We start from the raw sequence: 281,004 nt of genomic DNA on the forward strand, positions 1-281,004 counted from the left end.
TGGGAAGGTCTGTTGGGTATGAGGAGGCATTAAACAGCCTTCGTCCATGGGGAGATCCCTGGATGGCTCAGTGGTTTAGCCCCTGCCTTCGGCCCAGGGCGTGGTCCTGGAGACCCGGGATCTAGTCCCACATTGGGCTCCCTGCATGGAGCCTGCCTCTCTCTGCTGGTGTCTCTGCCTCTCTCTCTTTCTGTGTCTCTCATGAATAAATAGATAAAATCTTTAAAAGAAAAAAAAAAAAAAGAGTCTGCGTCCAGTGGAGCTGCTTTCTGCAGCAGGAAGGACCACAGTTAGGCCTGAGGAGGAATTTCCTCTGGGTAGAGGGTCAGTGATGGGGGCTGGGGGTCTTCTGGGGGAGAGCCAGGGTGGCAGGGACACTGGCCATGGATTACCCTGTGTCTGGGCTGACCTGGCTAGGTGATGCTCATGCCCCCATCACAGGTCAGGAGGCCCCTGTCTCTGTCACCCCCAGCAGCAGTGGTGACAAGCGAGTCCCTGGCTCCAGCTTACAGGACGCTATCTTGGTCGGGGCCAGCATGTGAAGATGAGCCCTGGTCAGGGCTATGGGGCAGCACTCCCCCAGCCCACAGCTGGTCTGTCCTGATGGTGGGGGTGGGGGGCCCTGGGAGCAGATGCACTGGACTCTGCCGCCCAGCTCTGCTTGGCCTCCTAGGGTCTGGCCTGGACCCTTCCAGTTTAAGTACTTAGCTTTTCTGCCTTTTCTCTGAGAACTCCCTAGCTGAGGGCTCAGCTCCAGGGGTGTCCCTCTGAGGAGTCACTCAAGTCAGGAGTGTATCCCTCTACTCGCAATGGGAAAAGTCTGCTTCCTTTGACATGTCCCCACTTGCATCTGTGCCTCAGTCTGCCGTCCCTCCCTGGCATCCCTGCTCCTCACCTAGCCTCCCTCCTTCCCTGGCTCCCCACTGCCCTGACCCCAGTGCCCTCAGCTTAGCTGTCCCTCGCCCATGCCCCCCCCAGAGGCCCTTACACCCCTTACACCCCCGAGACGCCCCCCAGTCTCTCCTAGGCCCAGTCTTTCCCCACTCATCCTAGGGGATGGGGCACATGCTGAGAGTGCAGTGGGGGTGAATTTCTCCCATTAGCTCCTTAAGGTCAGAGGCGTGTGTTCCTCTTGAGAACCTCTCCCAGCCCCCTCTGCTGGGCCCCAAGCTGGACTGGCTGTCCGGTGCCTTGGGAGCCTCCCATGGCTACCCTGATGCCCGGATGGCTGCCCATCTGGGCTTGTGCTGGACCACAGGCGCTCCTGGTCCCTTCACATGGCACATGCTCACTACGGGTCAAGGAGGGACCCTGCAGAGTGTGGGCTGGGCTCTGTGGCTCTAGGTTCAGACAATAACAGGCTGTTACTTCTCAGCCCCCTTGTTGCCAATGCCACCCCTCACAGAGTGGCCTTCCCTGAAGGTGTCTCTGTAAGCTTTGGCTTCCAGAAGACGCCCAGCCCAGGTCTCTCCTCACAAGGCTTGGCCTGAGCAAGCTCTAGGCCAGAAGACCCAGTCTCTGGTGCCCCGCACTGCCCACCTGTGGGCCCCAAATAAGGCACCCCTCCTCACTTCTGGGCCCAGCGTGGCCATCAGGAGTCCCCACAGGTTGTTGCGAGGATGAAATCAGTCTCTTCAAATAGTAGAGCATGGTCACAGAGAATAGTTGTCGTTACCTAACCTCTAAGCAGGGAGCTAGGCCCTGTGAGCTCTGGGTGTGTTTCCCAAACCTCACGGTAGGGGGCTGGCCGAGGAAGGACGCCATTGTGCATTTAACTCTGCTGGGTGCGTGCAGACCCCCGCTCCTTGCAGAGCCTGCTCCTTGCCCTGAGGCTAACTGGGTTAGTCTAACAAGGCACAATTTTACCTGTACTCTCTTAATGGTGCTCTCTTAATGGGAGGAGTCCGCCTGGCAGTTGAGAGGAACTTTGAAGGGTAATAGGATTTGTGACAGGGGAGGGGGCTTCAGACTTGGCGGAGGGGAGGCCCGAGGCAGGGAAAACAGCCTTGTGGCCAGATGGTTAAGGTGACATTCTCGATTCTCCCACGGGCCCACTTGCAAAGCTAGGGAGGAGCTATGCTGTGCCGAAGGGGTAGATTGCCACCGAAGGCATTTCAGCGGGGACACCTGTGTGAGGGGAAGTGCACACGGGTGCTCTGCACCTGGCAGCTAGGGTGGAAGAGACTGGATGTGAAGTTGGGGTAGTTAGGAGGTATCAGCCAATACCTCCCAGGAGAGAGGTCACATGGGCCTCACTTGGAGCATGTGTCAGAGTGGGCCAGCCTTGGATGGTACTAGACCCTGGGGCAGGGGGGTTGTCAAAGACTCAGCCTCTCAGCCCTGGGACAGGTGGGTGAGCACCCCCCCCCTCCCCCGGCCCACCTCCGTCCCAGTCCCAGCAGTGCTGGGCAAGGAGGGGCTGATGACGCGGGGGCAGGGTGAGAGGGGGAAGTGGCTGGGCTTGATTTTGCAGGATATGGGGGAGGAGGAGAGCCAGCCTCCCAGCAGGTCACCCACTGTGCCACCCCTCTCCCCATTCCCTCCCAGCCAGGGTCCCTTTGGAGAAGTTATTTTTTTTTTTTTAAGATTTTATTTCTTTATTCATGAGAAACAGAGACACAGAGAGAGGCAGAGACAAAGGCAGAGGGAGAAGCAGGCTCCATGCAGGGAGCCCAACGTGGGACTCGATCCCAGGTCTCCAGGATCATGCCCTGGGCCAAGGAAGGCGCTAAACCGCTGAGCCACCTAGGCTGCGCCCGCCCCCCCTTTTTTCCTCTTTGGAGAAGTTCTAACTGGCATCGGTCAGCTTACTGAGCCTTCACTTCAGCTTACTGAGTCTGCAGGCAACCACCGCCTGCAGAGGTCTTCAAGGAGACCCTGTCCCCAGTCGGAGGGCTGGCAGTCACCAGGCCGGGGCAGGGCAGGTAGGAACGGAGGCCATGTACTGTGGAGAGGAAAGTGTCAGCCCCTTTGGGAAGGTCAGTCTACCGTGGGCCAAACAGACCTTGCATGCCTGCTGCTCTGGAGCGCAGTCCCCGGCCCTCACAGAGGCAGCCTGTGGGGATGGGCAGGTGCAGAGACTTCTGCATGAGCCTGGCCCAGACACACGGGCTGCCCCTCTCATCCACTTGGGCCGAAAACTTTTCAGGGCTCCGCTATGGTGCTGAGAGGTAGGCCTTAGAGAAGGTAAGACCATCAGGAGGGCAGCCCCGGTGGCTCAGCGGTTTAGTGCCGCCTTCAGTCCAGACTTGCTTCTCCCTCTGCCTGTGTCTCTGCCTCTCTCTCTCTCTCTCTCTCTGTCTCTCATGAATAAATAAATAAAATCTTAAAAAAAAAAAAGACCATTAGGAACTGTTTACAGATGATGAGACTGTGAGAAAGGAGGTGTCTTGCCTGAGGGTCCCATCAGAGTTGGACTGTGACAGGGGAGGGAGACTGACCCTTAGGTGGGCCCCAGGACACCAGTTGGTGCTTGAAACGTTGGGTAGTGCTGCTTGCCTGCCCTGTCCCCACCCAGTTGGCTCTGGGCTTGAAAGCAGTGTCTGAGCTCTACCTGTGCATCTCCATCTGGGCTGGTGCACTCCCACTCAGCCACTGGGCACCTGCTGCCGCTAGCGCCCCTGCTTGTGGGCAGGAGGAGGCCAGCCTGGAAGAGCCCTTTGTGGGCAGGAAGCCCGTCTCTTTGGTCCAGAGGCGTGTGAGAATGGAGGCCCAAAGAAGAAAGTGACTTGTCCAAGGTCACAAAGCTTGCTCGGGCAGGGTGGGGACCAGAGCCCCTGGCTCCTGACCTCTATGAGTCTCCTGTCCCTTCTCCCTCCTTTTCTGTCTCCACTTTTTCAAGCTTGGGACTCAGGCTCTAAGGTGAGCTCTGGAGGAGCTGGTCCTTCCTCATGCTGCCTTGGAGCTTTGACTGCATTCTGGCTCCGGGCACAGACGTCTGGCCGTGGCCACTCAGAGGGGCAGCTGGATGGCTGGATGACAGGAAGCTGGGCCTGTGGAGGGCTGGGGTGAGAGGGAGGGATCCTTGGAGCCTCGGAACCACCCCTGGAACCTCAGCAGCTGGGTTTGGGGTTGTGAGGGCTCAGGCCCGAGCATGTCCACAAAGGGCCCTGTTGGCCTGGGGCAGGCGTGAGGTCCAGACTGTCTCCTCGAGGGCCCTACCTCACCTGCTCATTTATGCGTGGGCCCTCCCTCACCTGCTCATTTATGCGTCAGCCAGGTGTTCACTCAGCAGTTCCCAGGCCCTGCTGCCAAGCTGGCCAGAAGTCTCAGAACACGTGAGCGCAGGCTTGGGGGCAGCTCCGGGCACCTGCCAACGGGGCCTGGGGTCCTGGAGGCTCTACCCAGGCTGGGAAACAGCTACCTCTGAGCTATGGAGGCCCCGCTCCTCTGCTTACAGCTTCTGATTTGAAAGAAGTCGGTCCATCTCCTTTGGGGAATAAAAGCCAACCTCTGTCACTAAGAGAATTAAAAAACCGTGAAGTGAAATCAGCAGATTAGTCTGTGAGTGGCAGCAATGTGGGCTCAGTCCCCAGCCATGACGTGGATATTCAGTGCATGGTAATATAAGAGAACAAAGATATTTCTCTAAACCGTGTATTTTTTTTTTATATTTTATTTATTCATGAGACACAGAGAGAGAGAGAGAGAGAGGCAGAAACACAGGCAGAGAGAGAAGCAGGCTCCATGCAGGAACCGGATGTGGGACCTGATCTTGGGACTCCAGGACCACGCCCTGGGCCAAAGGCAGGCACCAAACCGCTGAGCCATCCAGGGATCCCCTAAACTGTGCATCTTTATTGGAGAAAATCTTACTGAAAGGTGCCCGGCTGGTCTCAATCTCGATCTCAGGTTGTGAGTTCCAGCCCCACGTTGGGGGTGGGGATTATGTTAAAAAGAAATCTCATTTGTGCTTAACACCATATTCCAGATGGAGGTGTAGCCACCATCTGTGGGTATACTGGTTAAATTTTTGGAGCTTGTTTTTTTTGAAAGTGGGAGGATCCTTGGTTGGCCTAACATTCTGGGCATCCTCAGACTCTAGTATGTACTCTACGGATGCAAAAGGTGCATCTCCACAAGCGGATGCTCCTTTACAGATTGCCCGGATTTGACCTCGGCAGCATGATGCTCATGAACTGTGCCCTGGCTGCCTCAGTCACAAAACTGAGGTCACATATCTACCGCACAGTGATAGAAATGATTTGTAGACCAAGGACTGAGCAGGAGAACCCAACTTTATGCCGCTCTGCTGGAGGGGCACGCTTAGGGGGAGAGGTTGGGGTGCCACCCTGGCACCACATCCCACAAGCAGTTTCTCCTCTCTAGGGTTGTCTTCTGCCTGTGGCATTTCTTTAACACTACAAAGTTGGAGTTGGCCAAACCTTATACATTTCCGGGTTCACCCTCAATGGGCACTTAGCGACTGGAAAAGGGAGGTCATGAGAAGACACAGACCCTAAGCCTGACTTTTAGTTGTCTGTTTGGAAGTGTTTGCCCTTCTCTCTGGAGAGGGATATCTGGGAGCTGGGTGCTATGTATAGTAGGTTACTGCCAGCGATTTCAGGCAAATTTCTCAATTATAATGAGCCTCAGTTGTCTCATCTGTAAGTAGGGATAGTAGTGTTAATGTCATAAGATTGAGAAAAGATCAGGATGCCTGGATGGCTCAGTGGTTGAGCACCTGCCCTGGGCTCAGGGTGTGATCTGTGGTCTCAGGATTGAGTCCCACATCAGGCTCCCTGCCTGGAGTCTGCTTCTCCCTCTGCCTATGTCTCTGTCTTTCTCTCTGTGTGTCTTTAATGAATAAATAAAATCTAAAAAAAAATTGAGAAAAGGTCTGGCACATAGTAAATGCTCAGTAAACATTACCTATTAAACTCTCTGGAGGACAGATGAATGAGAGCTGATGAGTGTAGTGGAGTGCAAGGTGCTATGATGTGGGTGAGCTCGGCATATGTCAGGAGTATAGAAAACAGGAATCTAAGTCAGAGGAGTGGGGGGTCAGGAAGGAGGCAACACAAACTAAGTGCGGAAGTACAAGTCAGAGTGGGTTTCACAGAAAAAGGATGCGAAGGGGGTGCCTGGGGGCTCAGTTAAGTGTCCGACTCTTGATTTCAGCTCAGGTTGTAGTCTCAGGGTTGTGGGCTTGAGCATCGTGTGGGGCTCCATGCTGGGAGGGAAGTCTGCTTAAGATTCTCTCTCTTGGGATCCCTGGGTGGCGCAGCGGTTTGGTGCCTGCCTTTGGCCCAGGGCGCGATCCTGGAGACCCGGGATCGAATCCCACGTCGGGATCCCGGTGCATGGAGCCTGCTTCTCCCTCTGCCTATGTCTCTGCCTCTCTCTCTCTCTCTCTGTGTGTGACTATCATAAAAAAAAAAAAAAAAGATTCTCTCTCTCAAAAAAAATTTCTATTTATCCAAGTCCAGATTTATTAAAAAAAAAAAAAAAAAAAGGATGGGAAGGGTATTCCAGGCAAGGGGAACAACATAATGGGGTGTGGTTAGAACCATTACAGCTTCTATTAGAGCATCATGGAATTGTTAATTTATGTCAGTTTTCCCTAATTTTGGGGTGAAACTTCACATGCTCCATTTTTAAGCTCCTTTATAATCCTGTCTCTCAGAATACATGCTTTTTGAGAGCAGGCTCTGGTTTGTTTACTGTTGCATTGCTGGTAGTACTTGGTGTGTTTTAGACCTTTAAATATATGTTGAATGAAGGAATGAACTTCATCAGCTCCCCGAGGACTCAGACTCCCTGTCTCTTTCCCTGTTGTACTACTTCTTTACACCTCACTCCATCCTGCACCTCATCTGCCAGGCTCCATGGCCTGCAAAGCAATAGTCATCAAGCACAGAAGCACTGATTCACAAGCCCTTGGGTCAGCTGGACAGTGGCCATGAGAAGAGAAGCTGGAACAGAGCAAGGAGCTGAAGTAAGGGTAACTGGCGGTGTCACTGAGCCAGGATGGCATCTGGTTCAAATATCTATGGGTCAGGCTTGCCTGGGAGGGGCAGACCTTGGTATCTCTGCTCAGGGCTCCCTCTGCCTGGGCAGGGCTGGAGGGGCACTGACAAGGCCCACCTCCTCCCTCTTCTAGGCTCTGCAGGGCTGTGTGGCCTGGTCCTCTGCAGGCTCAAACTGTCTCAGAGTATGAGGAGTCCCTGCGAGGGAAGCATGGCTCTGGGGAGTATGTAAGCAAGTGGCCTTGGAGAGCAGGTCGAATGGCTTCAGGTGACAAGGTTCAGGTATTCTCATAGGAGCTGGTATCTGTGGAGGAGGACGAAAAACCCTTTGGCCGTCTGAGACCAAAGGATGGAGCAATCACCATGAGGTCAATGAGGCCACTGAGAGTGGACAGGAGCCAGTGGCTAAGCTGTGGTGCATGAGAATGAGCCTTGGGATTGCTACCTGTAAGCACCGAAAAGGGGAAAGGCTACCCAGCCAGGTGGTGAGGAGCCTTGCAGGAGCCAGGGATTTCCAGGGGGAAGAATGGAAGGAGGGAGGCCACAGACACAAGGTGTGTGCTAAGGTGTGAGGGCTGGTGTCCCTCCATGTGAGGGGGCCGTAGGGGACAGTGGGATTCAGCTAAGGCAGGGAGCAGGAGGATATCTCTGATCATCAGTTGGGAATTCCAGGAGGTCAAGTGAAGGGGCGGGGTGGGGGTCCTTTCGAGTGACAGGAGGGGGGATCTGAGCTCTCCTTGGGAGTCCAAGGAAACGGTTACTGCAGCTGTGCTGAAATTCAAACCACAGAGTGCTCAGAATAGACAACTGCACGTTTGGACGATGCTGGAGGATTCACAGTGTTCCCACCGTACACCTTGTACTTCTCTTACTCTCTTCTCCCCGCAGCCCTGTGACCCGGTTGTTGTCAGCGATGCACCCGGAGGGGCGCGCTGAAGGTCCCGGGAAGCATTCGAGCGGGTTCAAGCCCCGCTGCGCACAGGTGACAGACTGTAGGGGCCTTCCGGAGTAGGTTCATTCCGCACCCGGGCCGTGCCGTGCCCTGCCCGAGCTCCCCAGGCCTCCGACGCTTGGGAGTTGCACTCCTCCGCAGCAGGTGTCCTTCTCTTGCACGCGGCCCGCAGAAACAGCTAACAAGCTCCTCACAGGTAAGCTCAGACATGCAGGCCAGCGAGTCCCCGCCAAGGACAACGTACTCCTCGCCCTGGGCCGGCGCGTCCCAGCTGCGGGGTGGCGGGGAGCGGACAGGCCACGCACCTGCTGGGAAACACCCAGCAATCCGGGACGTCGGCTCCCGAGCCCCTCCAGCGCCCTCCGAAGACGCCAGCGCGACGGCCCCTCCCCTCGTGACGTCATAGACACGCCCCCTCCGGGAGGACCCACGTTCACCGCGGGGCGCGGACGGCGTCGCTTGAGCACGTGCGCTTCAGTGCGCACACGGCGGGGCAGGCTTGAAGACCTATTCAGCGTGGTCCCCCTAATGTTTGCAGGGTTGGGTGGCACGCAGCGTGAGGCTCACCTCGGGGCATTTCAAGACGTCACCCCCCCAGAAGGAGAATGGTTCTGTCCTGGTGACGTCAGGCTCTGGGCGGGGCCGGGCCGTTCCCTGCCCGCTGCCTTGGGCAGCGACCCCCGGGCGGAGCCACGTCCCCCGTCGGCGTGCGGAGGCGGCGGGCGTGGCCGCGGAGGGCCCTTCTGCGGCTGCGCGGGTGTGGTCGCAGCGCCGACGCGGGCGGGAGTGGGGTCTGCCGCTGGGTGGCTGACGCATGGCCCCGCGGGGAGGCGCCCCGTGCCTGGTGCTGCTGGTCAGCGGGAAGAGGAAGTCCGGGAAGGACTTCGTGGCCGAGGCGCTGCGGAGCAGGTGTCCGCGGGGCGGGGCGCGCGCGGCTCGGGGTGGCGCCGGCGGGCGTCCGGAGCGCAGACTGCTGCGGGGCGGCCGACTTCGGGGGAGGAGGCGGGGAGGGACGTGCCGGCCGGGAGCCCACCGGGTCCCAGAGCTCCCTCGCCGGGCGCCGGGTAGGGGGCTGGGCAGGAGCGCCTTTTCAGTTGAGGAAACCAGATTCCGCTTTTGTCTGGCTCCCCGAAGTGAGTCCGCTGCGCCCTACTCCGCCCTGTCCCTGGCCTCAGCGAGGTGCTGTGGGGGGAGTAGCTCTTCCGGGCCGGGGCGAGGGGCTCGACGAGCTGGGCGGCCCAGGCTGAGGTCTCCCCGAACTCACCCAAGGGACCCGCCACCTTGTGCCCCGAAACACGGGAGCCAGATAGTGGCCAGAGGCACGGCCCGTGCAGTTGCACCTGGGGTCAGCCTGACTCCCCCACCTACTCGTTTTTGATCTTGCGCAAGATTCTTACCCAAGGGCATCTCAGTTTTGTCATCTGTGAAATTAGGGGAATGATAGGCTGCTTGTAGGGATTGCAGGAGTTATGCACCTTAAGAGCTTAGAACAGTTCTTGCCTAGTAAAGATACAGGAGCTAAACGGTGGCTGTTATTTGCATTTTACCCGAATTGGCGTCAATACCTGCAGTGTTGTTTTGTGAGCGTCAGTTCTCAACCTCCGGTTCTTGTCTGAATGGTGGAGTGCCTGTCTCATGGGTCAGGATTGAGGAGCATCTGGGAGCATCTCAAAGGCAGGGCAGGAGCCCTGTGTCTTAGGACTGTGTTACCCACGTTTACATGCAGCACTCCACCTGTGGCTGGGCTACACTGAACAGGGGAACAGATGGATGATTTATGTGTGATGATCATGTCCATTGAGACCCAGATGCTCTGGCTGTGAGAGGTTTAGTCCAGGGGCCCAGCAGTAACTACTCCGTCCAGAACATGGTCTGGGACGGACGTGCACTACTGTAATCGTAATTTTATTGGTTTTACTTGTTGATTTCAGGAGTCTTTCACATTCCAGTTTTGTAATAATCTTGTAGGAGAGAGGACAGAAAGTACTCTCCCCACTTTCTAGGTGAGGAATTAGAATCAGGAAGGATGAGTGTGATGAAGTTCCATGGATACCCCTAGCAGAGGCAGGACTTCATTGGGGTGCCTGGCTGGTTCAGTCATTAGCGCCTGGGATTCTGACTTCATCTCAGGATCATGAGTTCAAGGCTTGTGGGAGGCATGGAACCTAGGAAAGGAAAAAAAAAAAGAAAGAAAGGGGACTTCAGTTCCCTGTATGTCAACCAGGGTCGTGAAAACTGGGCTAAGTGGGTTTGGCTCTCCCTGTCGTGTAGACTTGGCGCCGATGTCTGTGCTGTCCTCCGGCTCTCTGGTCCACTCAAGGAACAGTATGCTAAGGTAGGTGGTGCTCTGGTGCATCTGGTGGGTGAGGAGCCAGCTTACAGGCTGCAGGGTCTTTACGACCACTGTTGGCAGGGGGTGGACAGCTCTCCATATTCTGTGGCTCCACCTTTGGGGGGCATTTTCACCCTAAGCTGGTTTCCCATTGTCATCACTCACTTCAGGCCACTCCCCTAGAGTGTGTACAAGAAATCATGTCCAGGAAAGGGTGTAGATGTGAGTTGTCAGCTCTGAGGCCAAGTTATTAGTAACAGTCTGGAATTCTTCCTTTAGAAATGTAATCGCTTGGGTTGTCAGTGTACGTTGTTAAGTGGAAAAAGCAAGATGTAGAAGGGTGCATATGGAATGCTACATTTGTATAAAAATGGAGAAAAACTGTAAATATATTTGCTTATCTATTCAGCCACATAGTAAGAATTTGTGGGGGTACTGGCATGGTGTTCACTATTCCTGGTCCTCGGGATGTGTGAAGCCAGGGCAGGATAGCAGGACTGTGTCCTTGGATGCCTCCAGGGAGCAGTGGTGGGAGAGAGCTTTTTCACTGTCAACAATATGTATCTTTTGAATTTTGAACCATGCAGATTTAAAAAAAGGATTATAGAAAAATAAACGGGACCTCTTAAAGCCCTGGCTTTCATATAGAGAGCCTGGAGGGTGAGACCAGCTTCCCATACTGTGTGGAGCATTCATTGCTTACATTTCTGTCCTTGCTTCTGGGTGCATCGGTTCGCGTACCTGTGCTCATGGCCCCTTGGTCAGTTGGCCTGGGTCTGGCCTTCTGGGGCCACACAGAATGAATTTGTCTTCCCCCTTCCATGCATCAGTCCCATATCCATGGGCAGTATGCCGCTATACCATTCAGTCTTCTCCCACCAGCTAAACCCATTTGTAGCATGGCAGCCGGGGCGGGTCCTGGGGATAACAGGTGCAGTCATTTAAAAAATTTTTTAGTAGGAACGTTTCCCCAGTGAAGTTGGATGGAGAAGTTCCTTGTATCCAGTAGACAGACTGGGAGGGACTCTGATGGAAGGAGGGGTGGAGGGGGGATGCTCAGCCTACCCATGGGGGCCTGGGTCCTTCCAAGAACCCCAGGGCTCCAAGGAGCAGTTAGAAAATCTCTGATCTACCTGCAGAATTCCTAGATCAGCCCCCACTCCAAACTGATGAGCCAGGCTGGTGTGGGAGTTGGGTAGGAGTTTGCATTTTTTGTTTCAAAGATTTTTAAAATTTATTTGAGATAGAGTAAGAGGGAGAGAATGCACACAAGTGGATGGTGGGGGGCAGAGGGAGAGGGAGAAGCGGACTCCTCACTGAGTAGGGAGCCCAACATGGGGCTCCATCCCTGGATCCCAGGATCATGACCTGAGCCACCCAGACGCCCCAGGAGTTTGCATTTTTAAAACCTCAATAGGTAACTCTGATAGGCCAGCCTACCACTACATCTCTCACTCCCATTTCAAAAACAAATCCTGGATGCCTGGCTGGCTTAGTGGATAGAGCCTGCAACTCTTGATGTCAGGGTTGTGAGTTCAAGCCCCACATTGGGTGTGGAGCCTATTTAAAAAAACAAAACAAAACATCTGGCAGCCTGGGTGGCTCAGTGGTTTAGTGCTGCCTTCAGTCCAAGGCCTGATCCTGGAGACCTGGAATCGAGTCCCGCGTCAGGCTCCCTGCATGGAGCCTGCTTCTCCCTCTGCCTGTGTCTCTGCTGTTCTCTCTCTCTCTCTCTCTCTGTGTGTCTCTCATTAATAAATAAATAAAATCTTAAAAAAAAAAAAAACCCCACCAAAAACAAAAAATCATGATGGGAAATATAATTGAAAAGCAGAACGTAATGCTCCTGGTGGCTGCTTTTCACCTGTGTTAAGAGTAGGTGGAAACTAGTCTATAAACGAAGTGGCTGCTGGCCTCACCCTAGGAGCAGGGCACAGGAAGGTGACTTGACCTGTGTGGTCTGGCCCTTCAGTTTGCAGATGAAGAAGCAGTCCAAGAAGGTCTACCTGCAGTGAATTAGTAGAGGAGCTGGAACCTGCCCCCTTCTTGCCCTGGGGTTCCCGTCGAGGGTCTGTCTTGCAGTCAGTGTCCCTGGTGGAGGGAAGGCCAGCCAGGGTGGTCTGAGCAGTCCCTTGTGTCCAGATGGATGGAGTGATTCTGTTTCCAGAGGTGCCAGGGACTTAGGGGTGGGGGGTGGGGGGAGCCTGGGACAGATGATGCCCGGGGGGTTGGGGAGGACACAGCCTGCCCTGCTTTTAGGTTTCCCACTTTGGTTAAAGGCTAAGCCTGTGCCCAGGGGATGCAAACTAATTTCAGGATTAGTTTAAGCCAGAAATAATTGGGAAGGTAAGGCTGTTGCAAAGGAGAAAAACCACATCACACATTTTCAAGACAAACCGAAGCAATTTCTGGATTACCCCAGTCTTTTCTTCCATCTCCTGCCATTTGGGATTTTTTTAGTTTCTAGCCCCGTTTCCCTACAGACATGGTCCTGGTGGCAGCCTCTTGGTCCTTGCATTGGGACCCCCTGCCCTGGGGATGGGATGGGTGGGGGCGGAGAAGGCCTTCTGTTTCAGGAGAGAACCGAGGTTGGCTGCTGGCGGTGCAGACTCTGTGTGCTTTGGGCAGGAGCACGACCTGGATTTCCAGAGACTCCTGGATGCCAGCGCCTACAAGGAGGCCTTTCGGAGGGATATGATCCGCTGGGGGGAGGAGAAGCGCCAGGCCGACCCCGGCTTCTTCTGCAGGAAGGTTGTAGAGGGTGTCTTCCAGCCTGTCTGGGTGAGTGGGCTCTGTGGCAGCTCTCTCCATCCACATCTCCACTGCCTTCCTGTCCTGCTGAATCTCACCGACGTCTCCTGCTCTGGCCAGGGTGTTGGCTCTCCGCCCCTGTGGTCCCTTCACTACAGGTAGCCAGAACGACCTTTGAAGAACAAGACAGGTTACTCCTCCATGGAGCACCTTTGTCCCTTGTTCTGTTGGACCACATTGAAATGCTTAGCGCAAACCTCTAGGCCTGAACAATCTGGTCCTGCTGCCCCGTTGGCCTCCCTAGTCCTCAGGCTGTAGCAACATCAGCCTCCTCTCTGTGCCCCAAGTTACGCTCCTTCTGGAGTCAGGGCCGGCCTGCGTGTTCCGCCTGCCGGAGATGTCCCTTCTCTCCCTCTACTGGGTGCACTCCAGCCTGCCTGGCTTACTTACGTGGTGCCTCCACAAGGAAGCCTTCCCTGATACCCGAGCTCTAAGTGATGGTTGCTGTCTTTTGCTCCCATGGCACCTACTCCTCTCCTACCTCCTCAAGGCAGCTGGTGTTCTCTCCTTGCACCTGGCCTGGCTCCCAGTGATTTGGGCGCACCCCAGTGCAAACATTGTAATCAGGGTGATTACATTATAACTGGCTGGAGGGAATTAGGCCCTAAACAAATAGCTTATGGGTGGGGATCACTACCAAGTTGCAAAACAGACAAGGGCTCTGGGGAGGGCGGGGGTGCTATCTGGTGTGGGTATCAGGACCAACTGTGTCTGGGCAAGAGGAGAGGCTGTTGCTAGCAGGCCAGCTCATTGGAGGGGACAGACATGGCTGCGGGGTGGGGGCGGGGGAAGGCACAGGAGAGAAAGCAGAGGCTAGGGCGCCGGTCTTCCCGGAGGCGAAGGGGATGCGGGGACATGGTGGGATCTGCACAGGCTGCAGGGGCTGCACAGAGACAGGAAGGGGTTGGGGTGGGAGGGAAGGCCTCCCTTAGGAGGAACACCAGAGGAGATAGCACCCAATCAGAGAGCCTAGCCTGTGCCTGTCCCTGAGAAGGCCAGCTGGCTGATGGGGAGTGAACGTGGGAATCTGGTAGGAAGTAGGTGCTAGATCATGCAGGACCTTGTAAACTGGGGGTGGGCTTTGGGTTGTCTTAGAATGATGGGAGGCCTTTGAGAAGTTTAGGGCAGTGACCTGACAAAATCAGACTTTTTTTTTTTTTAATTTTTATTTATTTATGATAGTCACAGAGAGAGAGAGAGAGAGGCAGAGACATAGGCAGAGGGAGAAGCAGGCTCCATGCACCGGGAGCCCGACGTGGGATTTGATCCCGGGTCTCCAGGATCACGCCCTGGGCCAAAGGCAGGCGCCAAACCGCTGCGCCACCCAGGGATCCCAAAATCAGACTTAAATTTTAAAAAGCGCTGGGGAGCAGGGACCAGTTAGAGCATCTTTGTTTCGGGCCTCGGTTTGTTCATCTGTAAAGTAATTATGTTGGACCTGCTGATCTGACCCCAGATCCTGCGACCTCTTCAGCTCAGCAGTGACCCCAGAACATGGCACGTCTATGGCGGAGAATGTGTGGGCCAAGTGGGCTGCCTGCAAGGGGCAGGGACAGTGGGTGAAAGTGGGGAAGGGGTGACACCTGTCTGGGTTCTGTAGCCCCTCCCAATCCTGTGCCTGTGTCCCTGCTTATTTGGAGTGGGGCCGGGTCTCCTGCCACCTGGGGTCACCCTGTCCCCCAGCACTGTGTCCTATTGGTCACCTGCCTGTGTCTCTCCCCTGCAGCTGGTGAGTGACACACGGAGGGTGTCGGACATCCAGTGGTTCCGGGAGGCCTATGGGGCTCTGACACAGACCGTCCGTGTGGTAGCCTCGGAGCAGAGCCGACAGCAGCGGGGCTGGGTGTTCACCACAGGTGAGCTAGGCGTGGCCTTTGTCCTTGAGGCTTGGCACTTGGGCCGGCCACCCGATGGTAGACCAAGGCCACCCACTCCCACGCTTCAAGTCTTCTATTCTTCTATTCTTTTCCTAGCTGGCTCTGGGGCAGTGAGCGAGGGGTTATAGAAGGGAATTTGCGGCCAGGGGCTCCGGACTGCCCCCACATCAGAGACGAGTGGGATGGGGGTGGGTGTCCTTGGGGCTCACAGCTCTATGACCTTGGCCTGGGGCCCTTCCCTGGGCTATCCTCTCTAGGCTGATGGGACCTACCCCTGGGTCCTTCACCTCTGCTTGCCAGCCTGGTGGGTCAGAGGGCAGGCCTGTTTGATGAACAGAATGACTGTGTGCAGCATCCGTGGTGCAAGCCTGGGACCTGCCCCATGGCTTCTCTCATGCCTGAGGTCCTGGGACCTGGGGAAGTACAGGTCCAGCAGGCACCCCTCTGTCCAGCTGCTGTCCCCTCGGGATTTGCTGCAGGGCGAATGATCTCACCCTACGGTCAGTGAACCTGCTCCGCAGACAGGCGGGTGGAATAGCTCATGCTGTATCCCCAGAGGATTGAGTCAGAGATGTGGGCATGGAGTCCACACCCCAGCTTCACATAAAATGGAGATAGGTGGCCCTGCTGGGTTCTCTGTGGTTTCCAAAGAGCCAACCACTCTCTGTAGCCAGTGGCCAAGGAAGAGCAAAGTCAGTAGACACTCTGGGGGGGGTCTCAGGTGGCTCTCTGGAGGCAAAGGGGGCAAGCTCATGTGGGGCCAGCAGGCCTCCATGCCCAGTGTCTGCCCAGATGGACGGGCCCTGACCTTCCCATACTTCCTGTACAGGGGTGGACGATGCTGAGTCCGAGTGTGGTCTGGACAACTTTGGGGCCTTTGACTGGGTCATTGAGAACCATGGGGATGAGCAGCGCCTGGAAGAGCAGTTGGAGAAGCTGGTAGTGTTTGTCCGCTCCAGACTGTAGCTCCAGGTCCTGTGAGCACTGGGGCCGCCCTGCCTCTGCTGGGCTTTGGTCTCTAAGGCGGGGGAAAGACAGAGGGCCTGGGTCTAGGTTTCTGGGGGCCCGGCAGACATCAGACAAGTCAAGACACCCCCAGGGACCTCATTTCTTTGTACAGAGAACAGTCCCGCCTCTTTAGGAGGAGACTGGAGGGCAAAAGGGGGGGTGAACTGGCTGTGCTTGACCTTTGTCCATGGTGCCAGGCCTGTGAGCCTGTGCAGCCTGGCTTCCCTGTCTGGATGTGCTCAGCCCAGGGCTCCTTTGTGTACTAATAAACCACCTTGGAGCACACGCTCAGAGCTGGTCTCTCATTTCCCGGATGCCAGCATAGCCAGCGTGCGTTCAGAAGGGCCGGGGCTGTCTCCACCTGGGCTTGGGCCATGCAGGCAAAGGGTCTGTGTGGGAGGCAGAATGGGGGTCTGAGAGTCTCGTCTTCTTGGAGGGCTCCACCACCAGAGGCTCTGTGTTCCACAGAGAGTGCCACCAGCAAGTACCCAGAGGGACCGAGTTATCATAGACGCCAGGGACCTAGAGATCAATGGACTCCTCATAGCCATTGTGTGGCCCTGGGCAGATCATATTAGTGCATCCAGCCTCAGTGTTCCCATAGGGGGCTTTGGATTTGATCCCTTTTATTTATTTTATTTTATTGTTTTAAAAAAAATTTATTTTAGAGAGCGAATGTGGTGAGGGGCAGAGGAAGAGAGAGAGAATCTCAAGCAGACTCCGTGCTGGGTGCCAAGTCCAACACAGGGCTCAATGTCATGACCCTGAGATCATGACCTGAGTGGAAACCAAGAGTCGGTCGCTTGACTAGCTGCGTCACCCTGGCTTCCTGAGGAGAGTCCTTTCATCTGCACTTAGCAGGTGCCAAGAGCTCAGAAAGGGAAGGCCACCTGCTCAGGATTAGAGGGTGTGTTGGTGCCACCTGACTCCTGACTGTCCCAGACCTCGCTGAGCACTCAGCTCTCTGCCCTCTTCCTCCTCACTCCTCTGTCCCTGCTAACTGACCTGTGATGTTCCCGCCCAGACCTCCTCCCTGGCTCTTGTGGGCGCCCGGCACCATGGGCTCCTCCCTGTCCACTTCTATTTCTCCCTGGAAGGTGAACTCCCTGATGGCTGGCTGTGTCTGTCTGGCAGTTGTGACCGTGGCTCCCAGAGGTGTGCTGGCTCAGTGGGTGCTGGGAGAGGGCATGCTCATACGCATGTTGATGTGTGCATAATCATGGTCTGCAGGATGCGATTCTCATGCCCCAGGAGGCTCTGTTGCCCATCTGGTGCTGAGCTGGCACCAGCTTGGATGCTCCTGGGGCTTGTTCCACATGGAGACTCAGCTCTTAGGGGCTCCTCTCAGTGGTGCTGGCAGAGGTCATGAGCCACCCCTGCCCTGACCCCGACTGCTTTCCACTCGATCCACGTTGTGACCTAAAGAGTTTACCGCTGTGATCACCAGACGTGGCCCCAGTGATTTTGGTCATTTCCGTGATGGCACTGTTCAGAGGCAGGTGCAGCGGGTCCAGCTCCAGGGGTGTGGTTTCCATGCAGCAGTGGCTGTGCCTGGGGGGTGCGTGGGCGGTACTCACCTGTATATGCCAGCCCTGGGGTGTTATGAAGTCCCAGCCTTCTCTCTCTCTCTCTCTTTTTTTTTTTTTTTAAGATTTTATTTATTTATTCATGAGAGACACAGAGAGAGAGGCAGAGACACAGGCAGAGGGAGAAGCAGGCTCCATCCAGGGAGCCCGATGTGGGACTCGATCCCAGGTCTCCAGGATCACGCCCCGGGCCGAAGGCGGTGCCAAACTGCTGAGCCACCCAGGCTGCCCCCAGCCTTCTCTTGAAGGTCCAAGGTGTCCCTTGGCATGGCCTTCAGGTTCCCTGGTACCTTGCGGTACATGTCTGTCTGTCCCATAGAGTAACAGCTCCTGAGGATTGAGCCTGTGTCCTCACCTGGTGTCCCCACTGCCTGGCCTGGTGACAGCAGGAATGAGTGACCATTACTAAGTGCCTGTCAGGCCCCAGATACCACATGATATGCTTTAAATACATATTCTATTTAAAAATTAAAGCTATTTATTTATTTATTTATTTATTTATTTATTTATTTATTTATTTATTTATGGGTTTTATTTGTTAGAGAGAAGGAGCTCCTAGGGAAGGAAAGGGAAAAGCAGACTCCCTGCTGAGCAGGGACCACCTCCACCCCCAACCTCAGACCTGGGGCTGTGATCCCAGGACCCCAGGATCACAACCTGAGCTGAAGGCAGTGCTTCACCCACTGAGCCACCCAGGCGCTCCCTAAAAGACTTTAAGAATTAATAAAACAAAGAATGGGTCAGAAAGTATTGATTGGACTTGGAGCCCTCACGTGCTGGTCCAGCAACCACAGCCCCGGTGGTAGTTCAAGCCCCATGTTTTCAGGGTTCATGTTTGCCACATGGCAGTGGGTGTTCTCATTCGCACTGACCCGGGGACAACCTGAGGGCCTATGGGTACTCCAGAGGTGGCAGAACCAGCATGGGGCCCGTAGGTGTGCCCGGGAGCCCTGTGTCTTGGCCCCTTCCCCAGCAAGTGTCTCCTTGGACCAGAGAGTGGCCATCCCTGCCCATGCCTGAGCTCAGAGCTCAGGATGAGTGAGCCTGTTGAGGGATCGCTCATGTTCTTCCTTCTTCCCAGCTTGATAAGATGGGATCCACACATAACACTGTGCAAGTGTACAGTGATTTGAGGCACATATGTCCTGTGAAATCAGCACAAAATAAGGTTGGTTATCCCTGTCACCACACATAGTTGTCATGTGTGCATGCCAGGGTGTGATGGGGGTATGTGTGTGAATGAACCACATTTTATTTATCTGTCTGTGTGTGGATGTTTTGCTGTTTCCATGTCTTGGCTGCAGTGAGTGTGGGGATGCGACTGTGTCCTTGTCGTCTTGCTTTCCTCTCCTAAAGATGCGTGCCTAGTGGTGGGATTGCTGGGTGACCACCAGTGCACAGTGAAGGAGGCAGGGATGGAGCAGAGAAGAGGAGGAGGGGCTGCTGGGCCTGACACATCCCTCTTCCCCATCCCCAGGAGCCCTGCTCACCTGGCTCCTGGCTCCGGGGATTTGGAAAGCCTCTGACAGTTTGGCAGTGATGCCTCCAAAAATGGGGGGTCCCAGTGGCTAACCAGAGTCACTTCTGCTGTAGTTGAAGTTCTTCTGTACTTAAAAAATCTGCTCTTTGTCTAAGTATCAAAATCAAGAATAACTCCAACTGTTGATTCTGTGATGATGAGGGCTTTAGCTGCTTTTTAGAAATTTTGTTAATTTTACAATTTTTAAAATTTAAATTCAATTTGCCAACATAGCATAATACCCAGTGGCTTTTGCTGCTTTTATTTCGAGGCATTCTCCACACCCTGCTAGACTTTGCTGATTGTGTGGTTATGGTATAACAGCATTGCTATGAAGTTGTTTCTTCTATCATGTGTGTATTATTTTAACAATGTTTTGTGGCATTAACATTCTCCTAAAATTTTTATGCCATTTCTAAACAGCTTTATTGAGATATAGTTGATATGTAGTAACTGCATATTTAAAACGTACAGGTTGATAAGTTTTGACATTTGCATACACTGACAAAACGATGCCCATGGTCACGGTGGATACCCACCCGTCACCTTCATCCCCAGGCCACCACTGATCTGCTTTCTGCCTCCATAGATCACTTTGCATTTTCAGTAATTTTACATAAATGCATTATCCAGTATATATCTTTTTTTGTCTCATTTCTTTCACTCAGCATAATTATTTTGAGGTCCATCCTCATTATGGCAGGTTTCAGTAGTTCATTCTGGTTTGTTACTGGTATTGGGATGAATATTCTGCAATAGATCCATTCACCTGTTGATGAACATCTGGGTTGTTTCCAGTGTTCGGAGGTAACAAATAAAGCAACTATGAATAGTCATGTACAGACTTTTGTGTGGATCTGTGCTTTCATTTCTCTGGGGTACATGCTTCCTTACCTGTGCATGGAGCAAGGGTGCGCCCTCCCCCCTCCATGGAGGAGGAGGAGGAGGAGGGGTGCAATGTCCCCATGCAGGTTCCAGTCTGTATGGTACCGGACAAAGAGGGACTAAGAGGCATTTGGGTTGGGAGGGAAGCAGCAAAACTGCCTGTTCTTAGGTGACCTGTCATCTATGTGGCAGGTTGGGTGGAATCTCCAGGAAAGCTGCTAGAGCTGGTAGGTAAATTTAACAAGATAGGGTACAAGGTCACTTTATATGAGTCCACGGTATTACTATTCATTTGTAATAAACAATCAGAAATTGGAATAATGCAATTACAAAAGAATAAAATGTGAAACCAGAATGAGTCTGATAAAAGACATGCGTATTGGAAACTAAAGTGCTGCTGGAAGACAAGACCTTCATGGACAGATGACACCAAGTCCATAGGATTCAATGTGAAGATACTCCTTTCCCCAACCCCCCTACTCCCTTCCCCCGACATCTCCCCTTCTACCAGGTCCCCCCTACCCCTGGTTCCCCCATCCCCCTCTTCCCCCCCAAGGCGTCCCCTCCTGCCAGGTGCCCCCTCCCCCCAGGTCTCCCCCAGATGCTCCCTCTCCTCCCCTGCAACCACCAGCTTGTTCCCTACATTTCTGGGTCTGTTTCTGCCTTTTTTTTTTTTTTAATACTTTTTAAAAAAAATATTTTTATTTATTTATTCATGAGAGACAGAGAGAGGCAGGCTCCATGCAGGGAGGCCAACACGGGACTCGATCCTGGGACTCCAGGATCACATCCTGAGCCAAAGGCAGGCTCAACCACTGAGCCACCCAGGCATCCCTTTTTAAAAATATTCTACCAGGTGAAACCACCTGATACCTGTCTGAAATGTGCTGACCTCAGGTGTACATTTCCACCACTTCCTAGTCAGTCCCACCCTCTTGGAAGCACAGATTAGTTTTGCCTGTTCTAGAATTTTGCATAAATGGTTAACATCTAATTTTAAAACATGTTTATTTTTTTAATTTTAATTTTTAAAGTTTTCTTTTTTCATTTCAGAGAGAGAGTGCATGTGCATGAGTGGCGGGAGGAACGGTGGGGGGAGGGGCAGAGGGAGAGGCAGGCTCCCCCTAAGCAGGGAGCCCCACATGGGGCTCCATCCCGGGACCCCGAGATCATGACCTGAGTCTAAGGCAGAGGCTTAACCGACTGAGCCACCTAGGCACTCCTTGAAACATGTTTATAATAATAATTTATTTAAAAGATTTAACTGGTTTACTGCACTTTGGTCCTTTCATGGAAGTTGAGAAACCTCCCCATTTTTGAATTTTGTATTTTAATTCCTCTCCAGACAGTTGATGTACCTTCAGATAGTTTTTTTATAAAAAGTGTCTGGTCAATCTCTTTTCTGAGCCCCAATGAATGACAGGATGACATCCGGTTACCAGTACACCTGGACACTGCCTTGGCTGGCATGGGATCATGACCTGGTTCCATTGTCTGCCACAGTCAATGTCGCCAAGTCTGAGGCCACCTTGAGTTTTGTTCCTTGGCAGGTAATCTCCTTTCTCCATCTGGATGCTTGTGGACATTTTTTTGTTTCACCTTCATTTTTGAAATTCACATTCTGGCATCCAAGGCAGAATGTGGATATATCTTAGGAGGAAAACATTGGTGCTCATTGTTTCCTATAAAGCGATTCTGAGTAATGAGATGGACATTGGCCTCATACATCTATGTGCCTGCCACCACCAGCAGTCACCTTGGGTGACCGAGCAGGTTTTTCAGGGGTGTGGCCTCTACCAGGTGTCTGGGGGCTCTCTGCATTGAGGAGCTGATCCTAGATGGTGAATTCTCACCCCCTACGACTGGATTTGGATTTTATTTATTTATTTATTTTTATTTTTTTAAAAATTTTATTTATTATTTATGATAGTCACACACACAGAGAGAGAGAGAGGGGCAGAGACACAGGCAGAGGGAGAAGCAGGCTCCATGCACCGGGAGCCCGACGTGGGATTCGATCCCAGGTCTCCAGGATCGCGCCCTGGGCCAAAGGCAGGCGCTAAACTGCTGCGCCACCCAGGGATCCCTGGATTTAGATTTTAGAAACAGCCAAGGAAATTTGGTGCTAAATTCTGGTGAAGGGGGCCAGGTGAGGCATGTACTTTTCAGCAAGAATAAATGGTGCCTGTAATGTAACAACGCAAAAGCTTCCTCCACGCCAGTTTTTAGAGAGGAGTTTTATTTATTTATTTATTTTAAAGATTTTATTTATTCATGAGAGAGAGAGAGGCAGAGATACAGGCAGAGGGAGAAGCAGGCTCCATGCAGAGAGCCCGATGTAGGACTCAATTCTGGAACTCCAGGATCACGCCGTGGGCTGAAGGCAGGCGCTAAACCCCTGAGCCACCCAGGGATCCCCAGAGAGGAGTTTTAAAAAGTTGTTTCAGCATCCATGCCTCTGTGCCTTTGTGTATGCTGTTCCTGCTGGGAGTGCCCTTCCTGGGGCTCAGGCTTGCACCTGTCACCTCCCCAGGGTCCCTAGAATGCGTTTCCTCCCTGCCTTGCTGCTCCATGAGCAACACGGGAAATAGTTTTCTGCTTTTTGAATCTGGTGCTAGTAAATTCAGTGAAAATGGAGAATTTGGGAAGTGTTGGGAAACAGTGGCATTCTGAGCTCACCACCTTGAAGTAGCCAACATTCCCTGTGGCTGAATTTTAGCGCTTAACTGTCTGTATGATGTAAATACTCCTGCTGCTGATTGCAGGCCACGGACAAATGGAGTCTTGCAGGAGGGCGCGAGCATACTACTGTGACAGTCATCCCCACACCCCCCCCCCCCCCACTTTCCCAGCATGCGGGTGCTGTGCTGTCTCTGCCGCACTGTCCATGTGCTGTGTGTGTGTCCCGTGCACCCATCGGGTCACACTCCTTGTCCCACAGCATGTCCAAGGAGGCCCAGACCAAGGGGCTTCTCCAAGGGGGCAGAGCTTTCTTGTCTATTCGTGGGTTGTTCTGTCTGGAGCTCGCTGCCACCCCTGTGAGGAGCCACACAGGGCTGTGCCTCCCGGTCTTCTGTTCACTGGTGTTGGGGCAAGGCTGCCTGGAGGGACCTGAAGACTCTGTGCTTGGCCCAGGACATCCCTGTGGGCAGCAGAGCCATGACTGGCGCTGGCTGCTGTCATGTTCGTGTGCGACCTGATGAACGGGTGACAGGGAGCTGAGCAGCCTTCGTTGTAGGGGGTCAAAGGCTGCTTCCTGCATGGCCCAGTCCAGGACCTGGAAGGGCCCTGCTGCCTGACAGCCACGTGCAGTGATGAGCCCCTCTGTACATCTCAGGGGTTTAGCCTTTTCCTTCTAGGTGGGTCCAGAGCACATCCAGACCAAGCTGAGTTCCTCAGGAGCCCAGGTGAGGGCAATGAGGGCCCCCCAGGAGGTGAGAAGTACGCCTGCTGCCAGCCTCTGTTTGCCTGGCATAAATGGCTTCCAGTTTCAGGGGTGGTGGAAGGGTCTGTGTTAGGTCTGTGTGGCAGCTTTCCGAGGGGCCACCAAGGTGTGCGATGTCACAGATGTAAGTATGACGGGCCTTGAGATCTTGCTCCAAATCCTTCACTTGCTGATGAGGAAGCTGAGGCCAAGGGAGGGGAACTGGTGTGCTCAGGGTCATAGAACAACTGGTGGCGATGCTGAGACAAAGTCCCAGGACTCCCACCCGGAGCTTTTCTCCTGTTCTTCATGTCCCCGAGAGAGCAGGAGACCCGTGCCCTCTACTGGAGGCTGGCAGAGGACGTGCAGTTTGAGCGCTTTGGAGCATGACCTACTTTCTGGGCTTTTCCAGACTTCCCTGAGGAGGCCAAGGCCACCTGGCATGTCCTGTTCAGGTAAATCAAGCCATACCAGGGTAGGGGGGGTGGCACAGGGTCACTTCCCAGGAGGGAACACGCCTGGTGTGCTGGGGGACGAGGAGCAAAGAGACCGGTGCATGTCCAGGGCTGTTGGTCAGGGCTGGGACCTGGGAGGTGGAGGCCCGGCCTTGCACGAGGCCTCTGTTCATCTGGGCGTTGAAGCCGTCTGCTAGCAGTGTTCCTTGTCATAACAGCTCTGGTGAATTTGCAGACACATCTAGCCCTGAGCCAGCGGCACATGGGTCCCTGGGGGCTCCTGCAGCAGGGGCTGGCCGGTCCTGAAGAGGACTGCAGGCCTGGGCCGGGTGCTGTTCCAGCATCCGTGCTTAGCGCCTGCCCTGTCACCACTAGCGCCACAGTGGGGAGCTCACACCTTGCTTTTGCCACGCGGGCATTGCACTTTACTGCGCGCGCTCATGGGGATGATTTCATTTCATTCTCATGATAGCGCTGTCCTTGTTCCCATTTTGAAACGAAGATACAGGGGCAGGGAAAGGTGAAGGGTCTCTGCAGAGTGGGCGGTCCGGCTCCTCACCTGCTCGTCCTGCAGGGGTCTAGGGACTGTGACTGTCTCCCCCAGGTCCCAGACCGTGCAGCCAGAAACGGGGGTGGGGCTGGAATTAAGCCTCTGTTCCAGTTTTCGTGTTCCCCCCTCCCCCGCCCCCAACCTGTGGGCATGTGTGGGGAAATGAATTCTACTAAGCAGTCAAGGAAAACACAGAAATAGAGAAATGGATATGAGCACAGGGCAGACGGCTGATGCCAGTCTGGGATGCTGAACCTTGAGTGGGCTTGCCTGGCTCCCCACACCTGCCTCTACTCCTTGGTACCCTCTTGGCATGTCCGGCTGACCTTGACTCTCACACCCCTCGCCCCCCGCAGGTCTTCTGCCTCCTGCTCTGGGAGGAGGTCCTGACTACGGCCCCTGATGTGCTGTCTGGGCCCATCTTGAGCTGGGAGTGTGCAGCCATCCGGAGTCAGCCCTGGAGCGGGCTCCGCTGCGCCCTTTGGTGGCCCTGGGCCCAGAGCAGCTTCTCCACACACTTTGGAACTCGAATGCCTGCCTACTGTGTCATACCTGTGGTTTTCTAAAATCCAGTGAGCTTGGGAGGTCCACACGGTATGTGCTGGACATGCAAGCTCCAGGCAGGTGCACATCGGGGTTTGCTCATCCTGGGTTTCCTTCCATCATCTGTCTCCACAGGCCTCACTTTGGTGACATGGGTGGGAACCCGATCTGCTCAGCAAACCATCTGTTACCTGAGCTCCCGGTAAGCCATTCTAGAGCCTCTCTTGCCCTCCTCTCTCCGTGTTTCTCAGGGTCACTGGTGGCGGTGGCAGCTATCTCCCTGCAAGGGTTAGGGTTCTGTTCAGTGGGTACCTTATGGTCACGCTCCCGTGCCATCTCCCTCCCTGCTCACGTTGTCTCCTGTGTCCTTCTCCAGGGCAAGATGTCCCACAGAACCCTTTGTCCAGTGCCGCAGCCCCACCACTCTGCTCAGCAGTGCTCCCTGCCACCATCTGCAGCCCGCAAAGCTGGGCCTGGGCTCCCTCACGGTATGCCCAGCATCTAGCACAGTGCCAGGTGGGCAAGATGCACTGTCATACACGTGGACCAGACTGTGAACCTGAGGTGGGCCTCTGTACATGCTGACAGGTGTCTTGTGGGGGAGGAGAAATTAATGATGCAAGAGAGGGCAGGCAGGGGCAGGAGCTGAGTCCCTGAGAGGGAGAAGGGGGGCCAGACCCTGGGACTGGTGCAAGGACACCACTCCCACAGGAGTGGGGCACAGAGGGCAGTCTGGGTGAGGGGAAGCTGGTGGTCTGCTCACAGAGGGATGCTTGGGCTCCTGCCAGGTCACACGAGGTCTCTTCCCAGGAGGCAAGAGTGAGGTCCCGGAGGAGGTGGTGCTGGCATGGGTCGTGGGCAGGTGGGGGGGGGGGCGGTGGGGGGTGAGGGATGACAGCCATCCTTCCAGGGAAGTGTGCTGGGCCCATGGGGCATGGGGGCACCCCCTCCCACACACTGACTTCCCATTGGCCCTGGCTATTTATTCCATGGCTAAAGCTTTGTTCCTTCCCTTCGTCAGTGGGGTGTCTGTGGTGGAAATCTGGGGGAGGGCCTGAACCAGAGGGATGGAAGGAGGAGGGAGGCCAGGGCTGGGTGCCCTCAGTGGGATAAAACCAGGCCACTTTGTGGGCCCAGGACAGCGGCAGGAGCCCTGGATGGGCACCCCTCCCCCGCTGCCCCCCGCAACAGGCAGGGCTGGAGGCAGAGCTGGCTTCCTGGTTCTACTGCTCTGGATGAGCCTGGCGTGGGAGAGGGCAAGTCTCAGGTGGTGACTCCCATGTGGGATTCCTGAGTGAGAAAGGAAGCGGGGCTGCTGGGGCCATGTGTCAGAAGGCGGAGCCGGGGGGGGACCCTGAACTCCTGCTCTCGCTCAGTCCCCCAATCCCTTCTGCCACCAGTGTCTCTTCCATTGTCCCTGCTGAGCATGGGGTCGGCTAGAACCCAGGGTCCTGTGCCCGTGCTGCCTGCGCCAGCTGGGGGGGCCAGTTCCCCAGCCGGCTCTCACCAACCCCGGAGCCTGACAGCCTGTCCGAGGAGCAGAGACCCCACCTGATTCTCCCACTGGCAGGGGGGCCACTGGGGGATCTGAGGCTCAGGCCCACCAGTGACTTGCCCCAGGCTTCACTTTGGTAGCTGAGCCCCGGCAGGGTACACGGGCTGGGGGGTGGGGGTCCCAGATTCCAGAAGGACAGAATGCTTTGCTGTTCTGCTGAGGCTTCCTGCTGTTTGCCTGGCAGACTGGGTAGGCAGGAAAGATTATTTTCAGAGAATTTGTGTAAGAAGAGAGAAGTAGGCTCCATGCAGGGAGTCCGATGTGGGACTCGATCCTGGGTCTCCAGGATCGCACCCCAGGCTGCAGGCGGTGCCAAACTGCTGCACCACCGGGGCTGTCCTGTTTATTTCAATTTTTTGAGGGTTTATTGCTAATGCATAGAAATGCAACTGAGTTTTCTTTTTAAGATTTTATTTATTTATTCATGAGAGACACAGAGAGAGGCAGAGACACCGGCAGAGGGAGAATACGGGACTCGATTCCAGGACCCTGGGATCACAACCTGAGCCGAAGGCAGACGCTCAACCACTGAGACACCCAGGTGCCCCCTAAGCTTTGTATATTGATCTTATATCCTGCAAGCTGGTTAAACTCACTTATCATTTCTAGTAGCTTTTTTGGAGACTTTCATCAAATTTTCTCCATAGGTTATTATCATGACATCTCTGAATAAGACCGTTTCACATCTTCCTTTCTATTTTAGTTGCTTTTAATTTCTCCTTCTTGTCTTGCTGCACTGGCTGGAGCCTCACGTTGACCTGGCTGGTTGTGAGAGTGGATGTGGATCATTCTCCACCTGTGAGCTGGAGGCTTTTTTTTTTTTTTTTTAAAGATTTTATTTATTTATTCATAGAGACAGAGAGAAAGAGGCAGAGACACAGGCAGAGGGAGAAGCAGGCATCATACAGAGAGCCTGATGTGGGACTCGATCCAGGGTCTCCAGGATCACGCTCTGGGCTGCAGGCGGCGCTAAACCACTGTGCCACCGGAGCTGCCCCGCTGGAGGCTTTTTGTAGACGTCCTTTACCAGGTTGAGATGGTTTGCTCCATTCCTAGTTTTCTGAAGGTTTTTGTTAACCAGGAATTTGTGTTGAATTTTTTCAAACAAATACGTCTTCCACAACTATAATATCTTATTATTTTTTTTCTGTTTTAGTTTGTTAATTAGGTGAGTTATATATTGATTATCAAATCTTGAAAAAACCTTGCTTTCCTTGGCTAAATACCACTTGATCATGTGTTGTTATCATTTTTATATATTGTTGGATTCAATTTGCTATATTTTGATTTAGGCTTATGGCTATGTTTATTTTTTTATTTTTTATTTTTATTTAATTAAAATTTTTTTTTCTTGGAGTTCAATTTGCCAACATATAGCATAACACCCAGTGCTCATCCCAGCAAGTACCCTCCTCAGTGCTCATCACCCAGTCACCCCAACCCCCCGCCCACCTCCCTTTCCACTACCCCTCGTTCATTTCCCAGAGTTAGGTGTCTCTCATGTTTTGTGACCCTCACTGATATTTTCACTCATTTCTCTCCTTTCCCTTTATTCCCTTTCATTAATTTTTATATTCCCCAAATGAATGAGACCATATAATATTTGTCCTCTGATTGACTCATTTCACTCAGCATAATACCTTCCAGTTCCATCCACTCTTGTGGCTATGTTTATGAGGAATTTTGACCTGCATTTTTTTTAAAGATTTTATTTATTTATTTATTCACAAGAGACACAGAGCGAGGCAGAGACACAGGCAGAGGGAGAAGCAGGCTCCAAGGAGCCCGATGTGGGACTCGATCCTGGGTCTCCAGGATCACACCCTGGGCCAAAGGCAGCGCTAAACCGCTGAGCCACCCAGGCTGCCCTGATCTGCATTTTCTTTTCTCATAATGTCTCTGTCGAGTTTTGGTGTCATGGTAATTCCAGCCTCACACAGTGAACAGGCAATATCCCTTCCTCCTCAATTTTTTGGAAGTGTCTGTAGGACACTTTTAAATGCTGGGAAGGATTGGCTGCTGAATTTGCCTGGGGCTGGGCTTTTCTTGTGGGAAGACTTTAGACTAGAAATCCAACTTCTTTGCTAGATGTAGGATTATTCATGCTATTTATTTCCTCCCATGTGAACTTTGGTAGTTTGTGCCTTTCAAACTAAGGTAGTTGTCAAGCTGGTCGGCAGAGTTGTTTGCAGCATTTCCTCAAGGTCCTCTTGGTATCTGAGCATCCATAGGGATGTTACCTTTTCAAACCTGAGGTCAACAAATTTTTGTCTTTTCTCTTTTTTTCTAGTTGGTCTAGCTAGAGAGTCATCAAAAAAAAATTTTTTTTTTTTTTAAATTTCTCAAAGATCCACCTTTTGGTTGCATGGAGTTTTTCCTAATGCTTTTATGCTTTCTGTTTCAGAGTTTTGTACTTGATACTCCTTGTTTTCATTTACTTAGGGTTATTTCCCCCTTCCCCCATCTAATTTCTTAGCATAAAAGCTGAAGTTGTTGCTTGGAGACCTTCATTCTCCTGTGATACTGGTGATGAAGTTTTGGAATATAGGTGAAGTTTGGTGGGGTGAGGTCCGGAGCTGACGACCAGGAAAGAATTCTTGAGACGTCTTTGGTGCAAAATGTGTTTTTTTTTTTTTTTTTTCCAAATGTGGCTTTATTAAAGCCCTGGGATGGGCCCCACGGGCAGGAAGAGCTGCTGCCCCAGGGATGTGAGGGGTGGCTGATTATATACCTGGGAGTTGGAGGGGTTTGGCGATAGCGTACTCTGAGGAATTTTGGGAGCAAGGTTTCCAGGACCTTGAGGGGGCTAGCTGTGGTTGGGGAAAGGTCACTTATTACCGTCTAATAAACACTGAGTCATGAGACCCTTCAGATGGATATGGGTGGGCCATGTGCTTGGCGGATGACTGCCAACATGTATCTTGGGGGGTAGAGATAAAGGAAATTTCTGAAGGATTATTTATTTATTTATTTATGAATTTTTATATGTTAAGGTAGACTTCCAGCCTCCTGGGGGTCGGGCTAAGATTGCCTTTGCCCTTAGCAAAGTATGAACATCGAGGCAGTGGAGTCTGTAGAGGAATGTCCCTTTGCCTGTTTCAAGGACTTGTCAATGTGCTGTCCCAGGCTCGTGCTTTGTCCTCAGCTAGCCCCGTGTTCCTCCATCACTAGTATTTGGTGTGATCAGTTCTAAGTGCAGTTTCTGTGCAAATTACAATTTATTGTGTTTTCTTTTCATTCAAAATACTTTCTGTTGTCTCATTTGATTTCTTTTCTGACCCTTGGGTCCTTTGGAAGTGAGTCATTAGTTTGCAAATGTTGCAGGCTTTTGTGATCTTTCTGCTACTGATTTCTGATTGAGTTTTGTCATCATCAGAGAATACTTAAAAAAAAAGATTTTATTTTTTATTTGAGAGAGAGCGCATGCGTGCGCATAAGCAGGGGGAGGGGCAGAGGGAGAAGCAGGCTCCCTGCTGAGCAGAGGGCCCTACATGGGACTTGATCCCAGGATCCTAGGATCATGACCTGAGTTGAAGGCAGACGCCTAATGGACTGAGCCACTTAGGTGCCCCCAGGGAATACTTTTATGTAACTTAAATTCTTTGAGATTCTTTGAGATTTATTCTGTGGCTCTGGGTGAAGCCTGTGTGAGTGAACGTGTCAGGTGTGAACAGTGTGTGTTGTGCTGCTGAGTGGACAGACCTGTCACGGTCACCTGGGCTGACGGTGTCGTGTAAGATACACCCTTACCTGCTTCGATATCCTTTCTGACTTTTTCTTTGCTTCATGCTTATTCCCTTCTCACTCCCTTGGCTTCACGTCCCTGTGAAGGGGAATAGCGTCACCGTGGTGGCATTCCACCAGTTGTGGCTCACCCCCTGCCCTGGAGGTGTGGCTGTCCTTCCCTGAGACATCTGGCCACACAGGAAGCTCCTGAGAAAAGGTTGGATTCTGTTATAAGAAAGTAGGAGTGGTGGCTGTTGGGGTCTGTTTCCCTGTCTGAGGGTCTTCCGGTGCTCAGATGTCTGACCGTGTCAGTGCTTTGGCCAACCCCACCAGTGGCTACCCAGTGACTCCTGACAGGATCCAAAGTCCCTAGAACAGATCCACAGCCTCCGGCGACCTGCCCTCCACCCAGCTGTCTGGCCTCATCCCTGCTTCTCCCGGGCTCACACCCTTCTGGCCCATGCAGGGCATCCGGGAACCTGTCTGGGGTCTGCCTGGCACCCACATGCCCCTCTCCTGGGTCTCTGTGCTCAGCGTGAGCCTCTTATGCTTGGGGCAGATGAGCATCTTCCGAAGGGAGCTATAGCCCTGCTGGCATAGCCCTGAGGGTGTCCCCCGACACCCCAGGCCCAACACACTGGACAAGTGCTGTGCAATCAGGCCTTTCCCATGTTTCTCATGTGTTCCTGGTCTGGGGACCTTCACTGAGCCACCCAAGGCAGGATTCAGGGGAGACCCTGGATCTCGTAACTGTGGCCACCTGGTCACCCAGCCCTGTCATTCCTACCTTCAGATGCCTCTCAGATTTCCCTCGTTCCCTCCTCACTGGCTGAGTGCAGCCCCTGCCCCCCCAACGGCTGCTGCAGCATCCACAGTGGCCTCCCTCTGTCCATGCTGCCCTCTGTCTACACTGCCCTCCATCCACACTGCCCTCTCTCCACACTGTCCTCTGCCTACTCTACCCTACATCCACATTTCCCTCTGTCCACACTGTCCTCTGCCCACTCTGCCCTCCATCCACACTGTCCTCCATCCACACTGTCCTCTGCCCACTCTGCCCTCCATCCACACTGTCCTCCGTCCACACTGTCCTCTGTCCACACTGTCCTCTGCCCACTCTGCCCTCCATCCACACTGCCCTCTGTTCACACTGCCCTTCCGGCCCATGCAGGGCATCCGGGAACCTGTCTGGGGTCTGCCCGGCACCCATGTGCCCCTCTCCTGGGCCTCTGTGCTCAGCATGAGCCTCTTATGCTCAGGCAGATGAGCATCTTCTGAAGGGAGCTATAGCCCTGCTGGCGTAGCCCTGAGGGTGTCCCCCGACACCCCAGGCCCAACACACTGGACACATGGCTGCCAGACTGTGTGGGCAGCACCAAGTGAAGCTCTTGTGATGTCCTGCGCTCCCGCTCTGACCACCCCTACCAGCCACGAGGCCCTTTCACCTGCCTTCTCCTCATCCCTGGGCCCCTGTCTTGAGGAGTGTCCTCACCCTCATGTGAGCCTGTCTCCAGCGTGACCGGGGCCAGAGGCTTGCTTTCAGTGGGACTCTCGTGTCTTCTGCCCCCGTTGGCTCCCGGGGTGCTGCCGCTCACGCTCTCTGCCCCTGGAAAGGCCCCCCCACCGTCTGCTTCCCAGGCTGGGCACAGCCCCCAGCTCTGTTCTGTTTGTCACTTAATGTCCTGTGGCTCCTCTGTGCTCCAGGCTCCAGGGTACTGGGGGCCCGTGCTCGGGAGCTCCTGTTCAGGGGCGGGCTGGAGGGCTCCTAGGCTCAGCACACACTCTGATTACTATGGACAGCGAGCTGGGGCGGGGGTAGGTGGGGTGTCGGTAGAGTGGACATCAGAGGCCCTGCCATAGCTGGCACGGCTTTCCTGAGGGTGATGGTTTCATGGGGACTTGGTGGCCAGGTCAAGAGGGCGGTAGGGTTGGTGAGGCCGTCAGGCTCTTTGAGCCACCAGAGGAGCCAGTGTGGCAGCTGGGGTGGGGAGGGTGCCCCTGGGGGGTACAGGTGCCCCAAGGAGGACTTTGGCTTTTATCCTGAGAGCTCTGGGAAGCCTTAAAGGTCCAGTTGGGTTGGGTTAGGTTGGATAGGAAGCGGAGGAGCAACATGACCAGATTTGCATTTTCTAAAGATTTCTCTGCTGCCAGAGGGGTGGCCATGGGGCCCATGGGGTGAGGGATGTGACTTGGACCCGAGGGGTAGGGAGACAGGGAGGGGGATGTTGCAGGCTGTCACGAGGCTGGGTCACCAAGACCAGGGGATGCAGGTGCTGGGAATCTGCCTGAAGGGGATGCTGGGCCCTGGAGGGGTGTGGGGAGCAGGTTGAGAACCTCTGGGGGACACAGAGGTGACCCCTCATGGAGGCACATGTGTGGGCGCAGCAGGGGGGAGTGAACAGCTGGATAGGTGCTTTTGGGCTTGTGGAGCTCTCCTCAGGTGACCATGGGAAGGCCCTCGATGCTCTTTCTCGCCTGGCAGGCCACCTGCCCAGCTGGTTGCCCAGATGAGAGTGGGTGTGAGGTGGGTGGGATGTGGGGGCCTTGCTGTTTCTCAGTCTTTGCTGCTGAGCTGGGGCTGTGGCCTGGCTGCTGGCAATGCTCCGGCTCACGGGCTTGGAGCACCATCCCACCACTGACACACAACCTGTGGAGGCCCAGGGTTGTGTTTTCATTCGAGCGGTACAACCCGCAGAAGGCTCAGCTCACCTACCTCTTGGCTGGGCCCCACTCATTCATTCATTCATTCCCCCACCAGGTGCTGGGCTCCATGGAGGGCTCCGGGTAGGTCATGGCCAGGAGACCGGCTGGTCCTGCCCCTTGAGCTCACTTCATGTGCATCAGGACACCAGCGTTGCTGCCTTCAGGTGGTGGGTCCAGAGCATAGGATCTTCCCTTCCACCTGAGCTGGTGGAGGTCGGGGGTCTGTGGGTGGTGCTGCTGGTGGGAGTTTCCTCTCCAGCCACACACACCTGATGGAGGCTCAGAGCTGTAACACACAGAATGGCCAGAAGCTGGCCAGGGCCCGAGGGTGGTGGGTGGCTGAGTGCAGCGTACACCTGTGAAGGGCAGTTTGGCGCTTCCCAATAAGAACGCCAAACAGGTGGAAGTATTGTTGATGTGTTATCAATTGCTATTGATTATGTTGATGTGTTAATGAGATGAGACAATGTATCTGTGAGGTTTCCATTAACGAAATGAGCAAAACACCTCACCTCAGGAGCACACTCATGTTTGTAAACTGTGGTCAACAGTTGTGTGGGGAAAGCACCACGCAAAGACTGAATTGTGCTGCGTGTTAGCAATACTTAATTTAGGTAGATGTACTATACATGATTTTTCTGCTCCTTTATTGTTTTCTGTTGTTTCCACATTTTTCCACACCAGCAAGCATTACTATGAACATTCAGAAAAGCAAATAAAACATGGAAACCCTCTTATATTTGCAAACTGGCATAGATTAGGAAAGTATTTTCTGGGATGTAAGCAGAGCTTGTCTGGCCTGTAGGATGACACACACACTGCTAAGCGGGATGTGGGCTGGGTGGGCATTGAGTGCTCTCTGGCTCCTATGCTCTGGGATTCAGTTAAACTCCATATGAGTTGAGAAGTTCACAATCTAGTCAGAAAATCAGACTTACTTATCAACTTGTCCATTAATTCACAAATGTGCATGGAGTTCCTATCTGTTCCTGGTGTCCTGCATGCCGGGGCACACACATGTGATTACAATGCCACGTGAGGCTTGGCAGTGGGGAAATACAGATCAAAAGCACGATGAGATACCCCCTCATGCTGGGCAGAACGGCTGACAGTAACAAGTCAGGAAATGACAGATCAGCGAAGATGTGGAGAAAGGGGAACCTTGTACACAGTTGTTGGGAATGTAAGCTGGTGCAGCCACTCTGGAAAGCAATACGAATGTTCCTCAGAAAGTTGAAAATAGGGGTACCCCTATGACTCAGCAATTGCACTACTAGGTACTTACCTCAAAGATACAAATGTAGTGATCCAAAAGGGCACCTGCACCCCAATGTTTATAGCAGCAATGTCCACAACAGCCCAACTATGGAAAGAGCCCAGATGTCCATCGATGGATGAGTGGATAAAGAAGATGTGGTATATATACACAATGGAATATCCCTCAGCCATCAGAAGAAATACCTACCATTTACATTGACATGGATGGAACTAGAGGGTATTATGCTGAGTGAAATAAGTTCATCAGAGAAAGACAGTTATGATAGGATTTCACTCATATGTGGAATTTAAGAAGCAAAACGGGATCATAGGGGAAGAGAGGGAAAAAAAAAGATGAAATCAGAGAGGGAGACAAACCCCAAGAGACTCTTAATCATAGGAAACAAACTGAGGGTTGCAGGAGGGGAAGGGGGATGGGGGACAGGGTCACTGGGGAACGGGCATGAAGGAGGGCACGTGATGGGATGAGCACTGGGTATTGTGTAGACGGATGAATCCTGACCTCTACCTCTGAAACCAATAATACACTAAATTAAAAGAACAAACAATACCAGAGAGAAATGCCTTGGTGGGTGTCGCTACAAAGAGTAGGAGGCACTTGGCAGAGGAAGCAGCTGACCCAGTTTGGGGCTGTGGGGATCAGGGAAGGCCTCACAGCGGAGGCTCATTTGAACAGGGCCTTGAGGGATGAGTAAGAATTCTCTTGGCAGCTTATAGAGGGAAACAGAGCTGATACCATGTTGGGAGTTACTTTTGGAGATGCTACGGGTGCTGTGGGGGAGGATGGGACTGTTGTCCCCATGCCAGCCTTGAAGCACAGGAAAAGAGTCAAAGGTCTGATTGCACAGGTCACTGCAACCTCAGGAGCCCCTGCTGCTTCTCCCTTCACCTCTGAGATCTCCTTGGCCCCTCAGGACTGCCTGGTCCAGTAACTGGAAACATCTGGATCCTGCTGGCCTGGAAAAAACAGTATGACCGCCTGGATTTCTGTCCTTGCTGCAAGTTCCCACAGTGAACAGTAGTGATAATGGGTCCCTGAGAAGGTGGTTGCCACGTGGTTAGCCAAGCTCTGCTGTTCTTTCTCCTTTTTCTCATGGCCTCTCCCCTCTGCCATCCCCTTCCCCTGCCCCCCCCCCTCGGGGTTCCCCTTCCCCTGGCCATCTTTTCCTGTCCCCATTGTGAGGCCCTTGGCCTCCTTGCCTCCTCCTGCTCTGTCCCCTTGGCTCCCCACAGTTCTTTTCCTTGTCTCCCCGTCTCTGGGTCACCCCTTCAGCTTTCTCCAGGAAGGGAGTCTGAACGTGACCTGTGGGGAGGGCAGCCTTGGTGGGGGAGGGGCCTGAACCTGTCTGCTTCCCTCGATAAGCATCTGTCTGAGGAGTCAGGATTCATGGTGTGAAAATATAAAGGCTCTTTCGTTGGGCCTCCTGTCCCCCTGCTTGAGCAGAAACATCTCCAGACAGATCACTGTCAGGGCTCCCACAGGAAATTAGAGACCTCACACCATGCAGCTGCTCCCGTCACCTGCGTGGCCCGCAGGGTTTCAGGATGGGCTTCGCTGTCCTGCTTGTATAGGATCATCTCTTCCGCAAATCTAATGACATTGGACGTGTGTGTCTTCTAGATAAGCAAGCTCACAATAAGGCCAGCCATTCTCATCTCAATGTGAGCCAGCGTGTCACCCTTCCTGAGTCCTGAGGACCCTGAGCTGGCACAGTTCTTGCGGTCTAGGGAGTTGTCCTGGGGGTACAATCCTTGTGGTGCAGCTGGGCTGCTGGCTGGTCTGGGGGACGCGGTGCTGGGCTCACTTCTTCCTTGAATGCTCTTTGTTAACACTTGTCCCGTCAACATCTGCTCCGGAGGAAGACGGGCCCCCATGTAGCCAACACGGCCATCCCACTCCCCCTTGGCCAGGGATCAGCCTAGCTCTGAGCATGTAACCCGTTTTTGACCATTGAGAAGGGGAGGATAGTTTTCTGGGAAAGTTTTCCTCACTATTGAAATCCAAGACAGGGGTATGTCTCTTTATTGGTTCTGGATGTTGAAGGGTGGTGATGGGATGCCTGGAAGCGCTGCCAGCCATTTTGTGATCACGGGGGGTGGCCAACATGCTGAGGACAGTGGGGCAGAAAGAAACAACCTATGTGCATGGTGACACTGCCCCCAGAACTGTCTTACCTGCCAAGTTCTTACTGTGGGAAAATAAATATCCTTGTTTTTAAACTCTTTCAAGTTGGGCTTTCTTTACCAGCGGCGACTGAGAGCATCTCAGCCCATGGAGACAGGGAGGTCCCAGGTGGCCCACCATGGTTCAGGGGAGTATGAGTTCCTGGATGCAGGGGTGAGGAGGGGAAGTGAGCCTTGGAATCGGGAGGCTCCACGATGGAGCACCAGCCTTGCTGTCCTGTGGTGTGACAAGTCAGCCCCTCTGAGCTGACGCTCCCTCGGCTCAAAATGAGTAGCAAGAGCCAGACAGATGCTCAACAATGGTCTGCTCCCCACCCCCACCATATGTTTCTCTTTCAGCTGTTTTTAAAGGGACCTAGAGGGGCCAGGTGCGGAGAGCGTGCAATGACATTTGAACACCGTGGAGACTGAGTCCCTTACCCACCATGGCTCCGAGCACCAATCATGCCTGTGTGCCAGCACCAGCGCTGAGGGGGAGGCAGATACACCCGACTCCCAGTTCTCCATGGTGACGAGGGCCTTGACGGTTGGCAACAGCAGATGATCTCCAACACGCTTCACACGCTTTGAGTCACTGGCTTCCGCCGCCCCCCACCATCACTTTGCTGGTGTGGCTGACAAACTGCCACAGGGATTCACATCTCTCTTCTCTCTTCACCCAGCGGAGCTGCTCTGAAATGGCCAAGGCTGGGCCGGTGGAGGAGGAGCAGAGGGCGAACGTAGCCCCCTCCCCGCGGAGCTGGGTCCTATACCCCTGGGGTAGTCTGACTTGGCTTTCTGCAAGCCCCTTTAGGGGGTGGAGGAGGGGAAGGTGTGGCCTCCCCTGGCAGGACCCCCAGACCCCAGGGGCACAAGTTGCCTCCCGGTGCCCACAGGGCCTCCCCTCATGACACAGACTCCATGCAAACCAGCAGCGGGCCTGCCCCACCCCCTCTCCTCAGCCACGCCTTAACCAAACTTGATGGTGCTCATTGAGGTCAGAGCTTCTGCACTGAACTGGGCAACAGAGGCCCCCTCACTTCCCCATGCTCCCCTCCCCTCCCCCTGCTAAACTCCTTCCCAGAAGAGGGATGGAAAGCAGGAGAGAGAGAAGCGAATGTATGTTGAGGACCTACTACCTGCTGTCCACTGCCTTGAGGAGACCACAGCTTTCCAGGTAGAGCTGAGCCAGGCTTCCATAGCAGGACTGGCTGCTTGCTTGTCTCTGGAGGTCTCTTCTGGGAAATGGCTGCCTTGGCGCCAACAATGCACACCTCAGTCTCCCGCAGTCCAAACCCTGGGGGGTCAGGTCTCTGCAGATCTCTCGTGAATGTGTCCTCTACAATGGAAGTTCCATCAGCCAAGATTGGGGTTCTGAGTGCCCTTGGCCCCCTAAACATTCTTTGCTGGGCATGGAGGAGCTGGCAGTGTTGGGAGCCTTGGTCAGGAAATGCAGAAGGGCCCCACTGACAGGGTCAGAGTGCAGGTTTGGAAGCCTCCGGTCTCGGGGTTGCCGGGCAGGGGCTCATCCCATCTCCCTTCCTTCCCGTCTTGCCTCCTGACCGGTTCAGAAGTGTCTCTACTGGAAGTGGATGCCAGAAGGAGGTCCAAAGCCACTGGAGGATGAGCCCTCAAGGGCTCCCCAGGAGTATCCCTGACGGCCACAGGGGAAGTTGTGTGACTTCATGTAAATCTGCTCCGGATGCAACTTCAGAAGCAAGCAGAGGAGGCAAGCTTTCCTTGTGGGACATCCCCCCAGGTACAATAATGGCATAGTGTTGGCACATAGTCTTTCTGGGATGGATGGCCTTGTTGCACTCCCATCCTGGAACTCAACTTTCACACTTGGCCAACATGAGGGGTCCAGGCCTTCGGAGTCTGAGGCTCAGCTGTTGAATCTCGGGCAAGGCCACGGGCCTCCATGCGCCCCAGTTTCTCTTCATAAAATGGGGGCTCTGGAACATGCCACCCAGAGCCCTCAGGATCCCCGTGAAGTGGTGGCATGATGCTGGGTGAATGGCTGCAGGTCTGATTCTGAGCTGTATGGTCTGGGTCTGGTACCAGGGCAGCGGAGGAAGTGTTCCTTTCTCCGTATCCAGTGACAGGCAGCCTGGAAATTCAGAGTAAAAATGTCCTCTCTTCCCTTGACCCTCCAGGGTCTCCTGGGCTGGTGAGTGGGAAGAGAGGGTGCCCTGGGTGGAGGGCAGGACCAGGCCTGGAAGGCCCCTAGGCCTCACCTTCACTGAGGTCCCAGCCTCCCCCCCCCGCCCTGGGGCTGCACTGGTGGGCGCTTTCCCGGCCAGAGCACCCCTTGCTGAATTTGGCCATGTGCCAGGGGCCTGGCTGTGGCTCTGCGCAAACAGCAGGCTGGGGTGGCTGGGGTCCTCCTGTCCAGCATGGCAGGCCCCGCGCTCTGGGGCCCAACACTGGCCATAGGCATTGTCCTGGAGTGGCCTCACGGTCCAGGATGAGCAGTAATTTGCGGGTTTTCTGAGCGTGGGCTAGAGCTGTGCTTGTTATAAAGTGCTGGAGTGAGTTAGTCTAGTGCGTGAGCCTCACAGCTGCCCTGTGCACGCTCGTCGTGGTCTTTGCGGCCCCTCTTTCCAAGGTGAGCCCTGGAATAGCCCTTACACAGTCCGGAGAAGAAACAAACAAGCAAAACTTCTGTTTTGCTTCCCTGTATCTAATGGCAGAAATAAAAACACAGGAGAAATAAATGTGGGGATTTGGCAAAATCTATCCCACTTATCTCTGTCTTTATACACCTGTGCATGTGTGTGTGGATGTGTCCACAGACGTGTGCTGGAGTGTGTGTGTGCATCCTTATCTTTGTGTGTGTGTCAAGGGCTCTCAGGACAGAGATGGGCTCCCTGGTCCATTTATGTCCTTCCTCTGGGGTTGACATGTGCGGGAACGGGGTTCTTATGGTGGCAGTCGGGGCAAAGCAAAGCTAACTGTCCTTATGGCTGCAGCTGAGTGAGACAAGGGCATCTGCAAGTTCACTCCGGCCACCGGGCTTGTGTTTGATGACATTGGGCCCTCTCTTTAGAGGCTCGTTGTTGTTGCCAGGGCTCTGGAGGGTGAGGCCAGCCATGCCCTGCCCAGTGGAAGGCTGCTCCACCTGGAGTGCCGTGGTTGTGGCGCGTAGGCAGCAGCTGTGGGACATGTGTGGAGGTGACGGTGTGGTGACTTCATGGTGGACGGCTTGGCGGTGGGAAGGAGCTCAGGCCCTGTGGACAGACAAGATGAGAACAGCAGTGACAGTGTCCAGATCTCTCTATGGGACATTCCTGAAGGTATTACACTCTGGCCCACAGGGCAGAGATGGCATTAGAGGTGTTAGATTTCTGGCCAGTGGTCGGAGCTGAATGGGGGGTGCCTGCTGTGTCCTCACACTGGGGGTGCTGGTGGGTCCCCTGGGGGGATGCAGCGGGGGCTGGGAGCTTCCACAGGGCAGCGGAGAGGCCAGGATGAACACCTGGACCCACATTGGCTTTCTTGTGGGGCAAAGGGCTGTCCAGGGCTTCCCTGCAGACTCTACTCCATACCCCTGCCTGAACAGCCCTGGCCAAGTGATTGATGTCTGATTTGATGGGGAGCCTGTTAGGACACAATAGCTTTGCTAATTCTGGCTAAATCAACATTGGTTTTGTCCATATCTCTGCACAGGTTGGGGTTGTTGCTTCCAATTTCCAGCGATTTCCATCTTGTCACTCCTCCTTCCCCTCAGCTCATCTGATTCTGCTTCTCCTGCTGCTGGGGCCTAAGCTGCCCATGAGGCCTCCTGCTGCCTGCAGGCCTGGCAGCCAGGCGCCCTGACTCCAGCAGAGAGGGTTAAGGACAGTGTCCATAGCAACCCTCTGCTTCTACTCCACTGGAGACAGGGGGGCAGGGGAGGGAGGGGAGCCAGATGCCTGCCCTTTTGCATTATTCATGTCCAAGCGGCTGGCTGTTGCTGCTGGGCCTGGGCTTGGGAGGCTCATGGGGAGCTGGTGTGGAGCAGTGGGTAGGGTGCGTGCCTGATGTCCTCTGGCAACTGAGAGGAGAGGCCCTTGGAGGGGCCGCTTCTCATCCTGGGAAGGACTTCTGCTGGGAGGGGCAGCCTGGAGGCATCTCTGTGACCCCTCCACTTCCTCACGCGGAGGCTTCATTCTGCCTCCCCTGGGATGGTCCAAGGGGAGATTTCTTCTTCCCCAAATGCTGGAAAAACTCAAGGAACCTGCCAAATAGGAACCACCTTGAAAATGTTCACCAGGGTCAATCCTGGCACCAGCGAGTCCCAGGGCCTTGGCAGAGGAGGCAGCAGGTAGGGTGGGCAGGTGATGCTTGGGGTGCCCCGGCCTCCTCCCAGTGCTGGCTGCAGGGCGGTGAGCACCTGCTGCCAGCAGAGGGCACCACACTCCTCACAAACCAGCAAAGGTTGCTGCACCAGGTGGGCGAGTGTCTGCCAGCTGGGGCCTCAGAGCCAGAGCTGGGCGGGGAGCCTCCAGGGCTGTACTGCTTTAGCTGCCCACCGGCGCCCCCCCCCCCCCCCCCGCGCCAACGGGAGTCTGGGGCCCCTAGCGCTGGCTGGCTCAGAGGGTTCAGGCCCAAGCTGCCAGCTAGGCCCCGGGCGCTGTCAATCATGCCCTACCTCACTCAGGAGGGTGTGTCAGCCAGTGCTGCCGGGGCTTGCTGCCTCCCTCCCTGCCAGAGGCCGAGGGGCGCCCGGGTTCTGGGCCCTCCCTTGGGCAGCTCAGGTGCCTGCTCTGGGCTTGTGAAACTGCTAGAGGTAATTTTTTTCTCTGAGCCTTTGGGACTAGGGCCAGGAACATGCTCTGCACCAGGCACTGTTCCAGGCATAGGGGATTCAGCAGCAAACACAATCGACAAAAATCCTGCCCTACGAAGCTGAGTCTGGTGGGTGGGAAGGTGCCAACGCCTGCACTGCAGAGGGGCCTGGGAGTGGACGTGCCCCGCTGTCTCTACAGTGTAATCTGGAGCATACCAGCCTTCACACCTGCTCAGACCCCAGCGAGGAGGCTCCGATGCTGTGCGCTGGCTGGGCAGAGACCTAGGTGGGCCAGCTCTCAGCCTTCAGAGCCTAGTACAGTCCTTGCCCAGGCCCACAGTTCACATGGGCTGCACTTCCTAGTTTGCAAAGCATGCACACCTCTACCAGCTCATGGTGAGCCTGGCTGAACATGGTGGTGACAGAGCATTGACACCCTGTACCTACGCCCCGTGCTTCCTTTCCACACTTGGTATCAGTGCCTGTCACTTGACCCTTGACCCCTCAAGTACATGAACGAGGCTGGATGGACTCATCTGGCCAGAACAGCAAGCTTTCACTCCAAAGCTGCAGAGGAGGGGGCAGGAGAAGCATTTAAAAGTGTATCTCGGTTTTCACAAACCATTGTGGAGGGAGGCGTGGACGCCGGGTCCATGGGCACAGAGTGCCATGCTTGCTCGTGTTCCTGGGAAGGAACCAGAGGGGGTCAAGCTCCCGGCCCGAGGTCATGCCTGGCGGCTCCTCAGCCCACAGCCAGGTGGAAGCCAGGCTTGTTAGCCTCTCCAGAGAGGTATCCATGGGGCTATGAAACCTTCCCCACGCTTTTGTCCAAGGGAGTTTCACAGAGAACATGGACCAGAAGCAGAGCAGGAGACAGACTTTCTCTGGAAGGAGAAGTGGCTCAGTGGCGGTGGCTGCATGGATGGGGTGATCTGTGAGTGGGCTGGGGGGCATCGGCCTCCTCTGAGAATGGAACAAGCCAGCTACCTTCTCAGAAGCCTCGCTCAGTTTGCTCACCTGTAAGTAGAAGGGGGATGCTAACCTGATCCCACTGGCTTGTTGAAACACACACACACACACACACACACACACACACACACACACGGTAGGCCCCCATAGATGCACCAGGATGCAGGTCATCAGGCCATGTATCCCCACTATGGTCAGGCCCAGGCAAGGGTTCAGGTTTTCTCCAGCAGAGCATGACGTTGTAGAAGACAGTGAGAGTGGGAAGGTGGGGGTGAGGTGAGAGTGGGGAGGGAGGGGAGCCCTGCCTCACCTGTTCTGTCCTGGCTCAGGGAGAGGTGATAGGAGATTTTTCCTTGCTCGTCGGTGCCTCTTGCGGGGAGTATCAGGTAAGGGGCAAGCCACATGTCCTGGCCGAAGCACCCTGAGTGCTTGCACCTGCAGACCCCTGCTTCAGCCTGCAAGGGTGTGAGGGGCGGCGTTGTGTGTGTGCGCGAGCTTTATAAATCTTACCACAAGCTTTCTGTCACTGCAGGGCCTAGGGTGTGAATTAAAACACAGACAACTCTCATACAAGACGAGGTGAAGTGCGTCCCCAAAAAGATCCAAGGAAAGTGCTAAGGGGATTCAGAAGATAGCAATGATGTCACACTGGGGGAAGGGGCAGGGGGATGGGGGTGGTGGGAAGGCTTTGAGCGGCTCCTTAAATTCCAGTAGAAATGGCGTTCCTGGCAGCATGGGTGGGAAACAGCAGGAGTCTAGGGTCCGTGGGATCTGGGTTCAAATCCACAACTAACTGGTGACCAAAATGAGTCACTTAAATCTTTCTAAACTTTAATTTACAGGGGTGAGGGTGTAAAGGATGGAGCCGTAGAACTTTCCTGGTCTGCCTCTCAGGGCTGCTGGGAGGTGGAGATGGAGTAAAAATGTGAAAGTGCTGTGCAAACACTGCCCATAACACACGGGTTTTATTATTAAAGCATGAATGGGAGGCTCAGTTGGTTGGGCATCTGACTCTTTTCCCTTAAGTACCACAGGCTTTTCTAAAAACCCGCGATTACCTATCACTGTATCTAAATTCTATCCATCTAGCCATCCATGCATTTATCCATCCATTCATCCACCCACTTATCCACTCATTTACCTGTCCATCATCTACCCATCTGTTTATTTATCCACCTACCCATTTATCCACCCACCTACCCATCTATCATCCATCCATCCATCCATCCATCCATCCACCTATCTACTCATCCATCTACTTATCCATCCATCCATCCATCCACAAACCCACCTATCTACCCATTTACCCATCTATCATTCATTCATCCACCCACCTATCCACCCATCCACCTGTCCATCATTTACCCATCTATCTATCCATCTACCCACTTATCCACCCATCCACCCATCTATCACCCATCCATCATCCATCCATCCATCCATTTATCCACTCATCCAATAAACCTTTAATGAGTATATCCATGGTCAGGCACCTTGCTTAGTTCTGGTGATACAGAAAAAAATTAGACCCCTTTTCTGTGCTCATTGAGTTCACAGTCTAGCGGAAAGACAGCCATATAAACCTGTTGGGAGTAACAATTTTCACAGACTATGGGATTTTAAGGTTAGTGATTTTAAGTATTATCTTTTCTATTTCATTCATTCATTTTACTGATGGGGAAACTGTGGTCATTATTTGTTGTGGGCAACAACTTCCTTTTATTTGCCTCCAAATGACCTCTCCTGGGTTTCTATCTCAGTTTAGTTCAATGAATATCTATTAAGCATCTATTATGTGCAAGACCCAGGGGCAAGAGCTGCGGACCCAGTGCTGGAGAAGACATCATTCCTGTCCTTGAGAAAGTCATAACCAAGGGGGAAAGGACACACAAAGAGATAACAGCCAAAATTCTTGGTAAAGACAGGGATAGAGGTGAGCACAGGGCGTGAAAATATGGAGGAAGGGTCCCTGATCTGGATTTGGGGAGCTCAGGGAAGGCTTCCTAGAAGCAGGACCCATGAGTCATCTCTTGAAGGACAAAAAGAAATGTGTTAGATGAAGATGTAGGGAAGGGCATGCCAGGCAGAAGGAAGCATGGCTTGTTGGAGGAGCTAGAAGATGGTGTTATTAGGCTTTAAGGAGGGAGGTGGTGAGGGGTGAGTGGAGAGGACGTGGGGTGAGTGGCAGCGTGCCTGAGGTGCCACTTGTGGCCAAAGGCCATGTCTTCCTTTCTGGGTTTGATGGGCACATCCTCACATTCCTTGTACTTCTTGAGCTAGAAGCCCCGCCACACACGCTTGCTTTCATCTTTATACAGGTGCACCTGGATTTACTGCTCATTGCTTTATTGTGCCTTGCAGATACAGTTTTTTTTTATTTAAATAAATGGAAGATTTGTGGCAAGCCTGCATCGAGCAAGTCTATTGGTATCATTTTTTTCCATAGCATTTGGTTACTCTGTGTCTCTGTGTCATATTTTGGTAATTTTTGCAATATTTCAAACTTTATAATATTTGTTATGGTGATCTGTGTTCAGTGAGTATGACTTGCTGAAAGCTCAAAGGATGCATTTTTTAGCAATAAAGTATTTTTTAAAAGATTTTAAGTAATTTCTACACCCAACGTGGGGCTTGAACTTACAACCCCGAGATCAAGAGTCACATGCTCCTCTGATTGAGCCAGCCAGGTGCCGGATCATAAAATATTTCTTAGTTAAGATATATATATATATATTGGGGTTTTTGGGACATAATGCAATTGCACATTTAATAGACTACAGTATAGTGTACTGGGAAACCAAAAAACTTATTTGACTTCCTTATTGTGATCCTTGCTTTATTGCAGTGGTCTGGGACTGAGCCCATGATGTCTCTGAGGTGAGCTGCTACACCAAGGAGGCCTCACTTGTTTGGAGGAAGAGCCCATCCTTCAAGGTGTGGCTTAAGACCCACCACCTCCATGAAACTTCTGTCAATCACCTTCTGCCTTCAATGAACTCTATTGTCCAGACCATGTTTTGGATCTCCGTTGCAGTTCTTTATCACCCCATGCAAGTATAGCTTGCCTTTATAGTGAAGCCATAAGCCATCTGACGGCTGATTATGTGAGTCATATGGTAAAGTTTAGCTTAATAAATACCAATAAGACTGAATCCCATTGATATAGATTTCAGGACTGATGGAAAGTGCTGGGGTTTTAGGGTTGTACAGATCTGGGTTTGATTCTAGCTATGCCACTAGTTACTGGTTAGTAACTGTAGGCAAGTTTCAAAACCTGCCTAATGCCTCGGTTTCCTCATTTGTAAAATGGTTGATGGCTCCAACTCCAGGGTTGTTTTGGAGACATGGTTATAGGTGGGGGCAAGGGGACATGCTGGGGTTTCCCTACAGGGAGGGTTTGGACATGCAGCAGTGGTAGGAAGAGAACTGCAGGCCAGGATGGAAGAGCTGCTGTGGTCAGGCCCTGAGGCCGAGCAGTTCCCCGTGTGGTCTGGGGGGATGGCCCACTCAACACTGACCTGCATCAACCCCTCCTCCAATCCCTGTAAGACAGGAACTCTCGTCTTATAGAGTGGGAGGCTGAAGATCAGAAGGTAGTTACCCTGCCCGAGGTCACGTGGCCACTGTGTGGCAGAAGGACTCCAGCCTGGGCTGTCTGCCACAAAGCTCAGGCTCTGCTCTCCCCACTCCAAACAGGGAGGCTGCATGGGGAGTGTGAGCTGCTTCAGTATCTTAGCTGTCCAGCTCCAGCCCATTTCCAGGTGAGTCTGTGGGTGATCTTCAGTTGCAGCACTGTTTGATTTCCCCCCTGCCCCCAGGCTATTTCTCATCCCCGCCTACTGTGACAGCAGGACCACTCTAACAGTTTCTGTGTGGATCCAGATGGCACAGCCAGGAGAGCCAGAGGCAGGAGGCTGGCCCAGAAAGGTCAGCTGAAGAAGAAGGCATGTCACGGTGGTGGAGTGGGCACAGAAATGCCCAGGACTGGAGTCTGTTCCTGAAACCTGATTTTTTTCACAGCCCAGATGCTGTATCTGGCACCGAGGACCAGTACTAATGGCACGTGCTGTCACCAACAACATAGTAATGATAACTTATTAGGAAATCATTAAGCCCAAGTATGTACTCTGGAGCCTTAAACAAAACAGGTGCTCCATTTGGGATGTGTGTGTGGGAAAACAGGAAGACAGAGGGGAAGGGGCAAGCAGGCAGGGCATGCTGCAGGGTGGGTGGGCTCTGAAGGGCCTGCAAGTTTGTGTCTGACCCTGGCACTATGATTTGTAGGGGCAGTGAGGGTGCAGGAGGATGACCAGGGAGCTGGCAATAATAACAACAATCAGGGTTATTCTGTGTAATTGTAATTATTCAGGTTTTTGGGGTTGTGGCTTAGATTACAAGTAATATTTAGCTCTTAGTCAGCAGGGCCAATAAGGGATTGGAGAGGTGAGACTGGCATACATAGGGTTCTCTGGGACCATTTTTGGGAGCTCTGCCCACTTAATGCTCACCATTCAAGAGAGCTGCTTTAGAAACCCACTGTGCGCGTGTGCATGGCTCTCCTGCTCTTTTCCCTTCCTACTTAGGGAAGCAGGTGGAGAGGAGACAGCATTCCTCCCTCTTAAAACCCCAGGTGTGCCTGGGGAATCCCATAATGTCCCCTTCCTCATTGACTCCTAAATCTGCTGTGGTTAGGGACGCCTGGGTGTCTCAGTGGTTGAGCGTCTGCCATGGATTGAGTCCCGCATCCGTCTCCCCGCAGGGAGCCTGTTTCTCTCTCTGCCTATGTCTCTGCCTCTCTGTGTGTCTCTCATGAATAAATAAATCTTTTTTTTAAAAAAAGTCTGCTGTGGTTAGAAGTAGAAATGCATGCAGTGCTGGTCGCTGGTCCTGTCTCTTTGGAACTCTCTTTGCACACGGTGGAAGCTTAATAAATACTTGATGGCTCTGAACCCGGGAAGCCAGCAGCTGCCCCCAGCTCTGACTCTCAGAGCCCCAGGGGGCAGATCCCGGGGGAGTGACCCCGAGGGTCTTCTGCCTTCCTGGCAGGCTGTCTTCTGAGTCCGTGATGCCTGGCTGGAGCCATGGTCCACGTCACACGAAGGCCAGTTCTGCTTCCACGGGTTGCTCTCCGGTTCTTTCCCACCATCTCTTGAGAATATTCCTGGAGCCCAGCGCCACGGTGGAAAGGCATCCCGGGAGAGGTACCGAGCCGTTGGTCAGCGGTCCTCAATGACCAGCTGGGTCACATCTGCCGAGTGACTTATCGCTGCTTGTGTGATTTTTTTCCCTTCAGTTTTCATCCGTAAAAGGAGAACCATGACATCATGTGCACAGGGTTGAAGTGCCGGCTGGAAATGACAAAGAGCGCCCTGCACCGGCACCGCGGCGCTCAGTAGGTGAGCTCACGCACCTGGGGTCGCACGCTGACCCTGACGCAGGCGCTCCACGTGTCAGGGCATCATCCGTGAGCTGGGAACACGAGGCCCACCTCCCCGCGTTTACAGGTCCATCTGGGGCCGACCCGGCTGGTCTTCCCGCGTGCCGCCCGCGCATCGGGGGGGGTCCCCCCCGGAGGCCGCGCTCCCCCTCCCAGCGCCCCGCGGGCGCGCACGTCCGGGTCGCCAAGACTCAAGGGCTCCTGCAGCACCTGTCGCCGGGGGGAGGGCGGCCCGGGTGGGCCGCGGAAACTACAGCTCCCAGCCCTCGCTGCGCGGCCCGGGTTGGGGGTGGGGGGCAGGAGGGGCGGGCGGCAGGCCCCGCCTCGGGGGCGGGGCCAGGAGGCGGTGGACACCTGGGCCGGGCCAATGAGGGCCGCGGCCTCGGAGTGGGCTGGGCTTGCAGCGGAGCGCTGGCCGCAGGAGGGGAGCAAAGCTGTTGAGCCCGCGAGGAGTGAGGCTGAGCCCGGCCCTGCGCGCTCCCAGAGGGCCACCTCCTGAGACGGAGTTCCTCCTCAGCTGCTTCTGGCTCCGGGCTCCTCCTGCCCAGTGCAATGCATCCTTGAGTGGCGGCGTCTGGACCCCGGGCAGCCCCAGGCAACCGAAACCAAGAAAGAAGACTGGGGCCAAGACACGCGGTGGGGGCTTGGAAGCCTGGTTCCCTCTGAGCACATCTCTGGAGCGAGGGTGGCTTTGGGGTGGGGAGTTGTGCTGCAGGGAATCCAGCCAGGCCCCAAGATGGACACTTCTGGGCACTTCCATGACTCGGGGGTGGGGGACCTGGATGAAGACCCCAAGTGTCCCTGTCCATCCTCCGGGGACGAGCAGCAGCAGCAGCAGCCAGCCGCGGCCCCCCAGCAGTCCCCGGGACCCCTGGTGTCGCCTCAGCCTGCGCAGCTCCAGCAGCAGCCGCCACCACCACCGCATCCCTTGTCTCTGCTTGCCCAACTCCAGAGCCAGCCCGTCCAGCCCGGCCTGCTGCACTCCTCTCCCACGACGCTCAGGGGCCCCCCTTCGGCCAACTCCACTGCCGTCCTCCACCCTTCCTCCAGGCAGGGCAGCCAGCTCAATCTCAATGACCACTTGCTTGGCCACTCTCCAAGCTCCACAGCCACAAGTGGGCCTGGTGGAGGCAGCCGGCACCGGCAGGCCAGCCCCCTGGTGCACCGTCGGGACAGCAACCCCTTCACGGAGATCGCCATGAGCTCCTGCAAGTACAGTGGTGGGGTCATGAAGCCTCTGAGCCGGCTCAGTGCCTCCCGGAGGAACCTCATTGAGGCCGAGCCCGAAGGCCAAGCCCTCCAGCTCGTCAGCCCTAGCAACCCCCCAGAGATCATCATCTCCTCCCGGGAGGACAACCATGCCCACCAGACCCTGCTCCACCACCCCAACGCCACCCACAACCACCAGCACGCCGGCACCACCGCCAGCAGCACCACCTTCCCCAAAGCCAACAAGCGGAAAAACCAAAACATTGGTTATAAGCTGGGGCACAGGAGGGCCCTGTTTGAAAAGAGGAAGCGGCTCAGTGACTATGCTCTGATTTTTGGGATGTTTGGAATTGTTGTTATGGTGATAGAGACCGAGCTCTCTTGGGGTTTGTACTCAAAGGTAGGGGCTGTGGTTTCTCTTTATACCTTGAACAAAAGGAATATGTAGGTAGCAACAGAGAGAGAGAGAGAGAGAGAGAGAGATTGATGGAGGGGAGAGGCGGTGGTGGGAGAGGCGTTTGCTCAATTATATGGAACACTCTAACTTCCCATGGTTTTCTTTCTGAATCCGGGGAGAATTCATTCCTTGCTTTCTTTGGGGGGGGGGGGCATCCCTGTCCACTGTGTCTGTTGCAGACTCTGTGTTAGGGAGGATGAAAGATTCCCTTCTGAGAAATCGTTTTTCTCCTGGCTCACTCGTACCAAAGCGGAGCCCAGCGGCTTAACGCACCAATTAATTACACTCTGCCTTGATGTGCCTGCCAGTTCCTGCGCCTTCCTCCTCTACTGCACTCCATTTTCCCGAGGATAGGAGAGAAATAAATGTCTGGGTGGGGGGTGGGGACTCTGCCTATCCCTTCTCTCTCTGGCTTCTCCTTCTCTTCTCAAGTTTCTGTTTTCCTCCTCATCCCTGACAGACTTTGGGCAAAATAGAAAAGCACCAGTGACCCAAGTCCCTTGGGGGCACAGGAGAAAACACGGGCAGAGGGAGCCCACCATCCTTTCCCCCAGGAAAGAGCACTCAGGATAGAGCCGCTGCCTGTAAACAGCCCCTGCTGAAACCGGCTACAGGTGTCCCTGGCAGAGCAGGTGGGCACCGCCTTGGCCTTAGCCCCGGGGAGCACCTCTCCTTTGGATGGGTGGGATGACAGGGCTCCCAGTGGCTGGTGGCTGGGAGCCCACGCCCCGTGCCCGCCTCTCAGGATATAAGGTGGAGTATGTGCACACCGGCCGAGGCTGGCAGCTTGGCTTAGCCTCAGCCTGGGCTTGGAAACCATAGCCTCCAGGGGCGTGGGCATGGAGGCAGGTGGGTTTCTGCCAGCACTCTGCCTGCTGGGGGCCCTTGCACTGCGGGCTGGAGGGCTAGGGGACCTGGGCATTCATCGGGCAGGTGGATTTCTTCCCACTCTACCCCTCACCCCCAGTGTGTTGTGGGGGTAGGGTGTATGGGAGTGTGTGTGTGTGCGTGCTGGCTTGTCCCTTGGATTTTTCTTATTTGTCATTTTGGGCAGGGGGTGGCTGGGAGGGGTTCAGCTGTTGGAGGTTTCAAATAGAGCTTGTTTCAGGCTGGGCACAGCTGCTGTGGGACTGCCACATTCCTTGTCGAAATCCAGCCGCAAAGACCTAGGAGGTGCTGATCGGATTTCCCTCATTACTAGCCTCTCTCTCCAGCAGGGCATGGGTAGACCTGTCAGGCCACCTGAGTGGTCAGCACCAAGACTTCCTTCCAAGCGGAGAGGGTCTCCCAAGGGCCTGGCTGCTCAGGGGAGGCTGCCCCAGGAGAGGGTAGCCCCTGGAAGCCTCCTGCATCTGAATAGTGCCAGGATTTGAGCCCCTCAGAGAGCAGAAGTGAGCGGGGTTTCCCCGGGAATAGCAGCTCACTTAGTCATCCCTGAAGCCAGCCTCTGAGCCTGCTGCTGCTCCCTTGGGCTGCCTCTCTTGCTGGTGCTTGGGTGGGGGGGGGGGCATGGAGGGGCTGGCACCCTCAGCATAGCCCTGTCACCCTCCGGCCACCTATGGGGACCAGGAGCTCACAGCCAGGGAGACTGAGAAAGGCGCAAGTGCTAGGGGGCAAGGGGAAGGGGGGAGGCCAGCACCCCAGTGGCCCCCATGGTCAGAGCTCTTGAGGGAATGGCTTCTTCTGGGGATGGGCCCCAGCATGGGGTGGGTCAGTGTACCTTGGTCATGATGCCAGGGGAGGGTTGTTGCTGGCAGGGAAGGGTCTGGAGCAGGTGCTATTCCTATGGAGTATTCCGGGAGGGGACCTGACCTGGAGCCAGGGAAAGCAGACTGCAGTGTAAAGGAAGAATGACGTGGTCCTCAGGGCTGGGTGTCCGAGTGTCTAGGTTGCTGAGCCCCATGGTAGCCTGAGGGGTCATGATCGGGAAGGTTCTGCTTGCCCCTGGGATGGCATGGTTTGTGATCAGCAGGGCTCACTGTGACCTCCCCCCAGCCTTTCTGTCAGCCCACCTGTGCGTTGAGTCCCTCAGGGACTGGCACTTTTGGGGTGTCTCCTATGTCAGGCCCTCAGGACCCAGAAGGGGTAAGGCAGCTCTCCCTCTCTGCTCCCACACAAACGGGATCATTTTAAAAAATCAGAGTGGAGTTTGAATCCCAGCTCTGCTGCTTCCAGAGCTGTGATCGTGGACAACCCGGGTAACTTCTGTGAGCCTGTCTCCCCAGCTGTCAGTGGGGCGAGCGAATCTGATAAGTGTAAGGCTCCAACATGGGCCCATTGTCATTGTTATTAATAGTGGTGATGAGAGGAGAGACGTCTTCCTCCAGCTCTGGCTCCTCCACCAGCTGGGCCCTCGCAGGTTGGGACTAACACTTGTTGCCTGCAGGAGAAATTGCATCCTCTTGGGGAGAAGTTCTGACAAGGGTGGGTCTTCTGCCTGGAAATGGCCTCTAATCTCGGTCCCATTTTCTGGGAGAGTACATCAGGCTCTACCGTGGTGAGAGGGTTTCAGTGAGGACGGAGGATCGTCTACCGGGCCCTGGGCTGGCAGCACGGTCTTCTGCTGAACTCTGTGTGTCGGGTTGGCTTTGCGACCTGCATGGAGGTGGCTTTGGCGGATTGGGTAGCTCTGCGTTGATGATGGTGTGTCCCACACAGAGGCCCTTGGGACGGGGGCACGCTTTCTCTGCAAGCAATGGAAGGCCACTGGCTCGTGCCAGAGCGGCTGCTTTCTGGAATTCTCTGCTTTCTTCCACGGGGCTGCAGACTCCTGTTGGCATCTTTGGCTGATATCTGTTGCCAGGGAGGAACTGGCTGTGTGGGCCTGGTTCCCCTGAGAAGGAACAGAACATGCCCTGAGCCTGTTCAGAGTTCATGCATGAGGCAGCCAGTGCGAGGAGGTAAGAAGTTGGCGAGAAGCCAGGAAGAGTGGCTCTTGGTTCCCTCCTCACAAGCCCCAGGGGATGGCAGGGGAGGCAGCTGGGCTGAACCTGGGCCTGGATGCCAGGAGAGCCCAGGCCATGAGGCTCCTTGCAGAGAAGGGCCACAGGTGGCCCTTGCGGGCACCCACTAGTACAGGGCTGCCCCTGACCCGAACAGGGAGAGCATCTTTGGGGAATCCTCCCTGGCCTTCCATGTCTCTCCAAAGCTGCTTGGAGGTATACCCACTTTGTTGCCTTGAGCTGCCTGCTGCACTCATTCACTGGGTCAAGGGGAAGCTGGGGCCGGCCTCCCTCCTCCCCGGCCTGCAGACTCCCCAGGCCCAGCCTGCCACCTCACTGTGGCTCAGTTTCTCTGACTCCCTGTGGGTCTATTTCTCAGGGACCTCTGGTGTCAGTCTGGAAATTACTGGAACAGGGGCAGCTCTCTTTTACCTGGTTTGTGCTCAGCCTCACAGTACCCCAGGCTCATTCTCTGACTGAGTCTCATGTCCTTCTGCCCCTACTGTCCACACCTGCCTGCCTCACCAGCTTCTCCTGCAAGGGGACCCTCCACCCCTCTGCTCGTCCCACTAGCCCTGCCTGGCCTTGTTGCTGGGCTCGCCCTGGCCATGGGTGGGAGTTGGAGGGACGGTCCTTCTTCCCTCACCCCAGATGCTCTTTCTTGAACAGAACAGCTCGCGGGAGGCTGTCTTGCAAATGGCAGGCCCTTCAGCATGCCCAGCAGATCCTGGTCATTTCCTGTTCAAAGAAAATGGGGTCTCTTAGGGTAACTTGTTGTGTGTCTTTGCTGACCTCACAGGGGTCAGGGAGTCCACCCTCAGCCTCCAGCCTGAGTGATGGAGTCTCAGCTGTCTATGCCCTTGCCCTCCCTGGTCATGAGGACCTTGTGTGCAGAGGAGCAGAGCAGCAGGTGGGCTTGGTTGGCAGACTGGGCCGCACCTCCTGCCAGACCTGGGAGCCCTCTGGGGTTGGTGGGTGGCTGTCGGGACAACCTGATGTTTGGGAGGAGATGTATCAGGGTACCCGTGTCAGTGGTTGTAAGAATGTCAGCAGCGCTGAATGGGATTGACCCCATGTGGACTGTCCCTGCATGAGGACCTGGAGGACAGGGTTGCAGGAGGTGGGAGAGTCTGAGTGTCCTGAGGTCACACTGTCACCTGGAGTGTCCTGGCCCAGGGAAGGCAAGAGAGGCCCTGAGAGTGTGGAGGCCAGGTTGTGCTCCCATACCAGGTGCTGGTGACCCTGTTTACAACATTTGCGATAGCCCACATGTGAGTCAAACATGTGTAACTAACCGCAGAGGGGCGACTCAGCAGTGCATGCTTGTCCTCGGTGCATCATCACCCTGTTTATAGTGGTCCAGGGTGCTTGCCGACACCCCTTCCTCCTGGCATGGCGTGGCCCTGGGTGTGTGGCCCTGGCGGGCTGATTGGGAGGCTGGGAGACTGCCTCGTGCGGCCCTTACTGGGCTTTCAGGGAGGGGCACTGGCTAGGCCATGGGCCAAAGATCTGCTTTGAAAAATAGAAGGTAAAGAAACATAAAATGAAAAGAAATTCGAGTCACCTCTGTAGAGACACTGCAGCCTGGCTAGAGCTGCAGAATCAGCAGAGAGCATTGGTTTTGTGGCCGTTATTTGTACCGCACGTTTGGGGGAGAATGTGTGATGGAGCCAGGGTGTGAGGGTGTCAGAGCTCAGTGCCAGTCAGCCCTTCCGCTCTGTCGGACCTGTTTTTCTCCTCTTTCTTTTAAAACCCCAAAGGGAGAGAGAGAAACAAGAAAATCAGCTATTCCTCTTTAAATAATGAGGGTGGGGTATTCTGAGACCACACTGCTCTCAGGAGCCACAGGGAGGAAGTTCTGTGCCTTTTCTTCTACTGAACAAAGTCCGGAGGAGGCTGATGGGTTCTGAGGGGCCCTGGGCACGCCCTGCCCCCCAGGAGCTCAGCTGGAGCTGCTGGAGGAGGGAAGTGGGGAGGAGGACTGGGGGGAAGGATGGCCGGCAGGTGGGGCAAGGGGAGGAGGGCAGGGCGGGGGGCAGCACTGCCTGTGAGCACCAAGACGGGAGAGGGGCTGCTCTGCAGTATGGGGGTGGGGGGTGTCAGGGTTGTGGGGGCGTCTTGCCCTGGGAGCGGATGGGGTCTTATACCCTTGTCCCCTGTCCCCAGGCCAAGCTGCACTGTGAGCGGCTGGGGTGAGAACCTAACTTCCAGTGGAGGCCTCTTCCCTTTCTTGCTGCTGCCTGAGAAGCTGCTTGTGGTTCCTAGAAGAGGCAGATGGAGGCTGATGGGCTGGAGCCCCAGGATGCTGGATACTGGGCCAGATACTGAGGATACTGGGCCAGGAGGGACTTTATCCAGGATGACAGGAAGGTGGGAGCCCATGCAGGTGCCCCAAGTGCTGTGTCTTGGGAGGTGCCAGTGCAGGGTGCTGGGGTAGCCTGGGTCCAGGGCGAGATGGTACCCAGACCCAGGGGCAGTGCTGGAGGGCTGCCAATGCTGACCTGGGGCCCTGCTGGCGGCACTTGGGGGGGGGGTGGTGTCCAACGCCTTCAGCCTGCCTGATGCCTGCCCTCTGCAGCTGGCAGAACTCCCTCCCTCCCTGGGGTGCCTCTTCTGCCCCTGTACTGGCTGCAGGGCTCCTCCTGGGGCAACCCGCTGGGCTCAGCACATAGGGCGCATGCGGAATTTCCATGCTTGCCAATCCTTGCGACCCCAGCATGGCCACAGGGTTCCTGCAAGCAGCTGTGGCTCCCAGGTGGAAAGCTGAGCTGCAGAGGGGTGTGTGGTTGCACCTGCTGCCCCCTCAGGAGCAATGGTTCTAAAGCCAGAGCCTGAGTCTCTAGCGCCTGCTTGTTCCAAACCCTGCCATGGATGATTTGAATGAGGGAAGCTCTAAATGTTTCTCCGTCCCTGGTTCTAGAGTTTTCTTCTTCATCCACAAGTCCTCGTTGCCTCCTTCCTGGTGTGAGGCTGTGTTTGGCTCTGTCAGGTATAATGTTAAAGACCTATCTGCTTCCCCTCTTGCTTCTGTCTTGCTGTGTGGCCATTGTCGAGGCCCTTTGCCTCTCTGGGCCTCTGTTTCTTTGGTTCAAAAATGAGGGCAGGGCTCTCACTCATTTCCCCCCCACCCTGCTCCAGCACCCTCTGGCCTACCACATGTGTTTGCTCTACTGCAGAGACCACAGGCCGCAGTCCTCACGCTCTGTCTTGGGGAACGGGGGCAGGCCTGAACCCAGGTGCCACCCACATGGGCTGACTGCAGCATCTGCTGGTGGTGTTGGGGGCACGGAAGAGAGAGGCAGCACGTTGTGGTGTTGGGGGCTCCTTGTGGACAGTGGTTGCCCCCCCCAACCCCCCAAGATTAACCAGAATGGAATGGGAGGATTAAAGGCAGGGACCTTTCTGAGAGTGAGGACGTCAGACAGGAGTGGGGCCAAGGGGCAGAGCAGTGGAAGGGGTCTGGAGCCAGGTCTCACCCTGGAGGTTCTCTGAAGGGTGTAGGGTGCTCGTGCCAAGGACGAGGGCACAAAGGCGATTTAAGGTTCAGTTGGTATCTGTAGTTTGCAGGAACTCAGCATCCCACATTAAAGACCCACTGCTTTTCTTTTCTGAGAGTTGATATGATCTGGCGCAGCCAGGCTGGCATGGTGGTCAGTTAAGGACGTGGGCTCTGGGTTTGAGTTCAGACTCGGTGGCATAGGGGGTGGGTCTCCAGGGAGTGTCTTGAATTTGAAGCCCATTTCTCAGATGTCAAGAGGGAATCAGAGCCTCTGGCTGCAGCCTAGCACCTGGCACAGAGTCAGGCACACGCTGAGCCTTGACGTCTACCAGTTGTTGCTTTTAGGAGCCCACTGCTCAGAAGATTCTCTTGTTAACCCACAACTACCCAGGGGACCGTGGAGGGGCATGAGTGCACATGTCGCCCTCCACCCTGGAAGAGGCGAGCATATGTGGTCGGTGCTCCCTCCTCATCTAACCGATGGCCTCCCCTTGGATGACAGGCCACCCCATCATGGTCTGGATGGGTCCCCATGGGTGTGTCTAGACAAGTGAGGGGAAGCAGGATGTTCCCGGAAAGCAAGGCTGTAGTGATGGCTTGGCCTGGGCTTCTGGAGCCTTCTTGCCTCAGGGGACCTGGCTGTCCTAACTCGTGGTCAGCAATCTGTGGCCTGGGCACAGCTAACTGGGTGTGTCCACGCAAACAGGACAGGTGGAGAGAGAACAAAAATAAGCCCATGGAGTCAAGCCAGGCCAGAGCCTGAGAGTCCAGGAGGAAGGTCAGGGGGATGCATGATGACCGGGCAGAATGAAGTGGAGAACATGGGGTGGCAGGGGCAGGGCCAGCCAGTAGGCTGTCCTGGGACAGAACCAGGGGGCCCAGGAAACTCGGGGGCTTTCTCATATGTCTTTGAGATGACAGGCTTTCCTTGGAGACATGTGATAGGGAATGCAGGGTTGTGGGGCTGCTGGACCAAGTCCTTTCTTGGGTTCCTGTGGCGGCCACTGGTACCTCCCCTAGCCTGGGTGGTGAGGGACATGCCAGGGGTCAGGGCCTGCCCTGTGTGGAGGACACTTCTACAGGGCCTGCCTGGCTGCAAGGTAACGAGAGTTGTGTTCTGAGCAGAGCCGTGGTGGCACTAAATGAACAACATGCAAATGATGTGTGAAATAATATGCAAATTGGCATCTGTTGTGTTTGAGTCAGCTCATTGGGCATTTTCCTTAAGGGACAGGCGTGATGTCAGTGTCAGATGAGCAGGAAAGCTGTCCTAGGGCCAGTCCCACAGGGGCTGAGCTGCTGACATCTACCCCTGAGAGCTCGCGGGCCCCGGACCTGCCAGTGGCATCTCTAGGAACCGTGCTTTGCTGAACTTATGGATAGAGAAACCCACAAAGGTGGGAGCCTGCCAGGGGCAGAAGGGAAGGAGTCCCTGTGTGCAGAGCCAGTCTGGTTGGGGGGGCCATAAGGCCAGTGGCGCTGGCACCCCAAGTCTCAATTTCCCGCTTGTGTGTGGAGGGAGGGCTGCTCGGCAGCCTGGCGAGAACTGAATGTGCTGTGGTGGGTAAGTGGCCAGCTGCTGGCAGGCACACCCCCGGCTGCCAACAAGGGGAGTCCTTCCCAGCGCCTTTGCCTGACTTGGCAACTGCCGGCGTCCACACAGGGATTTTGCAGAGCTTTTCTCCTTTTTAAGAAGATTCCTGATTTTCACAAATTGGGGCTTAGCCATTTTCTCACTTTTCTGGCTTCCACTGGGTCAGACGCTGGCTTGCTCTGCCAGGGTCTGCATAGCTCCTACACGTGGGAGCACTGGGAGTCACTGCCGTATGTGATGTCACCTTCCTCCAAGACGAGGGCTTGGACTGCGTGTGTCAGTCAGTTGGGCTCCTGCCTTTGGAGGGGCTCAGAGCTGATGGCCTGAAGGGGTGGCCTTCTCTAGGGGAGCTGGTGGCACACCTGGCCAGGCATGGAATCACACCTCTGCACTGAGCCGCCAGGTCCCATGGGCCCAGCAGGTGTGAGGAAGGCAGGGCAGTGGCTCGGAGAAGTTATGTGATTTGTTCAGGGCCACTCAGCATCGCGAGTGGCAAGTACAGCGGGAATCTGGGAAATCCAGGTGTTGTCCCACTGAACACGTCCACATGGTGGGCCGTATGCTGGTTCTAGGCCTGCAAAGGTCTGTGTCCTTAAGAACGCGAGTCAGCCACAGGGGTGTCTCCTTGATGGGATGTGTGGCTCCCTGCAGACTCTTCCTAAGACAGCTCAGGCTTTTGACATAGACCAGGATTAGATCCTGACTGTCCTATTTAGCTGTGGGGCCTTGAGCAGGGGCCTCTTTGTCTGGAAATGGGACCATCGTCCCTGTGGCTAAGGGTGAGGATGGAGGATTGTGTGTGGCACAGACCTGGCCCCAGGGTCCCATCTCCAAGGCTTTTCCTCCCAGAGCCCAGTGGCCATGGGATCCCAGGGGCTCCTTCAGCAGGTTCTGTGACTCCTGCCCGTCTGGCTCTGGGCAGGACCTAGTGTTTTCCCCGTTCCTAGGGGGATGATGGTGCTGAGCTGGACAGGACAGCGTCTGGCACAAGACAGACTGTCTGCCAGCGAGGGAGGATCCGTCATGCGTGAGATGACACAGGGGCAGGGTGGAGGTGGGGCTGTGAGGGTGTCCTCCGTGGGTGAACAGGTTGTATATAATGCTCCTGTCCTCAGCTGCTGGGAGAAGGCACTACTTGCATAAAATGGAAATGTCTTAGCCTTCCATAAAAGTGGCTTCAGAGCAACAGGGAATCTTATTCAGCAGTGAAGATGAGGATAGATCGGGGAGGAGAAGAAAGTGAACGTGACCAAGGGCCTCCCTCATCCGCATGGGTGTCCCTGCCCGAGGCTCAGAGAAGTCAGGGAGTGTGCCCAGGGCCTCACAGCATGGAGGAACAGAGTTGTGATTTGAACCCAGGCATGTCCCCAAAGCCTGTGCCTTGTGTGGCCATCTCCTGGCCTGGCCCTTTGAAGCCCCAGAGCTGTACTTGCTCCTTGAAGCTGCCCACCCAGCCCGTCAATCCCCTTACTCTGCCTGCCTTGTGGCCTCAGCAGGGGATTGGAGTTCTGTGCTGCAGAGGTTTGTGGGTCCTCCAGGAAGCTCGGTGTGCGACATGACGGGCTGGGCTCTGGGCGGAGGTCCCCTGAGGCTCCATGGGGTCAGCCAGGCTGACACAGCCTTGTATGAGGTGTTCTTGCCCTTGCCCTGCAGGATCCTGACTACGCAACCCTGGTGAGAAAATCAGCCTCCAGCCCTGTGAGCCCGGACATCACAGTTCTGCCCCCAGCTTCGCAGGGACGTGGGGATGCAGGCACACGGTCACATGGGGACAGGCTGTCCGTGCCTGCTGCTGCCCTTGTAGTTTGCCCCAGTATCACCTGAAGACTCCACTCACAGATGTACCCACCCAAACCCAAAGGACCAGCCTGAGCCCTGACCGTGTGCCCCGGCTGCTGCCGGGCCATGAAGCCTATCCTACAGTGACCCCTCCCCATGGTGGGTCCTTCCTGCATCACCCTGGGGACCCACCCACTCCACCTCCTCAGCACCTCTATGCTCAGAAGGTTGGCAGGTGCCAGGTACCCTGCTTTGCTCTGGGGTCCAACACCGAGTGAGACTTGGGCTCGTGTGGGAGAGGTGACCGCATTGAGGGGACAGAAGCGGGCACATGCAGCCCGGGTCTGACCTACAGCTGGAGGCTGGGGCTCCCACTCACCCAACTCCCTCTCTGTCCATATCCCTGCCTGTCCCCCCTCTGTCCATGTCCTTGCCTGTCCCTCTCTGTCCACATCCTTGCCTATACCCCCCTCTGTCCATGTCCTTGCTTGTCCCCCGTCTCTGTCCGCGCCTGGCGTCCGCCCCCAGCCAGCTCTGCTGCTCCCACGCCCCCAGGAGAGCCCAGCCTTGGCCTCTGCAAACACAGCTGACTTGGGTCCAGATCCGGCCTCCGTCACTTAGTGCCTGAGTGGTTTGGGGCGAGCTGCCTTAATGCTTCTGTTCTGTCTCCTTGGGGGTTAATGATAACCCCATTTCCAGGGCAGCTGTGGGGGTTGAACCAGCCACTGCTGCGGGCAAAGCACGTGATGTAGTTCTTGGCTCATGCTGAGATGCGGGTGCAGAGCGAGGCCTTGGACTAGGGTGTGGAGGCTTGGCTTCTGGCCTCAGTTTTGTCATCTGGAAAATGGGAGAAGTGAGGTTGTGGATGGAAGAGCTCCCCCAGGAGGGAGGCGAGGGCCAGAGGGGGCCAGGGCGTGAGGGTGGGGGGCGGCTGGGGGAGGGTTAGCCTCTTGTCCTGGGAGGAGAGACTGCCCAGGCATTGAGGCTAAGTGGGTTTCGTCACGCTCAGGCCCTTCTGGCCAGCCTCCCTCCCCGCAGGCCAGCCCTTGGCATGGGGCCTGTGCACTCCTGAGCCCTCCTAGCAGCAGGGATTTAATTACTATAATGTAAGTAGCCGTGGCTTGAGGCCTTTTGGCGGAAGGGAAACGGATTTGTCTTCTTCTCACTGGGAGAATAAAAATCGATGGGAAGGAAAGGAAATGTCCCTTCCCCTAAAGTATCCAAGGCTGCCACTGGGCAGCTTTCCTGGGGGCATGGGGAGGAGGTGCTGTGTCCGATGGAAAGACCCTTGGTACTTGCTTTTCCTTCCATGTTGTGACTCAGTGAGGCTGCCTCTGTTTCCCCAGTGATCATGGTGACAGGCCAACCTACCATACAAGTGCCCACTATGTGCCTGGCACTGCCCCTGAGGCATTTCTAGTTGTGTAGGGAGCCCAGGCGGGAAAGTCAGTAACTGCCAATGGTTTGTAGGACATCTATTACGACCCATGGTTTTCAAGGTACTGCCAGGATCGTAGGAAGAACCCCGGCAGACAGAAACCCCAGCCCCCAGGACAGGGTCGCAGGTACACCTGACACTAACTGTGATGCTGTTATACACTCTGCTGGAAGATACTAAATGCTATCAAGAGAAACAAAGCTAGGCGGGGAGGCAGGGGAGGGTCCTGATTTTGACCACATTGCTGGGCAAGAGCTCCCGGGAGGTGGCATGTGTTGAAGGGTCATGGGGAGGTGATGGAGAAGGAAGTAGGAGAGGGGGGGCCGGGTCAGAAGGTGCTGGAAGATGCCGGCATATCCGGTGGCTCTGCCCCAACACATGGAATGCACGCGCGGGGCCTTATGTTCCCAGGAAGTGAGAGTGTTAATATGGAAGTGAAGAGAGAGACGTGAAATTTCTGTTAATGATATTTTTTATTGAACCCAATATAGTAAAAATATTCCATTTCAACATGTCTTCAATGGAGGGAATTATGGAGAGCTTACGTTCTGTTTTTCATACTGAGTCCTTGAAAACCAGTGTGCACCTTACGGCACCCCACAGTCAGATACCAGATCTTCAGTGGAAATACCAGATCAGTGTTAGGGTTCAGAATTTGTGGTGAAAGAAGCAGACTCACGCACCTGAGCGGTTGCAGATATATCTGAAAGTTTTCCAATAAGTAGTACATGGATTATCAATTTTTAAAATAATTTTTTTTGATTTGGAGAGAGAGAGAGAGAGAGAGAGCATGTGAACAGGGGAAGGGGCAGAGGGAGAGACTCCCAAGCAGACCCCCTGCCGAGTGGGGAGCCCAATGTCATGACAGGTACCCCCAACTATCAATTTTTAAATGTAAATTATTGGAAATGAAATACATGTAAAAATCCTGTTGTACTGTCTACATTGCAGGGCCAGTGGTCACGTAGCCAGTGCCCACTGTATTGGGCAATGAGGTCTCAGACTGTAAGGGTCTGTAAGGCCAACTCACTGAGGGTGCATGGAAGGCACTGTGGGCTCTGTGGGGTGTTTGAGGAATCCGGCTTTTACTGGATGAAGCAGTTGGAGGCCTCTGAGGGGAGTCACAAGGTCTAACTTAAGTTTTATTTATTTTTTAAAGATTTTATTTATTCATAGAGACAGAGAAAGAGAGAGAGGCAGAGACACAGGCAGAGGCAGAAGCAGGCTCCGTGCAGGGAGCCTGACGCAGGACTCGATCCCCTGACTCCAGGATCACACCCTGGGCTGAAGGCAGGCACTCAACCGTTGAGCCACCCAGGGATCCCCCAGCAACTTAGGTTTTATTTTTTATTTTTTATTTTTTAATGAAGTATTTTCTTATTTTGTGCTGTCTTTATTTATTTTTTTTAAATTTATTTATTCATGATAGACACACACACACACACACACGCACACACACAGAGAGAGAGAGGCAGAAGCAGGCTCCATGCAGGGAGCCCGATGTGGGACTCGATCCTGGGACACCAGGATCATGCCCTAGGCCAAAGGCAGGCGTTAAACCACTGAGCCACCCAGGGATCCCCGCAACTTAGGTTTTAATAGGACCTCTCTGGCTGCAGAGTTGGGAAGGAGTGTTGGGGCCAAGGAGCCTCAGTAAGCTGACCGGCCAGGTGAGGGCCGGGTGGTTGGGCCTGGGGTGGCATGGTGGGACAGTGACAAGTGGTTAGATACTTGGGATACTAGGGAGGACGTCATCCCTGGCAGACAGGTGTGGGGTGGTAGTGCTGGGGAGGTGGGGAGGGAAGACAGGAGTTGGGAGGATGCCGAGTGAGTACAAGGATGGGGTTTCCATTACCCAGCATGGAGAAGACTGTGGGAGAGATAGTTCTGGGGGGAAGGTGGAATTCGGGGTTGGACTGTGGTGGAGGTGTGTTGGGGGGTAGCATGTGCCCCAGGGACAGTGGGAGGTCAGCGGACAGTGCCTGGGGCATGGGAGGCTCTGCCCAGGCCCCTGCCCTGATGGATTGCCCCCCCCGCCCCCACCGCCCCCATTCTAGAGGACAGTTTGTGGCATCTCTGCCTCCAACACCACCAGGCTCATTACTCCGAAGCCACTGGAGGTTGCCGAGGTCTTTCTGGGTCAGAGCCACATTTTAGGGTCAGGTTTTCCTGCTCCAGGCTGACTCCAGAGCAGGTGGATGAATGAGGGTTGAAAGCTCCCCAGCATGACTGGGAGGCCTGACTTTATGAGCAGTTACCGAAACAATACAAAACCCTAGAGACCTGTGTTCCTAATTTCCCAGCACGTCCATGCTGGGTGTGGGGCAGGAGCAAGGGGAGGCGGTGCCAGCTCCCCAGGTCCTGCCAGCCTCATGCTCGCCCGCTGCATAGCTGAGGGTCCAGGGCTCAGCAGTCACGCCTGGCCCCTCATGGCCAGGAGGGGAGGCAGGAAAGGGCCCATGATGAGGGGCTCCATCTGTCTCCTGATGTTGGTTCCTGGGCCTGGAGGGCACATGTCTCGGGACCTGTGGACCATGGCCCCTGGTTCTGACAGCCCAGGCCCGCAGGCCAGATCTGCACGTTGACCCCCACTGGCCATGGCACTTTGGTGATTTAATGTTTGAGCCCATTTGCCCGTCTGGTGAAGGGTGTGGTGGTGCCTGCTGTGCAGTTTTGCGAATTGGTGTTAATGCAGGGGCTTGGCCCAGTGACTGGACACTTAGTCAGCTGGCTCATGGCACCTGTGGATTCCCCTTCTTTGTCCGTGGGCCCAAGGAGGGCCTGTGCGCAGGGAGGGGATGGAGCAGAGGAGGCCATCTGATGTGGTGCAAGAAAGGGGGAGAGAGAACATGGGGATCCCCGCACCGTGACACCGGGGACCTGACTCTGTGCCTCTAGATCAGGGCTTCTCAGCTGGGGGGACTCTGGTCCACAGAGGGGCACTTAGCGATGCCCACCCACATTGCTGGTCCTCACAGGAGGCCGATGTTGTGGAGGGGGGTGCTGGTGCTGGTACACAGCCCGCAGGGCGTTCCCAGTGTGAAGAATCACCTGGCCCCCAATGTCCCTGAGGTTGGGAGACCCTGCGCTGGAGGACTCACTGTCACAGGCTCTCGGGTAAGTAAGAGCTGGTCAGTGCTTTCTCAGCCCAGCTCCCCCGCTTTGCTCAGGAGCAGCCCTTGTCACCAGGCTCTGGGCCAGGAGTGCAAGGCCTAGGTCAAGATTGGACTTGGACATTTCCTTGTTTCTCTGGTCTGTGTCTGCCTCCCTGCTGGGCTGGTTGGTCTGTCAGTCATTGGTGATCCATGATGTGTGGCACCATCTCTGCAGCCACTCAAGGCCTGGGGGCTGCCCAGGGGGCTGTGCCCTGCTGACAGTGACAGCCAGTGGGATCCTAGACTTTCTATTGCAGCCCTGATGAGACTTCTGGGGGAGGGAGAGCCCAGGATGCCCTCTGCCCCTGCAAGGTCACCCACCTGGTGCCCTCCCAGATCTGTCCCATCTGGCCTCTTAAGCTGTGTCTCCGGGAACAGGTAGAGCTGGTCTCCATTTGGGGGAGATGGAATTTTTAGGACAATGCAGGGCTGTTCATTCTGCTGTGTGAGTGGGGACAGAGCTGGGTGAGCAGCAGTGGGTGTGGACCCCCCCTGTTTCCTGGCAGGGGGAACAGCTGAGTGTGCCAGCCTGGGCATTGCTAAGATCCATCTGGGGTGAGTGGGCCAGAGTTCCTCAGTGGCCACCTCAGGAACTCAGTGTTTGTTCTGAGCTCAAGACTGGCCCTGGGGATGACAGGACCCACTGTTGGCGAAGGGTCTACACCAGGGTGCTGAGGCTCTGAGGATACTCTGTTGGGCAGGTGTTCGCTGATGCCCCTTCTCTGCTAGGCGCTGGCCTGGAATTAGGGGGCATGGAGGTGGACAATTCATGGTAGAGAGGGGTCAGGCTGCCACCTGTCCTGAGGTGAAGCAGCCTGGGGCAGGTGCAGCATGGTGTTGAGGGCACGCCTGTGACTCTTCATGTCTGGAGGCTTCTCGGAGGAGGTAACACTGGGAGGAGGTTGCACTGGGCCATGAAGGATGGTAGGGCTTTGTGAGGCAAAAGAGAGGAGTGTTCCAAGCTGAAAGGAGTGTCTGGCCAAGGCCCAAGGTTGAACAGTGCCAGGTGTTCTCAGGGAGAGATGGAGGAGAAAGGCTTTCCTGGAAGTGTTGAGAACACAAGATGGTCATGGGGTCCTTGCCAGGCAGGGCAAGAGTTGGCATTTGGGTATAAGGACACAGAGAGTGATGGGAGGCCTGTGAGCAGTGCAGTGGTCAGGCCACTGCAGGGGCCAAGTTGTGGGGAGGTTGAGGCAGGGAGGCTGGCTGGAAGGGTATTGTGGTAGTGCCAGAGAAGGGGTGGAGGGAGGGGTGGGGTGGGCGCCAGTCGTGTCTGCCCTGGGTAGCCAGGCTGTGTGTGAGGGTTGAGGCTGGGCCTGTGGTCTGACTCCCTCCTTGCTCTGCCCAAAGCCTGGCCCTTTCTTGGAGGAGCTGTGAGGCCCCCGCAGCCTGCCTGACCCAGAGAGTGGCCACGCCAGCTCAGGGCCCCTCAGGACGGGGTCACCCCTCTCCTGCTGGTGTGCAGAGACTGGGAGGAGTCCCAGCAGGCTGTGTGACAGAGCCGGCTCTGGTGCTGGTGGGCCAGCCGCCAGTCCCCCTGAAGCTCAGTCTCTGTGTGTGAACTGCGGTCGGATGCTTGGCTCACAGGGGGGCTGTGTGAGGGAGTTAATGAGAACATAGGTGAGCTGTTCTTCACTCCCCCAATGAGCAGTATATTTTCCTGATGAGAACGGCTGGGGGGTGGGGGGTGACTGGGGCAGGGCCCTGCTGCCTTTTGAAGAGACAGAGATTGGGAAGTGGTGGCGATACTGAGTTTGGGCATGGATGTGTTGGCTTTGAGGGGCTCGGGCTCCCAGGAGAATGCCCTGTGGGTGTCCGGCCACACTAGAGTCTTCTGCTAGTGTGTTCACATGACTGACTGACCCTTCCTAGGTCCCCAGGACACCCAGCGCACTCTCAGGAGTGAGGGCAGTGTGGCAGCCCAGCCTCGGTCCAGAGGTTGGCTCAGCTCAGGCTCCAGAGGGGCAGGAGGCCTGGATTTGGGATCCATGACCTATATTCCCGCTGGCTCTGCCCCTTTCTATCAGGAGGATCTGGGCAGGTGCCTGGGTTCCCTGAAGGGCAGTGTCTCTTATGAGGTGAGAGGTGTGGGTCCCCCCAGTGCCAGGCACTGAGGGGCTCTGGGCAAATGTCTGTGAAGGGATGAAAGAGGGGAGGCAGGTGGGCAAGGCAAGCCCAGGGCACAGGGTAGGCAATGAGGGTATCTGCCTCAGTAGCCATGTGTGTGGGCAGTTGTGGGGTTGGGGCTGGGGCTGGGGGCTGCTGTGGTGCCTGCCTCATGGCTCCGCGACGGGTCTAGATAGATAGGCAGCACTAGGGACAGCAGAGCACCTAACTTACACGCATCTCTCCTCTGTAAGCACAGTAAGCTGAGGGGAGAATTGCCCCGAAGGGCTCTCTGCAGAGAGCTGGGCTTCCTCTCAGGTCTGTGGCCTGGCAAGCCCTCCTCGGCCGCCTGTCCACCCGGTGCCTGGCTGTATGTGGAGAGGTAGCTGCTATCTGCAGGCAGGGGTGCCCGGGGTGGGGTGGGGCTGTGGTCTGCTTGGGGGCGACACAAGGGGCACGTTGTATGCAGAGAGTGTAGAAAAATAAATACAACTGAGTAAAAAAGTCAGTCTGCTTCTCATTATCAGCCTACAGCAGCTCTTCTCAGTAAGTCTGAGATAAGATTCTCCTGAGGAGGCGCTAACCCTGGGCCTGGGGTGTGGAGAGGTCTTTCCCATAGCAGAGGCAGCAGGGGATGTGGGGAAGGACATTTCAGGCTTGCGGCGCCTGGGGGTCTGGGGCCTGGAGACCCCTGCAGGGAAGGGGAAAGAGGGCAGGGTAGGGATGAGGCATGTGGGCAGTGGCTGTGGAGGCCTGGCCAGGCCCTTAGGATGTGGGCAGGAAGAGGGCATGTCCTGCGTTGGCAGACTGGCCCTCCCCTTCCAGAAGGAAAGCCCTTGGCCTGGGAGGCTGGTGTGGGGGGCTCCCCAGGATGCATGGTACGAGATGGACTGTGATTCACATTTCTCCATGTTGCATGGCAAGGATGTGCATGAGGATCAAAACGAGCATTTTCAGGGTTTTATTACTGAGATTGAAGCAGGTTGTGGGAGGGCCCACATGGAGGATTGTGGGAGCATCTCTCTCTGGGCTGGAAGGCTCAGCAGCGGCCAAGGCGGGCAGTGTACCCGGGGCTCGGTGAGGCTCTGTGCCCAGGATGGCATTTTGGGCCCCCTTCCCACCTGACCCCTTGGAGGGCTCTTTGCCTGAGGGCAGCAAGGTCCAGGTCTGCTCTGGAGCCAGACACCTGTGGTCGGCTGTCTGTGAAGGGATGAGTGCTTGTCAGCACAGGCCTCAGTGTACCTGGGTGGGGACCCCCACAGGCAGGGGAGCAGAGACCTTGGGAAGTCTGGGGGTGGCGTCCCTCTTGTGATCTGCTCCCCAAGGCAGGTGCGTCTGCTTCCAACCAGGGGCGGGCTGGCATGTGGCTGGGCTGAGCCCTGGGGAGCCCTGGGGCCCTTCCTGGAAGCTAGGGGCACACGGTGGCGTCAGTGGGATGTGGGGTGTTGGCAGGGCGCAATGCCAGAAGGAGCAGGCAGTTTTTGTCTGGGTGTGTGTCAACCCTGAACAGCTGGTTCTGACCACCAGGAGGATTCCCAGGTACAGTCTGGGCCTGATGGGGAGAGTGGGGACAGTGCCGGGGCTGACCCATGATGCCTGCCCTGGGCACGGAGAGCTGTTTGCCTGCCCGCCCTGACTGCGCCGTGGTGGAAGGCATGTGAGGGCCCATGCTTGATGCCCCGTGGGCAGCTGCTGCCCTCTGCCCTGGGGCCTCATCTCTATTTTTTTTTAAATTTTTATTTATTTACGATAGTCACAGAGAGAGAGAGAGAGAGAGGCAGAGACATAGGCAGAGGGAGAAGCAGGCTCCATGCACCAGGAGCCCGATGTGGGATTCGATCCCGGGTCTCCAGGATCGCGCCCTGAGCCAAAGGCAGGCGCCAAACCGCTGCGCCACCCAGGGATCCTGGGCCTCATCTCTAGAATGAGGCTAAGGATATTGCCTTCCGACGGGACTGGCTTATTGTGGGGCCAAGGTGGGGGAGGTGAGAACACTTCGAACAATATGAGAAGCTACAAGCGTGGACAGAGGACCTCGGACCCGCCAGCCAGGGACCCAGAGTGCCCTGAAGGTGTCCTGCCTGCAGCCTCTGCCTCCACTGACCCCTAGGGACTGGCCTGCCTGCTACCAGGCTCTCCCCACCTCAGCCAACTACCCCCACACAACACGTCCCAGGGTCCTGTCACCTGCACAGTCCCTGACCCAACATTCTGGGACTATCTTTGTGTTGAATGAGGAAAGGACAGGAGATGTCTCTCCTCTTGGGTCTTACTCTCCATTAAAGGGAGAAAAATTGCTTTATGAAGTCTTGTCAGAACACGTTAGTTTAATAACGCATGGATCACGCAAACCTGTGCAGTCCCCAGGGTTCATCCTGGGGTGCCTGGAGGAGTGTGTGGGGTGCCTCCTCTCTCCTGGCCAGCCTTGCTGGCCTACTGTCTGACCCCTGCCCTTGGCTGAGAGCTGCCTTCGGCTGGGAGCTGACCTCACAGGTGGAACTGGGAGTCCTCAATGGCCATGGCGCTTGAGAGCGTGTCTGTCTTATGGGGCGCCATCTGGAATGTCCTTAGGTGCCACAGGAAGTGTGGCCTCCCCGGCTGCCCTCTGCCCACTCCAGGCATTGCTTGCCAGGATCTCAGCCTCTGGCTGCCAAGCAGGCCCCACGCTCTGCAGGTCCCTCCCTGCCTCCCTGGTCTCTCACCTGCTGAGAGCTTCCGACCTCATGGGGGCTGAGGTGAGAGAAGGGAGTGTGAGGCCTGATGCCTGGAAAGCTGGGGACGCGTCTCTATACAAGGGGGGATGGGCTGCATGGTGGCTGCAGGGGCGAGCCCAGCTCTGGGGGAGGCATCCAACCCCATGGAGGCTGAGCGGACCACCAGGACTGCAGGTGGGTAGGCCTTCAGTGGAGTTCCTCCTGGAGATCGGGGGCTGCGCTGAGGGCCAGGACTCACGGGGGCTGTGGATGGTTCAGATGGAGCAGCATGCAGGGCTGTTGGTTACTGAGCCCCCCGCCCCCAAGGGCAGGCCCCGTGCTGAGCCACTTGACACACGCATCTCATTCCATGTTCATGGCACTTTGTGAGGCCAGTGCTCAAAAGTATACATCTGTGAGTGCAGGCTTGGTGTCCCTGCCCCTGAGTAGCCAGGTGGGGTTAAGCCAGACCTCCTGACCACCATGCTTTGTGCCTCTGCTGACACCAACCCAGGCCCTTAGCTCAAGGGTCTTGTGGTAACAGGGGTGAGAGCAGATGGTGTGTGAGGAGGGAGGTGTGGACCAGGAACAAAGTAATTACGGGAGGGCAGGAAGGCTCACAGAGGGGTGGCCCTGACCATCCCCCAGGCCAGATTCTGTGTGGCACCTGGGAAGACACCAGTATGGGCTGCAGGTCAGTGGGTTGGGGCAGGGGTGGGGGGCTTCCAGATGGCAGGGTGACTCCAGATATTGTCAGCTCCATCCTGTCCTCCTCGAGGGGTGGTCCTGGGTGGGGTACTGGTCCTGCTCCAGGGGTCGTGGTTGGGATGGGCAGGTGTGGCAGGTGTGGCTGTGATTTCAGAAGCTAGGAGACGAGCCCACTGACATCTCCAGCCTGGCCAGGCTCCCTGTGTGTTCCCACACCCACACTTTCTCAGACCCAAGGATAGGAGGTCTGGGGATCAGAGAGGGGAAGGCACTCACTGCCACATGTGGACTTCTGAATGTTTCCCTTGTGCCTCACCATGCTCTCAGGGTCCTCTCATGCCAGGGCTTTGTTCTGGAGAGAACTGAAACGGGGTCATCAGAGGAGGAAGGCGCCAAGCTCACAGGGTTCTTGTCTGGGGGTGCTTGGATAGGTGGGAGGGGTGGGGGCCAAGTGGGAGAGCAAGACCTGGTAGATCAAAAAGATTTTTCTGGGACTCACAGGTATGGACCGGGATGCTGACCCCATGGCTTCTGTGCAGTATGACTAGAGGCAAGGACTTGGCTGCTCTGAGGATCGGTTTCCTTGGTCACAATAGCACATACCTCGGTGATTCCCAAACTTTGCTACATTTTGGGATCACCTGGGGATCTCTAAGCTGCTTCCACCTGGCTCCTGGCTCCTGCCCCCTGCTGTCAAAGGCCCATGGGCCACCCGGGTGTCAGGGTCTTTAGAAACTCCCCAGGGGACACCGATGATCAGCACAGTTTGGAGCCGCCATCACGGGTCTGTGGGATGAAGGGGGGACCTGGGCTCGATTTGGTGGCCTGCTCTCGGGGACTTGGGCAGGGTGTCCATGGGGACACAGTGCCGGAAGGGTCTGGGCGGCTTGAGGCTCTGCAGACCTGAGCCGTCCGGTGGAGGTCGTGCGTCGGCTGGGCTGACCTGCAGGAGGAGAGGGTTCTGCCGCCAGGCTGGGGTCTTCTCCCTCAGGCAGTCGCTCCTTGCTCATTTTCCTTGAATGGCAGAGATTAGATTTAGCAGATGGGTGCAATGAGGGGAAACAAGAAGGGGGTCCCCGCTCCAGGCAGGGGGCTGCGTAGCTTTCTGTGAGTCATACACCACTTTTCCACTTTCTCCTCCATCCACAAATCCTTCCTGGGCAAACGTCTTTGACTTCTTTTTACTGCCCCCGAAACACGGTGGATCTTCTAATAGCACAGGCTCTTTGGATCTCTAACCAGCCGGTCACCAAATCCTACCCAAAGTGTACTCAGAACAGATGCCTTTAATAAAATATATTACCTTTAAGCCAGTGTAAACCTGTGGAATTTGTACATTTCTTTTAGAGCATCTCTACAAATTTTACAATATTGAAATCGCCACCCAGTGACCTTTTGGGAAATACTAGATAAATTACAAGAGACAAATAGATAAACCAAACAGGGAAGTACAGTTTCTAATGCTGGTCCTGCTCGGTTCTTAAGCTGCGTCTAGAAACCCCCGACTACCAAGGAGCCCTCCACAGCCTCTGCCGGTGCTGGCAGGAGCAGGTGGCCACCGACAGGTCTGTGAGGCAGCTCCAGACAGCTCCCCGCTCCGAGTCCTGTCTGCTTCTGTTCTCCATCAGCCCAAACACTTCCTCTGGTAGCCAGGGCCCTGCAAATGCTCTCGGGGTGGCCAGGACTGCTTTGTCTGCTGTGGGTCTGCCCCGGGCATGTGGCCAGGACCCCTTGGCCTTGCAGGTGACAGCTGAGCCTGGCTGAGCCCAGTGACCCTCCGTGGAACATTCTTGAGGTCTGGGCCAGCCCTCGGTCACCCATGTGTGGACTGCCCACTTTGTGTGCATCCTTCCCCCCCGCGGGTTAGGTCCTGGGACCCTCTTGCCCATGGGGCACCTTGCTCCCTACCAGCTGGCGACGGTCAGGTGTGATATCCTATTCATACTCTGGGTGGGGAAAAGAAATTTTGAAGGGAAATGGTCTATAAAACCACATCTCTGAGAGCGTGGGGGTCTTCTGGGGACTCACTGCTCCTTCCCGTCATGGGAGCTGCTCATCTTGCAAGTGCACACGCAGAGCCTTGGATGGGGTGGGGGCGGTGGGCAATGCATCACCCTGCTTCCCCAGGGCTGCTAATTGCACTTCCTTGCTGGCAGCGGCCATGTGTGGATGGGCTCATTTCACGGGTAGGTGAGCTCAGTGGCCAGCCCGGCTGTGTTGCTGTCGCCGTTCTGTGACCTGCACCTACATTGACCAGAGGCACTGCCCACGTCTGCGGGGCCTCTGCTGCCATGTTCCCCACACAGACCCCACCACACTGACCCTTGGCTGTGGCCCAAGACCCCGTCACCCTCATGTTGGGGGAGGAAGGGAGGGGAGAAAGAAAATTGGGGGTTGAAGGGTGTCCTGAGGCTACAGGCCCTTCTGTAGGTGGGCAGCTCTGTTAGGAACGGAAAGAAGCCCTTCCCATGCTGCCCAGGGGCTACTCAGGTCTCCATGACTATCAACTCTACGCGCATTAATGGAGGTTTTTCTCACATATGGGGCAGCTTGCTAGGTGCTAAGGGTTGAGGAGAAGCCCCAGGATGACCTGGTTCCTACACTCCAGGAGCTCAGAGCCTGGTAAACAGACTGCACTCTGATGCTCTCCTGGGGGGCTGCCACTCTGCTCCAGCTCCCAGTGGAGGAAGCAGAGGGCCACTGTGGGGGCTACTGGCAGCCACAGGCCCACAGATGGGTCTGGTATGCTGCCTGCGGAACGTCGGGCCGGGAGGGCTGTGCTGTGAGCGGGGTTGGGTGGTGAGCAGGTGCCTTGCTTGGGGGTCCGGCTCAATCCTGCAGACCCTGGAGCCCCAGGGGGATTTAGGCCATTGGGAGGCACACTTTGCACCTTCTGTGACCTGGGGTGGAATCCACATGGCTTTCAGGAGTGCAGGGTGAAGGTCCATGTTCGGACCCACAGCTGGCTGATTGCACTAATCTGGGCGCATCTGATGGGCAGACCATAGCACTGACGTCCTCCAGACCTGAGACCACCGCTCCGTGAGGCCCCCACACCCTCTATTCCCTACTTGTTTGTGCACCTCTGGCCACCTGACCCGTGTCTCCAGCTATCCCCCCACGTTCACAGCTGGTGGCAGCTGGAGGGAGCAGGGTGAGTTCCTCAGGAAGGATGTGTCCTCCTGACCCTGGGGCTCAGGCTGCCTGGCCTCCTCCAGCCCTGCAGGAACGCCCACCTGGCTCCCCACAGCCCAAGGCCAGCCGGGCCCCATCAGGGAGACAAGTCTCCTGGGGCCCCCTGTCTCCCTGACCCCAAGTGACACAAACAGCTAAAGTGGAGTGGCTGCCTGGAGGTGTGGACCTGCTGCTTCTCTGTGCTAATGGGGTTCAGGTTCGGGGTGCCACTGTCTGTGCTGGGTGCTCAAGAGCCTGGCACCCCCCACCCCACCCCAGCCTCTGGCACCTGCAGGGAATGGCTAGGGGTGGGAGGGACAGGCTCTCCTCCATGAGCACCACTTCTCCCACTGCCTTGTCGGCCTTGGTGCTGGGTCCCAGAGCTTCTCCAGGGTGGGGAGCCTGGTGGGGGCTGCTTGGGATTTCTGTTTTCCTAGTCTTTGCTCACAGCTGTTATATGTAAAGGCTTAAACAATGTGTTCTAAGCAAGGAAACAAGTCGGTGGGATGAGGAAGGTGATGGTGGCACTGCCCACCTGCCCACGCACCCTCTGTGCAGTTCACTGCCCAGAGGGCGAACCTACCCATTTGTTTGTTCACCATGTACTTGTCGAGTACCAGGTAATGGGGACAGAGACACAAGGAGAATCCAGACCCTGAACAGAGTAGCCTGGAGTCTGGGGTGACTACCCATGGAGTTCAGAGGCTGCGGGATCTCAGCTATTGCCAGCCCTGTTCTTGGGAAACAAGGAGGTACCTGTGGTGCAGGAAGGAAGCTATGTGGGTGAGGAGCACGAGGCGGGGCAGGAGAGGGGACACAGCAGAGGGGAGGCAGCCAGCACCCCAGCACCTGGCTCCCTGCTGCAGCTCCAGCCATGGCCAGTGAGGCCCCCATGGCGTGAAGGTGGGCTCTGCCCTGGCAAGCTGTGTCCCCCAGTGCCTTGTGTCCCATCTATGTGGTGAGGCTTGGGGCTACGGGAAGATTTTTTTTTTTTTTTTTTTGCTGCTAAGGGAGGATCTTGGTGATTGGCTCTGAGCTAAGGTTCTATGTCCAGCGCAGGGCACAGTAGAGCTGGGGCATGAGCTCCTTGGGTGGCAGGTGTCCCTGTCTCACCCAGATGGGGCCCTAGGGGTCCTGTGGTGGCCTTGCCAGCACAGGGCTTCTGGGTCTCCTCCTGCCATGGACTCAGGCAGCCTGAGCCCCAGGGTCAGGAGGACACATCCTTCCTGTGCTCTCCTGGGGGTTCCTGGGAAAGGGTCAGGTATAGGCTGACTCTTCGTGGACTGAGTCCATGGCAGGCCTCAGAGGCTGTCCCTTCTGTTCTGCCCCAAAACCTGAGGTCACTTTCAGGGGTCACATTCACAGGTCTGTGAAGAAGACAATGCTTTGGCAGGACGGTGTTAGAAGATTTGGGGTCCTGAGCTGTGTGACCCTGGGTCATTGTGGGAGTACCCCAAGTCTCAGTTTTCCTATCTGTGAGATGGGAATGCCTATCCCTATCTCCCAGAAATGCTTTGTAAACAGGAAGACCCTCAGCTAATATCCGGGACACAGTGATCCGGTAGCAAATATATTCTGATATTTGGGCCTCTCCATCACCATGGCCTCTTCTGTGCTGAGAAGGTTGGCAAGGGAAGGCAGGAGAGGCATGTGATTATCCACGACAGACATAACAGGAAAGCATGATGGAGAATCACTCTGAACACAGGCACTGCACTCATGAGCGCCGGGTCCACTCATGAGGCTTGTCTAGAAGATGATGTCTGTCCACGAGCCTGGGAGCAGGAACCGTGGCCAGGGGTCTGCTCATGGCCACCAGGAAGCCTGCCCTCCCATTGCTGGTGGTGGGTGTGGACACTGGGGTGTGTGGGGCAGACGGGCAGGGCTGGGCCCTCTGGCCTCTTAGACCCTCTGGCTGCAGATGCTCTGTACGTATGTAGTGAAATGGTACAATTCACAGTCTAGACCAGGAAACTCTGTGGAGTAGTTACTATTCATATTGATAGTTATGCCAGGCAGCAAGTGTACACTGGCCTCCAGGGCCACTGGGGGGCACGGCCACCCCTTTAGAATCCTGGACCCAGTGGTAGAGCATGTCCGTGTCCACTGTCTGGTCTTCCTCACAGGAGCTCTGGAAGCAAGAGAGGATGCTTCCTCTGTGCTGGTGAACGTTAGCAACAGGGATGGAGCAGGGCTGGCCTGCTCTGGGCTTTGGCCTGGCTTCCCTGTGGCCGGCTGGGGACAAGTGGGACTCAGGGGGAGGGCCTGCATGTTGGGGAGCACGGGGCATGGGCCTCCACTTACCTTGTGACCTCACCAAATTGTACAGTCATTCCATGCCTCAGTTTCCTTATTTGTCAAATGGGGACAGGAGTTCCTTGTGAGGCTTGAGATCCTACATGAAAATGGGTGAAAATGGGTGTGAGAGGCCACAGGTCTCAGGAAATCCTGGTGGGCTTTGCATCTGGAGGCTGTCTGTTCCCAGAGGAGCATCCTATCAGAGCCATGGGGTCCTGCCTTGGAGCAGCTCCGATGTGAACGCACTTGGGGGTGAGCACCTGCCGTAAGGTTGGGGCCACGTCATATACTTACAGGAAAGAAGCAGGTAGAATAAACTCCTGGTGGAATTGGGACTGATGTGGACGAGTTCTGTCCACGCTGCATGAGGCGGGGCTGCACCCCGGGGACCCTCAGGCCATGCCTGAGGCTTGATGCTCCTCATGGACAGGCAGCCCGGGACCTTGCTCAGACAGGGGCTGGGACGTGGCTCTGGGGTGCTGCTGCTGGAAGGCCGGCACCTGCAGCCATGGTTCGGTGCCAGAGTTGGGAGGGAGGAGGTCAGGAAAGGACGTATTCATGGTCGGCACCACTTCCCCTGATGTGGCCCCGCACTTGCACATGGTTGAGGGGCCGGTGCCAAAGGTGAGGAGGCCACGGAGCTGGGTCTCCACACGGCAGCCCTTCCAGGGCTGGGCTGCCCCCAAGTGCCTGCTCTTCTCTGCCCATGGGTTATTTTTCCAGAACATTTCCCTTTGTTTAGGTTTGAGCTCTGATACTTTTGAGCAAAAATAAGATGGAGAACCTACAGTACGTTCGGACTGTGTCCCCTGCGTTGCCCTGAGCCATGGAGGAAGGGCCCAGGCCCCAGACCTGGTGGAGTGGCACAGGGGCAGCCTGTCCTGATAGGCGGCCAGGACAGGGATGGGGGACTCAGGGCAGGGTTGGCCTCATGTACTGCTGCTGTATGGCCTGGAGCAGGATGCAAGGACACAGCCCCTCTCTGGGCCTCATCTCCTTGCCAGGAAGGCAGGTGCATGGGGCTAGCTGGCCCTTCCAGGGACGTCTGGGAGGCTCTGGTCAGCCTCGGGGACACCTGTGGAGCCAGCCTGGCTGTAGTTTTCCCACCATATGGGATTCTTGGGCATCCTAAGATTTTCATTTGGCCCAACATTGCCAGGCTCAGGGGACGATGTTGCCCTGTGCAGGGAGAGAAAGGGGCCTGGCTCTGGGCACCAGGCTGGGGTGGGCTGAGAACCCCACAGTGGAGTCTCTGTTGAGGCTGGAAGTACGGATGTCCTTGCATTGCTTCTGCCATCCTGTCCCTGTCGGGGTAGCAGAGATGGGGCTGTGGGCCCAAGAGGGAAGGGAAGGGGAGGGTGAGGGGTGAGGGGCGGGGATGGTCTGCAGGCCCTACCTGAAATCTCTGGAACCAGCATGGGCTTCTCTGCACCTCAGGAGATGCCAAGTTACATCTCTCCAAGGGTAAAACTACCAGATCTGGGCATATGGAGAACACACAAACAGGGAAGACAGGGTGGTGGGAATGCCCCAGCGCTCAGGTTTGAAGCTTTGTTTTGACTGAGGCTGGTCTGGGCAGGTGCTAAGCAGCCTCACTGGGCCTCTGTGTCCTCACACATAGCCTAGCATGTGTGGCTAGCTGATCTCAGGAGACCTCCAGGCCTGGCGTTCTGTGCTGCTGTGAGTGTTTGTCTCGGGGAGTGTCTCACTGATCAAGGACTCTGGCACCAGCGTCTCCGATGCCACATGTCACAGTGAGGCTTCACAGAAGCATGTGTTTGTTTAGCTTTACTGTGTGCTGCACACCCAAGAAAGCGAATCCAGGTCTTTGAGAAAGTCAGGGCCTTCCAAAGTAGAGATGGGCTGTCTTGATAGGAAGGGAGTTCCCTGTCCCTGGAGGTAATCAAGCAGACTGGGTGACTGCATGCGAGGACTCTCACAGAGTCATGGGGTATTTAACTCATTCCCTTTTCACGCTGAGATTCTGGGGCTCCACAAAGGTGCATGATTGCCTGTTTGACAGTGGCTCTCAGAGGCTGTGGTGGTGATCCCAGCTTTCCAGGATTTTCTTGTGAGCCTGGAGCAGCAGTCCCCATCCCCGTCTGCACATCAGAGTCTCTAAAGTATTTAAAACCTCGGTGCCCGCGCCTCCCCGCAGATGCCGACTGAACTGTTCTGGAGTGGGGCCGAGGTCCCTCCGTTCTGGAATGGCCTGGGCTGGAGGTGCCTGGCCGGCTTCCCTCGCACCGCCAGCCACCTGCTGGGCTTGGGGGACAGACGCCCCTGGATTCATGGCGTGGACCTCGAGCCAGAGGCCTTCTCACACCCGCTCCCCCAGCGCACGTTTGTAAAGTGCTTCCTTCACGTCCAGAAGAGTCCTTGGTGGGCCAGCTTCTGGTGCTGTGGGAGGGCAAACAGCAAACCGCCGTCTGAAAGACCTCATCGTGCCTATCCTACCTGCCACGTGGCAGGCATGTAATAAAAACTGATTGAATTGCAGGGAGTCTTTGCCAATGTTGAAGTGAGGCAGGAAAGTAAACTATAAATAAGCACGTAGTCGAGAATTCATGATGTGCCAGCTCCCCTCTGCTCAGACCTTGTAAAGGAAACCATCTCCTTAATTGGAATTACATGTGTGGCCTTGGGGGTGGCCTATCTGACTTGATATTTTGGTACCACAGTCTCCTCAATGACCTTTTTTACTTCCTTGGGGCATCAGGCAGCAGGAGATCCAGGGCTTGCGGTGGGTTGTGTCCTCCTAATTGGTGTCCTGGCCGTCACGCCAGCTTCACTGAGCATCACATGGTCCCCTCTGCTTAGACCCGAGTGTCCTTGTTATTAACTGTGTGGTGTCCCTCAGACATCAGGTTCTGTCTCCTTCTGGGAATGACAAAGGGGAGGCCACAGAGAAATGCCCCAGGCCAATTTAGCTTGATGGGTTTTTTTTTGGGGGGGGGGAGACCACTGGATTCCTTCATTCCACACACATCCCCGCCTGCCCTCCCCACAGTGGGCCTGGCCCTGGCTGCGCATGTGTGGGGATGATACAGACCCCAGCCCTGACCTGAGGCTCTTTCTGGTCTGTGGTGCCAGTGACAGAGCTTCAGCAGTGACATGATGGGAGCCTTGTCAGGGGGCAGGTGATACAGGGGATTGGTCCCACTGGGGAGGCTGGCCTGAGACCCACTGGGTGGAGGGAGCACAGACCTGTGGGTCCAGCTCCCTTTGAGGCCTGGAATCCAGTCCCTGGCTTCTCATCGCTCAGGATTGGTGGGCACGTGACTGAGCATCCCCAGGCCCCATGGGGTGGCTGGGAGGGTTGAAAGCAGTGGCCACAGTGCCTGGCCGCAGTGAGCACACAGTCCGTGTCGGCCGCTGCCTTCACTCTACGCCTCTAGTTTCCACATCTGGAAAGTCAAGATGGAAGTGTCCACCTGCGTCACACTTCTCAAAAACGCACCAACTGCATTCAAATAGGTAACATTTAACTAGTATTTATTGACCTACTATGTGCCTGATGACACCCTATGCACGGGGATGTGGAAGTGGAAGGATTGGAAACCCCTGTCCTTCTGGGGCTTCCACCATGGCACTTGAGCCAGTGCACATAGTGGGCAGATCTGGCACCCTTGGTGGTGGGAGCTGGCCATCCTGGCAGAGGTGCGGCTGCCCTGGCGAGGTGGGGAGGTCTGCTGCTCCATGTAAGGCCACCCTGCAGAGCACCCAGGTCAGAATCAGAGCTCCCAGCTCAGTACCCAGAGACTGGGGAAGGGGTGAGTGGCTGTCTTCCCATGGGCATAGGTCAGGGCCCTGCTCCTGGCCCCTGTCAGGTAGCTCTCATGGTGTCCCTGCCGGCATTTGGGCCAGAGAGGAGGGTGGCCACTTAGCCTCACTCTGTGCTGAGAATATGCCTCACACACCGCAGGCTCAGTGGGGCAGTGAGTGGAGCAGGAACTTGTCTAGGGAGAGGTGCTGTCTGCATCCCTATCTCACATTTGGGATGGATGGTCAGGAGCCCCTCCTCTGGTACACATCATGCCTGGTCACCTAAGGGCTGCCTATAGGCCTTCTCTCTCCACTGGGCTTCTTAGCCATCTCTGACCATCCCAGCCCAGCTTCTCCAGGCCCTACTCACCTGCCCCTTCATCTGCCTGGTGGGATTCAGGCTCAGCAGGCGGGGTGGGGGGTTGGGGAGGTGGAGGAGGTGAGGAATCCTTGGTATTGCATGAGTACTCGGCACAGGGCCTGGCCATGGCTATGTGTGCAGTAAACACGCATAGGGTGAATGGGTCAGTGAATGAATGGCCCACTGAGGGCAGCCACAGGTGCTTTTCTGAAATGTCTGGGGAGCATCTTTGTAAATTGCTGCAACCTTAAACCACTGGTATGGGAAGCACGGGAGAGTCGGGGGTGCGGTGGGGGCAGAAAGCAGCACCAAGGAAGGCCTCCTTCCTGTGTGGAGTCCATTAGCAAGCGTCTGGTTAGGATGGCCATTCTGGAGCTGGAGGATTAGGCTGAGGCTGAATATCAGCCAAGTTTGGAGCCTCTCCATGAAATAAGGAAAAGTTGACCTTATCCGATAGAAAACATTTCTAAATCTATGATGTCCCAGATTGCATGCACAACATGCAGATCTTAGTTCAGGAAATGAAGACTTTGGGTAACATCGTCTCTTCCCTCCCAGGAGTTCAGGCCCGTGGCGGAGACCACGAATGGAGCACAGGTGCATGCATGTGTGCAGGTACACACCTGGGGGGCATTGCTTGGTTGGGGGGCACCCACACACCCCTACCTTGGTTAAGCTTCTCTTCATCCCCACAGGCCTAATGTCCCAATGAGCCAAACACGTTTTGGACTTGGGCATCTCTGGGAAGATCTACCGTAATCATTACAAGTCAGGCCTATCTTTGGAAGCTACGAGTCTGATGCAGAAGCAGGGAACACACTTCTCCGTGCTCCACACAGCCTCGGGGAAGTACAGCCTCAGGGGAGGACATACCTGTGGCCCTGAGTCCTCACAGCAGGGCAGGGTGGGCAGGGGTGCTGGTGCATGACTGCGGCTCGGGATCTGGAGTAATCCTGGGTTCTCGAGTCCTGCCTTGCTGGATTGGGTAACGTCATGGATCTTCTGCTTCCTCCTCTGTAAAAGTGGCTCAACGATGCCCACCTTACACGGCAGGCCCCTATGTGGTGCTGTAGTACAGGTGGATGTTGACCCTGAGAGGTCAGCCCCAGGGGACGGCTGTGGCCACCTCTGCCAGGATGACTGTACAGTCTCAGTCAGCGGGGGAGGAATGGCATATAGGAAAATTCTGGTATATAGCTGAAATCAGGGTTAGCTGTGTGACTTGGAAAAGTCACTTTGTCTCTCTGATTCTTGGCTTCTTTATCAGTAAAATGGAGACATTGTGGACTTGTATGTAGGATGAGCATGTGAGAAGCCTCGTCTGGGACCTGGTACACAGTCGGTACTCAATAAACATTGGGTAAAAGCAATTTGTTATTAAGTAATTTCAAGAAGCACCTATGAAGCACCTGTTGTACACAGAGCTTGGATGTAGCACAGTGTCACGTAGTGTCTGTGGGGCTACAGCTTTCCCTGGCTGGTTATACAGCCACATGCTGCAGGTTGTGTGCTAGGACGCTTTAAATAGTGTGATACTATATTCTCAGTCTTTTTTATGTTAAAAAAGTACAACATTTAAAAATAATTGGAAATACTGTATATGCAGCTTTGGTGTCTGGGCATTTCAGTTGATATATCATGAGTCTTTTCTCTTCACGTATTCTCTACAGAAATGGTTTTAAGTGGCTGCCTAGTGCTCCATCACTGGCTATTCTCAAATTTACTTAAGCACTCTCATAGTGTTGGGCATTTAGGAATAAATGGCTTTTAAAAATGACTCATCTGCGGGGATGTAGTTCCTAAGCATTCCTGCATATTAAGGTCACTACTCTGTTGTTGATCCTTTGACTGGAACCCCCCCCCCCCCAGTCTTTCTGCCCCTCTGGCCCTTCGGATGGGAGCCTGGGGGCAGAGCAAGGTGGCAGGTACCCCCATGTGGTGTTTGGCATCTAATTAGTGGGCTTCTGTTCCCCAGATGAACCATCTCAATTTCAAGCTTCTTTGGAGCTGAGGCAGCAAAGAAAAGATGATAATTCAACATTTTAACAAATAGAAAACATTTCTAGCCCAGCCAGACTTGTGATGTGTTTTCCAGCTCTTAAAAATTGTTAATGGTTTATTTTTCATTGACACGTAGTAGAATGCAAGGAAGTCTGCAAGGAGGCAAGGGTCCTGCTGCTCCAGGGCAGAGCTTGTCTCCCTGTGGGCTGGAGCTGACCCAAACCAAGAAGCAGGTGGAAGTTGCCTCTTATGTAAAAGCTTTGAGTTTTAGAACAAAAGGAAGAGGCTCAAAGGAGGGGAGACAGCACCTGGCCCCTTTCCCTTTACCTCTTCCTCTAAAATGTTGGAAATAGACTTGGATTCTGATTTTAGTTCATTTCTGCCAAAAGAAACAAATTAGAGGTTGAAATGTGTAGCTGATCCCAAGCCCTTCCCAGGGGATGTGTGATGCTCCCCAGATGCCTTCAGCTCCTTTGGCGGGAGAAGTTAGGGTCATTTCTGCCTCAAGAACAGTGTGAGCTGTCCCCATTGGCTCCTGGAGGGAGGTTTGTCTTGTTCTGAGATAGTGTGAGTTCAGAGCTTGCTGTCTTCAGCCCTCTGTCGGTCAAACCTCTAGGTCAGGTGGTGTCTCAGGCACGCAGTTGTGCTTCGAAAGACAGAACCTGCATGAAGTCTGCATGTCTGCTCTGTGTGCTCCGTGCCCACAGCCAGAGCTCTGGACACCTCCACACGTGTGTGTGGGGCCAGCAACCACAGGCTGCGCTTCATCACCTGGTGGACTATGGAGGCTCAGCAAAAGCTGGCTCAGGTATAGACTGTTGTGTGCAGAATGGAGACCTCCCTCCCTGCCTTGGATGAATCCGCACACGGGCCACAGAGTTGGGGCTTGTGCGTGAGCCAGGTGGGAAGCTCCTGGCAAGCAGGGCACTCTCCAAACATCCTGTAGCTCTAGCACATCCATTGGTGCTCAAGCAGTGAGAAGGGCTTGAAACTTCATGAAAACAATTTCATCCATTGCCCCTTGGGCCCCAGCACAATTTTGTCTGGCACAAAGGGGACCTCGCCCAGGAATTGTATCATATAAATGAATGTTGGATTGACAGACCCCAGGGAGAGGCTCTTCCTTGTCTCCACCTGGGGGGGGGGGTAGGGGGTGGAGCATGGGGTCGGGTATCTGCAGGTCCAAGCCCTCCCCTCACTCCAGAGCTAGCCTTGCTGGATCCCACCACCTAACCCTTCTGACCTGAGCCGCCTATCACTCTGCCCTGAGTGCTTTCGGGGACTCCTTCCATCCAGCCCTCCCCCGCCCTGCTGTTGGCGTCACTTGGCAATTCATCGCATCCTGCCTTGGAAATACTTTCCATTACTGTCCTGAGCTGTCATTCAGATCTGCTTAAGTGGGTACGACCTTCGCAGAGCAAGCCTGAGGGCTTCTGGGCAAGGCTCGCGTCAGAGACCTTGGCTTTGAACTCTGGCACAGGCCACCTGCCCCAGAGCCTTGTCCCGTAAAGTCTGTGAGGTTGGAATAGAGGCCAAGGGCTGTTGTGAGGGTGGATGAGAGCAACTATGTGAAACCTCGTAAGCTATAAGGTGCTTTACAGAAATCAGGTGTGATTATGAGCAGCAGTGCGTGAGCACGGGGTGTTGCTTGTATGCGTGCCTCTCTGGGGAGTGAGTGCTCAGGAGTTCAGGCTGCATTCTCATCTTCCCTTGGGCCCTGAGTCGTCCCAACTTCCTGGCTTCCAAACGCCCAGCAGGGCACCGTGTCCTGGTCTGGACACCCTGAACCTGCAGAGGATGCCAAGTGAGTGACGGAAGCAGCCATGCCTCCCATGGCCAAGCCCTGGTCTAGGGACTTGGCCTTGATTTTTCCCGGCAACCCTCTGAGGCAGGCACTGGTGTTACCCCCTCCCCCGGACACATTAGACAGTTGAGGCAGAGAGAGAGAGATGTGGAGCAAGCAGCCTAAGGTTACATAGCCAGGAGCCCCGGAGGTTCTCTGTGCTGCACTGGGGCTGGAAGATGCAGGGAACCCTGGGGGCTCCCCCGCCTGCCCTCCCTCCACAGGGGGGACCCCCTTGCTCCCCAGCAGCTCTTCTGCTGCCCTGATCCCTCCCTGTTCTTGACCTAAAATGGGGGATGAGTGCACCTGCCAGGACGTTCGAATTCATGCCTAAGAAAACCCTGCACTGGCAGAGATGGAAGGATCTGCTGGGTCAGGTCTGTTCAGGGAAAGACAGGCCCATGCTCGTGCGATACTGATGCCCTAACCATATAATAGCAGCACAAAAAGGAATTATGTTCATATGACGTATGAGCACGGAGGCAAAGTCCTATACGCTCCATCAACAAATAGCCACGGAGAGCGAATGCGAGGTGTCCTGCCCAGCAGCCTCCATCCCAGGAACGCAAATAAGCTTTAACTCTAGAAAACAGAGGCTGAGGGGGCTGCTTGGGCCCAGGCCCAGCCCAAAAGAGGGCTGGTGACCCCAAGGGAGGGCTGGTAACTGCGCCCCTGTCTCCCTCCCCCTTGGCAGAGCCCCTTGCTGGCCCCATTCCTGGCTGTCCTAATTCCCTTTCCGTTTCTCCTGCAGGATTCCATGTTTTCCTTGGCCCTGAAATGCCTTATCAGTCTGTCTACCATCATCCTTCTGGGTTTGATCATCGCCTACCATACACGGGAAGTCCAGGTAGGTGCTGGCCCCTCCCCTCCTGGTGCAGTGCCCATGCCTGCCCCTGGGAGGTGGCTTGCATGAGTGTGCAGGAGGTCTGATCATGGCTCTTCCCTTCCAGTTTGGACCCTCATGAAGAGGGGATCTGGGGCTGCCCTGTGGCTTTAGAACGGCTGTGACAGCCTCTTTGTTTGGAGGTCGCAGAAGCAAACATGGCTTCGTGATTTGGCGGGCAGTCCTCGCCAGGATCCTTACCCAGCACCCCTGCACTATGAGAAGGCCTCAGGAGTTCCTTTGCTTTTTCTGCCTCTTGCTGGACCTTTTCAGAGCTTGAGCCACTGACCCCCATTGAGGCAGACCTGTCCCGTGTCCCCTTGCATGCACCTATACTCTCACAATGCACCAAATCCTACCAACAGTCTGTAGTTCTGAGTGGTGTAGACTTTACCCCCATTGAACCCTGAAGGCGGGGAAGGAGTCATTTTCTAGGTAGAATACAAGTCTGATGTGGGCGAGGGGGCTGCCATTTCCTCCGCTCAGAGGTGACTCAGCTCCCAGAGAGATTTTGGGTGCCCTTCCAGTCTGGTGGACGGGGGCAGGGGCCCTCTGGGCTGGGAAGGGCAGGCAGGAGTCCATAGATCTGCATCCTCTTCCTGGGACACCGGGGTCCCCCCATTGCCCTGCCCTGCCGACTGACCTGCTCCAGATGCTTTTCCTCACATGCATGTAAGTCTGGATATAATCCCGGTCCCTTGGCTGGAGGAGGGCTGCTAGATCCACATCTGGGCTGCAGGCGACACATTGACAAAGACCAGAGCTCGGTCAGAAAAACTGGGTTGAGTCTCAGCCAGGACCTCTTCCCACAGCATGTCTTTGGCCAGCCCTGCAACCTTTCTCTGTCTGGAGCACCTTTGCTGGGAGGACAAGATGGGGAGTACTCTGTGAGCCGGAAACACTAATCTCCTCTCTGTTGTTATGGGGCTTTCTGGGGCTTTCTGGGTGGGGTGGCTTCAGAGGCAGGGGTGGAGGTGTCAGGGGCCCTGGGGTGGGCCTGGATGGCTCCAGGCTGTTGATGACCAGAGCACTCTCTAGTCTCCGGGGGTTGCAGGCTTTCAGACAGAATGTGTGCTCAGAGGGCTGTGTCAGACTCTACCAGACAGCTTCCTTCACAGGGCTGGATCTACGTGGAACTGGTGGCTTTTGATCCAGACTGCTGTCCAGCCAGCCCCAGGCAGGACCCAGCACGGGCAGGAGGGACAGGCTTAGGAACCGACGGAGGCCAAGAGTCACCATCCAGGCCCCAGGCCAGGTCCCACCCTGCCCCAAACCAGCCATGGGGCCCGGGATGCCCTACGTCCTCATCTGGAGGGAGCCCATTTGCTATGTATGCCCCTGCTCTGGGGGAAGATGTTGCCCAAGCCCAAGAGGAAAGGCAGGACCTGGCCTGGCCCAGCCCAGCCTGGGGCAGTGCCACCATGTCCTTCAGCACCCTTGGGCCCGGCTCACACCCAGTATCTATGGCGCCCTAGTTACGGGTAGCAGAGGACACTGCTTCCTTTGGCCACTCATCATGGCCCGGAACTCACAGTTTGGAGAAACTATGTGAAAGCAGTAGCATCGAGTCCTGGCTCAGACCGTTCAGCCTGCATGACCCTGGGTTAGTGACAGCTTCTCCAGGCTCAGTTTCTCCATGTGAAGGATGGAAGTCACATCACCCACTTTGCTAGACTCTGAGAGTCCAGGTTAGGTGTTTGAGAAATGGAAACTGGTGGCCTTCCTGTGACCTTTGCTCCCCTCACTTCCAGCTGGGCTCATCCGTGCACCAGGCGGGTCCACCAGGTGGGCACCTAGTCCTGCAGGAGGCTGGACCCCCCTTGCCCTGCCCTGGCTTGGGGTTTGCCTGCACCCTCAGCCTGTTGGAGCTGTGCCTTGTGGCCTTGGGGCCCTGTCACGCGGGGAGTCAGCGGTCCCTGGCTCCCACTGTCCCCTTACCTTTCCAGTAGGGTTATTTCCACCCAGAGCTGGGCCTTCTCCTGCCTGAGGGATGTGGGAACAGCTTAGGTCCCCATAGTCAGTGTGGGAGGCTTGTTCCTACAGGCAGGTCCCTCGGATGTATCCGGCCCAGCTATATTGCCGTTCTTGTTTTTTTTTTTTTTTTAAAGATTTTATTTATTTATTCATGATAGTCACACAGAGAGAGACAGAGAGGCAGAGACACAGGCAGAGGGAGAAGCAGGCTCCATGCAGGGAGCCCGACGTGGGATTCGATCCTGGGACTCCAGAATCGCGCCCCGGGCCAAAGGCAGGCGCCAAACCACTGCACCACCCAGGGATCCCGCCGTTCTTGGTTCTGTGTCTTTCTCCTGAAACTTAGGGAAGGCAATGTCATTAACCTTTGCATTTCCTCAGACCCACAGTGTCTGACAGAGAGCAGGGGACTGTGGTGCCCATTTTGAATATAAGGGTGCTGATTCAAGATGTCCAGTGTCCAAGCACTTGGGACTGCTCCTTGGCCCTGTGATCTTGGCCTCGGTTCCTCGGGGATCCTAAGCTTCCCAAGTTCTAACCTCCTGGTTTAGTTCTGGGCCTGCAGCAACTGGGGGACCTGCTGGCGAGTGTCTAGAGGGCAGTGCTGGGGCACCTGCAGGGGTGGGGCCGGGCAGCCAGCTTCTTCTCATCTGGGGGGACTGGGGTGGGGTACATCTCCTCCATGGGCTTGGTGGCAGGGTCTTGTGTGGAGGATGCACTTACCACTGACTTGGCTCAGTTTTAGCAGAGACCCAATTAACTGTGTCTGTACCTCTTATCTGCCCCCCCCCCCACTCTCACACACCTGAGGCTGGGTATCTTCTGGAATAGTATTCTTACTGTCATTTTGGATGGCTAATGTTCTTGAGGCAGAATCCTGAAATTGGGTAGCTCTTCAGCAAACTCTAGCTTCCTGTAGTAGGACCTCAGGCTTGGAAGGCTCCCAGAGGTGCCTTCACCTTCTCAGGCTTGGAAGGTCCAGAGGTGACCTGTGCTGGATCACCTGTAGCTCTGAGGACACTGCCTGTGACAGGGAGCCACTGCCTCTTAAGGGGGCTCCTCCCCTGGTTGAGGGGGGCTCCTCCCTTGGTCGAGGTGGGGGTCCTTCCCGGGTCGAGGGGGGCTCTCCTTTGATGAACAGCATGGGTTTTTGGAAAGTCTGCCCTCCCCTGAAAGGAAGTGGGCCTCCCCAGAACGTCCACCCAGCCCTGGTGCCCACACTCCCCACAAGGCGGCCTCTGTCGTTTGAAGATGGCTGCCCCATTTCTCCTCAGGTTTTCCTGCTTGGGTCTTTGTAGCATGGAGATTTCAAAGGCTCGGGCATCTGTTATCCCCAGACCAGTGTGACCTGGAAAGAAATGAAAACACAAAAACAATACATTTCATTTATTTACCAAAACTTCGAAAATGGTGTTCTTCCTAGGAGAGTCCCAGTAACCGTGCAGTCTAGTGTCACCACCCACCCTGGTGGTCAGGCTGGCCTCCTGTCCCTAGGCTGCAGAGCCTCATGTTGGAAGCTGCTAACGAGGACACAAGGTTGAGCTCCTTGTCCCTCGCTCTTGCACTGGCCACACCTGTGGTGGGGTCCACGGTGTGCGGAACTGGCCTGGGAGCCCTGTGCTCTGCCCTGGAAACCCGAAATCACCTGTGCTTCCCCATGGTTGTCACTCTTGAGCAAAGGTGGCTCTGACTCATGTCTGTGGTTCCATCCCAGAAGGCAGGATAGCAGGGGGTGGAGAATGAGGACTTCAGGGTAGCTGGGTTTGGGTTCAGATTATGCTCTTTGTCCATTTCAGTGCCTCTGGTGGTCTTTAGTAAGTTACTTAATCCCCCTTAGTCAATTTCCTCCCTGCAAAATGGGGCTGGTCATGGTCCCTACCACAAAGGGTTGTCGTGTGTTAGAGAATTCACACAAAACACCTGAGCTTAACCAAGGACGTGTTCCATGGCAGGCAGGGTGATTAAGACACCTCAAAAGAAAGCAAGACCCTGAGCTGGGAGTTTGCAGAGTGTGTCCCAGCTGCACTCTGCACATGGTCCTGGGCAAGAGGACACGGATCCATGGAGTACGGGCAGCAGCAGTGGGAACTGTGGAAGAATTTCAAGCTTGGTGATGCTTTGAATGAGGGTAAGACAAGAGCCAGGACAGGAGGGGCTGTGCACGAGGGATGTTGAACAAGTGAAATGGACCAGACTTGGTCATCTATTAGGATGGAGGTCCTGTGTGTAGAAGCGGAGGGGTCTCCTTGCTGCTTGGGTAGCTTGGGGGTTGGGACTGCCATTCAGATTGAAGCCACAGAAGGAGGGTCAGTGGGAGTGATAACCAGGTCAGTGTGAGGCGGCTGAGTCTGAAGTCTGGCAGGGTGGGGCAGGGAGGAACCTAGCCATCTCCAGGCTGGGGCTGCAGAGGCCAGGAGAGGGGGTTGTGAGAGGAGAGACAGGGCCAACGCCTGCAGGAGAAGGGACAGTCAGGGAGGCCAGAGGAGACCCAGGAGGTGGAAGTGTTGGTTATGCCACAGGGAGGTCAAGGTGCTGGGGACACTGGTCATTTGCATTGGGTGTGGCAGGGTCCATGTGCCCCTCATCTGCGCAGCCCCTGGGAATGGCAGTCACAGGGCAGTGGTAGGAGGCTAGACAGTGAATGCAAGCCAGTCTTCTAAGAGGTTTGGCTGTGAGTGTAGGGAAGCCAGAGTGGCAGCTGGAGAGGACACAGTGCTAAGGGAGGGGTGTTTGATCCATTTTTATAGAGACTGCATGTGTCCATCAGCTGCCAGGAAGGGGCCAGTTGGCAGTGAGAGGAAATAATGGGCCAGGTTCTGGTCCAGGAGCCTGCAGGAGGGGGAGGGGCTCTCTCACTGGGGAGGAGCCTGCAGGAGGGGGTGTTCGTGCCCGCCCCAGGGAGGAGGTGCCTGTGGCTCAGAGCCTGGTGCCATCCCAGAGCAGCATACCTTCTGGAGGCAGGAGTGGAGCCTGGTGAAGCCTGGATGCAGGAGCTGCAGGGCACAGAACAGGGCAGAAAGTTCACCCTGCCCAGTGGTGCAGGGGAGCTTCAGAGATGGTTCATGGGTTTGCAATGACTGGTCATATTCAAAGTAAAAATGGGGAGGTAGCCACTCTTGTGTGTGGGGGTTGATCTTCTCGAGACCTGATGCTGGTTTCTGGAGGCTTCTCCCAATGCTACTGAGATCTGGGCCTCCCAGCACGTGGACTGAAACATGGATGCCGAGGACTTGGGACACTTGTGATGTATTCAGTGTGTATAAGTGGGTGTTTTTATTAAATGCCAGTGAGTTCTCAGCCGATAGAGAGATGGCTTCAAACTCTAGGACATAAATTATGTTCCTGAGGGCTCACCTCCCATAGCGGGATGGGCCACAGGCTGGAGCATGTGTGTGTGTAACACACGGCTACAAGGATGCGGGCATCTTGGGGGCAGGAGGCGTTCCTGTCCAGATGCCTCGAGGCCCCGCTGCTGAATGTGTTGCTGGTGTCTTCCCACTGGGGAGTAACAGGACAGCTCAGGCGGAGTCTGGCTCTGGGCCTCGCCCTCCCTACTCCTGGGGAACTAGGTCCCTCTGAACTGCACCCTCCAGGACTACCTGGTGTCAGGCACTGGGGACCCAGAAATAATTCAGGCCAATCCCTGCCTTGGGGGCCACTTGTCCTTGACCTTGATGCCCTGGGACCAGGCTGAGAAGTGGCCACAGGGGTCAGGGCAAGTGTCACAGGGGATGAGGCTCCAGCTGAGCCCTGTGTTCACTGGGAGCAGAGACCTTGTATGTTTGGATGAAACTGGCCCGGAGCATTTGGGGCTGTGGAGAAAGAAGAGAAAGAAGGGATATCTGTCTTCCAAGGGAGCTGGGGCCAGGTCTCTGTCCTTGAAGGCCTCTAGTAGACGTTTCCTCAGGTAGGTGTCCCTGGCTGGCTGGCTGATGGACTTCACCTGCCTTCACTGGCTCAGAGCTGGGGTGGTGACCAGGCATGCTCTGGACAGATAGATCAGGGACCCCTGTGATCCCAAGACCTCCAGGAGCGTCCCTGGCTTCCCCACTCCGCCGGTTGGGAGCTGGCCTGCCACTGGCTCAGACCCCTGCATCGAGTGTCTGATGTCGAACTGTAACCTGCATTTCTGGCCCACACTGGCTCCCTGCTGTGTGTCCGTGCGGTGGGGACGACGTGATGCTGTTGTGTCCCGGAGCGCCTAACAGAGCAGGTGTCCAGTGAGAATAGACAAAGGAATGAGGACAAGCGTGGGGGCGGGTGGGCAGACGTATACTCCCCTCACTCAGTAGGGGAGGCAAGAGCCTCTGTGTGGCTGGCTGACCTCATGGCCATGGCCCTGTTCTGGCCTCTGGGGTGGCAGCATGTGGTGCCTGGGGCCTCCTGGCCGCCCTTGCAAGCTGGCCCGCCTGGGAGCCTCCTTCCCTGCCACCCTCACGTGTGTCTGCCTTTTCCTGGTGCTGCCGGCCATTGATTGCCATGGTTACCACACTAGCCCTGGCAGTCTCTGTGTGACATTTTGGGTTTATTTGCTAAATATTTAAACACTTGGGTTTAACCCTTTCTGCCTCAAAGAGGGCTTTCCTGCCCTGCAGCCCTCCCAGAGCCCATGGGGCCTGCGCGGGGTTTCTCAGATGCCTGAACTGACTTTCTATTTTGTCACTTGGAAATGTCACCCTGTCTCGTGCTCCTTGATGAGGGGTGTGCAGCGTCTGTTAGCAGGTAGAAAAACCGCAGCACTGGGCATGTTAGGATTTGCTTGGCCAGGACAGACGGTGCTGACCTGCAGAGTCAGCCCGCCCGAGCTCTGCAGACTTCCTCTTGCCCAGGCGTCTGAGGTGGCAGGGGTGTCCTCCGCCCTTGAGCCCTGGAACGGAGCCAGGGGAAGCTGGTTTGGGGAGGAGGCAGTGTTTGTGAATGGGAAGCTGGCTCCCAGCTGACTTGGGACCTGGTGGCACTGCCCACCCCCCAGGCCCTGTGTTGCCTTGGGAACCACACAGTGTCTGTGCCCTGGGCCCATGAAGTGAGGGGGAGAGGCACGCTCCTGCTGAAATTCCAGGGTGTGAGACGTCGCCGTCTGTCCCAACACAGGCAGCTGAATGAATGGCAGGTCTGAGGACAGAGTCCACCTGTCTCCTCCCTGCCCAGGGCTTCCCTACCATAGACCTTTGTCTCTTGTCCATGGCACGAGGGGCCTGATCTGTGTGTGAGCTCAGATGAGAGCCTAAGGCAGCACCTTTGTCAACTGCAGCACTGTTCTCTGAGGAGTGAGCACACTGGATAGGTGACCTCTGGGGCCTCTGATGGCATCCAGGATTCCATGATCAAGGCTGCCCAGCAGCCAGGAGAGAAAGACCAGGGCAAGGGGCTGTGAGTGGGTCTGGTAACAGGTAGGCCCAGGTGCGGGGCTGTCTGGGCAGCCTTGCCCTTCACCTGATCGCCTGGCCTCTGCCCAGAAAGGGAGCTGGCTCTCCTCAGAATAGCCTCCAACCTGAAATAAGAATCTCAGACAGTTCTTTGGCACGAAGGTCTTAGAGTTTAAAGGTGACTCCTCTTATGTCTCTTACAAGCATGAACTGGTCAGACATCTGAAAGCTTTTAGGATAATTGAAGTCAGTGACCAACCTCCCTCCCCAGTGCCAAGTCCCAGTCTCCTTCCATGAGGACAGATGCCCTCCTTCCATGAGGACGGCGTCTCTGGGTGCCAGCACTGGGTGGCACAGAATATCTCACATCCCTGTGGGGGCGCTTGTTTGCCACCCATGCCTTTTCCAGAGTTAATCTATCCCATTTCGTGTCGTGGTTGCTTCTGACTTCAAATGATGGTCTCCCCACCCCACCCCCCAACATGGCCATTGTCCATCAGGCATGGGTGTGGAGCCCCTGTGCTCTGCCTGGGCCCCCAAAGCCAGTGAGCCCCACTGCCTGGGGCTGTGTGTTTTGAGAACCCCTGCCTTCTCCTAGCCACCCCTGTGGCTGTTCCTGCTGTGCCAGTCAGTGTGTGGGACATTGTAGAGATGCAATGATTCTAAAGGTAGCTGACTCTCTAAGGATTTGGGGAGTTGAGGGCACCGTGGAATTTCTAGTGTTCCTTACCATTGTCACTGCATTGGACCACCAAGAAAATAATGAGAATTCTAGTGCCCCAAGCAGCAGGACACTAGAAAAAGATGGTAAAATCACCACTGATCAAATTCTCCAAAACCCAATAACTAGAGAAGACATGAAGTGTGCTTGGTTTATCTTTGAATTAAAGATTCAGGACAATCGAGTCAAGCAGAGCTCTGCTTCCTCTGAACATGTGGCTGATATAGACGTGCTGGGCCTATGGTCAGTACACCCAGGGTCATGTTGTGACTGTCATTTCAGTGCGTTTTTAAAAACTTGATAAAGCGTACATAACATTTACCACTTTAACGGTTTCTAAGTGTGTATACAGTTCTGTGGCAGCGAGTCCCCAGCGTCTACTGCCCCTCAGGCTGACTTATGCCATTTGATGGCCCACTGACGTGGGTGCCCCTCCAAGGCAGGAGGTGCACTTTCTCTGGCACCTGCTTCCTGCCAGCTTGGCCTGTGTCCTGACGCCCTCAGGTCACAGGCCTGGGTTTTGATCCCACATTTAGGTTAGGAAGACGGTTTATAAACCCACAGATGAAAGTAGCAGCTCACCATTTGCTGATCTCTTGTGTGCTGGGATCTGTACGACCTCAGGGAGTCCCTGTGACAGCCCTGGAGGCAGGTTCTGTTAGCCTCTCTGTTGGTAGGTAAGGTGCTGAAGCCTAGTGGTGGGTGATACACCCAGCGTCCTATGGCAGGGAGAGGCCAGGCTTCAGGCCTTGGGGAGAGAGCCCCATCCTGGCTGTGTTTACTGTCCCTGCTCCCGCAGGGCCCCAAAGCAGCCTGGAAGGTGGGCTGAGCCATGTGGACTCCCCTCCAAAACAGAGCGAGTGTTACCATGACAAAGCCTAGGGCAGGACAGGGAGCAGACCAGCTGGGGTGGCAATATAGGTGGGCCTATGCCCCCGACACCCCTCCAGGAGGGACCCTAGCCACCATTCTGCCCCACAGAGGCTCCTCTGCTATTAGAAACCCTTTCCTTATCCCCTTGGGCCCAGACCTGCCTCAGGGTGAGGTCTAGCACCCTCGCAGTAGCAGTCCCAGCCGTCTGAGCTGGGATGCTGCCTCCCCTCCTGGAAGTCCTGGCTGCCTGGCTGGGATGTGCTGGGTCTTATCCTTTCCTGCCCCTGCCCTCTGAGGGCCTGCTTGCTGCCCCCCTGGAGCTACCATGTCCCCACCTATCCCTGGCCCTCAGAATCACACCGGGCACTGCCCCCGAGCCCGGGCCTGCTTGGGGTGCATATGGCCGTCCCTTCAGACCCCAAGCCTTGGCCTATTAGTGGCCTGGGAATCAGGTTCCAGTAGTTTTGTCTTTCCCACCCATACTTCTGTCCTCCTAGTTGTCCCATGCTAAGGGGTCAGCACCCTCAGGCCCCCTGCCCTCCCGGCCTCCTTGGTTACACTTCTTGGGTCTTCTCCTCCCAGAGGAAACATTCCCCACTTTCCCGGTGTGGTTAGGGGCTTGTATTTGCTGTGATCTTGCTGCTCTGCCCCTGCCAAGGTGTGTGACCTGGTCAGCACAGAGGGCCCCACCCCCGCTTTCTTACTCTGCTCCTGATGCCAAAGACAGTTGGCACCGGTGACTTGCATCCAGCCGGTCAGTGGATGTCAAATCTCACGTTTGTGAACGTACTGTCAGTCACAGAGCTGCTACACCACGGGCTCCGCACCCCTGGCTCTGGGCCCCTTCCCTTGTTTATATAATTGGCTTTTTGGGGCAAAAGCCTCATCTTTGGTTTGCTGGTTAGGCAACCGCTTCCTTTGCCCAGCTTGTCGCTCTAGTTGTCAGCGTCTTGTCCATGTGTTCGGGGCTCTTCCCATTTCTGTCCTCTTATATCCCGCGGGCCTGATCTGATCGTTTCATCCATGCCGTTGGGACAAAGGTGGAACCAGAAATGGAACCTGAGGAGATAATCTTCCTTGTGTTGCATTAAAAACAGAAGGAATGGAGAAAAAGGAATTTGAATGTTTGCAGGTCTTTCTTGTCCTCTCATCTGTAGGCTCCCCTCAGGCTGTGGTTTTATGCTCCTCCTTGGCCTACCCTCCCAAATAAGGCCTGCTCTGGGCACAGAGCTGAGCCACAGGCTGGATGCCGCCTCTGTGCTGCCCCCGTGCGTGGACCCAGCCACCAATAGAACTGGGTGGTCATGGTGTGGCCCAGACTGGCTGTGGCACAGCCTCCAGTCCCCAACGGTCCCGAAGCCATGTTCAGCCACAGCAGCTGGGCTGGGCTGGGCTGTGCCTGCTGACATGCTTCTGCTGGCCCTGGCCCCACACTGGAGGTCAGCACCAGCCGTGGCGGATCCACCTGCCAGGTGCAGGGCAGCCACAGCCGCTGGACTGGGCACCGTGAGGCCGCTCCCAGGCCCCGCCCTGCCCTCAGCCCCTCATTTGTGTGGCCGGGGTGGGGGCTACCTTCTCCCCGAGGTACCCCTGGCCTTTTCTGTGACTCTTGCTAGAACGTGCTAGAAGCCTTATTGGTTTGAGAGCAGAGAGAAGTGACCGCCACTTCGTGGGGACTGGGGGGAGGTGGTGGGCAGGGCACTATTTGTCTTCCTGCTGCCGTTAGAAATAGCAACTGTTCTCTGCCTCCCCTGAGGCCTGGACAAAAGGTGATTATTTTATTTAACACAGAGCTATTGAAGGTCTGTTGTGAGCCGGGCACCGTGGGACGGCAAGGGCCCTGCCTGAAACAGGCTTGTGATCTAACGGGGAGATAAGCACTCAACTCTCACCCCTGCCGTGCTGCCGGGCGCCAGGACTACTGCTGACAGAGGGTGTGGGGGGCACAGCAAGGACCCTGGCTGCCATGGGGCCATCTGCCAGGGACCTGTGGGGCCGGGCAGGGCTCCCGGGGCCCGTGAAGTGAGGGTGCTCCAGGGAAGGGGCTGCTCAGGCAGGTGTATGCAGGGAATGGGGGGTGTGGGTGCCGTGTGGCAGGAGTGAGAAGTGGGGGTGCGATGGGCAGGTGAGCAGGTGTGGTTGTCGTCAAGCACCCAGGTGCCGGACCACAGTAGCCCCTGTCTGTCAGGAGGGGCTCAGGGGCAGGAAGCTCAACCCCCAGCCGCATCAGCAAAGCATTTTGTGTGAGATTGGGAACCTCACTCCCAGTGCCGAGGCCCAGGAGTGGGAGGATTGGTGATTGGTGGAGCCCCCTCCCTGGGACCCCTGGCAGCAAGCCGGACCCTGCACCAACACACACAGGCCAGAGGACACAGTGATGAATCTTCCTCTTGAGGAATACAGGTGGCAGCTCCCTGGTGCTCGGGCTCCCAGGAGAAAGCAGTGGGGAAGTGCCTCCTGGCCTCAGAATCCTCCCTGGGAGCCAAGGCCTCTTGGGGCTTTTGCTCCATAGGACCCTCTTTTGTGTGGAGCAGGGACTGAGTGGGTGAGGCTTTGTGAGAACCTTAGGGTTTTGCAATGTTACTCTTCCCTTGTTCCTAACCTCAGCTGCTGCCTCAGCACACAGCGTTCCGTGTGGCTCGGACACTGAGCTCCCCTAAGGCCGGCGCTCGCATCCTTGCTTTCTCCGCAGCATCGCACCTGCGGGCTTGAGGATGTGCTGGGGCCATGGGCCACCCTCCCAGAGAGCTGGCTGATAGGGCTCTGTCCCTGAGGACTGGCCGTCGCCCACCGGGTCAGTGACATCACCCAACCTGATGTGGGGGCTTCTCAGTTTGTAGTGGAGTGAACGCAGGAGATAGCTTGTAAAGGAATTTTTTCCCGCTGGTGGCAGCTGCCCAGACACAGGCTTCCTCTCCTTCCTCCCCTCTAACCCTCTTGTGGGCATTGTCTACACCTACACTATTCCAGTCCTGCCCTCTCCTGCTGGCTCTCCCTTGAGCTGTACCCCTCTTTCCTGTCTGAATACGTGGTATCTGTCACTGTGGCCTGGCTTCATGTGTGTGCTTTTCAAGCCCAATTGAAAGGGCTAAGCTCTACAGCCGACACTGCCTGGCTCTGGAATCAGAACGAGGAGGACACCCAGGGCAGGATTGTGTAGCAGAGAACATTCTGATCTGGGTATCCCTTCAGGGTAAATTTAGTTCCCGGGGCTGGTGCAACATTCCCGTGCGGTGAGAGTCCATGTGCGTGGGGCGGGGAGGGAACGCATCTTCCCTTGCCTGCTGGTTGGCGCAGGGGCCACTGGAAGCCCGAGGCATCTGACTGGTGCACAGACCTGGGATTATTGCCACTGGAACCTGCGTTAAGTTTCCTCATCTGGCCCCAAATTTCCCTTGGGCTTGTCTCTAGTCTGGTTGTGTGTGGTTCTTAAGGCTTCCCTGTTTTCATGGCCAGTACATTTCGAGGTAGAAATAAAGATTAATAGTCTGTGCTAGCTGTGTCCTCATGCTGCCAGGATCAAATCAATAATGACTGAAATATTAATTGGATCTTTGTGAACAGAAATGAAATATGGGAGAGCAGGGCATTTTGGGTCTGGAATCGAGTTTGAACCTCAGCTCTGCTGCTAATGACACGATGGGCAAGGTGCTGAGCTGCCCCGTGTCCATGTCCCTCTATGGAATGGGATCATAGTGGCCACACAGGAGGGTGGAGAGCACCAGCTACAGAACTGGGCGAAATGGTGCCAGCGAGCCTGGCCCAGATGGGGTGATGAACGTGTAGCTTTGGGTCCTCCTTGCCACAAGATCATGACGGCAGACCCGGGCCCTCTGCATGCAGGATGGGGGTCCAGTTCCTGCCTGCCCTTGGCAGCTCCTGAGTCCTGGCCCATTGGATGGAGTCTCTGAGGCTATTGCTGATTGTTCCCGGGGCTTCCTCAGCTGGTGGTTGAGACTGCTCCCTGGGGGCTCTTTTTGCACCCCTTCCCCTTGGTTCCCAGGACTGGAATCAGGAAGCAGAAACAGTCCATGGCGTGTTAACAGGCCTCATGGGGCTCGAGAAAGCTGCTCACCCTCTCCCAGAAGGATGGCCCCGTCAGAAAAGCCAAGCTCAGTGCTGACACCAGGGCCTCTTGGCCTACACAGGAGCTGGGGTGCAGCATGGGGGAACCCCCTGATCGTTTGGAAGCACTGAGAGCGGAGCTATGTGTTTTTTAGACTTTATCTCACTTAATCTTCACACTGGGTCCAGTTTGTTGTCACTTGTCCTGGGTCAGCCTCCTGTGGCTTCTGTAAACAAATTAGTATCAGTTTGGTGGCTGAAAACATGCATTTATAGTCGTGTAGTTGTGGAGGTCTTGCTGGGCTAAGTCCAAGGTCGTGGTAGGGTGGCAGGCCTCCCGGGGGCTCAAAGGGACTCTGTCTGCTTGCCTCTTGCCACTCCCAGAGGCCGGGCCTTTCCATCAGATCCCTGAGCGATCCCTCTTGCCTCTCTTTTTGGGATCCCCACCTTTATATTGTGCCCACCCGGATAATCCAGGATAGTCTCCTGATTTTGTAGTCAACAGATGACCATGCCAATTCCATCCATGTCCATGATTCCTCTTTGCCTGTGGTATTAACAAGTTCACAGCTTCTGGGGATTAGGATGTGGACGTTTAGGGGCCTTTATCCTTCCCTTGTTGGATGACACGCCCAAAGCCTCCAGGCTGGAGTTGGGACTGGAGCGGCAGGGTCTTCAACCCGCCAGCTCTCTTTGAGGCTCCCAGAAAACTAGAGGAAACACATTCCCCTGGCATGGCCCCAAATGTCCGGGGCAGGAAGATGGAAGGAGCTTTCCCAGGTTGAGTGTCCACACTCCAGTTAATCCCCAGCGGGAGAGCTGCTTCTCTGCTGAGTCACGGTGCAGGCTCTGGACCAGTGGTCCTCAAATTTGGCTGTATCACCCAGCAGTCACCTTTTATTTAATTATTTTTAAAGTATTTATTTATAGGGGATCCCTGGGTGGCTCAGCGGTTTCGTGCCTGCCTTTGGCCCAGGGCGCGATCCTGGAGTCCCGGGATCGAGTCCCGTGTCGGGCTCCTGGATTGGAGCTTGCTTCTCCCTCTGCCTGTGTCTCTGCCTCTCTCTCTCTCTCTGTGTCTATCATAAATAAATAAAAAATAAATCTTTAAAAAATTTTTATTTATTTACTTAGAGAGGAAGAGATAGAGAAACCATGTCATGGGGGCAGGGGCAGAGGGAGAGAGAACCCCAGGTAGACTCCCCCTGAGCAGGGCTCACGTGGGGCTCAATCCTATGACCCTGATATCCTGGTCTGAGGTGAAATCAGGACTTGAATGCTTAATCACTGAGCAACCCGGGGGGCCCTGAGCAGTCACCCTTTAACACAATGCTGGAGCCCAAGTCCTGTCCCCAGAGACTGGATTTAACCTCTGGAGAGACACTGAGTGTAGGGATTTCCACACTCTCCAGGTGATTCCAAAGTGCAGCAGAATGTGGGTGATTGCCCCAAGCTAGTCCCTGGCCTGCCCGCCCTGCAGGTGCTGTCTTAGCTGACCATGTGGACACTTGTTCTCACCCGGACTGTGCTCTGGGGCTGTGTCTGCCCAGCTGCATCCTTGTAGCCTGGCTCTGCACAGAGGACCCTCCCTGCGAGAGCCTGTGTCCCTCTGGTCCCTCTCAGATTCCCTCTGCGGGGTTGTCTGCAGAATTGAGGTTTATTAATTTCTTCTTTGCTCATTATATTTCTATGAAGGGTCTCTCCTAGAAAATATAATAAACTGGTTTTTAGGGCATCCTCACTGATGTGGAAATGCTGGGGTTTGGAGCCGATGGCCAAGAAAGAATTCTTGAGACATCTTTGATGCAAAAGTGTGGTTTTATTAAAGCCTGGGGATGGGACCATGGGCAGGACAGCTGCACCGGGGTCACAAGGAGTCACCAGGGTCACAAGGAGTGGCCCATCGCATACTTTCAAGTTGGGAGGGGGTCAGGGAGCGCATCAGCCTCCCAGGTGTTTTGGAAACAGGGTTTCCAGGATCCTGAGGGGACTAGCTGTTGTTGGGAAATGTCATTTATTACTGTTTTGTAAAAACTCAGTCATGAGACCCTTTGGACGTTCATCCGTGGGTCATATGCTTGGGGGATGATCACCAACATGTATCTTGGGGGGTAGAGATAAAGCAGGTTTCTAAAGGAATTTTTATATGTTAGAAAAGACTTACAGGGTCCTGGGGGTCAGGCTAAGACTACCTGTCGCCCTCAGCAATGTATTAACATCCAGGCAGCTGAATTCCTATAGGAAGGTCGCTCTGCCTGTTTCAAGAACTTGTCAATGGGCTATAAATAGAAAGGAAATTTAATATTTTTTTTTCTGCCTTTGTTTGCCATGTTGCTTGCCCACTCAACTTGAGAGGTGACATGTGTGCTGTCTGCCTGGGGGTCAGACTCTGAGCAGGCGGCCGGGGCTCAGATCCCAGCCTTGCCTGTGAACTTAGGACAAGTTACTACACCTCTCCGGGTGCTTGCCGAGGGTTGTGGGACAATTAATGGTTTTGTCCGTGTAGAAGGGATGAGACTGTGTATGAATATCGCTACTATTTCTTCTCTTAACTAATCTCTGTTGGATTCAGTTGAACATGGCAAACCCTGGTTACTTCCTTGGTGCCAGGATGGGGACGAGCATACTGTGCCCCCAGCCCTCAAACAGCCTATGGTCCTGAGAGGGGCGTTGAGAAGGGGAAGGAGGGGAGCCAGCAGGTACCTAGTAGCAGCAGTGTGGACAGTTTGAACCCCACTGCTATGGGGTTGTGACCAGAGGGACACCCATGATGTGAGTGTGGATAAGAAGGCACATCATGAATCCTAAGCACCAATAAAATCTTCCTGGTTTCCTGTCCACGCTTCTGACTAGTTCTATGAACTGTAGGCTCAGGTGGACCAAGCTAGTGCTTGCTGGCTAGCGCATCGATATGCACGGTGTGAGTGGTGCCCACTTCATGCCGGAAATGCCCCAGCACAGAAGCAGAGCTGGCTCCCTGCAAGGACAGGTGCACAGCCACCTTGCAGCATGTCCCTGGCTGCAGCGCAGGTCCAAAGCCTTGGGAGGGAGGACAGGCTGTGCAGGTGAGGGGCCATCGCAGCAATTAGCAGGCAGGGTGGTAGGCCTTAATCACTGCCAGGGACAGGGCCAGCCATGGCCATGTGGGGAGTTTGGCCATGAGGTGGGTGGGGGGAGAGGGCCCACCCCTAGTGGGGGAGGTGCCACAGGGTGGAGTCCTTCTGTCCCTTCCACCATGGGGCTCCTGTGCCCAGCGCTGGCCTGTGTGGCCAGCAGTTGTAGCAGATCGGCCTGCTGTGGGTGCAGCTGTGCACTGCCGAGGGCCCTGTTCCCCCTGGCACACTTCCCAGCCTGCTCAGTCGAGCACATTTAACAACAGACTTAATACTGTAAAACATGAGCTCAGAGAACAAAACTCCTGTTGGCCCCCAGGAGGACAGTGGGGCAGACACTGGACAGGGTTGTAGGTTTTCTGGTGTTGAAGAAAATCACCTGTGTGAGGATGGACAGACGTTGATGAGTGGGTTATAAGGGCTGTTGTGGGAGCCAAGAATAGTACCAGGTCGTTACCGAAATGACAGGTGTGGATTCTGGCCTGTGGCTCAGAGGGTTTTACTGTTGGAAACATTCAGGTGCACGTCTGTTGGAGCAGCCCGGCTTTTCAGCTGCATCCCTGCTGTGACTTGTGACCACATGTGTGCAGTCTCCTGGGGCCTGTCTGGAGGCTCCACCTACCTCCTAATTGCACCTTGTAGGTGGACGCAAGTGTCTCCCTTCTTCTCTGAACTCTGCATGAGGACGGAGAGCTCTCAGGCTTATGGGCGGGAACGGTCTCAGCGGATGGGCTGAGCAACCTCACAGGCCCAGGGGAGACCAAAGCCCAGTGCCCACAGCTGGAGCAGAGGCAGGGTGACCCAGAGCTCCATCCCCAGCAAAGGGCACTGGGCGTGGCCCGGGTGAGCCTTGGCAGCCCCAACCTGTCATGTGCAGCAAGGAAGGGACTGTCACAGTGCAGGGGGCTGGGGGGCTCTCCCTCACAACCAGCAGAACTACGCCTGCTCCAGAGGGCAAAGGCACTGGAGAGGAAGGCCCGAGAGCAAGGAGGCGCCCCCCAGTGACAGTTGGGGGCCTGGGTGCTGGGTCCAGCAGGTAGGCCAAGTGGGTAGAGTCAGGTTTCCTTGGGTTGAATCTGGTGCCTGGCTCTGGCTGCAGGGTTTCAGTAAACGGATACCATTTTTTCTATCATATTCTAGGTATTATGTTTTGCCTTCTGTGCTTGGGTCATAAATATTCATCTGTGGCTGACAGTCTTCTGGAAATATGACTGTCCCCACACTGTCACCTCTGGTGATGTCTAGGTGAAGCCACTTCCCTGAGCCTGGACTGTGGGCCCTGTGGTCACTAAACACGGACTAGCGCTTAGCCACACCCTCCCTGCATCTCTGCAAAGTCTTGCCCCTTGCCCGGAGCCAGCCTGGACACGGACAGTGTGCAGGCTCCTCTGGGTGGGTGTGCCTGAGTGGAGGGCAGTATCTGCCTGTAAAGCAGGGTCACGTCAGGTCCTTCTTTTTTTTTTTTTTTTTTTTTTTTAAGATTTTATTTATTTATTCATGAGAGACAGAGAGAGAGGCAGAGACACAGGCAGAGGGAGAAGCAGGCACCATCCAAGGAGCCTGACGTGGGACTCAATCCTGGGTCTCCAGGATCAGGTGCTGGGTTGAAGGCTGCGCTAAACCACTGAGCCACCCAGGCTGCCCACGTCAGGTCCTTCTTTGCGGGTCACTGCCCCTGTGGGATGCCGTGGTGCACAAAGCATCTGGCCCAGCACCTGTCGGATCACTACCATGTGCACCCCTGCAGCACCCACATGTGGTGGGGCAGGCGCTGGTTCTGGAAGCCACCAGGGGCAGGGGAGCTGATGCTGAGCTCTGCCCCTGCCCCTGCCCTGCTCTGGCAGGTGTGGCCCCTTCCTCTCCAGACACCTGTGTGTCACTCACCCTCCCCATGCCCACAGGGCCCTAGAGGCTAACGGCTGAGGTTGCATACCCTTGTGTGTGGGGGGGCTGGCCATTAGACCTTCCAGGAGGCAGGCCCTCTCCCCCACCACCCTGGGTTCACATGGAGGCCACCAGCAGCTGTGCCTCAGGCATCCCATCCCTGTCCCCATGTTTGCTCCCGTGCACGCAGGCAGGTGTACTTGAAAATGTCACGAAAGTGGCACTCGTTTGAAGCAGAAGAGATGTCGCTCAGAAAGAGGTTTTGTGTTTCCTGTATAAAAGATAAGAAATAGCTATTGAGTTAAAGAACTTTTTTGGTCAGCTCCTCTTTCAGGGAGTGGGAGCGGGCGTCCTCTGTCCTTTCGGCGGGGCTTCAGGGAAGGATGACCGTGAGCTTCAGAGCCTCCATGGGCTGGGCTTTCTCATTGATCTATTTCCCTCGAGTGAATGGGCTCCACAGAAGCTGCAGAGAGATTTCCCCTAATGATCAAGGGTAGAACAGAATAAAACGTGACTCCGGGGGTATCTTGGGACCTTAGGTGCCACCGCATGCTGACACTTCATTTCAGAACACAAAGGGCCTTCCCTTTCTCCCAAGATGAACGGATGTCTTTAGTTGGGAATCATGAGGGAAGAAGCAAGGCTTCCACATGAAACTGAGGGGCTGCCCCTGGGTATGAGGAGAGTCTTCCCCTACCCTGTCCCTGGCTCCCCCAGAGTCTCAAGCTGAGGAGGCTGGAGTCCCCTTGCCAGCTCAGTGGATGGAGTTATCATCTGGTCCTTGGGGAAGCCTGGAGTCTCAGGGAGGAATTCCTACTTCCTGGGCCCCTGGGAAGACCCCCTTCTCAGACCGGCTGGCTCCAGAACTGGTGCCTGGGGATGAGGTGCTGGCAGTGGTCCTTGAAGGGCTGGGTGATGTTTGCTTTCCCTGTGGGTCCTGAATCCCGGCCAGCTGTTGACAGGCCCACTCCAGAATCTGTGCCCAATCCCACAGCAAGCTCTGGCCGTTGGCATTCATCTCCTGATTGAGGGTTTGGTTCAGAACATGCCCCGGCCCAGCTCTGGCTTTCTCCTGCGTCCTGTGGTAGAGCCATAGCTCCTGAGGACAGCGCTGCCATAGTGTGCCAGTGTTGGCACACAGGGCCTGCCCCAGTCGGGGCCCATGGTTCCCACCCACAGTGAGTGGAGGATGGATGCAAGGACCCACATCTTGTCCTGCAGGGCTGGGTGGTTCCTCATGGCTCCAGGCTGTGGCCTGGTTGCTGGGCTGGGTCAGGGCCATGGGGAGGGACAGGCCCTCCTTTTATTTCAGAGTGAGCTGTGTATGTGATCTGTTCTGTAAGAGACAGCCAATGAAACCATCCCAGATAGCCCAGCAACAAACTCCCTATGGCCACAGTTCTGCTGCTTCCCACTTAAGAGTCACATGACCAGACTGGGTATTGGCCTCTGAGGTAGCTGAAGGGCCAAGGGGTCAAGGGACATGCCCAGGACTGTCCAGACGGTAAAAGGCAGGGTGGCTGTGTCCTGATCTGGGGTGAAGAGCCCTAGACAGCCCAGCACTCAGAGCTGTTTCAAGTCTAGTTGTACAAGGGACCTTGGGGACCTTCCCGGGGTCCTGCACTCTGTCCAGCTTGCTGTCTCCAGGGCACTTATGTGTTCCAGAGAGGGCCTTGGGGGCTCTCCTGGACCTCCTGGTTGCTAAGCCTGTCACTCTTCAGGGCATTTCCAGCTGAATTCCTAGGCGACCCTGTGCAAGGAAGGGGACAGGCCCCCTGGCAGCATCACTGTGTGGGCCTGGAGTCTCTGGTGGCTCTGACCCCTGGTTCGCAGGAGCTGTCTGCAGTGGGGCCCTGAACTCTCCAGGAGAGGGCAGATTCCTGGCCCCGCTGGGCAATCACCTAATGAGTAGCAGTGACCTTGAGCCTTTGACCCTATCACAGAGAAAGACCCAGGCTGTCTGGTGAAAGTGCTAAGTGCAAAACATGTGCCTCTTTTCATCTCTTGAATGGTATGCAACGTCCTGTGATGGTAAAAACCAGTGTGCACTGTATGCTTTGTGCATGTGTATGTGAAGTTGTATATTAATGGCAAAGAAATACGGTGTGTGTGGGAGTCACATACTTCAGCGCTGGTCTGCTGAGCACCTGCAGGAGGATGCCAGGGTTTGAGCTCTGGCTCTGCCCCATCCATCTGTGTGGCCTCTGACAAGGATGGTGCCCTGGGCTCCTGGCCCCTGCTTGCTCTTTTTTTTGGCAGCAGTGGCAGCCGCAGCGGGTGTTCAGGCAGGGGCTCCATCCCTTCCTCATGGGGATGACACCACCTCCAGAGGTGGCTCCCGAACTAGCTGTGTTTCTGTGCTTTGATTTACACTTGGGGTGAATCCTGAGTACGGGGCCCATGGGTCAAATGCCTGCTGGGGTCTTGTGCGTGTGAGGCATCCGGCAGAAGGCTCCGCCTTGTATCCTGGTCTGTGACCTGCTGCTTCTCGGTATTACTAGCGCCCTCCTGTCTGTGAATGGGGATGATGACCCTGCCAGGCTGCGGTCAGGACCCACCCAGCCAGGCCATGCTTAGGACCTGGCCTAGCCCATGCCCACCTGTCTCCTTCCTCCCCTTACCTCCCTCTCTCCCTCACTTCCTCACCTTTTCCCTTCCTTCCTGGGTTTTTCCAGCCAGGTCCAAGGCTAAGAGCTGAGCTCCCCAAACCCGGTAGGTGTTGGTGAGTCCCCCAGGTCTGGTGCTGGGCAGCAAGGCTGAGGGAACAGGGGCGTGGGGCTCTGGGTGGCTGCTGGCTGCTCCCACACCCACCTCTTCCCAGCGCTTGTACCCGGGCCTCTGGTTTCTTTTGCATGGAGATTGTGGCACTGAGGGTTACACACGTAGGTCCTGTCCGGCAGTCCTGTCTGGTCCAGAGCCCAGGTGGAGCAGAGAATGCCGGAGAGGGCCTCAGGGATCATCTTCAGACCATCTTCCTCACTAAACAGAGGAGGGGACTGAGGCCTCACGCAGAGGACCCTCACCCAAGTCCACATGATTACAAAGTTACAAAGACACGACCCAGGCCACACGATCCAGGCTTCTGGCTCTGAGTATGAGGCCTCTAGGTGTCCAGGGGGACTGACCACCTTCCCGTGAGCATCTGCTGCGTGCTAGGTGGCCTGTCCCCATTTAGCTCATTTGCCAAACATGGACAGGGCACACACTCATTTGCAGGCACCGTGGATATGGTACTGAACATGCAGGTGCAAGCCCAGCCCTCAAGCTTCCAGCCTCAGGGGAGGGTCAGGGACAGGGACAGGGACAGGCCACCGCGAGAGTCAGGGGAGGACAGTGAGTGAAACTGGGTAGTGGTGGAGAGCAGAGGACAGGTCTGGGTTGGGCTTTATGGAGGGCCTCTCTGAGATGCTGATTTGGTTGTGAGACTTCTTTCTATCCACAAACCTCCTTGCCTGTGTACGGCAATGCCACCTCCTTGGGAGATTGAGGCTTAGGCAAGTTTGTTAACATTCCCAGGTCACCCGCCAGTTCGTGGAGGAGCCCTGCTCTGGGCACCTCAGAGCCTGAGCTCTTCTCGTTGCCTCTGAGGGACCCCAGGACTCGGCGCAGCCCTGCTGCCTGTGCCTGCTAACATGTGACCATTCATATGAGTGTTAGAGGCCCCAAGGTGAGGCTGTCTCTGCCTCTGGTTCTTGGGGGAAGGATGTGGTGGACCCTCGGGGGGCCTCTCCCTCTTCTCTGGAGCCTGGCCTCCTTGGGGTGAGAAAGCCCTGTGCACAGAGCAGGTTTTTTCACGTCACAGCTTGTCCCAGGCTGTTCACGGAGCCAGGCCCAGCAGCCCTGGCTTGGCCCACACACCAGCTTGACGCGTGCGTCCCCAGCTCCCAGATGCCTCTTTCATTTCCTGGTTTAGTCACTGTTTCGACTCCACCAGCTTCGTCTGAAAAATGCTTTCATTCATCGCAAAAGCAAACCAGTCAGAAAAGCTGCATCCTGTCCTCTGGGTGCCACTTCCTTTCCTGCCTATGACCAGTAAGCACCTCGAGTGGCCTGCATGCCTGGGCCGATCGGTATGGTGGCCATGGGCAGGGGTCTTGTCTGCTCCATGGGGCACCCTTGTTCGGACACGGCTGACACTGTTGGTTTATGGCAGCAGTTCTTGAAACAGAAGTGGTCGGCCAGATTGCACACTTGTCACTTGTTCACCAGGAGTCCTTGTGGACGAATAATTAGAGCCTGGGCATGAGTGCACCTGAATTTTCCCCTCAGTTAAAAATTATATCGAAACATCTCCCCGCCCCCCGCCAAAAAAAAAAAAAAAAAAAAAGAAACATCTCTGTGCACATGAACACATGTGGATGCGGTGGGGTGTCAACCATGGGATAGGGCTAGGCTGGTGGAGGGAGCACAGAGATGTGGGGAAGGCCTACTCGGCCCTCTGCCTGCCCACACACAGGACACATGGTGCTCCGGACTGTGGTTCCAGGGACACAGGCTGATGACAGAGCCATGGAGGCCCAGGTGGGCTGAGATTTAGATGGGAGGTGAGACCAACAGGGTCCCAGAACTCTCCAGAATGTACGGCTCCCTGGGCTGCTGAGCAAGTAGCTTCAGGACAGGACACCTGGTGTCCCTGCAGTGGGCCTCGGCTCAGGCTGCCTATCCTCACCTTGCCCTCCTCATCTTGCCCTCCTTACCTTGCCTGTCCTTGCCTTGCCCTCCTCACCTTGCCCCTCCTTGCCCTGCCCATCCTCACCTTACCCCTCCTCACCCTGCCCCTCCTCGCCTTGCCCATCTTCACCTTGCCCATCTTCACCTTGCCCTCCTTACCTTGCCCTCCTCACCTGCCCAGCTGGTGAACACCTGCTCTTGCTCAGCCTCAGTGCCCTCAGGTCCACAGCCCCGACTTGCTGTACCCTTCTGCAGCTGTAAAGCCGTTCATCCTGGGGAGCTCCTTGGGCCTTTGAGGCTCCTGCTTCCCTGGCACCTGCCTCGGTCACTGAAGTGAGGGCTACAGCTGCAGCCATCTAGCTGTGGGGACCAGCTGTGACCACTAACCAGGGGGCGGCCTCCCCTGTGGCCCCAGCACATGTCAGCAGAGACTGGGCAGGAAGCAGCCCTCTAGATCCTGGGCAGCTCTCCTGTGTCCTCAGGGCAGATCTGGCCCACCCTGGACAGGCCTGCCTCCAGGATAGGCTCCACACCCACAGCAGACATGACTAATGGATCCCAGCATTCTTTCTAGATGAGCTCAGACATTTTCCCAGAGTTCCTGTCACAGAGTCCTGGGGACAGTGGCCTTGCCTGGTCGGGGGCCAGCAGGAGAGAGGAGTTGGTGGTCAGCTCCCGAGCTGGTGCTCCCTCGTCCTGCTGCTTCTCCTTGCCCGGCGCCCAGCCTCCTGCCCACCGCCCCTGGCTGGCTCAGACCTGGCCCAAGTGCCCACCCCATATGGGCCTCCATGATGCAGAGTGGCCTGAGGTCTGGATAGATGGCCAGGTGGCCCCCCTCCACCATCAGAGCCTTTCCTGTCAGCAGGCCCAACCCGGTTCCTCACTCGACAAACGGGTTGTGCAGGGGAGGCCTGATGGCCAGAGTCCCTGATAAGGAGGGCCATGGAGGCCCCACGTGGGCGTGAGCTCTGGGAGGTGTGCTGCCCTGTTCCGGGCATCGGTTCCTTATGAAGCTCCTGGTATTGTGGGCAGGCTCTGGCGGCAGTGGGGGGCAGCCGACGTGGCCTCCGCCCTCCTACCGGGCCAACCTTGGTGGGGTAACTGTATACGTGACTATAGGACCACACGCATAGGAAGTGCCACAGGGGACCCAGGGGGATGCTGGGAGAGTGGATGGGCAGAGCACCCGGAGGAGCGTTCTAAGCTGAGGGACAACATGCACAGAAGCCAAGTGTCAATGTGCCAGGAAGGGGAGGTGGACAGCCTGAAGGCTGATCAGTGTGGCTGGGAATTTTATGTGGGAATTCTGTTTCTCCCCATCATTCCCCTGAACAGTTCAGGTAAGAGTTCCCAAGCTCTTGAGTAAGTCACAAGACTTAGCATTGATTTGGCGTTTACTGTCTTTATTTTAAGTATTATTGATGATTTATTAAAAATTTCTAGTTTGGGGCAGCCCCGGTGGCGCAGCGGTTTGGTGCCGCCTGCAGCCCAGGGCGTGATCCTGGAGTCCTGTGATCGAGTCCCATGTCAGGCTCTCTGCATGGAGCCTGCTTCTCCCTCTGCCTGTGTCTCTGCCTCTCTCTCTCTCTCTCTCTCTCTCTGCATCTCTATGAATAAATAAATAAAATCTTAAAAAAAAAATTCTAGTTTGCATTAGCAGGCATCGTTGATGGTAATCCTTTTACCACATGGAGTCTGCCTGTGGGTTGCCTGCCTCATCTCATGCCCCACAGCCTCCTCCCCCTCTGCTGTAGGTGCAGGGACAGAAATCCAGGGGTGACCTTAGTGATGCGCCCTCTCTCTGGGGAGAAGACATCAAGGCCCCCTGGCCCTGGACCTTGGCCACGGGCAGAAAGAACCAGGCCACTGCCAGCTACCGAAAACCTCACTCTGTTTGCAATTCTAACTTTTCATTCACTGGTTTGCATGTCTGACACCTCCACTGGCACGTGATTTACTGTAGCTTTTTAAATAGCCCCTTGTTTCTGGATTGGACTGTCCGGATCCGTTTGGGACAGGCAGGCTGCTTCTAGGTGCTTGTACTGACTCTGTTCCTGTGTGGGGTGTTTCTGGGGTGGGGGCTCCCTGCTCCTGCAGCAGAGCCCAGGACTGCACTCGGGAACTGTTCTTGATGTGGCTGGAAATGGAAGAGATTGGGGGCAGGGGACACAGAGGTCTCCTGAGACCCAGCTGGTGGGGGAGGGGCATCAGAGAAGCCTTTTAGCTTTGCCAACACATTCAGGGACAGAGAAGCATCAAATTTCTACCTGGATCACAGGCAAGGAAAAGGCTTTCTTTCCCAGCTGGATGGGGGGGGGGGGGGGGGGGGGGGGGGGGGGGAGGGTGTGCGGGGCGTGGGGTGGGGGCAGGGTCTGGATTCTATTTAGAAAATACTTCCCTGGAGGGACTGTCTCTAATGTTGCTCCCTCCCTCTCCTCTCCCTCTGTTCAGTTTGGCCATGTCTGTAACCAAAATCTTACTGTGGTTGAAGCCTCTCAGGGATCAGTTAAACTGGAATAAAGGATGGATATAACAAAACATGCAAATTTCCTTTCCTTTTAAAGAGAACTGTGTCTCATGGATATTACCTGAATAAACTCATCAGTTTGCTATTGCCGTTCTGGGATTGTAATTGGGAAGGATGCTTGCAGAAATCCCTGTGAAAATCTTCCATGCTCTGTGTGGGGAGGGCAGGTCCTACCGGTTTCCTGTGGAACATTCTGGTTCCTATTGTTACCTTGTATTTATAGACTGGGCTCCTCTAAGAACCTACCTCCTTCTGTCGCTGGATGAAAGGCTATTTAATACAATTCCCTGGTAAGGGAAGAGGATCTGGCTGTAGAAGCAGGACAGGGACAAGAGGGATGTGCCAACCGACCCTCCACCAAGGGACACCTGTTAGCGACATCAGGGGAGTCTCCTTTCCTGGTCCCCATGGTGGAGTCAGGACCTATGCTTGTCTGCCTGCACCTCATTCTCAGTTCTGAACCCCCCGTGGCCCACCTGCATTGATCGCACCCTCCACCTGCTGCTCTGGCCTGGATTTTCTTGCAGTCTCATGGTTCCCTTTGCTACCTGGCCCCAGCCTCACAGAGGATGCTTTTAGGGACAGGATGTTCTTAGATGGGTTGGTATGTTTCTGAGAGGCTGGCACAGTGCCCAGAGGAATGTGAGTTGAGTCTTGGAGTAGATTTGATTCCTCCTGCTGAATTCCTGCAAACAGCAGAAAAGTTTAAAAAATCCTCAGGTACATCAGTGCCTGCATGGCTCCATAGGTGAAGCATCTGCCTGCAGCTCAGGTCACGGTCTTGGGGACCTGGGGTCGAGCCCAACATTGGGGTCCCTGCTCAGGGGGGGAGTCTGCTGCTTCTTCTGCCCCTCTCTCACTCATTCTCTCTCTCTCCCCCCTCCTCTCAAATAAATAAATAAATCTTAAAAAAAAATCCTCAAGTATCTTATAATCCCCCTCACTTGGCAACAAGGAAACACAACTGTCAGAGGGCCGAGTGCTTTAAGCCAGGGGAGAGGCATGGTTCTCGGATATGACCCTGTCCTGCCTGGACTCAGATAAAGCAAGAGTTCCTTTTTAAAAATTTTTTGGGGCAGCCCTGGTGGCTCAGTGGTTTGGCGCCGCCTTCAGCCCAGGGCCTGATCCTGGAGACCCGGGATCGAGTCCCACGTCGGGCTCCCTGCATGGAGCCTGCTTCTCCCTCTGCTTGTGTCTCTGCCTCTCTCTCTCTCTCTCTCTCTCTCTCTCAGGAATAAATAAATAAAATATTAAAATTTTTTTGGTAAAATATACAACATAACATTTAGCATCTTAACCATTTTAAGTGCTCACTTCAGTGGTACTAAATGCATCCACACCATTGTACAACTACCACCGCCACCCGCCTCCAAACAAACTCTGTCCCATTAAAGCCAAGTTGGGGCATCTGGGTGGCTCAGTCAGTTGAGTGTCTGCTTTTGGCTTGGGTTGTGACCCCTACGTCCTGGGATTGGGCACATTAGGCTCCCTGCTCTGTGGGAAGCCTGTTCCTCCCTCTGCCTGCCACTCTCTCTGCTTGTGCTCATAAGCTCGCTCTCTCTCTGTCAAATCAATCAATCAATCAATCAATCAATCTTTATATATAAAAAAAACAACAACAAAACTCTGAGTCTCGGTTCCTCTTGTCCCTAACACCAGTAACCAGCCCTACTTCAGTCAGCGCCTCCAGGGACTTCATGAGTGGCACTGCTGGCCTGCTGTGTCTTTGTGATGACTTGGTTCCCTCCACATTGAATTTCCCAGACCCATCCATGCTGCAGCATGTAATAGAAGTTCCTTGCTTTTCAAGGCTGAGTCCTATTCTACGGGACATACATCCTCTGTTTCACTCACCCATCTGTCTGTAGTAATAGGCAATTGGGCTGCGTGGATAAAGCCGCCGTGAACACAGGGGCACAAGTACCTCTTCAAGATTTTGCCTTCAAGAGTGAGCATTCTGGATTTTCTGCAGCTGGTCGTATTTCACAGAGGGGTTGAGAGCAAGCATTCTTAACTTGCCATTGGAGAACTCCCCAGAAGGGTCTGCAAGGGCGGGTGTTTCGGTGAACCTTGCAGGGGAGGCACATCCAGGGCCCTCGTCAGGTTTTCTGGGGGCTGGGGTGCCAGAGGTCTCGTCTGCAGTATGACAAAGAAGCACCTGCTTCAAACCCCTGATGTCCCAGCCCCGACCCACTCCAGCCATGGATGCAGGGGCTCAGGAAGGAGCAAGTCCTCCACATCTGTCCTAGCCATGCCATCTGCCACCTGGGTGACCTCTCAGGGATTTGGCCTTCCAATCTGTAGGATGACAACACTTTCCCATATTCAGAAAATTAAGCTCATATAAACATGGGGGTTCAAAGCATGACGCGACGGCTGAATAATGGCCCCCAGAATATCCTGGCACAGTCCCTGAACTCAGTGAATATAACCTTATATGACAAAAGGGACTTTGCAGACATGGTCAAATTTAGGATCCCGAGACATGGAAATAATGCTGGATTTTCCAGGTGGATCCTAGACATAATCACATGTTCTTATGAAAAGGAGTTGGAGGCGATCTGGTGATGGGGAGGAAGTGAGAGGTGTGAGAAGTCACCGGGAAGCCAGTGTGTGGGCAGGGCAGGAAAGGGCCCGAAGCACAACCCCAGGAGGAGCCGGCCCTGCCCACGGCCTCCATGTCCGTCCAGCGAGGCTGATTTCAGACTTCTGACCTCCAGAACTGGAAGAGCAAAGCTTGGGTTGTTTTAAGTAATTAATTTTGTGCTCACTTGTTACAGCAGCAGTGGAGAGCTAACCGACGTGGACTCTGGAGCCAGACAGCCTGGGTTTGGCCCAGTGTCTATCATAGCCCAGCTGCATGACCTTGGGTGACCTTGTGCAAGTCACTAGCTCATCCTGCCTCAGTCTCCTCATCTTTAAATGGATAATACTTGGGTCCACCATGTCGGGTTGTTTTGGGGATTGAAGGAGTTGGTATTTGTGGAGCATTGAGAGCCATGCCTGTGACCTAGTAAGGACTGTGCACTATTGGTTATGGAAACTTCCTACCAAGCATGTGGATGTGCGTGGCTGACAGGAGGCTGGTGCTCAGAACTGCAGTGGCCTGGTCGGTGGGTCCCGTGCATGCACAGCGCCTGCTGAGTGAGGCCGAGTGCATGGCCGCTGCAGGAAGAACGCTACTATCCTCATCCATGGGGATACCGGGGCCTGATGGCACCCCCCCGGCATCTGTTTCAGGGGCACCCCGCACTTCCAAGTCTGCCTTGAATCATGACACCTGTGACCCCAAACAAGAGTCATGGTCACATAGGTAGGAAACTGCGTCTCAGTGGTGAGCAGGTTTCTTTGCTTTGGGAATTCTCAAGCGAGCCCCATGAATCTCCAGGAGACATTCCCAGACGTTGGCCCCTGGCCCTTCCTTTCATGGCTAGTGTCTGCAGAACCCCCTCAGAGCAAGTCTGGAAGCCTGGGGGCAGCCACAGAAGGTGGGCAGACATAAGACAGGCCATAAGAGAGGGAGGGGCAGAGTCCTGTTCCCTACCCTGGGAACAATCTAGAGAACACAGCTGCTGCTACTGTATATCTGCCCCCAAACAGTCAGGAAGGATTATGGACAGACCCACATCTCCAGGGCCCGGGGCCAGCCTCAGTGGAAGCCCCCAAGTCCCTAGCCCCGATGCCTTTGCCTGCCCGCCCCTGCCACCTCGGCTCCTGCATCACCCTGAGGACTCCCAGGGCTGCCTCAGCCCTCAGGCCCAAGTGCTACCAGCCCTGCCCACTGCCCCTTGGCCAGCTCTTGGGCTTAGAGCCGTGTGTATGTGCAGCTGTCTGCCTATGGAGAACAGCTGAGGAAGGGGCATAAAGGCTCTGGAAGCAGGCTCAGATAGGGAATTCAGGTCCTGGGTATTTGAAGGGTGGCCTACAAGGTGGGGAGGACCCAGCTCCATGGACCAGAGGAGGAACGGAGCCTGGCTGTCTTTTTGGGGTCCCAGAGTAGGAGCCCCAGGGGTCTAGATCCAGTGTGGTGCCAAGAATGGACACTCAGCTAATAGTGCCCTTTGCCCCTCAATGTCTGGCTGGTCACCTCCATGGCCTGTCTTTGTTTATCCCTGCTGACTTCTGAGCTCCTGGCTGGGTGGGAATATCCATCCTCACAGCCTCCAAGCGCCAGCACATGGTGGCCAAACCCCTACTGGCATCCCCCTTGGTGCCCGAGGCCTCTGTGCCTGTCCCTGCCCTGCCCTCCTGAGTGTGGCCGTGGTGGAGTGAGGGTTTATGTCACTGACAGTCCTTCCCAGGAGCCCAGGCGTCTGGCCTTGTGGGCTGGCAAGCAGGTGGGCTGCTGACTAATGTGGACTTTGTGCCTATGGCCTGAATGTGCGTGAGAACTGAGCCTCAAAAAGGTTTTGTGGAATTCCTTTCTATGGGGTGGCTTTTGGCCAGAAGAGCTATGGGACCAGTGCTGGCTATGGGGGGTGGCCTTTAGAGGGGAGCCCAGCAGGGCTTTGTTCACAGCCTCCTGGAGCCTCAGTGCTCTCTGTGGAGGATGACAGGGAGGGAAAGGCTCTGGGGACCAACGTCCCTCCAGGTACTGCCAGGAATCGTCCCCGTTGGGCTCAACTAGAGCTTCCCCGGGACAGTTCTTCGGAAAAAATACTTCATTGGGTTTTCAAGATTACAGAAGTCCTATAAGACTGTTTTACTCCAAATGTGTTCCAGGGAAATAAGCAGTAGCTTCCCTGGTTCTCACCCTACGTCCTTGGAGGCACCGCATTAACGGCTCAGACAGGCTGGACCTGGGGGCCCGCACCACCTCCCTGCATGTGTGGATATGGGCAGACAGGCTCAGGGAAGCATCACTTCTGCCAGGGTTTGCTTTTTTTTTTTTTTTTTTTTTTATTTAAAGAGAAACACTATACCCACTACACTGAGATTTTCACTTTCTACGTAATAATCCGTCATGACTATTTCTGAAGTTGGTACACATAGATCCGCTTCTAAACACATTTCTTTTTTTTTTTTTTTTCTAAACACATTTCTAAACACAGCTGCCTGTGGGTCCTTGCTGCGAGCACCGCACTCACTCTGCCCCCCACCACCCCGAGGTGTGTTCGGGTTGTTTCCATGTTGGCTTCCTCCTTCTTTTTAATTATTAGCAGTTGTTATTAGCAATTTTCTTTCAACTACTCTGGTTTCTTTATCTTATGCTGTGCCTACGTTGCAGAGGACAATCTTGCCTCAGGACAATTATAGAAATGATCCATTAAAACGTTTTCCTTTAGAGTCACCCTGATGTGGTCTGGAGACTCTAGCCCTCCCCATTTCAGAGACTCTGCCACCATGTCCATGTTCTCTGGGGTGGCCCATGTTCCCTGAGCCATGTGTGAGCCTGGGTGCCAGGCCTCGGGTACGGCAGCTCAGCCAATTCTCTTATAGGTGAGAGTATGGACTCTGGGTTTGAATCCTATCTCTCCTTGCTGAGCGGTCTTTGGGTAGTCAGCTCTTTAAGCGGGGGGCCTCTGTGAGGATGAAGGTGGACTTGGGCCTTGCCCAGCACCATCTCTGTGCCCAGCCAGACTACCCCACTGTACCGAGTGGGACTGCCCCCCTGCACCCAGCCAGATTGCTCCCCTGTGCACCCTGCCTGTGGGAGGAGAGACTTGATCTGCATCTTGGGGGGTGAGAGGAGTTCCCTGGGGAGGAAGTTGACATGAGGGACCTGCTCCCACAGAACTCAGAGGGACAGAGGTTCTAGGATCAGGAGTGATATGGTTTGGCTGGAACGAGATGCCAGGGTGACTGTGGGGCCGCATGGTGCCACGTGGGGTCATGGGGTAAGGGCCCCTTTGCCAAGTACAACTGGAGGTGGACTGGATCCTGACTGTTCTGGGGAGCCACTGAGAGGCTCTCTAAGAAGGGAAATGACTCAGTCTGGGCTTCATTTTAGGTTTAGCAGCAATGGAAGGTGGATGGGGCAAGGTCTATGTGTTAGGGTACCAGGCTGTGGCCACTTTAACCCAGGTGTTGGCCGGGTCCCCTTGCTCTTCAAGTAGAATTGGGCACAAACCTCCACCCCACACAAGGATGTCCCTAGTATCTCTCCAAAGGTCCCTGGTGTCAGACTCCTGCTCCTGCTGAATTCTGCAGCTCCGTTCTGGGTGCAGGGACCCCTGCGGGCACAGTTACCTCCTGGCCCTTCCCCACAGGACCAGTGGGCAGGGTCCTCTCTGTGGCTCCGGAGCAAAGGTGCAGGCTGATGTTGCTGGTGGTACAACAAACAACATGGCATTGAGCTCATGACTGTTTCTGCCTCCAGGCAGTGACAGCTGCTTCTGAGTGGGCTCTGTCTTCCCATGGCCTCAGGTGCTCCTCAGCACCCCCGGCCCTCTCTTCCTGACCCCTCAGCCTGCAACCCCCAAATTCCCGTTCTCCTGTCCATTTCTGGGGCAGGTAGACCTGGTGCAGGTCTGCTCTGAGCCACTCCAGCTGTGCCCAAGAGGAATCCCTTTCATCAGCAAACATACTTGGGGAGGGGGTTCCTCACAAAGATGGTCTCTTCCCATTGGTGGCTCCGCCATCAGATCTACTCACTGGAGGGGCGGAGGAGTCAAGAAAGGTGACATGAGCACATCCTGTGGAAATGAAAGCACCTATCTTAACTCTACAAACGGAGGGAGACCAGTCTGGACTGCTAATCAGCACATGGGTTTCCCAGCATCGTGCTGACCCCAGCCTATTTTAATTGGTTCTGTGGTCACTGATGATTCTCTTTAAAGAAGTGGCCTTGAACTTTTTTTTTTTAATATTTTATTTATTTATTCATGAGACACACACATACACACACATACACACACACGCAGAGACAGAGGGAGAAGCAGGCTCCATGCAGGAAGCCCGACGTGGGACTCGATCCTGGGTCTCCAGGATCACGCCCTGGCCTGAAGGTGGCACTGGGCCACTGGGGCTGCCCTGAACTTTCTTCACAAGAAACAAGGTAGAGCCCAAGCTGGCTGGTCTCTTACCTGGAGGGCTCTGCTTGGTGGTTGGCGGATGGGCAACGGAGGGCCCGGGGTGACTGGCTCAGGCTCCGTGGGCTCTAGTTTCTCCCTCTGCTCTGTGGGCATGACATTGATTATTTACAGATTATTGCAAGGTTGCGGTAAGGCAACACGTGCTTCTGGGTAATCTGAACATATGAGAACGTTGGTGTGGGCTGCATTGTGTCCCCCCCAGTCCGTATGTTGAAGTCCTAGCCCACAATATGACCGATGTGGGGCCTTCAGGACATAGCTGAGGTCAAATGAAGTCTTAAGAGTGGCCCAAGCTGATAGGACGGCCTGGTGAAAAGGGTGAGCAAGAGCACCTCCTCCTGGTCTCTGCCACCTGAGGACACAGTCTGTGGGGCAGGGGGTGCTCACTGAAGCCTGGCCGGGCTGCTGCTCCAGTCAGGGACACCCAGCGCCCAGGGCTGGGACAGGGCCCAGTCTGTTAGGGCTGCCCGGGCTAACACAGACACGTGTTCCAGCCACAAGCAGTCTGTATTCAAGGAGCAGCTTCAGAGTGCCCACCGCCCTGCTGGGCATGGGCTTGTGGCCTTCTGCCCCTCAATGCAGCTTCTTCTGTGGCTTCTGGGCCCTCATCTACTGATGCCTGTGCTTATTTTCCTCGTTGGCCTTCTTTCTTTTTCTCTCAACCTCTCCCGGCCCCACTGTGCCTTTGCACATGCTGTCCCCTCCCTGTGATGCAGGTCTTTGCAGGCTCACCTTTCATAGGTGTGCTCCTCCGAGAGCTTGTCAAAGACAGGGCCCACCTCCACCCCCTTCCCATACCACCCGGCTTCTCTCTTGCCTCTGCCCTGAGTCTCCTCCCACCAGGCATCATGCCCTGAAATTCAATGTGTACCTATTTATTATCTATTTGTTCTTCACTGGAATGTAAATGCCCTGAGGAAAGAGGCCTTTTCTCTTGTTCCTGCTCTATCCCTACAGCTTAGCAGAGAGGCTGTCAACCACACTGAATGAATGATCAAATGAATGAATAAGTGAATGAACTGATCTGTGTGAAGTTTCATGCCCAAGCATCCAGCATCTTGTGAACTAGACCCTGAGCACCTTGATTTCCAGCACCTCATGTTATCCCTCATTTTAGCTAGAGGCCAGCTGGCCCTGCCAATGGATTTCCCACAGAAAAGTTGTCACAGGTGAATGGGGTCGCCACTGGGGCTAGGCTGTGGAACGGTCGGCCTCACAGTGCTTTCCCCTACCCTTTCAACTGGAACATCTCTGAATTGATCTGTTCCCCATGTTGGGTTTCTATGATAAGCCCCATTAGAAGAAACGGCTCTACAGCTAAGAGAAGACAGAAAGCTATAAGCAGAACCACCTTCCCCATCCCACATGAGGGACAGGAACTTGCCCACACGTGGACGGTCAGTGGCAAGATGCTCACCTGGTGTGTCATGGCCAGGGATCCAGGAATTCTTGTTATATGTGTGGAACATACTTGCTTTCTCAGATGCCATAAGTGACTTTCATTCTCCAAGGCCTGGGGATAGGGAAGGATTAGTGGTCACCCCTGGTCTCTGGCAGTTCCAAACAAACCCCGGGTGCAGATGTCCCCTGACTCTCATGCTGCAGGAGCCCCGGGGAGGACCCGAGAGCCCCAGTGGGACACTATGCAGGGCACAGTGCTTTCCCATGGGGATGGTTTCTGAGAAGGACACAGAGCTGCCCCTCCCCCATGTCCCCAGCACCCTGACAGTCCAGGTGGCAGTGGAATCACTTTTCTGATGGCTCATTTGCTGCCGTCTCTCAGAGGGACATTTTGTGTACCTTTGCTTTTTCTCCCCTTTCCTCCCTTTCTTCAGAGGATTCTGTGGCACATTTCCTGACTGGAAATTTTGTTAGCCATTGCTGCAAATCCAGATGTACATTTCATCCCTGGCAATCAGCTCTTATCCTTGGGGAAACCTAATTAGGTATTACAGGACTTGTGATGTTGTTTCCATGGAAACCCCCATAGTAATGGTGTACATGCATAATATATGCTCCAGGATTTAAATTATAATATATATATTATATATATATGTATATATATATAATATATATATTATTACTGGATTTTAAGAAAATCTTTAATTTTTTTCTTTTGCTTTTTTTCTGCATATATTTTTTTAAATGATGAGAATCTTCCCTGGAGTTCTTCTCCCACAGAGAGAGAACAGTAGCGAACACAAAAGGCCCTTTTCACTTCCTCTCCTTTAATTTAAAAAAAATCATAGTTGCATGAGAATTAAAGTTTTCAGGTTACTCAGAAAATGTCTAGGCAGGATCTCCCATAACAGCTGAGAACATTTGATGAAAGATGTTGCTTATGTAAAGAACCTGAAAGACCTCAGGCCTTCAAAATTGAACAGGGAAGTTAGCGAATCCAATGAATCAACTCCAAACTTATTTTGCCTAAAAGGAACAAAAAAAAAAAAAGAAAGAAAGAAAGAAAACAAAAAAAAGAAAAAGGCTGGTTTCCTGGGTGCCTCCAAGAGACATGCAGGCGCTCTGCTATTGTGACCAGGGGGCTGGAGGACTGGCTCCTGTCTGCCTGTCTGGGCCCCACAGCTGATCCCTGTGGGCATGAGATGCTTTGCACTGATGGGGTGCAGGGGGAACCAGGTGGCCTTTGGGTGCCGGGGGTCTCGCAGGGCCGATTTGGGAGAAGCTCAGAGACCTGTGTGTAGGCTGCCTGGCTGAGGCAGGGCCGCAGAAGGGAGGACCCGCCGGCTCCTGGGAGAGAAGCCACTCTGTGCCACGTGCCACAGCTATGATGCAACGGTTTCTGGAGAATTCATAAGTAACTAAATTTTAAAAATGTATATATATATATACCTCTAATTGGCCATTTGACGAAAGAATGCTCACACTGACCTCTTTGCTAGCTGCCAGCTAATCAATTGACCCCCCCCCAAACTTACCAGCAAGTCACAGTCCCCAAACTCCGTGCAGTTCTCCCTCCACACGCGGCAAATTCTGTCTTGCCTTTGTTCTTTGATTCTGTCTAAGGGCTGACTTCTCACCAGTGAGAGGCGCTTAGCATGCGAAATAACCAAACTGCTTGCAAAATAGCTTTGTAAAGGCATCGAGTCATCCTCAGATAAATGAAATGGTGTGTTCCTGGAGGGGGCGGGGTGGAAAGGAGCCCGTGTGCCCTTGTCATGGGCCCTCCTTGATGGTTGCTGACCCACCATGCCTGGGGAGCCCTGCCAGAGCCTCATGGTGGGGGTGGCCGTGCCTCTGGGGGGCTCTGGTGGAGAAGCTACGGGGAAATGTTGGGCTCGGCAGGCAAATTACCCAACTCTCCTAACACGCGCACTAAGTGCATGAACTAGTTTTGTACTGTGTTACTTTTGTTGCATAAGAAAGCACCCCCAAAATTAATGTCTTGCAGCGATACTCACTCACTCATGACTGGGTCAGTCATCTGGCTGGGGCTTCCCCGGGGCGAGCGTCTGTCACATGCAGCTGGTGCTGGCTGAAGGCAGGGGCATAGGACAAGCGGGGCCACGTGTCCACAGCAGCCCCATTGCATGACCCTTCCTGGCCTCTGCGACATCACAATTTCTATGTCCCACTGGCCCAAGCAGGGCACACGGCCAAGGTCAGATTCCAGGGGCTGAGCAGTGGATGGCAGCTCTTGCTGGGAAGAGAGGCGAAGCGCTGTGTGAGGAAGCAAGCGAACAGGGTGGGAGCCGCTTGCATGAGCTGCCACACCACGTGTGTCTGATACAGGCCTTCCCAGGCTGCCAAGCCCCGCCGAGCCCCAGAAGCCTCCCAACGTGCCCTTTCCTGTGAAAGCGACTTGAGGTCGCAAGCTGATTCCTGGACATGTATTGGATTCATACTTATGTCCCCACTGTGTCCTCACCTAGCTGGTTCTTTTTTATGAGGAATAATTGACAACTGCGTACGTTCCAAGTCTACATGTGGGTGACAGGCATGGGGCAGTTCGTGAACACACCCCTCACCCCACATTACTTCCTTCTTTCTGGGGGAGAGTGCTTAAGATCTACTCTCTGAGCAACTTTCCAGAGCTGCCTGTGGTGTCCGACTGGCGATGGTCAGATTTACAATTTTTTTACTTTATGATGCCAGGAAAGTGATAAAAGCATACTTTGAATTTTGTTTTTTTAATTTTTTTTTCATACTTTGAATTGAATACAGGCCTCTTCCTGGGCTAGGAATTGGGAGATGGTCATCCGTCATGATACATGGTACTGGCCGTTGCTCCCACGTAGCCTTGTGGTCACTAGGGTCAGCCACCCACACGCTATCCTCCAGTCAGTCCCCACACAGATATTCTGTTTGTCACTTCCAGTCCAGCATTCAAAACATTGTAAAATAGGCTTTGTGGGAGATGATTTTGCCCAACTGTAGGCTAGCATGGGTACACTGAGTCTGGTCCAGGTTGGCCAGGCCGATGTTTGGGAGCTTAGGAACTCTGTTTTAAGTCGAGGAACATCTGTAGTCAGTTGTTACCAATTAATTGATCTGTTGAACTGAGTGGAGTCGCGTTGAGTTTGTCCTTTCTCTCTAATCACAAGTTCCGTGAAGGAGTGTGGGATTGCTCTGTTGCATTAACCCTCCTCCTGAAGCTCCCAGAATGACACCAATAGGCGGAGAACCCTACAGGCTCCCAGGACCAGCAGAAGGATCAGGTGCAGAGCCAGCTAGGTTCAGGGCACCGTCTGAGGAAGGTGAGGCCCTGGCTGGTAGGCCTGGCGCTGGGTGCTGCTCCTTTGGGCTGGACAGACCCACATGAGTGAGATCACCTCTGGAGACTCAGGAGGCTGCAACTCTCAGCAACAGGGACAGCGTGGCATTCCTTCCCCACTGGGGGAGGCCCGCGTTTGAGGGGTGATAGTAGGAAGAGACCCGCTGGTCCACCCAGGCCTGCAGGCTTTTGTGAGCAGAGGCTTGTGGGCTCCCTGTGCTCCCTGCCCCAGGCCAGGCCCATATCACATCAGCGTGCTCCTGCTGTTCTCATGGCAAATGGCTGTTCCAGAACCCAGGCTTCAAGGCTGGGGCCAACGCACTGGGGAGGACAGTCCTTTGTTGTGGTTGCTTCCTCTCTGCCCTCACCCCTCTGCCCAGCGCTGCTTGAGATCCTGGTTCCAGATTAGCTCCAGAACTTTCTGAGACTTGAAGTCACCTGGGACAATGTATTCCAGATCGGACCAGCCCCTGGGAATGGAGGGCACCCTGCCATGGCGGAAGGTGAATCCTTAGGTACTTCATTGGTCACAGGCTCAGAAACGAGTTTTCCATGGGAATTTCCATCCTGGGTGGTGGACAGGGGTGTGACATGGTCATCCAGCTACACCTGTTTATTCACTAAACTTCCTTGACTCCCCACTGTGTGCCTGCCGCCCTCCCAGGAGCTGGAGAGAGAGCACACATGCCAGGAGAACACCAGGAAGGGGGAGGCGCCCAGCCAGAGAGTCCAGGGGGATGGCAGTTTGGGGACCACCTGACCTGCTCCTGGCTCCTCCTCTGAGGAGGACACAGCCCCTGTCCCTCTGGAGTTCGGGCTAGGACCAGTGGCTCCCAGTCTGGGAGACCCTTTAGAGTCAGCTGGGAGCTCAAAGAAAAGTCCCAGTGCCAGGGTCTCACACTCAGAGTTGCAAACCTGCCTGGTCCGTGTTGGCCCGGGGACGGTGTTTTCAGCAAACTCTCCAAGTGACTATAGCGTGCCTGGGGGAGCAAGAACACGGTGGGTATGCACTGAGCTCTGCCACGGGTAAGGGACGCACAAGGCATGAACAAGAAAATGGCAGGCTGGGTCCTGCCTGAGTCTGAGAGGGCGGGGCTGCCCTGTGACTCCCAAGGGCACAGGGCGTCCTCATGCAGGACAGCAGCAGGATCCCTGGGCATGTTGGGCCCCCTTTAGACCCACAGTTCCCTGTGCTAGAGCCCCATCTGGCAGAGGCTCCCAGTGGGCAGCCTGAAATGGTCACCTGCCCATCCCTTGGCCTGCCCCAGACACCCCGCAGACACATTGTGTGATTGCCCCCAGGCCAGCCAGTTTAATAATCCCTCACATTTTTCTAGCAGTTGGTAAAGACAGGCAGGTTCAGGAAGAATAGTTCCATGACAGAGAGGTAGAAGCAGGCCCAGAGAGATGCATGACCCACCTACGGTCATACAGCTAGTGCCTGCGTGTGAGGATCCCTGTGGTGCTCACCAGCCTGGACTCTGCTGCCTCCTGCCCCCACCCCACACCAGGACACGAGGCAGGCAGTGTCACCGCCCAGGGACCAGCATCTTCTGTAATGCTGGGCAGAGCCATGAGGTGCCCCCTCTTTAACATGGACAGTGTACAGTGTCCATCCCCAGCGGGGAGTCAGCGAGGTCTGTGACTTGTTGCTTAGGTTCTTGCCCACAGTGAACCCAGTTATTATAGTAACCTGATGCAATTCTTTATTATAGGATGGATGGTTTTCATTTTGTGTTTGAAGAGTCTGGTCAGTAGTCACATTGCCATGGCTTGGCCCCGTCAGTGGCAGTTAGGAGCAGAGGGGATCCACCCAGCAGCCATTAGGGCTTTTTTGTCTGCAGAGGTAGAAAGCTGTATCTGAAAGTTGTCTCCCACCCCCTCAGCTCAGCAGCACTGCAGAAGGCAGGATGGGAGTCCTGGCTGGGTGCTGGGCTGAGTACTTTTCCTGGCTAGGTATCACACCTTCCTAATTAGAGCCATTGAGCCAGGACTATTTGCACAGTGCCTCCTAGCTCCCCTCGAGGAGGCTGTGCTCAGGGCTGGTTTGTTTAACCTTGAATCCTCAGGCGGATGTCTTTGAGAACAAGGCCTGGGCTTTCCCGATGTGTGAGTCCTAGCACCAGCCAGGGCTGGGCACCCAGCAGGTGCTCACCTTCATGGCAATGTAGCAGGGACGCCCACTGCAAGGAGGGCCTTCCATCATCCCTGAGCCCATTCCCTCGTAGCTCGGAGTAGTAGCAGCTGGGACTTCCCGGCTGATAGGCAGGATTCTGATCCCCTGTGCACCCGAGTCCAGGGCAGCCTCACAGTCCTGGCCACCAGCAGAAGTAGCCTGAGAGACAGGAAGGCTCACAGTATAGCCAGGATCACAGAGCTAGTTAGTGTTGGGGTCCTGACCCTGACTTACCCAGGATCATGGAGCTAGTTAGTGTTGTGGTCAGGGTCCTGACTTACCTGGAATCCCAGAGCTAGTTAGTCTTAGGGTCAGAGTCCTGACCTGCACACCCTGGCTCCTGGGACCCCACCGTTAACACTCTGTGGCTTGTGGGGGGTCAAAGTCCTGCCAGCACACGGATATCCCTTTTCTGCTTGGGGAGAGGAACCTGCACCAGCGCTGGGGACTTTGCTCATGCAGGAACATGACTCTTTCACCTCCACATCCCCATCCGGGGCCTGGCAGGGGGTGCAGGATGGTGTTTTAACCAGAACGAGCGGCTCTTCCTCCTCTTCATGGAATGGCTAGTTTAGGGGCGCCTTGAGGCAGGAAGGGGCCTGGGAAGCAGTCTGGAGTCTCGAACAGGGCCCTGAGCACACAAGGCAGACCTCCCTGGAGGGCCCCGAGGTGAGCTCTGGCCCCTCTAACAGGCTCTCTGCTCCCGCCAGCTCTTTGTGATCGACAACGGCGCAGACGACTGGCGTATTGCCATGACCTACGAGCGCATCCTTCACATCAGCCTGGAGATGCTGGTGTGTGCCATCCACCCTATCCCCGGTGAGTACAAGTTCTTCTGGACAGCCCGCCTGGCCTTCTCCTACACTCCGTCTCGGGCAGAGGCCGACGTGGACATCATCCTGTCTATCCCCATGTTCCTGCGCCTGTACCTGATTGCCCGCGTCATGCTGCTGCACAGCAAGCTATTCACTGACGCCTCGTCCCGAAGCATCGGGGCACTCAACAAGATCAACTTCAACACCCGCTTCGTCATGAAGACCCTCATGACCATCTGCCCTGGCACCGTGCTGCTTGTGTTCAGCATCTCGCTGTGGATCATCGCTGCCTGGACGGTCCGTGTCTGTGAAAGGTAGGGCTGCGTCTGCACTCCCAGCGGCTGGGCGGGAGGGGGGGGGGTGGGAGGCACAGGTGCAGGAGGAGGGGCAGGTGCCTGTACACCTAGGGGAGGGCTGGAAGGGGCATGCGGCCAGGTGTGCTGGGAGCCTGCACCACCATCCTTGGTGGGCGGGTCGTCTGTAAGCCAGTGTGTGCTCATGTTCTGTGCCATCCCTCGCCTTTCTCATGGGTGATACTTTGCAATTCTGTATTATCTTTTCGTCTTGGGCATTAACGATGCTCACCAACATTTTCAAGGCTTTGGGAAGTTGTGCAGGGAGGAAACTGGTTTAATTTTGTTTAATATAGATTTTCTCAAAAGTGTTCACCCAGAAATCCTTTTTGTTTTATGCTATTGATGCCTCACTGCCCACTGTGTGGTACACACAACCAGCAGCAGTGTAGCTAGGAACTCATTAGAATGTGGAACCTCAGGCCTCATCCCAGGGCTGCTGAGTACACATGCATTTCAACAAGTGTACCTGGTGACTGGCAGGCACCTAAAAACTTGAGAAGCATGGTGTGGAGGGAACATACTTTGGGAAACACTGTTTCAGGAGCTGGTGCTGAGCAAAGAGGAGGATGTGGCCTCACGGAGAGACCCACCTGCAATGCAAAGTGCCAGCCCCTCTAAACTTCCATCACTGAGGCTTGAGGGCCAGACAGTGCCACCTCCTCCCACTGTCACCTCAAGCTGCCTGCGAGGACTCCTGTCCCTTTCAGGCTAGCCCTTGATATTCCTTCCAATCTGAGTTCCCATGTGGAGTCTGAACACCTCTGTTAGAAACCTAGATTCTCTAAGTTGCTGTGAGACCTTGGGCAAGTCACTTGACCTCTCTGGGCCTCAGCATTCTTGCTTTATTTTTTATTTATTTTTAAAGATTTTATTTATTTATTCATGAGAGACACAGAGAGAGAGGCAGAGACACAGGCAGAGGGAGAAGCAGGATCCATGCAGGGAGCCTGATGTGGGACTCGATCCCGGGACTCCAAGACAACGCCCTGGACCAGAGGCAGGCGCTAAACCACTGAGCCACCCAGGGATCCCCAGCATTCTTGTTTTAAAATGAGGATCTCTTCATTTTTTAAAAAATGATTTTATTTATTTATTCGTGAGAGACACAGAGAGAAAGAGAGGCAGAGACGCAGGCAGAGGGAGAAGCAGGTTCCATGCAGGGAGCCCGACGTGGGACTCGATCCTGGATCTCCAGGATCATGCCCTGGGCCGAAGGCAGTGCGAAACCACTAAGCCACCGGAGCTGCCTGAGGATCTCTTCAGAAGGAAGGAAGAGAAGTTCACTTGAGAGACGTTATTTTTATTACATGGGGAGGCCCGGGCAGGCACCCTACATAGTCATGTGGACCCTGGCAGTCTCCTTTAACTTGCTCATTGCTGCATCACCAATCTTCCATGCACCTGTGTCCCAGCAGAGACAAGAGGGATGAAGGAGAGTTAGCTGAAAACCTCTCACGTGGGTACATTGAACCAGATTTCCCACCTATTTTAAGATGTTCTGTTTGCAGATATTTCTTCCAGATATTTGGCCAGTAGACTCACTGTCAAGGGCGTTCTTCTGCTGCAGGACAAGGGCCCCCAAGCATGACAGGGTCAGTCCCTGCTGGCAGTGCTGGGTTGGGAGACACTTCTTGTGTACAGAGCCCTGGGGACTAAGAACCCCACCTCAGGGCAGCTGGTGCTGCAGCACCTACTCTAGGAGAGGCTGCATCTCACGCCGCCTGGTGAGCCCTTCCTGGTGAGCACTCTTTGCAGTGGGGAAAGCCTATGCGTGGATCCCAGCCCCACATCCTCTACATGCTCCTGGCTGAGCCACATCCGGCTGGTCATGGCACCTCTCTGGGCCTCAGTTTTGTTACCTGCAAGCTGGGGTAGTGACACCTACTTTCCAGGATTTGTCATTGGAACAAAGCGAGTAGTGTGTGGCCCTGCCAGCTGTAGTACGGCAATGGTGGGAATCCACCGTAACAGTGGAGCGCTCTGGGGAACCCTTGAGAATTCTGTGGCTGCTTTGGATAATGAGAAGCAGCCAGTTCCCACCCCAGGTGGGCCCCTACTTTCCTGTTCTACTTTCCAAACGGTTGGAGCTGAGTCTATAACAACTGTGACTGAATTTGCAAAGCCCTTTCCGACATTTAAAATGCTCCGCAGCCTGACACCCGGCCCGCTGGGCATGTATGCTCACCTGTGCTCACCCGTGCTCACTTGTTCAGATGAACGAATGAACTGGGCTCAGACAAAGTGTCTGCAAGTGAGATTCATTGTTTATTGAACCTGCCACAAGTCGGTGACTATTTTTACTAGCATGCTCCCAAAGTACTCTGTTGCCTTGTACTTCGCGTGGAAGGGCCTGCAAGGCTCCCGAGTAGCCCGCCAGGCCTCTGCCCAAAGACACAGCTGGCCCAGCTGAAGGCCGCAAAAAGCAAGTCAGAGCCCTCCTGGAGCTGCCCCTTCCCCAGCCACCCCTTGACCAACGGTTTCTGTTCTTATAGACCTGGGGCACACCACCGCCTTGTCCCTTGTGTCCCAGCTGGCTGCCGGTCCTGTGTGACATGCCAGCTGGGTATCACCTCTGTGGCCTTCCAGTAGGCCTGTGGTGGAGGGGCCACCAACATCCCCATTTGAGAGCTGAGGAAACTGCTGGCACCACCGGCCTGAGGTTGCAGAGCCAGAGCTGGAACTCCTGGCTATCTGTCCCTGTCCCTAGGCTGGGGCTCGAGCTCATGGGGAGGCTGTGGCCTGGACTCCCCTGGGGACTCCCCAACATGAAGGGCTCACAGCCACATAGGCTGGTGCTTAGATGCCGGGACTCTGCCGTTTGTGCACTCGCCCTTTCATCACTGTCCTCGGGGTCAATTTCATGGTGAATTCCAGGGTCGCCGTCCTCTGCCCCTGCATGCCCGCCTCGCACCGGCCCCCTTCCCTCCAGCCCCCTTCCCTCTGTGGGGACTGGCCAGTGGTCGAGAGCTGCCCAGGCAGAGGGAGGCTGGTCAGCGTAGGAGTGGAAAGGCCCCTCACCTCGGCTGCCCTGCTTGCTGCACATGCCCAGGCACTAATGCTGAGAGCGGCCCTAGTAGAGCTCCTGCTTGAGACTCTTGCTCAGAAGTCTGGCCTCCGTGAACACATGTACCTATCAGCAGGTTTTCTCCTGCTCCAGGGAAGCACTTCTCTTACGGTGGCTGAGGAGTTCCCTTTAGAATGTGGTGTAGATGACCACTATCCTTTCGCAGCGTCCAGCACTAGGCAAGACAGGCAGAGCCCCTGAGACCGGAGCCTGTCGATCACAGACTGGCAAGTGGACACAGGGCTGTTTGGGGGCACATGCGCAAGATGGCCTTGGTCTCGCTTAGCTGACCCGACGATGGCTCTGTTGCCCCAGACGGCGGAGAGGGCACATGACTCGCCTGGGGTCACATAGCAGTGTGGCAGGAGAAACCACAGGTTCTGGAGAAACCACCGTCTGCCAACGCCTAGAACGGGGCGGCTCTTGCAGGCCAGGCTTATCTCCGCTTGTATACACACACTCCTCGAGTTGCCATGGAAATCCCTCTTCAGCAAGACGCAATTTAGAAGACATTTCTCATTTCTTAGGTTGACTTTTATGTGACAGGAAAGGTTTCTCGTGTTTCCTCCTTCCGAGGAAGGGGAAGTTAGCAGCCCGCCAGCGCAGTCCGCTCCGGTTGCTGGGAGGGCAGGGACAACAGCAGGCTTGTTTTCCTTGGACTCGGCATGGCCTTACATCACGGGCGGCAGGCCCGGCAGCCCGGCACTCCCGTTCCCCAGGATTCTCCTGGCCGCCTGCCCGCCTGCCCGCCTCCCACAGGCCTCCCGGAGCCCATTGGAGGAAGCTCCTCACTAAACACTGTTACACGCACACACAAGCAGCCGAGCAGGTGGAGGGCCCTGGTCCTCGGGCCACAGCTGGACACGCGTGGACAATGGGCTTTCCTGGCCCGCCCCCCCAGATGTCTGCCAGCTTACCCCCGGGTTCATGTCCCTGCGGGCGGCCCCAGGGCCTGCAGAGCGCAGACACGGTAGACTGTTTTGTGATCCCAAGCCAGGGTTTGTAAACCACCTCCAGCCTCCTGAATGGAATCCCTTTGGACGTTTCCTCCTGAAGCTCCAGGCTCTGCAGGCAGCCAGCCTGTCAACAGGTCTTTGTGGGTGATGCTGTGAATTTTTGTCTATTTCTACATATTCGTATTTTTATGAGGAATTTGATTCTGGAGGCCCTGGAACTGGAGAAAACAACTCCTGGCCCAATCTTTCTCTTGTTTGAAGCCACCCTTCCCATGGGAAGATCAGGAGAGGCTTCCTCCTCTACCCTCTGCCTTGTCGGCCACCTGCCCCAGTCTGGTCTGCACCAGAGAACAGCCCCCCCACCTGTGTCTCCTTCCCCCAGATTCCTACCTTGAGCTCCATGAAAGGAGTAGGGACATGGTCTACTGTGAGACCCACACTATGGGCTTGATACCAGCCCTTGTGGGCCGGGCGGAGCTGAGAGCAGGGCCGTGGGTTCTCGTGGGCCCCTCGAGTTTGGGGCCCAGCCACCAGCATGGAACACACACCCAGAGCCCCACTGGGACAGTCAGAACTACTAGTAATAGTTATTGCTATTATAAAACTGAAGTTTTTTTTTAAAGAAAAGATTTATTTATTTTTTTTATGAGAGAGAGAGTGTGAGCGAGGGGAAGGGCAGAGGGAGAGGGAGCAGGAGACAAGCAGAGTTAGGAGTCTCTCATGTTTTGTCACCCTCTCTAATTTTTCCCACTCATTTTCTCTCCTTTCCCCTATAATCCCTTTCATTATGTTTTATCTTCCCCATATGACTGCCTGGTTTTAAAAGCTTGCAAACTGCTGGTGTGGTGAGGACAGGAAAGAACCCACGCATCAGGTGAAGCCTGCCCTCTAGCTGAAGGAAGCAGTCATTGCCCCTGGGAGAAGCGGGGAGCCCAGGGGGCTCACGTGCCAGGGTGTGCCAGGTCGAAGCTGATCCCCCTGGGCCATGGGGAGTTCCTGGGCAGGGCGACGGGGGAGGGTGCAGATCCTCCTGGGGGCCCTGCAAACACACTCGCTAATTAAGAAAGAGGAAGGTCATGGTAGATCATCCTGAGAGCGGCTGGGAGGGAGGAGAGCCTTAGGAGGCTCTCAGGCTCCCCTAATGGTGCAGGAGGCTATGATTTCTGCACAGAGGGTGAGGGAGCAGACATGACAGGGAACTGTGTGTAGTTCATATAAGCACAGAGTTCCAGAAAGCTAAAATTGTTTTAGTATAAAGAACGTTCACATTGGAGGCTACTGGATTTTTTAAAATGTGGAATGTGGAGGACGAGCTTAAAAGTCCTTTTAGAATGTAGGACAGAACAGAGTGATGAGAAGGTGGATGGCAGGTCAGCATCGGAGGCTCTAGACTTAAGGCTAAGCCCAAGGACCAGAGGAAGAAACCAGAACAATCTGGACAACAGCATAATCAAAGACATACGCCAAGAAAACTTTCCTAGACCTGGTGGCCTGAGGGGGAGGGGTGGAGGGACTGGGGTGAGGCAGGTGGGAACAGGCTGTTCTCAGAACCGGGACACAGTCAGGTCCAGAGATATCCTAATCAACTCATTTTCTGGAAAGTTTACTGAAACCTAAGTTTCAGCAATCCTGGCCACGTGGGCAGCACTGAGCAGACTTTCCTCAGGAGCCCTGAATTGCAGACACGAGTGTTGTTCCTGTGGGAGGCAAGAACGGGTCATCCTTGGAGTTTTTTGGGTTCAGAAGGTAAACAAGCTGCGTGTTTTGGGGAAATGAATCACAATTAAGGTCTTAATGCAAGGATGTAAAGTCGGACAGGTAGACAGCACACAAGCCAGGGAACCATGAACTCAAGGTACATTTAACCATGACTGCAAAACCATGTTCTAAAGGAGGTTCTGGAAAGAGTAGATTTATGATAAAAGATTCCATGACATTTAAGACCCTCAGATTATAAAATCTAGAGAAGGCTAAAAATGATTAATAAAAGCATGCTAAGTTCATCATCTTAGGTGGAGAAGAGAACTCTAAAAGCCTTATCACTCGATTTAATAATTAGAGAAATATAGTTTAAATCATTTTTTAAACCTAAAGTTAACCACAGGTAGAATTTTGACAATAGCATACAACAGCATCAACCCAGTATTCAAGTCACCCTCACCCCAGCTCCGTGAGGTGTGGGGGCCACTGTGGTTGCCAATCTCTGTGGGAGGAAACTGAGGCACAGAGAGGTCAAAGCAGTGTGCTGGGTCCCAGAGCCAGGGAGTGGTGGACCCAAGACCTCAGGACCCTGCCCGAGAGCCCCACTTTTCCCTACCTTGAGGATGTGCACTCTCCACATCCCTGGGTGAGTCATATACACGTCAGAAACAGAAAGACCAAAGAAGTAGGAAGAATTTAAAAACAGAGAAAGCATGAAAAAACAAACTTACAATCTATAACATCTAACATAATTGAGTTTCCCTCCCCTGTTAGGAGGCAGTGTCTCTTAGGATAGGATTTAAAAGCAAAATTTGATTTCATGCTGTTTACAGAAGACGTTCCTAAAGCGTAAAGACCTAGAAAAATAAATGAATAACAGAGATTTATTAGGGAGTACAAACCAAAGGGTGATTGAGTAGAAGTCCTCATTTTAAACCAACTTAAATTCAAAGCAAAAAGCATTAAATGCTTTAGAAGGACTGTTTAATATGAATAAAAGTACCATACACAGTAAACTGTGAACTTTTATGCAAAAACAAACAAGGAGATCAAGACCTGAATTAACTGTTTTAACAACCTAAATATTGAATACAAAATACAATACAATACAATAATACATCTTCTTTTTAAACTTTCATGGAACATTTACAAAAAATCAATCAACTTCTTGGCCACATGTTTCAAAATATCAGAAAAAATCTTCAGACATATTCTCTAACCACAAGGCCATAAAAATTCAATTAAAAGAAAACTTTTTAGGGGAACTTTTGAAGTAATCTCCTCAGCTACAACTTGGCCAAAAGAGAATTATTCAAACTACCATTAAAGACTATTTAAAAAATTACAACGATGACTCTGAATAGCCAAACTCAAAGTGTGACCAAAGTTGTACACGCAGGAAAAATATCCTGGAAGTTTTTTATTAAAAAAATAAAGCATGAAAATAAATAGAATAAATTGAAATGCATTAGGAAACTAAAGCCTTGGGAGAACAGATTATAAGACAGGAATTAATAAAGTGAAAAACAGAATTTATATATCCAAAAGATACCAACTTCTAATAAATCTAATCAAGTAAAGCTGGAAAACACAAAAAGGAATTTTAAGGGGTAATAAGTACTGATTCTGAAGATGTTTTAATAAATAAATGAGAATAGCTTAACTTTATTTGAAAGAGAAGACCATTGAGGGGGACTTTGCTGGATATTAAAATATTTATAAAACAAGTAAGTCCCTATGGCATTACTGAAAAATGAGTAATGACAGATCAATGAAACCTACTGGAAAACCCTGAAATAAACCCTAGAATGTAAGAACTCAATGATGAGAAGGAAAACCAGTTAGGAAGCCATAGGTTTTCCAGTAAATGTTCATGGAGAGATTGGAGGTTAGATACCTGGATGAAAAACCAAATCAGAGCCCACTCCTTACCAGCCACCAGCAAAATTCCAGGTGGATTAAAGAGTCAGATGTGAAGAAGAAACCACAAGCAAGCTCCAAAAAACAAAGTGAACATTTAATCAGTCCTGCGATGGGAAAGAACTATCATGCCTAAAATCTCAGAAGAAACATGAAGGAGAAGACTGTTGTATCTGCTTACATCCTACGTATAATTTTAGATTTCTGTCCTCCAAAAAATACACACTTATTTTAAAAGCAAATGTTACACTAGGGAAAATATTTGCAGCAAACATGAGGAGAAGTAAATATCCCTCTTATGCAAAGAAGTCTCAGAAGCTAATCAGAAAAAAATCATCTCAGTTTAAAAAAAAAAAAGGCTATACATAACACCAGACAACCACCTTGGAAGAAACACATACATCCAGCTTCACTGGTCACAGAACCACAAATGAAGACTACATAGTGATGGTATCTCCTCTGGAATTGACACAAATTTAAATGAATATGATGCAGTGCTGGATAAAGCTGCTATTGCTGGGGGGGGGGGTCCCTCCCACAAGGAGTAGGGTGCAAGAGGAGAAGCTGCCTGGGGAATACAGACAGCAGGTCTGGTGGAGGGGAGGGTGCTTCTGTGGAGTTTGGAACTGCAATCAGTAATTCCCTTCCAGGAAGCTGTTCTAACAGAATAATCAATTGATATTAATGTTCTTTACTATGTCACCTTCTCTGATAGTGGAGAATAAGAAACCACATAAATGGCCAGGATTTGAGTAGTTAAAGGAATGATAGCACATCTGTGAGATGCACAGTTAGGCAACAATGTAAAAAATCAGCCTTTTGAAGCCCATAAGGCAGGAAAGTAGTTATTGTATAGTATTTGAAAAAGGAGGACAGAAATAGTATTACATAGGGTATCTCCAATTTAAAATCAATACCAGATCCATAGAAAATGCTTGGAAACACATAATACTACAGTTTTTCTGTGGGATATTACATGTGATTGATTTACCCATTACATGTATTTTCTACAATGAAAACGCATGACATTGTGCTCGTGTTTATGTTTTGTGGAAAGAGGTAGCAGTTGCTTTTTTCTCCCTCTGTAAAATCCCTCTTCATCTTCCACAGGAACTCAAATTTCATGTGAACAGGGCTTGGAAAGTAAACTAGAATGGCTCAGGTTTTACATATAATTTTTCTCAGAAGAGAGTGAAATTCTTCTGAAGGCTCCCTGCCCGCCTGGCAGCCAGCAGCCTTAGTGGGCAGGGTGGCCTCCATGAGCCACCTGAGTCCTCTCTCCCTGGCAGGTGTGTTGCTTACAGCCCCTTGGTGCCTGTGGAACGTTCCTGGAAGGACCTAGAGCTGGTGTCCAGGCGGGTGGAGTCTGCAGGTGAGGTGTGACCAACGCATGGCTCCAGGGGCTCTTCAGCATTGGCTAGGGGGCTAGGGGCTGGCCGGACTCAGGGCCGCCAACGTGGACAGGTGGTTCCCATGGGGAGGAGCTGCTGTCGGGACGCGCACAGGCAAGGGCCGGAGGGCTGGTGTCTATGCACTCAGGATTCAGGAAGTCAGCAGTGGCTTGGGGCTGGGCCTCTGCTCCAGGGCTGCTCCCCTATACCCGCCCCCGCAGCCTGCCTTCTGGTGCCAGGTGCTCCTCTGACATTCCCCCACCTTTACTCTCCTACAGCCCACTTTCTCTTTCCCAGTGACTGTGATTCAGCAAGTCTTTCCTCTTCTGTATTTGCAGTGATTTATGCTCTTTGACATTTAAACATGAAATGGTTCATCTGTGACCAGTGTATTCATACTTTCATATTAAATAATAATAGGTTACTTATATAATAGGGATGACAGTGCTTAGGAGAAGGAAGAACTGGGGAAATGATGAGTGTCCGTAAAGTCAATGTCCTGAAGCAGGAAGTTTGGGATGCGCAGGTGCCAAGTGAACTCCCTGTTGCCTTAGGTGTGACTTCTCCATCCTTCCCGTCAAGTCAATCCCCGAATTACCCCAGCCTGGGTCCTGCTAAACTCTGGGTTTCCCTAACCTCCCTGCTGGGATGGGGCCAGGGTCCGTTTGCCTTCTAGATGTTGCCTTTGGTGGAGCAGTCTAAGGACCAGCCTTCTTTGTCCAGCTGGGTCATTCCAGCCCTTCCCCACTGGGATATGAGAGACAACAGAGCCCACAGAAACGGCTGGAATGACCATGTTCTCGGTTCTGCCAGGGGCAGCACCCCGCTGTGGGTGCGTGTGTCCCAGGGAAGCCCAAGGGCCTGGGGCCAGCGGGGCAGGGTCACAGTCCCAGGGGACAACAGGACCACACATCCTGTTAGGGCTGGAGTGGTCTGAGTGAGCTAAGGTGAGGAAAGGGAGGAGTTCCTGGAGGCTGCATTAGTTCAGTTACGTGGGGGGCTGGCATGAGTCAAGACAGGAAAACAGCATTCTGTCAACTTTTCCACTTCCAGTTGTTTTTTTGGTCCCTGGTGACCCACTGCACCCTGTGTTGCTGGGCAGGTACCCAGTGGGAGGGACTGGGCCCTCAGCCACAGGCCTTCTCCATGTGTTGCATGGCCCAGATTGGGCCGGGGTGCTCCCTCACCACCCTGGGCTCTGTGTCCCCTCCACGCCACCACCCACCCCGTGGGGCCTACAACCCCGGTTCTCCTAGCACCATGGGGATGGTTTCATGAGATTTTCTCCCTCCATTTAATACAGACTCCACTGCCCCACAGACCCTGGGAGCTGAGCTGGGAAACAATGTGGGCAAGAACAGGTCATGCTCCAAATGGCCCCTGACGGCACCCTCCCCTCAACTCTCCAGTACCTGCCCCCACACTGCCTAAGAGTTTAGGACTAAGTAGTGTCTCTGGGAATCCACAAGCCCTAACACATGTGGTCATGTTCTCTCAGGAGGCTCATGGGAGCTGCCTGCCGACAAGGACCCTGCAGGCCGACCCCAGAATGGGGCACAAAGTGAGTTAGTAAAACTCCTTTTGGCAATTTAAACATGTTTTAACTGAGCCCCACACACAGCAGCGTCAGTGTTCAGAGGTTGAGTCTATAATGGATGTGGCCTGAACTCAGGGCAGGCGACAGTTCGGTTCCTGGTCGTCATGTACTTAACTGGCCAGAGTCGTACAGCTTCCACTGAACACACCCTGGGACGGGAAGCTCACCACTTCAAAAGACCATTCAGTCCGTCTACAGACAGCTCTGACATAGAAATATCTTTCTAATATTGGTTGAAATTAAACTCCGTGTTGTTTGTGACTTAGGTCCTAACTCTGTTTTCTGTTATCAACACCAAAGAAATTCAGGCAACGGGCTGGTAGTTAAGCCATTGCCCTCTGGGCAGGTATGGGCTTGGGCCCTACTTGGGCTCTTAGTGACAGGTGACCATGGACAAGCTAGCCTCAGGACATCTGAGAAATGGGATAATTCATGGGAAGCTCCCAGTGGAGGGCACAATGAGTGGCACACCATGAGCCTCCAGTGAAGCAGGCTGGGGTCCCCCTTCCACCCAAGACCCTCGGTGTTGGAGAACCAGTCTCATCTTCCTGAAATGAATGGTCTCTGCTCCTTGGACAGGTCCTCATGGGACTCTGTTCTGACCAGACTCCCGCTCCTGCTCCTCTCCTCCCTGCTCATCTGTGTCCCCACAGAGTGGGCCCCAGACTGAATCCAGTGCCCACGATGGTAGCAGCCTCTCATTTTCTGGATGTTACCCTCCATAACTATGTTTAATGCAGCTTGAGGGCAGCCTGCAGGGATGGCCCGGGCCTGTGGAATAGGTACAATGTCCTGGGGATGGTGAACAGGTCCCGGGGCCTCTGCTCACGCTTGCTTGGCCTGAGCCCTGTGGCCCGGCATGGCCCACCACCTGATGGGAGCTGCAGCGGAGGCTGAGGCCAGAGGCTGCTCAGAAATCATGTGGGGGTCAGGCAGGGCTCTAAGGTCTAGATGCTCCTGTCCCGCTGCCAGCTTTAGCAAGGGGTGGGGGCCTTTTCTCTGCCTTGGACCTCCCTCTGATAGGATGGAGCACTGAGTGTTGAGGTCCCCTCCCTGGCTCTCTGCACCATCCTTCCAGGCTGTCGTCTACCAACTCCGCTTCCCTGAACTGGGCATGCTGCTCCGTCTGTCATCCCTGTCATCACGCCCGCCCCCAGACAACCATCCACGGACACATGCGTGTGCCGTGCCTCCCAAGCCTCTCCCCTGAGGGGCAATGTTCTATGACAAATAGTTTGCTAAATCATGATGTTATAAATCCTATGGAGTCTAACTATCCAGCAGGCACTGTGTTAGGACATAAATACACCTTAGAAAATAAAACATGACCCTCATGGAGCTTATAGTCCACCAGGGAAAACTGATAATGAGAAACAAATAAGTGATTTCAGATCTATCCTGCAGCCTGTGAAGGAGTTAAAACACATGGTTGCAATGACTTTTTTTTTAAGTAATGGGGTTGGAGAGCAATCCTACTGAGTGGGAACCTGCTCGGAAGGTCGTTCCAGGGAGCATGTGTGTCAGCTGAGACCCGATAAGCCATTTACAGACCAAGGGGGTGAGCTTTCCAGGAAGAGGGAACAACATGACATGTACACCAAAGGTGGCGAAGAGCGAAGAGCGTGGTGAGGAGTAAGCAGGAGGTTGGGGGGCTGAGGGCATGTGGCTGTGGCAGAGCCTGGGCTGCATGGAGGGGGTGGTGCCAAGGGCAGCAGGAAGCCTCCAAAGGTGTACAACTAGAAGAGCCATATACAGTCTGGCTCGTTCTAAGCATGTGGCCAAGGACCCATGTGGAGAATCCACTGGGAGCAGGGAAGAAGCCACTGGGGCAAGGAGATGGGTGGCCACTGCAACCTCTGGGGAGGGGGCAGGAGGTGGGACTGGCCAGCACTCTGAGAGCCGCAGGCTGAATCACGTGCATTTTCTCACACGTTGAGTATCTTGGACATTGAGTTTCTGTTCAGAGTCAGGCCACCTCTAGTTTCTCTCCATCTCTGTTTTCGTTTTTCAGGAGCTTTCTTCCTTAGGGCTAGCTTTTGGCTGCAAGTGACAGGAAACCCCCAAATAATAGTGGCTTAAGCAAAAGAGAAGTTTCTTTATTATGCAAAAGAAGCCTGGAAAGGGTCAGTCATGAGCAGGTATGGAGCTCCAGAGCATCAGGGACCCAGCTCCTTCTCTCTTGTTGCCCTGCCAGCTTTGGGTCATGGTTTCTTCCTCTTACTTCAAGAAGGCTGCAGGAGCTCCAGCCATCCCATTTTTACCTTCTGTCATGCAGGAGGGACGAAGGGAGAAAGTCAGATATGCTTTCTCTCTAAAGACGTTTCCTGGAAATAACACGTCATTTTCATTTGCATTCGTTGGTCGATTACATGGTATGTATCATGGAGAGCCTTGCTCACTCCTAGGTTCTTTTGCTGGGGACAAAAGGGAGAAGAAGGGCTCTTGGGCCGTAAGTACCTCTCAGGCTCGAAACCACACACCATCTTGCACCTGTGCCCACCTCCCTCCAGCTCTATTCAGGCATCAAGCCCTGCGGTTCTCACTCTGTAATCTCTCTAACACGTCTCTTCCTGCCACCTCACACAGGCCTGGCGAAGTAGCTTCTCTGGCTTCAAATCCTACCCCTAGGTATGACCTGCTCCCCTAAAACCTCTCACTGCACCCCTAGGAGATCAGTCCGTATTCCCCATGTTAACGTCCGGGCCCTTGGCAGTCCGAGGCAGTCCTTGTCCACCCCTGATAAAACCAGTTTGGTTCCATTTCAGTAACATTTGCAACAATTATAACACCACCTCACCTTTCTAAACGTGAGGCTTATTGTGTGTGGAGTCGGAAGCAGTGGCACTGAAGTCAGAAAGCCCAGACTCACAGCCTCACGTATCATGGGCCAGGCTGTGTGGTCTTGGCCAAGTCACTTACCTTCCATCACCTGAGACTGGTGCCTGGGCCTGTGGCTGGATCCTGGCGGGCAGTGGGTCCTTTCTGTCCCTGGGTCTCATTCTTCTGATATCTGAGATTGGAGCTACAAGCTGTCTTACCCACGTCCTGGGGCGGGGTGGGAAGGTGGCGGCAGGTGTTGTGAAGCTCCAACAAGAGACGGCGTGAAAAGCCAGGAAGGCCATAAACCACAGGCCTCCTGCTCTTCTCCGGCCCTGGGACAGGCGCAGACAGGGAGAGGTTGAGGCCCATTCAGGAGGAGAGGGCCTGGCAGCTCAGCCATGCTCAGGGACTTGTCCTGTCCCCCGGCTGGCAGGGCGGTGGAGACCTGGCACCTGGGGGCCTGCCTGCCTGCTGCACAGCTCTCAGGGTGTTTGCCAAACTGGAAGGTTGTCTCATGTGACTGTGTTGGGGCCAAGGGAGAAAGAGCAAAATGTGCAAAGAAAATGTAAGGGTTTTTGTTGTTGTATTTTTTTTTTTTTTTTTTCCAGTTTGGGCTATGAAGTCACTTTACAGTTTGTGTGAGGGCATCTCTCTGGTACCTAGACGGAGACTGTGATTGGTACTGGTTTTTAGTGGAAGCCACTTCCTGTTAGCGGGTGCAGGTAATAAAGCCCATTGTGTTGAATGCCACACGTCGGAGTGGGGGTGGGGGAGTGACTGGCTAGATGGGTTTTGGAAAGTATATGTCAGAATTAATAAAGTAAACACTTATATTGTCAAACTTACAGAGTTAAGTAAACGTGAATATAGTTAACTGGATATGGCTTTATAATTATTTTGTCAAGTTTAACACATGAAAATGTTCCCACTTAGTTACCAGCGTCCTTAATTTGTTTTGTTCCTGTTTATAATTTAAACTGTGGGTTTTATTTAGGGATAAATGCGTCTTGAGGCTTTTCATGATTTTAGAAATTAGACTGTACCCTCCTGAGGTTGCCAGACTGTCTCTGTGGCCAAATCTGGTGAAGCACAAGGGCTGGCAGGGCTGTGGCAGGGCCCGGGGAGCTGGAGGAGGGGGGAGCCATCATATGTTAAGTGCTGCATTCTCTGTACAGCATTCTGCTAAACCCTTGCAGGAACCTTTTATAGTATTTTCTCCATGTCACTGATGGAAACACGGGCCCAGGGCAGTGCAGGCCTCGCTCACTGTGGCGTGAGGTCGCTCATTTGATTGTTTCTCCCCCAGCAGACGGTGAGTCCGTTAGGAAATGCCCACCGGAGTGCCCAGCGCCTGCAGGAGGTGAGTAAGGAAGGAAAACCATCTGTTGCTCACAGGTGGTGCAGGCTGCTGCCCAATTAGGGTGACCCTCCTGCAGGCCCTCCTCTGTGGCCCCTGGCTGCTGGGCACCACCAGCCTGGCCCTCCTGACCCACGCAGGGCTCTGAAGTTTCAGAGCCCTAGGCCACTGGACTAACAAGCAAATGAACCTGTGCTGGGGTGAGCAGGTGACCACGAAGGCCATGGAGATCCTTGTTTCAGGGTAGTTGTGTTTCCTGGAGGGTCTGTGGGGAATTGTGCCGTCGCTCAGGCTGCATTTATTAAAATCACTTACCAAGTAAAAATAGGAGCCAAGAGATGTGTGTTTGCCACGGAACTGTCACTATCAGTGGCCCCGACGCTAATCATGACTAATTTGACCCAAAAATAAATAAAGGAGGCTTCCCTCCATGTCTCCTTCTCTGTCTCCCTCATGCCAGTGAGCAGGTTTTCCTCCCTGTCTGTTTGCTTCCTGGCATGTAGACAACTGTCTGGCTGCGCCTTCGCTCTCCGAAGCTCCGCGCTCCCTCCTCTGCGGGTTTTGTCCAGAGAAGGGTCAGAGGTGGGTTGTAGTTTCCAGGCAGTGTCTGTTGCCTGGCAACGTGTAGAGAGCATCTTCGTGACGCTGCTTCCTGTAAAGCAGAGGGAGGCCGGCGTCCAGATGAAGGAGCCCAGGCCCTGCTGAGCTGCCAGGGGGCAGGAGGGCATAGAGGCAGCCACTGGTATGGTGGCCCGAGCTCAGTCGCCATATCCGCTCACCGTCCCCTGCCCTGTCGTAGGACTCATGCGTGTTCAAGGGCCAACGGTCTCCTCCAGGGGCCAGGAGAGGCTCCATGTAACATGGAAGTCACCTGCTGCAGCTCCTGGCAGCGGGGGGCAAGGGAGGCTGGGTCAAGGCCAGTCCCCCCTGAAGGTATCATGTTCCCCCCCAGGACACCAAAGGCCACCTATCTGTGGAGACCCCTGGTGTCTGTGTTTGTGGTCGGGACCCAGCCACAAGCTCTTCAGAGACAGGGCAGGGGATGCGAGGCAGAGCGTGATCAAAGGAACCTCCACCATGGGGCTGGAAGGGGCTCTGGAGCTCATGTAGCCAAATTCTCCTGTTTTACGGATAAGGAAACCCATGACCAGAGGAGAGAAGTGGTAGAGAATCTGAGCCCCTGGTGGAGGGTCTTGGTCCTGGGCCCAGCCGCTGGCACACATGGCTGGTGCCTCGGGCAGAAGGGGCGGCTGGGTGGCAAGGGGCACAGAGCGCTGGGCCCGCCACTCCCTCTGCAGCCTCACCTCTATCTGGAAGGAGTGAGGCTTGCTGTGCTGGAGGCAACCCAAGACTCAGTGACTCCTAGGGACAAAGATGACTCAACAGGCAAGGTGCCTCCTGCCATCTCAAGTGTGTGTCCATGTCTTTCCGTCCCTGAGAAAGTCCTGGGCCTCTGCGCCAACAGTCCCTGGGAGGAGCCCATTCTATGGGCAGAGACCCTTGGCGCAGCCACTCCTGTGTTCACAGGACATGGTCACCAGTGGACCGACTCAGGACAGGCCTCCTGGGAATCCGTGTCTTCGCAGATGCGGCCCCTGAAGGCAGCCAGGGTGGGAGCCACAGCGACAAGGGGTGACCTGACCTGTGCCTTCAGGCCCTGCAATGAGAAGGGGCCTCCAGCGGCCACATCCCCTCATTCTGCCCCTTGCCGTCCTCTAGCTCGAGAGGTGGAGGGCAGTCCTGCCCAGCTGCATCCTCTCACGGCTCCCAAGGCCGCAGAAACAGCAGGGAGGGGGGGCGTCTGAGCCCCTTGGCCCGCACCCCAGCACATGAGCCTCTCCTCCCAGCTGTTCTCTGAGATCTCAGGGCATGCCAGGAAACTCCAGGGATCTACGAGTTCCTCCTGGTAGACCCCTTCCCCTGGCGGGAGAGCCGGGTGTGCTGGCCAGCTCCAGTCCTCTCTCCGATGCTGAGCTTAAGGATCAGCATGATTCTGATGCATCCCAGGACTTCCCACATGAGGTTTGACAGTGGAGCTGGTGGGCCTGGGCCAGCCCTGGGCTGAGCTTCCCCCAGACTCATCCCCCTGTAGGCAAAGCCCAGCCCCAGAAGGCCAGGGCCTGTGGCACCTACGTGCCTAGGCCTGTGGAAAGAGGTCAGAGATGGCCACACCCTATATGTTGGCAGCAGGTACCCAGGAAGCATCCTGCAGCCCAGGCCATGCAGCCTGGTCCCCTTCTTCCAGGCACCTACTCTCCCCTCTAAAGGTGAGGCTATGCAAGTAGGGCTCGTGTTCCTGACCTGGAAGCCCCACTGCTCTGGGAAACAGCAGCAACAGAACTTCCCAGGGCATTTCTTCTACCCTCCTCTTTGTTCCTGCCCCCAGGGTGGTCCCTGCCTCCCTTCCACACTCACACTGCCCAGGCAAGCCTGCAGCTCTGTGCCCTCCTCAACACTGGCTTGCCTGAGGAGCTGCCTGCCTTTAATTCCCTTTGGAAAGTATAACTGAGTGGGGAAAGACCCCCTTTTTTTCCTTTGAGGCTCCAACCAGGACCACTGCCTACGCAGCATTGCCCTCCAGGAGGCAGTGTTCACATGGACATCTCCGTGAATGGCACTCCCTGGAGTTGCACCCTGCACAACCTACACTGCAGAACAGGGCAGCCCTGGCTCTGGCTTGCTCCCTTGTAAGGCCAGCTCATTGATATACAAATCCAGGATCAGGTGCCCAAGAAAGACAGGCACCCCAGCAGCTTCTGCTGTGGACCTCTCTGGGCCTCCACTTCCTCAAAGGCAGGATCAATGTGGTCGAAGATGGGGCTGTGGAATCAGCCAAAGCCAAACTCTCACTTAGGCTCTACCATGTGGTAGATGTTTTATTCTGTGCAAGTTCCCTAATATGGCTGAGCATGAGTTTCCAATTCAAGAAAACAGGAAATGACGATCCAAAACTCATTATCATGAAGGTTAACTGAGATAATGTTGCATGTGGCCACACTTGACAAACAGTAATGATTATTCCTATCTTGTAAGATAGAGCTATATATGCAGTCCTACCTACCTCACAGAAAGTGTCCCAGAAATAAAATGAGATGAGAAACAGACCACCTCTAAGTTCTTGGAGGAAATGCCTTACGAGAATCCCAACCGTTGGGATTCTTGTCTCTGTGAGTGAAGAAGTCAGAACTTTGCTTCCAAGTTAGCGCTGATGGATGGTAGATGTCGAGGCAAGCCTTGACCAGGAGTGGACGCTCACATGTGGCCACCCAGGTCGGCGGAGCTGAATGAGGGCCTGGGGCCCACAGCAGGAGGGCAGCGAGGCCGGGTTGGAGTGTCACTCCCCAAGACCCTGGCCTCCTGGGCTGGCTCAGGCCATGCAGAAGGGTGAACCCAAGAGCACATGCACCATGAGAGCCCATGGTGGGAGGTGATGGAGAAGAGAGAGAGAGGATGAGGGAGAAGCTGGAGTGCAGAGTCTCCAGAGGAACCTCAAACCTTGAACCTCAGAAGCAGTGGGGAGGGAAAGAGGGAAACAGGGCCCGGGCTGCAGGTGGCCCAGCAGACAGGCCAGAGGTGCCAACACCTCACGGGCTCCACTCCTCCACGTCCAGGCTGGTGACTATCTGCCCTGCCTCTCCTCTACCTGGAGGCCCCTCCCACCTCACCTCCCCACTACTTGCCCCGGGTGGCCTCAGGGTCCTGTCCTAGAGAGTCCCCGCCAGGTGCACCATGCCGTGCCATCCCCAGTGCTTGTCTCACTTGCTACTTGGCCTTTTTTGCTTTTGCGTCAGCCTTCTTCATGGGAAAGTATGTTTCATGAAGCAGGTGCCCAGCCTGGCACGTGGCAGGGGCTCATTTGTAGCCATCGGCTACAGGGACTCACTCAGCAAGCCCCAGACATGCACCGGGCACCGAGCAGGGCCTTGCACTCGACCATCAACGTGACCCCTTGAGAGACGTTTGTCTTACAGAAGGGAGCCAGAGAAGTGGCTGGGATGTGCACCCTGTGCCCTCTCCGTGCTCCACCTCCAGCCACCCTGCAAGACGTGCTTCCCATGCTAAAGTGCTCCTTCCAAGCATATTGTTTTTCTCCATTTTCATGCATTTTTATTAAACATTTCCAAATCAGGAAACATGGAAATATTTTTTAATAAGAAAGAAAACATTGCAAATAGAGAAACTGACTCAGAAGGATCTGCCAGATGAGCCATCTGGTTTTTAATTTAATAGCCATTCAGAGAGGCTGACAGTGCTCCCCTTTGTGAAGGAAGCAGCCTGTGGAAGGAATGCTGCCTCCATTTGCAGACTGGAGAAGCTGGACAAACAGAATGCGGGGAGGAAGAGACCCAAGGGATGAGAAATGCACATGGAAGAAAGCTGAGCTGGGCGTCCTTGCTCAGACGTCCCACCACGGCTTGTCAAGAGAAGTTGCATCCACATGTGACACCAGCCTGATGTCCTGAGTCTTCCATGTTTGGTGAAAGTCTGCACAGAAAACTACCAGAGGAGACATGCGTGCCCACACATCTGTGAGAAAATCCACATCAAACTGTGTCCACAGAGGGGAAACAAGCCGTGTCTGTGTGGTGGCACATTGTAGCTGGTTTGTTGCAGCTGTCGTGCTTTGGGCTGGTGGTGGGTTTCTCCCATTTTATTTTATTTTTATTTTTATTTTTAAAAAGATTTTATTTATTTATTTATCCACGAGAGACACACAGAAAGAGAGGCAGAGGCAGAGGGAGAAGCAGGGTCCATGCAGGAAGCCCGATGTGGGACTCGATCCTGGGTCTCCAGGATCATACCCTGGGCTGAAGGCAGCCGCTTAACCACTGAGCCACCCAGGCATCCCTCTCCCATTTTAAAAATAAGTGGAGGCCTTGCACCCAATGCTGGTAGCTCTTGGGGCTCGAAAGAAAAGATTAGATTTGCTTTGGAAAGATCCAGAGCTGCTGCCCTGAATTACCAGGTAGAAGGAAGCACCCTTCCTTTCCTAAATTCAAGCCAACTCTTAAAAACTAGGACAGTAGCCACATTGATAAAGCAGAGTGACTAGTGAGCACACCACCCTGGGCATGAGGGCTGGCAGGCTCGGGACAGCCTGTGTCCCCAAGGCCGTTTATTTCACATTTCAAGATGTTTATTAGGGAAATTGTTTCTAAGAAAAGAAAGAACTTTATTATTTTTTTTCTTTGCTTGGATGTGAATTCACCTGCAGCCACAACAGGTAGCGTGGCCCATCAGCCACTCACTGTTTACCTGACTTCACGTCAGTGGCTCTGTCCCACCCTGCAAGCATGTCTCAGAGCCTCCGAACCAAGGCTCGTGGAGTACCCTTGGAACACGGCGGGGATTCCCCCCGAAGCTGGATCACACCCCTAGCCTTCTAAGGGTGCTGGATAATGAGTTGATGGTGTGGACAGTCTGGACAGAGGCAGAGGCAGGGGTAGGAGTAAAGCCCAGAGTTCATGAGAGCTCCTCCTCAGAGTCAGAGCATGAGGGCTTGCTCACAGTGGCTGCTATGGGGCAAGTGCAGAGCCTCCTGGCCACTGTCCCACTGGCGGGGCCGAGCAGGTGCTGTGCTGCCAGAGCTGGAGGCCCAGCCCAGGCACCCAGATACTGCCACCTACCCCACCCTGCCCCTGCTCACTGCAGCTGCCATTCTTAGGGTCAGCTTTTCACTGTCTTCTCTGAGAAGCTGGTTTGGCCAGTTGCTCTCTTGGGTTCCTCACTGCTTTGCGATCACATCGGGGTAGGAGCCCCTGTCCTGCAACCTTGTCCTGCTGGCTTGTGATAAAGACAAAGTGGGATCGTTTATTCATTCATTCGAGTGCTAGAAACACAGCAGCAAAGTACAGAACGTCCTGTCCCTGAGGTTTCCATTCTTATGGGGCCAACGGTCAATAAATACAAGAATTAGCCCAGTATGTATGAGGTGGGGGCGGGGAAGAGTTTGTGCATGGGGACAGGGAGGGGCGGGGCAGTAGTGCAGTCATGCTGGGGGTGGATAGGGAAGCCCTGCTGAGAGGCTGACCTGAAACCATTGAGGCAGCACCTTCTGGGGAAGAGGGATGGGGAGGACCAAAGCTGGAGGCAGGAGTAAAGCTGCGTCCTTGAGCATTGGTGCAGACACCAGGTGGCAAGAGCCCAGTGATGAGGAGGTGGCTCCTGGACTCTGGGGTCAGACAGGTCGTCCTGGGCCCCAGAAGGACTTTGGCTTTTGTTCTGAGAGATTTGGGAATTTCTGAGCAGAGAGGTGATGGGGTCTGTCTTACTTTCTGAAGGGACCCCCTGGCTGCTTAGTGGGGTGGTGGGTGGGGGTCGCGTAGGCCGAAGCAGATCAGTTGGGGGATGGCTGTGATAGTCCTGGTGAGAGGATAAGCCTGGACCAGGTGAGGGGCAGCTGTAGGGACAGAGGGACTGGCTGATTCCGGGCATATTTTGCAGATGGAGCAGATGGGATTGATAGAGATAAGGAGTCCAAACTGCAAATCACCCCAGAGCGAAGGGGCAGTGATCGATCCAGAGCAGTGGGGCAGCGGCGAATAGAACCTGGGAGGGGCACCTTTGTCTGGCGGGGCAGTGCACCTGTTCTCCTGGATGCCCCAGTCCCCCGGGCTTGAGTCCCAGGTGGGAGGGGCCCCGGTGGGAGGGGCCAGAGTAGAAGGAACTCAGAGTGGGAGGAGCCCAGGTGGGAGGAGCTCAGGGTGGGACGGGTCCCCCGGTGGGAGGGGCAGAGTGGGAGGAGCTCAGGGTGGGTGGCTGGAAAGTGAGGTCTCTGTGGGAGAAGTTCTGGGGGAAGGGACCAGGGTGCAATGAGCCCAGAGCTGGATGGGTCCTGGTGGGATTAGCCTGGGTAGCAGGGGTCCCGGATGGGAAGGGCCCTGGGGGTGGGGGGAATCTGATGGGAAGAGATGGGGTGGGGGGTGCTCATCAACAGGCAATGTCACACCTGTATGGGATGGGACACGTATCCTACGTCTGAGTTTGACAAAGCCCTTCCGTACTGACTCCTCCCCACAACCCGTGAGATGGTCAGGGACACATGACACTCGGCTTCCCTGAAGATCAAACTGATTCTGAGATAGTAAAGTGCTTTGTTCCAGGTCAAGAACAAGTCTTACTTTCTGAGGGAGGAAAGTAGAAAAGGAAATCCATAGGACAGGAGTTGAAAGGCAGGCATCCTGCTCCAGATCTTGCGTTCTTCCCTGTGATAAGGCTAAACTTACACAAGATGTAAGTCCAGGAATCCTAGGATGTAAGTCCATCCTAAGGAAATCTATAGGACAGGAGTTGAAAGGCAGGCATCCAGCTCCAGATCTTGCGTTCTTCCCCTGTGATAAGGCTGGACTTACACAAGATGGTAATAGCTCAATAGCCAACACTTTTAGTGTGACTGGGTGCCAGGTGCTGTTCCATTTGGAAATATCCACTCATTCAGCCTCAACAATAACTCTGTATGCATTGTACAGTTATCCCCTTTTACAGATAGGAAAACTGAGGACAAGGTCATGCAGAAACTAAGGGGCAAAACCCAGATTCAAACCCCGGCAGCCTGGCTGCCCAGCCAGTGCATTCCTGCCATGACAACCTGGGGTGTCCTACACAGGCTGCCTGCAGGCAGCGTGCAGACAGTGCAAACACCAGGTGGTGTGGGATTAGAGGCAAAGGCTCACTCTGGCTGGGTGGGGCTGGTGAGATTTGAGCTGGGTCTTGAAGGGTCCCTGAGAAGGGTCAGTGAGGATAGTGGCGGGCCTGGTGGGAGCACAAGGTGAGCATGCAGCAGAGAACGCTGGAGAGGAGGCCAGATGGAGGAGCCAAGAAGGATGGGCAGAGGGAGAGCAGGAGGAAACCAGGACAGCCAGCCCTGCCAATGCCAAAGAGCAGGCTTCTGAGAAGGGAGGCACCAAAGGTCTCCAAGCCCATCAGTGGGTCAGTTCAAGGGGTTGATGGGTACATGTTGTTGGCGTTTTTGTTGGAGAGTTTAACAAGCCAGGGTCCACAGCTCAGTGGGCTGGGGTCTGACTGTGTGAAGCTGGCCAATGACTGGGAGGTGAGGACAAGGCAACATACTTAGCTTGATCCCTAAAAATCTCCAGCAAACAAACCAGACCCAGGATGAATGACTAGAGCCATCAGATCACTAAGATCCATGTGGAAAGAGTCAAGTCACAGCCATTGCCATGGAGCTGAGCTCACTATAATGGTGAGAACTGACTCTGAGCCCAAGGAATTCAGCAGATGACAAAACTTTACCTGCTGAAGAGAGCAGCTAGAGTCTCCCTAACATGCTTCACTGAACTCATAGAGCAAGCACCACTTCCCCACGGAGACAGAAAAGTAACAAGCCAGCTACAGTCATTCCACAGATACGTACTGAGCACCTGTTCTGCGTGAAGCTCCGAGAACATGTGCAGAACGGGCTGCAAAGAGGTGTATAAAGGAACCACAGGGGTGAAATGCAGGCTGATGGAACAGAATAGAGAGCTCAGAAGCTGCGTTACTTCTGTGTCGAATCCATAGGACAGAGGTGGGAGGGGGGCCAGGATGGGCCCAGGATGATTGGCTACCCACAGGAGAGGAAGGAAAGCATATCCCTACCTCACACCATATGCAAAATCAATTCCAGGTGAATTAAAGACTTAAAGTGTGGAAGGCAATATTCAGTATTCAGAAACATTTAAACATCTCATAACTGCACATAGGGAAGTATTTCTTTAAAAATTATATGTCACTGGCTATACGTGAACAGGATGATAAATTCAGCTGTGGTACAATTTAAAACTTCTAGTCATCAAAAGTACTACAAAGAAAATAAAAAGACAGACACAAACTGAAAAAAGAATTTTCAATACATAAAAACTGACACAGTTCTCATCTAGAATATAAAAGAAACAAAAAGAAAAACAGACAAAAACAAAGCAATAGAAAAATGGGCAGAAGTCAGGAATGATACTCCATAGAAGAGGAAACATGACCCATAAACAAATGAAAGGATACTCAAGGTTTCACCAGAAAAATGCTGAGTAAAAGCATGGTGAGGGACCAGTTTACCCACTAGTTTAGCAAAACTTAACTCAGATGATGGTGAGTATCAATGAGGACATGGAGCAGCAGGACTTGTAGTCTACAGCTGGCAGCAGCCTCATGGTGCTGCCATTTTGGAAAGTCATGTGGCCTTTCCTAATGAAGTTAAGGATGTACATGCCCTAAAAACCAGCAAACCCAGCGTTGGGTGCATGTCCCCATAGATTCTCTAAGATGATGCGCCAGGAACTATGGTTGAGGATGGCAATAGCAGTAGTGCTCGCCAGAGGACAAACCTGGAGAGCACCCATTGTTTGTCAGTAGGTGACTGAGCACACTGCATCGCGGATGGGACAGGAAGCACGGTGGCCACACAGATCACACATATGCTGCGTGCAAGAGCACAGCTCACAGAAGAGCCCCCAATGCCAGTCACCTGTTGCTGTGTGACGAGTTGTCCTGTAAGTGAGCAGCTGCCAATGGCAGATGTTTCCTATCTCATGGTTGCTAAAGGTCGGGAATTCAGGGGCAGCCTGAAAGGGCACCCTGGCTCTGGGTCTCTCTTGAGGTTGTAGTCAGCTGTGGGCTGGGCTGTGGCTTCCTCTTTAGCCTCAAGGGTGGAGGGGGAGGGCCTCTGCTTCCAGGCCCACGCTGTGGGCAGGTTGTGGCTTCTTGTCACCCAGGCCTCTTCGCCAGGTCACCTCCTGGCAGGGCAAGCGGCTTCTCCCGAGGTAGGGATCACCTGAGACAGAGGCTGTGGTCTTTTTATCATCTGTCACCTCCACCACCTTCCATTTGTTAGAAACAAGCTGCAGGCCCAGCCTGCGCTCAGAAGGAGGGGATGACACACGCACGTGAAGGAGGAGGAAGGGGACTGCCCTCTTGGAGTGTGACTTGGAGCAGGCAAGGCCAAACTGTGTGCTGTGTGGGTGGGTGCGCCCATGGGGACACGGGGTTCAGAATGCAGAGGAGGCACCCGGCTTTCCCACAGGCCGCCTGCACAGTGAGCTCAGTGACACCTGTTCCTTCCGATGTTTCATAGTTAATTTCACGTTATGTGCATATTTGTTTTTTTTTCTCTTAGGTTTGGTTTTATGTTTGATATCATGGAAATTATAGAAGGATGCGTTTTAGGGTCAGTTGTTCTGGGCTATTTGTTGCCCTCCTCCAGAGTGGGTACTCCGATGGCCTGGTGCTTGTTAATTTTCGCATACACCTCCCTGTCTCTCAGTGGCACAAGTCTCTTATCTGCTCGCTTTCCATGTGGGAGGTGAGGATGTGGCCCCTGCCCTCCCTGTGCCCCTCCTGGCCCCCTAGACCTCCTCTGGTCACCCTCACTAGCCTCTCCTGATCCTGGTCTGAGATCACCGGCCAACACTCTCTTAACTCTGCTCATATGTGTGCCTTCGGTAAAGCACGGTGACGCCTCTCCTGCAGAACCTCCTGTTTCTCCTGGTTGTGACCTGGTCTGTTCATCTGCTCAGTCTCTGCATATTTCTCACTAATTCATATCCACGTTCTGGCAGCTCTCCAACCTTTTCTCAGGACCTTCAGACACATTCGACTTTTTGTCAGTTTTGTCTTCTTGGAGAAATGTCTCCCAGGGCCTTTGACCTGCTCCAGGCTGGCACTCAGCTGGCATCCAAGGACCACCAGGCCCTGTCCCCCTGGGCCCCGTGCCCCTGCCCACTGTTCCCTGAGGCCTCCCTCCTGCTGGGTCTCCCTCCCTCCATCCATCTCAGAGCTCCCTCCTTCTTGGATCACTCCTTCATTCTGCTGACACAGCTTCCTGTGGCTTCGTGTGAAAAGTGCAGAGGATGCAAATCCCTGAGAGTCCTGCACATCTGAAAATGTGCTCACTTTGCCTGCACATTTAACTGATACCCCAGCTGGTTTGGGAAGGATTTCCCTCCAGAATTTTGAGACCTTTCTTCCATGGCCCTGCTGGCTTCCAGCATTGCTGTCAGCAGGTCCAGTTACCCGAGTTCTGATTCATTGTGTTTGACCTCCCCCTCCCTCCCTTTTTCTCCCCTCCCTCCCTCACTGGCTCTGGAAGCCTCATGGCTCCTTTCCTTTCCCCTCAATGCTCTGAAATTTCGCAATACTGTACCTCAGTGTGAGTCTTTCCATCCACTCTGCTGACAGGGGGCCCTCGATCTAGATACTTAGGTCTTTCAGTTCTGGAAAATTTTTTTTGTAAGATTTACTTATTCATGATAGAGGGGCGGGGGCAGAGACACAGGCAGAGGGAAAAGGAGGCTCCATGCCAGGAGCCTGATGTGGGACTCGATCCTGGGACCCCAGGATCACGCGCTGGGCAAAAGGCAGGCGCCAAACCGCTGAGCCACTCAGGGATCCCCTCTGGAAAAATTTGTAAATGACTTCTTTAATGACTACTTCTCTCCTCTTCCTTGTTTCTTCCAATTCTCTTTCTGAAACTATTATTATTTGAATTAGTAGATGGGTTCAGTGATTTTCTCATATTTCCATCTCTGCCTTTTGGGAGGCCCTCCGTTGACCACCCCCCCCAGCCCTTCCAGAAAGGCCCCCTTGTGCAGCATTGCCTCACGTTTCCCGGGGTCCCCACGAGCTGCTTCTTGCCAACAGTCTGCATGGGATCAAAAGGACTGTTTCTTGGTTTCACTGCCTTGGTCTGTGTCTTTCACAGTAGAGACCCTCAGGTTTCTGGGGACACTTGCTTGTCTGCCATGGGGAAGGGTCTGAGGAGCATATGTGTTTAATTTGCCATCATGTGTCACATGGTTGCCTGTATAATTTCTTTCATAATATTAAAAAGTGAAAAAAAATAGTCCACACCCTAATAATAAATTAATACTAAAAAAAGACACTTTTCCTCCTTGTCCCTTGAAAAGAACATGGTTCTCCAAAAAATTCTCTGTGGCAAAAAGTAGCATGACACGAATATATGGATTTGTAACCAGAGTAAACTGCTGTAAAACGGTGAAAAGGTTTGGAAACTGCTTCTGCCCACCCTCCTGGCCCTCAGTCCCCGGGTTCCCGGACCTGCAGAGGTTCCTGAATGCCTGCCTGCTGGGCTGCATGCGGGGCAGTGGGTGATTTCGTGCCCCCCAAAGAAGACTGCACTCACATGTGACAAGCCATGAGTGAATGGCATCCTTGAAGCCTGCTTCAACCCCAGCACACACTGTTAGCACCCATAGGGCTGTATGTGTGAATGAAAAAGAAACCCATGAGAATTTAAAGGGAATCTGGAGAAAAATAAAACAGTAAGTGGAACATCAAGGTGACGACAAGACAGCTGCCTTCTGCTGATACCCTCTCGGAGCTCTGTTTCTTCCTCTTGGAGGCCACTCCTGCATGAGCAGGAGACCCAGGTCCCGAGGGCTGCCGAGCAGCTAGCAACACTGGGTTAAGCCTTGGGTTTGCAAGGAGAGGGAGACCATGAAGACCCACGAGCATGGCAATGCCAGTAACATCGGCAGAAGACAGGCTGCAGATTAAATCCAGACCCCACAGTCGGTATCCTGGGCTCTTCATTGCACGTCCTCGGGCCTCTCAGACCTTCACTCTTATAGGCGGCTGCTGGAAGAGTCTGTCAGACATTCAGCGCCTTGTGTCCCTTCTGCATCCAAGGATTCAGCCCTTCGGTACCTTCCTTCAGCTCTGCATCAAAGAGCGCTGCAGCCCAGACTTGTGGATGGCTCATCACTCCTCGGTTGGCACTCCGCCCCTGAACTTGTAATCTCTCCCTCTGATCTTTCAGTAGCTGTTTCTCAGACTGACAACACCAGCCCCTCGACGATGACCACCGCCAGCACTGGGCTGGTGCTGCTGGTGGGCGACGCCCTCCCATCGGCAGATCAGGAAGCTGGGGTCCACAGTTTGGTCACTTGCCCGCAGCTTGGAGCCACTTGAGGTGGAGCTGGAGCCAGAGGCCACAGGCTCACATCCCCTCTGCCCTGCGCCCTAGCCTCGCTGTCCTCAGACCCGACTTGAGATTTCAGGACCATCTGGTGACCTTGACTCTGTACAAGTGCACAACATTTGTGTATACATTGCGGGCTTGCAGTGTGGCGCTGTTTTTAAGCATGCCCCACATGCAGTCTGTCACTGGTACCGGCTGCTCCACAGACTCCGAAGTCTACCACCTTCCTGGAAGACTTCCCCACTGCCAGCCCAGCGCAGGCCCTAGCTCAGGGCCTGCCACCATGGCAACTGTCGAGCAGCATGCAGGAGGGGGTATGCCTGGGCAGGAGCAGGGCATGCTCTGTCTTGGGCATCCAAGTGGGCACACCTGCCCGTCCCTGTCCTGCATGGCCTGACGATCAGACACAGAAGGAGAAGGCAGGAACCAGAGTGCCTGCAGGAGAGGGCAGGTGGGGCAGACAGGAGGGGGCAGGCGGGGCATCTTACAGCAGAGCTCTGGAGGGGACGCCTGTTCTTCCCTGGAGTTCTGGGCTCGCCTGGCCTTGTGCACACAGCTTTGCAAGGCTAATGCACCCACGTCTGGTTGCTGATACAGGCCTCAGGCTGGGGTTGGACAGCCCACCACCGACGTGCTCCCTGGACTCTGCTCGGGCTGGGCTCCGGTGGTAATGGAGGCTGCCCCTGCACCTCCCTCCTGGCACCTTCTGGCCTCTTCCCACCTGGCAATCTCACCTCCACATGCTAGCTGTTATAGAATCCTGCAGAGTCCCTGGTGTGTGGTTTAGGTGGATCCTGTGAGCGAACATGCTGAGGAAGGACACACCTTCACCAGTCCTGCCACCCCAAGTGTAACCAGGCCCACTGCCACACGCCCGCTGAGCCCCAGCCTTTCATAAGGATGTTTCCTCTGCCCGAACACCCTTCCTCCTGGCCTGCCTGGAGACCAGTCTCTGACTAACCTGCCCACATTTGGGTCAAGGTCACTGCCCTTTCTTTCCAGTTAGAGAAGCGCCTTATCCACCTACTTGTGCAAATGTGTGCATATTCACCAGCCCTCTCCCAAGCTGTGGGCAGGGGCCATGTCCTATCCGTCTTTGTATGTCAGCACTTGGCACAGAGCCTGGCACACAGTGGGCTTGGAGTGTGGGGGTGAGAGGAGGCAGGGAAAGGATGGGCACAATTGGCCCCAGGCAGAGGGGACAGGGCAGCAGCAGTCCAGCTGGCCCCTCGTACAGCAGGGAACCCATCCAGCTCAGAAGGGAGACCATCCCTCTGCAGAGAGGCCAGCACCCCCTGGAAAGAGCTCCAAGAGAGCAACACTGCTGCCACCTCCGTCTATGCCCTGGGGACCACTTGGCCGTCTTATAGGAATGGTCAGGAGCCTGTGATTTCAGATCAGTCACATCCACAGACGCTCGGGCCGTCACTGGGCGGGGAACATCTAAACTTTATTCCTGTATCATCTCATCCAAAGCTGTTTTTCTCACGCTCAAAGAGCATCAAGAGTATGCTGTGCCTCTGGGAGCAGCTGGCTGCGTCTGGCACCAGGGCCGCCTCAGGCTCAGGCCTGGCAGAGTCCTGACACCTTGGTCACCGGCACCTGCTGTCTACACTGCAGCAAAGACCCGTCTCCTTCTTTGTCCGGGTTCTCCTACCGCCTTCACCCCCACAGGCCTTAGTTCCTGCGACTAAGTCCTGTCTCCCCCTCGGCAGGTACCACGACCAGCAGGACGTCACCAGCAACTTCCTGGGTGCCATGTGGCTCATCTCCATCACATTCCTGTCCATTGGTTATGGGGACATGGTGCCCCACACGTACTGCGGGAAGGGCGTCTGTCTGCTCACGGGCATCATGGTGAGTACCTGCCTTCGCCTGGCCCCCCGCCCTCCCTCTGATGCTGCGAGGAGTGGAGCCTTTGTGGAGGTGCCCAGGGGTCTGCCAGGCCAGGCGCCCGCACAGGGGAGGGCGTATGCTGCTCACAGGCCTAGTTTCCTTCTCTAACACAGGAATATGTTCCGGTGCTGGATACGTAAGGGCCTCTTCAGGGCCCCCCAAGATGTGCCGGGCCATGACCCTGTACCCCCAACACGCACCCCCCGCCAGTGTTTGCTTGCCCCCAGGAAGCATCAGGGCTGGCAGTTAACTGTCCTCCTTTCTGCCCTGGGACCCCACAGATTTGGCACCATGTCTGAGAAGGTTTTGCTGGAGGTCACAGAGGCGGACCCCCGGACCCTGTGCTCTCCCTTGGCTGTGGTGGGGCCAGAGGGCAGGGCTGGCAGCAGGGAGGGGCCACAGGCCCCAGTGCCCCAACTCCGCGCACTGGCCAGATGCCCGTGGGGCTGGGCCTTGCTGCTCGCCAGACAGTCCCCTGGAACCACTTTTTGGGAAAGGAACCTGAGGCTCAGAGGGGAGAGCGCGCTGTGAAGCCAGGGTGGCTGCTGTGGGGTGTGGGCATGCGCAGCCCTGCAGCTCTGCTCCAGGTCCCGAGGGCACCACAGCCCTCCCCAGGGGAGGCTCTTGCACCCATGCACGTGGGTGACCATTCTTTCCTTCTGGTGCCCCTCAGACTTTTCCCTCTGAAAGAGAATGATTCATTCCTGCAGCAAAAAGGGCATTAAATCCTTTCCAGGAGTGGGGGGTGCCCCCCCCCCCATAGCCCAGTGGCCCTTCTGGCACTGATCTTGGTGACAAAGAGGCTGAGTGCGAGTGTGGACCCCTCAGAACAGAGCAGGAGAACCAGCACAGTCATTTCCTACCTGGACATAGCCCTAGGCTCTTCTACCTGGAGCCCTCCCCCCTAAAGCTCCTCCCCCTGGAGCCCTCCCCCTGAAGCCCTCTACCCCCGTAGCCCCTCCCCCCTGCAGCCCTTCCCCCTGGAGTCCCTCCCCCTGCAGCCCCTCCCCCTGCAGCCTCTACCCCCTGCAGCCCTCCCCTTGCACCCCCTTCCCCCCAGAGCCTGGTACAGGTGCATGGTAGCAAGCAGGCCCGGAGCAGCAGTTAAGCAGAAGGCTGAGCAGGGCCTGGGAAACCCTGGGCAAGTGGAAGCCTTAGAACACACACCTCCCTTCCGCAGTGGGAGTCTGTCTGGCTCCAGTCCAGCTGCCAACACACACTAGGCAATGATCCTAACTTCGAGAGAGGAGTGAGATGCTGCAGAAGGCCAGCACCTCCCCATCCTAGAGGCTCCCGGGCCTGGGCTGTGCCTCAGGACCAGCTCTTAGCCAGGTGAGCAAAGACCCCTGGGCGACCTGTTACCATAGATACCCCCCACCCTCGGGCCCCTGCACATGGAGCAGTGCCCCATCCAGGAAGGCCCCAGATGGGCAGTGCCCGGGATCCTTCCCTCCCTAGCCTGCCCCTTATGGGGGGAGGGGTCTGCGGCGCCTGCTGGGAGAGCTGTTCTCTAGAGGGAGGAGTGATGGGGGCAAGAGGGCAGGTGAGGAGGGGCCAACCCTCCCATATCAAAACCACTGCCCAGGCCCTTCCACGGTGCATGCATGCGTAAATCTGTGTGCATCTTTGTAGGCGCTTCACCCCAGGATCACATCAGTGGCAGCCCTCAGGTCAGTCAGCTCAGGAAGAACCCCGCTGGCAATTTTCTAACAGATGTGACTTTTCTAGCTGAGTCATTCTTGTGAGGGTTTCTCTGCCAGCCACCCTCCTGCCCCTCCCCTGCCGCCCTCTCTCCTCTCCCCTGCTTCCTTCCCTTCCCCTCCCCTCCCCTCCCCTCCCCTCCTCTCCCTTGCCTCCTGACCTACCCCTCAAGGTCAGTGCCCCCCACTACAGGTAGGGCTCCCCATGCCCCAACCCTGTGGTTGCCATGGACACCTGACACCCAGAGGGGCCCATGGGGGAGGGGCTGTAAATAGTCTTAATCATTGTTTTCTCCTGGTAGTCCCAGAAACCGTGTAATTATCAACCATTAAGCAGGGTATGTAATTGTCTGAACAACGTGCAGGTTATTGGGCCAGACCCAGTGCGTTCAGGGGTTGGGCCACAGCAGCAGCTCTGTCTGTCCGCTCCTTTCCCTAAAGACCAGGAGAGGGTCACAATCAGAGTCCCCAGAGCTAGAATGGGCAGCGCCCGCAGGGCTTGAGAGCTTGGGGCCCCCAGGGCCAGGGTAGGAGCCCCATCTCAGGATGCTGGGCAGCACTGGCCCTGTGCTCCAAACCCTTCCTGAGTTTGGAGATGAAAACAGGTAAAAGCTGGGGACGCTGAGCTGGGCCTGGGGAGATGCTCTGCGACTGCAAAGGGAAGGTGAGGGAGAGGTGACCATGGCTCTGCCAGGAGGCTCAGCAGGACATCAGCTTGGGAAGAGGAGCTGCTCCCTGAAACACCGTTTGCTTTCACACCAGCGGTTACATGGAGTCTGCTGCAGGAGCAGAATCCAGCCTCCAGGCCTCCCTCCTCCATTTGTCACCATCATTTATGCCTTATTTTATTTTATGCCTCTTTAGTTAAGAACGCCTCATCCCTCCCGCCTTGGGATACTTGTTTTTCCAGATTCCAAGGTTTTCCCCACTGGAAAATGTTTCTGGAAATCAAGAAGAGGGAGGACCAAAGCTGTAGATGATTTGGCAGTTCCTTGGCCCCAGGCTGCTCCCTTCTCCTGCTCCCCATGGGCCCCTTCCTTGCAAGAAGGAGCTGGCCGGGGCAGACCAGGAGCACAGCAGGTGTCATCGGTGACTCAGGATGGGGCACATTTTTTTTTTAATTTTTTTTTTTTAATTTATTTATGATAGTCACAGACAGAGAGAGAGAGGCAGAGACACAGGCAGAGGGAGAAGCAGGCTCCATGCACCGGGAGCCTGATGTGGGACTCGATCCCGGGTCTCCAGGATCGCGCCCTGGGCCAAAGGCAGGCGCCAAACTGCTGCGCCACCCAGGGATCCCATGGATGGGGCACATTTTAAGGCAAAAGTCTGAATCATGGCTTTGCTCTGTAGTGTGACCCCACAGGGGTCATGCCGGCAGCTGCTTGCCCCTGTCTGCTCCATGAGGTCTCCCTCACGTGCCCCTCTGCCCTGTCTCAGCTGTGACACAGCCCTGCCCACTGGTACCTCACCTGGAGAGAGGGCCACTGTCCCAGAGGAACACAGGTGATCATCAGACCACCTATGGAAGCACACGGCAGGGGAACTGGCTTCCTTAGTGCATCCTTCATCTCCACCAAAGAGTCAAAATTGACCATTACCTTCTTTAAAAAAAAAAAAAAAAAAGATTTATTTATTGGGGCCCCTGGGGGGCTCAGTCAGTAAATTGTCTGCCTTCAGCTCAGGTCATGATCTCAGGGTCCTGGGATTGAGCCCCATGTTGGGCTCCCTGCTCAGGGGGGAGCCTGCTTCTCCCTCTCCCTCTGCCTCTCCCCCTGCTTGTGCATGCTCTCACTATCTCTGTCTCTCTCTGTCTGTCTCTCTCTCAATTTATTTATTTATTTGAGACAGAGAGAGAGAAAATCTCAAGCAGACACCCCGCTGAGCACAGATCCCACGACCTGAGCCAAAATTAAGAGGTGGGCCATTCAATGAACTGAGCTGCCCAGATGCCCCTTGACCATGACCTTCTGCCTCAAGTCTTGCCTGCTCCTCCCTGAACCCTGTCACCAAGTCTTTCCCTCCTCCCTGGCTCCACCCTGGCTGTTCAGGCTACAGCTGGAGTGTGTGCCCTGTCTGCTCTCTGTGCCCTCTTGTGTTCTCGATATGCGCCCCTTCTACTCCCAACCCACCCCCACCCCCCGTCTCTCCTGCTTTCTCACATGCACACTGTACCAGCAGTCTGGACTGCAGCACGCTGCCCACTACTTTCTGACCCCATCTTCACAAGGTTGCTTCTTAATGGAAATGACCAAGTGAGGCTTTATTGTTGGCGACTTCCCTAATTACATCCAGATGATGGATTTTTCTAAAAGAAAATAAAGTTGAGAGTATTCAGTGCTATCTATTCAAGTTAGACTTAGTGGTTAAGAGCCCAGCATCCTCCAGAGAAATATCCACAAGGGAGTCTTGGCATCTTTAAGTCAAAAGAAATTGAAAATGTAATCTAGTCCACCCTCCTGCTTCCATGCAGAAGTTTATCTTTATCTTATAAAATAGATGGTTCCTTAGCAAAAACACTGGCTTCTGATTAGAAGTTCCCTGCATTCAAACAGTGGGGCTGTGAGCCACGGCGAGAGCCAGTGACACTCCATCTGGACCCTGGCCATCCAAGATGGTGCATGAGTGACCTTTGGTGGGATCCCCAGTGTGATGAGTGGGGGACCCCCTCCTCTACTCCCCTCACACCCTCCCTTTCAGAGGTGACAGGAATGGAGCTCTCCGGGCCCTGGAGAGGTGATGGAGAACAGAGCCTGGGGATGGCCCCTGCTTCTCATGACCCATTTTTAACACTGTGATATGTCCCTCTGTTTGGGCTTTGAGCCAAAGTACATTCAGAACTCCCTGTGAGGGAGAGGGATCATACTAGGTCTGGTTGAGGGGAAATGGAACACACCTCTTCCCTCTAGGATAGCTTCTTTTAATCTATTTTTTGCTTGAGGAGGCTTGATTGAATCAATGACAGCTATAGACCAAGGATCCAACATTCCATACATATCCCTTGAAAATTGGGCACAGTCTTCTGCCAGTCACAGATGCCAAGAAAACACAGCCCCCCTCTGAACAAGAGGGGAAGGTGAGGTCAGAGAAGTTCACAGACTCAGTCCTTCCAGCTCGTGCTAGAGATGGAGTATACTGCAGTATAGATTGTGTGCCTTTGAAAACACCAATTTCTGTTTCTAACCCATTCTGTTAGACTGATGAGCCAAAGACATCACTGATGGAGCCCTTTAGTCCTGGGACCTAAAGTGCAAACCCAGGCTTTTGGCAACTGCAGTTACAGTTTGGCATCTAGAGTCTCAGACTATTCCTCTCTTCTGTGAGGGAAGGCAGGGCCATCCAGTCCAGTGTGCAGGGCAGAGCAAGGGCAGGGTGAAGGCAAGGCGAGGGTGAGGCAGGGGGAGGGCAAGAGCAGGGTGGGGTGGGGCAGGGCAGAGGGAGACAGGAAGGAGGCAGGACAGGGTGAGGGCAGGGGCAGAGCAGGGCAAGGCAGGGGTGGGGCAGGGCGAGGCAGGGGCAGGGCAGGGTGAGGGCAGGGGCAGAGCAGGGTGAGTCAGGGGCGAGGCAGGGCATGGTGAGGGCAGGGGCAGGGTGACAGCAGGGGCAGGGCAAGGTGAGGCAGGGGCAAGGCAGGGCAAGGTGAGGGCAGAGCAGGGTGAGGCAGGGGCGAGGCAGGGCAGGGTGACGGCAGGGGCAGGGTGATGGCAGGGGCAGGGCAAGGTGAGGCAGGGGCAAGGCAGGGCAAGGTGAGGGCAGAGCAGGGTGAGGCAGGGGTGAGGCAGGGCAGGGTGAGGGCAGGACTAACTTCTACCCCAGCAGAGGGGTGAGCAGAGCACAGACCTCTGGGTCCCTGAGCTCACCAGCAGAAGGGAAGCAGGATGTGCAGGGCTGTGCAGGGTTCTGTTTGGGGGGAGGTGGGAACGTGTGGTGCTGTGCTCATTTCCCCGATGGTCAGGCTTGCAGCCAGCCCAATGAGAAGCTTCTGTGGGACCCGTGTGGGACCCCCGTACGCCCCGCAGAATCAGGACGGGCCTCGGGGAAATGCTGGGGCTCTGCAGGCTCCCATAAGCTGTGGTCTAAGGTGGGAGCCTTGTGTCCCCAAGGTGTCTGCAGGGGGAGTCCCTGCAGGAGCTGAGGAGGAGCTGGCTTCTGGTGCTGAGTCACAGCCCAGACTTCTGGGTACAAAGACCCGGGTGTGGAACAAGTGCTGTCCCAGAGCTCATGCCCCCCGTGTTCCCCTGGGGTGCAAGTCAGGGTGGACTGTGCCTCGGTTAGATAATTCCAGGAAAACTCTGCATGGCAGGAGCTGTGTCTGCCCTGCTCTGGTGCCACCGAGCTCTGCCCTCTTCCTGGCCCAGGGTCTGGAGCCCCCAGTGGGCTCGGCTTCTCAAGGGGGCAAGAGGGCCCGCTGCCCAGACCCGCCTGTGTGGCCCTGTGGTGCCCGGGGGGTTGTCTACTAGTTTCAAGTCCCCAGAGCCACAGCCCCACCTGCCCCATGAGCCACCGGCTGATCCTGGGGAGACTCGGTCCCTGAGGGAGATCAGTCCCAGAACTAAGACACCGCAGCTCCTCCCAGGGCAGTGGGGAGTGGGGGCGGGGGGCGGCAATCAGGGTGAGCATCCACTCCTGGAGCCCCCCAGTCTTCTGCTCACCTTGCCCTGTACTCACATGTGCTGTCTCCCCTCAGGGTGCAGGCTGCACTGCCCTCGTGGTGGCAGTGGTGGCCCGGAAGCTGGAACTCACCAAAGCAGAGAAGCACGTTCACAACTTCATGATGGACACTCAGCTCACCAAACGGGTAAAACACCACTGTTTTAACGTGGGAGCCGATGACAAGGAAACAGCCCCCTGGTTCTCACTGGGGGCGGGAGAGGGGCCAAGGGAGCCCAGGCGCTTGTGAATGGCCTGCATCTAGGGGGCGCAATGTCTCCGCATCCTGGGCTCCCATCCTCTACCAAATCACCATGTGGTTCAGGCAACCAAATAATTTTCCTGATAATTGAATCAATAGCTTTGGGTGGTGTAACCCCACCCTCTCCCCAAAGGGCACTGAACCAATCACCCATCGAGAGGCAGCGTTTTTGTTTAGGCTCAGACAACATTAGGAAGGGCAGTAGAGTCTTGTCTTTTTTTTTTTTTTTTTAAGTTTGATTTAAGTCATCTCTGCACCCAATGTGGAACTTGAACTCACAACCCTGAGATTGAGAGTCGCTTGCTCTTCTAACAGAGCCAGCCAGGTGCCTCAGGAAGGCCAGTAGAGTCTTAAAAATGGTATTATGTCTAAATCCAATTCTTTTTAAAAAACCATTAAAGATGATCATCACAGCAGAGCCCACATTTTTAAATGATGTTCATCAAAGTGTCATCATCCAATCCCCCTTTGAGGCTTCCGGATAATGGTTCTCACTTGTGGTAAAGGAGGAGGAACAGTGGAGACGTGCTAGAATGGGGAGAGGGGTCAGCTGCTGGATGTCTGCCACCTGCTGAACTGTCCGGGATGAAAAGGCTGCCGGAGAAGAGACAGAAACAGGTCCTTCCAGGGGTAGAGCCAGAAGAGCAGAGCAGGAGCTGCTCCTTAATGACTGGCTTATGGAGAATGCTCTAGAGCTGCAAGCCAAACAAAGGTCAGCAAGAGGATTTCTTGCAAGACTCCTCTTTCTGAGAGGAGCATCAACCCTATGCTGGGGTCTGGGCTGCTGAGGCCAGTCTTCCTCATTTGGGACTTAAGTGTTCGGGGACTCACAAGCAACCAGATGCTGGTTTTTGAACACTGGAGAAAATATTCTGTGGTAACTGTTGCAGGAAAACGGTGTTGGCAACAGAGTCAGGGGCAGGAGGAGAGCCAGTGGCAGGCGGGCAGCCCGGGTGGCCAGCAGTTGCTGAGGCTCTGCGCTTCTCAGCAGAATTATTTATGGGGTTTGATTGTCTGGTCTTTGATTACACATATTGGATTCTTTGAAGAGGCTCCACAGGCGTGAAAAGGAATGGGCCCAGGCAAATATCCTAGCCTCGTTGATGTTCAGGAGGCTGGACATGGCACATTGTGGCCCAGCTGTCTGCTGTCCAACAGACAGCGTCATTTAGCACCAAGGTGGCAGAACTGAGGCTGTTCCTGCAGCTTTCCGTGTGGGATTTACCCAGAACACTGTGACCCAACAGTTCCCATCAGCCATCCGATATGCATGCAAGTCCAGCTCAGCACTGAGCAAATTATTAAAGTGGTGGGGACACCTGTGGGCACCAAGGCAGAGGTGAGGGCGCATGGCTCTGCCTTTAGCACCTTCCCGGAAGCTGTTTCCTTACAGCAGACACATGCACACTTGTTCGGCCCTGCTTTGTGAAACCAAGATATACTTTATATTTCATGCCATTCCCACGCTTCCTCCATTTTCCACCCATGAGTCAGATTGTAGAGGGAAACAAAGCCAAGGAAAGCCGGTTCTCTTACAGGACAGGAAAATAAACAGTGTCTGTAGTCTGATTGTGGAAGGAGTGCACCCCGTGGTCACCAGTTTCCATCGTTCAAAAATAATCCTATAAATCCTGCTCAAGGCCACTTACTTTTTGAAAAGTAGGTCTGAAAACCAAATCAACAAATATCTTTGGCTCATCTGTGAGCGCCAGGTATCTTTTCAACTCATATATCTCACTTTTCTGAGAACACATAAATCTGCCAAAATGTCCCTTTAATGTCTTTTCCCCGAGACCAATTATGCAACGCGGCTTTTACAGATCAAGGATTCTCAAAGCTTCCAGAGGTTCTTCTCCAGAACCTTGGTTGGAAGGAAGGTGCCGGTGAATTCGTGAGCGCTGGGCTCAGCCCTCCTGAGGGAGTTGCTCCCTGGGGCCCACAGCTCGGTCCCCATCCCCTCCGTGCCTGGGGCCCAGCAGTGGTGAGCACAGCCTCTTGTGACAGCTTAGTGAAGCACCAGAGAAAGACCCAGTCACGCAGGAACTCACTGTGGCATCGTCGCCAACTTCTCAGGAGCTGACATTAGTGTATCTCAAGAGAAAAGCATTCTGTTAGGACAAATTTTGCAAACTTAATTCTTTAAACACCTAAGCAAAGACAGAGAGAGAAGCATTGTAATTATTCATCATAAAAACTCTCAGACTTTGGTGTTCGTCTGTCCTGCTGGTCGGATGCTGCCGTAAAGGCTGCAGCCCTGCTTTGGCCGTTAGAGTCACATGGGTTTGTGTGTTTCCTGTGTGAGCAGAGAGGGGCTGGTGTTGCAGCGCAGGGACTCAGTTTCTGGTTTTCCTGGGTCCACAGCTTTCCTTCTGTCCCTCGGTTGGCTTGTCAAGTCCAGGGCAATGTCTTCCTGCATTCGCAGCAGTCAGACAATCACCCAGGAGCTTTTACTCCAGAACGGTCCCCTTTGGCTGCCTGCTGGGCTGCAGAAGCCACACACAGGAGACATAAAAGAGATACTGGACCTTGTTTTTGCCCCCACACGATGCCCCATGTCCCCATCCCTCTGTTTTATGTGACTAAACATACCCATCCCCAGATCACTGCTGGATGCCATGTTCTGCTCCAGGGACACCACGGTGGGTGCTGGTGGTTCCTGCCCTCGGAGAGCACCTCTTCTTTCCAGAAGGCAGGGCGGGATGCCCACAGACACGTGGCCCACAGAGCAGCACGGACACGAGGGTTCTATTTCCTGGGTTGGCTCTCCATGTGGGACCTCAGGTGGCACCACATGCACCGCTAGCTGGGGGTCGTGTCTTCTTATCATTGCCATAAGGGGTTCTTGCCCCAAATACTTTATCTGAGCACATTTCCCCACGAGGTCAATGAGTGAAACCAAAAGAAAACCCTGTCTTTCCTACCCCTGTTCCTTCCCTCTGACTTCCCTGGTCTCCAGGCTGGGAACTTATGGCCTTGGGGACTCTTGTGTGCTCTGGACCCACAGGCCCTGAGCAGCTCCCGAGCCTGCTCTCCGACCCTGCCCTGCCTGTCCCCGCACACCAGCTTCTCCGGGTCTCCGCTCACCACACTGAATGCCATCACATGTCCTGTCATGGCCTCCTGACCCCAGTCTTCCTGTGCTTTGCTTCCTTCCCTGTGGGGCCCCTTAGGCTCCAAGACTTAGCTGTGAACATATCACCCACCACCCACTCACACCCTTACCCTTCCTTGGACCTACTGATCAGGGCTAAAGAAACCTTTTCTTTCATTTATGAGCATATGTGAAAGTTTTATCAAATCCTGCTGGAAAAAAACCCTTTTCTTCCAGCAGCAAATTCAAGGATTTACTCATCACAGATCTTAATCTCTTCAAAACTTACCCAGTAATCGATTGACCAGTTACCAAATACTAATCCTCCCCAGAGAGTGCCCATAAATGGTCTCGGTCACAGAGCTCTGGACAGATTGGGGACAGGTTCTCTTTAGTAAGAGTCCTACAAACACTGAGCTTCTGAGCTGGAGGGAAATCTCAGGGACGAGTCTCAGATCCAGAGACGGGCAAGTGTGGGTGTGCAACAGCAAACTGTGTCCAAGCTAGGGTGGCTGCATATTCTCAGGCCTGCATATGGCCCAGCCACAACCCTGAGGGTTTCCTAGAGTGATCAGCTCCTGAGAACTGGGCATGGTGGTGAGGGTCCCAGGCCTGCGTGTGGGAAAGCCAGTCTGCCTCCACACCAGCTGGATATCATGTGGATGGCCCCGGACAACTGAGTACCACCCTTCACCAGGTTGCACGGGGCAAGGAACTGTAAATGCCAGAGACCACCCTCAGAAACCCACCCCCAAACCCCACTGGCCATGGGGCAGAAGCCAGTTCCAAGCATTGAGGTGGCTTCCAGGTGCAGGCACAGAAAGCTGAGTGGGGCGTGGACAGGACTGCACTGGACGGAGAGAGGAAAGGAAGCCAGCAGGAAGTCTGTGGGTTGGGGTGAGGGGGCAGTGGAGCTGGCAGGGAAGAGAGAGGCCCCACCCAGTTCTATCCCTAACAGACTCCAGACAGGACGGACCCACAGGGTTTTGGACCGTGATGCTCACCAGCCCTCGGCTCCCCTAGATCCAAGCTGGGAGGCTCCTGGGACTTATTCCTGTCACAGCCACTCCCCAGGCCTGCTCTGTGTCCTCTCCCGTCCCCCTCCCAGGGAGCTTTCTGGCAGCTACTGGGGATACTGGTGACTTCTTCCCTGGAGGGTCGCCAGAGGGCTCCCTGAGGCTTCACAAGGGGGCACGAGGGGGAACAGGGCAGGCTCCTGTTGTAGGCTGTCCCATGTCCTCCTGCAGCTGACCGCCCTTGGCAATACTGGGCAGGAGCTCACACTGGCAGAGGGATGGCCAGAGCAGGCTGCAGCATGGTGACTGAGTCAGGAGCTCCAGTGACAGACAAGTATGTTCTGTGCTGTTTTCTTTGGAGGGAGCAGGGAACACTCACATGCAGCCAGGGACACCCATGGAGCGGCCGTGAGGTACAGGGCCCGTGGGCAGGCTCTGTGCCAAAGAGGAGATAACAATTCCACCCCTTTTGTGCGGCTTCTCCGAGGGCTAATGAGACTGTAAACACGGAGCCCAGCACATTGTAGTCCCTCAGCAGGTGTCAGCTGCCACAGCTGCTACCTGCCAGACAGAGATGGATGGAGGTTGGGCTGCTTCCTTGCCCAGGACCTGGGAACCTCAGAGCAGCTCCTAAAGTGTGAGGGTCACCGAGCCCATTCTCTGGCCCCTGCCAGGCTGGAAGCACACAGGTTTAGGGTAGAGAACATGGGGACCCTGGCAAGCCATCAGCTGTGTGCATGTCTGCTTGGGGAACAGAAGAGCAGACAGGACCGTGTGAAGAGTCCTCAGGCTCCTGAGCCCTGCTGCCCACCCCACCGCCTCAGGAGCTCAGCGAACCCCAGGAGGGGTACACGACCTCACCGGCTCCCACCTGGACTGTGGTCAAAGCCCTCAGCCCCATGACCAGAGGGAGCCCTGGTTGCAGCATGTACTGTCAGCATCAGAGGGCATAGTGCGGCTATAGGGCTGTTTCCTTTCCTCCTGCAGACACTGATTCACGTAGCTTTGTGCCAGGCGGTTAGCTGTCAGTCCCGAAGCGGCACCAAGCCTCGTGCCTTCCCGAAGACACAGGCCTCCTGCCCAAACCCACAAAGTCGCTGCGGCTACCCGGCTGTGCCGTGACTTCCCAGGCTCCCACTCGGGCTGAGGGCGCCGTGGGGCCTGGACTCCTTGCCTCCGTTATGTGGCCAAGTGTGGGCCCTGATGAGTGAAAACGAATTGCGAATGTTTTTCCAATTCCTTGACCCTTGATCCTGGGAAACAGAAAACGGTATTTGTGTGGAGATGAAGCCTAGTCAGGAGGAGCTGCAGACCGCACGGAAACCGTATGTTCTTCTTGGCCCCGGCTCCCGTTCGGACTTTGCCCTCAGCCAGCTGCGGGACTCTGGCGCTCACGACCTGTCCTGGACACCGTGTCCTCCTATTTTACACAGGAGTCTGGACTGTGTGCAGAATTCGTGTGTGTGTGTGTGTGTGTGTGTGTGTGCATGGTTTATGGAGCACAGAAATCCACTTTGGCTCAGTTTACCGTTCGTAATGTCACGGTGTCACTCTGTGTCTCGGTTTGTTCGTCTGTAAAATGGGGATCATCCTAGCTGCTGCCTGGTGAGTTTATGGGGAGGAGGACCTGAGAGGCGCGAGAGGAACCCAGATCGTGGCCGGCACACCATCCGCATCAGGGATCTCCTCCTTCATGCCTCCGGACAACAACTGTAGGGGATGGATTTCTCTCTCTCTCTTGATAACTATGCATTTATCCCTAACCTGCTCAGTAACTGCAATAATGAGCATGACCTGCAGGCTTTCCAGTTTCACCCATTTGCTACCCACCAGCACCACCTTGCGCAGCTCTGCCAGCCTCCCGGAGCAGACATGTGGGCAGCGGGGGCTCTGTGGGCAGCGGGGACTCTGCCAATCATCCTAAAAGCTGAGAGGGGTTTTCTTCCATTTTTCTGTGAGGCCGTCCTTGCAGGCTAAGCACCCGGGAAAACCAAAGAGTTCCCACCTCAGGGGACGTGGGCAGAGAGAGTGGGGCAGTGGGGGGCCGTCCTGAGCGTCCCTTGTCTGGGAGGCTCCTGTCCAGTCTGGCTGTGGTCAGACCCCACCTGCCCCGCCTCCGCTGCTCACCTGGACCCACCACGGCTTCCTGCCGGGTGAAGAAGCACCAGAAGTGAGCCATTAAGGGATCGAAAACCATTTTCACAGCGGATTTTTACTGAACAAAAAAAGCAGTGTTTATGTCACTTAGACATTTCTGAGAAGACTTAGCTGGCTGTTCTTTTAAAAACATCACTTCAGCGCCAGTGAAAAATATAATCCAGCCTTGGTAATAAATTTTTAAAACACACACACACAAAAGTTATCAGCCTGTGAAACAATGCTTCCTAGCTTCCCACACGCCTCCGCATTTTAACAATGTCCCATCTGTGATGTCAGCCTGACGAAGTGGGCCTGTACTCCCCAGTTTCACTAAAATCTTTTCTGGCTAGGAACCCGGTCTCTCCTGGGCTGTTCCACGGACACCAGGCCCTGGGCCTGCGGGCCTGTGCCAGTTTGCATGGCATGCAGAAACGGGAACAGTTCATCAAAAATCTGTTCGGCTTGTGCTTAATAAGAAACGTTTCCTCTGGCTCTTGTTACTAACTGCCAAAGACGTCTGTGTTTGGATTAAAACTCTGTCCTGTGCCATCTGGATGCCATCGATACGGCCCCGCTCAGCCGGGAGCCCGTGAGATCAGCGGTTTCCATGTCGACGGCAGTTAGCGTCACATGGCATAGAGCGTGGTGGCTGCGCACACAGAGGCGCCAGCCTTGGCGAGGACACAGCGTTGGCTTCACACCTAAGTTCACTGATTTTCAGACACTGCTTTGAAATAATTTCAGTTTTAAGCCAATTACATTTATGGGTAAAATTACAGTGTAAATGTTTTTGGCCATTTGGGAAAGGACACGATGGGCTGGCTGAGGCCTCTGAGCTCCGTTTGTGGGAAAGACGTGTCCTCAAAGAGGCCTTTGAAAATCTCCAGCTGATGGGAAATCTGTTTGGGCTCCAAATCCAAGCAAGGATCCAGGTGTAGTATGTGGCCGTGTCGGGTGAGTGCAGAAGAGTGCAGGTGCACGGGTGGCCTGGCCTCTGAGTCTAGGGCCACAGCTCATCTAGATCTAGCCCAGAAACAGCAGTCAAGGGGAGCAAAACCCTCAAGAAAGAAACGAGAGCAGCTCTCTGGTCTGGCCTGCTGCCGTGTGCAGAACAGGACTCAGAGGAGACGGGTCATAATCATCTTTCTAAGGGTTCATGCGTCAGCGGAGGACGCAGAACCATGTCCTTATAAGGCAGACAGTAGCAGCAAACTCGGAGACACGGTGTGTGAAACACAGAAAATGAGCCTGTTAGCAACTCACCGTATTTGTTCTTCCTCAGATCAAGAATGCAGCGGCCAATGTCCTGCGGGAAACATGGCTCATCTACAAACACACAAAGCTGCTAAAGAAGATTGACCATGCCAAGGTTAGGAAGCACCAGAGAAAGTTCCTCCAGGCCATTCACCAGTGAGTACGCTGCGCATTCCCCTGCCAGGGCCCTGCACCTGCTCCAACGAACCACAGGGGGAAACCCGCTGCTGACCCCCCAGCACTGGGGCGGGAACTGGGCCCATGTCACTCTGTTCCTCCCACTATTGCACCCACACTGGCCGGCACTATGCATGGGCTGTGGCAGGTGGAGGAGTAAGAGCCTCCAGTATCTCCCATCACTCTGACACCCCCCTGTGTCACCATCACACTGACACCCCCCCATGTTCCCATCACACTGACACACCCCCCGTCCCCATCATACTGACACACCCATGTCCCTATCATGCTGACACACACACACACCCTGCATGAGTGAACTGCGGTCTGTTGTCTCCAGAAGACAGGGATGTAAAGTGCAGTAGCAGGGATGGTGTTTGGGAGGTGCTGGGGGTGGGAGGAGGGCCTTCCAGAGGCAGGGAGATGATCTGAGAGGAGGAGGGGAGAGGCCAGAAGGCATGCTGCCTGGGGACAGGAGTTTGCTCTCCTGGGACCTGAGCTACACACCATCCTGGTCCATTGTCACAGGTGTGGAGGTCCCCAGTCTGGGGTTCCAAAATCAGGTGAACCGGTACAGCTGCAAATCCACATGCCGGGCTCCACTGTCCGCGCACGTGGAGCGTGGCTGTCACAACTCTTTCCCACAGACTGAGGAGCGTCAAGATGGAGCAGAGGAAGCTGAGTGATCAAGCCAACACCCTGGTGGACCTTTCCAAGGTGAGTGGCGGAGGCTGAGGGGTTCTCAGATGTGGCTGTGGGGACCCAGCCATCCCAGCTCCATGGTGCAGGCCCAGGAAAGCGAGGCCCAGGCCCCCTTGAGTGGATCCCTGATGGGAAACCTGGTGTGTGGCCTTAGTGCGGGTGATTCCTGAGCCTACAGATCTCTGCAGCGTGCTGCTCATGCTGCTTGGTGGAGTGAGGCCCAAGAATGAGCTGAAGCTGTGCAAGGAGCACCCACAGGGCTCCTGGGGATGGCAGTGGCCAGGCTGCCTGGTCACATGATTGTGACTGGAAGCTCGGTTTCTTGCCTCCTCCAATCCTTACACATCAGCTTTTCTGACCCCAAATCAGTGGTGAGGGCAGGGAGTGCATTTCCAGGCACCAGGCAGTTCATGGTGATGAGAGTGAAGGTGCCAAAAAAGAGAACCCTCCCCTGAGAGCCCCAGGACGTGACTGCCACAGGGCCATTCCGCATTTCTGACACTGACCTGCCATAAGTACTGGAAAGAAACTTGGGGCTCCTTCTGTGAACCCTAGAACTGAAGGACTGAAGGCCACGCCACTGGCAGAGCTGTGGCTGCTCCTCCCATCCTCAGCCCCTCAGGCCTCTCGGTAAAGATTGCACATCAAATGTTCAGCCCAGGGCCAGGCTGGCAGGACATTCCAACAGATGTCGATTATCATAATGGAACTCGTTCCCTGGGTGAGCAAGAGAAAGTCCCTCAGGCAGATTAGCACCCTTTGAAAAGAGGTGCAATCAGAGAAATTGCGGGTTTTTGGCCTCGTGCAGGTGCCTGGTTCAGCAAAGGATCAGGCCAGAGAGGGGCCTCCCAAGCTCAGGGACTTGTGCTGGCAGCAGCAGGGGTTGAGGGGGGGGAGCGGGGGCATGGGGCTGAGGCGGAGCCAGGGCCCCAGAGCACGGGAGGGAACCCCCAGGTCTCGGGTGTGGTGTTAACATCCTCAGGTAGAGGAAAAGTACTAAAAGGTTTACAAATGGAGGCGTTGATCAGCAGGACAGAAGGAAGCCTCGCTCCAGGCAGAACACGGCCAGACTCCAGGGAGAGGCCACAAGAACGGGGCGCCAGTGGCCCCCATGCCAGAGGGGTCCCCTCACCTCTCTGTGCTGTGCAGGGGCCTGCTTCAGGCCCCCTTTCCCGCCCTCCTCCCACCCCCACTCCACGGTGGCTTCTAAGCTCCTGTCTCCCTGGCGGCCCCATACAGAGACTGCGCATTGTTGCTCTGGCCACAGGCAAGCATGAATTGGCCTCTGGTGGTCTGAATTCTCAATTCTCTGAGATGAGGTGACCAGTCAGTCTGGTCCCTATGAGGCTGCGCTCTGATGGCTCAGCTGTGGCCGGGAATGGGGTGGTGCCAGGCCCGCCTGCCCATGTAGGAATGGGCTGGCACCGCACCCCAAGAGTTTCTCTTACGGTAGCAAGCTTTCCCACCTCCCCTCTCACCTGGCAGGACACCCTGTGGCTGATGTCCTCTGGGAACATCAGGCACACGGACTTTCAGGCCTGCGCTGGTTCAGTACCACCCACAGCGTCTCACAGACTTGGGGCCCAGGGAGAAGCAGGCTGGCTGAGGGTCCACATCACTGAGTCACGTGGGAAACTAAACCCCACCAGTAATGGCAGCAGGCTGCCTGGCAGGAAAGGTGTGCAGGGAAGGGCTAAGGGGGTCTCTGCAGGGCTGCTGTGGGGACAGGTGCGAGCCCAGAAGAGGGGGGCTTTGGAGTCCACCTGCTCTTCCCTCCCAGAGACTCGCCTAAGTCCTGCCCCCTGCCCCGCCATGCCTTGTCAGCAAGCACAGGGCAGGGGACCCAATACTGACTCCATACAGCCCTCCAAACCCGCCACCTGCCCACCCCTGCTCTCTGGTCCTTGCTAGATTAAGAAAATGGCATGTGGCCTCCAATATTATTTGCTAGATTAAATGGCTATCCCACAGGGTGGCCTCGCTGGGAGGACCTGGGTCTTATTTGCTAGCTTCAATTCCTTTAATTGAAATGTAAAAATAATTCCTAATATCTGAGACTCTAAGCGATAAGATGGTGTCTGTGAAAATGCTTTGTAAACTATATGGAGACTTTGCAAATGGTGGTTCTCATTATGAATGTAGATGAGGAAGCCAAGATCTAGAGGAATGAAGTGGCCACCCTAAGGTTGGGCAGCTGACCAGTGGCCACACAGGGACCCAGGTCAAGGGGTCTAGGCTCAGTCCATAGCTCATAGGGCCCTACAAGGCTCATCAATGTGTAGTCTGGGCATTCCAGGGACAGTGGCCACCTTGATGAGGTTCTGGATTGTTAATTAGCGAAGGCAGCATGATCACTTCCAAAGTCTAGTCTTGGGAACGTTGGGGTGTCGGGGGTATCCTGCACTCCCAGGCAGAGCTGCCTTCATCCTGCCTCTGCAGTGGCTCCTTGGGGGCCCATCGTCGGCCCCCTTCCCACCTCCGCTCTGGCCCTCACACTTTGCCACCTTCCTTTACTCTGCTTTTCCATCTCTCCTTGGTCCCTGCTCCCATGGGTGCCAGGGGTTTCTGCATCTTGCTGGCATAACTCAGACTTTCAGGCAAACAGGGTCAGGATGCTATGGGCAGATGACCAGAAGCCCCAAGGGCCTCAATACCTGGGAGGGGGCAGAGGGGGCATGCAGGGCTCACATGGCTCTCGTTCCCAAGGCTGCTGTCACCTGTTAACGTATAGAGGAGGGTAGCTGTCGCATAGATGAGCGCTCTCCAGGCCAACTCGGGAAGCCAGATTATATCCAGAAAGTGTCCTGATAAGAGAGAAGTCAGAGCCATGGACAAGACTGGGAGTGTACCTGTGGAAGGGGCTCAGTGGGGCTTTGTGCTGAGGTCATGGGGGGCTCTCAGCCTGTGGTCCGGTGGCCAGAGGGAATGGCGCCCTGGCCTGAGCCCCTCTGTTAGCTTTGCTCTGATCCAATTTGATGACTTAACTCTCAGAAGGCAAGTTTACTCTGTATGTTAGTAAATTGAACACCAATAAAAAATAAATTAAAAAAAAAAAAAAAGAAGGCAAGTTTACTGGATACTTTTAAGTTTCATTTGATTGTCAGGTCTCCTGATTGCACCCCGGCCCAATCACCCCCGGGCTCTACTTTCCTTCAGACACAGGGCCTTGTTGGTAAACAGGAAGAAACCTTCTAGGCACCTGGAATAACTTGTGGTGTGAAAGGTCTCTCCCCATCAGTGGATTCCTCCCTGGGGCAGAGGATGGAGGGGACCTGTGCCAGCCTCACTCACCCATCGTCCAGCCAATAGCTTTCAGGGACAGTCATGTGACAAACCCTTTGTGAAGCGGATTTGTGTCCATTCATTAGTTGAGCATCTCCTATGTGCCAGGTGCTGTTTTAAGCCCTAGAGACACACCCATGAGCACAGGCAATGGCCCCAGCCTGGACAGCATCCCTCCCTGTGGGTGGTGGTGGATGGTGATACCCAGGTGGAGCAGTTAACTAGCACAGCAGAAGGTGGTATAACGGAGGAGAGGTAAGCAGGGAAGCAGGATGGGGAGCAGGGTTGGGGATGGGGTACAGTGTTAATCAGGGCACGGGAGACAGGGCAGGTTGCCAGGATTCAGGGAGACAGCATGAGGTGGGAGGTTTATGGAGTGGGGGGCAGCATCTGAGAGTGAAGGTGGCAGGACATGGTGGGAGGGGGCTTAGAACTACCACAGTAGGACAGAGTCCTTAGCCAGCCCACGGGAGCTCTGCAGGTGGACTGGGCCTGCGGGGATGGCCCGATGGGGCAGTGTCTCTCCTTACCAACCAGGCAGGAGAGGGGCTGTGACCCCACAAGGTCACTCCGAGGGGCTGCAGACCAAGGTGAGCAGGGGTGTCTGGCGTCTCTTCCGGCCACTGTGCTAAGAGCAGCCCAGGGGCAATAATGTCATGACCGTGGGTGGTTATTATTATTTTTTTTTAAATTTTTTTTTATTTATTTATGATAGGCACACAGTGAGAGAGAGAGAGGCAGAGACACAGGCAGAGGGAGAAGCAGGCTCCATGCACCGGGAGCCCGATGTGGGATTCGATCCCGGGTCTCCAGGATCGCGCCCTGGGCCAAAGGCAGGCGCCAAACCGCTGCGCCGTGGGTGGTTATTATTAACCCATTTTGTAAGAAAACTGCGTTTTACACTCGAACTTGAACCTCGGCTGGCCCCCCAAGTCCCTAGCCCCATCCACTCCCCAGCATGGTGCCTTTTTGTCAATGAGCGGGCTTGTACAGCCTCTGAGCCGAGAGGTTGGGCTGTCAAGGACCCCAGGAGGGCCGAGACTCACCCATCTAAGAAGTAATACTGCTTATGCATGTTTTCTGATGGGTCACTACCACCCCTATGTACCCCGCACCTCCGGGTCTTCTCCTGGGTCGGCCAGGCTGGACACTCTGGTGTGGATGCTGTCCCTTTGTGATTTGGGAGCACTTTGTTTCTCCAGCCACCGGTCCCCATGTGATGACCCATAGTATACTGTCCCCATCTCTCCCTACAGATGCAGAATGTCATGTATGACCTGATCTCAGAGCTCAACGACCGGAGTGAAGACCTGGAGAAACAGATCGGCAGCCTGGAGTCCAAGCTGGAGCACCTGGCGGCCGGCTTCAGTTCCTTGCCACTCCTCATTGCCGACGCCCTGCGCCAGCAGCAGCAGCTCCTGTCTGCCATTGCCGAGGCCAGGGGCGGTGCGGCGGGCACCACCCACACACCCCCGGCCTCTGACAGCCCCCTCGGGGTCAGCTCCACCTCCTTCCCTACCCCATACACAAGTTCAAGCAGTTGCTAAATAAACCCCCCACTCCAGAAGCATTACCCATAGGTCTTAAGATGCAAATCAACTCTCTCCTGGTCACTTTGCCATCAAGGAACAATCAGACCAGGGAACCTAAAGAGGAGAGACCAAGCTAATTAACTAACTCGGGTTCATTCAGCGTGCTTGGTTCGATATGCCTTGAAACCAGAAATCTAATCTCTGTTTAGGTGCCTCTACTTGGGAGCAGGAAGAGGAGGTGACAGGAAGCGGTGCCTCTGGCAGGGCCATGGCTGCAGAACTGGTGCAGAACAGAAATCCACGTCAATCTCAGGTCTCGCGTCGGGGGTGGGGGGGAGCGGGGGCACTGAAGCCGCCGATGGAGAAGCAGCCCAGAAGCGGGTACCCCTGGGGGGGGGTGTCAGGCTTAGACATGGGCTCCTCACCACTGGGGTCCTGTGGACTCCCTCTCCCTGCCATTTGTCTTGGGAAGCCTCCGGAGGACAAAAGGCAGGGAGAGCTACACAGCCGCCAGAACTGACATTCTTTCCTCCCAGACCTTAACCAGTCATAAAACCCAATCCAGACTAAAAACAAAAAAGACAAATAAAAAGCCAGATTTTCTATCCAATATTGACATCCATATAAAGCTGTGTGTCTACAGGTATGTGCACATGCATACTCATCTCCCACGTTCATCCCAGGTCTTTCCTTGCTTGAACTTGACCAGAATAAAAGGGACCTGGTTCCTCACCTGCACACAGTGGGCACTCCATGCATGTGCATTGGTTCAAATGTGAAGGTGGGTGCTTTCAGCTCAGGTAGTTTGCTGGTGTTGGGCACGTTCTGAGCTTCGCCAAAGGCGCGGGTCCCTTCAGACAGGACACAGCACCCCTGCTTGCTTTGAGATGGACGCCAGGCCACTTGCTGGCATTCTGGAGGGGCACGCAGCCCTTGTGGCCTGCACAGAAATTCCTTCTTACCTGCAAACTGGCTGTGTTCTGGTGGAGCACGGGAGCTGTGTACATGTGCAAGGGTAGGCGATGTGCAGGCACAGCCCAGGGGTGCCCCAGGGAGGAGGGGTGCTGTCTGGGGATTCGCTTAGCTGTGTGCATCCAGAACAGCCTTCCAGCCTAGGTGTTAGGAGCACGAAGGGGTCCAGGGCCTCACCTGGAATGCAACAGGTGGTGGTAAGTGGCCCGTGTGGCCCCTTCTACCTGAGGTGAAACCACCTCAGAATGAAAGATTCTGAGGCTAAAGGATTCCCTAGGGAGCCTTGTAGGTGAGATGACAGATCTGTCAGTAGCCTGCTCCTCTTGTGCCATGTTAATCTTGGTGCCAAAACTGTTCAAATACGTCTCAAACTCCAAGAAACTTGAGACACATCCTGACCCAGTGTGGCAGCCGGTGTAGTGAGGTGAGGCATGTGGATGCCATCTTTCATTGCTCTGTGTCTGACCACATACCACACTCATGCATGAAGTGACCAGGCCATTGTGTCTCCACTGCTCTCATGAGGTCTTTGACTTCAGCTCGTGGGGAGCTAAACCATGCTGTACGGAGTGTCTCATCTGTCGAGGGTAAGGCGACAGGGCAATACTTGCGAAGGGCTGTTCTGCTAGGCTTCCCTTTGCACAGGACATTGTCACTTGTCTGAGGCCAGTGTCCAGGTGAGCTGGGTCTTCTAGGGACAAGGGGGTCACTAGACTGCAAAAGGTAGATGACCTTGGAGTGCAGTACTCTTTCCAGAAGATCGGGTCTCTTGCTAAACTTCCTCTTTTGTCTCTTCTTACTGCTGTTCCGCCCTAAACAGTCTTGTTTTCATCTTGGTAACATCCCCTTAAACATCTCCATTGGTGGTTTACACACCACAGACGCAACACTTGATGCTGGCTTTTTTTTTTTTTTTTTTTTTTTTTTACTTATTCTTTTGACTGTGATTCTCTGAAAGTTCACCTTCCTTTCTTATGTCCCAAGAATGGTGCTCCTGTTGCCGTGACAGTGTGGCCGCACTGATAAACAGATGTCTACACAGATGAAATTCCGTGAAATGTCTTTGTGGCATGAATTCCATCTCACAAGTGGAGACCACAGACAGGTCACCCTGCGTGTGCCGCCGATCCTGGTCGCTGACCCATAGCCCTCACCTGTCACCTGTTCACCCTTTCCATTCCATGCACACTCGTACAGGGACTTAGTCTTAATTTCAAATAAATGATACACAAGACTGCATTGCCACCCCCCTGTGCAGACGGTCAACCTGTCAAGGTCTGTGGATAATGCTGTGCACCTAAGTGACCCCTGAAGAACAAGCATATAACCTTGGGAGGGGGCTGGAGTTACCTCCAGCAGCAGCAGCCACTGGCACCCCAGAAACACGCGGGCACTGGTGGCATGACCCAACCTACTGGTAGTGCAATAGCTGTGTGTGGTTTCTTTCCTTGGTGAAAGAATACTTAATCCTCAAAAACAGGTGATCAAACCTGCTTACTGACTTGCAATGGTAAAGGGGAGGCTGCTTCTCTGTACCATGTTTCAACTTCATGTGGGAAGTTACCCATTCTCCTGTGAACACATTCAACCCTGATGATCCCAGGATGGATCACCAAAGTGCAGGTCCCTCCAGGTTTCCTCTCTGCGGCCCATCTTTTGGCTAATTCCTCTGTGCCTCAGCATCACAGTCAGACGGGAAAGGTGCAGGTTGACTGTCATGCCAGGCCTTCTTCTTCCCTATTCTCGTTTGGTGGTGGAGGAGGTTTAATTAGCTTCTCAAGAATTGGCTCTATGTAAACATGATTCATCACAATAACTTAGCTCTAGTGCTGAACTCATTGCATTCTGCTCACTCCTGGAAGGCGGACCCAGCATCAGAACCCTCCTGTCACTTGTCTGATGACTTAGTGACAGGTGAAATACCACAATAGTCCCCCAAAATATCTAGACACTTGAATCAAAACTACAGAGCCACCCCTCATCACATAAGCCATATTCTAGCCTCATGTACTGTAAAGTCAGGGAGGTACTGTGATACTTTAAGACCACTGGTGTCAGTGGAATTTCAGGACATAGCACCAGGTGGTAAATCATGCCAGTCTAGGGGCTCGCTCCTCCTCAGGCTGAAGTCCAAATATCAATCTGTACCTTTGGATCAAAGGACACATGTGCCTGCCCATCATCAATAAACTGCCATAAAGTGTCTGAACTGCTCTTGCCCTGCTTGTAATATGCAGCTTCCTGACATCATATCTCTAAAAATGTTAATGCAATGCAAGAGAACAAGAGAGGTGAGGCCCTGGGGTACCTTGGGCTTCTGGCCTCGGTGAGTGCCAGTGGCACAGCGGCAAACTCTGAGAATGAGGCGCCAGCAAAGTCCCAGTGGGCATGCATAGGTCTCCTTGCTTATTAAAGGCTGAGAAGGAGCAGCATCAAAGAAATCATTATTTCAATACATTTGAGGACCTCCCCCTTATATTCCTAGTGATTTCTGTGTGAGTAAAGGAAGGAAAAAGGAAGAAAGCTAGAGATACAGAATCGGAGTAAATAAGCTCTAATGCTGGACCCACATCTTTGGCCAATTAGTATAACCACCTCACCCCTCGGTTTCCATGTGGTGAGAATGAAGATGATAGTTAACATCCTTCAACACAAAGTACTCAGTAGGTTTTACGTGGAGTCACGATCGTCTTCAACAGCAGCCAGACTGCGTTCCCGTCCAGCCCACACTCGGGTGTGGCATCTGAGTGTCCTCAAGGGTTAGTGGAAGTGACTATGACGTGTCAACTGTGTAGGGAGGAATGTGAGACCGGCACACGGGCCCTCTCTCCTCCCTTACAGTGTCCCCTCCACCATCCATGCATCTCAAATTAGGAATCAGCGTTTCATCCCAGAATGAATGTGTGGCTCTCACAGTACCACAGCATATACACTAGGAAGTCATCGCACTACCAGTAGGTTCCACGCTCTTTAAGTTACTGCTTTTAAATCCTAAAATGTGTCCCCAGTTCCACACAGCCATGCTACTTCCCTGAAAGTTGCTTCAAAGCAGAGTAAGCATCTGCTAGTCGTCGTGTTGCCTGTATGAACTTGGCAGCACTGGGTTTCAGTACGTAGACTGCTGTCCTGGGGTCTCCTGGTTGGTGTGGGTCAGCTCCCCCCATAGTGACCACGCCCTGGACACTGTCCCTACACTGTCCCTTCCTTCTCTGCTGCCACCAAAGTAAGCATGGAATGGGAATGGGGCCGTTGATGCCACCAAAAAGGGATGTTCCAGGGACTGCGGCATGAACTGCCTGCTCCTGGTAGTTGAATATAGATGGGTGCCTGTCATCCTGAAAGCTTGTGCCAGGCTGCATAAGTAGAGGTTAACATTAAACTCCTGTCAGATGAGTAATGCGTAGATTTTGTACTGAAATAGATGGAAACTTTTTAAGAAGCACTCGGTGCAGTGGTGTATGAACAGACAGAGAAAACCAGTAGCTGTGACCTGCTTTCCTTACACCATTACTGGAAACACCCAAACATCAACTGGAGTTCCTTCTGAACAAAACCATTATCAAAGCTTCAACATGTGACCTCCAAATCTAGGTGCCAAGTGCCGTGCGACAGTTGTTTACACGCCTGAGAAGCAGGCTCAGGAAGCTATATCTTGGGCCTGGACCATGTGTTAAAACAAAAGAAATGTGCCCAGCAAAGCTGTTGGAGGAAAAGCACAAAATTCAACACCAACCTGTAGTTAGGATCCCAAAGAAATGCTGAATTTATAGCCAAAAACAAAAATCAGTGACTAATCAAACATGAATCTGACTGGAACAGCCAACATCCAGGTTCCCAGAGGAAGGAGAGGGAATAAATGACATTCTCTAGCTGTGTCCCATGGTCTCAACCAGGACCAATCCACCTTCGTCAGACATTTTAATGGCGCAACAACTCACTTTGGTCCCGGACTCCGTGGCCCGCGCTGAGCAGAAGAGAAGAGGAGAGAGCACATTTTCATTGGTGAACTCGGAAACTGAAGTGTTTGTGTTCAGAATCATGTGAGCTTCAATAGGAATTTGCATCTTGCCTCTGTACTGCTTGCTATTTTTTAATGATAGGAGAAAGCATAACAGTTTATTTTAAATATGAAATATATTGCTATATTATAAAATATATTGTAACTTTGAACTAACATTTTGTATCACACTAGTGTTTGGCAGGCCCAGTGGCAGCCTGCTCTCCCAACGACTGTTTCTGAGTACACATCACCCAGACTGAGGGGCTTAGCCTCGGGAACTGCCGTCTTGTAATTCCCTAAGACTTGCCCATTAGAGACAAGAATAATGTTCCAGGTTTAGAAGAATAACTCTACCCAAAGCTCTATCAAGCCATTTCAGATGAGATTGTAAAAGCCATGACTCCCTTAGTAGCTGTGCAGAGCCAGTTTCACGATGGGCAGGTTCTCCCCATGTAAATGCAAAGTTTCAATATGAAAGTGATAGGAGTCTCAAGCTGAGCCACTGGCTCTTCCTTTGGGAATGTCAGAATTGGGCGTAAGGGAGAGTTCTCCTGTGACACGAAAGACTCAAAATTCTAGACGCTGTGAGTGTGTGTATCTAAGCCAGAGTCAAGCCACTGGGAGCTTCACTTACACAGGCCCAGGGAGACCCCCATACGATGTGCAGATGTGCGGAGGAGCTCCTCTGAGCCCTCAGGACCCTGCATTTATTCACAGCTCCAGGGGGAGTAAGGGAGGAAGCAGGACACGCACAGCAATACCTGGCAAAGTGCCGGGCTTCCCTTTCTGCTCCTTTAATTCAGCCCTTTAGTGGCAGGAAAGGAGCTTCAAAGGAGGTGTTGTCTTCATTAGCAGAATTGGGGAAATTCTCTACTCGAGCAACTCCTGAACTCCATTCCCTTCCTTGTCTGAGTCGTAATTGAGACTCATGTAGAATTCTCACTTCCATCCTCTGAGTGATGGAGGGACTATTTCTAGGTGAAAACAGGATGTGTTTAGTTATAGAACACAGGTTTTCTAGAATCAGTGGGGCCCTCTTGTTTGTTAGCATCACCCTGGGCTGACACTGCACCCATGGAAACCAAGCAGCATCAGGGCACCTGGGCTCCTGTCTTTTCCCTTCTCAACCTGAAAATTTACACAGACAGAGTGCAAGACAACAGGTTTTTTCCTGGGGAAAAGCTGGTACTGGTAACCTGAAAGAAAAAGATGCCAACGCTCGCTCCAAGCTGCTTGTGTGGCTGAGAGCTCACTTGCACACACAGCTTATTTTTATTGAACGAACTGCTCACAGTGTCTGCTACACCCCCAATTACATGTAAGGGTGGGTTCCACTAAGGCCATCAGAACTCCAGGGCACCTGCTTTTAGCAGGTTACTCACTTGCTGGCTAATGGAAATTAGTTTATTCTCGATTTTATATAACTGATGAATGTACTGGTGGTAATTGATTTGTCTTTTAATACTTTTCTGCTACTAAATAGAACTGTCTCTTTTGGCTTTTTCTTCTAGCACTCCTCAGACTCAGACTTTTACATTTATAGAGAGCAAATATATTCTGATTTTCCCCTCAAAGTTATTATTCAGTCTAGACCAAGAAAAACAATGCAAATTCCTGATTTGGGGAAAGCAGACCTCTTGACATTAATTCAGGTATATGGCTGTACACTAATCCTTGCTACTCAAAGTGTGGTCCACAGACCAGCAGTGTCAGCATCACCTAGGAACTTAGAAATGCAGACTCTAGGACCCCATGCCAGATCTGCTTAATCCAATTTGGCATTTTAACGAGATCCCTAAGTGATCTGTATACACATTAAATATTGAAAAGCTCTGGCCTCACCACACAGCAACAGTAACCAACACCATTAATAGCTAGAAAATTAAACCATTTGTTCTTTGACCCTCATTTACAGAATTACTTGATGAAGTAAAGTCCTGTATGATCATAAGGATAAAAACAGATGCATCTCACAATTTCATTTGAGGTCATGTAATGTGGCTGGTGTACAAACAGGAGCAGCCTTTAAAAAAAAAAAAAAAAAAGCTTGCTTTGTAACCTTGAGCCCCTTCAAAGTCCCTTTTTAGGTTTCTGGTTTTAGCCTGTGCTGGCAGGGCCATTGGAATATCAAGTGGCCCCCAGGGGAGGTCCCCCTGGAAGAGTACCCAGTCCCTGCTCAGCACAGTACAGAAATAGCGGCATCTGTGCTTCTTCCTTGAGAAATTCAGCAACCTACCAATGAGGACTCTCCTCCCCAGAGGAAACCTAGCAAGAGAAGTTAGTTTAAACTTCTAGAGACATTCCTAATCTCTTTTCAAGCCAGTTCTTTTAATCATTACCCCAACCAGAGACACTCTAAGATGATCAAGGAAAAATGTGGATTATATTGGCACCACAAATCGATATGTACCCAGAAACAGTTATGTTCTAAATTAATGGCTTTAACCTGTTCATTGTAAAAAGTGCCTTGGACTTCGATCTAAAGAGGTCAGTATAAATATGTGTGTGTGTGACATATGTAGGCAAATATTTACATATTTATACATACATAGGTGCACACACATGTACCCGCACATTCATATACAATATACACATACATATATAAACGCTTCATGATATGTCATATTGCTATTCTCAGTTCCATTTATTTTGTCTGGTCCTATGTTATTTGTTTAGTGACACCTTTACATAGAGAGGTTCTATTCAGGACATTGATGTATTTTTTTTGTTTGTTTTTTACTTTTTATTAAAAAGGTAAAGGATATTAAAAAAAAAAAAAAAAGTCAAGTGCCTGAAGGTTTTGAATGGAATTGTGGTAAATTTTCTCAGGTCACCAAAAAGGAAACTGATCTTTCCTTTGGAAAATACTTTTCTGTTGCAGTGACTTTTGTTTTCCCTTGGTGGGAGTTGATAAATACCAACGGTTACAGTAATTTGGTAATTTTGTTGTGATTAACTTTGTGGTCTCCATAAAGCAACAGCAACAATTGCTCAGGCCAGCGCCCACTCTCCTTCACGCATTAGTGTCAGAAGGGATTGGTTTTTCTGTGCTGTGGACAGCGTGGGCATCGGGCCAACTAAATCACAGGGATGGGGGTTCCAGCAGTTCTAAGTGCTGGGTGCTTTCAGTGGCACTCACAGAAGGACAGGTGGGAACTCCTTCCTGGACCAGGTGGGAACCTGTCCTAGAGGCTGGCAGAAGGGCCCCGGGAAACTTTTGAGGCTCCTGCACCCTTTCTACAATAAAACAACCACCTGGACCAGTCAGGTTCTCTACCTTAGCCAAAGGTCTCATCTTTCTACAGTGTGACAGCTTGTAATGGACCAACTTCCCTGGTTAGAAGCCCCCAGGGATCCAAGGAGAGTCACCAGGTTGTCATTGCTCTGCTCTTGTGCTAAAGGAGGGATTTTACTTCTTGAAGCCAAGAAATAGCTCTAACTCCCTGCCCAGGTGATAACAGCCTCATGATAGCCAGGGCCACTCCAGAGAGGTGATGTCCCCCTCATAGGGGCCAGAAAGACAAAATGTTTCTGCAGCTGCCCCTACAGATGCCCCCCCAGATACCCCACAGCTGTCCTCACAGATGCCCTCCAGATATCCCGATAGCTGTCCCCACAGATGCCCCCACAGCTGCCCCACAGATGTCCCCACAGATATTCCCACAGATGCCCCATAGTTGCCCCACGGATGTACCTACAGATGCCCCCACAGCTGTGCCACAGATGTCCCCACAGATGTCCCTACAGATGCGTCCACAGCTGCACCAACCACAGATGCCCCCACAGCTGTTCCACAGCTGTCCTCACAGATGTCCCCACAGATCCCCCACAGCTGCCTCACAGATGCCCCCTCAATAGTTGGCACCCTGGAGGGGATGATAAATAGCACTCCCTGTGCTGTGCTGGGAGTCTGAGCTACAGAAAACCAGCTGTGAGTAGCTGCTCTAAATCAGGGATCAACCATGACCACCCCCCGGAAGCTCTCAGTGCAGCAGGGAGAAGGGACACTTGGCGGCTAGGAGCCTCCCATGGCCACTGTGGGTCCCACGTGGAGACCAGGCTGCGGTGTTCTGACGCTGGGTTGCGGATTCCGAGGCTCGGGTGGGAGTGCACCGGGGAGGCCGGCCTGGGTCTGTGACTCTCCCTCCTTTCTGTCACACTGAGGTGGAGGAACAGGGCGCGGAAAGGTTCCAGAAGGCTGGGATGTGAGGGCACTAAACAAACACAAGGGAGCAGCCTCAAATCAACACCAAACGTGCTCACCACGGAGTTCCTCCAATTGTGTCTTCTTCCTGCCCTAGGACGGCAGTTGTGAAAACAGGGATTTTTAAAAGAGGAAATCTTAATTTAGGTGGGAAACAGAGCCCCCTGGCAACACTGCCTCTGCAGGGCCAGGATTGCCCCAGTGTTGACAGAGACGGCAGCGGACACCCCCAGCTCCACCGCCCTACGACAGTGCCTGCACAGGCCCTGGGGCAGCAAGCCTGCCTGCGCTGTGTCTACACAAGGGACCCTGCAGGTCAGTGCCCCACTTTTTCCACGGACATGACAAAGCTTTTCAAACTTTGCTTCCCTCTGGGACCCACCCCTCCCAGAAGCTTCTGGAAACGCCAAGGTCAGTCAGTGCCCCCAACCCCTGGTGCTTCAGAAGCCCAGGGGTTCTGAGAGGCACCCAGAGTTGAGTACCGCCCCCAGCCTGTGAATGAGAGCACCCAGCCTGGCCAGTGCCCCCTGGGATCTCTGCGCCCCGAGCTGGCGAGGAGGTCTGGGGGGCAATCGATACAAAAAGGGGGGTTGCCTGCACCTCCTTCCTTCTCAGGTCCCTACGTGTGTCCCACGCAGAACCCACTGACCTCTGCTGCTCCGCATTCGGACTCTGCAACACTGCCGGCTGCGTGTGGGCCTGGTTGCCCAGCCTCTGCTTCCTGTGGGCACACAGCCCACCCAGGCAGGCACAGAGTCTTTCCTGGGCCTCTGCCCTGGGCAAGGATGGGGGCATCCGGCATTCTCATTAGGCAAAAAAGGGTTCCGATTCAAAGGAAAGGTCCTAGCTAGCAGGTGTCTCACTAAATCCAACACAAAAATAGGGTCACCTGCCTGCGACCCTCGTCAATCTCTTCCTGACTGCATTTAACTATTAAAGCATTGTCTCCTGTCTTAAAGGAAATTTGACGCATCATTACATCATACATCTCTGTGGAAGCTGGAAACTCAAAGCTGGGCCCAGTTCCCCAAACTAGAGGATTCCCCTAAATCCCGGACCCTCTGAGTAAGACTGCCCCCTGCTGGTCAGACAGCAACACGCGTCCCCTGGCTTGTCTGGGGAAAGGCTTCTTCAGAGCCTACTGCCCTTACCTTACACACAGGAAGTGAAGACAAGTGATCCACCCCAAATCAGAGGATGAGGGCAGACACTGCACCGGAGGGTGGCCACGCCGTGGCAACAATGCTTCTGTGCCAGGTGGAGCACTCAGGCTGCCCAGCACCTCTCCAGTGTCATCTTGGCCTTACCTCAGCACCAGTATTGATTTTGCAAATGTCAGATAAAAATAAAAGGCCCCTGATTCCCCCCAGCACATGTTCACACCACACATAACCCCCCTACACACACATCATCCATCTCCTAAAAACAAGGATATGCACATTGCTCCTGGCTAAATTAGTTCATCATGTATTTTATGCTCCAGAAGCATCGATCGTTTTCAAATTTATCTGCCTTTCATTTAAAGAATTTAGAGCTAATACTTACAAATCTACAAGACCACCCTCTGGTTAGGAAACATTAAATGAGATTATTAAAATGATGCAATTCTATATCCTGCATTACAGTAGGTTATGCTAATGTGGTCCAGGTCATCAATCTTTATTTCAGCCAGTTCTACAAATAGAATATGAAGATTAGCTAGAATTAGCTTAATCTTTTTTTGTTTGTTTATAGCATGAATTTGAAATTTACACTTTATTTTTCCCAGGGACAAGTCATAACAAATGGCATTTCTTTTTTTTAAGTAGGCTCCATGCCCAGCGTGGAGCCTAGTATGGGGCTTAAACTCACAACCCTGAGATCAAGACCTGAGCCGAGATCCACAGTCCAACACTTAACCAACTGAGCCACCTGGGTGCCTCCTGCAACTCTTGATATGCAATTCTGTCCCCTGGGAAACCAAAGGTTGGAAACATGAACATATTATGTTACCACTGCTTATGGGCAATGTCATCTTAGATGAAGCTTCTTTCTGAAATTGTCTTGCCTCCTACTCTGCAACACTGGTGTATCTCTTAGAAGCCATCAAGTGTTTCTTGAGAAGGAATACATACAGCAGGGGGCACCCACACCTAAGCACTCATGGGGGGAAATCTCAGGTCCCCTGCAGCTCCTGTAAGCTCCAGTTCAATTGCTCTTTCTTCAAACACCCTACCCTCCTCACCTTCTATCTCTCAGAAGAAGGTAGATACATAATTTTGCCTGAACTTCAGAGTTTAGAAATCCTGTTGTATTTATACCTAGGATTTCTTAGAGAATTTTTTCTAAGAATGGCAATGCAATGTCACTTGACTCACAAGTTTGGGAAAATAGGCCCCTGTTTGGTTTTGGTTTAAATGAGAAAATAATCTTCTGGGATGGTGTGAGCATGAGCAGGAGCTGACATCCTCCGTTCTCTCATCAGGAACATGATGAGGAAAAGCCATGAAGGACTTACTGCCTTTGGGCTACCCTTTCCCGCCCCCACCCCCCCGCACCTCCACTATGCATTTGGGTGGGATTAATCCCAATTTCAGATCATGGTGGGTTTTGGCAGGCTCAGGTACACCCATGGTGTACCTCATGACCTTTGCTAAGGGATGGGCAGTTAGCCCAAATCAGGCCAATGGATAAATGGGTCCCAGAGCCAGGGCTCAGGGAGGAGCGACCAGAAAAGATAGTCTGGCCCAGGAACTGCTATGACCGTTTGTGTCATGAGGTGGGAGGTAGGGTTGACAGGGGGCCAATGTACAGAGTACAAGGATGCACCAAGGCTCCAGACGGCAGAGGTAGGGAGCAATGGGTACCTTGGAGCCACTGACTGAATCTTCAAATCACCTGGGCTTTACAGCAAAGCCATTTGGAGGTGGATTTTTTTTTTGCCACATCCAACATAACGAGTCCTGGTGGAGAAGAACCAACCTCCTGTGCTCATGTCTGATTTCCCAGAGCAACAATCGGGATGAGAGTTAAAGAGAGATGCCTATTCTGCAGTTCCTGCATTTAAAACGCATGGGCACCCAGCTGGCTCAGCCAGAGGCACTTGCGATGCTCTATCTTGGGGTCATGGGTTTGAGCCCCATGGTGGGCAAAGAGCTTACTTAAAACACAAACAGTTTAAAACATAAAAGTTAAATCAGATAACAAGAAAACTGGGGATGTCAAAACTGATTCTGGGGTGCCTCTTAACCAACAAGGTGGACGGATGATGGAGGAAGGGGAGCCACAGAAGAGCTGGTGAAACCAACCCGCTGGAGTCCACAAGAGACCAAAGCCGGCAACAACAGACCGTCACATCATGGCATGTCATATCACATCATGTCATGCCATGCCGTGGAGTGTTACATCACGCCAGATCAGTTTGTGTTGTTTCATGTCATCATCATGTCATGTCATCATATTGTTGTGTCACTGTGTGTCATAGCTGGAATGAAGAGTGCAATAAAAGTCATTTGATATGATTTGAAAGGAAAGTAAATACTGGTAACTTTAGGATTTGATAATAAAAATTAAAAAAAATAAAAATTATAAAGTGACAGAAAGAGTTTATATTGAAATAAAGTTATGGGGTGCCTTGCTGGCTCAGTGGGTGCAGTACATGACTCTTGATTTTGGAGTTGTGAGTTTGAGCCCCACACCAGGTGTTAAGATTATTTAGAAACAAAAATTTTTTTAAAAATGAAAGAACGTTTATGACTTTCAAATTACCAGAGGTTGAAAAAAATGAGGAAAAATCAATTCAAAAGGAGGAAGAAAAAAACACCAAAAAGGTGGAGAAAAGCAAAAGAACAAAATAAAATGGAATAAACATATCCAAATATTTCCATAATCACAATAAGATATTGATCCAGGTACTCCAAGTAAAAGGAAAGGATTGTCAGACCAAGCATTGTAAATTTTTGAAATAAATGCTATTTACCAGGGATATGTCTAAATAATAAGGAAAAATTAAAAGTACAGATTTTTAAAGATACACCAAGTATATTATAACCAAAAGAAAGTGGATGCAGCTATATAAATATCAGGGGAGAAACAAAATTTAACATACAAAGCACAGAGTTCACCATGAAAATATAACAATTCTAAATTTATATAATATGTTTAATCATTTGGCCTCAAAATACATGAAATAAACATTTCTGGACTACAGCAAAACACAGATAAACATAATAGGAAATTATAACATATCTCTGAATAAGTAGTAGATCTAGTAGACAGAAAAAAGTTGAATGGACATAATTAATAACCATAAAAGCTAGAGAACACACATTTTCCTAGTATATGGACCATTAATGAAAATTACCACTTATAGGACTGGTACCATGCAAATAACACTCTCTGACTACTAGGTAATATATACCAAAAAAACAGTAAAACAAAAAATAAAAAAAAATCATAACCAAAAAAACTTCCTTTGGAAATTAAGAAACATAAATAATTCACAAATCAAAGAATAAATCACAATGGAAATTTTAAAATATGAAAATACATTTCAAAATGAGTTGAAAGCAATTTTAAGGAAAGCAGAATAAACAAATAGAGACCAGAGCAGAAGTTAATTAAACAGGAAATAAACCTATACTAGAAAAGATTTTTTAAAAGCCAAAAATTGGTCCTCTGAAAACACTGTAATAAAATCTATATACCTCTAGCAAGACTGAACAGAAAGAAAGAAAAAAAAAGACTGAATAGAAAGAGACAAAGGAAGGGAGGAGGGAGAGAAAGAGAAAACATAAAATAATATTAGGAATGATACCACAAACACTATAAAGAAAATAGGAGATTGGGAAATAAACAAAAAAGATTCCTAGAAAAAGATCACTTACCAAAACTGACTCAAGAGGAAATAGAGAAATGGAAGCCATCAAATCAATCAACCAATGGCTCAGCATTTTCCCACAAAGAGAACTCCTGGTCTGGATGGTTTTACCAGCAAATTCCGCCAAACTTTCAAGGAGGAAAATAATTCCAATTTTACACATTTTCCCCCCAAAGCACAAGAAGAAAAAAAGTCTTTCCCCAACTCATTTTATGAGCCTAGCATAACATTGGTATCAGAATACAAGAGAGGAAAGGTACAGACCAGTTTTACTTATGACTCTAGGCACAAACATCCTGTTACCACACCACATCTAGAAATGGGTCGGGGAGAAAACAACAGGATTAAGCTAGGCTTATACCCAAAAATATGATTGTTTAATATTAGAAAAATAATAAAGTTCACCATGCTAACAGATCAAAAGTGAAAAAATAATAGTAACAGATTTTTTTTAATTTTTAAAAATATTTTATTTATTTATTCATGACAGACAGACACACACAGAGAGAGAGAGGCAGAGACACAGGCTCCATGCAGGGAGCCCAAAGTGGGACTCGATCCCGGGTCTCCAGGATCACGCCCTGGGCCGAAGGCGGTGCTAAACCGCTGCGCCACCGGGGCTGCCCAGTAACACATTTTTAAAGAAGAAGTAAAATCAATATAGGTTAATTTATAAAACACTGAACAAATTAGGCAGACACTGTGTAGAACCACCCAGTGACTCACACTTCTTAATAACCCCTCCTGTCGAGCGCAGGCAGGACCTGTGACTCTCTTCTAGCCAACGGAATATGGCAAAGGTGATGGGAAGTCATTCCTGTGTTTAGATTTTATTACAGAAGATGCCATCTGAGCCGACAAAAGAGATTCTCCTGCTGACAGAGACAAGCTGCAAGCTGCCCACAGAGGGGCGTGTGGCAGGAAGCGCCAACAGCCAGGAAGATGCCCGGGGATGGATTCTGTCAACAATCTCCAGGAGTGTGGAGAAAAGAGCCACCCTCCTGGAGCCTCCAGGGGGCAGCAGCCTGGCCATACAATGGTTTCATTCTTGTGGGGCTCTGAGCAAACCACCCAGCAGGGCCGATCCATGGAAACTGAGGTATGTACGAGATGAATGCTGATGCTGTGGATCACAGGGTGTATGGTAATCTGTTCAGCAGCGATAGGAAATTAATACAAAAGAGCTTCCTTGGGGAATCCCTGGGTGGCGCAGCGGTTTAGCGCCTGCCTTTGGCCCAGGGCGCGATCCTGGAGACCCGGAATCGAATCCCACGTTGGGCTCCCGGTGCATGGAGCCTGCTTCTCCCTCTGCCTATGTCTCTGCCTCTCTCTCTCTCTCTGTGTGACTATCATAAATAAATAAAAATTTAAAAAAAGAGCTTCCTTAACCCAAGGCATGACATCTACAAGAGGACGTCTTCCTAAAACACACATCACACTTAATGTGACATCAAGACACCAGCTCTTACCACCTCCCCAGTGGAGGTCCTGGCATTGCAATATGGGTAGAAAAATAGAAGGAAAAGGATCAGAAAGGAAGAAAACATCATTATTCACAGTATCACTTGTCTGTCTACCCAAAGCCATCTAAAGAGAAATTATTAGAATTATGACTCTCTGTAAACAAAGTTAGCATAGTTGCTGGATGCAAAGTCAATAGATAAAAATTACATTTCTATATCCTATTAATATGAGACTAGGAAGTGAAATCTTAAAAAAGAAACCAAAAATATTTAAAATGTAGCAATAAACTAACAGCAGGCATACTGGAGTTTTACAAGTAAATTATGGGACAGTATTAACAACAATGGAGAAAACATAAACAAACGGAAAATTCGATGTTCAGGTTTTTACATACATTTCTTTCCCCCAAAATTCGTCTATAAACTTAATGTAGTGACAGTCAAAATCCAAATAGGGGTTTTGTGTATGGACCATGACAAGCTGATTGTAAAACTGATACCAAAAAAAAGGGGGCTCAGCACGTATCAAGAACGCATGTCACGTAGCTCTAGTAATTAAGGTGATGTGGTCTTTGAACAACGCATGCAACAGAGAGCTGACAAACAGCCTCACCATTCACAGAAACTTGATTTATTAGAGGGCTGGCTCTGCAAATAAGTTGGGGGGAAAATGGACTTTTCAATCACCAGCATTGAGACAATGATTATCTACATTCATACACAAAAATTAATTCTGGTTGGGTTAAAAACGTAAATGCAAAGAAAACCTGTGACACTCAGAAGACGACAGAAATCACTTCTTAAACAGAACTCCAAAAACCCAGACCATAGAGGGAATGACTGACAAGTTTGAATACAGGGAGATTAAAACCATCTACTCCATTTTTTTTTTTTTAAGTGAGAAGATGAGCCACAAGTTGGGAGATGTTTACAACCTGTCTAACTTAGAAAATCCAGGAAGCTGGGACGCCTGGGTGGCTCAGTGGTTGAGCGTCTGCCTTTGGCTCAGGGCGTGATTCTGGAATTCTGGGATCGAGTCTCACATCGGGCTCCCCACGGGGAGCCTGCTTCTCCCTCTGCCTGTGTCTCTGCCTCTCTCTCTGTGTGTGTATCTCTCATGAATAAATAAATAAAATATAAAAAGAAAGAAAATCCAGGGAGCCAACTGGGGGGAAACAAGCATAAGATAGGAACAGGAATTTCACAGATAAGGGATCACAAACCGCCATAAACGTGAAAAGATGGTCCGCTTCACTGGTGATGAAGGACATGCAAATGGAAATCCAACTTACTATTTCACACCCACTAGAGTGACAGAAAAAAGTCTGAAAATCGGGGAATGCCAAGTGTTGGGAGTACGCGAGGCAGCTGGCGCTCTTGCCCACTGCCAGTGGGGCTGTGACAGGCACGGCTATTTGGGAAACCATTTGGCATTATTTAGAAAAGTTGAGTATGTGCATATACCCAGCACTATTCGTAAAACAAACAAAATAGCACTAGAACTGACCCAGAAGGAGAGAAGGAGGAGATAAACAGGCCCCATCACACGCGGGGGCCGGAAGGCAGAGGGAAGAAGCCAGCCCAGGGAGACCCCGCCCGGTGTGTGCCCGCGCTGTGCAGTCGGCCAGAACTCCACACTCCGGGCTCACGCGGACATGGGTGTGGCGTGGGGAACCAAGAGGTGGGCATGGGGACGGCCGCCCTCCAATGCTGAGCTCCTCCTGAACAGTTTCTAAATTTCAGTGTGGGCAGGTAAGACGTGGGTGTTCACCTCCTTCTTCTGCAACCCGTACAAAGACGAGTACACTCGTGCACCTCCCATGGGCAGGTGGCCCCCAGGGCTGGCCCAGCCAGCCGCCGGAAAGAGCAGCAGCAACATCTAAGGTGGGCAGGGAGAGTCACCAATGTGTGGACCGCCACAAAGCCACACACACATCACTGTGACGCTGTCTGGGGCTCCAGAATACATAGATGCCCACAGACAACTGTACACCTGCACTTAGGAGCCTGGTGAGCCCCCTGCCAGGTGTGCCCCCTGTCAGGTGTGAAATTCCTTTTTCTTCTACTCACAGAGAACTCGGGGCCCATGGCAGAATACCCAGGAAACTGAGACGCCCACTCCCCCAGAGCAGCAAGAGCCCTGCAGAGCTCGATCTAGAACAAACCTGGGAGCCCAACACCCAGATCTGGAGCCAGCTCCATGGCAGGTCTGCCGCCGACTTGGGTGTTTCCTAGCTGGTGCCCTCCGATGAGTGGGAACCCTGCACCTCCGCTTTCCCATCTGTAAAATGGGGACAGTGACAGTGTTGTGGTGGGGAGATGGCCGTGAAGATGGGTGCAGTGACGAGTGGGGCCTCTGCCCGCCTCCAGGTACAGGACTCCCAAGTGTCCTCCGCCGGGGTGGAGCCTCTCACCTCCAAGCTTTCTGCTTCACCCAGAGGGAGCAGGCTCATTCCACCATTGTTCCTGTTCATCCAAATGGTGGTGCTTTTTGGTCTCCACCTCCTCCATTCGGCTGACTCTATCAGCACAAAATAAAGAGGGCTGGGAATCCCAACACCGTGTCCCGGGAGCCCCAAATCAAGTGTGTGGCTCACACAGCTCACACGGCAGCCTGGAGTCTAGAAATCACATCCTGCACTGTGATTAAAAACAAGCTTTACTGCCTCAAAAGCACAATCCTGACAATCTTCCCATCACCAAGAATTTGTGGGAGCTGACAAGTACTTTCTCCAAATCTAATTTTACAGAGGTTTGCATTGCTGAGGCTGTAGCTTTTCTCGTCCCTGCAGAGGACATGCTGGGAGGTGTCCCACCTCATCCCCAGGCCAGCAGCCCCCCACCCCCCTCCCCAGTAGCTCCAGGCTCATCCCCAGCCTGCAACTGAGGCCCTCCTTGCTGCCCTCCATGGGGTAAGGCCTGGTGTGCCCCCTGTCAGGTGTGAACTTCCTTTTTCTTCCAAAATGAATCCAGAGAAATAACACTTCATAGTGCATCCAATTTTCAACAATCTACTCTCTTCTCTCACCAAAAGTGCTGTGATGCAGACTTCTGGCTGAATTAATTATAAATCGCTGTCTTCCTATTCTTGCTCTTTCTCTTCAGTATGCCAAAACTCTTGGAATCAAGAAGACAAGATGCTGCTTTTTTTTTTTTTTTTAAGATTTTATTCATTTATCCGTGAGAGACACATGGTGTGTGTGTGTGGGGGGGGGGCAGGGGTTGCAGAGACATGGGCAGAGGGAGAAGCAGGCTCCACGCAGGGAGCCCGATGTAGGACTCGATCCCGGGACTCCAGGATCACGCCCTGACCCAAAGGCAGGCACTAAACTGCTGAGCCACCCAGGCGTCCCAAGAAGACAAGCTTCTAAATAAAGACAATCTACAGATCAAACCATGCTATGCCGCACAAGACTGCTGGTCAGGTGCTGCCCTGTCAGTGGGACAAAGCCCACATGCTTCACTGTGATCCCTAATTCTGCCCTGGGAGGGGGCAATCCCCTCCACAACCTCCCCTCAGTGCAGTTCCCAGCTCACACTTACACACACACTCCTGGGGCCCACTAGCTTGAGTTTCGCTGACCTACGTTCCCCATGGGCTCATGGGCTCCTTCAGCCTAGAGAGCACTTACCCACGTTTTGCCGAGGAAACCCCGCCATATCCTTCAAGAGTAGCTTTTGGTCTCCATGTTCCTCACTCCAATGATAATGACCACCTTGAATTCAAACACCTGCCTGTCAGGATCACCCAAAGAGCTCTCTCAAACTACATATCCCTGGGCCTCACCCAGACCTACTGAGTCAGAATCTCTCAGGGTGAGCACGTTCCCAAGGCCCCACAGATGGCACTGATGTGTGGCCGTGGCTGAGAAGTCGAGGGGGGCCGCAAGGGAGACCACAGGACAGGATCCAAATACTCTGGATTTGGAGCCCAGCTCTGCTGCAAGCTAGCTGCCTGGTCCTGCCTGGTCAGTCTGCTCAGCATCTCTGGGCCTCTGGACGCAGGGGCCACGGTGGTAGTAGTACCTGCCTCACAGAGTTGTTGTGAGTTTTAACTGAGTGGGTATAGAAAACCTGCCCAGCATACAAAGTCAGCGTTCAGTAAGTGTTAACTGCTGTTGCGTCCTTCTGGCACACATTTCAAGTAAACTTCACCAGACAGTTACCACTAATCACAGTAATGAGACTTGGGTAGCCCAAGCAGAGCGGCACGTGTGCCCACGTGTGCCGGCCCTCAGAGTCCATGTCTGCTCCTGTAAACCAAGCTGGGCTTTATTTCTGTGGCGGGTGGGCCAGGCTGAGGCCACCCTTGGGGAGGGCTGCCTGACACTGGGAGCCAAGTGTCAGCAAGTAGGGCCCACGTTTTGGGCCTCTCTGTATCCCCTTGGGGAGGGCTGCCTGACACTGGGAGCCAAGTGTCAGCAAGTAGGGCCCACGTTTTGGGCCTCTCTGTATCCCCAACACCTAGCACAATGCACACTGTCTGGCAGGCCCCGGACAAATACTGGCAGAAATAGGAGTCAGTCAAGAAGAGATGGAAGACAGGATGGACCAGAAGCCACCAGGCAGCGGTTCGGAGTCTGTGAGCTGCTCCCAGGGCTGTGAGCTGTCCCCCCATGTCCACAAAGGGGGCAAGGACAGCAACGCCACCAATGTGACCTCCTCTACTCACCAGTCTGTTGCACAATCATGGAATCCACCTGATTTTAAAGATACCAATATGGCTATGGCTCCTAATTCACCTGATCTCCTACCTGCATTTTATATATTCTATGTGTATTTTTAATTAATTTATTTTTTATTTTTATTTTATTTTTATTTTTTTTTCTTTTTTCTTTTTTTTTTATTGGTGTTCAATTTACCAACATACAGAATAACTCCCAGTGCCCGTCACCCAATCACTCCCACCCGCCGCCCTCCTCCCCTTCTACCACCCCTAGTTCGTTTCCCAGAGTTAGCAGTCTTTACGTTATGTCTCCCTTTCTGATATTTCCCACACATTTCTTCTCCCTTCCCTTATATTCCCTTTCACTATTATTTATATTCCCCACATGAATGAGAACATATAGTGTTTGTCCTTCTCCGACTGACTTACTTCACTCAGCATAATACCCTCCAGTTCCATCCACGTTGAAGCAAATGGTGGGTATTTGTTGTTTCTAATGGCTGAGGAATATTCCATTGTATACATAGACCACATCTTCTTTATCCATTCATCTTTCGATGGACACCGAGGCTCCTTCCACAGTTTGGCCATTGCTGCTATAAACATCGGGGTGCAGGTGTCCTGGTGTTTCATTGCATCTGTATCTTTGGGGTAAATCCCCAACAGTGCAATTGCTGGGTCATAGGGTCATAGGGCAGGTCTATTTTTAACTCTTTGAGGAACCTCCACACAGTTTTCCAGAGTGGCTGCACCAGTTCACATTCCCACCAACAGTGTAAGAGGGTTCCCTTTTCTCCGCATCCTCTCCAACATTTGTTGTTTCCTGCCTTGTTAATTTTCCCCATTCTCACTGGTGTGAGGTGGTATCTCATTGTGGTTTTGATTTGTATTTCCCTGATGGCAAGTGATGCAGAGCATTTTCTCATGTGCGTGTTGGCCATGTCTATGTCTTCTTTGGTGAGATTTCTGTTCACGTCTTTTGCCCATTTCATGATTGGATTGTTTGTTTCTTTGGTGTTGAGTTTAAGAAGTTCTTTATAGATCTTGGAAACTAGCCCTTTATCTGATATGTCATTTGCAAATATCTTCTCCCATGCTGTAGGTTGTCTTGATGAAGTCCCAATAGTTCATTTTTGCTTTTGTTTCTCTTGCCTTCGTGCATGTATCTTGCAAGAAGTTACTGTGGCTGAGTTCAAAAAGGGTGTCGCCTGTGTTCTCCTCTAGGATTTTGATGGAATCTTGTCTCACATTTAGATCTTTCATCCATTTTGAGTTTATCTTTGTGTATGGTGAAAGAGAGTGGTCTAGTTTCATTCTTCTGCATGTGGATGTCCAATTTTCCCAGCACCATTTATTGAAGAGACTGTCTTTCTTCCAATGGATAGTCTTTCCTCCTTTATCGAATATTAGTTGACCATAAAGTTGAGGGTCCACTTCTGGGTTCTCTATTCTGTTCCACTGATCTATGTGTCTGTTTTTGTGCCAGTACCACACTGTCTTGATGACCACAGCTTTGTAGTACAACCTGAAATCTGGCATTGTGATGCCCCCAGATATGGTTTTCTTTTTTAAAATTCCCCTGGCTATTTGGGGTCTTTTCTGATTCCACACAAATCTTAAAATAATTTGTTCTAACTCTCTGAAGAAAGTCCATGGTATTTTGATAGGGATTGCATTAAACGTGTATATTGCCCTGGGTAACATTAACATTTTCACGATATTAATTCTGCCAATCCATGAGCATGGAATATTTTTCCATCTCTTTGTGTCTTCCTCAATTTCTTTCAGAAGTGTTCTATAGTTTTGAGGGTATAGATCCTTTACCTCTTTGGTTAGGTTTATTCCTAGGTATCTTATGCTTTTGGGTGCAATTGTAAATGGGATTGACTCCTTAATTTCTCTTTCTTCAGTCTCATTGTTAGTGTATAGAAATGCCACTGATTTCTGGGCATTGATTTTGTATCCTGCCACGCTACCGAATTGCTGTATGAGTTCTAGCAATCTTGGGGTGGAGACTTTTGGGTTTTATATGTAGAGTATCATGTCATCGGCGAAGAGGGAGAGTTTGACTTCTTCTTTGCCAATTTGAATGCCTTTAATGTCTTTTTGTTGTCTGATTGCTGAGGCTAGGACTTCCAGTACTATGTTGAATAGCAGTGGTGAGAGTGGACATCCCTGTCTTGTTCCTGATCTTAGGGAAAAGGCTCCCAGTGCTTCCCCATTGAGAATGATATTTGCTGTGGGCTTTTTGTAGATGGCTTTTAAGATGTTGAGGAATGTTCCCTCTATCCCTACACTCTGAAGAGTTTTGATCAGGAATGGATGCTGTATTTTGTCAAATGCTTTCTCTGCATCTAATGAGAGGATCATATGGTTCTTGGTTTTTCTCTTGCTGATATGATGAATCACATTGATTGTTTTACGGGTGTTGAACCAGCCTTGTGTCCCAGGGATAGATCCTACTTGGTCATGGTGAATAATTTTCTTAATGTACTGTTGGATCCTATTGGCCAGTATCTTGTTGAGAATTTTTGCATCCATGTTCATCAGGGATATTGGTCTGTAATTCTCCTTTTTGGTGGGGTCTTTGTCTGGTTTCGGAATTAAGGTGATGCTGGCCTCATAGAACGAATTTGGAAGTACTCCATCTCTTTCTATCTTTCCAAACAGCTTTAGGAGAATAGGTATGGTTTCTTCTTTAAACGTTTGATAGAATTCCCCTGGGAAGCCATCTGGCCCTGGACTCTTGTGTCTTGGGAGGTTTTTGATGACTGCTTCAATTTCCTCCCTGGTTATTGGCCTGTTAAGGTTTTCTATTTCTTCCTGTTCCAGTTTTGGTAGTTGGTGGCTTTCCAGGAATGCGTCCATTTCTTCTAGATTGCCTAATTTATTGGCGTATAGCTGTTTATAATAGGTTTTTAAAATCGTTTGTAAAAAAAAAAAATCGTTTGTATTTCCTTGGTGTTGGTAGTGATCTCTCCTTTCTCATTCATGATCTTATTAATTTGAGTCTTCTCTCTCTTCTTTTTAATAAGGCTGGCTAATGGTTTATCTATCTTATTAATTCTTTCAAAGAACCAACTCCTGGTTCTGTTGATCTGTTCCACAGTTCTTCTGGTCTCGATTTTGTTGAGTTCTGCTCGAATCTTTATTAACTCTCTTCTTCTCCTGGGTGTAGGATCTATTTGCTGTTTTTTCTCTAGCTCCTTTATGTGTAAGGTTAGCTTTTGTATTTGAGTTCTTTCCAGTTTTTGAGTGGATGCTTGTATTGCGATGTATTTCCCCTTTAGGACTGCTTTTGCTGCATCCCAAAGATTTTGAACGGTTGTATCTTCATTCTCATTAGTTTCCACGAATCTTTTCAATTCTTCCTTAATTTCCTGGTTGACCCTTTCATCTTTTAGCAGGATGGTCCTTAACCTCCACGTATTTGAGGTCCTTCCAAACTTCTTGTTGTGATTTAGTTCTAATTTCAAGGCATTATGGTCTGAGAATATGCAGGGGACGATCCCAATCTTTTGGTATTGGTTCAGACCCGATTTGTGACCCAGTATGTGGTCTATTCTGGAGAAAGTTCCATGTGCACTTGAGAAGAATGTGTATTCAGTTGAGTTTGGATGTAAAGTTCTGTAGATATCTGTGAAATCCACCTGGTCCAGTGTATCATTTAAAGCTCTCGTTTCTTTGGAGATGTTGTGCTTAGAAGACCTATCGAGTATAGAAAGAGCTAGATTGAAGTCACCAAGTATAAGTGTATTATTATCTAAGTATTTCTTCACTTTGGTTAATAATTGATTTATATATTTGGCAGCTCCCACATTCGGGGCATATATATTGAGGATTGTTAAGTCCTCTTGTTGGATAGATCCTTTAAGTATGAGATAGTGTCCCTCTTCATCTCTCACTACAGTCTTCGGGGTAAATTTTAGTTTATCTGATATAAGGATGGCTACCCCTGCTTTCTTTTGAGGGCCATTCGAATGGTAAATGGTTCTCCAACCTTTTATTTTCAGGCTGTAGGTGTCCTTCTGTCTAAAATGAGTCTCTTGTAGACAGCAAATAGATGGGTCCTGCTTTTTTATCCAGTCTGAAACCCTGTGCCTTTTGATGGGGTCATTAAGCCCGTTCACATTCAGAGTTACTATTGAGAGATATGAGTTTAGTGTCATCATGATATCTATTCAGTCCTTGTTTTTGTGGATTGTTCCGCTGAACTTCTTCTTAAAGGGGAATTTTAAGAGTCCCCCTTAAAATTTCTTGCAGAGCTGGTTTGGAGGTCACATATTCTTTCAGTTGCTGCCTGTCTTGGAAGCTCTTTATCTCTCCTTCCATTTTGAATGAGAGCCTTGCTGGATAAAGTATTCTTGGTTGCATGTTCTTCTCATTTAGGACCCTGAATATATCCTGCCAGCCCTTTCTGGCCTGCCAGGTCTCTGTGGAGAGGTCTGCTGTTACCCTAATACTCCTCCCCATAAAAGTCAGGGATTTCTTGTCTCTTGCTGCTTTAAGGATCTTCTCTTTATCCTTGGAATTTGCAAGCTTCACTATTAAATGTCAAGGTGTTGAACGGTTTTTATTGATTTTAGGGGGGGGGATCTCTCTATTTCCTGGATCTGAATGCCTGTTTCCCTTCCCAGATTAGGAAAGTTTTCAGCTAGAATTTGTTCAAATACATATTCTGGCCTTCTGTCCCTTTCGGCGCCCTCGGGAACACCAATTAAATGTAAGTTTTTCTTCCTCAGGCTGTTGTTTATTTCCCTTAATCTATCTTCATGGTCTTTTAATTGTTTGTCTCTTTTTTCCTCAGTTTCCCTCTTTGCTATCAACTTGTCTTCTATGTCACTCACTCCTTCTTCCACCTCGTTAACCCTCGTCGTTAGGACTTCTAGTTTGGATTGCATCTCATTCAATTGATTTTTAATTTCTGCCTGATTAGCTCTAAATTCTGCAGTTATGAAGTCTCTTGAGTCCTTTATGCTTTTTTCTAGAGCCACCAGTAGCTGTATAACAGTGCTTCTGAATTGGCTTTCTGACATTGAATTGTAATCCAGATTTTGTAACTCTGTGGGAGAGAGGACTGTTTCTGATTCTTTCTTTTGAGGTGAGGTTTTCCTTCTAGTCATTTTGCTCAGTGCTGAGTGGCCAAAAGCAAGTTGTATTGGGAAAAGGAGAAAAAGAGAGGAGAGAAAGAAGGAAAGAAAAGAGAAAGAGGAAAAAAAAGGAAGAAAAAAACGAAAAGAAAGAAGAAAAAGAGAAAAAGAAAGAAAGGAAAAAAAGGGGGTGGGGGAAGGAAACAAATCAAAAAGCAAAACAAAACAACAAAAAAAAAAAAAAAAAAAGAAGAAGAAGAAGAAGAAAGAAAGAAAGAAAAAAAGAACCACGGGGGAGTATCTTCTGATTCTGTGTACTTTAAGTCCCTTGGCTTCCCCTGGAAATTGTCCGTCTAGCTGGTCTTCTGGGGGAGGGGCCTGTTGTGCTGATTTTCAGGTGTTAGCAGTTGGGGGAGCTGCTGTGCCCCTGCCTGGTGCAGGGCTCAGTGGGGGTTGTTTACCCTGTGAGGCCCCAGGAGCAACAGCCCCAGTGGCGGGGCCAGCTCTGCAGCCCTGGATTCAGCTCCGGCAGGAACTCCGGAGGTCTCCGTCTGCAGGGCCTGGAGGCTCCAGGGCGGGGCCGCTGATCTGCTCAGCTCGGGGCAGGAGCGTCCTTGCTGTCCTGGGCCCTCCCGGCCTCTGCCTGTCCCGGGGGAGGCCGGATCCTGGGCTGTGTCCCGGCGCCCTGTGCTCCGGGGCCTGCGCTGTTGGATTCGCGCTCCCGGCCGCGAGCCCCCTCCGCCCGAGCCCCTCCGAGCTGCTCCTGGAACCGCGCAGCCCCCTCCGCACGGAGCCTCTTCCTTCGCCCGATTCCGCCGAGCTGCTCCGGTCCCGCCATGCGCGCTGCAGCCCTTAGGGAGCTCGGCGCACTGTCCCGGGGCGCAGGTGTCTGTTAGTGTCCCAGGGAGCCCGAGGGCATCCCCGCCCTCCTGGGTCCTGCTCCAACTCCCTGCGAGCCCCTTTCCGCCCGGGAAGGTCGGTGCAGCTCCTGCTCCTCCGGGACGGGGCTCTCCTGTCCTGGGGACACTCGCCCCGGCCTCAGCCCGGCTCCTCGCGGGGCCCCTCCCCCTTGGAGGCCTTTTGTTTCTTTATTTCTTTTTCCCCGTCTTCCTACCTTGATAGATGCGCGAACTCTTCTCACTGTAGCGTTCCAGCTGTTCTCTCTTTAAATCTCAGGCCGAATTCATAGATTTTCAGGGTAATTTGAAGGTTTTCTAGGTAATTTGGTGAAGACAGGTGACTTGGGGACCCTACTCTTCTGCCATCTTGCCCCTCCTCCTTTAATTAATTTTTATGAAGGTATAATTGACATACAACATATCAGTTTGAGGTGTTCAGCATAGTAATTCAGTATTTGTGTACAATGTGAAATAGACACAAGTCTACTCAACACCCATTACCCCATGTTGTTACAATTTTGTTTCTTGAGATGCGAACTTTCCAGATCGGCTCTCTCCGTGACTCTCACATCTGAAAGAGCTGCCACCAGCCATGGCCCCCATGCTGGCCCTCACGTGCCCAGGGCTGGCTTACTTCCTGAGGATGGGTTTCCTTTGACTGTCTTGACCCATCCCACTCACCCCCAAACCATACCTCTGCCACCACCAATCTGTTCTCTGTATCTCTGAGCTTGGTAGTTTGGGGTTTGGCTTGGTTTTTGTTTCAATTCCATATGTGAGACCATGGGGTATTTGCCTTTCCCTGACTTCCTTCACCGAGTGTGGTGGCCTCAGGATCTAACCACGTGGTCGCAAATGGTAGGGGTAGGACTTCCTTCTTTTCGATGTCTGAACAACATTCCATTGTGTCTAGAATTTTCTTTATCCAGTCTTCCACCAGTGGACACCTGGGTTATTTCAAAGTCTTGGCTGTGATAAGTAATGCTGCAGTGAACACAAGGGTGCAAATATCTTTTCCAGGTAATATTTTTGTTTCCTTTGGGTAAATATCCAGAAGTGAAGTTACTGGGTCGTATGGTAATTCTTTTTTATTCCTAAAGATTGATTTATTTATTTTAGAGAGAGAGAGCACAAGCTCAGGGGGAGGGGCAGAGTCTGGAGGCAGACTCTCCACTGAGCAGGGAGCCTGACACAGGACTGGATCCCAGGACCCGGAGATCATGACCTCAGCTGAAGGCCAGTGCTTCACCAACCAAGCCACTCAGGTGCCCCTGGCTTTTTTTTTTTTTTTTTTTTTTTAAGGCAGACGTGTCCAATAGAGGAGGCAGGTGGGGGACTCCTGGAGTCTTTGCTCACCCAGGGGAGTCTGGGGAGGCAAATGGTCAAGGCAACAGCAGCACAAACGGAATTTATTGAAGAAGAACCATCCCCCAGTACTTGGAAGTGATAGAACTGCAGCTCTCTCACCTTGCGGGGGAAACCTGGAAGGAGCTCGGAGTCCCTGGCCTCACCCAGCAGAGCCCCTGAGCTCCGAGCTCCTGAGGACTGGCAGACCAGAGGGGGAGCTCAGCTGATCGGAAAGGAAAACCAGGAGTCAGGATCACACCCCATTGTCGCAGCCCATGAAGCCATGGCTCCCAACCTCCAGACAGAAGAATACTTTCATACGTTATTTTTGCTTTGTCTGTTATGAGGAGCTCCTCAGTTGACAGTCTTCCTTTATGGCGTCTTTTCTCCAAAGCCTCCGTGTTTCCCTGTGAGCTCATAGTCCCTGGGAAGTGCAGTGCGTAAGGGCGAAGGCCTGAGGCCCAGCCCCAGACCTGTGGCCCCGGGTGAGCTGCAGTGGGAGATGCTTTTCGTCATCCCTGTGACACTGCTCCTTGGGGGACTGCTCTGTGCTGTGTGCTTCACTGTGACTCTTTGCAAGGAACATTCAGAAGCCCTCAGACTTGGGGCAGGCTCTGGAAGCGCAGAACACACAGGTTGTAATAACCAAGTTTCTCTGTAGAGACAGCTATCTGAGGGAGCAGGTGACCCTCACCTGGGGCTGGGCGGCACGATGGTATCCTCTCTAAATGTAAAAGTCCCCAGAGGCCCCACCTCTGCCCCTCCACAAACCATTAGGAAGGCCTCTTTGGCTGCATTTTAAAGCCCAGGGTGAGCAAGCCTGTTGGATTTGGACCAGACAGGTGAGACCCTACTGCAGAGAAGAAACAGGCCAAGCAGGAGCCTGGCCAAAGGGAGGAGGCCAGGCTGGAAACCTAGCCAAGAGCATCTCTCTCCTTCCTTTTCCTCTGTGTCCCAGCCCTCTTCACATTTAGAATAAAACCCATCCCTGCCTCTGAGAGGTCAGATTTAATTTTTTAAACCTAATTAAACCGGATGGTGGGGAGGAGAGGGCGGGTTAGAGACCATTGTGCCTAATAAATACAGAACAGGTTCTCGTAAACCATGGGCGGACACACCCAAGACTCAACTGCCAGAGCCTGGAGCTGAGTCGTGGATTTGCTGATTCACTCCTAGAGAAAGCTGACCAGCTTTTCTTTTCTTATTTATTTCCATGGACAAACTGTGTCTTCTCTCTCCATGGCAAGCTAATAGATTTTATAATTACTTACTTGTGCCTTTTTTTCATGTCCTATTCTAGTTTCAAAGTTGGAGTTTGGTGATTAAAATACCTATAACATCGATATTTTGTTTCCAAAGACATTTTAATTTTAAATGAGTTAGTGCAAAGCATCATGTCCCTTCATGCACAAGCGCATCTGCCTATTCTGCTTCAACAGCCTCCTTCATCCCTTGAGCATGAGGAATCACAAAGATTGACTGCTGTGGCTAAACTCTTAAAAATTAAATGCATCACTGGAATGGGGGCATTGTTACCATATTTTTGGAGCCATAGGATTCCAAAAATCCCCCAAGTACAGATTTATTCCCTTTTCCCTAGAGAATGGTGCAGTGGACATAGCCAGGGCTTGGGGTGGAGCTGAACAGAGTCTTCGCGTCAGGTCCCCCTTCCCGGGTTAGGGCCAGTAGCTAAGCTTCTGTGCCTGTTTGCTTGTCTGCAAAACAGACAGTAATGCCTATGTCAAAGGGCTGCTTAAAACAGCGTCAGGGGCACCTGGGAACTTGACAAAATGCAAATTCTCAGGCCCCATCCTACCACACCTTCAGCTCAGAAGCCGTGGGGATGGGCCAGTAGCATGAGATGAACCAGTCCTCCGGGTGACCGGGATGCCCAATCACTCACACACGACAGCCCCTGGTTCAAAGCACACAACATATAGCAAGTGCTCCATAGTTGGTATCTTCATACCTCTTTAAATAACAATTCTTTGCACCTAATGACTTGTGCATGAAATGAGCTAGTGATTTCAGCCTGCTAGCTCAGTTTTAGCTACTACAAACTCTAGCCCCAGAGAGTCACTCCAGAATGGATGCCAAGCCCAAAACCACCACCTAACTCACCCGAAAGAGGTCATCTTCCTGGAAGCAGGTGGAAGAGAGTATGGACAGGTAACAATGTGTGTTATTTTATGGAGGGTTTCCTTACAGGAAAAGTACTTCAGTACTCTCTTCATTTCAGGGAGAAACCAGGTAATTTCAGATTCCCAAATAGCCAGGCCACTGATGGGGCTGAAGCCTTGACTAGATGCTGCCATCCTGTGGGCAGAAGCGAGACAGAGCCATGACCACCTGGCCACACAACCAGCACTGCTGGGCCAGGCCGCAGACTGGGTCCAGGCAGCTACAGGGGTGTGCACATCAGAGCCCCTGCCCTGGGAACTGGCCAAAGGCTCATGGATGAGACAAGCCTGCAAGCAAATCGCTTATGTACTGGGTGCAGGAGCCAAGCAGGGGAGATGCTCACCATAAAGAGCCTGGAGAAACTGCTCACTTATGCAATGTGTTCCCTTAGGGCAGCAGAGAATTTGCAGAACTATCAATAAAATTTCACAGAACAACAAATACACAGATTTTTTTTGAAATAAACTAAAAAATAAGAGTGACAAAAAATGCTATTCAAACCTTCAATTTTTAATTACAGTCTCCTGATGGAGAAAAGCATGGAACCAATTCATTTCTCCTGATGTAAGACACTTGGCAAGCACTCCATTGATAAATTGGTGCCCTCGTCTGTATCTGTTCAATTACTCTGTGGATACTTCATTTTAACACAAAATTCCACCCTTTGAGTGAATGCAGTTAACTTAAGTTGCACATGGGACACCTGGGTGGCTCAGCAGTTGAGCATCTGCCTTCAGCTCAGGTCGTGTTCTTGGAGTCCTGGGATCGAGTCCCACATCGGGCTCCCAGCATAGAGCCTGCTTCTCCCTCTGCCTATGTCTCTGCCTCTCTCTGTGTCTCTCATGAATAAATAAAGTCTTAAAAAATAAATAAATAAACTTAAGTTGCACATATACCTAATTCAGTCTTTCAGATAAGTAAAAGATACTTCTCTCTCCACCAAAGCAACAAAATGTGTGCAAGAACAAGAGAGTGTCAGGAGAATTTGAAGGCATCTTGAATACGAGGCCAAAACTAGAAAAATCAGTACATCAAAATAAATAATGAAGTAGCAAATTACAACCCATTGAATAAAATAGGAAACATGAATCTAAGCTATGTAAGTAAATAAATGAATGGAATGTTTGAGGAAGGAATGTTTGCATACTGCTCCACAGAATGCAAACTGGTGTAGTAAACAATATGGAAGTTCCTCAAAAAATGAAGATGAGACCTACCCCATGACCTTGCTCCCATTCCTGAGTACGTGTCCAATGGAAGCATCCATATCTTGATGACACGTGTGCCCTCCCACGTCCACCATACCCAAGATGTGCAAACAGGCTAAGGATTGGCCGGGTAAAGAGACATGGTGTGGACAGGCCCTGGGCCTTTCTCCAGCCGGGAGTCATTTGTGACCATTCAGGATGTGTGGAGGACGAGCAGCTGAGTGCAACAACCCTGAAAGGATGGGCCAGGTGCCACAAGGGCTCAGTTCCGTGGGACAAGTACATTCTGGAAGGTGATGTGGAGCACAGTGACCATACTTAGTAACCCCGTATTATGTACTCAAAATCTGAGAGTAGCTCAGGGGTTTTTTTTGTTTTTTTGTTTTTTTTTCTTTTTCTTGAATTCCAGGATAATTAAGGCAGTGTTATATGGCTTCTGTGTGTTGAGAGCAGCCCTGACCTGACTGTGCCCCACTCCTGGAGCAGTAACAGTGGGAGGTGATGGATCGTGGCAACCACCTCACACAGTGTTCCTGCATCAACATATATCCTGTACCAAATTACATCACACAAGTGGCTTAAATACACACACTTTCTTTTTGCCAATTATACTTAAGGAAAGCTGGGGGTGCGGTAGGAAGAAAGTCAAAACAACAATAATCCAAAATCAAATGAAACACTGCCCCATGAAATATTACAAACAGGAAAAGAATGGCTTTACAGGGAAATGGCCCGGCAGACACCACCTGAGTCAGGTGAGGGAAGCACCCATTATCATAAAGAATGAATCTGAAACTTGTCCCCTGAGACAGGGAGCCCTGGGGGTGCAGCACCACCTTGCCACCCCGCATCTACACAAATGGCAGACAAACATGCCGGGAGGCTTGTTGCACAAAGTACCCAGGAATCTCCAAACAGGTCAAGGTCACCACAGGCAAGGGAAGCCTGAGGAAAGTCGTGAGATCTGATCTGACCCGGACTCCAGCTCTGCAGATCACGGTAGCAGTGACCAGGATAACCAGCAAAATGGGAAAGATCTGACACTCAGACAGTGGGTCTTTGTCAGCGTCAACCTCCCAACCTGCACAGCCATGTAGCAGTTGTGCAGAACGTCCTGGCAAATGCTGATGTTTTGGAGGGAATGGGGCATCAGAGTGACAACATACCCTGCAATGTTGGGGAGGAGGGCTTTGTACTTTTAACTTCTCTGTACATTTGTGATTTTAAAATAAAAAGGAAAACTACTTTTTTAAAAAAAAGAACACCAGTTCTGGAGTTAGATTCCTTGGGTTGTAACCCAGTCTCTTACAGTACTTATAGGATCTTGGATCGGTTCCTGAACTTTGGTCTTCATGCTTGTATCTGTACAAGCACAGCATAGTAATATCTCCTCTGTGAGGTTATTATAAAGATTAAATGAGAACAATAAATATTATATATAATATAATAAATATTATATGTATTATAAATATAACAATATTTATAATGGGAATCATTTAATTTATCACCCAAACTGGGATTGTTTTCAGAGTGAAAAGGGGTGTCGACTACTGATTCTTCAAAGAGATCATCAAAATGATGTTGCCTGATGTGGGAAGGGTGACTCGTGTTCCAACAAACTGCTTCCCCAGTAGTGTCTTAGGAGGGCAGCCATGGGTGCTAGTCAAGGTTCGGAGGCTGGTTTCCAGAATGATCAGGATTGACCAGAATCGTGACCTCACAGTCAGGGTTGGTAAGCAGAGGAATGCTGGTGTTGGAAGGGAACCTCAAGATGTTAACAGGCCTCCAACAAGCTGTTGAGTAATCTGAGCTGTGAGAGGTGCCCTGACCCTAAGAGGACCTGCTGGGCAGTCCACATTCAGATGCATAGATTCTCTAAGTGCCTGAAACACGCAACGAAGCTATTTGCTACTTCATCTTCCTGGGCACGACTTCCTGGAGTTCAAGTCACATTAATGCAGTTTTGGTGGTTAATCCTATTATTTTTTTAAAGATTATTTATTTATTCATGAGACAGAGAGAGAGAGAGAGACAGAGACACAGGCAGAGGGAGAAGCAGGGTCCCTGAGGGGAACCCGATGTAGGACTCGATCCCAGGACCTTGGGGTCGCGACCGACGTGGTTGAGCAGAAGGCAGATGCTCAAACATGGAGCCACCCAGGCATCCCTCTGGTTAATCCTATTAAACTACGCAGGGCTGCAACTGGTCTCCACATTTGTTGGCCACCAACCAGACATAGGCACAAACTAGGATATGTGATAACCCTACCTGCCTCCAGACAGATACCAAATCCATATACTAGAGGGATAATCATCCCCATGTGGCAGACAGAGGAGAACTTCCTGGATGGATCAGAGTAGTTCAGTTGTGAATAGTCAGCAGGAGCTCACGGGGTGATAGAGGGAAGGAGGAAGGAAGGGGTGAGGCGGGCAGGAAGAAGTGAACCCGGCATAAGGAGCTAGGGCCACAGAGCTGTCTGTCGGGGTAAGTGGAGCAGGAGGGGGAGGCACCTGGGGGTCTCACTGTGCAGTCTGGGCTCTATCCTGAGGATGATGCTAGACCACTGGACAGTCACGAGCAGGGTGCGTGTCCACACAAGGGCTCGGGAAGTCATATGGCCACGCTGTGGGAAGATGGGGTGCAGAGATGCAACAGTGAAGAGGAGTTTTGGTAATTTGGGAGGGAAGTGGGAGCCTGAAACACATTTAAATCAGTGAGAGTGGTGGATGAAAGAGAAGTTGGCAGAGCTGGGGGCTTGTGTTTGGAGTCACAGCAGGACCAGTGAGAGGAAGAAGGGGATTTTGTTGGAATTGCAACTGACGTGATGGGGTTGCCCTATCCATGAACACGTTTCATCCTTTTTTGAAAAATGATCGTTCGATCACATTGTTCAATTTTCTTCATAGAGAGCTTACATTTGTCTATTCCTGTATATGACATATTGCTTTGCAATTATTACATGGTATCTCAAAGCCTCAATCCCTATCCCAAGGGGATGGATTAAAGGTGACTATGAGCAAAGTGGCCACATGCCCAGCCACTTTGGGAAGCCAGTGTTTAACCAGAAAACTGTACTCCCCAGGGTGGCAGGCCAGTGGCCAAATAGGAAACGGAGTGGTTCCCTGGCTTGTCCTCGAAGACAGCAATATCACCTCCCACTGAAGCTGCAGTGTGGGCAGAAGGGGAGCCCTGACCAAACCTGCAGTGAGGAAAACTGCAGCACCACAAGGCAGCAGGACAACTCCCCCTCTAGTACGCCGCATGCTGCCTGTCGAAATGCAATGACCAGAAGCAGCAGGTGAGGAGGGAGGCCTGTGGCTCACCCCCACGTCCAAGTCCATAGGGAAACATCATCCCTAGATGTCTGACACTGCATATTTTCATGTCCCATGAACTGGATTTGTACGTTGGTGGCAGCAGTAGCAGTGGTGGTGTTCCCAGGGGCTGAGTAAGGAACTCACTATTGAACCCGCAGGAAGTGGTTAAGTCTTAGATTGGGGGATTTTGGTGATTAGGAGCAAAAGTTAGAATGAACGAAGGAACATTTCATAAACAGCTCAGATGCTCATGGGTGACAGGCAACAGTTCTGTCTGGCCCCTTTCACTCCCAAAGGCCTTTCCTATTATTTTATGCACTCCTCCCAACAACTCTATGAGGTGAGCACAAAGGATATTATTATAGTAGTTATAGCGGTGCGGATACCGAGACCCTGGCAATTTAAGGATGTGGCCTTGGAGGGTCCCCAGGGGCACCCATCAGACCCTCGACACCAGCACACTGCCCTTCACCTTTGCCTGTCTACAGAAATCTCTTCTCAGTTATCCAAGGGAACTGGCCAGTTGGGAAACAGAACATAAATATTTGCTGGGGTGGAGAACAAGAAATAAACAAGGACAGATATAACCACAATTTTTATACTCACCCAGTGACATGTTCTACTCCATTTATTATAGAGCCATAGGGAAGCTTATGGTGAAAAGGATGCTCAGCATAGCTGACTCGGCCCAAGGGACACAAGTGTGAATACTTCCTCACCTGGCATTGTGGGCTGATAACAACTGCTGAGCACGGGCCTCCCTGAAGCCACACATGACTGCCCATTTGGGGACAATCCTTCAAAGCTGATGGAACTAAATAAATAAATAAATAAATAAATAAATAAATAAATAAATAAATAAATAAAAAAAAACCGATGGAACCCTAAACAGGTCACACTTCCATTGGGAAGCATCCTGCATCCTTGGGCTGGGAGGAGAGCTCTGTAAAACATGTTTTACTTGTATTAACTATGCTATTAGACTTAAGATGGGCTCTTCATTGTGATAACTACATGTCTTCCAACAGAAGATACACAAAATGGTTCCTCCTGGAAGGAAGTGCACTGGGGAATATTTTGGTGCCAGCAGCTAAATTCGCTTACATGTTCCTCCAAAGATTCTGAAGACTCTAAGAAGAATTGTGTTTCATAACCATTGGGGCACATTGAAAAAATTGGATACAGAGAACGTAATCTGGCTTTGGGCAGCCCCGGTGGCGCAGCAGTTTAGCGCCACCTGCAGCCCGGGGTGTGATCCTGGAGACCTGGGATTGAGTCCCACATCAGGCTCCCTGCATGGGGCCTGCTTCTCCCTCTGCCTCTCTCTCTCTTTATATATATATAAAATCTTTAAAAAAAAGAACTGGCTTTAGGGGAACACCTGCGTGGCTCAAAGGTTGAGTGTCTGTCTTTGGCTCAGGGCGTGGTCCTGAAGTTCCCGGATTGAGTCCCACATCCCTGCATGGAGCCTGCTTCTTCCTCTGCTTGTGTCTCTGCCTGTCTCTCATGAATAAATAAATACAATCTTAAAAAAAAAAAAAAAAACTGGCTTTAATCTACAGTGGCTGAGGACAGGAGAGCCTCCTAACACCAAGAAGGTACTGTGTGCAGTGAGCAAGTGCAGTTTGAATCTTTCAGCCCAACGCTGCCATGACTTCTCCTGTTTGGGATTACTTTTTTTTTTTTACATAAAAAAATATTCTGCTTAGAGCTCCGTCTCCTCATGAATTTCTCCCCTAGTAACTTAGAGTGACCCTAAAGGCAGGCCTAGCGCTTACATTTTTACATTTCAAAAATGTTTGTTCTGCTTTAAAACAAAAATGTGAAGGAATACGTTTGGTTACTTGACTGCTTAGACCTCAAAGATGGCTTAGTTTTTGAGACAATTGGTTAAACTGTTCTGGAAACATGACCTTCTGTTCATTGACACACTTCACATTAAACCACAAAGCACACTTACCTCCACCTTGAAATGTTTTCATTGTATGTCTTCTTTAACTTTAAAGGATCTTTTAGAAATTATGTTTCAAAGAAGGCTTTATCTCAATCAAGGTCAGTATTTCTTCCACTTTCAATTTTGTTTTGTTTCTGTCAAATTCAAATGAAGGCCAATAGAATGCTGGTACAAGGTGAGGCTCGAGGACAGGTCAGGCTCACCTTCATCTCTTCCCGCTGGGCTCACTCGCCCCTCGCCTAGATAGCCTGTGTAAGGCCTCTCCTCAGCCTCACACAACCCCCAGGATTGGGATCGGGATGGGGATGATAGCACTCAGGAGGAAGTGCTTCCTCTCCCCTAACCCCTCTGCTCCGCTGCAGGCAGCAGCCCAGTCTCACCTCCTCAGACACATTCCTCCCAGAAAGGGGGGTCTGCTGTGAGAAGAGACCTCAGGGCACATGGGACACGCCAAAGCAGAAATTGGATTCCCTACTTCCAAAGCATCTCTCTGAGTGGTAGAAGTAGAAGTAAATTACGTTTCTGTTTTTCTGTATAGGATAAATTTTCAGGTAAGACCGTATGTTATTTTCACAAACAACAAAATGCAATGAATGTCCTTTATATTTCTAAAAGTGGTGTGGAGCTATAAGGAAACATGGGTTAAGTAAAGCAAAGGAACATGGTAGGACGACATGTGTAGTACCATTTGTGGTGAGCACTTTGAAAGGATGAAGGATTCAGGATGTAGGAAGGAATGGTGGGTCACATCCGCCCTGAAGGGTAGAGAGAGCAGCAGTGAGAGAGGTGAGGTCTCAGCATCCCTGGAACCTCCCAGAGTCTGAAAAATGTAATCTGTGGAGACTTAGTTTGTGGTCGTCAATGACAGGTGAGTGTGACCCTTGCAATGGGCGGGGGCAGGGAGGACAGACTGAGATGGACCAGCTAAACAGGAAACACCAGATTTTGACAGATGTGACCTCGTTGTAATTAAAAACGTCTAGGCGATGAATGACAGAATGGCAAAGTTGAAAGGTGAGACAGATGTGGAGAAAATACATGTGAGGAGGCAGATGTGCACCATCCCCCCAAACTCGGCAGCCAGGGCCCAGGGTGGGGGTGCCGCTGTGGGAGAGGGTAAGAGTGGGGCTAAATGAGATCCTGATGGAGCCGCAGTGTGCTCCCTTCCTACCGGGGCTTTGGTGTCTTGGGGTCACCAGGTCCACCAGAGGGTGAGCACTTCTGGTAGGAGGACAGAAGGACAAAGTGAGGGCTTCTTTTTTGAATAGTAAGATACCCCACCCCCACCCCCAGCCCTCTTCTGCTTAGTTTCCAGAAAGCTATCAACCAGGTTGACACCTCTGGGAAGGAAACTGGAAGATTCTTTGCCGACGGAATCTGGAGAGCTCAAGAGAGACAGGAATCCAAAGATGCCAACACAAGGGGTTCTGCAGATCACCCCATAACTGAGGTCCTCTGCCTTAGATGCACGTTAGATCTCTTGGGACCTTTTGAAAACTCACAGCTCTGTTCCATTTTCTGCGCTGGCTATTTGTGCCTCCGCTCTTCCGTGCTTGATGTCTGACCAGGGCTTTTTCTATTTTATCAGTTATTTCAAAGAACCAACTTGTACCTTTACTGAATCTGTTGTGAACTTGTGTTCTGCTTCATCGTACTTTGTATTATCTCCTTCCTTCTACCTTCTGTGTTTAGTTTGTTGCTCTGTTTCTAACTCCCTGAGATGGATACTTATATCACTAATTTTCAGCTTTTTTTTTCCTTTTTTTAAAAAAGATTTTATTTATTTATTCATGAGAGAGAGAAGCAGACACAGGCAGAGGGAGAAGCAGGCTCCACACAAAGAACCTAATGTGGGACTCGATCCCAGGACCTCAAGATCACACCCTGAAGGCAGATACTCAACTGTTGAGCCTGCCACCCAGGCGTCCCGCCTTTCTTTTTTCCTATTTTGTATATTGTGGTATATACCCAATATATGGTAGACAGTCTATATTTCATTGATAAATGATCGATTGTAAGGCTATAAATTTCCCTCTAAGCAAGCACAGCTTTTTCTGCATCATATAAGCTTAGGTATTTTCAATAGATTTCGTTCAAAATATGTGTTCAGGGATCCCTGGGTGGCGCAGTGGTTTGGCGCCTGCCTTTGGCCCAGGGCGCGATCCTGGAGACCCAGGATCGAATCCCATGTCGGGCTCCCGGTGCATGGAGCCTACTTCTCCCTCTGCCTGTATCTCTGCCTCTCTCTCTCTCTCTCTGTGTGACTATCATAAAAAAAAAAAAAAAAAATGTGTTCATCTCCATTGTGACTGGATCACTCCATCAGGTGTTCAGGTGTTGCTTGATTTCTAAACATTTGGGGTATTTCAGTTCTTGTGTGTTACTCATTTCTAAACTAATCCCACTGCAGCCAGGGGATGTTCTGTTTGATCCCAGTCATTCAACAATTGCTGAATTGCTTTATGGTCGAACATGTAGCCAACTCTGGTGAATGTTTCAGCACTTGAAAGTACGTGTGTCCTGCAGCTGTTGCAGGACATCCACCTACTAGGCCTTGCCTTCTGGTGAATGGCAGAGCTATGTTGGAGCTTCCAACTATAATGGACAACTTCTCTCTCACTGTAGTCAGTCCACTGTTTTTGCTTTATATATTCTGACACTTTGTTCTTAGATATTTGCTAATTATATATTGTTCTATCTTCTTTTATTTATTTATTTATTTTTTATTTTTCTATCTTAATGATCTGACCTCGTTATCATTATGAAGTAACCTTTTTCATTTCTTTCTATTTTGCTCTTGACATTAAAATCTCCTTTATGGACTATTAATGTTACTACATTTGCATTCTTTTATTTTGTATATGCAGACCAATGATTAAACCCATCTGTTATTATTAGTGTCCATCATGATATTGTTCAGTTCTAGAGCTTCCATTGGTTCTCATATTATAGTTTCTGGTTCTCCTGAAATTGTCCATCTTGTAATTTAATTTCTGAAACATATGAATTACAGTTATCTTACAGTCTGGGTGTGATAACTCTAGAATCTGCATCTCCTGAAGGACTCCCTCCTTATGCAATTGGTCTCCAAAGTTTTGGTAAAAGTTCCTGTTTTATAGATCTATTTTTCATGAAGTGCTAGACCTCATGTACAAAAAAAAGTATAGAGATCATTTGAAGTACTAGACTGTCTTCACCTAGAGAGAATTTATTCTTGTTTATAGGAGGGATGAGGACAGTGGCAAACCACCTGAATAAACCTGAGATTGGGTTTGATTCCAGCTAGATTCCAGTATTTGTGAAAGGAGGCTGTTTTGTTCATCATTACTTCTGGGTCCAACCTGGGGTGTTTCCTGGGACCCCTTCTCACTGATGAGCCCTGAGCTCCATGTATCATCTCCCTTGTGAAATTTCCAGAAGCTCTTCTCATCCTCTCAGCTTCGACACTAGAATGGGCAGAGAGCTCAAACGAGACCGAGTGTAGGTCTGCTCCATGGGACCCCCTCTCCTGCAGCATCTTGGCCCACACATGCTTTCCATGCTTTCAGACAGACATGCTAGAAATACTTCACCCAGCCTTTCTAACTGTGCTTGACCTGATACAACGTGGTTTGAGACATGTCTGCATGATTTTTATTTATTCTACCTACCCCAATGAGTCTGAAAAAGGAAGCCCTTAAGAGCACTCAGGTATTTCTCAAACTTCCTCTCAAATGAAAAATTCTTCTGCCAGTAATAACTTAAAGAACCCATCAGAAAATAAGAGAACACTCTGATCTGGCTCTCTTAGATGTCCTAACATATTTAGTAACGTTCCTGGAGGGCTGCTGAGACAGGCCACTTCAAAGACTTTGCTTTGCTTTCGTTTTGTCTCTCCCAAACCACCACAGCAGAAATATCTGTGCCCACACACACTCCCAGCAGCCTGCTTTCTCTACTTCTAGTTATTCCCAACACTAGGGGTTCAAACTCATGTATACCCAACCTCAGAATACAGAAAAGTCTCATAAAAGTTGGGGCACCTGGGTGGCTCAGTCAGTGAAGTGTCTACCTTCAGCTCAAGTCATGACCCTGGGGTCCTGGGATCAAGCCCCCCATCAGGCTCCCCACTCAGTGGAGAGTCTGCTTCTCCCTTCCCCAGATTGTACTCTCTCTCACTCTCTTTCAAATAAATAAAATCTTTTAAAAAAACGCTCATAAAAGTAAAAACACATTTACAAAAGTTCACACAAAGAGAATCCTCATTTGGAGAAATTGCTATTCCAGCATCTCTTATTTTTTTTTTTTTTTTTTTTTTTTTTCCAGCATCTCTTAAAGCACTAGTGCTTTTTCTCCCACATCTGTGCCTCTGAAATGCTGTTCTTTCCTTTGAGAACATTTTCCCTCTTTAGTTCTTCTCATGTGCTCTACTTCAGGGTCTCTTGACCTCACCTTTCACCAGAACCCTTAATTTTCAGCTCCAGCCACCACGCCGGGACCACTTATGCAGGACTCCAAGCACTTTCACGCAGGTGCATACTGATGGGCCTCTGTCCACACCAACACCATCGGACCTCTGCCCTGTGGCTACCCCTTGCTGCTGAATCATTAGATGCCAAAGGACACATGAACAAGCACAGAAGGGCAGGAGAATGAACCCTCACAACAGGAGTCTGTAGGAAAATCCCTCTTTTCTTTCCCCAAGAGAGTTTATTGAATGATTGAAGATATCTTTAAAATAATCCCCCAAGCAGACTTTCCTGAGACATTTTACCTGGCTTCTTGGAGGATGGCCCCATAAGACTGAGCTATCACCCTTGCACTAAAGTGGCAGCTAGTTTGTAAACACATCTGCATACTGGCTCTACTTCTTTCTCTGTGTATGAACTCAAACAAACATATGATAATGGCCAATTCGTGGAGTTAGAAAAGACAGAAACAAAAAATTAGATAACAGTCTGTATTAATCAGAAGGGATATGCAAAGAGCTAAAGTATCATTGGAGCTCATGTACTGTCCAGAAGAGTCAACTTTTTGCTTAAACTTTAGACCTTGTTAAATTAAAATACATGATAAATTTAAAGAATAATCACTAAAAAAAGAAGCATCATTCTGAATCTTTAGAAAGAAAAACACAGAATAGGAAAAAAGTTTCAAAAAGAACTCAATTAGGTATGCCTGGGTGGATCAGTCAGTTAAGCATCACTCTTGATTTCAGCTCAAGTCATGATCTCAGGGTCATGAGACAATCCCTGCACTCAGCACTCAGTGTGGAACCTGCTTGAGATTCTACTTCTCCCTCTGCCTCTGCTCTCCCCACTCCATGCTAGCTCGCTTGTTCTCTCCAAAATAAATAAATCAATCTTAAAAAAAAAAAAAAAAAGAATCCAAAAATAAGAATGCAAGAAAGAAAAAAATCCAGAAACAAAATACGTGGAACAAATAGAAATCAAAAAGTAAGATAGAATCAAAGACTAAATATATCAAGTATCAGGGCAGCCTGGGTGGCTCAGCGGTTTAGCACCACCTTCAGTCCAGGGTATGATACTGGAAGCCCGGGATCGAATCCCACATCGGGCTCCCTACATGCAGCCTGCTTCTCCCTCTGCCTGTCTCTGCCTCTCTCTCTATGTCTCTCATGAATTAAATAAAATCTTTAAAATAAAGCAAAACAACTTAGGCTGAAAACAACAGGATCAAAATGGTATTATGAGCAAATTTTCACTAAAAGAAAGTTGGTTTGGCCATGTTAAGATGAAACAATATAAGCCTTAAGATAAAGAGAATTAAAGGAACATTTGGGTGGCTCAGTGGTTGAGCATCTGCCTTCCCCTCAGGACGTTATCTCAGGGTCCTGGGATGGAGTCCTACATCAGCCTCCCCACAGGGAGCCTGCTTCTCCCTCTGCCTCAGTCTCTGCTTCTCTCTGTGTCTCTCACAAATAAATAAATAAAACCTTTAAAAAAATAAAGAGCATTAAAGAAATAGAGATAACAGTGTAATGACAAGATTTAATTAACCAAAAATCATAATAACACAATTCTAAACATATAGGCACCTAACGAAATATATTTAAAATATGCAAAGTATAAATTGATAAAAACTACAAGGAGAAATCAACAAATCTACCACTGTGGGAGATTTTGCAACATGCCTTTACCTATGACTGGTGATCCAAGCAGACAGAAACCCACAAATTTCAAAGAAGAGTATTACAGAAACTACATTCTGACCACAATGCAAAGACTTAGAATTTAAAATTTCCATAGATTTTGAAATTAAAGAACATGAACATGCTTTTTAAATAACTCATGAGTCAAAGAAGAAACCGTAATAAAAACTTAAATACAGGGCAGCCCCGGTGGCGCAGCGGTTTAGCGCCGCCTGCAGCCCAGGGTGGTGATCCTGGAGACCTGGGATGGAGTCCCACATCAGGCTCCTTGCATGGAGCCTGCTTCTCCCTCTCCCTCTGTCTCTGCCTCTGTGTGTGTGTGTGTGTGTGTGTGTGTGTGTTTGTGTGTGTCTCATGAATAAATAAAATCTTAAAAAAAACTTAAATACATCTTGATAATGAAACAATGATAATGAAAACTGTATCTATCAAAACTTGTGGGAGGGGCTCCTAGCTGGCTCAGGTAGTGGAGTACACGACTCTCTATCTCAAGGTCATGAATTCAAGCCCCATCCACACTGAACACAAAACCAAACCTGTGGGATATGAAAAGTAGTGCTTTGAAGGAAACTTATTTCCTTAAATGCTTTTTCTATAAGGAGGAAAGGCTAAAAATTAATGAACTAGAAACAAAACTTAAGCAGAAAACAAACAGAATAAACTCAAAGAAAGTGGAAGGAAAGAGATGATAACTGTAAGAGCAGAAACAGAAATAGAAAATGAAATAGAGGGACACCTGGGTGGCTCAGCAGTTGAGCGTCTGCCTTCGGCTTGGAGAGTGACGCTGGAGACTCAGGATCGAGTCCCACATCAGTCTCCCTATATGGAGAGACTCTCTGCCTATGTCTCTGCCTCTCTTTCTGTGTCTCTCATGAATAAATAAATAAAATCTAAAAAAAAAAAAAAAGGAAATGAAATAGAAATAGAAAAATGAAATAGAGAAAAATCAAGAAAGTTGAAAGCTGGTTCTGTGAAAAGTCCAACAAAATAATATAAATCTGCAATGATGTATCTAAGAAAAGAAATAATAGAAGCTATAGATAAATAATTCATCAATCAATTTTCACTATAATATGCTGTGGTAAATGACAAAATCCCAAATCTCGGGATCCCTGGGTGGCTCAGTGGTTGGGCATCTGACTTTGGCTCAGGTCATGATCCTGGGGTCCCAGGATTGAATCCCACATCGGGCTCCCTGCAGGGAGCCTGCTTCTCCCTCTGCCTCTCTCTCTGTGTCTCTCATAAATAAATAAATAAAATCTTAAAAAAAAAATCCCATATCTCACTTGTTCTTTGCCTGCTGCATAAGTCAACTACAGATCCACCATCAGGTTTTCCTCCACATGTCCTCTCCCTTCTGGGTCCCCAGGTACAGACGTGCTAGTTTCATGGAAGAGGGAAAGATCAAGAGAGCTAGGGCAAACACACATGCTATCTTTTAAAGTTTCTGCTTGCGTATGATGACACTTTGACCAGAGTCATTGTCAGCTGAGTGGGCATACACATCCCTCACACAAGAGGCACTTCAAATCACATGACAACAGGTGGGAATGTCTAGTCCTCTTACAAGAAGGGGAGCAAATATTGAACGAATAGTAACACAATCTACTACAAGCATATCATAAATGAAAAAGGAGAAATAACTGCAAACATAGCAGAGATTAAGAAGAGAACACTACCAACAACTACATGTCAATAAATTTTAAATCTTAGATGAGATGGAAAATTTCATAGAAATCTATTACTTACTAAACCACTTCAAGGAGAAATAAGATATCTAAACAATCCCATAAGTATTAAAGAAATGAAAGCAGTATTTTAAAATCTTCCCACAGGGGCACTCAGCTGGCTCAGTCAGTAGACTGTGCAATTCTTGGTCTTGAGGTCATGAGTCTGAGCCCCACACTGGGCACAGTTTACTTAAAAAAATAAATTAAAAAAAAAAATCTTCCCACACAGAAAATGCCCAGCCCAGACAGTTTGATAGGTAAATTCTACTGGAACTTGAAAGGAAAGAGCATTCCAATCTTATTCAAATTCTTCCAGAGGATATATACATAGAAGTAATACTCCTTGGGGAACCTGGGTGGTGCAGTCAGTTAAGCATCTGCCTTCAGCTCAGGTCATGATCTCAGGGTCCTAGGATCAAGTCCTGTGTAAGGTTCCCTGCTCAGTGGGGAGTCTGTTTCTCCCTCTGCCCCTCCCCCTGCTTGTGCTCCTTCTCTAAAAAAAAAAAAAAATATTTCTTTAAAAAGTTATACTCCTTGTATTATTCCTTGAGCCTTACAACACAGATGAAGGCAGAATGAAAAAGGAAAATCACAAGCCCATTTGTTCGTTAACACAAATGCAAAAATCCTACACAGCATATAAGCTGAGTACAATAGCATACAAAATTGGTCATACTCTATGGTCATGTAGTTTAATCTAAAAATGCAAGGATAATTTAATATTAGAAAGTCTATAAATGTCATTTATCATATTAATACATTAAAATATGAGAAAAATATGATCATCTCAATAGACAAACTGATTAAATTCAATATCCATTCAAAATAAAAAATTTTCAGTAAACTAGGAGTAAGGGGATTTACAAAAAGCCTACCAAAATATCATTCTAAATTTACTTACCAAAAAAGCCTGCAAAATAATTCTAAATTTCCTTTTGAAAAATCAGGATCAAGGAAAGAATGCCCAAATCAAGAATGTGAAAAAGGCATCACCATTTCTATTGACATTATAGGAGAGGTTCTAACCAGTGTTATACTTTAAGGAAAATAAAAATTGACATTATAGGAGAGGTTCTAACCAGTGTTATACTTTAAGGAAAATAAAAAGCAAAATGACTGGAACTGACATTATTTTCATATGATTATTTATATAGAAAACCCAAAAAGAATCAATAAACAAATGATTAGAAAGAATGGACAAAAAAAAAAAAAAAAAAAGAAAGAAAGAAAGGACAATTTATCGAAATCAATGACAAACTGTTGTATCCAACAAGGGGGCTAGATACAATATCAAATTACAAAACTCCTATTTATTTCTACCCTAGCAACAAACTATTACAAAGTGTAAATTTAAAGGATATCACAACAGCAACAAAACTTAAAAGGTATCTAGGAATAAACCCAACAAAAACTGTGCAAAATGTGGACACAGAAAATAGTAAACCTTTACTGAAAAGACATTAATGAAGACCTAATAAAAAGATAGCTATGAATTAAGACTCAGAGTCATAAAGGTGCAAATTCTACCCAAACTGATCTGTATATTCAAAGCAATGCCAATTAAAATCCCAACAAGTTTTGTGTATGTGTCTGTGCAACCAGAGAAGCTTGTTCTAAAACATGCATGGAAAAATATAGGACCAAGAATAGCCACGCAGAAGATGCAGAAGAAAAATAAGGAAGATTTTTCCTGCTAAATAATCAAGACTTTTTCTATGGCTATGGTAATTAAACAGTGTAGTGTAGACATTAATATCCACAAATCATACAGTAGAACAGACAGTTTAGAAGTACAGCCATGTTAATGTTAATACATTACCACGTTGGCACAACAGTTAGGAAAGGTGGGGCTAAGTTAAAAAACAAACCTGGGGGATCCCTGGGTGGCGCAGCGGTTTGGCGCCTGCCTTTGGTCCAGGGCGCGATCCTGGAGACCCGGGATCGAATCCCACATCGGGCTCCCGGTGCATGGAGCCTGCTTCTCCCTCTGCCTGTGTCTCTGCACCTCTCTCTCTCTCTGTGACTATCATAAATAAATAAATAAATAAATAAATAAATACATACATACAAACAAACCTGGGCGAGGGGAGTCATTTGTAAAAAGTAAAACCATAAACTAAATTCCAGAGAGCGTAAGAATTGAAGTGTCAAAAACAAAACTAAATATTTTTAGAAGAGTAAATTAATATATATTAAGGTTGGAAAAAAGACAGTAAACATTTATAAACTGAAAGTTAAGAACGTGTATTTATCAAAACAGAAAGTGAAAAGACAAGCCATATATGAGAGAAGAAACTTGCAACACACAGAAGTAACAAAGAAGTAGTGTTCGGTACAATTCACTAAAAAAAAAAAAAAAGAGCAAAAGACATGAACTGGCTATTATAAGTGAGCCAAAGATGGCCTCTGTATACAGCCCCACGGTTATTTCTATACCCGGAATGGGACCTCTAAGCTCAAAGCCTGCCAGTAAGTACCACACTTAGATGTTTACACAGGGATCCCTGGGTGGCTCAGTGGTTTAGCGCCACCTTCAGCCCAGGGTGTGATCCTGGAGTCCCGGGATCCAGTCCCACGTTGGGCTCCCAGCATGGAGCCTGCTTCTCCTTATGCCTATATTTCTGACTCTCTCTCTCTCTCTGTCTCTCATGAATAAATAAATAAAATATTTAAACCCTTCAGAGCTTTCTGACCCAGAGACTTCCCGCTGGGCTGCAGGGCAAGGTCACCTAGCAACCTGGGAATTTCCTTGCCCTCCGCTCCTTCTAGATGCCCCAGGGTCTCCGCATGGTCTAGTTGTGAGGGACTTCAGCACACATACGTCAGAGCCGGCAAGAAGAAACGTGTGTGTGTGTGTGTGTGTGTGTGTGTGTGTGTGTGACTGCCACCTCGTGGTCATACCTTTTTGATCGTCTGCCTTGAAATCCCTTAAGTCTTGGCCAATAAATACACGAGACGCTTCACCTCAGGGATGTGCCAAGAAAGCTGGGATGAGACTATTTAACTCCCATTTCATTGCCCCAAATGCAGAAGTCTAAAGCATTAGGGAAGAAAATACGGATGCGGGCAGAAGTGTAAACTGCATAGCCACTTTGAATAAAGATGGCAGTATCATAAGAAGGTAAGCACTAACACCCCCAAGACCCATCAATTCTACTCCTAGGTAATTGGACCCAAGAAGTTTTTAGCACCAAAAGGCAATTCCTCATAACAGCACTGTTGGAAATAGCAAAAAAAACCAAAAAAACAAAAAAACAGAGACGGCAGAGCTGTTCAACAGCTGGAGAATGAATAAATGACACGCTCACATAGTGGACCGCCACGTAGCCGCGACTCTGCGGGGGGCCGCGAGGATGAATCTCAGGTCTGACCGAGAACGCCCGCCCAGGGTCCCTCGGTGACACCCTAGCGCCCAAGCAGATAGTATGGGGCGCACTGGCGCTCAGGAGTGGGGGGGTGCCTAGGAGGGAGCCGGCTGGGAGGTGCCCAGGCCCCTGCCATCCCAGAAGCCTACCCAGGCCGGGATCTCGCTTCCGGCCTTCAGAGCGCCCAGAAAAGGGGCGCCTGGCGACTCCGCCCCTGCAGCACCCGACGCTTGGTTGCAGCTCAGGTCGTGATCTCGGATCCCGGGAACAGCGCCACCCCCCCCCCCCCCCCGCCCCGGGACTCCAGGCTCGGGGCTCAGCTTGAAGAGTCTCCCCCGCCCCTCCGCTCCCCTCCGCTCGGAAATAAATCGATCCAAAACAAAAGAACTGTGAGAAGTAAATTGCTGTTGTTTCCAAGTCTGCGGTAGTTTGTGGGGGCGGCCTGGATGAACTAGACATTTAGTAACGCGCCTGTGAACGTGCGTCCAGAACACCAGACGGTTCGCCAACACGGAAACCACCATATTGCTTAATAAGGACTCTAGATGTGAAAGTAACGCGCTGGAAGAGCGGTGCGGACAGTCAGGCAACAGCGTGAGGGGCACCGACCCCACAGGAAAGTCACCGGGCGGCCCGGCGGCCGGTCACAGGGGATCACCTCCGGGCCCGCGGTGCAGAGCCCGCAGAGACCAGCCCTCCCTGCCCCCGCCCCCCGGCGGCCCTCACTACGGGGCTTTCTAGATAAACTGACCGGCCGTCCTAGGACCACGTCTGAGCAAGGAATTCCGGGTCCTCGAGGCCGTCCAAACACCCCCGGAGCTACACACCGCGCCGGGCGTCGGCGAGCACCTCCCCCCACGTCGATCCCGCTGACCCGCACCCCCGCCCCCGCCCCCAGCGAGCCCCCCACAACACCCACAGCAAAACCCCGGCGGCCACCACGCAGACAAAAGAGGCGGTGGTCACGTGGTGCGGCCGCCCACGCCCGGCGCGCCGTGACATCAGCACTCGGCGACCCGGCCATTGATTCCCGGCGGCAGCGGCGGCGGCGGCTACGTGGTGGGGGCGGGCGGGGAGGGTCCGCGGCCGTGGCAGCCTCTGGGGTCGCGCCGCGGCCCGGAGGATCACTGCACCCGGTAAGGAGGCTGTTTCCTTCCCCGCACCGCCTTCCCGACCCGAGCTGCGGCAGGAGGGGGGGGTTGCGGCTGGGGGGCGGGAGGGCCGGGGACGCGCACCGGGGGTGTGCGTGCGCGTGCGTCCGGGCGCGTGCTCGTGCGCGCGCGCTCGCGTGTGTGCGGGGCGCGCGGATGCTCTGGCTCGCGTGCGGTCGCAGCCCCGCGGCTGGGTACCACCGGCGCTGCTGCCCTAGGCGCGGACCGCGGCTGGCGCGGGGCTCCTGGGGCTCGTCCGGGGCCGCGCCGCCCTGCGCCTCCCCGCCGGGACCGCTGGCGCCCGCACCGCAGCCCGGAGCGGCCTCCCGCGGGGCAGGCGTGGGCGTCCGCCGCCGACAGCCCGCAGCGGGTTGCGGCCAGCGCGGTGCCGGGTGCCTCGGCCTGGCCGTGCTGCAGGAGGCCTGGTTGCGTCACCGCCGGCCCTCCGCCGGCTCGGCGTGATTCTTGGGCCCGGCTAGAGGGTAAGCCTGCCGCAGGTGTGTGATATCAGAGTTTGGGAGACCTGCCTGTCCGGGGCAGGGCGGGGGGCCCCACAGGCGCTCGACCGGGGCGGCGGAGGCCGCGCTGCCGGAGTGGCGGACTTGGCACACAGGCCTGTGCGGTGGCTGCTGCCGGAGGGGGAGGCCGGGAGGTCACGGGCAGCGCAGCGCGCAGGAGCATCGGATGGCCGAGCTCCTCTCTTTACCTAAGGAGGCTCGTGCCCATCGTTTCAGAGCCCCCGAAAGGTCTTTTCCCTGACTTAATGAGCAGTGGCGTGCTTGCTATATGGGAAGCGGAGGACTAGGTGGAAATGGGCATGAAGGGTGCAGTCAGGTCTGCCGTTTGCCGTCTGTGTGACGTTCAGTGAGTTAACTTCTCCTCCTCACCTGGGAAGCGAGGGTCATTATATCTACTTTGCAGGGCTATTGTCAGAATTTGAAGTGTCAAGCTATTATTAGGAAGGGCACAGCACCGAGGCACTTGAATTTGCTCCCTTGCTGAAGGCTTCCCATTGGCACAGCTGATGAAGAAGAGGGGGAACTTTTTGCTGTTTTGGGTATTTGCTATTCTGCCAGATGTGATGAAGCAGACGGGGGTGGGGGGGTCGAAAGGAGGAATCTCAAAACCCATAATCTCTCTACTAGAGATCTTGTAAAATTTTAGAACTGGAAAGAGGCTAAGGCCTCACGTTCTGAATTATAGCTTCTTTTTGTTGAGCACTTGTTATGTGCATGACACCGTATCAAACACTTTATATCCGCTAATGTAATACTTCCAGCAACACGGTACAATAACTAAGCATATCCCCATTTTCCAGATGCAGAACATGAGTCTTGGTCCAAATCCTGACACTAGTTGATAGCAGAACTGGAACTTGAACCCAGGCTTCTCAGGCTGTGTGGAATTTGGGTCTTGTTATTTATCAGAGACTAGAATCCTAGCGGTGTGAATCTGCTGTAGTGGGGCAAGGGAAGCATAAGCAGAGTTTAGAGAGCCAATATTTGCTTCAAGAATAATATTTCAAATTGTTCAGTGATAAATTATCTTTTATTTTACATTTTACCCAGCATTGTCCAGATGTGAACCAAGATTTGGCCTTTTCACCCAGAGAAAAAGGAAAGGCTCATGGGCACACAGTGCTGGGATCGTGGGCACACAGTAGGTATTTGGCAAATACCTGTGGAAAGAAGAAAAAACTTGAGGTATTGTTATTTCTGCCAGAATGAGACCCATTGCTTCCTTAAGCTAGCCATTCTTATACCGTAACAGTATAATATTAGCATCTTTCTTAAACGTGGGTTTAAAGATTTGAAGCTGTATTTCAGACCAAGATTGGTCTTATTATCTATGACCAACTGATTAGAGTTTTCAAATATATGAACAAGAGGATCTGAGCTTTCGGCATCTGTAGTGATCTCTTGAGACACAGCAGTTTATTTTGCATTAACATCTGTTATAATTGGACCATAATAGGTCCAGCTGCCTGGTGAGTTTTCTGGAGAACACTGGATGATTTTTTTGGTACAGGCTGAATAGTTCAAAATATTAAGGTGGTGGCAACATGGCAACATTAAATATTTAGGAGACACCTGTGACCAAGGTGCATTAATGTGGGGATAGTAAACTGGTGTTAAACAGATGATATTCTTGGTGTCTTTGATCAGCTGTTCTGTGTTAGTTCTCTGTTTGAAGATGACTTAGGGCTATAGAGTGGGTTATACAAACTCAGGTTTATGTTACTAATCCATATAGACTGACTTACACACACATATCCCAGGACCTGTTATTGCTGCTCTGTACCCTCCCAGATGCCTGAAAGCCCCCTATTTCACTGTCTTTATCAAACTTAATGGGAAAAACTCTAACATAATCTAGGCTCCCATTCCCCTGTACACTATCACAACCACACACACAGTGAACCTCTTTCCCCCAAAAAAGGGTATGTTAATCTAGTTGCAAATGGTAGAAACCCAACATAAACTAAGTTAAACAAAAAAAGAGTTCCCCTTCCCTCACTTTGATAATGTAACCAGGAAGTCCAAAGATGAGCTTCAGGCATGGCTGGATCATGAGGCTGAAATAATGTCATGAAGACTCTCCTGGTCCTGCCTTTCTCTGCTCCTTTTTGTTTATTATTATCATCCTCATTTTATCCTGCTGCTTTCTTTACACACACTAAAAAAGCTGAGCACCGGGAGACCCAAGCCAGTGACTTTCCAGTTAGTTCTCTTCTGCCTTGTAACTAATCACAATGGCCAGGGAGACAGGGATGCCATGGTTGGACAGATCTGTGTCACAGGTCCACTCCTGGGATGAAGAAGCAATCTGCTCCTCCATAACCACATGGGATGACTACTGTATGCATGCCTGTGCACAGCCACACTCATAGCCACTTGGAAGCCCTTCCAGAGCCCTCCGACTAGAACTAAACCCCCCTGGTTTTGTCCGTTGAGTCGTTGCTGTGTTGTGGCACTGATCCTGAGCCTTCTAGCCGTCCCACACTTGTGCGGTGGCTGCATCTGCCCTGCCCCACTGCTTCGTCCGATGACTGCCTTCTGGACTCAGGGCATGCTTCTCCCGGAAGCCTTCCTTAACCTCCATCAATGAGTTAGGCTTCCTCCCTGTTCATGGGTAAACACCTGAACACAGCCCTGTTGTCGATTTGATTACTCCCATCCTTAGTTGGCATCATTTCTCTTTTTAACAGTTGTAACCAATTGGTGTGTATTTATTTGTTTATTGCCTATCTCTCCTCATTAAAACATCAACTTTATGAAAATAATGAGGATAAGAATTTTTGTTTCATTTACTGCTGTATCTTTAGGACCTAGGACAGTGCCTGACACGTACTATGTGCTTAATAAATGTTTATTAAATGAACGAATGAAAATCTGCCCACAGGGAGAAAATGCTGACATCGTGTTGATGAGGACTCCAGTCTGCATGATAGATACAGTTCTCAGTATAAATGTCTGTAAACTCCAGTCCTGCGGGTCCACCGTGGAAAGGCAGAACCTGTCCCCAAGTGCCTGCAGAGGCCAAGGGTCAGGCCCCAAGGAGAAGCCACCTTGAAGCTCAACCCCATGAAATGTTTCCCTCCCCACCCAAACCTCTTTAAGCTATGATGGGTTGTATACGGAGGATTTTCCCAATTTATTTTTAAAACATTAATTTGAGCACTTACAATGTGCCAGGCACTGTTCTAAGCCTTTTATAAATAACTCATTCTTCAACTGGAGTTTTGGGAACAAGGGTTGTGAACTTTAAAACTTTTTTAAAATACCAAAACACTCAAGAAAGGCTAAAAAATACCAATTAGAGGGATGCCTGTCTGGCTCAGTCGGAGGAGCAGGTGACTCCTGATCTTGAGGGTGAGTGCAAGTCCCAGGTTGGATGTAGAGTACTTAAAATCTTAAAAAAAAAAAAACCCCAGTTAGGAAATTCTGAAAGCAGTGAGACCCCTCCATGCAGCCCATCTCACCCTCTAGAGGTAGAGCTACCACCTCTGCTGTGTGTCTCCTTCCTGACCTTACAGTTTTAATTGCAGCATTAAAGAAATGAAATTATATGTACATATCCATATGTGTATACGTGTATGGGTACAGAGACCTCCATCTGTACTGTGTCTGGTGGATTTGGTTGTCACCCAATGCAGCCAGGCTCTGTGTGCCCCTCCGCCTTTCCCCTTCTGCCACCTGCACCACTGCTCCCTGAGACGCAAAGCTGCCCTGCCATGGGGGGCTGCAGCACAGTGGCTCAGGGGACCTTCAAGACAGGGGTTGTTCAGGGGTTGCCCCTCCGCCCACATCTGTACCCAGCACCCCGCAGAGCACATCCGTTTTTCCTGGTTACTGCACCTTCCCTGGCAGAAACCCTACCCAAGTCATGCCCACTCCCTCGAGTTTCTTCTTGTAACACAAACAAGTAGTTCTGGTAGCAGGGGAGACTTGAGGGGGGAGGGCTCATGTTTAAGCCCCCACTTAACCTCCACCTGCAGCACCCCACCCCTTCAGGTGTCGTCCTGACACCCTTCTAGAAAAGTGAGTGCAGGTGCCCCAGGCTGCCCACCCTCCAGGATTGGGTATTTTAACTAAAGAAGGAAAATCTTCACCACATTGAAAAATAGTGTCTAGCTTTAATTTGCATCTTTTGTTATGATGAGTTTGAATTCTTTTTGCATATGCTTACCATTTTTATTTCTATTTTTAAGTTCTCAGTTAATATTTGTCTATTAATTGCATTTTTTAAAATAAATTATACAGATTCCCTAAAAAACCTGAGTATGTGCTCATGAGAAAAACAAACAAAAAACTTCATTTACTGTGAATATTTTTCTAATTTGTTTGCCATCTACTTTTGGCTTTTTCATTAAACATGCAAAACCTATTTTTCATTATTCTGTAGACAAATTTTGTACTTTTTATTTCTTCTTTTGCTTGTAAGCTTTAAAATGTTTTTCTTCATTCTGTATTCTAGTATTTTATGTTTTGCTTTTTTTATTACCTTAAAAAGCTAATATTCAGTTTTATTTCCCATTTTAACAAAATATTTGATGCAAATATGTGTAATGTCTTAAATAAAATAAGTTTGAATTAGATGAAGGTCTATGTTTTATTTTACATTACATTAGTGTATATATCATTTTAAAATGATTTTCCAGAATATCAAAGCTTGTTTCTTGAAGCTGAGGTTGAAATGTATGTATGATTCTCATAATTGATGTTGTTAGCACACCCATGAATTGCCATGTGGGTGGTGTTTACCTGTGGCTGCTGCTCTAGTTTCACTGGCAGCTTTTCCCTGTGGAGCCACAATAATGAGTTTACCTCCTTCCAGTTCCCTCATCCCACTGTTTCCCTAAGACTCTTTTATTATGATATAATTTTATTCAATAGACAGCAGATGTTTCAATGAATATTGACAAATATATCTAGCCATTTAATCACAATCCAGATCAGGAAAATAAAGCACTTCCATCACCCCCAGAAGGTTCCCTTATGCCCCTCTGTAGTCATCAGTGTCCCCAAAGGTCTGTCATCAGCACAGATGAGTTGTGGTGCTCTGAAGCCTCTCGCGGTGGAATCCTGCAACACACTTCTGTGTGTGGCTTCCTTCAGCAGGGCTCAAACCTTGCCCTCTGTGTAAACGTGCACCAGCGTGTGTGCTCTTCACATGACGGACATTTGGTTTGTGTCCAGTTGAAGACTTTTAAGAATAAAGCTCTATGAATATTTTTTCTTTCTTTCTTTTCTTTTCTTTTCTTTTCTTTTCTTTTCTTTTCTTCTCTTTTCTTTTCTTTTCTTTTTTTTCTTTTCTTTTCTTTTCTTTTCTTTTTTCTTTTCTTTCTCTTTCTTTCTTTCTTTCTTTCTTTCTTTCTTTCTTTCTTTCTTTCTTTCTTTCTTTCTTTCTTTCATTGAGGTACAGAACATATAACCTGAAATTTATGTCTTACTGTTTCCAAGCTTACTGTTTGGAACTTTTCCATGGTGCAACAGTATATCTACATTTGCATCATGAAACATCGGAACTTTTTCTCTTGCAAATTCGAAACTCTGTACCCATTAGACCACACAGCTCCCGCTTTCCTCTTTTACCCCTGGCTCTGGGAACGTTCTTACAGAAGCCTCTCTGTGACTGTTTCTTTGTATTTTCCTTGCTAAGTATGCAGGAGTACAGTAGCTGAGTGTGAGGGCAGTTGCATGCCGTGCCTTAGGAGGAGCTGCCAAACCACTTCCAAAACGGCAGCCATTCGTGTCACAACCAACAGTGTCCGAGAGCCTCGCTGCCCTGTGTCCTCACCCAATTTAGCTTTTGTGAGTTTTCTTATTTTAGCTCTACTGAGAACTATGAAGTGCTGCCTTACAGTGTTAGCACCAAGTATTTTAATCCTTTATTTACATGGCTGCTTCCATTACAAGACTGTGCTTCTTAAGGACAAGTTTCATGCCATTTGTATTTATCTCTTTATTCTTACTGATTCCCCACCCCCATTTGGGGGGTGATAGATGCTTTAGAACAAAAAACTTGACAATTGTAGGAAACTATAAAATTGAGTAAGATCACTTGGTGATCTTCCCTCTCGACGTCCATACACATTGGTGTCTCTTGTACTGTGCTGTATTACTTGACCCACACATTTGTTGCATCTTGCGTGGGGCAACTCAGCCGCTCAGCTGTGTCCTGTGTCCTTGCGTCCGCTGTGCTGTCTCAGGGCACCACCTCTTCACGGCAAGGAATGCAGTCAGCTGGGTGTGCTTCATTAACCAGAACTGTCACATGCATTCTTGGCAAGAAAATGGAATCGCCAAGAGGAGTTTATTAGACTAATTACAGTCCTCCCTCTGGGTCTGGGGAGGGACCCTGGCCTCAGAGAAAGGTGCACCGAGTCAGGGCTGTCTCAGAAGGAAGGCAGGTGGTCAGCAGTACCTGCTACTTAGGCCTGTTGTTTCCCAAAGCTAAAATTGTTCTCTATTTACAAGTTTATGTTATGTTCCTTTACTATGATTTACACATTCTCCGTGGCATTAACTGTCTATACCACTTTTGTGTGTTGTGTAATTTATACTGTTCCAGCATCTACACGATCATGTCTGCAGTTGGAGACATTAAAGCCATTCTCAGTGGTTTCCTGTTGTAAACAATGCTATAGCAAACTTAAGTCTTCATACTAGATTTCAAATTCTCTTTTCAAGGTAGATTTTTATGATTTTATTATTTTTATTAAGAATAACTAGTGATAGGATTACTTTTTTTTAAAGTAGGCTCCACACCCAGCATGGAGCCCACCATGGGGCTTGAACTCATAACCCTGAAATCAAGACCTGAGCTGAGATCAAGAGTTGGACGTACAACTGACAGAGCCACCCAGGAGCCCCTATGATTACATTATTAATAATAATGGTTTAAAAAAAATAATGGTTTTGACTATGAACTGAGGTTATGGACATTGAAGACATTGGACATATAGTGTCCAATTACTTCATTAAACAGTGGAACCCATCATTGGTCTTACCGCCAATATAGTCAAGTGTCTATTGCTCCTCCTCTCCTCGCTGTTTCCTTTTCTCCCTCTATTCCACAAATATTTGTTGAGCACCATCTATTGCCAGAGGACTGAGCTGGGTCATGGAAGTATGAGACATTTGCTCAGGAGAGGCAGACATGATGAGTAATTAAGTGATCATGCAAATATGTGATTTGTGATAAAGACTGTGAAGAAAGCTTTCCTATGGTTATGGGTACTATAAATTTTATATGGCTTCTGCCCTCTGGCATAGGGACAGGACTAGAGGAGAAAACTGTGACTTGGCTTTTTCAAGGCTGCAAAAGTACTCTGTGGCTGTTGGACAAACAGAATGGAAGGTATCTTTTGTGAAGCCTGATTAGGGGAGGTTTGGCCAGGAAGTGGGGGCATTCTGCAGACCTGGTTATGACCTTGGGTCTTGATCCAAAAACCAGTGGGTAGCCATAAAAGGTTTAAAGAAGGGAGATGGCAGTGACTCAATCATAGCTGAGAATATTTTGGATAGAGCCAGAGTAGATTCCTAGAGTCCAACATTAGATTGTGAAGGTAAGTAAGCGTGGAGTCCCCAACTAGCACTGAGTAATCTCATTTTTTTATTACCAATTTTATGAATGATGATGTAAATCATACTACATTTTCATGTTGTTAGTTATTAGTATAATTGAATATTTTCCCAAGTGTTTGATAGGCATTTGTACTTTGGTATATTTGTGTGATTACCTTTTTTATTGACTGTAGTTTTAGTGGGGACAGCTTAGTGTAGTGGCCAAGACCACCTGCTTTGGAGCCAAAATGCCTGACTCTGAGTCCTGGCTCTGCCAGCTGCTGGCTGTATTACCTTGAACAACCTCTGTGGCCTTTGGTCTGTCTCTGTTTCCTCTTCTGTAACATGGGGTCAACAGTAGTGTACCTCTCTCATAGATGATTTTGGGGATTAAAGGATAAACTACAGTGTTGGAACCTCTGACATATTAAATAATATATTTAATATATATTTATATAATATATAATATAAAATTTATAAATATATAAATTATTTATAATATATATTATATATATATATATAAAGATTTTATTAATTTATTCATGAGAGACACAGAGGGAGAGGCAGAGACATAGGCAGAGGGAGAAGCAGGCTCCCTGGGGGAGCCCGATGAGGGACTCGATCCCAGGACCCCAGGATCACAACCTGAGCCAAAGGCAGACGCTCAACCACTGAGACACCAGGCACTCTTATTAATATATTTTTAAACTTATTTTCGAACAGTGTCATATCTTTTGAAGTACGAAACTTATCTGCAGTGAAGAGATGTCCTTCTCTTTTCTGATATCTTCCATTGCTATGAAATAAGTCCTACATACTTTGTTTTTTAGTGTTTTTATTTAAAATACAGATAATCCTTTAATCCATTTGTAATTTATTCTGGCTGATTAATGTAAGGCAAGGCTCTAAATAGATTGTTTCCCCCAAAAAAGCCTCTGAATTGGCTGAGCTCCATGTTTTGACATACCCTTCCTCCCCTACAGTGCTTTTGGCGTCCTGTCCTGCATTGGGCCCATACATACACTGAGGTCTATTTAGGGAATATGGTTCTGCTCTGTCAGTCTTTAGCTCCATTCTTATATGATACCAGTACTGCCATGAATTAATTAGTGTAACTGTCTTCATTTTGTCAAATAGTGACTCCTTACTGCTCTAACCTCCTTAGATTTTGCAGTAAACTGTTATTTAATTTGGCTCTACTTGGCATTCATAGGCTGTTCCACTGTCCTATTTGGGGTTGGCATATCCTACTTAAGATATATATTCTTCAGCAGAGTTTTATACCTTTCCACATGTAGACTGTTCACATTTCTTGAGATTATTCCTAGATGTTTCTCTCTTCTTTTTTTTTTTTTGATGTTTTATTTGCTATTAAGAATATAGTATTTTTATCCTACATATAAGGAACAGGTTGTGTTTTGTGTATTTTTCTTATATCCAGCCATATTCCTTGACTGCTGTTGATTCTAAGAGTTTTTATTCTGCTGATCAGTTAGTTTTGATATTATCTGCACATAATCTGGTTTTTCTTTATATTTTAATTTACCTCATATTTCTGTTTTCCATTATAAAATACACTAGAATCTCCAAAGCAATTTTAATACCATATTTTTTTCATTCTAAGACTGTTGAACATAGAACATGCTACTGATTCAATAATAGCTTTTGGGGGCTACCATATGAAATGTACCGCACATTGTAATTCACATTACAATATCAGAAATGTTAGGAGTGCATCTCAGAATTGAAGAAATAAGATAATAGTAGTAATGGTGGCCCTCCTTATCTTATTTCTCATTTTAGTCGGAATGCTTAACCCATTTTATTTTTTCTTTTAAGATTTTATTTATTTATTTGGCATAGAGAGAACACAAGCAGGGGGAACAGCAGAGAAACAGAGAGAAGCAGACTCTCCACTGAGCAGGGAGCCTGACATGGGCTCATAGGATCATGACCTGAGCTGAAGGCAGACACTTAACCAACTAAGCTACCCACTCGCCCCTTTACCAATTTTATTTTATTTTATTTTATTTTATTTTATTTTATTTTATTTTATTATTTTTAAATTATTTATTTATTTATTTATGATAGGCACACAGTTGAGAGAGAGAGGGGCAGAGACACAGACAGAGGGAGAAGCAGGCTCCATGCACCGGGAGCCTGACGTGGGATTCGATCCCGGATCTCCAGGATCGCGCCCTGGGCCAAAGGCAGGCGCTAAACCACTGCGCCACCCAGGGATCCCATCCAATTTTAAATATGATATTGGCTATTGGTTTATTGTATTTTTTCAAATGAAACAAAAGATGCTAATTGTGCTGCACAGTAATGAGAAAAGTATACTGTTTGGTTGAACTACAAATTGGAGATCATGGCTATGCAAGTCGTCTCTGACAGCTGGTCTGTTTCAGTTTTTTCCTTTGACAGCCCCAGGCATACAAGTCCCTGGCTGCAGAGCCAGGTCTGTGCTCATTTTGCACTTGGAGCTCCCTGGCTTGCCTCAACCATCAAGGATGGTGTAGTAATTTCCTGGAGCTGTAGTACAAGTTACCACAAATTTATGGCTCAAAACAACAGAAAACTGTTCTCACAGTTCTGGAGGCCAGAAATCAAATTAAATCACTGTGCTGAAATCACAGTGTCACAGGGCCGTGCCGCCTACAGAGGCTCTAGATGAGAATCCCCTTCTGGTGGCTGGTGGCTGCCTGCATTGCTTGCCTTGTGGCTGTAGCACTCCTGTCCTCAAGGTCAGCCTCTTCAAATCTCTCTCCACATCCCTTCTCTTGTGAGTTTGTCAATGCTGAAGGCCAGGCTGGCAAAGCCTTATTTATGTCTTCTGGGAATGACCCTGTAGACACCTGCAAAGGGCTCTAGTGCAGTGTCCAGAAAGTCAGTCCACTGAGCGTCTACAAGAACCTCTCAAGCTTGGCCCCTTTGGTTCCCAGTCTCCTCCTCAGTCTTCAGCTCTACAGCAACAGGAGGCGGGCAGAGTACATTTCTTCTAAGACTATTATGAAGATGGAATTAAAAACTGCTCAGCTAAGACTAGAGAGCTTAAAGAAAAAAGTGAAGTCAGCATATTGCTTATTTAGTAAATTGGTCATTCAGGGAATTGACCATTCGGCAAAGGACTGCTCAGCAATTGGCTGTTGGTAACTAGGCTTCTTCCCCATGAAACAATGCAGAACTGAGGGGCATCGTGGGTCTGCCTAAGCACAAGCCTGCACCTGTCTCCTCTGCCTCATACAGGCAGTGAGATGGGGATATCACCTTTGCTGGGAGCTGGGACTGAGCCCGTCCACTTATAGGCTGGCTGCTAAGGAAGAAGAGAAGTCAAAAGTGAATGGGAGCCCCCCCCCTTCTGTCATGGACCCTGACTTAGAAGAGCCCAGATGGGGGCCAGTAGCTGAAACTCTCTGTGTCAGCCAGAGCCAGACTGGAAGTCAGTCACATGGCATGTGCCAGGCCAGTCTGGCATGGGAGAGACAGATTGAGAGTGTTAGGAACTGATGCATAAAGTCACAAGAAGGTTATCTTGTGGAGTTTTAGAAGACTAAATATACATGAATGGTTTAAACTTCCATGTGAAATATTTAGCACAGGCCTGGTAGCCTTTATTCTTATACGGTTTTGACATTATTACTAATGTTGTATCTTTCCTGTATGAGAACACCTGCTATCACAATGCCTGGTGCCTGTAGATAGTTGATAAATACCACTTTTCTTTCATTTACCCAACTTTGATTGGGTACAGGCAGTTCCTGGTAGTGGAAGTGCTATTAGAGACGTCCGTGTCTTCTGGGGTACTTGAGACATCTCTTACCTTGTTGCAACTTCAAAAGCCAGTCTAGTCATTAACATCAGATGTCAGCATAAATACAGTTGCGGAGCACTGCTCAGCTGTTGGACAAGTCACCGATCTACAAGCAGAAAGTCTTACAGGTTATCAAAGCAAGTGGGTTATTTTGAATAAACACTAGCACATCCATGCATAAATGTGCATAAAGCCCAAGTGTGTAACTCAGTGAACTATGGGAAATCAGCTAATATTCGTAGCTCTGTGAATTACTTACTATGGATTTCCTAGGACTTAAGAACAGGAGTTTATTTATGTGCATGTCCTGTTGGGAAATAAATGATGCGGTAGTAGTTAAAAGTAACTTAGTAATTTATTACTTTTTTAAATAACATGTTTAAAACATGTATGTTTTAACATGTATGTATGCTAAGTAGCATACATTCACAGGCAGTACATTTGTGTTGCAGCATGGCTATATGAGCAAATATTGAAGGAGTTCTCAGATGTCTGCCATACAAAAGGGACATAGATGGTTCAGTTAGATGTAGCCTATATGTGCATAAAGTCTGGCTATAGGAAATGACGGAGTGAAAGGACTGTTGGAAATATGCCTCCCTGCACACAGTCAGGTTATACATAATAAGCCAAATTAATCATTTCAAAGCCAGACTAACATTTATAGTTCAAAAACAAAGACAGCAGAGATTGGAGACTAAAGCCAGCCCAGCAGACCAACCAATAACACCTCCTTCCCCATCGCTGAGGAAGTACAACCCACAGAGGCACACAGGGAGCCAGCAGCCAGATGGGGAAGCCAGACTTTCAGATGCTGAGGGAGGGGCCTTTTTACGCATACCTTATTTTCCATGGTAACTCATTTAGGTGGTTGCTAGAAAGTAGCCCTAGGTGGTATGTGCAGAGGAAGACTTGCATTTGGGGTACTTCCCAAGCAGACACTCATGGGCCCCAGAGGAAGCACCTGGGTGTTCATGGTGCTTTTTTCCCAGAGGAAGCATGGGAAAGGTAGGCGCCTATGAATTACCGTTACAGGATTGAGGGCAGGTTTTTGGCTTGTTTGTATTTTGGTTAATTTTTTTAAAGTGCTTCATCCAACTTGTCTAGTCCGAACAATAGGGTAGCACAAAGATTGACATCACTGCCTCACAACTGTGTGGGAGCCAAAGCAGTCACTGAGGGGTGATGGATACTCATGAGGTAAACTGTCTGCAGGTGCTGGAGCTGCTGGGGGTGAAGGACAGTGCATGCTCAGCCTCTCGGGGAGCACATCTTCCCTTCTTCCGCACCGCAGCCTGTGGCAGGTTAAAAAAGATGGAGATGGCAGTGGGGCAGCTTTCCCTGCACAGTAGTTGTGATGGAGGCTTTTCTAGACCATTATTGTGGAAGGATCAAAGGCTGTGGGATTGCTTAGCCCAAAGCAGGAAAACAGAGGTAAGACCTACCACATTTTACTTATGTGGAAAATAGAACATAGGGAGACAGGCTGGAAACACACTAGGGAGACTCTATTGTTGTTTTTAACCTTTTCCAGTTGTGAAATATAGCACATCCATGCATAAATGTGCATAAAGCCCAAGTGTGTAACTCAATGAACTATGGGAAAGCAGCCAGTATTCATAGCCACCACCCATGTCAAGAACTAGAATATCACCAGCACCCAGGATATTCCTTCCTCCCTGGAGGTAATCCCATCCTGGCTTTTGTGCGGTGCCTACTACAGGTTTGCCCCATTTGGGACTTCATGTGGGTAGAACCAGTGTGTACATGATTTCTTTTGCTCACTGTCACGTTTTCATAATTACCCACTTTACTGCTTGGGGTTACAGTTCTTTCACATTTGCTGCTATATAATACTCTGTCATCAGCATGTGCCACCATTCAGCCATTTAACTTTTCATGGACATTTGGGATGTTTCCAGGCTGGGAGCTGTTACAAGTAAGGTAACTCTGAACTCTGTGTACATGTATCCAGGTCTGGAAGTGGAACTGCTGAACTGTAGGGAGTGAATCTTCATACCTTCCTACACTGTGGGAAACTGGTTTCCCATAGTGATAAGGGGCTGCTCTGCACCCTGGCCCCTGCCTGGCCTGGTCCAATCCGACGGTGGAGGTGCCTCTCTAGGGGACAGGCAGTCACTCTCTGTGACCTTTCTTGTATTTCCCTGACACAGTGAGATTGTACCGCTTTGTCGTTTTGCCCGTCTTTTCAGTTTCTTCTTAGGAAATTCCTTTCTTTCTACCCAGTAGTCTGTTAGTTACCTAACCAGCCCTCTAAAGGTCACTGTGTGTGTGTGGGGGGGGGGGTGTGAGGATGTAGAACACCCATTCCCTGCTTGGAGGAGAAGTCGCTCAAGGCAGATACATAACCATAGCATTGTGATCCTTGCTGAGGGCCATTCTTCACCACCAGGCTGTTTAGCAGAGAAGGCATATCCTCAGTGCCAAACACTTCACAGGGCACACACTAGGTGCTTTGGCAAGTTCTGTTAAATGAGGCATTTTCAGAGGATGGCAGAAGTGCTCTAGTAGGGTAAGTGCTGAGTCATGGGGAAGCACAAAACAAGGAACTACAGACTGCACCCATTCCTCAACCCAGAGTAGGTGAGGCTTTCCTAGGAGGTAATAGCTTCATCAAGCAGATCTTGAAAGACTGTTTCATCAGAAGGAGTATAAGACATACATTCTAGGCCAAGGAATAAATGTGCAAAGGCACAGAATGGAGAAAGCACAGCACACAGGAAATGTGAAATTGGGATGATGAATACTTGGAAGGTGGATGCTCAGAGTGGACCAGCTGGACCTGATGCTGGGAAGGGCTGCCTTGTGAATCTCACAGACAGTGGGGACGAAGTGGAAGTCAAACACAGAGAATCAGTTCCTCACTGGGGAGGGATGGGGACTATCTATCACCAAAATTGATGGCTTGGACAAAATAGAGGAAATATATAAGCCTATCATGAAATCACTTTGGTAAGTCATGGCCAGGGTGATGCAGAATAAGGCCTGGATTTATCAGCAGCACGTCTTAAGCCTCAGTTTTTACATCTGTAATTCGGGAATCATGCCTCTCTGGCAGAGCTGTGACCAGGAAGGAGGTAGTGCCTGGAGAGTACTTAACCCTTGCCTGAGGAGAAAGGAACATGTGCTGGGCCTGTTTCATGATGTAGACCCTAAAATATGCCCATGCTGTTGTTGGTTTAAGTTCGTTTATAACATGCTGGGAATGTGAACAAATGGTCCAGAGTGGGAACTAGTCATCTGAGAGAGCTACCCCCACCCCGTCATCACCACACTAGTGCTGGACTCACAGGCAGAGGCCAGAGCCTCAGGCTGTTTCTGCAGAGCCGGGGCACAGCAAGGCTTTGTTTCCTTCTGCTCTGTGCCTTGTATTCCTGCGTGGGGCAATGCATGCATTTAGCTGCTTTCCTATAGAAAGGTTATCTTGTCCCAACGTCCTGCAAGAAAAGGATTAGATTGGAATAGGTGTGAAAGCAGATGGCTCCTGCTGGCTCGGTTCAAGCCCCTCCTCCCTGCTAAACTTTCCAAAGGGGAAGTCCTTCAGAAGAAACGAAAGTGAAATTGAACCTGGGCCATTTCGCCTCCCCACCAGGCCGCCTGCCCAGGCTGTTTACTACGCTGCTGACCCCCAGTGGGGCACTTGGCGTCTGCTCAGCAGGCGGGTGGCCAGCCCACCTGGGGAGGGCCGCCTGGGTGGGGTGGCGGGGAGGGAGGTCGCCAGCTCTGCCCCGGGACATGCATCCAGGAAGCCATGGACCCCAGAAAGGTAAGCCAGCCAGGCCGCCTCAATGCAGACCTTGCTGGCCTGCGCGTCTCGGACCTGAGTGTGCTGTGTGTGCCTGTGTGCGTGGGCTTGTGTGTGTATATGCTTGTGTGTGCGCGTGCTTGTGTGAGCATGCGCCATGTTCTAGGAATTTGCCTCCTGCCTGTTAATCCCTCGGAGCTGAGCAGTACGGGGAAGGACGCTTTAGGGGAGGTTGCGCAGGGGTCAGAGGAGCAGAGCCCCGGCCTAGGCAGCCCTCTCCCTTTCTGCAAGGGCCCAGTGTTAGCGCCTCTTGGGCAACACGCTTCATTCTTACCCACCCCCTCTCTGCACCCTTTCCACTTCCTTTAGGCTTCTGGGAAAAGAAAAATAGCCCTTCTTACCTATAGGAGAAAGTTTGTACAGAGCAGCTGTATTCATTATTCTAAAACCTGGAAAAGCCTACTTGCCCTTCAACAGATGATTGGATTAGCAGAGTGGGTAGCACGATGGTATACTGCTAGGCCAGAAAGGAAGAGGAAGCTGCTGGTCCCACAACTAGAACTTCACATTCCCTCTGCGCCGCAGAAGAGGCCAGGCTCAAAGACAATAAGCTTACAGGTCCTTTTACACGACACTGTAGGAAGAACAAAGCTAGAGGCATAGAAACAGGAGGCAGCTGGGGGAAGGACTGATGGCATAGTGCATGAGAACCTTCTGGGGAGATGGAAACTGATGAAGTTTTGGAATATAGGCGAGGCCCAAAGCGGACGATCAGGAAAGAATTCTTGAGACGTCTTTGGTGCAAAATGGTGGTTTTATTAAAGCCCTGGGACGGGACCCGTGGGCAGGAAGAGCTGCTGCCCCAGGGTTATGAGGGGTGGCTGATTATATACCTGGGAGTTGGAGGGGTTTGGCGATAGCGTACTCTCTGAGGAATTTTGGGAGCAAGGTTTCCAGGACCTTGAGGGGGCTAGCTGTGGTTGGGGAAAGGTTATTACCGTCTGATAAACTCTGAGTCATGAGACCCTTCAGATGGATATCGGTGGGCCATGTGCTTGGGGGATGACTGCCAACATGTATCTTGGGAGGTAGAGATAAAGGAAATTTCTAAAGGAATTTTTATATGTTAAAGTAGACTTACAGGCTTCTGGGGGTCGGGCTAAGATTGCCTTTTGCCCTCAGCAAAGTATGAACATCGAGGCAGTGGAGTCCGTAGAGGAATGTCCCTTTGCCTGTTTCAAAGACTTGTCAATATGCTGTCTCAGGCTCATGCCTTGTCCTCAGCTAGCCCTATGTTCCCCCATCAGAAACGTCCTGTACTTTGATGGTGGCGGCAGTTACAGGGCTGTATATGCTTGGACTCCATACAGTCAAAACTCAGAGTAATACACTAAAAAGATAAACTTTATTATGTAAATTATACTTCCATTTTTAGATGCTATATCCCTTCCTTGAGAGGATTAGGGACACCTGACCGGAAGGAAAAGCATTTCTTCACACATACCCATATATGACCCTGTGGAGCCTGTGTGGTAAAAGTGGAGGCTCAGCTCTTGATCCTAAATGTGTGAGATTAGATAAAAGTGAAATGGGTAGGGCCGTGAATGTGAAGTGACTGGGAGATGTTGAGGGATTCAGGAAGGATCCCCATGGGCTCACTCTCCCATTCAGTGGCTTTTCACATGGCTGTTCTCAAGCCATGCTTTGGCTTGGCTTTCAGGAGACCTAAGGGGTAGAAAGCACTCACCCTGTAAATTCCTTAAAATAACTGTTGTAAACAAATACACATACACTCTTCTTCCTTCTGTCTCGTGTTCACTGTGGTGTGCTCACACATGCACATAAGATGGGGCTTTTCCTTTTGGTTCCAAAATGAGCTTATAGCCTACCTGTTCTTTTTCAACTTGCTTCTTTGTTGTTATTTAATTTAACATTGTATCATTCCTAAATTTTCTCCAGGTGAATATGAAACACATTGTTTAGAAAAAAAAAATACTGTTCCATAACATAAATGTGTCATAAGACGATTCGGCTCCTCTTCTATAGTTGGACATTCAAATATTTTGCAGGTTTTAGCCAAATAGCAGCAGTTTAAATTGACATTTAGCAAGAAGCTGACTTTAACCACTTTGCAAAACAATTGTTTTACCAGAGTCACTCCAACAGCTAGTGGGAAAATCCCAAAAGTCCCTGTGATGATGCTGTTAGATGGAAGAGTTGCACCTCTGGGGCATCTTGTTTCCCCAGTCTAGTACCTCAGATGTTGGGTCAAGATCATGCTAGAGGTGCAGAGATAACAGAGACATGTCCTCACGCCCCTGGGAGCTCACTGTGAGGTAGACTGCCCCCACCCCCATCCCCAACTCATCCCTGATGGAGACTTTCAGGAGTGGAGGCTCGAGTATAATTTCTGCAGCACTTGATATTGGTAATCACCTTGCAGGTACACCACAATCTATATGTGCTGTTAAAAGAAAAAAGCAGGGATCCCTCGGTGGCGCAGCGGTTTAGCGCCTGCCTTTGGCCTAGGGCGCGATCCTGGAGACCCGGGATCGAATCCCACATCGGGCTCCCGGTGCATGGAGCCTGCTTCTCCCTCTGCCTGTGTCTCTGCCTCTCTCTCTCTGTGACTACCATAAATAAATAAAAATTTAAAAAAAAAAAAAAGCAGTAGTAAAGTACAGATAAAAGGTAAAGTAAGTGGTATAATAGGAGTTGAGAGGGAGGGGTTCAAGGAGAGGAAACTCCCATGGGCTGCAAGTCAGAAAAGTCTCCAGAAGGAGTAGCAGTGACGGAGATCTCTAAGGGAAGGGTCAGAGCTGCCCCGGGGCAGCAGATACATGGTTGGGCACGCTGGGTTGGAGCAGAGGGGTGCAGAGATGAAGGCTTTGTGCAGCCTTATGAGAAGTAATTAGGGGCTGGCGCTGGAAAAAGACACATTTATGAGAAACTACGGGGTGGGGGCAAACAAGATCATGCTTAGCAACTACATAGTGGACGTGGATGGCAAGGGAGGAAGGCCAGGGGCAGAGCTGGCTCCGGTTTCACGTAACAACCACGAGGGGAATCCTGCCATCAGCAGTTGTAATAGAAGGGCTAGGTTGAGGGGAAAGGTTAGTTTGGTTCAGATTATGTGTGTTTGAGGTCATGAGGGGTATCTGTGGACAGATTGGGCGTTTAGAAATTTGAGTTTTAGCTTTACAAGGTGGTGGCTGGAGGGAGGAGATTTGAACACTGGAAGGCTGATAACCCGGGGAAGGAGGAAGGAGCCTTAGACAAAATCTTGGGGACCAATGATACAGAAGGGAAGAAAGGAACTTGGACAGACAGATAAGGGATGGGAGACCCGGGGGCCGTGTAGCAAGGCCATGGGAGAGGCGTCTGTAAGCACACTCTTCATCCACTATGAGCCCTTGTACGCTTGCCAAACTGAGCTGACCTCCGAGTGAGGACCAGGGCTTCCACACTGTCCGCATCCTCCCGCAGTGTGTGGGGACCCCAGAGTAAGCAGAGGGGACAGGGCCCTAGGGTAGGAGGGAGCTGGCCACAAGGATATGGAAGCCTTGGGAACAGCTGAGCCCCAGTCACGGTAGCCACTAGCACAGCAGTCCCTCCAGAGCACAGATGGAAGCTGTAGAAACACAGGAAAGTCACTGTCAGAAAAGAGCAGGACTCCCCAGACTGCAGCCCCCACGCAGGGCTTTGTTTGACAAGTTGTGTGCCATGGCCTTGCCACTGCCCCTGGACATCTGTGTGGTCCTTTCCTGGAAAGAGCTCCAGGGTCTGAGGAGTGGAGGTGGCCCCAGCTAGAGGAGCAGGGAGATAGAATGAAGGGCAGACAGGCCACTAGTGTGGCCGAAGGAGGGAGGTAGGGGCCATGAAGGAACCCTGCAGTGAGGGCACCACCAACCTAACTGAGAGCCTAATTGACCGGGTGGGGGTGGTGGCTGAAGTTCTAGTAGGCAGGGCACAGCTGCCTGCTGGTCCCTAGAGCCTTCAGAAATTCCAACAGGGGAGGGGACAAGCCTGAGGAAACACTGTTGCTCCCTGTCACCCCTGCCCCCTGGGTCCCTTAAATGCCTCCTGCCACTACCCCTCACACACACACACAGCACCTGGGAAAGAGGACAAGAACTGGTCCATGTGGTAGCAGAAGAGGTCACAGGTGCTCAGTGTCCTGGGAGAGCTGTGACAGTGCCACAGCCTGTGCTCCAGAGAATGGGAGGCTGGGTGACATGAGGTGAAAGCTGTCCTTGAGAGGCAGTAAAGGGAGTGTGGGAGAGGGGACGGCCACAGCACATATCCCAGGAGGCCAGGGTGGTTTGGGTGACAGTGCCCAATGTCCCTTCTAAGCCTGGGTGCTGCACTGAAGCATGAGGACAGTGTGTGCTTTTTCCCTGAGGATACTGTAATCTGGGCCTCCTGGGGCGGGGGGTGACACGTGAAGCTGCAAGGTCCGGTTGTCCTTCCCCAGCTGGAAGGAGGCCCTGTGGTGGCCTCGGAGGACTGGGGATCCGGCCATCCCACCCATGCGCATCTTTCCATCGTCCCCGCCGTCCAGATGCTGGATTCAGGAGACCTGGGGCCCCATGGAGACTGCTTCCTCATCCCTTGACTCCCTTGGCATTTTGAGGTGGTTGTTCTGCTTTGTGTTTAAAACAAAATGGTACTTATTTGTTTTTATCTTAAAAGGTTAATTACTTTGCAGAGTGGACAGCTTCATTCTTAACCCCCTAAAATCCTGGGAAGGGGGAGAGAATGCTTGAGGGTAGCTTAAAAGGCCCTGCAGCGGTGGCAGCGCCCCGTGTGCTCCTGGCAGCTTTGCCTCCTGCCCCCCATTCTTCCCTGTGGTGGTCCCAGGCAATGCTGGGGGGGCCCAGGCCCCCCGTTGCTGGTTCCCATGGCCACCTCTGCCCTCACCTCTGTGCCCGCTGGGAGTCCAATGTGGTGCCCTTAGACAGAGAAGGAACAGGCACACCACTGTGGTCCAGATTCACTTTCTTTTCCATCTTCTCGTTCTGCAGGGGTGTCCCCTCAACAGATACCAACCCCATCCATTTCAAGGCTATGAGCACAGCAAGCCCGGACTCCAATGGCCAGGCCCGAGATCTTATCCGAATAGTTTCCAGGTCCAGCAAATAGAGTTTCTCAAGGGGCTCCTCCCTGCAGCACCCCTAACTGGAAGACAGGCACCGTCACTGCCACCATTTGTCCCTGGACTTGGGCCGAGGTTTCCAGGACCACCTTCCAGAAGCAGGGAACTGGGGACCTCAGGTATCCCCAGGGGCGTGCCTCCCAGAAGTCGGGTGCTCCAGAGGGAGTCTCTGTGTCTTTCCCCACGCAGCAGGACTGTACCGTGGAGAGGTGTCGACTGGCTCTCCTCACATTTCCAGGAACTAGGCATCAGCCAGGGCGAGGAGGAGAGAGTCTTAGAGCTCTTGCGGGGGCTCGGAGAAGGGAAGGCTGCCACAGCCCATGATCTGGCTGCAAAGTTCAGAGTCCCGAAGAGGGAAATCAATCGAGTTTTATATTCTCTGGCAAAGAAGGGTCAGCTGCATCGGGAGGCAGGAACACCCCCTCTGTGGAGAATCGCCACGCAGGCTGGGAACCGGCACAGCCAAGTAGCGAGTGTATACGCTCGTCGACAGGAAGCTCCAGACTCAGAGCCCAGCTTGGAGACTGAAGACAGAAGCTTCAAGTCTGCCTCAGAAGCTCCTCCTGAGCCTTTTGACATGGCTGAGCTCAAGGAGAAAGTTTGCGACTACCTGTTTAACGTGTGCAGCTCCTCTGCCCTGAACTTGGCTAAAAATATTGGCCTCACCAGGGCCCGAGACGTAAATGCCGTGCTGATTGACCTGGAAAGGCAGGGCGATGTCTACAGGCAAGGGACAACGCCCCCCATATGGTATCTGACTGATAAGAAGCGAGAGCGGATACAAATGAAGAGAAATGCAGACCTCGGCCCCGAGACCATCCCAGCTGCTGTGCCTGAGACCAAAGGAGATGCTGTGGCCTCCCGTCACGTAGCCGCGCCAGCCGCCTCGGACGGTGTGGCGGCCGTAGAAGTGCAGAATGGGCAGGAACCTGTCATAAAGCTGGAGAACAGGCAGGAGGCTGTGCCAGAGCCAGTAAAACCGAAGCCGCCTGCCCATGACAATGGCCCCTCAAAAACAGGGTATGTTGACTTTGAAAATGGCCAGTGGGCCACAGACGACATCCCAGATGACTTGAATAGTATCCACGCGGCACCAGGTGAGTTTCGAGCCATCATGGAGATGCCCTCCTTCTACAGCCACGGCTGGCCACGGTGCTCACCCTACAAGAAACTGACAGAGTGCCAGCTGAAGAACCCCATCAGCGGGCTGCTAGAGTATGCTCAGTTCGCTAGTCAGACCTGTGAGTTCAACCTGCTAGAGCAGAGCGGACCGCCCCATGAGCCTCGGTAAGAGACCGCCCAGGAGCCGTCCGGGGTCGGGGTCAGGTGCTCCTGCCCCTGACGCCAGAGCAGCCTCTCAACTCGGGGTGGCCCCCACCTCTTCGCTTTGCCTCTCTGCCTTTTGGCTAAACTGCCCCCCGTGGCCCTCCCTCCAGATCTGGAGCAGGAAACGTAGGCCTTGCACCAGCTGGAATGCTGGCTGAGCAGTAAGGAGGCTGACCCTTGGGCTGGGAGGCAGCTTATTGGACTAGCTTCCATGCCTCCAGGTGTCAGCCTGGAGGGAATGAAGCCTGGACCCCCTCCCACCCTCTTCCATGGACCTTTCTCTAATTGGAGTTACCCAGAGGACACAGGAGCTGGTGGGTCAGGGCAGGGCCCAGCCACCCACTGCTCAGCATCTGCCAGGAAAGGGTAGCATCACAAGTTGACGGGCCTATTAAAGGTGGCAATTCGAGTGCACCATGCTTTTCTCCTTTGAGCAGCCGGCTCACGCCTACACCCCTGCAGGCCTGCAAACAGATAGGGCTGCCAAAGGGCCTAGGGCAGGGCTGGGAGCACAGGATAGAGGCTGTACACCACCACCAGAGAGCAGGTCGGGGGGGTGGGGTGCAGTTCCATGAACCTTTACGTTAGCCACGGGCTGGTTTCCAAGGGCATGGCTTCCCGGCTGTGACCCCCGTTCCTTATGTCAACCGTCTTCATGACAGGGATGGCATTGCAGGAGACCTGTTCCAAGAAGGGTGTGTCTGTGTGGAGACCAGGCCAGGACTGACTCTTCTGGATAGAGGTTGGGTGGCACTTGTGCTTTTTTTTCCCTCCACACCTTCCCCACAACTGAGGGAGAGTAGTAGGTATTGTAGGTAACCTTTCTTTGGACTCCAGCTGTAAGAAACATTGGTGCCATATTCAGATCTTTCAGAAGACCCAGGAAATGAGAAATGTGACCTACTTTTTAAATGAGATCCCAGATTGAACAGAGAGCCAAACAAATTTGAAACCTTGAGCACAGGAAGTCCAAGCTAAGTCCAGAGGCCTAAACTGGAGGCTTCTTGGTAGATGCCATTCAGCTCAGGCTGCAGACACGGAGCTGTAGCGGGACTCAACTAGACAGTGAGAGTGCCGGGGCTGGGAGCAGGCGCCAAGGATGGGCAGGTGCCTGATGTCTGGGGCGTCTGGGGCATGAGGCTCAGGAACCCTCACTCCCTCTAGGAGCTGCCCTAGAGTTGGCTAGTCGACCACAGCTGCTTTAGAACCAAGACCGTAGTGGTGATTTTAGCTCATCATCTTCTGTACAGTTTCTGTCTTAACTCATTGCTAAGAGGTAGCAGGTCTCCCCTGCACTGTGTCTGCTCTCCAGAGCTCTGGGGAGAGAGTCCCTGGCTGCTTTGTTTCCGGAAGGCAGGGACTGAGCCCCTCTTTATCAGGGGAGGCTCCAGGGTGCAGGGCCCTGTGGAGAGGGCGGCAGGGATGGCTGGGCCTGTGCTCACACGTCTACTCACTTTCTGTCAAGATTTAAATTCCAAGTCATCATTGGTGGCCGAGAGTTCCCCCCAGCTGAAGCTGGCAGCAAGAAGGTAGCCAAGCAGGATGCAGCCCTCAAAGCCATGACAATCCTGCTTGAGGAAGCGAGAGCCAAGGACAGTGGAAGACCAGAAGAACCCTACGACTGCTCCATGGAGAAGGGATCTGAGAAGGTAGGCATCCTGCCCTCTGGGAGGCTGCTGTGCACTGCCCACATCCCCAGTGTAGTGATATGTCAACTGACTGCCACAGGTGGTCTGAACACAAGCAGCTGGCCCCCTCCCGCCTTGGCCCCATTTCAGCTGCACTCCCCCCTCACACCCAGCATTCCTGTTTGCCCACCTCCCAGCCCAACTGGAATTACAGGTTCCAGGCTTAGAAACAAACTTAACGATGACCCAATCCAAGTTCCATTGTTAACAGATAAGACATGAGACCCAAAACGTTCCAGTAGCTCACCCTTTCCTGCCCAGAAACCCCCTCAACCCCCTTCCCTTGGAAAGCTAGCCCTTGCGGGTACTCAGCCCTCACCATTCTCTACCAGGATGGCCTGGCCTGTGGTTTCTCAGCTCTTTCTCCTGTGTCTCGTTCTCTCCAGACTGCAGAGGCCCAGCCCAGCACCCCTTCAGCGACATCCTTCTTTTCTGGGAAGAACCCCGTCACTACCTTGCTTGAGTGTGTGCACAAGCTGGGGAGTTCCTGTGAATTCCGCCTCCTGTCCAGAGAAGGCCCTGCCCATGACCCCAAGTACATCTCTTGTGTCATGTATCTCCACTGAGGTTTTCTCAGACGAGAGATACATTCTTCTGCTTGCCTCCTGAGAGATGGCAGATTAACCCACTGAGCAGCCACACCTGTTTGCAGTATGGAAAGTGGGGAGCCGCAAGGCATGCTTGCTGCTGTGGAGCAGACAGTCTGGGATTAGGAACTCAGAGGGCGAAGCAGGGACCAAGCACTAGGGAGACTCTCAGCTTGGCAGTTATGGTGGCAAGTCTGAAAGGCAGCCTCGGCTCCGCACACCGACGTGTTCACGAGGAGGGCTCCCCGGAGGAGGCACAGCCAGCTTGATGCTCACATGTTACATTGGGGTCAGCCAGGCTGAGAGGCCGGGGGCAGAGGAGGGTGGAGGGTGCTGACTTGTCGAGGCAGAGGGGCTGTGTGGCCAAGGCCCAGGGGCGATGGGTGTGAAGCCGTGCCAGGTGGTAGAGGATGGCCCAGTGGGGGTGAGGTGGGTCTTTCCTGTCAGCACCTCTTTAACCCTGGCCCTTCTGCTGTCTTGCCAGGTTCCAGTACTGTGTCGCCATGGGAGCCCACACTTTCCCCACCGTGAGTGCCCCCAGCAAGAAGGTGGCCAAGCAGATGGCCGCAGAGGAAGCCATGAAGGCTCTGCATGGAGAGGCAACCAGCTCGGCCACTTCTGAAACCCAGGTGGGCCGCTGGAGCGACCGCGCAGCTCAGGCCCGCCCGCGCGTCCCTCTTCATGTCCGAGAGTGCTCATGGCTCCTCTCTGTGTGACCAATTCTCCTTCAGCCCGGGGGCACGAACACAGAGTCGTTTGATAACCTGGAGTCTGGGATGCCCAACAAGGTCAGGAGGATTGGTGAGCTGGTCAGATACCTGAACACCAACCCCGTGGGTGGCCTGTTAGAGTACGCCCGCTCCCACGGCTTTGCAGCTGAGTTCAAGTTGGTCGACCAGTCCGGCCCTCCACATGAGCCCAAGTGAGTGTCCAGGCCCCAACACGGCCACATGCACCCCGGGGAGGGGGCGAGGAAGGGCAGTGGGACCACGGTGCCGGGAGGGTGGGCCCCAGAGGACCCGCAGTGGCCGTCCAGAGAGTAGTCACTCTTGCAGCAAGTATGCTCCTTTTTAATGTTTCTAGCTAATTTTAGTTTTTAAAGGAATATGTATATGCATAGAAAATCGTTGAGGCTGGTTGAAATCGTCTGCAGAGAAAGTGCCCTTTCTATCTCAGTGCTGGTTCCTCCCTAGACTCATCCTGGTAACAGTTTCTTGAGTACTTCTAGAAGTTTCCATGCATATATTGGTACATTTTCTTTTCGTTTTGCTTTTTAAACAAAAATAAGCATCAGTCCTCTCTCCATCCAATACCCGGCCCCCTTACTTACCACTGAGACTTAAGGTCATCATGTATCTCAGATACACACACCTATCAGACTTCTTTTATAGCTACATATTTCTGTATTTTTCCTGAATTTTTTTTTTTTTAAACCTACGCTCTACACCCAAAGTGGGCTCATTGTGAGTCCAAGATCAAGAGTCACACGTCCCGTGGACTGATCTGGCCAGGCACCGCCTACAGCCACATGTTTTGTTGAATAGATACTTTTACAGCTTTAAAGTTGTTTTATCAAGCAAGAGGTCTTTCCTAAAACAGACGCCCACGTATCCACCACCTAGTTTAAGAAAGAGAACATTGCTATTGGTGTCGAAGGCTTTTCATTACGGATTTAAGCAGCATCCAGCACCATGTGGGTTGGACAATGTCTTGCTCCTAGAACCACTCTCCATGTCTGAGTCTGCTTGCATGTGCAGGCATGTCCAAGGCAGACATTTTCAGGAGAGGGATTTCTGGGCAATAGGGCACGTATAGTTTTTTTAAGGGTTTTGTTTGCTCTCCCCTCCTAGGCATCCCAACACAACAAAATGTGATAACTTCACATGTCTGTGCATCCTTCCAGAGCATCTTCATACAAACGCCAGCCAAGCTGGCACATTTCCCCTTTTGTTACAGGGAAGCACATATGTGCATTCATACCTGCCTTGCTTTTTTGTATCTAACAGAATAATCTCAGGATGTTTTCCATAGCATCTTCTGTTCCTTGTATGAAATTGCTCCTGAAGTGTCCCAGGGCACAGGCATATGCTGCCACTAGCCCCAGTGACCAATATGTGGATCCTTTCCACGCTTCGCTATTACAGACAGTGCTGCTGTGAATAACATCTTCAGATGCAGCTAAACTTTGGTAAACATTGCCGAATTTTCCTCTAATGAGATTATACCAGTTTATGCTTCCATCAGCAGTAAAGAATGGCCCGTCCCCTTGGCCATGATCACTATGGAACCACAGGTCTCCCCCGCAGTCAACAAAGAGAGCATTCCTTTGAAATTGCTGTCCAACCAGCGCTGAACGCTATTTTCACTTCTTGCCTTTTTCCATAAAAGCAAAAACCATCTTCAGATTTCTTTTCGTTGTGGTGGAAACAAGTACTTCTGTAGGTCTTTAGTAAAAGGGGAGTGGCGTAACACAGACTTTTGGAGACGGGATTTCTGAATCAAAATTTTTATTTTGCCGTTGTAAAATGTGAGAGGTGGTGTCTCAGTGCCATGCAAAGATTAGTCTGTATGGGTTGGACAATGGTAAAAAAGTGCGTCTGAAGTCAAAAGCCAGCAACTTACTTCATGGTGAACCAGAGCTGTTCCCAGTAGCCAGGGGACACGTGGATACCCATGTCCTTGTTACTTCTCAGTGCGCTGGCACCACCATCTGATGCCATCTGTTAAGACAGAGGACGTGGGGATGGGAAGCTTCCGTCATTTGCAAATGCTGTGATCGAGTACCTGAACTGTATGTGAGAAGCGGGAAGAAATATCAGAGCCAGAGGGGAAGTCAGGAAAGCAGGGAATTGTGAAATAACTATAAACTTCGGAACTTCTCCACAGGCAGCAGTAGTCAGCAATTTGAAGATAAAGTAGAAGAAAGCCTATTTGCAATAGCAACTAAGCAGATATAAGACCTTGGCACATTCTGAGCAAGAAACATGCAGGCTCTGATGCTCTGTGATCAGATAGGAGAGCACAGCTGTCCCCAGGTTAGTCTTTGCCTTTCACATGATCCCAGTAAAGTCAGTGGCAGAATTGATTTCTTTATTTTAGACCTGGAAGACCTGATTCCCAGATTCATATGGAAAGTCCATGTGGGAGAGTAGCCAGAAAGTTCTGATGGAGGGATGAGCTGCATGGTCTGTGGCGCATTGGCCGGTGGGCGGAAGCAGGGAGAGCTCAGCCTCATGGAGCCCCTCACAGCAGACATGGATGCAGACAGGGCTGTGGGCGGGGGCTGGGGAAGCTGCCTGCGGCATCTCAACAAAAGATGTCGTGTGGTGTGGTGTCTCCAGCTGCACGGGAGCGCCCGGCCAGCTCGGTTGGTGGACCGTGTGACTCTCGATCTTGGTGTTATGGGTTCGAGCCCTATGTTGGGTGTAGAAATTGCTTAATAATAAAATCTTAAAAATATATACATAGAATCATAAAGTCTCTAGGTAAAAGCAGGGCTTTTAGTTTTAGAGTTTTGGAGCAGCAAAGCCTTTCCACTCAGGATATAAAGTCAGAAGGAAAAAGATGGAGGTGTGGCTGTCAGGAGACTTGGTGTGTCTAGAAAGAACCACCTGAGGATGAAACATTAGGGGCTCATTTCTTTCAGAAGGAGTTCTTTTCCAATTCAGTGGGAGAACCAAGTGTGCAAACTGTATGCTCTCAGGAAAGCTTGGAGATGTATTAACAGGGGAGGTGCTCAGCCTCACCCTGCAAGGGAGGCAACTGTCTGCAAGCTCACAGTGTCTGTGATGTCTCTCGTCCTGGCGCTTCGGCCGAGGGTGGTGAGGGTGCTGTCTGTAAGGGCACCTCTGGCCTCTGCCATCTGCAGGCCTGCTGGACCGGGCACCCACCTGGCATGGAGCAGCACGTGGCCCCGAGCCAGAGCCGTACGTGTGAGTGTATGCATGCGTGTGCCGCCGTCTGGGCCGCGGTGCTTAGAAGCAGCAGGCTGGGTGTGCACAGGGCGGTGAGCAGAGTCCTCTCAGCAGGGGTGGAAAGCAGCCACAGCATTTGCTTCAGGAAATGAGGGACATTCTCCTGACATGTTCTTCACTGTTTGAATTTTTACCTGTGTGGTAACAAACTGCTTGATTTTGAAAGGTCGTTGAAGGAGAGAAGCTCACAAAGTGGTCTTATTTTAAATTTGTCTTCATAGTAAAGGGATGTTACTCATTTCTTCATGTGTGTACGTTATCTGTTTCTGTTGACGTGAACTTCCATTCATGTCCTTGTGGCTTTTACTAACCTTGCATGTAAGAGCATCACCATGATGAGAAGGGCATCTCACACATGGACCCGAGGCACCAGGGAAGGCCCTTGTGCCCCTGCTGTGGGTGCGCAGGCTCCACGAGGCCTGCCCCTCCCCCCCCCCGCCTGCCCTTGGCACTCAGTGGCCCTCCCAGGTCATCATCCTCACTCTGCATGCATGCGTGCTGTCCATCTCCTCTTTGCCTTCCGTGAAACCCTGCCAAGGACTTCCTGTGAGCCAGGTGGAGGGCATGGGGACTGCCCCTGAACATGGCAGATGTTCCCCCGGCCCTGCACCCCACACCCTGCAGCAGTGCCCAGGCACCTCAGGGCAGGGGCCGGGCACTGCCCCTGTGGCCACTGTCACTAGCCCACTGGCAGAACACACACACTCACCCGCTGGCTTCCCTTCTCTCTATCCTTCTTGGCAACCTGGACATCAGGACTTTGGCACATCCCTGCCAGAAAGCACGAGGTGTATAGTGTGGCCCCAGGCTCCCTTCCAGCTTTCTGGTGCTTCCCCTGGACCTGTCTGGTCTGACATGCCCCAAATAGAGCTCTTGGGCTCTTGGGGCTCTTGGGTTTGTCCCTTTACCCTCTTTTCCCCTGGTCCTTCCCATCTCCATAGGTGACCTCACTATCCACCCAGTTGCTCAGGCCAAAAACCTAGGTGTGAATCATCATCTCTACCCCCTTCACATCCTGCAAGCAAACCAGCCTTGGGTTCTGTATGTTGGATGCATGGTTCTCCAGACCCTCCCCTCCTCTGTTCACTCAGAGAATGTTTATGGACTATGTTCCCTTTGGACAGGAGCCAGATTTGATTCAGTAAGGTCTCCTATGTTGCATGTTGAAAAGACCTCAAGTCAAGAATCCGCTTGGTGTGGCCTGACCTAGGAAGGACCTGGGGATGGCGAAGAGAAAGCCAGAGGTCGTGGGAAGGGGCTGGTTAACCCCAAAGCCTGTGGCGGGAGGCTGGGTGTCTATACTGGCCGCAGAAAGCCTTCCTGGGAACTTTTTTTTTTTTTTTAATGGGGACTGTCTCTTGCTCCCCATCCCCACTGGCCCCCTTCAGCGTTTTCACTATTTTCATTACTAAATTCTCTTTCCCACTGTAAGAAAACCATGGTCGACCCTTTGCTCTCTTCAGATTCCCACCAAAACCCCCCTTCCTTACTCTAAACAATGACTCCCATCACACTTGAGAAATAGCAACGATGATATGACAGATACCTTATCTTTCCATGGTCAAACCCTCCTGCCTGCATCTGCACAGATGTGAGGGACCCAGCCCTCTCCCCATGCCTTGTGCCCTCTTCCATGCACCACCTCCCTCCCTCACCCCTGCATGCCACAGCCATTCCCACGTATGATGGCCCCTGCGCCCCTCACCACCACACCTCTCCTCACCTTCTGTGTCTTTGCTTCTTGAGCTCACTGTCCCCCTCAGTCCAGGAAAAGGTTAACCTTGGGTTCCCTGCGGCTGCTGTAGAGCCCAGTGCAGTTTGAAGGGTTCCAGCTCCATGACCACAACCTGTACCGTGTATAGTTCAGTACACATACAGGCACACCTCATTTTACTGCACTTTGCTTATCACAGCTTCACAGGCGCTGGGATCTTTTATGGATGGAAGGTTTGTGGCAAGTCTGCATTGAGCAGTCCAACAGCATTTGCTCACTCTGTGTCTCTGTGTCACATTGTGGTGATTCTCCCAATAATTTCCATTATTACAGTGAGTAATCTGATCAGTGATTACAACGTGCTAAAAGTGCAATTGATGGTTAGCCTTTTTTTTTCTTAGCAATAAAGTTCTTTTGAATTAAGGAATATATATTGTTTTTTTAGAACTAAAGCTATTGCACACCTGAGAGACTCAGTGTAGTGTAAACATGACTTTTATGGGTACCCAGAAGCCAAAACATTTATTTGACTTGCTTTATTGTGATACTGGCTTTATTGCCATGGTCTGGAGCTGAGCCCACGAGGTCTCTGTGGGGAGCCTGCCTCTGTATATGTGTGTGTGTGTGTGTGTGTGTGTGTATCTTTGTGTGTAGAATTCATGTTCGTTTCAAACACCTGGAACAGGCATGAGGTTCCCTTGAGTCTCAGGCAAAAGTCCTGCCCAATTTGGCCCCCACTGCTTTCTGGCCTTTCTCATGCCACGTCCCTCTCCTTCATGGAGCCTCCTGCAGCCACCAGCCCCCACACACCTGCTGGCAGAGGAAGGTGCACAGGCACGCAGCCACATAGGATGAGCAGGGCATCGTGGGAAGCTTGGTGTGAACATAAAGGTTGATTCCTTTTACAGCCTGAGCCAGTGAATGTCGAAAATGAAGCCTCACATGCAGGTGGATTATCCAAAGTGGGCTTCCCCCCCCCCCCCCCCCCCCCGCAGCAGTTCAGGATGTGGTTGTACACTAGGATTCTGAGACCTTGGCTGGTGGAAAGCTGAGGTCCTTCTGTATAGCAGATCATGACCTTTCGACCACTCCACATTGCATCCTGTCGGGAAGTGAATAGGGAAAAGAATCTGGCACCTTCGGAGGTAGGGCAGTAGACAGCAGTGATTCGAGTCGGGAGAGAGCATCCCACTCCTTTCTGCTTAGGGTACAAAGAAAAGTCTGCACTTGGCATTATCTCTAAACCCCTCCTGGTACTTGAGAACCTCCTTTACAGTGGAGGCTTAGAGCCTCTGCTGGCTGGCGCCTCGTCCACGTTGAAGGGCACAATGATGTCACCCAGTTCTGGAGCCACCCTTGATTTGTCGCAGGTGACTTAATGGCGCTCAAAGTTTCCTTCTGAAATGTGTTGATGTTTGAGCAAAGTCATTTTAGAGAGAAATACTCAGTAGGTAAGAGAGCAGGTGGTATCTGATCTATCAGAGGTGTCAGGCACCGGTGCCCTGAGTCTGGGAAACTCTGCCTTAGAAACAGCTGTCGGGTCGGGTGCTTGTCTTTATCCCCTGCTTCTCATCCCAAAGGTTCGTTTACCAGGCAAAAGTTGGGGGTCGCTGGTTCCCAGCCGTCTGCGCACACAGCAAGAAGCAAGGCAAGCAGGAAGCAGCAGATGCGGCCCTCCGCGTCTTGATTGGGGAGAACGAGAAGGCAGAGCGCATGGGTTTCACAGAGGTAACCCCAGTGACAGGGGCCAGTCTCAGAAGAACTATGCTCCTCCTCTCCAGGTCCCCAGAAGCACAGCCAAAGACAGTTAAGACGTCTACTTTTGGTGCTATCTTTTTTTTGGGGTCCTGCTAACTCCTCTCTGGGTAGAGTTGGCTCTTAACTTGCTGTCCTGTGACATAGTCCTGGGCTTTCATTTGTGCCTCGGTGGTACGCAGAGCTGGGACAAGCACAGCGAGAGGGAAAGGCGGCTTGGCCGAGAGCTCTCGGCCCGCCGGGCCCCAGCGCAGCGGCCCTGACACAGCCTTGTGCCCACAGCTCCCCCTCACCGGCAGCACCTTCCACGACCAGATAGCCATGCTGAGCCACCGCTGCTTCAACGCCCTCACTAATAGCTTCCAGCCTTCCCTGCTGGGCCGCAAGATCCTGGCCGCCGTCATCATGAAGAAGGCCTCTGATGACCTGGGGGTGGTGGTCAGCCTGGGGACAGGTCAGTGAGGGCCTCCTGGAGGGCCATGAGGGTGCATCTGGGGCGCAGGAGGCCCACTCCGACCTCAGCCCCTAACCCCCAGGGTGCCTGGGCACAGGTCTGTGATCCCTGCAGGGGGGACAGAGCCCCTGGGATCCTGGGCACTCTCTGTGCTCAGCAGGGCATCTGCTTCTCCCTCCCCCATGCACACTCCCGTTCTCTCCCAAAGAAAAAAACAAAGAGCCTGCCCTGTTCAGCCTCTCTTCCCTTGGAAATATGACATTTGCTTTGCACGCCTTCCAGGGAACCGCTGTGTGAAGGGGGACTCTCTCAGCCTGAAGGGGGAGACTGTCAACGACTGCCACGCAGAGATCATCTCCCGGAGGGGCTTCATCAGGTGGGCAAGTGGGGCCCCACCAGAGACTTGGGCTGCCCCTGCCGTGGAACCCGCCATCTGCAGCCTCCCTCCTCCCTCCACCTCTGCTTCAGGCCCTTTCTCAAAAACCGCACAGTAACCTCCTGGTCCTCAGGGCTGTAGGGGTAAAGAGGCCATGCACTGGCCCATCTGCCTGGCCCTGTAGGTTACCTGGGGAGGCATCAGCCCCATGGGCCTGGAACCCCCTAGAGCCCCCAGGTTGGGCACTGGGATCCCTTTGGCTGCCAGAGCGAGGCACTCTTGGCAGACATGAACTGGTTGAGAGGCTGGCTTCACTGGACAAGGGGTCCCCAACACCTATCCCCCCATGAGAACCCGCAGACGGCCAGCACCTCTCGGGCTTCCTTTTTGGGGCCACATCCCTGAACTGGGGCTGTTGTCCTAGCCAGAGCTCCCCTCGTAGGTTTCTCTACAGTGAGCTGATGAAGTACAACCCCCAGACCGCAAAGGAGAGCATCTTTGAGCCTGCCAAGGGAGGAGAAAAGCTCCAAATAAAAAAGAGCGTCTCGTTCCATCTGTACATCAGGTCTGTATAGTCTGTGGCCGCCACGTGGGCCCTGCCAGGCTCCAGGGTTGGGTCTCCAAACACGCTCCTGGCCCAGAGCCATTCACAGGGCCACTCTCAGCTCTGTGATCGAGGTAATACCACTGGGTACAGCCCGCGGGAGGCTTCTGGAAAGGCCCCTCGTGTCCACCACACCTGGCTGTTCTCAAGCCCCTGGGAACTGGAGGGACCCACTCCACAGGTGAACTTTGACAGATGCCCCTATTCTATAGCACGGCCCCATGCGGGGATGGCGCCCTCTTTGACAAGTCCTGCAGTGACCGTGCTGTGGAGAGCACAGATTCCCGCCATTACCCTGTCTTTGAGAACCCCAAACAAGGCAAGCTTCGTACCAAGGTGGAGAACGGTGAGTGACACTCGCCCACCCTATTTCCCTCAGGAAGGCTCCACGGAGTCCCAGGCCCATCACAGGCATGTGGCATAGCTGCCAGGCTTTTGCTGTTGGGTGCTAGAGCTTAAGGATCTGTTTGCTGGGAGGGGGCTGACCCGGGGTTAGGGGTGGTATGTAGGAGGGCCAGGATTCCACGCTGAATCTGCTAGTCAAGGAGATCTCCGAGTCAGGGCATGGAGACACTCCCCTGGCGCTCAGGGCAGGAACCTGGCTGGAGACAGGTCGCTTTCCTATAGTTGATCTTTGTGGCGGGGGGGGGGGGGCGGGGGGGGGGCGGGGGGGAAACCACTTGGGGGGTGGGCAGCAGGGATACAGGACCAAGCTGCAAGGAGTCATGGAGATGGGCACCAAGTGTATCGTTCCCTCTGATGTACTGGCTCCTCCTCCCCCCAGGCCAGGGAAGGGGGCTCCTCATGCCTGCCCCCCGTCCTCAGCTTAGTTACCTCCTTGTCCAAAACCCACAGAGCTGCCCAGGACCCAGCAGCTTACTCTGGGGCGCGTCCCCAGGACCATGGAGATTAGGACATGCTTATTCATAACAGTGAGAGTGGGAACCATCCCAGTGTCTATCCACGGGTGAACAAACAAAACAGTGTTCATGCACACGGTGCAGCCCTGAGAAAGCAGCCAGTCACTGAAGGTCACACATTCTGTGGCTATGTTTATACGAAACATCTGGGGCATAGAGACACTTTCTGCAGAGACAGAAAGTAGATTCGTGGTTGCCTGGGTCCTGGGCTGGAAGGGATTGATGGAGACGAGGACGCTTCTTTAGAGGGTGGTGAACGGTTCTAAACTGGACCATGGGGAGGGCCACATGCCCCGTGAATATACTACACACCATTTAACTGTGCACTTTACGTTGGTGAGTTGTATCTCAATAAAGCTATTTAAATAAATCAGTGCCCTATAGCAGTTTCCCACCACACTTCACACACAAGCCACACCCACTCATACACGCCATGGCTCAGGCCCACTGGCTGTTTGTCAGCATCCTGGACAACTGAACCTCTCGGTGCCTCAGGGCCTTGGCTTATGCTGTTCTCTGTGTCTGAAACCCTCTTACTCAGCCATTGCTTCTCCTTTGTCTTTGCTACCCTGGCAGTTCCACCCAGAAGCCCCCTGCCATCTGCACCATCACTCCCTCCCAGTCTTCTGGCACTGTTCAGAGTTCTCATGTCTGTATGGCTTTGCTGGCTTACCATTTCTCTGCCCCTTTCTGCTGCCTCGCCCCCACATATATCCCAGGAGCATGGGGATCTTCCAGTTTTGCTAGCTGTGGGCCACAGCACCGAGTCCAATGTCTGGTGCATAGTAGATGCTGAGGAATCTGTGAACAGTGGCTCAGTGAGCAGCCTTGGTCCCAGCATGAGGGCCATCAACCCCGCACTGGGGAGTGGTCTGGCCCCAGCACCCCCAGCGTCCCTGTGGCTCTGACCAAGTCCCTCCACAGGAGAAGGCACGATTCCCGTGGAGTCCAGTGACATTGTGCCCACGTGGGACGGCATCCGGCTTGGGGAGAGGCTCCGCACCATGTCATGCAGTGACAAGATCCTTCGCTGGAATGTGCTGGGCCTTCAGGGGGCGCTGCTAACCCACTTCCTGCAGCCCGTGTATCTCAAGTCAGTCACTCTGGGTAAGGGCCCACCGCTGCCTGCCTGCCCAGTGACAGAGAGACTGCCGCAGGGTCTGGGCTTCCTTGCCACCGCCAACCCCCACCCCCTGCCCCCAGCCTGGAGCCCGATGTGTTGTGCCTGTGGCTTGAGTGGACACATGCCCTGTGCAGCCCCACCCACGAGGCCTGCCAATGAGGGTGCCACCTCTATCTCAACAGCACTCCCCGGCCCCCTCTCTGCCCCCCATACACCTCTCAGCAACACCCGGCGCAAACACAGGGGCACACACCTCCGTTTCCTCACAGGCTACCTGTTCAGCCAAGGACATCTGACTCGTGCCATCTGCTGCCGTGTGACGAGGGACGGAAGTGCCTTTGAGGATGGGTTGCGGCCCCCCTTCATTGTCAACCACCCCAAGGTGCTCGCTCCCTTTTCCCTTGACCTTCACTGTGGGCAGGGGAGGAATGTCGTGGGTTTCCCGGGAGCTGGTCCTCTGTACTCTCGGACACCAGGGGCTTGCTTCTTAGGTTGCAGCATATTTGCATACAGTTAGGGTTCACCAAACAGCATCCCAGACCAGGAGAAAGACCCCCAGCTGCCCCCTCTGCCCCAGGGGCCCTGAGTCCCTGCGACAGGACTTCCCAGAAGGCCTCCATCTTCTCCCTCCCACCCCCGGACTCGTAGGTGGGCCGAGTCAGTGTGTACGACTCCAAGAGGCAGTCCGGGAAGACAAAGGAGACGAGCGTGAACTGGTGCCTGGCTGACGGCTACGACCTCGAGATCCTGGATGGGACCCGAGGCACCGTGGACGGGTGAGGCCCAATCCACCATGCCCCCCCTCACATGCCTCCCACAAACCCCCCCCTTCTCTGGACCCCAGGGACTCACCAGCGCCTCCGTCCCCCAGGCCACGGAACGAACTGTCACGTGTCTCCAAGAAGAACATTTTCCTCCTGTTCAAGAAGCTGTGCTCGTTCCGGTACCGCAGGGATCTTCTCAGACTCTCGTATGGCGAGGCCAAGAAAGCCGCCCGAGACTATGAGCTCGCCAAGAACTACTTCAAGAAGAGCCTCAAGGACATGGGTTACGGGAACTGGATCAGCAAGCCCCAGGAGGAGAAGAACTTTTACCTCTGCCCCGTGTGAGGGGGGCCGGGGCCGGGGGGCCACACAGCTGGGCCGTAGCTTCCTCATCTCTTCAGTCTCGGGGAGGGGAGGGGATCCTTGTCTTTTCCTTTTTTCTTTTTTTTTTATTTTTTAATTTTTTGGTGGGAGCAGGTTGATGACCCTGAGAACCACCAGCCCCCTGCCCTTTCTGTGGCAAGGGAGGCCCGTCTTCTCCTCCTGCCGCACAAGCACGAGGGCCTATGGCCCACCTCCCGCTCAGCCCCACTTTGGTGTCCACGTCCTCTGCCGTGTGTTTGCTGCACCAACTCTCACCCTCCAGGTCAGGCCCCCATCCGCCATCTGTGCTGAGTTCTGCAGGGCCAGAGGTTTCACTGGTGATTCTGCAGGCCCCTCCGTCTCCCCTCTGCCCTTTTGCAATTCTCTCATGATCACTAAGCTTCTCCTTTTCCTCCAAGATCATAAGAGGTGAACTTACAGAATTCGGTGAAATACACAAGGACAGGGTTGTAAAACTGCGGTTCATTAATTCCCAGGGCGGGCACGTCCCGAGTCTGCAGGTGATGTCCAGTAACCTTCGGGTCTTGCACTTTAGCCAGCGAGGAGGGCTGGGCTGCCGAGAGGGCCAGCAAGGCCTAGGGGTGGCCCCTGCCGTAGCAAACGCCCCATGGGGTGACACCGTCCGCCCCAGGGAGCACAGACATGCCTCACGACACCGCCAGCCCAGCTGTCCTCCAGAAGCATTCCTATGGATTTGTCAGGCCAGCAGGGCACAGATCCCAGTGCACAGCAAGGGTTCTTGCAGGGCAAGTCCTTGGCTCAGATAATCAGGACTTAGAATCAGGGCAGATCAATCATGTTGGGTCAGATCACTGTACCACCCAGTACCCTCATGACACTGCACCTGAGAAAGTTGACCAAGTCATAGGTAAATTAGGAGTTTTTAAAAATGTCATAAATGTTGATTCTTAACTGCTACAGATAATCTGTAATTGCACAGAATTTAAAGTCAGACCTAATTTTCCATTTATCAAGTGCTCCTGTTTGCCAGCTCGCTTCAGAAGGGCCAGCCATGGCCTGAGGTCTCCTGGCCTATCAGGGAATCTTTGTAGGATGGATGCTCAACAGCAGTTAAAACCCTGTGAGCTGGGACCCCACCTCCCCCTCCCCGTCCATACCTCAGGCTTGTGGTGACTCCCAGGGTCAGAGCCTACAGTGTCTCTGGAGGCTGGCTCGATCCTGCATCAGCTACACCCCACCTCCAGGGGTACCCCCCTCACTGCCTGACAGCACCCGGGCCTGTGCCCTCACATGATTTTCCCTCCGCCCCTACACCCCACAGACTACTGACAAGGCCACCCCGTCTGGCCCTCCTCTTCAGTGGTAGATACACCCACACTTTTGTTCTTGTGGCTACTATTTCCTCTGTGCTTTTGACCAAAAATTGACCAAAATTAAAAAAAAAAAACATTCAAGTTTTTTTAAAGTATACTAAAGATGTCTGTGGAACAGCCAAGTGTCTCAAGGAACTGGTAGGGAAACGGTGCCTACTTATGGGGCGGAGGGGCCTGGCCCCATCCTGCGTACCTGCTGGGGGCACATGAGGCCTGTCTTGCCCAACGTGGCTCGTCCCCCAGGCTCTTCAGACTGGAGGGTCTGGCCTGCTGACCCCACAGAATGTCCAGACCCTCCGCTCCATCTTGGGTGTTAGAATCTCCAGCAGAGCCCCACTCAGCCCAAGGTCAGATGAGACGCATCTGGTTTCTGCTGTAGGAAGGGGGCACAGCATCCTGTGCTCATGTGTGTGCTGGAGACGATCCCGCGTGCGGCCTGTGTCCCCGCGCCCCTCGGGGCACAGCTCCTGTCCACAGTGCTCACCTTTTTGTCAAATCTTTGTTTTTAGTAACCAGGACGCCCTTCTTCCTTTTTTAAAATGATCTTTGTAGTTGATTTGTCTGAACTGTGGCTATTGTGCATTCTCTGAATAATCACTTGTGAAAATTGTCGCTGCTCGAAGCTATTTCCTTTACTCTCGTTGAGCGACTGTTGGTTTGGGTCCTGGTGTGACTCCAAGAGCAGATTGGAAAGAGCCCAAGCACAGACTTGGTGCTACCGGGGCTGCAGTCAGGTTTACGATTCCGCTTTGATGTGTCCCCTGATAACCGTGACTAACAATATACATTCCTCATAAATAAAGAAAAATCTGAATTGTTAGAAAGTTTCCTGTCTTGGCTTCCCCGGGAAGGGAGAGTGGGGGCAAGGGGGCCATGATCCTGGGGTTTCTGGGGCTGGGCGTCCTTTCCTGACTGCCCCGGCCCCACACCCAGCGCCCCCACAGAGCCTTCAGGTTAACACCTTGTGCTCGGAGATGTGGGATGCAGGATTCCAGCCTGGGTGGGAAAACCACCTGTGACACAACATCTCAAGTCATGTGCATCACCCCTACTCTGTTGGGGCGTTTTTCTCCAGCCCAACCCCAAACAGTACTCCCGGCAGCAGCCATCCCGCCTGTAGGAACATGCATGTTTGGAACAAGTCTCTGGCCAGGCTGCCGTCTTAGGAGACCTGCCATGGCCTTCAGCTTGGGGAAGGCACCGGATCATATTCCCGCAGGGCGTCAGAGGGAATGTGCCCCTTTCCACGCGGTGACAGCCCAGAGGCTAGCACACTCATCCCTGACTTTTTAACACGCTGTCCTCCTAGAGGACACAGAGTCATGGTGAAGCCTCCTTCCCCATCCACTGCAGATGGGACAGTGGAGGCAGGAGGGCCAGTGATGTGTTTGGGGGCTTGTAAGGGGCCACAGCTGTGCATGGGTGTCATTCGTGATCTGCCGAGACCAGTGCTGAGTTGGCTGGATGGTTTCTGAGGACAGCAAAGGAGAATGCCTCCGGCGCCAGGATGTACCAGGGACCTCTTAGTGACTCCCGATCCCCTACCCCCCTACCCCCCTACCCCCCGGGGGTTCGAAGACACAGATAATTTCCTTTCTTCACACCTAACTTGAGCGCCAGACCTGTGTGTGTGGAGGGAAGGAGCCTATCCCCGCCACCAGCTCCGAGGGGCTGGAAGAGACAGGGCTGGGGCACAGGGCAGCCAGGGGTGGTCAGCTCACAGGTCTGCCCTCTGTTCCCATTGACCTGTGTTCCATCAGGGGCCACAGCTGAATGGTGCCTCCAGGTCGAGACCCAGGGCAGACCAGGGTCCTAGGGACCACGCAGCCTGCAACCTTGACCTCCCTGCACAGATGAGCTGCAAGGAGACCCCATGGATCCTGACTCCAGGCCCTTCTAGAGGAGCGTCCCCAGGAGCAGCCTCAGCTCTGCTGCCCCAGGTCCAGCCACGTGGCCATTTCTTCCCCAGCGACTAGAGTCCTTGTAAAGCACAAATCCCAGAAATCAAAGTGACTGCTCACCTTCAGGTTCTCGTACTTTCATGCCTCACAAGTCCAATTTCTCCAGCTCCCCTCACCCCCCGCTTTCCCACATCTGCCAACCCTGCCCCCAGATACAACAGAGACAAGACGTCTTTGGAAACAACTTTTCTTTGCGAGAATCTTGAGTTCCTAATGAATCTGGCCTGGCTAGACCAGTGCAAATATTCCAGAAGCACAGACAGGGGAGGCCAAGGCCGGGCAGGAAGCTCGGGGTCGGGAGGCACCTCAGCAACTCCTAGACCTGCAGTCCCTTAGGAGCCACAGGACATTCACCCTGGCCACTCGGGCCTGCTGGCCAAACACTGAAAGGTGCCACTGGCTCTCACTCTGGCCTGGGCACGTGATGGGCAACACCTGCTGGACCAAGGGACTGTGTGGCCATGCCTGAGAGCCGGAACCGAATCCTACATGCCCGTGGCTCTCCCCCAGCCTGCCGCGAGGCCCAGTGGTCCCTCCGCCTCTGAGTGAGGCTTCCATCAACAGGGGCCCCTTCCCTGCAGGCAAAGGCCCGGCGCTGGGAGGAGACAGGAGTCGTGCCCCCCAATTCCACCCAGAGCCTTCCCTGCCTCAGCCTCCCTACACGGACAGGCCTCCTCCACACAGAAGGCCAGCTGTGAGGCTTCCATGCCTCATTTGCTTTCAAGTCTTCAGTAACATAGTCTAGCTACTGCCATATGAGACACCTAGCCGCCAAGAAACCACTTTCCTACCGCAGCACCAGCGACCCGAAGCAGAGTCTGCCCAGGCCCTCTCCTCGGACAAAGTGGTTTTCAGATGGCCTGTGACCCTGCTGTCCAGCCTGCTTCCCCAGCCCAGTGTCTGCAGTGCCCTCTCCACACTGAGGGCACCCAGCCCTGGGCAGGGGTGGGGAGCCCCAGACAGCACCAAGGGAGGGACAAGGGACCACCCTCAATGTACCTTCCGGTGCTCCCAAGGCTCCAACTCCCATCCGTGCCCTCCTCTCCCCACTGCCGGCATGTCCCCACAGAGAGCTGCACCCAGACATGGAGGGGATGGCACTGCCCCAAGGGCCCTGCCCACTCAGCCCCGTCACAGGCGGCCTGTCTTTCCTCAGCAGGCTCGGCCACCCTCACGTCACCGCTGAGAACGAGCAGGGTCGGAGCCCAGTGCTTGTGCAAAGTGAGGCAGCCATCTCCTGGCCTCAGTTTCCTTATGTGTCAGATGCTCGTGGAGAGCTGGGTAAGCTGGGGCCTGAAGCCTCTCAAGCATTTCTGGTGACCTGCTTGGACCACAGCCATGCATGGGCAGTCCTAAAGCAGGGAGCTGGCAGAGTTGTTCATCGGGCCTCCGTGGCAGAGGCCTCCCCATGTGGTCCAGGATGAGGCCAGAAGCCCAGGACAGCTAGATGGGAGGCCTCGGGCTGGCACCCCACCCCTGGGGGGAGGGTTCCTCTCCAGTTGCTCTCCCTAGGAATTTGCAGGTGGTACAGGCACAATACAGGCAACTCCCAATTTGCTGCTCTAGAAAAGCAGACACAAAAGCACTGTCTGCACAGTGCCCAACACCCCTCAGAAGACATGGCATGAGCCCACCTGGGCAGCTGGGGAAAGGTGCTGAGGCACAGCATGCTCAGCTGCTGGCTTACCATCCATCCGGGGCAGGACTAGGTCAGCCCAGGGGCCCCGAGCTCACCCGGGTTAGGAGGAGCCCAGGGCCAAGCTCAGCCCAGGGCTGGAATGGCGCTTTGCCAAAGGCACACTCCGGAGTGGCACAGCCATCAGACCCACCAAGCCGCCCTGCAATGTTTCTCCCTTGCCCGGCCCCCCCAGGTCCCCACCCTACTTCAGGGGACTCAGTTTGCACAAGGAAGAGAGAAACAGTTGGGTGAGCCCACTGCACACTTGTCACATCTCCGCCCTGTGCCAAGTACAGACAGCTTCTTCACGAACCTCCGTCCCTCTGTACAGCCAACTCACAAAGGGGGCGCTGCTGTCCCCATGTTAGAGATAAGGTCGCTGAGGCCAAGCAAGGCAGAGATGTGCTCCCAGCAGCTGAGAGAGCAGGTGTGAGCCAGGACTCAAATCCACACTGAGACTATCCTCCCTGTGGCCTATGCTGCGTATCCCCCCAGCCCGTCAGTGCTGCCTGCACTGCTGCTGCGCCTACAGAACCTGTGTCTGGCCGGGATCCCAAAGAGAGCATGATCTGCAGTGGCCAGCCCTTTGGCTGCACTGGGCACGCTGACCCTTCTGTGACCGGCCACCTGCTGGCCTGGCAATGAGGACCAGCGGGACCCCAAATCAGACCCAGTCACGGGTCAGGGGTGGGGGCAGAAGGCCCATAGGAGGTCTGTTTCCTAGGCTAAGAAGCCAGGTGGTCCCCAGCTAGTCGCTGGGAGCAGGGTCAAGACACAGCCTCCTAAGCCCACAGGACAGAAGCAGAGGCCGTGCTTCCTGAGGAGCCAATGACAGCAAGGAGGTTCTGCTTCACCCCGGCTGGTGGGGAGGGTGGGCAGCGCCGCAGGCAGAAAGGCTGGGGCTCCTTAGAGCTAACAGCATTACTTGACTGACCCCTGCCACCCGGGCAGTTCCTGCAGGGAGGGACAGCCGTGAGTTCGCATGTTGTGCAGAGTTGCAAGGACCTGGGTGGGCTCTGCGCAGGTCACCGGAAGACATGGAACCAGGGGCTCCTTTGCTGCCCAGCCCGGTTTGAGCAAGAAAGGAAGTGGGGAGACATGCAGGGACAGGGTGCAGGGCCGGGGGCTAGGCTCCAGAGCCCATGGAAGCAAGGGGCTGAGGGGCCTTGGAGGCCCCCTACGGGTCTGACCACAGCCCAGAGGCCAAGTCCTTAGGAAGGGGCCGAGTCGAGTCCCACAGGGCCCTCCTCCTGCTCATCCCTCAGAGCTACTATGACGTCAGCCCACCACATGCTGTCAGTTCGGCACCGCATCAGAGGCCCTGGGGCTGTGTCCCCTTCATGCTTTCCTGGGGTGGGATGCCCCACATCCACACCCTCAGCCTCCATGCCTGACCAGCAGCACCAGTGTGGGGCTGGGGCAGGGCAGCAGCCGGTTGGGCCTGGGGGTGCGCTGGGAGGGGCTCAGGTGGCGGGAAGGCTGGATTGGGGGCAGCACACCCCGCCACCTGTAGCCTCCCTGTCCCTCCTCTCCCCAAACTACTGTCAACGGAGAACGGGGTGGAGGAGCTGAGAGCTGGGGAGGGCCTCACTTGGCGCTGGGGGCCGAGTGGTCCGTATGCAGGAAGGTGGCAGCGGAATAGTTCTGGAACAGAGGTTGCAGGAACATGCCGATAGTGCCAAACACACAGACGAAGACAAAGATCCAAAGGAACAGGCGGTCGATCACCATGGCGACATACTTCCAGTCCTCACTCACCTGCACAGATGAGACAAGGGAGGCCGGGTTATGAATCACACGGTGCAGGAGAGGAGTGTGGATGGGAAATCGCAGGTCTCACCACACACACACTCCTCCCTGCTCTGCGACCCTCCATGACCCCAGAGCGCAGCTCCAAACTTACCTGCTGAAAAGCCTCTAGCAGCCCCACCACCTCCCGGGGTCATCCAAACTCCCAAATTTGGGTTCAAGACCCACCCACAATAAATCTGAGCCTCCACATGTGCTGTCCTCTCCCGCCCGAGACCCCAAACTCACCACAGCTCGGTGCACGCTCTCACATTGCTGTGCCTTTCTGTCTACCATTCCAGCCTTCCTTTCCTCTGCCTGGTAAACTCCTACACATCCTCTACAGCCCAAACTAAACGTTACCTCTTCTATGAAGTGATCTTTGCTGACACTCTCTGCACTCTCTCAGCAGTGTGGACATGTCTTGATCACAGTACGGCCTCCACAGCCCACCCCAGCCAGCGTTGAGCTCCTAAATGACAGAGACCCTACCAGATGCATTCTGTAATCCCAGCACCTGCAACAGAGTGCTGGTACCTGGGTGTCCCTGCAGGCCTCCCTCCTTACGTGACTACCTGGGAGCCCTGTCCAATGGTGCCACCTCCACACACAGGCAACCCCAGTGTGAGGACTGGTCCCTGGAAAGAGGACATCTAGGTCGGACAGCTGTCACAGGGCCTGCTTCCAGGGCCGGCCTCCCCTCAGAGCTCCTTCACTCAGCCCGAGTCAGGGCCTTGGCACACATCCCCCTGGGGGTCTGAGAAGGAGGCCGTTGTGTCCGTTGACCTGGTCAACCACTGAGTAACAGGCTTGTCCATGCCATGCTGGTTACTGCTGTGGCTTACTGTCCACCAAGGGAAGGGGGCCCAAATAAAATAATCACATGCTAGTGGGTGCTTCTAAGGAAAGTCGGGGCTGAGACACTTGGAGGGGTGTAGCCTGGGATGGCCTCTTTGAGGAAGTGACACCTGAGGTCACATCTGAAAAGCAAGAAGGAGCCAGCTGTGGCAGGAACAAAGTGGAGAAAGAGACAAGCAGGCAAACCCAAACTGAGGGCCCTTCGGCCAGCCTGCATCCCTCAAAATGTTGATGCCATGAAAACCAAAGCTGAGAAACTGTTGCAGATCGAAGGAAAAGAAAGACAGAACAGCTAAATGCAACTTGAGAACCTGATCAGGATGGGAGAGCGCTCCAAAAGACATTGCTGAGAAAGCTAGAAAACTTTTTTTTTTTTTAAGATCTATTTATTTGTGGGTTTTTAAAAAGATTTTATTTATTTATTCATGAGAGACACAGAGCGAGAGGCAGACACATAGGCAGAGGGAGAAACAGGCTCCTCACAGGGATCCTCAAACTGGGATCACTCACAGGGATCCCCTCACTCGATCCCCAAACTGTGATCACACTCTGACCCAAAGGCAGACGCTCAACCGCTGAGCCACCCAGGCTTCTCTATTTATTTGTGAGAGAGAGAGAGAGAGAGAATGCACAGATGGGGGGGTTGGGGAGGGGGCAGAGGAACAGAGAATCTCAAGTGGATGCCACACTGAGCGCAGAGTCAGACACAGGACCCCATCACAACCCTTGAGTTTATGACCTGAGCTGAAGCCAAAAGTTGGACACTTAACCAAGTGAGCCACCCAGGAGCCCCAAGACCTGGAAATTTTTTTTTTACGATGAAATAAATAAATAAATAAATAAATAAATAAATAAATAAATAAAATTAAAAATAAAAAGATTTTTTTATTTATTCATGAGAGACATAGAAAGAGAGGCAGAGACACAGGCAGAGGGAGAAGCAGGCTCCTCACAAGGAGCCCAATGTGGAACTGGATCCCGGGAATCCAGGATCATGCCTTGAATCAAAGGCAGACACTCAACCGCTGAGCCACCCAAGTATCCCCTGAAAACTTTTAATATGGATTCTGTATCAGTTAAAGATATTATATGGATGTTGATTTTCCTGAATTTGATCATTGATCCTAGTTATGCAAGACAACATCCCTATTGTCAGGACAGAGTGAAGTATTCAGGATAAATGGTCACAATGTCTGCAACTTTCTCTCAAACAGGAGAGCAAATGTTAATAGCAATAATAATACTTTTCATTCAAAAGATTTGGGAGGGGAGAGAAAGAGAATAGGGGGAGAGGCAAAGGGGGAGGGAAAGAATCTCAAGTAGACTCCTCACTGAGCACAGAGCCAGATGCGGGGCTCAATCCCAGGACTTTGAGATCATGACCTGAGCCAAAATCAAAAGTCGGATGCTTACCTGACTGAGCCACCCAGGCGCCCCAGTAATAATATTTTTTAAAAGGAAAAGAAGAAGGGCATTCCAGGCAGAAAATCCTGAGCCAGGGCAGAGAAGGCACAAGATTTGAGAAGGAGATATTGTCTATTTGGATGGAAGAGAATAAAGCTGATTCAGGAAGACCAGCAAGAGATTCTGCATGGTCCAGCAAGAGCTGGTGGAGGCCTAGGGCCAGGGGAGTACCCTGGAGATGGATGAGGAAGGAAACACCTGAGAAGTATTGTGGACATTGTGCTCACAGGACAGGCCTTCGGCTGATGTGCACGGAGGAGACGGTTAGAGAGAGGAGTCAAGAATCACTCCAGGCTTTCAGTCTGAACTGCTGGGTGGACGATGATGCCATTTACTAAAAGATAGGGAGACTGCAGGAGAAGCCGGATGGTGGCGGGATGTGGATGGAGCACCACACCCAGCTAAGTCTGAGGCCTTACGCCCAGCTCTGTGCTCCTGTCTCCGGGGCCTGGCCTGCCCTCTGCCCATCAGGAAAGCTCCCCTCTTGGAAGAAAAGAGCCGGGTGTGCACACAGCGGGGGATGCTCTGGGAAGCCCCAGCCTTCACCTACCCCTCCTCCAAACCGGGGCCCAAGAGGAAGGAAAGAGGTGTGGACTTGGGCCCCTGCCCCCCACCTCACAGAACCCCTTCACCTCCCACCTTTGACCTCCAATTCTGTCGCCATGAGGCGCAGAGGGACTCCTCCGGGCACCAGCTCGAACTCGGGGGACCAGAGGGCCTCGGGTCTCTGGGGGGTCATGACTTCCCCCGTGTCCCCCTACCCTATCCCCACCGGCACGTCCCGCCCCGGCCTGTCGGACTCCTACTGACGCTACTCCCCGCGCCGCCGCCTCCTGGAAGCCCACCGATGTTAGCCCCGCGCAGCCGCGCCACTCACGCTCTGGTCGTCATCCTCGTTGCGCACGTGGTCCGCGATGAAGCGCACGCCATCCACCGCCGAGCGGAGGCCACAGCCATCTGTCCCCACCCCGCCGCGCGCAGACCCGGAGTACGACTCCCCCGGGGCTTCTCGGAAGAGGAGGGCGCCAGCCTCGCGCTCCCGCTGCCGCCGCCTTAGACGCAAGCGCTGGCGGGCGCAACGGTGGCGCGGCTGCTGCATAAAGAGCAGCGTGGGCAGCTTCTCCAGGAAGACCACCTTGACCCAGGGCGCCATGGTGTGCGTGGTGGGCGAGCGGTGGTGCACGTTGAGCACGCAGACGCTGGTGACGATGGAGAAGGTGACCAGCACCATGGTAAACATGAGGTACTTGCCAACGAGCGGCACGTCTAGGGACGTGGGCGGCACGATCTTGGAGATGAGCAGCAGGAAGACGGTGAGCGCCAGCAGCACAGAGATGCACAGTGTCATCTTCTCGCCACAGTCAGATGGCAGGTAGAAGACCAGAATGGCCAGCGAGGTGATGAGCACGCAGGGGATGATGAGGTTGATGGTGTAGAAGAGTGGCTTGCGCCTGATGATGAAGTCGTACGTGATGTCCACGTAGGTGGAGTCGTCTGGGTTCTCGTTGCGCCTGCCGGGCAGCGCCACGATGTCCCACTCGCCACTGGGGGTGAAGTCGTCCAGGCTGGCCACGTCACTCTTGAGCACCAGGTCGATCTCTGTCCGATCATAGGTCCACGAGCGGAACTTCATGGTGCAGTTCTGTTGGTCAAAAGGGAAGTGCTTGACTTCGATCTTGCATGCGCTCTTGTAGATGGCTGGCGGCAGCCAAAAGATGCTGCCATCATAGGAGACCACGGCATTGGAATAGAAGGACACCTCGTACATGCCGTCAGCACTGTCAAGAGATGAGCACGGTAAGCCGGGCTCAAGCACTCCTGCACCCCAGCCATCAACTCCCCCCTGAGCAGGAAGAGAGGAAAGCCAAGGGAGATAGGAGTGGGAAACCCTCTGGGCAGGAAACCCAGGTATGAGGGTAACCATCTGGGGCATCCAGAGGTGGGGCAGGAGCTGAGCAAGAAGAGGATATGGGTGAGTTGGTGGCCAGGAGGCCCCTGAGGCCTTTTGGAGGCAGAAGAGGGTGGTTGAGGGGGCTGTCTGCTACTTGTTGTGCATTGTGCCAGCTGGTTGCTCCACGCGAGTTTGGAGAAGTTGGGGGAGCCATGGGGGCCAGAGTAAGGAGCACCAAGCTATGAGGGGGACAGAGGTGAGTGGGAGAGGAGATGCACCCCTCTAGTGATTTGGGATCTCAGAGGTAAGTGGGATTATTGCAGGAAAGAGAAACTGGTTCTTTGACCCTGGACAATCCTCTAGGAAAGCCTATTCTTGAGTCAGTATAGACACTGGGGCGATCTTTATTTATCTTTATTTATATCCCACTGCAGCTCCACCGTGGGACTCATGTTGGCTGGGAGGGACCTGGCTATGACCCAAATTACCTTGTAGTCATCCAAGTTCTCCACATTACACTTCACCAGTCTGGTTCTGTGCCAGTGACAAGTCCCTTCTGTCCTGCAGCATGAGCTAATTTACATTCCTTAAGACCCCTTCCCTCCCAGAGCATTCTTGTGGTGTCCTCCAGCCTTCTCATTGCTCCAAGGCCACCTACTTGTTGTATAGGACCACGTCTGGGAGCCAGATGTGTTTGGAAGGGAGCCGAACTTTCTTCATGTTGTCAAACTCCTCAGGCTTCCAAGTAAGGCGATAGTCCTCCCATTCCTGGGACAGGGAGAGAGGGAGCATTACCAGCCCATGCCTTTGGTGAGGCTCAAGGTCAAGGACAAGGGCGGGGGGGCAGTCTGGCTTGAGGAGGTTTTCAAAATCCATCCCCTCCCCACAGTGACTTCTCTGTTCAGCAGATGTGGCTCATAAAACATTTTCTCACTTAATTTGCACATCTAAGCCAAGATATTAGAATCTACATTTTACAAATAGGAAAATGAATCTTATAGAATTTAACATATTCAAAGTCAAAGAGCTGGTGAGTGGAAGAACCAAGTTTCAGATCCAGTTATTTAGCATTCCAACAAATCTATACCTTTCTGCCTTTTTTGAGGAGATTAAAAGAAGGAAAAGCACATACAAAAGAGAGAGAGAGAGAGAGAGAGAGAGGAAAGAGGAGACCAGGGATGTGGACTGGGCAGGAAAAGCACTAACCTGGGTCAACCAGACATTGGTGGTCATGATCTGCTCCCGCTCATGCTGCAGGGAAGAAGAGAAGCTGCCAAGAAGGCCCCCCAGCCTGCAGGCTCACCACAACCACCCATGGCCCTTCCCATAGCTCCCCAAGCCTTGGGAACTCCAGAGGAATAAGCACACATGTGAATCCATTCTGGCTGTTCTGACTTCCATAGCTGGGCAAAGAGTTTGGGACCCCCACTCACCACACTAATGAGCTGGGCCAGGGACACCATGAGCTGTACCGTCACCAGCTCAGAGCCATTGGTGGCCGGGCGAATGAGCTTGTTGTACCGGGAAGGATCCAGGAGATGCTCCACTAGCCGCTCCTCTGTGTCAGTGCCCCAGACTCCTGGGCGGGGGGGGGGGGGGGGGGGGGGGGGGTTGGCAGGAAGGAAGGAAGTAGGCAAGGAGGGCCCACCTAGCATCCCACTCTCTCTAGACCAGTGGGGCAACCAGGCCAAAACAGGAGCTTCCCACCACTCCATCCCTAAGGGTACAGCAAAATGCTTATGTTATCCCATGGGGTCCCTCATAGAGAAGCACTTCTCTGAGTTCACTGGCTGGGGACACCACACAGATGTCTCCAGACTAAAAACCCAGTCTTCTAGGTTAGTGGAAACCTGCTCTTCCTGCAAGATCTCAGACCGTGGCTTCAAAAAACATGAGATTTCATGTTTTCATGGCTTCTCCTAAAAGATCTCTCCAATTCAAGGAGGGTTTTAGGTGGTGGTGAAAGGGAACAGCTCCTTATGTTCCACAACCTTTCTCCACAGTCCAGGTCCATCTGTGTATACAAGGAACATGAGGTGCCTCCACATGTGACTTTCGGTTTTGACCCCGTCCCATCCCCACCTTCAAAGACACTGGTTTGGGGTGGATGGCTGGGCTGCCTGTGCTGTGTGTCAGTCCCCAATTCCACACACACGGGAGCCCACCTCCCATGAGATGGCATGCAGGTGTGGAAAGCTTGTTTAGTTGTACAATCACTTTTACCTGCCCCTGCATAGACTGTCCTGCAACTCTGCACAAATGTACCCCACTCCCTCAGAGCTCCAGCCTGGCCCTCAGAGCTCCAGCCTGGCAGAGCGTCTTCCCTTGGAAGTCTTGTATCCCACCCTACAAGAGAGTCGAGAAGTCACTCAGTCCCCTTCCTGTCTGGTCCCTGTGGAGTGGTCAGACTTAGGAGCCCAATGTGGGGCACAGGAAATGATGGAGCGCTAAGGGAAGGTGCCCATCCAGGTAGAGTTCTGGAGATAATGTTTCACGAGAAGTCAAATGGCATCTCAACCACAGAGTGTGCCCTCCTGCTACCCCAGAAAGCCTGGGGAGACCCCCCCCCTCCTCCCTGCCGGTGCCCCTGCCATCCCCACCATTGCCCAGATCTCCCTCGATTCCTTGCGTCGCCTACTCCTGCGAGAACGTCATCATTCCAGCTCGGTCTTCCTGGCGCCCCCCACCTCTGGGGATCCCCCTTCCCGCTAGAACCGTGGTCCTTACCTGCGTGCAGCCCGAGGAGGCCAAAGCCCAGCAGCAGCGCTGCGGGCCCGGAGCGCGTTGCCATGCCGCGGGCGGGGCGCTGTCCGCGGTGCTGAAGCCGCGCCCGCGCCGCCAGAGGGGCCCTGCGCGGGGCCGCGGGGCGTCGGGGGTCCGGGGCTACGGGGCTGCGGTCGTCCGGGGCTATGGGGCTGCGGGAGAGACCAGGCTTCTTGCTAGCACCGGCCTGAGCAGACGGAGGCTTTTCCGGCTGCTCTTGCAGGGAACACAACTCGGACGGTGATGGGGAGGAGTCTCCGCCCCGGAGGCGGAAGCGCCAGAGCCCAGAAAAAAAGGGGCGTCCCTGGGTGGGACGTTCTGCTGCTCAGCCAGCTCACCGGATGGGGGAGTGCTGGAGCCTGCAGTGGGGGCAGGGACCGGGAGGACTCTGAGAAGGGCGGGAAGCAGCAGCGCGGGGAAGACCAATAGGTCAGGACCCGGCGGGGAGTCAGGAGGAATTTCTGGGGCTCCCGCCTTCCTTCTTTGCTCTTACTAATCCAAATGATACTGATTCTCTGGGAGACTCAGGATGCAGCTGAGAAAATGCATTGTAGGCCCTTCCAGAAAGAGACAGGGGCCGTGGGTTTGCTATTTTTAAAAAGCAAACAACTTCAGAGTCTGGAAACAATCAGTCATCTGTCCCCTTCTCTGCGTCCGAAAACTCCCTCAAAGGCCAAGCTTCCTGCCCTCCCCCAGGGGCCTGAAAAGAAAGCAACTTTCACGATTAGGGTAAGTGGCCCTTACTCCCTTTCACTGCAGGGTTTGGCTTCTGTGTTACAAAGGGGATCCAAGGACCATTTTCACAGAGGCCGACCTAAGAATGAAGCTAATTCAAAGAAGAGCAAACGTGAGACAGAGGATTCACAACCCAATGACATCTTTGACCAGAAAAGCCCTGCACTTTCAGCTTCTGAGTCAATCAAGTCTTCCCTTTTCTCTTAGGTGGATTTTTGTCACTTGCAACTAAAAGATTCCTGACTAAAGCAGCCTTATCATACGTCCAGGCTCTTTTTCCATCTCTGCCTCCTTCTTCAACCTGGTCTGGACCACTATACCCAGCTCCACACCCCACTGCTGGTGAGGTCTCTAAGACTCTGAACACTCTCTAAGACTATGAACGCTCTCCACCCCACATCTGTCCCATCCTCCACACTTCAGGGCCTTTTAAACATGTAGTTCCCTTGGCTATTTTATCACATTTCCCCTCAGCCGCCTTTTTTTTTTTTTTTTAAGATTTTGTTTATTTATTCATGAGAGACAGAGAGAGAGAGGTAGAGACACAGCCAGAGGGAGAAGCAGGCTCCATGCAGGAGCCCAATGTAGGGCTTGATCCCAGGACACGGGACTCATCCCCTGAGCTGAAGGCAGATGCTCAACTGCTGAGCCACCCAGGCATCCCCCCTCAGCCACCTCCTAATGAACTTTGATCACTTGACAGAAGTGTCACTTCTTCAAGGAAGCTGTACCCTGCTGTACGTTTGCAAAGCTGCCCAGTGAAGAAAGGAGTCAACCAAAGCAGTGGCTGCCTCTACTGCTAGACCACGAACCAGCACAGGGCCAGTCTGGTCATGACAGCTCAACAATAAGCAAAGGGGCTGGTATAGGACCAACATCTTCTAGTGTAGGGAAAATTCCTTATTTATTTATTTTTAAACAGTTTGAAGATTTTATTTATTTATTCATGAGAGACACAGAGAGAGGCAGAGACATAGGCAAAGGGAGAAGAAGACTCCCTGTGGGGAGCTCGATGTGGGACATGATCCCAGGACCCTGGGACCACGACCTGAGCCTAAGGCAGATGTTCAACCACTGGGCTCAACCACCCAGGCACCCAGGAAATTCCTTTTTAAAAGCTCAGCTAAAATCAACTTATTTAACATGCCCTGTTCCGCAAACTGAACAGCAAAAACAAGACAAGTACCAGAAAGAGAGAAGTGGGTGGCCACAGACCCCATAATGCACATGGCAGTGGGGGCTAAGACCTGCAGCACAAGCTCCAGGAAAAATGGACGCATGAACATGTAATGATCTCTTAAGAATCAGAGATCTTGGAAGCGTGGAAAGGAGTGGAGAAGAAAAGCCTTAAGGAAAAGAGAAGAAATGTGTGCCACTACTGTATTTGATGAAAGGGTCAAAGGTGGGGAAAAGACCCACCTTCAACAATTCAGATCAACATTTGTTGGGTATCAAGGATTGTATATGTGTTGATACAGTGACCAAAGGACCCAGCTATTAAGGAGATCACAGTGTGGTGGCTATTCAGGCAGAGAAATGAACAAGGTGCAAGGAGGAGGGGAAGGTAACAGTGCCTGAGCATCTGCAAGAAGTGGAGATGAAACAGATTTCAGAGGAGGAAGCTTGGAACACAGGTGCCTTAAAGGCATTTCAAAGTCCTTACCAAGAGGACCAGTGACTGCACACGCAGATATACTTGGTACTTAGCACTTTTTTCTTTTGGTGGATGCACAGTGACTGAGGAAAGCTCCTATGAAAATCTCTCTCTGGGGATCCCTGGGTGGCGCAGCGGTTTGGCGCCTGCCTTTGGCCCAGGGCGCGATCCTGGAGATCCGGGATCGAATCCCACGTCAGGCTCCCGGTGCATGGAGCCTGCTTCTCCCTCTGCCTGTGTCTCTGCCTCTCTCTCTCTCACTGTTGCCTATCATAAATTTAAAAAAAAAAAAAAAAAAACCAAAAAAAAAGAAAATCTCTCTCTGGAGTGGTTGCTGGTTTCTGGGATGATGGACCAGATGGTCATCTGCTTGCTTGCTTGAAACTCTTGACAGCTCCTTGGCGCTCCTTTCAGGCCATCTATGTGGCCTGTTTACCATGGCCTCTATCTTTTCTTTTGAGATTCCCCAGCTTTTGCTTCACTTTTTTTTTTTTTTTAAGATTTTATTTATTTATTCACGAGAGACAGAGAGAGAGGCAGAGACACAGGAAGAGGGAGAAGCAGGCTCCATGCAGGGAGCCCGATGTGGGACTCGATCCTGGGTCTCCAGGATCAGGCCCCGGTCCAAAGGCAAATGCTCAACCCCTGAGCCACCCAGGCGTCCCTTTTTGTTTTCTTTTTTTTAATAAAATACAGAACACTTCACGAATTTGCATGTCAGCCTTGCCCAGGGGCCATGCTACTCTACTGTTTTAGTCTATGTGCTGAGAAGTGAGCTTTACTTCAAGTTTAATTCCAGCTCAGCAGGGAGTCCTCTGAGTACAACCACCCAGTGGCCAAGGAGAGCTGGACCGCCTTCCCTCATGTCTCACACACGCTCACTCCTCGCACACCCACAAAAAGAAAGGCAGTCAGGGAGAGAATCATGCAGGGATGCTCAGATCTAGAAGGCTCAGCCCTGAAGCAAAACCGTAACCAGGAAAAGTTCTGGTGGGACACTCCATTGCCTCTGATGGTAAGGGACATTTTCTCTTGTGAAGCACTACAATTAATGCTATTTTCTTTTATTTAAGTTATTTAAAAAAAAATTTTTTTTTTTTAAATTTATGATAGTCACAGAGAGAGAAAGAGTGAGAGGCAGAGACATGGGCAGAGGGAGAAGCAGGCTCCATGCACCGGGAGCCTGATGTGGGATTCGATCCCGGGTCTCCAGGATCGCGCCCTGGGCCAAAGGCAGGCGCCAAACCGCTGCGCCACCCAGGGATCCCCCAAGTTATTTTAAAATTAAAAACTATTTAACTGTTAAAAACTATCACCACAGTAATACATATTCATGAAGACCGATTGGAAAACACCAATTAGCTACACAAAGTCCAAAAGGTTCATAATCCTACCTCTTAGGAAAAAATAACTGTTAGCACTTTACATATAAATATTTAAATATTTATATATTAATAAAATATATACAGTATACATATAATATCTATATGACAGGTATCTATATGAATATTATGTACCTCCAAATTTACCTATGTGTACTTAGATATTATATGCAAAACATATATAAATTACAAGTGCACAGCTAAATTTTCACACGAACACATCCATTAGTCCCACCCAGATAAAAAAAAAAAAAAATAGAACATTACCAAGATCCAGAATTTCCCATTATGTTCCCTCCCAGTCATTATTCCCACCTTTTCAAAAGGAACATGATAGAGGGAGGGCAGAGTTGGGGGGAGGCTGCTTAAAGTTCTAGAACTAACAGAGATCATGAGTATACAATACTGTTGATGTATGGAATGCCACTGGACTGTACACTTTAAAGTGGTTACAATGTGTAAATCCTATGTTACACGTGTTTTCCCACAATTAAAAAACAACTGAAAAAAAAAATAACCAGTATTCTAACAGAACACATTGGCTTTACCTGCTAAATTTTATACAAATGGAGTCATAGGGGTACCTGGGAGGGCTCAGTCAGTCAAGAGTCTGCCTTCGGCTCAGGTCATGATCTCAGGGTCCTGGGATTGCTTTCTGTGTCCGGCTCCCTGCTCAGCAGGGAATCTGTCTCTCCCTCTCCCTCTGCCCTCTCCCCACTCCTGGTCTCTTTCACAAAAATAATCTTTAAAAAAAAAGTAAATGGAATCATAACCTTTGTGTGTGTGGCTTTTTTAGACATGACATTAGTGTGACTTGTGGGCCCTGCTGAACACGCTACCCTGTGTGAATATGCCCTTGTTCATCCACACCACTACTGTCAGATTTGTGTTGTTTCCTGTTTTGAATTATTAAAAATAATATTGCCATGAACATACTTGTTCATGTTTTTGGTGTACAAAAATTTGCATTGGGTTCATAACTAAGTCATGTACATTTTTACTCATTTTTTTTAAAAGGAACATTCCGTAAATCTAGACTCGTAACCTTCCTTTTCTTTTTTTTTTTTAAGATTTTATTTATTTATTCATAGAGACAGAGAGAGAGAGGCAGAGACACAGGCAGAGGGAGAAGCAGGCTCCATGCAGAGAGCCTGACGTGGGACTCGATCCAGGGTCTCCAGGATCACGCCCTGGGCTGCAGGCGGCGCTAAACTGCTGCGCCACTGGGGCTGCCCCGTAACCTTCCTTTTCTATTTACTGTTCCTCCAACACCTCTCTATGCTGGTGAGTATTCTTTGGTAACTATTGTTAATAACTGCACTGTGTTCTACTGCAGGTAAGTTTTTGCACATTTCTTTAATAATTTCCAAATGACATTGCTGGATCAAAGATTTTTACATTTAATTACTGATGTATTGGTAAACTGATACTATCTGGGTTGCCCTGGGGCCTCAGCCTAAAATTCCAGGGTTGAACACCTCCACACTCTTAGGATCTTGTCTATGCTGAGCCTTCACCTATCCTCTCTTCTCCCTTACCTTTCCTCCGGATCTCCTTCTACTTTGGGACTCAGTTCTCTCAGACTGTTCCCCCATTTCCATCTAAGTAGGTTCCTCACATTCCATCTTGGGAGTTAACCCTGGTATCACCCTTTAAGGCTCCTGCTGCTCTTGATCCCTATTGTGTTCATCACATTGCCTTACAGTGATCCAATTTACCCATCACCATGTGCTTCTGAGGGCAGGAGTAAGAGACACAAGGAAAAACCATCCGTAAGCAGCAGCTGTCGTGGAAGGAGCCTCTGCTCTGTGCCAGGAGTCACTGCCTCCCAGTGTTCACGACAGTCCCTGGCAAAGAGCAAGAGCTCAGGATGTATTTGTTGAGTCTGGGACAGAATACTATGCTTCTGGGAGCAAGTCAAAAGAGAAAGCCACTCAGTTTGTCCCGAACAGGTACATGTCCTCACTTCAATAACACATGGCCTTTTGGAGAAAAAACAAAAATCTCTATACTTTACTTTTCATAGAGCAGTCAAAATGACCTTTTAACATTTTCTTTTTTTTTTTTAATTTTTTTATTTATTTATGATAGTCACACACACAGAGAGAGAGAGAGGCAGAGACACAGGCAGAGGGAGAAGCAGGCTCCATGCACCGGGAGCCCGACATGGGATTTGATCCCGGGTCTCCAGGATCATGCCCTGGGCCAAAGGCAGGCGCTAAACCGCTGCGCCACCCAGGGATCCCAACCTTTAAACATTTTCAATCAGATCATGCCATTCCTAGCTTAAAATCTTAAGTGGTTTCCCAACGTACTGTAAATAAAACCCAGACAACCTTTCACCACTGGCCTCCTTTCCTCCCCTCTTTCCTCTTAGGAGACGGTACGTGGATTCTCTACTTTCCAAACCTTAAAAATTCCTTATCATGTGCACCATTCTAAGCACTTCTCATATCATCCCACCTGGTCTCCTCAGACGCCAGGACAATCTCCCCGTTCCAGGAACAGAAACCAAAGCAGACAGGCTGAGCAACTTGCCTGGTCAACATCTTCCTTGATCTTAAAGGAAAGCCCAAGCTCCTACACAGTTTTGAACATTTGCCAGGATGTAACTTCTGCCTGCTGTATGTGCACCCATCACCCTAGCTCTTCTTCTAACCTGCCACCATCCTAACCTCTAAACCTCCCCACACACCATACCTTCGACCTGGGACAGCACCCAGCCCTTTCCTCCCTACAGAAGGCAACTCATCGGTCAGAATGTTGCATGCTGCTTGTTCAGGGGAGCCTCCCACTGGACTAGTTGCAGGCAAAGGGCAGGACGGGCCCCTCATGTCCAGCGCTGCATTCCATGTATAGGTGCTCAGTAAGCATGATAAAACTAGTGAGTCAGTGGGTGTTAAAGAGGTCACCTTTGCTGTATCTCTCTCTCCCAGTGAAATGCAGGCCCCACTAGAGCAGGGAGCTTTGTTTTATTCACTCCTGCTTCCCTAGCACCTAAGAGTTCATTAAATAATTGTAAGCACCAGTTGCTTTTATGCCTGATGCCCCTGCCCTGCATGTGTCAGAACGCTACATAGCACTCCCTACCAGGCTTCCTCCAGAGGGCTCTTCCTGCCAGAGCTGCACCAGCAGGGACGGGAAGTTACAGGTCTGCCCTCACTGTAGGACCTGTCTGCACAGCACTGTGGAAACATCTCCTCACCTTGTTTTCTTCTAAGTAAAACTCTTTATAAAATATGGAGTTCAGAGGCGCCTCAGTGGGTTAAGTGTGGGATTCGGTTTGGGTTCAGATCATGACCTCACCGTGATGAAAGTGAGCCCCGCCTCTGCCTCTGCCTGGAGCTGAGCTGGAGCTTAGGATTCGGTCTCCCCTCTCCCTCTGCCTCTTCCTCCCTCCTGCTCACTTTGAATTACAAATAAGTAATTTAAAAAAATAAATAAATAAGGGCAGCCTGGGTAACTCAGAGGTTTAGCGCCGTCTTCAGCCCAGGGCCTGATCCTGGAGTCCCGGGATGGAGTCCCACGTCGGGCTCCCTGCATGGAGCCTGCTTCTCGCCTGTGTCTTTGCCTCTCTTTCCTGTGTCTCTCATGAATAAATAAAATCTTAAAAAATAAAAATAAGATAAAAAATAAAAATATGGAATTCGAGATTTCCCTAATGGTTTCATTTGTGGGATTCTCTCGTTTGGACTGGAGTCAAGCCGTGTGAAACCTCTGGAGAAAGCACCAGGGGAGGCCGAGGGGCAGGCAAGGCCCACGGGCAGGGCCAGCAGCTGCTAGGACTGCCTGTGTCCTTTCCCCTCTTGCAAACACGGTAAGACGCCGTCCTCACAGAGCTGGGGAGAGGGAGTGATAGAAACGCTTGCAGGATACCAAGACAGGCAGGGCTAGGTCAGGGGTTGTTGAGGCTACGGGCTCGCATCCCCAGACATGAAAATGACGCGAAAAGGAGGCTCGGCCCCCGAAAGACATAATTAGCCCCAAGAACAGAACACGGCATCCAACCTCGGCTCCTGACTCCCGGAGCTCACAGCCAAGACGGCCTTTATCACAGGAGCGAGAGCGCAGTCCACTCCCAACAAAGCTTGGTCCTCCCTGCCGGCCCCGGGGGAAGGGGGGGCGGCAGGCCGCGAGGTCGGTGGGCAGAACTCTCCTGGCCCCGGCCCCCCGTACCCCCCTCGCACCCTCGGTGACGGTATCCTCCGGCGGGGGCCAGGGCCACCGCCGGGGGAGAGGGATAGTGTGTGTGGGGAGGGGGGAGTCGGGGTCCCTGGGGATGGCGGACACCCCGGCTCGGCCCCGTACCCCCGCGACCAAAGCCCCCACGGCCCCAGCCTCGTCCTCCGCCACGGGGACCAAAAGGGCCGACCACACCTCGGTCAGGGGACCTGGGCACCGCGCGGTGACCTCTTGGTGTCCTGTGCACCGCCCGGCCCACGCCACGGCTCAGATGAGGAAACTGAGGCTCAGAAGAGCGGTGGTTACCCCAAGGTCACCGGGGAGGCCCGGCGGGCAGGAGGGGAGGAGACGAGCCCGCAAGCCCCCTAGCCGCTCCCCAAGCTCTCGCCGCCCCCCGCCCCGCACGGGCGCCGGGGTTCGGGGCCTCCTGTCAGCACGCCACAGGCTCGCCGCCGCGTGGGCCGGGGAAGACGCGCCCGGGCAGGAAGCCGGTCCCGCGCAGGAGGCCCCTGGGAACACGCGGCGCCGGGACACGTGACGGGGAAACGCCGGCGGGAGGGCGCACGCGCACGCTCACGCGCACGGCCTGCGTCAGCACGCACCGATGCGCGGAAAGCGCCGGGCCCAAAGCCCCCGGGTCACGTGTGGAGGGCGGCAGGCGAGCACCAGGGGGCGGGCGAGAGAGAGCGGTCACGTGAGGGAGGCCGGCGCCGCGCGGTCACGTGAGGGGCGGGGCGGGCCGCCGGAGCGGAGGGGGAGGGGCGCGCGGCTTCCGGCGGCTGGGGGCCGGCGAGCGGGGGGGCCCCGTCCCGGAGGCGGCGGCGGCGCCATCTTGGCGAAGGGGGGATCAGGAAGTGCGGACCGCGGCGGCGGCGGCGGCGGCGGAGCCCGAGCGGAGGCCGGAGGCTCCCGGCCCGCCGGCCCCGGAGCGGAGCGGAGCGGAGGATGCAGCAGCCGCAGCCGCAGGGGCAGCAGCAGCCGGGGCCGGGGCAGCAGCTGGGGGGCCAGGGGGCGGCGCCGGGGGCCGGGGGCGGCCCGGGGGGGGGCCCGGGGCCGGGGCCCTGCCTGAGGCGGGAGCTGAAGCTGCTCGAGTCCATCTTCCACCGCGGCCACGAGCGCTTC

General features: G+C 52.5%; 5 protein-coding genes and 3 long non-coding RNA genes across 35 annotated transcripts in view; 4 read left to right on the top strand and 4 right to left on the bottom strand.

Annotated features, from left to right (window-relative positions):
• The first annotated feature begins 8,622 nt into the window (after positions 1 to 8,622).
• Positions 8,623 to 45,232, top strand: PMVK (phosphomevalonate kinase). Of its 19 annotated transcripts, none has more exons than XR_005362381.1 (8): positions 8,641 to 8,829; positions 12,881 to 13,033; positions 14,790 to 14,919; positions 25,046 to 25,112; positions 25,287 to 25,474; positions 36,696 to 38,094; positions 41,940 to 42,125; positions 44,921 to 45,232. XR_005362381.1 is itself a non-coding variant. In XM_038543205.1 (8 exons), the coding sequence occupies exons 3-8, from the start codon at positions 12,395 to 12,397 to the stop codon at positions 33,165 to 33,167; spliced, it is 735 nt and encodes a 244-aa protein (XP_038399133.1). In that variant the 5' UTR covers positions 8,752 to 8,829; positions 10,192 to 10,255; positions 12,225 to 12,394; the 3' UTR covers positions 33,168 to 33,641. The 19 variants fall into 19 exon arrangements, 16 of the variants coding, with proteins under 16 accessions (XP_038399135.1, XP_038399122.1, XP_038399125.1 ...); XR_005362382.1 differs by lacking the exon at positions 41,940 to 42,125 and having other exon boundaries at positions 36,696 to 37,512; positions 37,907 to 38,094; XM_038543205.1 differs by lacking the exons at positions 36,696 to 38,094; positions 41,940 to 42,125; positions 44,921 to 45,232 and adding exons at positions 10,192 to 10,255; positions 12,225 to 12,421; positions 32,950 to 33,641 and having other exon boundaries at positions 8,752 to 8,829; positions 25,287 to 25,426.
• Positions 45,233 to 47,899: 2,667 nt separating this feature from the next.
• KCNN3 (potassium calcium-activated channel subfamily N member 3) lies at positions 47,900 to 180,921 on the top strand. 7 transcript variants are annotated; one of them, XM_038543212.1, is made up of 10 exons: positions 47,903 to 49,121; positions 83,286 to 83,381; positions 123,264 to 123,682; positions 153,177 to 153,318; positions 159,745 to 159,855; positions 167,498 to 167,625; positions 168,294 to 168,363; positions 172,887 to 173,126; positions 173,372 to 173,475; positions 175,119 to 180,921. In XM_038543212.1, the coding sequence occupies exons 1-9, from the start codon at positions 48,249 to 48,251 to the stop codon at positions 173,402 to 173,404; spliced, it is 2,112 nt and encodes a 703-aa protein (XP_038399140.1). In that variant the 5' UTR covers positions 47,903 to 48,248; the 3' UTR covers positions 173,405 to 173,475; positions 175,119 to 180,921. The 7 variants fall into 7 exon arrangements, with proteins under 7 accessions (XP_038399142.1, XP_038399140.1, XP_038399141.1 ...); XM_038543213.1 differs by having other exon boundaries at positions 177,556 to 180,921; XM_038543211.1 differs by lacking the exons at positions 173,372 to 173,475; positions 175,119 to 180,921 and having other exon boundaries at positions 172,887 to 173,200.
• On the bottom strand, positions 136,483 to 139,082 carry LOC119872570. The gene is made up of 3 exons (XR_005362383.1): positions 138,846 to 139,082; positions 137,273 to 137,505; positions 136,483 to 136,767 (listed from the first exon to the last, which is right to left on the bottom strand). It is a non-coding gene; the product is annotated as an uncharacterized LOC119872570 (long non-coding RNA).
• Positions 180,922 to 200,596: 19,675 nt separating the features above from the next.
• Positions 200,597 to 221,427, bottom strand: LOC111096738. Its single transcript, XR_005362384.1, has 5 exons — positions 221,320 to 221,427; positions 209,329 to 209,456; positions 208,088 to 208,182; positions 202,783 to 202,977; positions 200,597 to 201,275 (listed from the first exon to the last, which is right to left on the bottom strand). It is a non-coding gene; the product is annotated as an uncharacterized LOC111096738 (long non-coding RNA).
• Positions 221,428 to 221,593: 166 nt separating this feature from the next.
• Positions 221,594 to 260,346, top strand: ADAR (adenosine deaminase RNA specific). Of its 3 annotated transcripts, none has more exons than XM_038543220.1 (15): positions 221,594 to 221,704; positions 242,393 to 243,810; positions 245,315 to 245,498; positions 245,924 to 246,072; positions 246,609 to 246,753; positions 246,856 to 247,046; positions 253,393 to 253,618; positions 253,850 to 254,021; positions 254,304 to 254,397; positions 254,840 to 254,962; positions 255,214 to 255,347; positions 256,846 to 257,028; positions 257,314 to 257,426; positions 257,693 to 257,820; positions 257,916 to 260,346. In XM_038543220.1, the coding sequence occupies exons 2-15, from the start codon at positions 243,101 to 243,103 to the stop codon at positions 258,151 to 258,153; spliced, it is 2,790 nt and encodes a 929-aa protein (XP_038399148.1). In that variant the 5' UTR covers positions 221,594 to 221,704; positions 242,393 to 243,100; the 3' UTR covers positions 258,154 to 260,346. The 3 variants fall into 3 exon arrangements, with proteins under 3 accessions (XP_038399148.1, XP_038399146.1, XP_038399147.1); XM_038543218.1 differs by lacking the exon at positions 221,594 to 221,704 and adding an exon at positions 237,176 to 237,389; XM_038543219.1 differs by lacking the exon at positions 221,594 to 221,704 and adding an exon at positions 237,176 to 237,389 and having other exon boundaries at positions 253,393 to 253,540.
• On the bottom strand, positions 233,092 to 237,909 carry LOC119872572. The gene is made up of 3 exons (XR_005362385.1): positions 237,770 to 237,909; positions 236,914 to 237,060; positions 233,092 to 233,708 (listed from the first exon to the last, which is right to left on the bottom strand). It is a non-coding gene; the product is annotated as an uncharacterized LOC119872572 (long non-coding RNA).
• Positions 260,347 to 261,658: 1,312 nt separating the features above from the next.
• CHRNB2 (cholinergic receptor nicotinic beta 2 subunit) lies at positions 261,659 to 273,147 on the bottom strand. 2 transcript variants are annotated; one of them, XM_038543221.1, is made up of 6 exons: positions 271,894 to 273,147; positions 270,600 to 270,745; positions 270,373 to 270,417; positions 269,825 to 269,934; positions 268,153 to 269,053; positions 261,659 to 264,923 (listed from the first exon to the last, which is right to left on the bottom strand). In XM_038543221.1, the coding sequence occupies exons 1-6, from the start codon at positions 271,955 to 271,957 to the stop codon at positions 264,753 to 264,755; spliced, it is 1,437 nt and encodes a 478-aa protein (XP_038399149.1). In that variant the 5' UTR covers positions 271,958 to 273,147; the 3' UTR covers positions 261,659 to 264,752. The 2 variants fall into 2 exon arrangements, with proteins under 2 accessions (XP_038399149.1, XP_038399150.1); XM_038543222.1 differs by lacking the exon at positions 271,894 to 273,147 and adding an exon at positions 271,390 to 271,651.
• Positions 273,148 to 280,733: 7,586 nt separating this feature from the next.
• Positions 280,734 to 281,004, top strand: part of UBE2Q1 (ubiquitin conjugating enzyme E2 Q1) — a 7,646-nt gene continuing 7,375 nt past the window's right edge. Inside the window, exon 1 of the mRNA XM_038543223.1 lies at positions 280,734 to 281,004. This exon is cut by the window's right edge and continues 150 nt beyond it. Within this exon, the coding sequence (XP_038399151.1) occupies positions 280,828 to 281,004 (177 nt within the window). The 5' untranslated portion in view covers positions 280,734 to 280,827.

Source organism: Canis lupus, chromosome 7 (assembly GCF_011100685.1).
Source record: "Canis lupus familiaris isolate Mischka breed German Shepherd chromosome 7, alternate assembly UU_Cfam_GSD_1.0, whole genome shotgun sequence".
Taxonomy (NCBI): Eukaryota; Metazoa; Chordata; class Mammalia; order Carnivora; family Canidae; genus Canis; species Canis lupus.

Coding starts and splice junctions, on each gene's coding strand:
- ADAR (XM_038543218.1), top strand. Junction 246,754..246,855: donor CGGCCACTTCTGAAACCCAG/GTGGGCCGCTGG, acceptor ATTCTCCTTCAG/CCCGGGGGCACGAACACAGA. Junction 254,398..254,839: donor TCCCGGAGGGGCTTCATCAG/GTGGGCAAGTGG, acceptor CTCCCCTCGTAG/GTTTCTCTACAGTGAGCTGA.
- CHRNB2 (XM_038543221.1), bottom strand. CDS start 271,957: ATGGCAACGCGCTCCGGGCCCGCAGCGCTGCTGCTGGGCTTTGGCCTC. Junction 270,746..271,893: donor CCTCCTCGGGCTGCACGCAG/GTAAGGACCACG, acceptor CCCCCCGCCCAG/GAGTCTGGGGCACTGACACA. Junction 270,418..270,599: donor TGGCCCAGCTCATTAGTGTG/GTGAGTGGGGGT, acceptor TCTTCCCTGCAG/CATGAGCGGGAGCAGATCAT.
- KCNN3 (XM_038543211.1), top strand. CDS start 48,249: ATGGACACTTCTGGGCACTTCCATGACTCGGGGGTGGGGGACCTGGAT. Junction 49,122..83,285: donor CTTGGGGTTTGTACTCAAAG/GTAGGGGCTGTG, acceptor TTTCTCCTGCAG/GATTCCATGTTTTCCTTGGC. Junction 123,683..153,176: donor ACGGTCCGTGTCTGTGAAAG/GTAGGGCTGCGT, acceptor CCCCCTCGGCAG/GTACCACGACCAGCAGGACG.
- PMVK (XM_038543203.1), top strand. CDS start 8,735: ATGGCCCCGCGGGGAGGCGCCCCGTGCCTGGTGCTGCTGGTCAGCGGG. Junction 8,830..10,191: donor GCCGAGGCGCTGCGGAGCAG/GTGTCCGCGGGG, acceptor CCTGTCGTGTAG/ACTTGGCGCCGATGTCTGTG. Junction 13,034..14,789: donor GTGTCTTCCAGCCTGTCTGG/GTGAGTGGGCTC, acceptor TCTCCCCTGCAG/CTGGTGAGTGACACACGGAG.